This window comes from Artemia franciscana, chromosome 6 (assembly GCF_032884065.1).
Source record: "Artemia franciscana chromosome 6, ASM3288406v1, whole genome shotgun sequence".
Taxonomy (NCBI): domain Eukaryota; kingdom Metazoa; phylum Arthropoda; class Branchiopoda; order Anostraca; family Artemiidae; genus Artemia; species Artemia franciscana.
The window spans coordinates 26,607,921-26,892,920 of NC_088868.1; the positions used below are offsets into that span (position 1 = coordinate 26,607,921).

Consider the following 285,000-nt stretch of genomic DNA (forward strand, 5'->3'; position numbering starts at 1 on the left):
GTAAGTAATGATAACAAAAAACTTCCGATCAGAGTGCAATAGCAACCAATTCCAGGCCCTAGCAACTAACAGGTGTTATAGATTATTGGTTTATTATGTACCTGTTTGTTACGTAACAATTATTTGTTTACATATGTGAATTTATTTAGAATGACGTCATTTTGCGTATCAACGACACTTGGTTTGATAGAGCTTACGAGCCACTAATCAAGTAAGGTACCCCCGAATTTAAATGAGGATGACGTATTGGGGCACATGTGGGTGTTAGGTAGTGAATGCACAATTATTCCGCGCATCAGAATGTTTCGGAGATCATTATTCAGACACTCAATGAGGAAGGAACTCCGCCTGTTTGTGGTGCACAATACGTGTATCGCAGCAGCTAGTCCCAAGCCTGGACAAAGGAAGAGGGTCGGGCAACAGACATGCAATCCGTTCCCGGGAGCCATGAGGGAACCTGGGGTAAAACTTTCCTGTAGCTGAAACGTTAAAGAAGAGCCTCGGATATAAACCTCTATTGGCGACGGCGAGCGCTTGCTTCCGTACATGTTTTTTGAAAGCGAATAATTGCCTAAAATTTGGATTCTGGAATGTTTGCACAGTGTCACAACTACCGAAGACTGAACATGTACTCCATGAGATGAGAAAATACCATTAGATATATAGGAATTATCGCAAGTAAGCTGGACTTAATCTTAAAAGAAACAACTCGAACATCAATGTCCAATTCTCTACAGCCGCCCTGAAATTAGGCACGAAAATGATTTATGCTCAAAATGACGAGAGAAACCGTAATATATCTCTTAAAATAGTCCCCAAGAGCGTCAAGAATACTCGTCTCTCTGCACGTTTCTCTGGTTGCCAGACAAAACTGCATAAAAAAATTGCACGTTTCTCTGGTTACCAGGCAAAATTCTCCGTAGTAGTCTCCTATGCTCCCAAAAACGTTAAAGTAATCGAGTACGAAGAAAAATTCTACCAACCTCCACAGTCAGTAGTAAACAGCATTCCGAAACATGATATACCATATATTCTTCGTGATCTTAATGTCGTCGTTGAAAATGATGAATCGTATTGTCCGCAGGCACTCGGTCGACACAGCATGGTTGTGCGAAAAAAACGGATCGAAGATGATTGACTTCTCCATAGCAAATGACCTGGTGATAGGTGGTAGCCTCTTTCCTCACAGAGGCTACCACCACGTTAACAAGCATACATAGACTCCCATGATGGTTCAGTCAGAAACCAGATAGGCCACAGTCTTGTTAGCCGCAAGTTTTGCTCAAGTATATGAGATGTGAGAGCATACAGAGGCGCCAAACTTGGATCACACCACAACCTACTAATCATCAAATTCTCCCTTAAACTCAGGAGGATCGAGAATAAAGTTTCAAATCTTAAACCTGAATGCGATTTGGAAAAGGTTCAAAATCAAACAATTAGGAATTCGTAATTGAACTCAGCAACAAGTTCGAAGCACTCTCTTTTAAAGACCAGGACGATCAAGAGGTGATATGGGGTCAAATAGAAAGCATCTACAATGAATCGGCGCAAAAGACCCTCAGATCTTTCTTCTAGGTACTTTGTTTTTTCTTTCCTTGTGAAACAAAGTTAGTTGAAATGGGACGTTTCGCATTTGTAACATAAAATGTAGATACATTCAAATTTATATATATATATATATATATATATATATATATATATATATATATATATATATATATATATATATATATATATATATATATATATATATATATATATATATATATATATATATATATATATATATATATATATATATATATATATATATATATATATATATATATACATATATATATATATATATATATATATATATATATATATATATATATATACATATATATAATATATATCTATATATATATATATATATATATATATATATATATATATATATATATATAATATATATCTATATATATAAAAATAAGTTGTCTGTCTGTGGATGGATGGATGGATCAGGTGACGTCACCTGAAAAAACTGGATCAGGTGACGTCAAAACTGAAAAAACTAAAAAAAGGCAAAAACTACAAAAAAAACTAAAAACTAATAAAAAAAATAAAAAAGCTAAAAAACTAAAAAAACTAAAAAAAGGCAAAAACTACAAAAAAAACTAAAAACTAATAAAAAAGCTAAAAAACTAAAAAAACTAAAAAAAGGCAAAAACTACAAAAAAAAACTAAAAACTAATAAAAAAAATAAAAAAGCTAAAAAACTAAAAAAACTAAAAAAACTAAAAAAAGGTAAAAAACTAAAAAAACTAAAAACTAAAAAAAACTAAAAAAAAAGGAAAAAACTGAAAAATAAGCTAAAATAAAGGTAAAAACCAATAAAAAACTAAAAAAAAAACTGAAAAAACTAAAAAAGGCAAAAACTACAAAAAAAAACTAAAAACTAATAAAAAAAGTAAAAAAGCTAAAAAACTAAAAAAACTAAAAAAAATAAAAAAAGGTAAAAAACTAAAAAAAATAAAAAATAAAAAAAAAATAAAAAAAAGGAAAAAACTGAAAAATAAGCTAAAATAAAGGTAAAAACCAATAAAAAACTAAAAAGAAAAAAAGGAAAAAACTAAAAAAAATTTTCATCTAAAAAACTAAAAAAAACTAAAAAAGGGAAAAACTAAAAGAACTAAAAAAGAAAAAAATAAATGACGACACTCAAAGAGAAAGCGACCAGGACAAAAGGAATGTTCGATTAGCAATCAACAAAGCACCGGGACACAGGGAGTATAAATGACGACCAGGACATAAGTAAAAAAAAAAAACTATCTATATATATAAAAATAAGTTGTCTGTGGATCTGTGGATCGTGGATCAGGTGACGTCACCTGAAAAAACTGGATCAGGTGACGTCAAAACTGAAAAAACTAAAAAAAGGCAAAAACTACAAAAAAAACTAAAAACTAATAAAAAAAATAAAAAAGCTAAAAAACTAAAAAAACTAAAAAAAGGCAAAAACTACAAAAAAAACTAAAAACTAATAAAAAAGCTAAAAAACTAAAAAAACTAAAAAAAAGGCAAAAACTACAAAAAAAACTAAAAACTAATAAAAAAAATAAAAAAGCTAAAAAACTAAAAAAAGGAAAAAACTGAAAAATAAGCTAAAATAAAGGTAAAAACCAATAAAAAACTAAAAAAAAACTGAAAAAACTAAAAAAAGGCAAAAACTACAAAAAAACTAAAAACTAATAAAAAAAGTAAAAAAGCTAAAAAACTAAAAAAACTAAAAAAAATAAAAAAACTAAAAAAAGGTAAAAAACTAAAAAAAAATAAAAAATAAAAAAAACGAAAAAAAAAGGAAAAAACTGAAAAATAAGCTAACATAAAGGTAAAAACCAATAAAAAACTAAAAAGAAAAAAGGAAAAAACTAAAAAAAATTTTCATCTAAAAAACTAAAAAAAACTAAAAAAGGTAAAAACTAAAAGAACTAAAAAAGAAAAAAATAAATGACGACACTCAAAGAGAAAGCGACCAGGACAAAAGGAATGTTCGATTAGCAATCAACAAAGCACCGGGACACAGGGAGTATAAATGACGACCAGGACATAAGTAAAAAAAAAAATTAACAAAACTAAAAAGAAGGTAAAAACTACAAAAAAACTAAAAAGAAAAAAAAACTAAAAACTAATAAAAAAACTAAAAAATCTAAAAATCTAAATAAACTAAAAAAGAAAAAAAAAGGAAAAAAATAAAGGAGAAAAACAAAACTAAAAAACGAATGTATATACAGACCGGTACACCGGGATACAAATGACGACCGGGACACAGGGAATATAAATGACGACCGGGACACAGGGACACAACTACAACGGGGACACCGGGGGAAACAGGGGGATATAAATGACGACCGGGACAAAAAAACCAAAAAGAAAAAAAACTAAAAACTAATAAAAAACTAAAAAATCTAAAAATCTAAATAAGCTAAAAAAGAAAAAAAAAGGAAAAAAATAAAGGAGAAAAACAAAACTAAAAAACGAATGTATATACAGACCGGGACACCGGGATACAAATGACGACCGGGACACAGGGAATATAAATGACGACCGGGACACAGGGACACAACTACAACGGGGACACCGGGGGAAACAGGGGGATGTAAATGACGACCGGGACACCGGGACAGGGAATGGTCGATTAGCAATCACCATCAACAAAGCTCAAGGGCAATCATTAGAATCATGAGGTATAGATCTGAATACAGATTGTTTTCCCATGGACCATTATATGTTGCATGTTCAAGAGTCGGTAAACCTGACAATCTATTTATATGCAAAGACAATGGGAAAGCAAAGAATGTTGTATATTCGCAAGTTTTACGTAGTTAAAACCATATATATATATATATATATATATATATATATATATATATATATATATATATATATATATATATATATATATATATATATATATATATATATATATATATATATATATATATATATATATATATATATATATATATATATATATATATTATATATATATAATATATATATATATATATATATATATATATATATATATATATATATATATATATATATATATATATATATATATATATATATCTATCTATATTCACAGGTGGGACATAGGGACACAACTACAATGGCGCGTAACTATTATGGCGCGTAACGACTTACGCGCGCGGGGGGCTTGGGGGGGGGCGCGAAGTGCCCCCACCAACTAGGTGTTGGGGTGGCGCGAAGCGCCACCCCAACAGCTAGTATATATATATATATATAAATTAGATTGTATCTACATTTTATATTACAAATACGACACAACCCATTTCAACTTACTCTGTTTCACAAGGAAAGAAATAACAAAGTATATATGTATATGTATGTAAAGTAATATATGTAAAGTACTTATACTTACTGAAGACACGATTATATATATATATATATATATATATATATATATATATATATATATATATATATATATATATATATATATATATATATATATATATATATATATATATATATATATATATATCTATATATATAAAAATAAGTTGTCTGTCTGTTACGGCTTGCTTGAATAATCAAATATCTTTGAAAAGACCACAGTATTAAAAGAGATTGAATTTCTTAAAGAATAAAAAACTGGTAGCTACAAAAATCTATCTATCTATATATATATAAAAATAAGTTGTCTGCCTATTACGGCTTGCTTGAATAATCAAATATCTTTGAAAATACAACAGTATTAAAAGAGATTGAATTTCTTAAAGAATAAAAAACTGGTATATTCAAAAATCTATCTATCTATATATATATATATATATATATATATATATAAATAAGTTGTCTGTCTGTGGATCTGTGGATCAGGTGACGTCATGTTTCTGTGTCGGCTGACGTCATGAAATTAGTTGTCGTCATTTTTGTTATGACGATGCTTAGTATATTGTAAAACACATTAATTTGGTTAATAATATACCATTTAAAACACCAAAATGAACATGTTGGAGTAGTTACTCGGTGAGAGAGGGTGTCAGAACGGAGAATGAAGGTCCCAGGTTCAAATCCTGGTTAGGCTAAAAAAGGTAAAAAACTAAAAAAAAACTGAAAAAACTAAAAAAAGGCAAAAACTACAAAAAAAAACTAAAAACTAATAAAAAAAAACAAAAAGGCTAAAAAACTAAAAAAAACTAAAAAAACTAAAAAAAGGTAAAAAACTAAAAAAACTAAAAACTAAAAAAAAAACTAAAAGAAAGGAAAAAACTGAAAAATAGAAGAGAAAAAGAAAACTAATAAAATTAAGAATAAAAAAAAGAAAAATAAAAAAGATAAAAACTAAAAAAAAAGTAAAAAGAAAAAACGAAAAAAAACTAAAAAAGCTAAAAAAACGTAAAAACCAATAAAAAACAAAAGAGAAAAAAAGGAAAAAAACTAAAAAAAAATTTTCATCTAAAAAACTAAAAAAAACTAAAAAAGGTAAGAACTAAAAAAGAAAAAAATAAATGACGACACTCAAAGAGAAAGCGACCGGGACAAAAGGAATGTTCGATTAGCAATCAACAAAGCACCGGGACACAGGGAGTATAAATGACGACCAGGACATAAGTAAAAAAGAAAACTAAAAAAACTAAAAAGAAGGTAAAAACTACAAAAAAACTAAAAAGAAAAAAAAACTAAAAACTAATAAAAAAACTAAAAAATCTAAAAATCTAAATAAACTAAAAAAGAAACAGAATAAAAAAGGAAAAAAATAAAGGAGAAAAACAAAACTAAAAAACGAATGTATATACAGACCGGGACACCGGGATACAAATGACGACCGGGACACAGGGAATATAAATGACCATACATAAGCCATAATGACCAGGACATAAGTAAAAAATATAAATGACGACCGGGACACAGGGAAACAACTACAACGGGGACGCCGGGGGGCACAGGGGGATATAAATGACGACCGGGACACCGGGACAGGGAATGGTCGATTAGCAATCACCATCAACAAAGCTCAAGGGCAATCATTAGAATCATGAGGTATAGATCTGAATACGGATTGTTTTCCCATGGACTGTTATATGTTGCATGTTCAAGAGTCGGTAAACCTGACAATCTATTTATATGCACAGACAATGGGACAGCAAAGAATGTTGTATATTCGCAAGTTTTACGTAGTTAAAAACATATATATAATATATCTATCTATATTCACAGGTGGGACATAGGGACACAACTACAATGGCGCGTAACTAATATGGCGCGTAACGACTTACGCACGCGGGGGGGCTTGGGGGGGGCGCGAAGCGCCCCCACCAACTAGGTGTTGGGGTGGCGCGAAGCGCCACCCCAACAGCTAGTATATATATATAAATAAGTTGTCTGTCTGTGTGTCTGTCTGTGGATCAGGTGAAGTCATGTTTCTGTGTCGGCTGACGTCATGAAGTTAGTTGTCGTCATTTTTGCTATGACGGTGACGTCATTAAAGACATTTAAGACATATATGTTCACGTAAAATCTATTAATGTTTAAGTTTAAAATGACTGATGAACTTACAATGGCAAAAGCCGATGAAGATGCTCAAAGAGTCTATGCCAAAAAACTTGCTGCTGATAGAGAAAGTCAGAAAAGAAAGCGTGCCGAGGAATCAAAAGAACAGCAAGGAAACAGGCTTGAGGCTAAAGAACGCAAAACCGCGCAGTTAGATGAAGATCCACCTGGACAGCGAGAGTCAAAACATATCAAAACTGAAAATGATAGCGATGATGATTGGGTTTGGGATTTTGACTTGGATAAGGTCATCAATGCCTACCAGATTTTAGTTAAAAAAACAAAGGTTCGGCGATATGTATTTCATAGTGAAGCTGAAAAATAAAGAAGAAAAAGAAAACTGAAAAAAGAAAAAATGTAAAAAACTAAAAAATACTAAAAAGAAAAAACACTCAAAGAGAAATTACAGACCTGGACACAAATGACGACCAGGACAGAGGGAATATAAATAACGACCGGAACAGTCAAAGAGAAATTACAGACTGGGATACCGGGACACAAATGACGACCGGGACACAGGGAATATAAATGACGACCAGGACACAGGTATTTAAGAATATCGTTCAAAGACAAATTTTTAATTGTAAGAAGACCGTTGAAAGAGAAATTTCTAATTGTAAAATGACTGAAGAACCTACAATGGCAACGGTACCACCATCGAAGTAGATAACCAGTGGGTTGTTCCATATTCCCCATTAGTGCGAAACGTCAACCCCAAGTCAAATTCGTGCATTGTTTGGCATCATTTTAACAACTTGCTCTCCATCAGCTCCTACAGAGTTATGGGAAAAATATAAGTCAAAAATGTCCGAAGATATACTCCATCGAAAACAGTTAGAGACGTTAGATATGACTTTTGATTTTACATCAGAAATTTATAAATACACTTTAGTTATTATAGAAGATTTGTGCGTACGTATGGCAAACAAACCTATTCAGGATTTGGGAATGCCTTCACCTAACCGTATCGCTGCTGTTTCGACATGCGTAGAATTGGATCGTGAAAAAAGTTACAGTACGAATGATTTATTGTCGTATGTACAAAATAACATTTCCAAGTTAACGTCGGAACAAAAAGACATTCATGATACGATAGACTCAATTTCAGGACGTATACAACTACCTGCTGATTTCTGTAATTTAGTAACGTCCAAAAATGAATTGATTGAAAAAGTATTTCCGAATATTCTAAAAAATTATGAAAATAATAAATGGCTAAGTGAAAGAGCGATTCTCGCACCCAAAAATATAGACGTCCACGAAATCAACAATATTGTTTTGACCAAGATTCGAGACCAGGCAGTCCTTTACAAGCCAGTCGACACAGTTTTGGAACCAAATGAAGCGGTTAATTATCCACCTGAATTTTTAAATTCCATAGATCTTTCAGGGTTTCCACCACACGTGCTACAGCTAAAAATAGGCGTACCAATAATACTTTTAAGAAATATCAACCCACCAAAGCTTTGCAATGGCACGCGACTTGCCGTAAAAAAAACAATGGAAAACCTAATAGAGGCCACAATCTTGACAGGGCCTTTTGAGGGTGAGGCTGTTCTTATTCCTCGCATTCCCATGATTCCAACGGATCTGCCTTTTTAATTTAAAAGATTTCAATTCCCAATTCGATTAGCATTTGCAATCACCATTAACAAAGCTCAAGGTCAATCATTAGAAAAATGTGGTATAGATCTTAATACTGATTGTTTTTCCCATGGACAATTGTGCGTTGCATGTTCGAGGGTCGGTAAACCTGACAATCTATTTATATGCAGCGACAATTGGACAGCGAAAAATTTTGTATATTCGCAAGTTTTACGCAGTTAATTTGTATTGTATCTATCTATCTATCTATCTATATAAAAACGAGTTGTGTGTATGCATGTTTGTTTGTTTGTAAAAAGAGCGTTTGCATATGACGTCATTATTAGTACATGCACAGACAATGGGAAAGCCAAGAATGTTGTATATTCGCAATTTTTACGTAGTTTAACTCCTGCAGACGAAATGAATGCTTGCCTGAAAAATTCTAATTTATGGGCACACGTAAAAATATTAAAATTAACTACAAATATGCGTGCCGATTGCAAAACGATGACTCTGGTCAAACATTTTCAGATCAATTGCTGGCAATTGGAAACGGAAAGCTCCCAGTAGTGGGAAAGCCAAAAATGTTGTATATTCGCAATTTTTACGTAGTTTGAAACACATATATAAATCTATCTATATTCACAGGTGGGACACAGGGACACAACTACAATGGCGCGTAACTAATATGGCGCGTAACGACTTACGCGCGCGGGGGGGCTTGGGGGGGCGGGAAGCGCCCCACCAACTAGGTGTTGGGGTGGCGCGAAGGGCAACCCCAACAGCTAGTATTATAATATATATATATATATATATATATATATATATATATATATATATATATATATATATATATATATATATATATATATATGTATATATATATATATATATATATATATATATATATATATATATATATATATATATATATATATATATATATATATATATTACTAGCTGTTGGGGTGGCGCTTCGCGCCACCCACATACCTAGTTGGTGGGGACGCTTTGCGCCCCCCCCCCCCCCCGCGCGCGTAAGTCGTTACGCGCCATATTAGTTACGCGCCATTTTAGTTGTGTCCCTATGTCCCACCTGTGAATATATATATATAATATATATATATATATATATATATATATATATATATATATATATATATATATATATATATATATATATATATATATATATATATACATATATATATATATATATGTTTTTAACTACGTAAAACTTGCAAATATACAACATTCTTTGCTGTCCCATTGTCTGTACATATAAATAGATTGTCAGGTTTACCGACTCTTGAACATGCAACATATAATGGTCCATGGGAAAACAATCCGTTTCCAGATCTATACCTCATGATTCTAATGATTGTTGATGGTGATTGCTAATCGACGATTCCCTGTGTCGCCGTCGTCATTTATATATCCCTCTGTGCCCCCCGGCGTCCCCGTTGTAGTTGTGTCCCTGTGTCCCGGTCGTCATTTATATTCCCTGTGTCCCGGTCGTCATTTGTGTCCCGTTGTCCCAGTCTGGGATTTCTCTTTGAGTGTCCCGGGCGTCATTTATATTCCTTGTGTCCCGGTCGTCATTTGTGTCCCGGTGTCCCGGTCTGTATATACATTCGTTTTTGAATTGGTCTTCTTTTTAGTTTTTAGTTTTTTACCTTTTTTTTAGTTTTTTTAGTTATACCTCATGATTCTAATGATTGCCCTTGAGCTTTGTTGATGGTGATTGCTAATCGAACATTCCCTGTGTCCCCGTTGTCATTTATATATCCCCCTGTGCCAACCGGCGTCCCCGTTGTAGTTGTGTCCCTGTGTCCCGGTCGTCATTTATGTTCCCTGTGTCCCGGTCATCATTTGTATCCCGGTGTCCCGGTCTGTATATACATTCGTTTTTGAAATGGTATATGATGAAATAAATTTTTGTATTTTTCCCCTTTTTTTCTTTTTAGTTTTTTTGTGGTTTTTACTTTTTTTAGTTTTTTTTAGTTTTTTTAGTTTTTTTTTCTTTTTAGTTTTTTTCTTTTTAATTTTTTTTAGTTTTGTTTTTTTCCTTTATTTTTAATTTTTTTTTCCTTTTTTTATCTTTTTTTCTTTTTTAGTTTTTTTTAGTTTTTTAGTTTTTTATTAGTTTTTAGTTTTTTTTTTTTAGCTTTTTGTAGTGTTTACCTTTTTTTTAGTTTTTTTAGTTTTTTTTTTACTTATGTCCTTGTCGTTATTTATACTCCCTGTGTCCCAGTCGTCATTTGTGTCCCGGTGCTTTGTTGATGGTGAATGCTAATCGAATATTCCTTGTGTCCCGGTCGCTTTCTCTTTGAGTGTCCCGGTCGTCATTTATATTCCCTATGTGCCGGTGTCCCGGTCGTCATTTGTTTCCCGATGTCCCGGTCTGTAATTTCGTCAGTTGAAAACATGACGTCACTTGACAGACACACACACACACACAGAAAACTTATTTATATATATATATATATATATATATATATATATATATATATATATATATATATATATATATATACTAATATTAAAATTCCGTTTTAGAGCTTTGGTTACTATTAAGCCGCGTCACCCGTTACTTCCAGTTTGTTACCACTAACTGTTTGAAACACATTTTTTACTAGATTTACGTTCATTTTCAATTCGTCATTGAAGCAATTGCAGGGAGCAAACCGCCAGAGTTGTAATTTCGTACACTTCTTTTTTTTCTTCATTGGAATAACTGTTTTAACTTTCAATTTTACGTATTTCACAAACTTCGGGCCAAAAACGCAAGGGAGGGACCTTGTTATCTCCTAATTACTTTCAGTGAATGAAAAAGGTACTAAAATACGCAAATTCCGCTCGAAATGGCCCCTTCCAATGTTCTTCAACCATTGATTCCCCCAAGGACATTCAGTTAAAATTTTGAGATAGTTTGTTCAAAATAATCCAGAGGTCAAATAAATACGCCTCCGGAGTCACCGTAACCCAACACAATCCCTGAGGCAAGAGCTGTAAGTTTTATAAGTTGCCCGTTGTTTACACATCAGGTTTTGTAATTTGGAAAAGGGGGCATATTTGATCCTGGGTCTCCAAAAAGGCTTGGGGTATTAATAAGAAACTTTGAGGAAATGCTAAGAGGAATGTCGAACAAAATTAAAACATGCTGTGTATGCTGATTGTCAAAAGGGTGAATAACGATATATAGGGAATGGCTGAGGGAATATGAGGGTACATCTACGGAATGGTTGCTGAAGAGTGATTGGAGGGAAACAATCTGCCCATTGCAGTTTTAGATGGCCCCTCCTCTTAACGCTGATAAGAAAAAATTTGGAAAAGTTAATTTGTTAAAAATACTGAAAAAGTCTAACAAAAAGACCCCGGGGATGCCAAGCCCCTTACAGCCCGGGGCATAATTTTAAATTATGCAATTCGTCCATTAGTTATATGGAGGATTTATCATTTCAAACAGTTCGTGGTAACGAACTGTAGTAAGGAGCGACCCAGCTCAATAGTAACCAAAAGTCTAAAAAATGGATTTTGGTACCAATAGCTACGTCAAAAGAATCGCATTTTAATGCTGATTATAAATATATAAGTTTCATCAAGTTTAGTCTTACCCATCAAAAGTTACGAGCCTGAGAAAAATTTCGTTATTTTAGAAAATAGGAGAAAACACCCCTTAAAAGTCATAGAATCCTAACGAAAATCACACCATCAGATTCAGCGTATCAGAGAACCCTACTGTAGAAGTTTCAAGCTCCTATCTGCAAAAATGGGGAATTTTATATTTTTTGCCAGAAGGCAGAGATCACGGATGCGTGTTTATTTTTTTTTTTTTTTTTTTTTTTCGTTTTTTTTTCCCAGGGGTGATCGTATCGACCCAGTTGTCCTAGAATGTTGCGAGGGGGATCATTCTAGTGGAAATGAAAAGTTCTAGTGCCCTTTTTAAGTAACCAAAAAAATTGCAGGGCACTTAGGCCCCCTCCCACGCTAATTATTTTCCCAAAGTCAACGAATCAAAATTCCGAGATAGCCATTTTATTTAGCGCAGTCGAAAAACCTTATAACTATGTCTTTGGGGACGACTTACTCCCCCACAGTCCCCGTGGGAGGGGTTACAAGATCAAAACTTTGACCAGTGCTTACATATAGTAATGGTTATTGGGAAGTGTACAGGCGTTTTCAGAAGGATTTTTTGGTTGGAGGCAAGGGTTGAGAAGAGGGGAATATGCTGGGAGAACTTTCCATCGAGGAATTTGTCACGGGGGAAGAAAATTTCCATGAAGGGAGCGCAGGATTTACTAGCATTACTTTAAAAAACGTTGAAAAAGTTTTATTCGGCTGTAAGTAAGCAGCAGCATTAAAACTTAAAACGAACAAAAATTATTACCCATATGAGGGGCTCACCTCCTCCTAATACCTCGCTCTTTACGCCGAAGTATTTTTAGTAATTCCAACTATTTATTCTGCGGCTTTTGTGATTCAGGGGTCATTCTTAATGAATTGGGACAAAACTTTAGCTTTAGTGTAAAGAGCGAGGTACTGACAAGGGGGCAAACCCCCTCATATATGAAATAAAAACATAAGAATACAAAAGTTCTTTACCTAAGCTAATTTATAAGTTACGTATATCTTTTACTTATAAAAAGATTCGTAAAAAATTGAAAGTTCTAGTTGCCTTTTTAATTAACCGAAAATCGGAGGGCAACTAGGCTTCCTCCCCCGCTCTTTTTTTCTCAAAATCATTCGATCAAAATTATGAGAAAGCCATTTAGCCAAAAAAAAAAAAAATACAAATTTCATTTTAATTATTCCTCTGCGGAGAGCCAAAAACAAAACATGCATTGATTCAAAAACGTTCAGAAATTAAATAAAAAAAACAAGTTTTTTAAATGAAAGTAAGGAGCAACATTAAAACTTAAAACGAACAGAAATTACTCCGTATATGAAAGGGGCTTTTCTTTCTCAAGGCCCCGCTCTTTACGCTAAAGTTTTTTACTGTTTTAAAATGTAGAGTTAAGAGAAAGAGTCAAACTTTAGCATAAAGAGCGGGGCGTTGAGAAGGAAAAGCCCCTTTCATATACGGCGTAATTTCTGTTCGTTTTAAGTTTTAATGTCGCTCCTTACTTTCATTTAAAAAACTAGTTTTTTTTATTTAATTGTGAAAAGAGCGCAGGTTTGATTCTGAGTGTGTCTAAAATGGCGAATAGTATTAAGTTGATGCCCCAGGAAATATTTTAGGGCATGTTGAATTAATCAAAAGACCCTTTTGCATGGAGTTTATCAAAAAATGAATGTGCGATACCTTAGGAACGATTGAAGGCATTAAAATGAAACTTTTCTTTTGAAACTTTTAGTATTCCCTTGGTTGTATGTTATAAATATTGCCTATTAGTTACATATAAGATTTGTCAAACAGTTCGTGGTAACGAATGAGGTAAGAGGCGACCCGGCACAATAGTAAGCAAAACTCTAAAAGATGGAATTTTGATACCAATAGCTACATCAAAAGAATCACATTTCAATGCTGATTTTAAATATATAAGTTTCATCAAGTTTTGTCTTACCCATCAAAAGTTACGAGCCTGAGAAAATTTGCCTTATTTTACAAAATAGGAGGAAACCTCCGTAAAAGTCATAGAATCTTAACGAAAATCACAGCATCAGATTCAGCGTATCAGAGAACCCTATTGTAGAAGTTTCAAGCTCCTATCTAAGAAAATGTGGAACTTTGTATTTTTTGCCAGAAGGCAGATCACGGATGCGTGTTTATATCACCCCCAGGGGTGATCGTATCGACCAAGTGGTCCTAGAATGTTGCGAGAGGGCTCATTCTAACGGAAATAAAAAGTTCTAGTGCCCTTCTTAAGTGACAAAAAAATTGGAGGGCACCTAGGCCCCCTCCCACGCTAATTATTTTCCCAAAGTCAACAGATCAAAATTCTCAGATAGCCATTTCATTCAGCGTAGTCGAAAAACCTTATAACTAGGTCTTTGGGGACGACTTACTCCCCCACAGTCCCCGTGGGAGGGGCTAAAAGTTACAATAGTAATGGTTATTAGGAAGTGTACAGACGTTTCCAGGGGGATTTTTAGGTTAGGGTGGGGAAGAAGAGGGGGATATGTTGGGGGAACTTTCCTTGGTGGAATTTGTCATGGGGAAAGAAAATTTTCATGAAGGGAGCGCGGGATTTTCTAGCATTATTTAAAGAAAAACAATGAAAAAATTTATATGAACAAGTTTTTTCAACTGAAAGTAAGAAAAAGCATTAAAACTTAGAAACTTAAAATTAATACTTAAACTTAAAGTGAAAACAGTGAAAATACCTGAAACTTAAAGCATTAAAACTTAAAATGTACAGAAATTATTACACGTATGATCATTACGTTAACCCGCTCATTACGCTTAAGTATTTTTAGTAATTTCAACTATTTATTCTACGGCTTTTGTGATTCAGGGGTCATTCTCAAGAAATGGGGACAAATTTTAAGCTCTAATGTAAAGAGCAAGGTATTGACGAGGGGTAGGTTTTAGTTTTCTGCCTTTTTTTTAGTTTTTTTTTAGTTATACCTCATGATTCTAATGATTGCCCTTGAGCTTTGTTGATGGTGATTGCTAATCGAACATTCTCTGTGTCCCCATCGTCATTTATATATCCCCCAGTGCCCCCCCGGCGTCCCCTTTTTAGTTGTGTCTCTGTGTCCCGGTCGTCATTTATATTCCCTGTGTCCCGGTCGTCATTTGTATTCCGGTGTCCCAGTCTGTATATACATTCGTTTTTGAAATGGTAAATGACGAAATAAATTTTTGTATTTTTCCCCTTTTTTCTTTTTAGTTTTTTTTTGGTTTTTACATTTTTTTAGTTTTTTAGTTTTTTTTCTTTTTTCTTTTTAGTTTTTTTTTATTTTTATTTTTTTAGTTTTGTTTTTCTCCTTTATTTTTCTTTTTGTTTCCTTTTTTTAGTTTTTTTTTATTTTTCAGTTTTTTTTAGTTTTTTAGCTTTTTTAGTTTTTTTATTAGTTTTTAGTTTGTTTTTTTCTTTTTAGTTTTTTGTAGTTTTTACCTTTTTTTTAGTTTTTTTTTACTTATGTCCTGGTCGTCATTTATACTCCCTGTGTCCCGGTCGTCATTTGTGATGGTTTGTTGACGGTGTTTTGTTGATGGTGATTGCTAATTGAACATTCCTTGTGTCCCGGTCGCTTTCTCTTTGAGTGTCCCGGTCGTCATTTATATTCCCTATGTGCCGGTGTCCTGGTCGTCATTTGTGTCCCAATGTAATTTCGTAATTTCGTCAGTCGAAAGCATGACGTCAGTCGACACAGAAACATGACGTCACCTGACACACAGACAGACAGACAGACAACTTATTTTTATATATATAGATATATATATATATATATATATATTCACAGGTGGGACACAGTTACACAACTACAATGGCGCGTAACTAATATGGCGCGCAAAGGCTTACGCGCGCGGGGGGGCGCGAAGCACCCCCACCAACTAGGTGTTGGGGTGGCGCAAAGTGCCACCCCATCAGCTAGTCTATATCTATATAAAAATAAGTTGTTTGTTTGTGTGTTGACTGACATCATGCATGTTTGTCGACTGACCTCATGTTTGTCGACTGACGTCATTATGAGGATTAAGCATTATTCCGTCATGAAGTTGTTTGTTGACTGACGTCATGTTTGTTATGACGAGGCTTTGTATATGACGTCATTATAAGTATATAAGAAGGCCTTTCAAAGAGAAATTTTTTAATTGTAAATGACAGAAGAACCTACAATTGCAACAGCCAAGGAAGCTGCTCAAAGAGTCTATGCCAAAAGGCTTGCGGCTAATAGAGAAAGTTTGAAAAGAAAGCGTGCCCAGGAATCACAACAACAGCGTGAAAACAGGCTTGCGGCTAATAGAGAAAGTATGAAAAGAAAGCGTGCCGAGGAACCACAACAACAGCGTGAAAACAGGCTTATGTCTCAAAGAGAAATCACCAAAAGAAAGCGTGCCGAGGAATCACAAGAGCAACCTGAAAATTTTCGCCTGGCATTCAGGTACAGCCCAGTCGATGATTATAGCTTGAGTAGATGTGTTCAAATCGTGACTATGTCTAAAATTTTTCGCTATTGCAAGGCCTTGAAATTTAATGGTGAAACAATGGGAATGTGTTGCACCTCAGGAAAAGTTAAACTTCCTCAACTGGCTGCGCCACCAGAGCCATTGAAGGCTTTGCTTACTGGAACTACGTCAGAATCTAAGCGTTTTTTTTTTGTTTATCAAAGATCAGGAAATATAACTCATGTTTCCAAATGACGTCGTTTGGTGCCCAAATCAAAAATCAAGATCAATTTAAGTCTACTTTCAAAGTAAAAGGGCAAATTGATCATAGAGCAGGGTCCCTTCTACCATTCTCAGGCGAGAATCATAAATTTTTACAACTATACTTCATCAGTGATAGAAATTCTGAATTGAATACAATTTGCGAAATTTCTCCCAACGTTGAAAGGACGATCGTTTCCCAATTGCAACATTTTTTCCACCGAAATAATAATTTAGTGCGTCTGTTCAGAACAGCCATAAATTTAATGCCTACTGATACGCATAAAATTGTTATTTCCGCTGACAAAACGCCTCCTGGCCAACAGGGGCGACCATTTGCGAATGTGACTAAAACTACTTGCGACTGAGATAACTTTTACTTTCGACCACTTTCAGGAAATGTTCAGGGTAAATTACAACAAAATCAAAACACGACATGTGTTTGCTGGTTACCAAGAGGGTGTATCAGTAACATCTCAGGGGTGGACAGGTGCATATGTTCGATCCTGAGTATCCAAAAAGAATTAAGTTATTTAGGTAAAACCCTCAGGAAGTTTTGAGGGGGCATTACGCAAATCAAAATACCGTATTTGAGCAGCGATTGTCAAAAGGGTGTATCAGCACTATCTCAGGAACGGCTTATGACATTAAGTTAAGGCTTTCAGTGCATGATATTGGATGATGTGCATGAGTGCATGAGCGGGATGTTAGAAAGTGATGGGCGAGGAACTGGAGATTATCAAATCTTTCAGGGAATTTCTTGAGGATATTGAACTAAACCAAAAGACACTATATGCATCCTGGTTTTCAAAAAGGCATATCTTCAATATCTTAGGAGCAGCTAGGGGCTTAGCTTGATATTTTCGGGGAACGACTATAACGACTGCGACTACTTGTGACTACAACTAAGACTTTTTGCTAATGAAATCACTTGCAACTCTGACCCCTCATGACTTCGACTTAAACTATTGGAGTAAAAAATGACTGTGGGTAACCAGACCCTCTCCCACGCCCTTTTTAGCTGCCCTCCCCATAGAGGAATCTGATCAAAATTTTGAGATAGTATTTTCGTTCAAAAAGTCTAACGATCAAATAACTATACCTCCGCGGATTACTTGATCCCCCACTGCCCCTAGGGCAAGATGTGAGCAATGAACGTTGCCGTTGTTTACACACAGGGTTTGTTACTGGAATTATGGGTCACTTATTATTTTATTTATTATTTTATAATTATATCAATTATGGGTCTTCAAAAAGGCTTAGGTTATGTTAAATATTCAGTTCACTTTCATTACTTTTTTTCAATCATTTTTATTATTAGTTTTTTTTTCGATGATGTTTTCAAAAATTGAAATACACTGTCAAATATAAATGCGAATAGTTTTCAGTATATGTAAATGACACAAAAGACATTAGAAGGTTAACGTTTAGGGCAGTAGCCAAACTCCTGATATCAAGTTAATTTTCCTTTGCTCTAAGTTTCAATTGAGCATTCATTTGAATATTTACTCGTTTTAGGATTTAATTGTTCATTTATATCAGTTCATGTTGTCTTTATGTTTAATAGAATTATTTATATTAATTTCTATTCCTTTTGGGTTTCAATTATTCATTGACAATAGGCTAATTTCTAGTCGCTTTAAGTTTGAGTTATTACGGGACTTTATTTATTTTCGTCTAAAATTTTAAATGCCTCTTTACTTTTCTTTTTAAAAACGTCTTTTTAAAAACGTCTTTTTTTTAAACTTTTTCTTTTTCAAATTAATAAGAGAGAGGCTACTAAACTCATAGTAGCAAATAATGTATTTACAAAAAGCCAAAATTTCATTCCATCTAAATCCTAAAACCCCATTGAAAACTATAAAGAACCTGAACATAAAAAAATCGAAACTTCGTAGGACTTGATATGCTTAAAATATTGTTCTGAAAATGTTGAAAATGGTGACAGAAAAATATTAACGGGCGCTAAGGTGTCAACGCATTCTGTAGACAAATCAACTAGAAACGGTGACAATTTTCAAATTAGATATTTGTAAACTACAATTCAAACACAAATTACTAAGAAGTAACCGGGAAATATTTAAGTAGAATCCTCCTAACGATTGATTCATTCAAAATGCAGACATTAGAAACAGCTATACAAGCGAAATACTAATTTTAATTTCCACAAAACGCAATAATTTATTTGGGGAGGATATTTTAGAAAAGAGCTGAGAAACAAGTTAAGCCTTTAATGGAACTACTAAAGAGAGTCTAAAATTAATAAGAGTGGTAACTCAATCTTAAATTTTTGCCTGGATTGAATTCTCCAGAGAAGAGTTTCTGTAGGGAGGAGGATTTCCGTGAAAGTGAAGCCAGATATCAGACTATTATTTAAAAAGCGATCAGAAATTAAATGCAAAAACAAGTTTTTTAGCTGAAAGTGAGCAGCAACATTAAAACTTAAAACAAACAGAAATTATTTTGTATATGAGGGGGTTTCCTTCTTGTTAACACTTCGCTCTTTATGCTAATGTTTAAATTTGGTACAAATTCTTTTAAAACGACTCCTGAAACACAATGGTAATTTAACTAGAACAATAAGTACCTTTTTTTAAGTGCAAAAAACTTCAGCGTATAAAGCGAGGTGTTCATGAGGGGGCCACCCCCTGTTATAATTAATAATTTCTGTTCGTTTTAAGTTTTAATGTTTCTTCCTACTTTAAGTTGAAGAAAAAAACAACTTGGATCAGAAGCTTATCTACCTCCTCATGTCCTTGTGGGCCTGTGGCCCCTTCAGGGCCACAAGTGCAGAAATAAAATACAAAAACAAACAAAGGCAATAATTAATATGGAAAGGGTATTTTAGAGGAGAGCCCAGAAACAAGTTAGGCCTTTAATGGAACTACTAAAGAGAGTCTAAAATTAATAAGAGAGGTAACTCAATCTTTTCTCCTAGAAAAAGAAAAAAACACTATGTGAGTCTATTCAACAAAAGCTAATGGTAAACATGTAAAAACTAAGTAAATTCGCTAAAAAGTGATAATAGAAAAAATAGTGACAAAAGGGAGTAACGTACAATTTTTTTTACTCCTTTTCATTTTTGTTTTATGTAATGTTTCACTTTTTACTTTGGGATCTTAATTAAAGTAATTGGTTTAATAATTTAAGAATTAATTTTAATTTAGACTTTGTTTTTAACATATCTTGGTCCAGTTCATAGTTTTTAATTCCTATTGTGCCCAAGTTAAATTACCGATGATTCCTTTGTGTTGACTAAACGGTGTTTTTTAGTGGCATATTGAATGAAAATTACAATTTGTCGGCTACTGAAAAGCCTATACATGAATTTAAGATGAAATCCTTTGATTTAGTATATTTCGATTACGTTTTTTTTTCAAAGAAAACTCAATATAATTGTCATTAGCCATTAAGCTAAGGGATAAATCACTCTTCCATTTGTTTTCATGCTACTAAACATACATAAATTGCGGTTCAGTTTTAATGTGAATCAGGATGGGGGGTTTTGCTGAACAAGTGACGTTGTTGTTACTTAACAGTAATGTTCTAACAATTGATTCATTTTGGTTAATAACAGTTTTATTGAATTTTCTCAAATAGTTACTTACAGTAACAAAACTTTATCACTATTGACAAAATAAGACTGATAAAATGTTACCAAAAGTCTGTTTTAATATTTATCTGTTTGAGTTTAAAGGTTATATTTATAGGTTATTTTTATATAGGTTATTTATATATTATACTAGCTTTTGGGGAGGCACTTCGTGCCACCCCAACACCTAGTTGGTGGGGGCGCTTCGAACCCCCTCCTCAAGCCCCCCCCCCCCCGCGCACGTAAGTCGTTACGCGCTATATTAGTTACGCGCCATTGTAGTTGTGTCCCTGTGTCCCACCTGTGAATATAGATATATATATATATATATATATATATATATATATATATATATATATATATATATATATATATATATATATATATATATATATATATATATATATATATATATATATATATATATATATATATATATATATATATATGTTTTTAACTACGTAAAACTTGTGAATATACAACATTCTTCGATGTCCCATTGTCTGTGCATATAAATAGATTGTCAGGTTTACCGTCGAACATGCAACGTAAAATTGTTCATGGGAAAAACAATCCGTATTCAGATCTATACCTCATTATTCTAATGATTGCCCTTGAGCTTTGTTGATGGTGATTGCTTATCGAACATTCCCTGTGTCCCCGTCGTCATTTATATATCCCCCTGTGCCCCCGGCGTCCCCGTTGTGGTTGTGTCCCTGTGTCCCAGTCGTCATTTATATTCCCAGTATCCCGGTCGTCATTTGTGTCCCAGTGTCCGAGTCTGTAATTTCTCTTTGAGCGTCCCGGTCATCATTTATATTCCCTGTGTCTCGGTGTCCCGGTCGTCATTTGTGTCCCGGTGTCCCAGTCTGTAATTTATCTTTAAGTGTCCCGGTCGTCACTTATATGTCCCGGTCGTTATTTGTGTCCCAGTGCCCCAGTCTGTAATTTCTCTTTGAGTGTCCCGGTCGTCATTTATATTCCCTGTGTCCCGGTTTTTAGTTTTCTTTTTCTCCTTTATTTTTCAGTTTTTACTTTTTTTTTTAGTTTTTTTTTCTTTTTCCGTTTTTAGTTTTTTAGTTTTTTATTAGTTTTTAGTTTTTTAGTTTTTTAGTTTTTACCTTTTTTTAGTTTTTTTTAGTTTTTTTTTCTTTTTTAGTTTTTAGTTTTTTACCTTTTTTTATTTTTTTTTTAGTTTTTTAGTTTTTTTAGTATTTTCTTTTTAGTTTTTTTGTAGTTTTTACCTTTTTTTAGTTTTTTTCTTCTTTTGTATTAATGCTAAAGCCAAAGTTCGAACCTGTAACCTCTCGGACCTAGAACCTGGAACATAACGCTTACCAACTCAGCTACTTCGGCTTGAATACATTCGTTTTTGAATTGGTATATGATGTCTAACTTCATGACGGCATAAAGCTCAATCCTTATAATGACGTTACTCGACAGACAGACAGACAACTTATATATATATATATATATATATATATATATATATATATATATATATATATATATATATATATATATATATATATATATATATATATATATATATATATATATATATATATATATATATATATATATATATATATATATATATATATATATATATATATATATATATTTATATATATATAGGTTTACAGGTTGTGAACTTCTATAGCAGTAACATTACAGTTATATATATAAATAACTGTTATTACTTGCAACACCTGTTATTGAAAATTCATATTCATATCAAATAAGTTTCTGTTATAGAATGTTTATATATCTGTGTAAACCAAACAGTTTTATTCCGTCTAGAAACACCTAATTTCCTAAAATTGATGACAAGCAAAATATTTAAAAAAAAACCACCCTTTCTCTTTGGACTCGAGGCATTGAGGAGGGAAAAAACCCTTTCATATACAGAATAATTTCTGTTCGTTTTTAAGTTTTAATGTTGCTTCTTTCTTGCAATTAAAAAAACTTGTTTTTTTATTGAATTTCTGAATGTTTTTGAATTAATGCATGTTTTGATTTTGGCACACCGCACATGAATAATTAAAACGAGATTTGCAGAGTAATTTTTTTTTTGGCTAAAGAGCTTTCTCGTAGTTTTGATCGGACTATTTTAATAAAAAAAACAGGGTGGAGGAGGAGGCCTAGTTGCCCTCTAATTTTTAGTAACTTAAAAGTGCAACTAGATTTTTTTTACGAACGTTCTTGTTAGTAATAAACATCTGTAACTTACGAATTAACTTACGTAACGAACTTCTATATTTGTGTATTTTTATAACGTATATAAGGGGTTTCACCCCCTCTTCAATACCTCGCTATTTACACTAAAGCTTGAATTTTGTCCCAAATCCTTGAGAATGACCTCTGAATCACAAAGGCCATGAAACAAATAGTTAAAAACCGTAAAAAAAATGCTTTAGCGTAACGAGCAAGGTATTGTGGAGGAGACAAACCCCCTTATATACGTAACATATTATATTTGTTTTAAGTTTTAATGCTGCTCATTACTTCCAGTCAAAAAAATTGTTTATTTTCTCGTTGTTTTCTTTTAAATAATACTGGAAAATCCTGCGTCCCCTTCATAAAAATTCTCTTCCCTCATGATAAATTCCTCCATGGAAAGATATTCCCTCGTAACTTACTGGGAGGGGGCCAAGGTGAACTCCGATTTTTTGGTCGCTTTAAAAGGACACTAGAACTTTTAATTTTCGTTAGAATGCAAACGTAATTAGTGAAACATGAACTCCTTTGAAGATAGAAGCACATTTCAGCTTATCCTGAGCACCAGTAACACAATTATTAAACAAAACCAGAGAATCCAGAGCTCCTTGACGCACACCTCTTGGAATCGGAAATAGTTGACTACCATCTTTAATTCCAGCCTTCAGCTTTCTATACATGTATCTTAAACAAGTGATTACCGCAGCATCAGTACCTTTAAAAAGAGCCTCAAACAAAACTTGCGAAAATATACACGAGTCAAAAGCTCTTGCAACATCGAATGCACATAAGACAAGGAATTAACCTCTTTCTTCAATATCCTTCAGCACATTAATAAGTAGAAAGAGAGCATGCTCTCTACCTAAGCCTCGCTGGTACCCAGACTGACGAGGAGGGGTAAAACAATTTTCTTCAATATCTCTTGTCAAAAAAGACTCAAAGAGCTTGACGGTAGTACATGGTATGGAAATGGGGCGATATGAACTGCACAGGGAAGCGTCTTTTTCCCCTTTTTAAAGATGGGAGTTATTTGTCCGATACAAAATTGCAAAGGGACAACACCACAAACAAGGATCATCTGAAACAGTAGTGCTAAATGTTGTGCAGGTGCCTTGCTGAAATATAAGCAACACCAGAGGATGATTTTGACACCAGAGGATGATCTGAGACAGTAGTGCTAAATGTTGCTCGATTAAATAAACTGCAAGTTGCAGGTGCCTCGCTGAAATAAAATCAACACCAGATGAAGATTATTTCCTTAATTTCGGAATCAAAGAGTGAAAAACACTTGACGACGCATCCAGGAAAGATTTCGTCTTATTTGATAGAACAAGGTCAAGCTGTTTTTGTTGGGAGCACTGAATTCCCTTGCGAAATATTCAACCCACTTTTTTTCAGGCACACTAACACTCTGGGCTTTGGAAGGCTTGCTGTACTTCCAGAGTTTGAAAATGTCTCCAGCAATACCGATTTCATTTTCCTGGATCAGTATTAACGTATGGTTTTTCAGTTCCTTGTTAAATTTCCGTTTCATAAGGTTCCGTTTCCCTAAAAGTTGTATATGTCTGTGAACTTGTGTAACCAAGAAAATGTAAAAAGAGATACATGCCTTTCGGTTTGAACACAGAGATACCTCGTCAGTTATTTTTCTGTTCTTGACTTGCTTCGCTTAACTATGACACCGGTATAGATTTATCCGATTAAGTCGAGATGATTGAGGGTAGTGACAACGCTGCGGGCGGTTCAGGTCTAAATCAGCTTTGCTCATGTTTTCGATTTTAATCGCTTCATACAGCAAGAAAACGACATAACAATAGGCAAAGATATTACTTCTTATCTACATATACAACAAAAAAGAGCTCATAAATATTTAGGATGGTTTATTGCGTCTAGTGTATTTGTTCATACATGAACTTCAAAAATGCTGTCCCATGCAGGGACTGTCAAAGATGAAAAAGGTTTTACGCTCTCCAGTCACAGTCAATCTTTTCGAAATAATTTGACTTTTTTTTCATTTATGCAAAATTACTATATTTGAGGTGCCACATTGTAAAATGCTGTGCATGTGACTGTCTGTTCAATATGACATCTCATCCTCAGACAGTATTTGGAGCATTTGAGATATATTTTGGGTTGGTGACCCCCCCCCCCTCATCAAAATAGTATGAAATCTTGAAAGTGGCACCACAGTTCGTATCAGCCACGTGCTAAGAATGGGAACCGGTGGTCCTGAAAACGAATTCATACTTACGCACTTGCTTGGGGCGTTGGAATCTAATGAGCTACAAGATAAGGGTCTCGGATTCAAAAAAATCCAGAATGTCTAATAAAATTCAAGTAACAGGATTGAACATCTTGAGCTATTTACTTTTCTGTCTCCTCAAATTATACTCTAACAATAATTAGATCAGAAAGTCTATGCCAAACTGTCCAAAGGTAAAAGTTCGTGCATAGGAGTTATGAAGGCCGCTCCTTGGACATTCGTTGTTCCCCTAGATCCCCCATGGTTTAAAAGAAAAAAAACACTCATTCTTGCGCCAAACTTCTCAGGAAAAGTAAGTGACTTCGTATTTTTATTGGTAACAGCTTGAAAACCCCCTTCCAGAGTCGTCGGACACATGGAATGCCATTTGTAATTTTCATCAAGATTCAGCTGTCTTTTTAAGGGTGTTTTCCCACATGCTTCAAAATTATGGAACTTTTCTTATGTAGTTATCGGTACTTAAGTATTATACAAGAAACACTCATGAACATGAGACATTACTCACTTTTCTCGGTAATAATACCAGAAAATTAGCTTCGGCTCGGCGGGAAAATACATAGAAGCTATATTTTAATTGAATATTTAGTTGATATTTTTTTTAAGTTAGGTTAGTTTGGATTATATGTTTAATATAATGCGCGCCTCCCCCCCCCCTTCCATAGTTTTTGGTGTAGTTTTCACACTTTTGCCAATAAAGTATCATATTTTCATTATATTTTGTTTTATTTCATTAGCATTAACCAAACTTTATTTCTCGAGTGTTTTTCGCATAATACTTGAGTACCTACACATTATTAGTGGGTTGACTTAAAACTAATTATTTTTTTCGATTTAGAAGCAGCATAAACAGTTATTTGACATTTTGTTCCCAAAATTTCTATTCCTAGAGCTTTGGTTTCTATTGAAAAGGTTTATTGAACCTCTGTTTCTTCGCTTATATATTACTATAATGTATAATGTTTGTATAATGTATTATTCAATATAATTTTTTGAGTTCTAGACCAGGGCGCTTCGTATAGAAGGAGTCGTCGTAAAAACTTTGAAGAAGGTTCATTGTATTGAAAATTAAAAGGGCTAGTACCCTTTTTAATTGTCAAAAGCGATTTGAGGGCAAGCAGACCCCCTCCCATGCTCGCCATGTTCCCAAACACATCTAGTCAAAATTTTCAGATAGCCATTTTGTTCAGCGTAGTTGAAAGGTCCGTAACTTATGCTTTAAGGATGCCCACCCCACCCCCAACGCTCACTAGATGGGTTGTAAGTTATGCCCTAGGGGTATATGAGGTTTTTTATAGAAAGAGTGGTCCGTATATGCTTCAGTTGGGGCTTATTTGATTAGTAACAGAAGTTCTGGTGCTCTTTTTAAGAGTAAAAGCAATCGGATGGCACCCCCCCCCCATAAACACACGTCGCTTTGTCCCGAAATGTAACCAATCGAAATTTTGAGATGCCAATTTTATTCAAAGTAGTCCAAAGATCATATAACAAGGCTTTTGAGGTTGATACAAACCCCCCAGAGCCTAGGGATTAGGGCTTTAGTTGTGCCCTGGGGGAATTTAAGATTTTTGTGGAAGGGATGGTTGTATAAACCTTAGAAGATCCTCATTTGATTGAAATTCGGAAGTTCCCTTTAAAGAGTCAAAAGTGATGGAGATTAACAGGCTCCCGCTGACTACCCCTCTTTTGCCAAACGTATCTGATTGAATTTGGGAGATAGGCATTTTGTTCAAAATAGTCAAAACAACATATAACAATGCCTATAGGGTTGGTACAACCCCCTGGCCCTGGGGCAAGGGTTGTAAGTTCTGCCCTGGGGGCATATTAGGTTTTTAATAAATGGCTGGTCGCATTAACTCTAGCTGAGGCTCATTTGATTCGAGATCAGAAGCTATAGTGCCCTTTTTAAGAGTCAAAAGTGATTTGAGAGCAACTAACCCCCCCCCCCGTGCCCATTATTTCCCTAAACACATCCACTCAAATTTTGAGATATTAATTTTGTTCAGCGTCGTTGAAGGGTCTGGCAATTATGTTTTTAAGGATGACAACTATCCCAGAGCCCTCAGGGCACGGGTTATAAGCTATACCCTGTGGCATATAAGGTTTTTATAAAAAGGGTGGTTGTATATACTGTAGAGTTGTCTCACTGGAAACATAGTCAGAAGTTTTAGCGCCCTTTTTAAGAGTCAAAGTGATCAGAGGGCAGCTTCCTCCCCCCACACGTCGGGTTTTTCCGAAAGGCGGACAATATAATTTTTGAGACAACAATTTTATTCAAAATAGTTCGATGATCATGTAACAAGGCATATGGGGTTGTTACAAATCACCGAAACCTGGGGGCAAGGGTTGTCAGTTATTCCCCGGGGGCATTTAAGGTTTTTATAGAAGGGATGGTTGCATAAACTTTAGAGATGACTCATTTGCTCGAAAATTCAGAAATTTTAGTTTCCCTTTAAAAGTCGAAAGTGATGGAGGTCAACTTGCCCCCCTAACCACCCCTCTTTTCATGAAACACATTTGATTGAAATTGTAAGATATCCATTTTGAAACAAAATAGTCCAAAGAACGTATAACAATGCTTCTAGGTTGACACAATCCCCCGAAGCCCTGATACAAAGGCTGTAAGATATGCCCTGGGGCCATATAAGGTTTTTTTATGGAATGGGTTGTGGTATAAAATTCAGATGGGGCTCATTTGATTTGAAATTGGAAGCTATAGTACCCTTTTTAAGAATCAAAAGAATTTGAGAGCAACCAGCCCCCCCCCCCTCCAACGCCCATCATTTACCAAGAACAAACCTCAAACAAAGTTTTGAAGCTTCTATTTTTCAGCATTGTTGAAAGGTTCAGTAATTATGCGTTTTGAAAAGTAAACCCCCTCCCCCTGAGACCTGAGGGCCAGGGCTGGAAGTTAGGCAATTTGTTCATTGTTTATATACATTATATGTCATTGAGAAAATATATGCATTTTTGACTACTACTTTCCCAAAATACGAAGGGCGTTAAGGTGAGTCTTTCGAGGAATATTGAACTAAATCAAAACATGTTATCTGTATATGGGTTGTCAAAAGTGCGTAACTCAGGGATGACATCTCAAATTAGGAGTATATTAATTTATAACTTTCAGAAAACAATAAGGGAGATGATCAATAGACCAAAAAGGCAATGCTTGAACCCTGCTACTCCTACAACTACCGCTGCTTCTACTGCTATCACAACTGCTACTACTACTACCACAAATATCACTAAAACTTCTACTTCTGTAGCGGGTACTACTAATGTTGAGGATATTGAAATAAACATTTGAACTGAATCAAAACACACTGTGTGCATGCAGATCGTCAAAAGGCTTATTTCAAGAATGGGTTAGGGTACTAAGTTGGAACTTTTAGAGAATACTTAAAGGGTAAGATCAATTGACAAAAAGGTAATATATGCATGTTACTACTAACGCTACTACCACTGCTACATCTACTAATGCTACTACTGCTACTAAACTACTCCAACTACTGCTTGAATTGCAACAACTTGTAAGGCTTAGAGTATTAACATGAAAAGGTTGTCAAAAGCATAGATGAAAGGGCATCATGGAAGGTATGTTCAACTGATCAAAAGGCAAGACGTACATGTTACTACCCCTATGTTTCTGCTACTGTTACTACTACTACTAATACAACACTGACATTGCAACTACTTCTTCTCCTACCACCGTAACTGTTGTGACACTAGTACTATTAAGATTAAGTCTTCGAACTTAAAATTTGAGAGAATATTGATAGCAACCTCAAACTAATAATAGACACTATGTGTATTTAAATTGTCAAAGGAGCTTATCTTATAATTTATATACATTTTAATTTGGAAAATCGGGTATTCAAGAGGATGTTGAAAAGGGAGTTTTCAGGGGAGCTCACAATCCCTATGTCTTCTCAAGGTCAGAACATTATTTGCACTTTAGTGAAAAAAATAAATGTTTTCAATTCTATAACTTTAATAAATAAAAATTATTAAGATTTTAAAGAATAATTATAAACATATGTATATTAAATTAACAATACACATTCATTCGTATTTTTTTCAATAAAGAACAAAATATGTTCTGGCCTTGAGAAGGTATAAGGACTGTGAGCCCTAATCATGTTAATTTCTGCTCGTTTTGAGTGTGACTCGGTTATTTGTTGTAATTTCTGTTCGTTTTGGGTTTCATTTATGTATTGATGCTGATTTGTGGTAGTTTTATGTTTTGTAGATTATTTGATTTGATTTTTTGCTCATTTTTGGTTTAATGGAGTTCTTTACTTCTCCTAGAAAAACTTGTTTTGGGTAAAAAGTTTTTTCAATTAATCTCTTAAAAATCGGTATTTCGGTAGGCTTGAAGTTTATTCGGTAGAAAGGTCCAAAAATCGGTAGATCTACCGATAAATCGTAAAAGTGGAAACACTGGTCTGCACCTTACTTCTTCTCTAGACTCTGTTTAAACAGGTTAGAACTAAATAATGCTTGACTGAATCGCTCCTGAACAATCCAAGTGGTTAGCCCCTTGGTGTAATTTTTGCATTCTTAGATGCTCCGATTACAGCTCAATCTAACCTTTTGAGGGGAAATTTTGATTTCGGAACACAAATATGTAAAGTATTTGAAGTGACTGCAGCCAGGAGGTATATATTATAGAAAAAAGTTTCTTATTGATGAATAGAAAATTTTTTGCTCTTTTTTTTGATACCCCACAACAACAATGTCAAGCATAGCAGTATAGAATGCAAACCCGAAACAGATTTTATAATTATTTTGGAATTATAAAAAAATAATTGTCGGCTTTAAGATTTGATTATGCCAAAATATTCACCAGATTTTTTTACTTCTATTGACATAAAAACGCCAAAATCACTAATTCAGGAACGCCAGGCAAACTCCAAATGTTTAATATATGTTAAACATATATTTTTTTTGTAAGGTTTATTGTGTATATAAATAATTGTGTATATTGTGTATTAAAACCAAAACAAAATCAAGTTAAAATAAATTTAATTTAAACTGAGAATTACAGTTGTTTCTTGAAGTAAAGAGTAAAGTTAAGATTTAAAGCGAATAAAAAAATGGTCTTACAGATTACACATGACACATCTACATGTTGAACTCTAAAAACAACCTCTTTACTTAAAACTGAGCTTGCCTGAGTTTTTTAGACTATATTACTGAAATTCATTAATATCACGATCGGTGAAAGACTATTGAGAGCCCTTTAAAATAATCTTTTATTTTCTACGAATTGCTTACAGAATTTTATGCTCGTAAGAGAACATTTTATTTTATTATATCATTGAATAGTTTATTTGAGCCAGTTTTGTAGATGTTTCTTGCGTAATGAGTGTGCAATTCCCAATTTCATTAATATTCCTATTTGTACTGTAGTCAAACCAGTCCATTATTGTTCTATCTTTTACAAACTTTATTTGGATCCAATGACTTTTTGAGTGTAAATGTTTTTTTTTTTTAAGTGGAGTAATGGAGGGCAATGCAAAGCTATTCAAGGATCGCGCAGCTTTTTAGGCAATTACAGAAGTTACAAAATCTCTTCTTAGAATTCATTCAGTTTTAGAACTGTTGTGAAGTATTTTTATGCATCTACTGTCCGTGAGCTGTTTTCAGTCAAAAATGAGCTGCCGTGCAAAACCAAGGCTAGCATTTTCTTTTAGCACTTCAAAGCACTCCGGTCACAGACGATAAGCTGAATTTTTTAGATGGCAAATTCTTAGCTTTCTTGGTATTTATTTGGATCTTATGAAAGTTAGGCCATCAGAGGAGATAATCAATCCATCACAATTACTGTTATGAATATTTTATTTCGAGAAACTGGGTCGATACGATCACCCCTGGGGGAAAAACAACAAAAAAACAAATAAACATCCGTGATCTGTATTCTGGCAAAAACTACGAAATTCCACATTTTTATAGATAGGAGCTTGAAAATTTCATAATAAGGTTCTCTGATTCGGTGAATCTTCTGGTGTGATTTTTTTTAAGATTGTATGACCTTTAGGGGGTGTTTCCCCCTATTTTCGAAAATGAGGCAAATTTGTTTAGGCTCGTAACTTTTGATGGGTAAAACTAATCTTGATGAAACTTATATGTTTAAAATCAGCATTAAAATGCGATTCTTTTGATGTAAGTATTGGTATCAAAATTCCATTTTTTAGAGTTTCGGTTACTATTGAGCCGGGTCGCTCCGTACTACAGTTCATTACCACGAACTGTTTGATAAGCCAAAATAACTTCCATCGGAACAGTAAAGCGCATATTTCAATAAGATACGGAATATCACAGCAATTGCTATAGTGTTGCCTATAGTAACAGCCATAAGGCTTCAATGTTATATTATTATGATATATTTTTTCCCAGTGGCGCTTCACATGGAAGGGTTGATCGCATAAACTTCGAAGGGGGCTCATTCAATCAATAATTGGTAGTTTTAGTGCCGTTTTTTCAGAGTCAAAAGTGATTGGAGGGCAATTAGCCCCCCCCCCCCATCTCCCCACGTCCCTTTTTCACAAATGCATTTGATGAAAATTTTGATAAGCTGTTTCGTGGAAATTAGTTGAAAAGTCAGATAATAAAACTCGGAGGTCGGCACAACCACCCTGAGCCTGGGGGCAGGCGTTGTAAGTTATGCCCTGGGGGCATTTGTAGTTTCTACGGAAAGGGTGCTCGGAAAAACTTCCGAGAAGGCTCATTTCCTTGGAAAATAAAGTCAACACTTCATATTTAAGAGACAAAAGAGACCGGAGTGCAACTAGCCCCCTCCCCATGCCTTCCCTCCCCAGACCCATCCGATAAAAATTTTAAGGCAGTCATATTGTCAAAAACAGCTCAAAGATCAGATAATAAAAGTTTGAGGTAGATACAACCCTCCAGAGCCCGGGACAGGCATTTTAATTTATACCCTGGGGGCATACATTCTTCTTATGGAAGGGGTATACACTTCAGGGGGGGGGGGGGGTTCATTTCATAAAAATTGAAAGTTCTAGTTTACTAGCACCCCTTCCCCGCTCCCGGTTTTCACCAGACCCAACTGGTAAATTTATTGAGATAGTCATTTTGTTAAAATTATTTCAAACATCAGATAACCAAAACTTTGGGGTTAAGACAACCCCCCAGAACCGGGGGTATAGGCGTTGTAAGTTATATCCTGGGGGCATACATGGTTCTCATGAAAGGGTGGCTTGTAAAAGCTTCAGATGGGGCTTATTTTATTGGAGATTGAAAGTTCTAGTTCACTTTTTTAGAATCAAAAGAGATCGGAGGGCCACTAGCACTCCACAGCTTTTTCCCCCAATTCCACCTATTAAATTGGTTTATTTTGTCAAAAATAGACCAAAGATCATAAAATAAAAAGTCAAGGGGTAACACAGCCCCCCGGAACCCGGAAGTAAGTGGTGTCAATTATGCCACCGGGGCAAACAAGGTTTCTTTTGGAAGGGATGGTAGTATAAACTTAGGAAGGGGCTCATTTGATTGCAAATCGTAATGTCTAGTAGTAAAGACGGGGTTCTGGATTTTGAAAGACTCAGAGTGTACAAATCTGTACAATTTATCAGACGTTATTACGCACACCTGGGTATAACGCGCGCACCTGTAATGATATAGTACACCTACATCATAGGGATTACCTGTTACGTAATAGGGATTGTTTAGCTTTGCAAATATTATGTCATAGGAAATGTTTTCTAAAAGATGCAGGTGTCTCTTACGTAATAGGAAATATTTACTTTGGTTGTTATGTATTAGGGCTTGGGTGATGTATAGTAGGATTTGTTAGAGTCTGCTATTCGAGCTGGGAAGTCCCGGTTGTGAAAAAAAATGATTATGGTCCAATATTTTCTGGTGAGGGTGACGTAATCGTGCGTAACTTGCTAGATTTGATTCAGTATTGAAAAAGTTTTCACTGTGTCGACGTCAAAAATTTTTTTCTTTTGTAATGGATGCTTTTACTCTATTGGATATTGAAGGTGCCAGTAATAGCGAAATTAAGCCTAGAGTGCCTAATGCTAGAGAAGAAATTACAAGGAATTGTCGGGTAACCCTAGAATGGGACGAGATGTTTGCACGATATGTTATATCATTAAGGAAGTTCAAGTCGAAAGAATAGTTATACTTAGCAGCAAAAGTGAATATAATGCATTTACAAAGATTACGAAACGGATTAAATGCAGTAGCCAAATATATTGAGCACAACAATCTGAATCAATTTATAAAAAAGGAGTAAGTTTCTTACTAGTGAGTAAAATCCTTATTAGTCTATAATAATTAGTGAGAGCGTCAGGATTAAAAATGACTGGACTTGAGAATCAAAAATCATAAAGAATCTAGTGACTTCAGAAAACGTTTGATTCTAGATAATGATTAAATAAAAAAAAATTTTTTTTTAACTGAAAGTAAGGAGCAACATTAAAACTTAAAACGACCAGAAATTACTTCGTATATGAAAGAGGCTGCTTCCTCATCAACGCCCCGCTCTTTACGCTAAAGTTTGACTCTTTCTCTCAATTCTTCTTTTTAAAACAGTAAAAAACTTTAGCGTAAAGAGCGGGGCGTTGATGAGGAAGCAGGGGCAAATAGGGGGCGTTTCCCCCTATTTTCTAAAATAACGCAAATTTTCTCAGGCTCGTAACTTTTGATGGGTAAGACTAAACTTGATGAAACTTATATATTCAAAATCAGCATTAAAATGCCATTCTTTTGATGTAGGTATTGGTATTAAAATTCCGTTATTTAGAGTTTTGGTTACTATTGAGCCGGGTCGCTCCTTACTACAGTTCGTTACCACGAACTGTTTGATATTCTAGAGTTTTCTCTTCAAAGGAAAATATTTTCTCAAATAAAGCTTAACGACATAATGAGAAACAAGTCTCCATCTTTCGACTATTGCATGATATGTAAAAACACGTTACATTTTCCTTTTTACTCATGAATCTGCACATTTTTTAGGACCACTTGTTCGATACGATGACCCCTGGGAAAAAAAAAACAAACAAACAAATGAACACGCACCCGTGATTTGTCTTCTGGCAAAAAATACAAAATTCCACATTTTTGTAGATAGGGGTTTGAAACTTCTACAGTAGAGTTCTCTGATACGCTGAATCTGATGGTGTCATTTTCGTTAAGATTCTACGGTTTTTAGGGGGTGTTTCCCCCTATTTTCTTAAATAAAGCAAATTTTCTCAGGCTTGTAACTTTTGATGGGTAAAACTAAACTTGATGAAACTTATATATTTAAAACCAGCATTAAAATGCAATTATTTTGATGTAGCTATTGATATCAAAATTCAATTTTTTAGAGTTTTGGTTACTATTGAGCCGGATCACTCCTTACTACAGTTCGTTACCACGAACTGTTTGATTAAATAAAAAAAAAATGTTTTTTTAACTGAAAGTAAGGAGCCAAAAAGTAAGGAGGCAAAACTTTGACTCTTTCTCTCAACTCTACTTTTTAAAACAGTAAAAAAACTCAGGCTCGTAACTTTTGAGAGGTTAGACTAAACTTAACGAAACTTATATATTTAATTCTTTTGATGGAACTTTTGGTATCAAAATTCCGTTTTTTAGAGTTGCGATTACTATAAAGCCGGGTCTCTCCTTACCACAGTTCTTTACCGCAAACTGTTTGATACTTGTACCTGTTGTATGTTTTTTTCTATGATTGTCTATTTAATTTCTGTTCGTTTTGGGTTTCATTTATTCTTTAAGAGGTCGTTCTCATTTATTCTTTATGGTCGTTTCGAGTTATTTTGGGTTTCTATTTCTTTTGATCTTAAGTTTAAAATGACCTTTACTTTTCCTTAAAAATTCTTTTTCGGAAAGCTTTCTTAAATAAATTGCAGTAAATGTTGTATACGATATGAAGTTAAGGACTCTGAACTCTCGACTGGTTTACCAGGACATGTCTTCGGAACAAGTATATTTGTTTTTTCATATTGAAGTTTTGAAAGTTTCGTTAAAACTTAGGGCTTTAAGCAGGTTATTTGAGCTCTAAACGTGAAATTTACGTCTTTCTTGTAGATTAGTAACATTGTAACTGCAATAACCTTTGACTGCAATAAAAGTAAAGTACAAAACCGGCTTTATCCCGTAGATGGGCTATAATAGTCGTCAGTTGGATCGATCATCGGATTAAATTTATAGCGACACAAAACAAGCTTATGCATAGCATTAGAAACGTGAATACAAACCAATAGAAAAATAGGTATTTTTACACACATTTGTGTATGAGAGAATACCATGGACATATTTTAACCTTTAATGGTACAGTCACAAAAAAGGTCGATAAACCTGTTAAACATACATATCATATCGTTGCACTCAAAATAGATGGCCTTAAATTAGTTTTTCATAATTTTCTCAGAAGAGATAAAACACAGTTTTTATGGTTATGAGAAAGAATCTCTGAACATCACAGTCCCCAGTTAAATGAGGTGGCTTCATTTTAGTATGATGTACTTCAAATTATGCTTGGAAGTTTTTTAACTAAAGTTTTATTTCAGAACTTTTTACTACTACAGCCTCTCCCTTCCCAAGAAAGGTATAAAAAAGTCAGCTACCTCATAATCCTCATATTATAGACATTATCATTATATTCTCTGAGGCCAACCTGACTCTTATACATAGAAATGGTCCTTTGAACCTGATTAAATAAAAATAAAAAGTTATTTTAGCTGAAAGTAAGGAACGACATTAAAACTTAAAACGAACAGAAATTACTTCGTATATGAAAGGGGCTGCTTCCTCAGCAATGCCCCACTCTTTACGCTAAGGTTTGACTCTTTCTCTCAACTACACTTTTTAAAACAGTAAAAAACTTTAGCGTAAAGAGCGGGACGTTGATGAGGAAGCAGCCCCTTTCATATACGAAGTAATTTCTGTTCGTTTTAGATTTTAATGTCGCTCCTTACTTTCAGTTAAAAAACTTGTTTTTTTTTATTTAATTTCTGAATGTTTTTGAATCAATGCATGTTTTGATTTTGGCTCTCCGCAGAGGAATAATTAAAAAGAAATTTGCATATTTTTTGTTTTGTTTTGGCTAAATGGCTTTCTCATAGTCTTGGTCGAATGATTTTGAGAAAAAAAAGGAGTGGGAGAGAAAGCATAGTTGTCCTCCTATTTTTTGGTTACTTAAAAAGGCAACTAGAACTTATAAATTTGTACGAATGTTTTTATTAGTAAAAGATATACGTAACTTATAAATTAGCTTACGTAACGAGCTTTTGTATTCTCATGTTTTTATTATAATTATGAGGGGGGTCACCCCCTCGTCAGTACCTCGTTCTTTACACTAAAGCTTGAATTTTGTCCCAATTCATTAAGAATGACCACTGAATCACAAAAGCCGTAGAATAAATAGTTGAAATTACTAAAAATACTTTAGCGTAAAGAGCGAAGTATTAGGAGGAGGTTAGCCCCTCATATGTGTAATAATCTCTGCTGTTTTTAAGTTTTAATGCTGCTCCTTACTTCCAGTTGAAAAAACTTTTTCACGTTTATTTTTTCATTGTTTTTTTTTTTAATAATGCTAAAAAATCCTGCGCTCCCTTCATAGAAATTTTCATCCCCCATGACAAATTCCTCGATGGAAATCTCCCCCAATATATTCCCCTCTTCTCAACCCCTCCCCCAACTAAAAAAAATCCACCTGAAAACGTCTGTACACTTCCCAATAAATATTACCATATGTAAGCACTGGTCAAAGTTTGTAGCTTGTAGCCCCTCCCACGGGGACTGTGGGAGAGTAAGTGGTCCCCAAAGACATAGTTCTAAGGCTACGCTGAATAAAACTTTGACTACGCTGAATAAAATGGCTATCTCAGAATTTTGATCCGTTGACTTTGGGAAAATAATTAGGGTGGGAGGGGGCCTAGGTGCCCTCCAATTTTTTGGTCACTTAAAAAGGGCACTATAGCTTTTCATTTCAGTTAGAATCAGCCCTCTCGCAACATTTTAGGACCACTGGGTCGATACGATCACCCCTGGAAAAAAGAAAAAAAAAACAAAAACAAACAAATAAACACGCATCCGTGATCTGCCTTCTGGCAAAAAGACAAAATTCAACATTTTTGTAGACAGAAGCTTGAAACTTCGACAATTAGGTTCTCTGATGCGCTGAATCTGATGGTGGGATTTTCGTTAAGATTGTATGACTTTTAAGGGGTGTTTCCCCCTATTTTTTAAAATGAGGCAACTTTTCTCAGGCTCGTAACTTTTGATTGGTAATACTAAAATTGATGAAACTTGTATATTTAAATTCTGCATCAAAATGCGATTCTTTTGATGTAGCTATTGGTATCAAAATTCTATTTTTTAGAATTTGGTTACTATTGAGCCGGGTCGCTCCTTACTACAGTTTGTTACCAAGCACTGTTTGATGATGACAGACACAGGTCTGTCGAAATTATACAATATGTCTCACATTGTATGAAATTAAAGAAAAAAACAACAACTGAATTCCAGAAAACCTGAGCGCGAGAATGACGAGAATTATCCCAGTTGCTAAAAACCCCGGTTGTGCAAGTATGTTTACATGACACCTTTCGGAATAGCTTTTAAATATAGCTACGACTTGCACTAATACACCAGTACGGATATATGGAGCAGAAATTGAAATACAACGTGTCCCGCATTGTAAGAAATAAAAAAAACAACAACAATAACTAAATTCCAGAAAACCTGAGTATGAGAATGACGAGAATTATCCCAGTTGCTGCCCCAGTTATGCAAGAATTTTTACACGATACCTTTTGGAATAGCTTTTGAATATAGCTAGGACTTGCCCTAATACACCAGTACGGATATATGGAGCAGAAATGGAAATACAATGTGTCCTGCATTGTATGAAATAAAAAAAAAAACAACAACAACTAAATTCCAGAAAACCTGAATGTGGGAATGACGAGAAAAAGCCCAGTTGCTACAAACCCCAGTTGTACAAAAAAAATTGCATGACATCTTTTGGAATAGCTTTTGAATATACGTAGGACTTATGAAGCATTAGCTAGTACTAATATACCAGTGTGGATACATGGAGTAGAAATGGAAATACAAAATGTCTCACATTGCATGAAATTAAAGAAAAAAACAACAACTGAATTCCAGAAAACCTGAGCGCGAGAATGACGAGAATTATCCCAGTTGCTAAAAACCCCGGTTGGGCAAGTATGTTTACATGACACCTTTCGGAATAGCTTTTATATATAGCTACGACTTGCACTAATACACCAGTACGGATATATGGAGCAGAAATAGAAATACAACTTGTCCCGCATTGTAAGAAATAAAAAAAAAAAAAACAACAATAACTAAATTCCAGAAAACCTGAGCATGAGAATGACGAGAATTATCCCAGTTGCTATAAACCCCAGTTGTGCAAGAATTTTTACACGATACCTTTTGGAATAGCATTTGAATATAGCTAAGACTTGCCCTAATACACCAGTACGGATATATGGAGCAGAAATGGATATACAACGTGTCCCGCATTGTAAGAAATAAAAAAAAACAACAACAATAACTAAATTCCAGAAAACCTGAGCGTGAGAATGACGAGAATTATCCCAGTTGCTATAAACCCCAGTTGTGCAAGAATTTTTACACGATACCTTTTGGAATAGCTTTTGAATATAGCTAGGACTTGCACTAATACACCAGTACGGATATATGGAGCAGAAATAGAAATACAATGTGTCCCGCATTGTATGAAAAAAAAAACAACAACTAAATTCCAGAAAACCTGAGTGTGGGAATGACGAGAAAAAGCCCAGTTGCTACAAACCCCAGTTGTACAAAAAATTTGCATGACATCTTTTGGAGTAGCTTTTGAATATAGCTAGGACTTATGTACCATCAGCTAGTACTAATATACCTGTGTTGACACATGGAGTAGAAATGGAAATACAATGTGTCCCGCATTGTATGAAATAAAAAAAAAAAGTAGAAATGGAAATACCAAATGTCTCATATTGCACAAAATTAAAGAAAAAAAACAACTGAATTCCAGAAAACCTGAGCGTGAGAATGACGAGAATTATCCCAGTTGCTACAAACCCCAAATGTGCAAGAATGTTTACATGGCACCTTTCGGAATAGCTTTTGAATTTAGCTACGAACACCAGTACGGATATATGCAGCAGAAATGGAAATACAATGTGTTCCGCATTGTATGAAATAAAAAAAAAACAACAACAACTAAATTCCAGAAAACCTGAGTGTGGGATTGAAGAGAAAAAGCCCAGTTGCTACAAACCCCAGTTGTACAAATAAAATTTTGCATGACATCTTTTGGAATAGCTTTTGAATATAGTTAGAACTTATATACCATTAGCTAGTACTAATTTACCAGTGTGGACACATGGAGTAGAAATGGAAATACAAAATGTCTCACATTGCATGAACTTAAAGAAAAAAACAACAACTGAATTCCAGAAAACCTGAGCGCGAGAATGACGAGAATTATCCCAGTTGCTAAAAACCCCGGTTGTGCAAGTATGTTTACATGACACCTTTCGGAATAGCTTTTATATAGCTACGACTTGCACTAATACACCAGTACGGATATATGGAGCAGAAATAGAAATACAACTTGTCCCGCATTGTAAGAAATAAAAAAAAAAAAATAAATAAATAAATTCCAGAAAACCTGAGCATGAGAATGACGAGAATTATCCCAGTTGCTATAAACCCCAGTAGTGCAAGAATTTTTACACGATACCTTTTGGAATAGACTTTGAATATAGCTAAGACTTGCCCTAATACACCAGTACGGATATATGGAGCAGAAATGGATATACAACGTGTCCCGCATTGTAAGAAATAAAAAAAAACAACAACAATAACTAAATTCCAGAAAACCTGAGCGTGAGAATGACGAGAATTATCCCAGTTGCTATAAACCCCAGTTGTGCAAGAATTTTTACACGATACCTTTTGGAATAGCTTTTGAATATAGCTAGGACTTGCACTAATACACCAGTACGGATATATGGAGCAGAAATAGAAATACAATGTGTCCCGCATTGTATGAAAAAAAAACAACAACTAAATTCCAGAAAACCTGAGTGTGGGAATGACGAGAAAAAGCCCAGTTGCTACAAACCCCAGTTGTACAAAAATTTTGCATGACATCTTTTGGAGTAGCTTTTGAATATAGCTAGGACTTATGTACCATCAGCTAGTACTAATATACCTGTGTTGACACATGGAGTAGAAATGGAAATACAATGTGTCCCGCATTGTATGAAATAAAAAAAAAACAGTAGAAATGGAAATACCAAATGTCTCATATTGCACGAAATTAAAGAAAAAAAACAACTGAATTCCAGAAAACCTGAGCGTGAGAATGACGAGAATTATCCCAGTTGCTACAAACCCCAAATGTGCAAGAATGTTTACATGGCACCTTTCGGAATAGCTTTTGAATGAAGCTACGAACACCAGTACGGATATATGCAGCAGAAATGGAAATACAATGTGTTCCGCATTGTATGAAATAAAAAAAAAACAACAACAACTAAATTCCAGAAAACCTGAGTGTGGGATTGAAGAGAAAAAGCCCAGTTGCTACAAACCCCAGTTGTACAAATAAAATTTTGCATGATATCTTTTGGAATAGCTTTTTAATATAGTTAGAACTTATATACCATTAGCTAGTACTAATATACCAGTGTGGACACATGGAGTAGAAATGGAAATACAAAATGTCTCACATTGCATGAAATTAAAGAAAAAAAAAACAATTGAATTCTAGAAAACCTGAGCGTGAGAATGACGAGAATTATCCCAGTTGCTATAAACCCCAGTTGTGCAAGAATGTTTACATGACACCTTTCGGAATAGCTTTTGAATATAGCTCAGACTTGCACTAATACACCAGTACGGATATATGGAGCAGAAATGGAAATACAATGTGTCCCGCATTGTATGAAATAAAAAAAAACAACAACAACAACTAAATTCGAGAAAAACCTGAGTGTGGGATTGACGAGAAAAAGCCCAGTTGCTACAAACCCCAGTTGTACAAAAAATATTGCATAACATTTTGTGGAATAGCTTTTGAATATAGTTAGAACTTATATACCATTAGCTAGTACTAATATACCAGTGTGGACACATGGAATAGAAATGGAAATACAAAATGTCTCACATTGCATGAAATTAAACAAAAAAAAACAACTGAATTCCAGAAAACCTGAGCGTGAGAATGACGAGAATTATCCCAGTTGCTATAAACCCCATTTGTCCAAGAATGTTTACATGACACCTTTCGGAATTGCTTTTAAATATAGCTACGACTTGCACTAATACACCAGTACGGATATATGTAGCAGAAATGGAAATACGATGTGTCCCACATTGTATGAAATAAAAAAAAAAACAACGACAACTAAATCCCAGAAAACCTGAGTTTGGGAATGACGAAAAAAAGCCCAGTTGCTACAAACCCCAGTTGTACAAAAATTTTGCATGCCTCTTTTGGAATAGCTTTTGAATATACCTAGGACTTATGCAGCATTAGCTAGTACTAATATACCAGTGTGGATACATGGAGTAGAAACGGAAATACAAAATGTCTCACATTGTATGAAATTAAAGAAAAAAACAACAACTGAATTCCAGAAAACCTGGGCGCGAGAATGACGAGAATTATTCCAGTTGCTATAAACCCCAGTTGTGCAAGAATGTTTACATGACACCTTTCGGAATAGCTTTTAAATATAGCTACGACTTACACTAATACACCAGTACGGATATATGGAGTAGAAATGGAAATACAACGTGTCCCGCATTGTATGAAATAAAAAAAAAACAACAACAACAACTAAATTCCAGAAAACCTGAGTGTGGGAATGACGAGAAAAAGCCCAGTTGCTACAAACCCAAGTTGTACAAAAATTTTGCATGACATATTTTGGAGTAGCTTTTGAATATAGCTAGGACTTATGTACCATCAGCTAGTACTACTATACCTGTGTGGACACAGGGAGCAGAAATGGAAATACAATGTGTCCCGCATTATATGAAAAAAAAACAGCAACAACTAAATTCCAGAAAACCTGATTGTGGGATTGACGAGAAAAAGCCAAGATGCTACAAACCCCAGTTATACAAAAAATTTTACATGACATCTTTTGGAATAGCTTTTTAATATAGTTAGAACTTATATACCATTAGCTAGTACTAATATACCAGTGTGGACACATGGAGTAGAAATGGAAATACAAAATGTCTCACATTGCATGAAATTAAAGAAAAAAAAACAACTGAATTCCAGAAAACTTGAGCGTGAGAATGACGAGAATTATCCCAGTTGCTATAAACCCCAGTTGTGCAAGAATGTTTACATGACACCTTTTGGAATAGCTTTTGAATATAGCTACGACTTGCACTAATACACCAGTACGGATATATGGAGCAGAAATGGAAATACAATGTGTCCCGTATTGTATGAAATAAAAAAAAAAACAACAACAACTAAATTCCAGACAACCTGAGTGTGGGATTGACGAGAAAAAGCCCAGTTGCTACAAACCCCAGTTGTACAAAAAATTTTGCATAATATTTTTTGGAATAGCTTTTGAATATTGTTAGAACTTATATACCATTAGCTAGTACTAATATACCAGTGTGGACACATGGAGTAGAAATGGAAATGCAAAATGTCTCACATTGCATGAAATTAAAGAAAAAAAAACAACTGAATTCCAGAAAACCTGAGCGTGAGAATGACGAGAATTATCCCAGTTGCTATAAACCCAAGTTGTGCAAGAATGTTTACATGACACCTTTCGGAATTGCTTTTAAATATTGCTACGACTTGTACTAATACACCAGTACGGATATATTGAGCAGAAATGGAAATACAATGTGTCCCGCATTGTATGAAAAAAAAAAAAAGCAACAACTAAATTCCAGAAAACCTGAGTTTGGGAATGACGAGAAAAAGCCCAGTTGCTACAAACCCCAGTTGTACAAAATTTTTGCATGACATCTTTTAGAATAGCTTTTGAATATACCTAGGACTTATGCAGCATTAGCTAGTACTAATATACCAGTGTGGATACATGGAGTAGAAATGGAAATACAAAATGTCTCATATTGCATGAAATTAAAGAAAAAAACAACAACTGAATTCCAGAAAACCTGAGCGCGAGAATGACGAGAATTATCCCAGTTGCTATAAACCCCAGTTGTGCAAGAATTTTTACACGATACCTTTTGGAATAGCTTTTGAATATAGCTATGACTTGCACTAATACACCATTACGGATATATGGAGTAGAAATGGAAATACAATGTGTCCTGCATTTTATGAAATAAAAAAAAACAACAACAACAACTAAATTCCAGAAAACCTGAATGTGGGAATGACGAGAAAAAGCCCAGTTGCTACAAACCCCAGTTGAACAAAAAAATTTGCATGACACCTTTCGGAATAGCTTTTGAATATAGCTAGGACTTGCACTAATACACCAGTACGGATATATGGAGCAGAAATAGAAATAAAATTTGTCCCGCTTTGTATGAAAAAAAAAAACAACAACTAAATTCCAGAAAACCTGAGTGTGGGAATGACGAGAAAAAGCCCAGTTGCTACAATGTCTCCCGCATTGTATGACATAAAAAAAACCCAGTAGAAATGGAAATACCAAATGTCTCACATTGCAAGAAATTAAAGAAAAAAAACAACTGAATTCAAGAAAACCTGAGCGTGAGAGTGACGAGAATTATCCCAGTTGCTACAAACCCCAGTTGTGCAAGAATGTTTACATGACACCTTTCGGAATAGCTTTTGAATTTAGCTACGACTTGCACTAATACACCAGTACGGATATATGGAGCAGAAATGGAAATACAATGTGTCCCGCATTGTATGAAATAAAAAAAAACAACAACAACAACTAAATTCGAGAAAAACCTGAGTGTGGGATTGACGAGAAAAAGCCCAGTTGCTACAAACCCCAGTTGTACAAAAAATATTGCATAACATTTTGTGGAATAGCTTTTGAATATAGTTAGAACTTATATACCATTAGCTAGTACTAATATACCAGTGTGGACACATGGAATAGAAATGGAAATACAAAATGTCTCACATTGCATGAAATTAAACAAAAAAAACAACTGAATTCCAGAAAACCTGAGCGTGAGAATGACGAGAATTATCCCAGTTGCTATAAACCCCATTTGTCCAAGAATGTTTACATGACACCTTTCGGAATTGCTTTTAAATATAGCTACGACTTGCACTAATACACCAGTACGGATATATGTAGCAGAAATGGAAATACGATGTGTCCCGCATTGTATGAAATAAAAAAAAAACAACGACAACTAAATCCCAGAAAACCTGAGTTTGGGAATGACGAAAAAAAGCCCAGTTGCTACAAACCCCAGTTGTACAAAAATTTTGCATGCCTCTTTTGGAATAGCTTTTGAATATACCTAGGACTTATGCAGCATTAGCTAGTACTAATATACCAGTGTGGATACATGGAGTAGAAACGGAAATACAAAATGTCTCACATTGTATGAAATTAAAGAAAAAAACAACAACTGAATTCCAGAAAACCTGGGCGCGAGAATGACGAGAATTATTCCAGTTGTTACAAACCCCAGTTGTGCAAGAATGTTTACATGACACCTTTCGGAATAGCTTTTAAATATAGCTACGACTTACACTAATACACCAGTACGGATATATGGAGTAGAAATGGAAATACAACGTGTCCCGCATTGTATGAAATAAAAAAAAAACAACAACAACAACTAAATTCCAGAAAACCTGAGTGTGGGAATGACGAGAAAAAGCCCAGTTGCTACAAACCCAAGTTGTACAAAAATTTTGCATGACATCTTTTGGAGTAGCTTTTGAATATAGCTAGGACTTATGTACCATCAGCTAGTACTAATATACCTGTGTGGACACAGGGAGCAGAAATGGAAATACAATGTGTCCCGCATTATATGAAAAAAAAACAGCAACAACTAAATTCCAGAAAACCTGATTGTGGGATTGACGAGAAAAAGCCAAGTTGCTACAAACCCCAGTTGTACAAAAAATTTTACATGACATCTTTTGGAATAGCTTTTTAATATAGTTAGAACTTATATACCATTAGCTAGCACTAATATACCAGTGTGGACACATGGAGTAGAAATGGAAATACAAAATGTCTCACATTGCATGAAATTAAAGAAAAAAAAACAACTGAATTCCAGAAAACTTGAGCGTGAGAATGACGAGAATTATCCCAGTTGCTATAAACCCCAGTTGTGCAAGAATGTTTACATGACACCTTTTGGAATAGCTTTTGAATATAGCTACGACTTGCACTAATACACCAGTACGGATATATGGAGCAGAAATGGAAATACAATGTGTCCCGTATTGCATGAAATAAAAAAAAAAAACAACAACAACTAAATTCCAGACAACCTGAGTGTGGGATTGACGAGAAAAAGCCCAGTTGCTACAAACCCCAGTTGTACAAAAAATTTTGCATAATATTTTTTGGAATAGCTTTTGAATATTGTTAGAACTTATATACCATTAGCTAGTACTAATATACCAGTGTGGACACATGGAGTAGAAATGGAAATGCAAAATGTCTCACATTGCATGAAATTAAAGAAAAAAAAACAACTGAATTCCAGAAAACCTGAGCGTGAGAATGACGAGAATTATCCCAGTTGCTATAAACCCCAGTTGTGCAAGAATGTTTACATGACACCTTTCGGAATTGCTTTTAAATATTGCTACGACTTGTACTAATACACCAGTACGGATATATGGAGCAGAAATGGAAATACAATGTGTCCCGCATTGTATGAAAAAAAAAAAAGCAACAACTAAATTCCAGAAAACCTGAGTTTGGGAATGACGAGAAAAAGCCCAGTTGCTACAAACCCCAGTTGTACAAAATTTTTGCATGACATCTTTTAGAATAGCTTTTGAATATACCTAGGACTTATGCAGCATTAGCTAGTACTAATATACCAGTGTGGATACATGGAGTAGAAATGGAAATACAAAATGTCTCATATTGCATGAAATTAAAGAAAAAAACAACAACTGAATTCCAGAAAACCTGGGCGCGAGAATGACGAGAATTATCCCAGTTGCTATAAACCTCAGTTGTGCAAGAATTTTTACACGATACCTTTTGGAATAGCTTTTGAATATAGCTATGACTTGCACTAATACACCATTACGGATATATGGAGTAGAAATGGAAATACAATGTGTCCTGCATTGTATGAAATAAAAAAAAACAACAACAACAACTAAATTCCAGAAAACCTGAATGTGGGAATGACGAGAAAAAGCCCAGTTGCTACAAACCCCAGTTGAACAAAAAAATTTGCATGACACCTTTCGGAATAGCTTTTGAATATAGCTAGGACTTGCACTAATACACCAGTACGGATATATGGAGCAGAAATAGAAATAAAATTTGTCCCGCTTTGTATGAAAAAAAAAAAAACAACAACTAAATTCCAGAAAACCTGAGTGTGGGAATGACGAGAAAAAGCCCAGTTGCTACAATGTCTCCCGCATTGTATGACATAAAAAAAACCCAGTAGAAATGGAAATACCAAATGTCTCACATTGCAAGAAATTAAAGAAAAAAAACAACTGAATTCAAGAAAACCTGAGCGTGAGAGTGACGAGAATTATCCCAGTTGCTACAAACCCCAGTTGTGCAAGAATGTTTACATGACACCTTTCGGAATAGCTTTTGAATTTAGCTACGACTTGCACTAATACACCAGTACGGATATATGGAGCAGAAATGGAAATACAATGTGTCCCGCATTGTATGAAATAAAAAAAAACAACAACAACTAAATTCCAGAAAACCTGAGTTTGGGATTGAAGAGAAAAAGTCCAGTTGCTACAAACCCCAGTTGTACAAAAAAAATTTGCATGACATCTTTTGGAATAGCTTTTGAATATAGTTAGAACTTATATACCATTAGCTAGTACTAATATACCAGTTTGGACACATGGAGTAGAAATGGAAATAAAAAATGTCTCACATTGCATGAAATTAAAGAAAAAAAACAACTGAATTCTAGAAAACCTGAGCGTGAAAATGACGAGAATTATCCCAGTTGCTAGAACCCCAGTTGTGCAAAAATGTTTACATGACACCTTTCGGAATAGCTTTTGAATATAGCTACGACTTGCACTAATACAGCAGTACGGATATAAGGAGCAGAAATGGAAATACAATGTGTCCCGCATTGTATGAAAAAAAAAAAAAAAAAAACAACAACTAAATTCGAGAAAACCTGAGTGTGGGATTGACGAGAAAAAGCCCAGTTGCTACAAACCCCAGTTGTACAAAAAATTTTGCATAACATGTTTTGGAATAGCTTTTGAATATTGTTAGAACTTATATACCAATAGCTAGTACTAATATACCAGTGTGGACACATGGAGTAGAAATGGAAATACCAAATGTCTCACATTGCATGAAATTAAAGAAAAAAAAATACAACTGAATTCCAGAAAACCTGAGCGTGAGAATGACGAGAATTATCCCAGTTGCTATAAACCCCAGTTGTCCAAGAATGTTTACATGACACCTTTCGGAATTGCTTTTAAATATAGCTACGACTTGTACTAATACACCAGTACGGATATATGGAGCAGAAATGGAAATACGATGTGTCCCACATTGTATGAAATAAAAAAAAAAACAACGACAACTAAATTCCAGAAAACCTGAGTCTGGGAATGACGAGAAAAAGCCCAGTTGCTACAAACCCCAGTTGTACAAAAATTTTGCATGACATCTTTTGGAATTGCTTTTGAATATAGCTAGGACTTATGAAGCATTAGCTAGTACTAATATACCAGTGTGGATACATGGAGTAGAAATGGAAATACAAAATGTCTCACATTGCATGAAATTAAAGAAAAAAAAACAACTGAATTCCAGAAAACCTGAGCGTGAAAACGACGAGAATTATCCCAGTTGCTATAAACCCCAGTTGTGCAAGAATGTTTACATGACACCTTTCGGAATAGCTTTTAAATATAGCTACGACTTGCACTAATAAACCAGTACGGATATATGGAGCAGAAATGGAAATACATTGTGTCCCGCATTGTATGAAATAAAAAAAAAACAACAACAACTAAATTCCAGAAAACCTGAGCGTGAGAATGACGAGAATTATCCCAGTTGCTATAAACCCCAGTTGTGCAAGAATTTTTACACGAAACCTTTTGGAATAGCTTTTGAATATAGCTAGGACTTGCACTAATACACCAGTACGGATATATGGAGCAGAAATGGAAATACAATGTGTCCTGCATTGTATGAAACAAAAAAAAAACAACAACAACAACTAAATTCCAGAAAACCTGAATGTGGGAATGACGAGAAAAAGCCTAGTTGCTACAAACCCCAGTTGTAAAAAAAATTTTGCATGACACCTTTTGGAATAGCTTTTGAATATAGCTAGGACTTGCACTAATACACCAGTACGGATATATGGAGCAGAAATAGAAATACAATGTGTCCCGCATTGTATGAAAAAAAAACAAAAAAAAACAAAAACAACTAAATTCCAGATAACCTGAGCGTGGGAATGACGAGAAAAAGCCCAGTTGCTACAAACCCCAGTTGTACAAAAAATTTTGCATGACGTCTTTTGGAATAGCTTTTGAATATAGCTAGGACTTATATACCATTAGCTAGTACTAATATACTAGTGTGGATACATGGAGTAGAAATGGAAATACAAAATGTCTCACATTGCATGAAATTAAAGAAAAAAAAACAACTGAATTCCAGAAAAACCTCAGCGTGGGAATGACGAGAAAAAGCCCAGTTGCTACAAACCCCAGTTGTACAAAAAATTTTGCTTGACATCTTTTTGAATAGCTTTTGAATATAGCTAGGACTTATATACCATTAGTATATACCATTAATATATAAGTGAAAACTTATATATTAAAAATCACCATAAAAATACAATTCTTTTGGTAAGTCTTTGGTGTCAATATTCTCGTTTTTTATACTTCCGGTTACTATTGAGCCTGGTCACTCCTTACAGTACGTTACCACTAACTGTATGATTGTGTTAATATTAAAATGCCTCATGAAGACATGAGAATTAGTATTAATTCCTGATGCCTGTAAAAAAAGGGAACAAAATCTTAATTGAAATACGTAATAATAATAATAATAATAATTTAGATGAGTTAATGAAAAACAGAAAAAAGAAAAAAAGAATATTATAAGTATCTATAAAATAAACTATGAATTCTGTTCGTCCGAAACCCTTTCTTAGTTATTCATAGAAAAAGACTACCCTTTAAGATTCTCCATTAACTACAGCATTGGACATCGTCTTAGCATGTGAAGTGTGTGTAAAAGTTCCTTTTTTCCCAATTTTCACTATACTAAAAATAACATGTTTTGGTAAGCAGAGCCATTCCAAGAGTTCGTGGCGATCGGGGAAAAATTAATTACAGCGGCCCCTCCTGACTAAGATATGAGCAAAGGTAGGCAACCTCCAGTCCTGGCAACCCCAGCCACGACGGCCGGGACAACTTTTTTCTTTTGAACAGATCTTTGGTAAGTTAGTAAAAAGAAAAGAAATAAACTAGATACTCCAGTTTTATTTAACACGGTAAGATGTACGTCATCTAGGATTTTTGTAATTAAGATGGCGCTTTTCAAAATTTCAACGTACAGTAATAATTAGTAACAAAGGTTGTTAATAGGTATTTTGACTTCTATTAAATAATTTTAAGTAGCGACATGGTTTTCAAGACGCTATTAACTTTTTTTTTAGGAAAAACTAGTTACAGTTACGAAAAAACAGGTTAGCATTAATGAAACCCGTTACTATTAAGAGAATTTTTTGTTAAAATTAAAAAATTTTAGTATTAACAAAAACCTTGTTACTGTTAACAAAAAACATATTACTAACATTTTCAAAGGTTATCATAGTCCATGCTCCTTGCTTCCCACTTTGTGTCAGTTTCTAGTTAGTGTCAGTTAATTTTTTTATTAAAACTAGAAAAATACCTGAAAATTTTAAAATTAGTTTCACTTCTTACGTCACATAATATGTAATAAATGAATGCAATATCTATGCACGTTTATCTTTCGACAAGATAATTTTATTTTATTTTAATTCTCAGTTCAGAATCGCTAAAGTTATTATGTAGACAGCAAAAATATTTATTGAATCTGAGCAATAATTAAATTTTTTACTTAAAACTAGAAGAATGCGTGAAGTTTATAATTAGATTTGTCTTTGATAGGTTCTAAGTTTTCGATCCGAGATTTTAGGGAACGGTTTGGAGCATTGTGACTTAAAACCTTGACAAGAAATGGTCTCAAGTTAAAAAAAAAAGAAAAGAAAATATAAAAGACAAAAATATCAGAGTCTAGTAATCCGAATAACTACTTTAAGAAACTATATTTATCTCTTGCCACAGGAGCAATTGAACTCGCAAACCTACAATCATGAGGCACACTTACATCCACTCTACTATGACAAGATATTTAATAGTTCGAATTTTCCACAAAAATATGTGTATCCTTTTGATGAACAGATTTTAATGGTATCTTTTGTTATGATTATATACCTAAGAATATGATGTCATTCATCAATCTTGACCATTAAAATGCAGTTTTTTCGTAAGAAAATGATTTTAAATTAAAAACTGTTTTTGCTAACACTAAAAGGTTTCTAAATAAAGCAATTTTCTTTAAAACCCTAATTTTATCTTAGATCCTCCTGTGCCTCCAGAGACAACCAGAACGTCCAAGAAGTTTCCAGTCGTCTCTGAAACTTGCGGCTGCGCCAATGTTTTCCCACTCCGGTTTTATCGAGGCGTGAAGGTGCCACAAATCATTGTTGTAGGTATTATGGGGTGTATTTTTAGGTCTTCCTCTGTGGCGGGTGCCTTCAGGTAACCATAAAAACGTAGATTTGGGTTATTCTGGAATCATTCATGCGCAGCAAGTGTCCGAAGCAGTTCTATCTGCGCCTTCGTATGGTCTCAATGATTAACGGTTGACCTGTTATGTTTCTAATGTGCCCGTTCGTTACCTTCTGGGTCCAGTGGACGCCGAGAAGTCTACGTAGGCACATGTTTTCAAAAGACTGAATTCTTCTCTCTTGTTCATGGTTAAGATACCATGTTTCAGATGCATAGAGGAGGACGGGAAGGATGTTACAGTTGAACAGGCGGAACTTAAACTGGAGAGAGAAAGCTCTCGACCTCCAAACTTTTTTAAGCCTGTTCAAGGTGATGCTAGCCTGGCTGTGGATCCCGTGTTACCGATAGTGCTGCCGAGATATATGAAATAGACCACGTCGTTGTCATCACATTATATGTTAATAGGTGAATCTCTAGTTGCCATGCCTTTGGTTTTACTGGCATTGGTATGAGTCCAAAACCTTCTGCTTTTTGTTGAACGCTCGTCAGCAGCGCTTGAAACCGTGACTTGCAGGTTTCGAGGATGGCAGTATAGTCAGAAAAATCTAGGTCGCTCAGGAGGCGATCATTTAGGCGAAGCCCAGTTGAGTCGACGCTCCTCAATATGAAGTTGATGACTACTTTGAACAGTAGCAGAGATAACACGCACCCTTGTTTCACCAAAGGATAGGATGGGAAATTTACGGGAATTTCCCTCTGCTGTCTTCACACAGTAGGTTGTATCTTCATATATCGCCATGATGAGATTTTCTATGATTTCGGGGATACTATAGTGTTGAAGGAGCTTATAGAGAGAGTGGCGGTGATTCGAAATGAGTCGAAAGCCTTTTCAAAGTCTATAGAGATCATATAGAGTTTATTGCACCATTCGCATCTCTCCTCCGTGGGCATTCGTAGGGTGAATACCAGGTCCGTGCAAGAGCGGTTTGGGCAGAAGCCATACTGTTCATCACGCAGGTATTCATCTAGGTGATGTTATATTTGGGACACGATAATGTGGGACAACAGTCTGCCAGGAATCGAGAGAAAGCTGATGTCTCGCCGGTTGTTACAGAGCGTGGCATCACCCTTCTTGAAGAGCTTCACGAGCGTACTGTGGTACCATTCTGAGGGTAATTTTGATGTTGTCCAGATGGTTCCAAAGAAGTCTTTCCAATAGGTGACACAGGTGTCCATAGAGCATTTCAGCATTTCCGCTGTGATGCGGTCATCTCCTGGTGATCTGCCGTTTTGAGTGCTTTCAGAATTTTTTCCGCAATCAGGGGCTCGGTGTTGATGTCTAGCGAGATCTGAGATTCTTTGGACATGGAGATTGGCTCATCCGGGGCTGGTCTCTTCAGGATTTTGTCGAAGTGGTTGGCCCACACCTCCTTCTTCTCTTCGGGACCTCATTCGTTATCTTGTACAATGACCTACTGTCTCCATTCTCAGCAGCTTCTTCAGCTTTCGGGGCCTTTCCTTCGTAGAAGTGGCGTTTGTCTCGGCGCGCGCTCTTTTTGACAGATTTATCAATCCGTCTTAGTTCTCGGTCTTGTAGATCTGATTTGTGTCATGACAGGCAAATATCTAAGCTTTTGCGACTCATCTCCTCTATGAGCTGTCAAGTGCGGTCCGATAGCCACTGGTCCTTCAGTTTCTTCCGGGGCCCAAGTGTCTTGCTTGCTGACTCAATGTACAGATTCTTTATCTGATCCCATATCATCTCCCGGTTGTCTTTATCACTGATGTAGAGAAGACACGTGATGACCCCCTCCTCCCCCCAACCGGAAGCCAATATGACATTGAAAGACATAATCAGAAGGGGAGACTGAAAGAAACTTCCATTCAAATCCGGGAAAACTATCTTGGTAGTACCGGTCCCCTTCCCTCTGAAAAATACTACGATATTATTTGGAGCTGTATACTTCACGTCGTCATGGCATATAAGAAATTAAAAATACTATTCAAGCTTACAGAAAAGAAACCAACAGCTTCTTAGAATAAGACATTTGTAATTTTTTATTTAGTTTTAGTGTTTTAAAAGGATATTCTTTCATCATGATTCCATTTTCCATTAAAACACTAAATATGTTTATAGTTCGATTTATATTTACAAGTGTAGTTTGATTTTGAATATGTTATAAAGAAACGCAAATCAGCGATAGCTGCCAAGTTTTTGTTAATGAACCTGTCTACTGCTACTACTACTACATTTTTTTAAAGATGAACCATGAAAACCATACAAAACTTTCAAAAGTTGGTTGATAATTTTTAAAAGCATTTTTTAATAGTTTTTTTTTTACGTATTAATTGGAGTAAAGTATATTTGGAGTAAAGACCTGTTCAAAATATCAATAGAATTTTGAATCAGTTTTAATGCAAGATTCAAATAAAAAGGTACTTAACCACTGTACTTTATTAGTGTTAATCAATAAAGCAAAACCTTAAAAGCTATTGATAATTTTTAATAGCATTTGTTTGGTTTCAGTTCGATGAAGCAATCTTTTAAATAGCAAATGATCAACGAATGATATGTCGCTTGATTTTCTATAAAACTGAAAGGGGGAGATTTAAGGAGGAAATACCAATGATGAAAATTAATTATACATTGGGCTAATAAAACTAAACTTGTAAAACTAAATTAAACGTTTCAGTATACTGGTATACGAGACAAAAAAAAATTCCCGGAAGTCTGAGCAAGATTTAACTTGTAAATTTTATAACGAAGCATGAAACCAGTTTGGAATATATTATATTTTCAGTAAACCGCAAAAGAAAAAATTCTATCCAACAAGGTATGAGAGGGAGGCACCTTTTCATCTGATTATGTTAATTTCAATTTGTTCCACTTATTCATTTGTGGTAACATCTATTCGTATTAAGCTTGACTTCTCATTTTAAGTTCTATTCAGTGTTCTTAAAAAAACTTTTTTTATGTTGATTTATTCATATTTTTTTTATTAGAATAGTTTTTTTCATGTGTGGATTGGAATAAAGTTAATTTGGAGTACAAAGTTCCGTGAAACGCGTAGAATATTGGATTGCAATACGAATTGTGAACGAAATTCGACAAGTCAATTAAATTATGAATCAATGTTAATGCAAGATTCAAACAAAAGGTTACTTAACCACTGTATTTTATTGAAGCATAAATTTATTTGGAACATGTCCAAGAAAATAGTAAAAACGTGTCAAACTCATCTGCAGAAAGAAGCTGGAAAAAGGCAATGTCAATATCAAATAATTTGAATAGGAGTCTTGCTAAAGTTGTGAGAAGTTATCCTTCTAGTTAATTAAATAAAAAAAAAAAAAATTTTAAATGAAAGTAAGGAGCAACACTAAAACTTAAAACGAACAGATATTACTCAGTATATGAAAGGGGCTTTTCCTCCTCAACGCCCCGCTCTTTTCGCTAAAGTTTGACTCTTTCAACAGTAAGAAATTTTAGCGTAAAGAGCGGGGCGTTGAGGAGGAAAAGCCCCTTTATATACGGAGTAATTTCTGTTCGTTTTAAGTTTTAGTGTTGCTCCTTACTTTCATTTAAAAAAACTTGTTTTTTTTATTTAATATCTGGACGTTTTTGAATTAATGTATGTTTTGATCTTGGCTTTCCGCACATAAATAATTAAAATAAAACTTGCATATTAATTAATTGCAATTAATCGGGAGATTTTGAGAAAAAAGAAGCGAGGGAGGATGCCTAGTTGCCCTCCAATTTTTTGATTACTTAAAAAAGCAACTAGAATTTTTAATTTTTTACAAACGTTTTCATTGGTAAAAAATATACGTAACTTACGATTTAATTCACGTAACAAACTTCTATATTCGTATGTTTTCATTGCGTGTATGAGGGGGATCAACCCTCGTCGATACCTCGCTCTTTACCCTAAAGCTAAAATTCTGTCCCAATTCCTTAAGAATGACCTCTGAATCACAAAGGTCGTAGAATGAATAGTTGAAATTACTAAAAATACTTTAGATAGATAGATAAGATTTTATTTTCACCAAAATTTTCATGGCACTGCCAAATTTCTTATGGTATAGTCACATTAAAAAGCGACGCAAAATAAAAAACAAAACACATCAATCCTCCTGATTTCGTTATACTTTTTTACAAAGCTAGGTATAAAACTCTTTGCTAACCGCTGGTGGGCACAGCGTACCGGCTGAGGTTTGTCAACAGGCACTGCCACCCTGTGTGGGAGTCATTTTGTTGTGGATTGAAGGGGGAAAAGGGTTTTGTGGATTGGGTGGATCAAAAATTTTCGTCCAAAATCCATGCAGAGTTTCTTTCTTCTTTTTTCCAGAGTTTGTATTTTAAACTTTGTCAGCAGCTCTTCATACAACATTTCTGCCTACTTAGAAACTATCATTAGAACTCTTTCGACCCTGGCGCTTTGCTCAGCCGTCAGTCCAAAATGCCATACAGGAGCTGCATATTCCAGAATTGGGCGAATAAAAGATGTAAATGTTCGGAGGAGGTGATCTGGAGGGGCACTATGTTTTGATATAAGCTCGAGCATCTGCAGCCCAGCATTACCCCTTTTTACTTGACTATTTGTGTTTTCTTCCCATTTTAAATCACTGGTTATAATAACTCCCAAGAGTTTAATCTTACTGACTTTAAGAGAATCGGAGATAGTTGGTCGGAAATTAGGTTCAGAAGAATTTAAAAATGAAATACTTAAAATAGAAGATTTACTGTCATATTTGAATCGGAAGCTTTAGTTTTCACATTATCAATTAAAATTTGGGATTTGCTACATTCATTTGCTTCACAAATTTCTCCAAGGTAAGGTCATCAACATATTTCCAACGGACTTCAAAATCATTAGCAATATTACTAATCATAACTAGAAACAGAATAGGGCCCAGAATGGTACCTTGAGATACACCACAAAAAAACTGGCTCAGGTTCAGAGAAAGACTTCTTATATTTTAAAATTTGGACCCTATTTATTAAAAAACTCTGAATGATTTTCACAACAATAGGGTTCACTCTAAAATTAATTAAAAGCTTAGAAATTAAAATGTTGTGATCAATCAGATCGTTACCCTTTTTAAAATCAATTGTTATTAAGTTTAGCCATTTACCAGGTCATCAACATACTTGAAAATAAAATGTAAAAGACTGACTAGGTAATGGGATGTTGATGTATTCTTTCTGTTACCGTACTGATGAGGATCAAGGAGGGGTTCAACTTCAGCTTTTAGCCAATTTGCTACAAAGCTTTCGTACATTTTGCTGAACAAGGGGGTCAAAGTGATTGGTCTTACGCCGTCGAAATTAAGTTCAGTATCTTTTTTACGGATTGGAGTAACATCCCACGTTTTCCATATCTGTGGGTAAACTGAAGAAATTGAAATGCAATTAAAAATTTGCGTTAGTGGTTTAGTCAATTTGTCAGGAAATGCTTTTATAAGTTCAATCGGAAAATCAATGGGAGTTACACTAGTTCGTTTAAGTTTCTTTATTTTACTAAAAACTTGACCCTCAGAAATAGTAGGTAAAGGTATGTCATCATGTGGTATTTTCAGATACTCTTGGGTCGTTTTAGTTACATCAAAAGGCGGCAAAAATTGGATGATTTTGGGCAAATGACCATTTAACTGGTTAGCAACTTTTTCATCATTAGAAACTGAACAAAAATCAACACCACTAGGGGATTTTCCACAAATTAGTTTTATTTCCTTATACCACGTGCTAGGCTTTGATTCAAAAAGGTTACCAATTTTTTTGTGGTAAAACTCAGCTGCAGTTTTTCTTGTCATTCTACATATTTTGTTACGGAGCATATTAGCATTTCCTATTTTCCCTTTTTTTCTTAGTTGAATTTTATACCTAATCAAATCTTTAATTTCTTGGGTTATGTAAGGACGATCTGTGTTGCACCGCCTGGAAGTTTTCTCTGCAAAGCATTCTTCATATTTGTTTCTTAATTTATCTTGCAGATATTTAGCTTTTTCATCGGAGGACTCTAAAATTGCTACCTCATCCCAGGACTCGGATGTAATCCAATTTCCAAATTCCAAGAGACCCCTGTCCGAAAGAGGTCGGTAGGAAACTTTCTCAACTACATATTATATTTTATACGAATATAGGGGGGCCCAGTTTGGGCCATGTAGTGGTAGCTACCACCAAGGGGAGGTAGGTCTTGAGGTTCATTATAATATTCTGACAAATTTGTGCAAATTACGTCGAGTTTAGTATTACCTTTAGTAGCCGGAAACTTTACTATCTGCTTGAGTCCTTGACTTCTGAGGAAGCTTTCAATTCTTAGATCGTTCTTATCACCAGTAACGCAAATTCCAACATTCGGGTACTTAGAAGTAATAAAATCAACACACAAATCTAACTTTTTAGCAAAGACCTTTTTTTGGAAAGGTGCCATACTGGGTGAGCAATAAAACACTCCAATAACAATACCAGTTACAGATCTCGGAAGCTTTTTTAGTCGAATCATAATCCAAATCATTTTATCATCATCATCAATATGGGGAATCTGTAGTAGCCGCGGTGCCAACTGCTCACGTAGGAAACACGCTACACCGCCACCTTTCTTACCTAATAGATGATTCTGATGTCTTAGTTTAATAAATTGTTTGTAACCTTGTATTGTAAGATCTTCAGGACTTTGTTTATTTACCTCCGTAACTGTAATAATATCAGCTCCGGTTACTTGAACATAACCCTCAAGTTCACCCATTTTATCAACGTTGAGACTTTCCGCATTTAAAGTTAAAAGAGAAGGAAAATGAAAATGTGATTGAGGGACTTCTTTTTCGACAACTTTACGTTTGTTTACTTTTGTCTGTTTTGGGAAGGTCTTTTTAGACGGGAGAAAAACTTCAGAATCATTTGTTGCAATAACTAGGCTATCTTATACATCATGAAGGGCTGCGAAACTTTAGCGTAAAGAGTGAGGTATAGCGAGGAGGAAAACCCCTCATATACGTAATAATTTTTGTTCGTTTTAAGTTTAAATGCTGCTCCTTACTTTTAGTAGAAAAACTTTTCATATTTATTTTTTCATTGTTTTTTTTTTCAAATAGTGCTAGAATACCCTGCACCCCCTTCATTGAAATTCTCTTCCCCATGACAAGTTTCTCCATGGAAATATCCTCCCACGTAACCCCCCTCGAATCTCCCCCTAAACAAAAAGAATCCCCCTGAAAGCGTCTGTACACTTCCCAAATAACCATTACTATATGTAAACACAGGTCAAAGTTTGTAAAATGCAGCCCCTCCCACGGGGACTGTGGGGGAGTAAGTCGTCCCTAAAGACATAGTTATTAGGTTTTTCGACTATGGTGAATAAAATGGCTATCTCAGAATTTTGATCCGGTGACTTTGGGAAAAAATGAGCGTAGGAGGGGGCCTAGGTGCCCTCCAATTTTTTTGGTCAGTTAAAAAGAGCACTAGAACTTTTAATTTCCGTTAAAATGAGCCTTCTTGCGACATTCCAGGACCACTCAGTCCCCTTGGAAAAAAAACAAACAAAAAACAATCTGTCTTCTGGCAAAAAATGCGAAATTCCACATTTTTGTAGATAGGAGCTTGAAACTTCTAAAATAAGGTTCTCTGATACGCTGAATCTGATGGTGTGATTTTCGTTAAGATTGTATAAATTTTAGGGAGTGTTTCTTCCTATTTTCTAAAATGAGGCAAATTTTCTCAGGCTCGGAACTTTTTATGGGTATAACTGATCTTGATGAAACATATATTTAAAATCAGCATTATAATGTGATTCTTTTGATGTAACTAGTGGTATCAAAATTTCATTTTTTAGACTTTCGGTTGCTATTGAGCCGGGTCGCTCCTTACTACAGTTCGTTATCACGAACTGTTTGATAGCCTCCAATATTTTTTTTTGTTTAATAGCCCCCTCTTTCATCACACCCTTATTTCTTCCAGTGAACTGGAACAGAAAATAGAGAATCTAAAAGAGGTATCCCATGCAAAAGCTTTCTCCTGCACAATTTTTAGACCACTGTCTCATATTTTTAAAGCATATACTGAAACTAGTGAAAATCGTCAGCGCTAGAAACGTCAGACTATTCATCAGATAACGAAAAACAGGAATAAAGATCGGTTTGATGGAATTCGCCCAATCAAACAAACCTTGTTTTCAAAATGCACATGACTTCTGTTACTTCAGTTTCAATACCCTTTATAAAAAAAAGACCCATGGCGTTGTGGAACCTTATAGGATCGCCCTATATCGTCCATTATAAACTTTTTAGTCTGTGCGGCCAAACCATTTAGAATTCATTGGACAATCTTGTCATAACTTGTAGAGCTTGGATAGAAGATCCGAATAAATAACAGACAACTAAAAGCTAACCTCTACTTTCCCGGTAACTTGTAACGTTTTGTGTCGGGTATAGAGACACTCCGATTTAATGAAACTTACATCATTAGAAAGTGTTGAATTCGTTTTTCCAATTATAGATAGTAGAATTTTCTTTTAAAGAGTAGGCAGTCCCTAAAAATATTCTAGCACACCAGCTTGGAAAACGTTAAAAATTAGCTAAAAGGAAGTATTATCTGAGTAATTCGACAGCTTTGGGAATTTCCTATGGTACTACTTGCTTTGATTAAAAACCCAGCCTATGTAGAAGAAGCATTATTTATACTGTAGGAACATTGAATAGGCAGCACTTTGCTTAGCAAGTAGTAATGGTTATATTTGTTTTTCTTTTTAAACTCGACTCTCGTTAGTATCGTACTAGGACTAGAGAATCCTAATACGCGTCTAAATGTAATCCCTGATTAAATTTTTGAATCCTTTCAAAAATACCCTGATCTAATCATTCATCTAGCTTTACATATTATGAGTATTCATAGCACTCAGGCATTGAACAACCAGGAAAAAATTACATAGTAATAACAACCAGCAACCGACGCGAGTGGTTCTCCGAAGTAATCTGAGTCAGTAGGTCATTGGATACTAAAAGGAAAATTATGTGTTTTTTTTTTTTATTCCTGCACGTGAGTATTTCTCATTACAGAGATAGCAGAGTCAGCAGGTCTCATATAAAGTTGACGAATTTTATATGTAGTTCGATGAGTACACCCTGTTTCGTCTCATGGCTGGTAGATCGATTTGATGTTTGTACGCCTTTTTTGGAGAATGGGGGGATTGACTCAGAATTTTACATTTAGGGGAATGATTTAAACTATCTTCTCAGGTCCTCGCAAAACAATATAAGCAGTGGACTTTTTTTTTATATATCTGTCATCTTATAGGCTTTTTTGGCTAGTTATAGGATAATTGATAACCTTTCTCGTGAATTTAAAGCTAAGATTTTCCTAGTGAAAATTTGTCCATCTTTTTTAGCATGTTTGTTTGCGCTAAGTGAAGCACGTGAAGGTTAAAAGCAATACCCTGACCCATTACCAGAGGGGACAACGCTCGGCTCTCTTCTTTCTAATCATGGGTAACAAACGCCTCCAAATTTCCGTTTAGATGGAAATATGGTGACGACATGCCATTACTTGAAAGTAGAAAAAAAACCCAAGAAGCAGCAAAAAAAAAAAAAAAAAATCAAACGAAAAGTGAAAAGTAATATTAGAACATGAACCAGGCAGAAATTGCTTCAATAAGAAGACAAGCAAAGTTGGAGTTTGAACATTCTTTTTAACGGTTCATTAGTTGCATCTAGCTCTTGAAGAAGACAGTTGACTATGCCATAGAGAATATATAATATACAAAATACTTAACGCTAAATTTCTTAGTGAAAATTTCATTATTCTGCGAACCTTGCATATGCTTCGTTCATGCCACAACCCAATAAGGCGTTACCTCTCAAAGAAGAAGAGTCGAAAAGAACTCCTTTTTGGTCTAATAAATGATGAAACTGATAAAATACAACAGTCTTAATCCTTTCATTTTCAACAGAGTTTATGCTGGATCAAGTTTCATTGATCAGTATTGCGATAATGCGCTTTTCATAATAAATCCTACTCTAAATGTAGAATTACTGGATACAAGCTGTTTGTTTCTACCGGATCAAGATTCATAAGTTCGTTAGATTACACTCCAAATCCAAAACCTTTACTCCGGATGAGCTCAATTCTTCTAGCAGTGGAGAAGTAAAAGTAAAAGTAAGTAAGACGGCACTAGACCCTTATGGTCCAGACCGGCAGTGCTGATCTCCGTTTCAAGGCCCTTCAGCCGGGAAGTGCAATGGGAGGTTGGGGGCCAACCATCCTGTGCTTTCACACACCCTTCTAGCAGTGGATATCGACTCCTCGCCTCCGATTCTCAGTATTTTTTTGCACTAGTCAATAAATTTTTGGACAATTGTCCCTCATTTTATCCCTCAAACCAGAGGCAAACCCGTAAAAAACACTGCTTTTAGTGAATACACTTAGAAAAATAAACCTAAAATTAGCAGTATACTTGAACCTTTTCAGCACAACAAAGTATAATAATATAGCAAACTTCGATTTTATAAAAAATAGGACAACTAAAAAAAAAAATCAGGTAAATTATCACGAAAACTCAATATTCCCCTCACAGTCCGAGTTTTCATCATACTCTCTATCCGGCTGTTCAAACTCAGACATGTCAGGGAGGTCTTCTCCTCGTCTAAACCTCTGACTGACCGTATCGTCATCATCTTTCTCATAGGGGTCTCTCTTCCTCTTCCTAACCGCTTCCTCTTCATCAGGCGTGTCTTCAGCCTCTTCAAAATGACCATCAGGAGAATGATGTAGGCCGGCTTTATAGCCATGTGGATGATCCTCTAAATAAAAATACACAAAAAAATTAAATAAAGCAGAAAATGACAATTCGAAAGATTATTTATTCAAGAAGGAATCAAATTGACAAAAAAAAAAAAGACTAATTCTATACTTTTCCCCTTGGTCAACAATAATTTTCAATTCAATTTAATGTTTATTTCATTCAGTCTTATTACAACCGCCTGGTGACTTTTGCATCACTATCAAATGCACTACCAGTCATGGCACAGTACTTTCATTTCTTGGCATTTCCAGAAGTGTGGTGGTTGAGTTTTCAGATATTAATTTACAATTACATTTAGTTATCCATCTACAATATTATGATTGTACTTTTGAAACTAGCTCCTTTCTATTTTATGTTGGTTACCAAAAGGTGGTAACACCTTTCTTTTTCTTTGTCTGTGAAGTCCCATATCGCCCGATTTGAGTTGAGTAATGATGAAAATTCGAATTGGTTTTATTATTATTTTTTTATACATTTTTTTCCTTTTTCAGATCAATTAGACACACACTAGAGGCATGTGTGTCTAATTTTGTCTTTAAAGTTGTTGCAGATATGCTGCAAATAAACAAACATGGACATAGAACACACTACTTGAAAATATTAGATGCCTACATTTGTTATGAAGTTTTGATTCAAAGGTTCAGTACATACACCTTTGGACATTTAAGTTACATTGACAATAAACCAATATAAGCTAAAGTAGGTTATTTTGCTGTGTATTCATGAAATCACTTCTAATTGATGTTTTGACGGGAATATTCCAGCTACTGCTGAAAGCCTAAAAAGCATTCGGATTTACTTTCATTGCAATTATGAAATAAGTGCACGAAAAATTATCATAATATTACAACCAATTGGTTTCATAATCGTTTCTGCATAAATCAGAACGGGAACTAGCCAATGCCAGTATCAAAAGTATTCTGAGGGAGTTCAAAATTATACCATTTTTTGGCGTCCTTTATGTCTTTTATTTTTTTTATCCTTGACAAAAAAGGAGACAAGTTATAGCTCCGTAGGATAAACCTCTTCTGTCGAAACTAGCGTATGTCTCTTTTTCTTTATCTCCGTAACGGAACAAGATAGGATACCATTCAATTCATCGTTCTGAATTTATTCACGACACCCTCATAACTCAATTTCGACACAAAGTGCATATGTCACCCATTTAATTATCACAGCCGAGCTTTTTAGAGTCTTCTGGGTATGACAGACTGTGATGCTTGTAATTATTATACTATTGCTGCTTGGCAAGAGTTCTGTCCTAACGGATGCAATAACAATCATAAGGATTCTAAACCATAGCTTTTACATGAGACGATAACGGATAGCATACATCCTCTCCTTTATTACATTAATTATTAGTAGATACAAGGTAACCAAAAGAGACCACACCTTCCTCTCCTTTCAAACCGGTAGCCGTTCCGAAACTGTCACCATGTAGCACCTTAATACTAAAAAAAATAGAACGGCATTCTGCTTTAACATTAATACCACTATTCATCTAGATTTTGATTACAGTCATTCATTAATTAAAACAAGCAATTACACCAATTAAGATGAAGTATTTGCTGTCAACATCACGTCGGTAGACCAACGACTAGTATACATAGAGAATCAAGCTAGTATATATATATATATATATATATATATATATATATATATATATATATATATATATATATACGATCCCATGTATAAAGCTGTATCTGTTTATTTCCTAAATTAAACTGCAATATTAAAGCTAGACAACTGAAGAAGTCGCCATCTCCATAACTCTTTTAAAACATAAGTACAATTTCCCATGAAGTAAATGCACTAAACACCTTTTTAAAAATTGTTCTTTTTAGAAGGTTTTTAGCAAACAAATTAATTTCATGTTCATTTGATCTACGCAAATCTTCTCAGATTGATAGAAATAAATTTAGTTTTGCTTAGGTAACGGGCCGGGATACTTTTTCACCAGTTTTCGAGTTAAAAAGATAAGACTTATTGCTTAAAATGAACCATCATAAAATCTAACAGGTTGGATTCTCATTTTTGATATAAAAAAAAAAACACAAAACGGGTGATTAAATAACAGGCCATAGACATAAGCAAGACAACAACGAGAGATAAAACGAAAAATTATAAAAACAAAAAGAAGAAAAAAGGAGAAAAATTTGAAAAGTATGTGAACAACATTGAGATGGAGAATAACATTAAAAAAATTATCAAAGAAGAATCTGGGATGGAAATGAAAGTGGGAAAAGTATGATATCAATAATAATAATTTATTTATGCTCTCTATACATACATGAATGTACACAGAAGAATATAGGAAACAAATGAAAAGAAAACTGAAAACTGAAAAATTACTCTTCTGACGAAAAGGACGACAATAAATAGCTCATAATAGCTCGATAGTACATAAAACTAAAACATTCATAATAAATAGCAAATAAACACTCACAATAAATAGTTCAGTTTTATTAAAGCTATGGCGACAAAACTATTTATACATCAAACAAGACAGTTAAGGAGAAAATTGATTCTGGTCTATTAGAATCTAATGTAAAACGATCGTATTGTTGATCCATTTTAACAGTTATATCAAATATTCCAAATTTTCAGGTAATATACCTATTTTTGAACTATAAGGTGATTCCAAGAAAATATTTACAAAGCCGAAAAAAGTACACGCGAATACGCTCTTTATCACTTTTACTTAAATTCTTCAAAAATGGAACAATGAAAAATACATGAGGTGCAAACATTGAATTATAAATTATAGCAAGTGTTTGTTTATCAAAACGACCTTTTACCCTGCCTAGCAGGCAATAAGATTTTCTAAGTTTTTCTAATACAGACAACACCAACTCACGCGTAGCTTTAACTGTCGGGGCAAATGACTAGCTAACTGGTCCTGTTACATAGATGATGCATGCTTTTGTACCATAATATAAGGCAATGGATATGATTTCATATAGATAAGGACTGAGACAAACAACAACCAAGGCCCTCCGGGAGAAAAGTGTCTTTTGCGATTAATTTTCTTGGTGCGAGGGTTAAGTGCTGTGTTTTTTGTGAACGAAGTATACAGTCTAATTCTTCTACGCCATTAGCTACATTCTTTGACCTCATAAAGAATTACTCACAGGGCTCATTTTGGGGTGTATTAAATATAATTTAAGTCTCCACTCAAAGTGGAAAATTGTCAAAATAGACATACAATATTCAAGTAGAAAAGACAAACAAAGGAGGCATAAGTCTTTGAAGGAAAATAGTAGTATTGATTAGGTTCAGGGTGTTTCTTACGTGAGCATTTCAATTTAGGTTAGCAGAAATAGTGATGCCCGGCATTTTTAAAGAGACTGTAGTAGTATCAGGAGAGACAGTGTGAAGTGAAATTGGAGACAATCATACAAAAAAGAAAGCCATCATTAAAATTAATTTATATTGATTTTTTTTTAAGTTTTGACAAGTCGGACGAACATTCCGGGGGGGGGGGGGGGTCAAACCATCAGATCCCTCCCCTCCTGGATACAGCCTTGGTCTGAAATAGGACGTCTGTTTTGTCAGTAGAAAACTTCACAATGGGCTTTTATTTATAGTCGTAGCGATGCACTGGGGGATTCCCTCAAGGATTGCTTGAAGAACCCATGAAAAATTTATCGAAAACGTCGAAAAAACAAATATTTATCAACACACCACTCATTACAAAACCTTCTAATCCATCACAAATTTGCATCTGGTATACCTATATCTCAGGAACACCTGCACAGATTGGGAGATGAAAAATGACCCTGAGATCAGTCCAAATGATCATCTAAGCAAAATTTGCAGAGAAATTAATTGGCAGGATATAGGATTCAGATAAGTTGATCGTCAAGTGGTTCATAAGATGGTCCATGGAATTTTGTAGTTTAGCCTAAAATATAGGCTAAACAGGATTGTTTAGTCATCCAAAAATTCAATGATTGCAAAAGTTTATTCGCGAGGCTGTTGACAAAAGACTGAAAATAATGAAATTGTAGAGATAAAAAGAAAGAAAACTGCATCTAAAAGACAGAGAATATACAAATAAACTAAAATGTCCCCTTCCCTGCATCTCAAGAAAGAAAAATGGTTACCTTCATATAATCTTCTGTAGGACCAAACTCACTTTCATCTTCTAACTCATTAAAATTTTCCATTGTTTTGATCCATGTTGCGTCAGGGTCATATTCTTCTTCTTCCTCGTCTCCCAAAAATTCTTCATCACCAGCAAAGAGTGATTCTTTGTCTTCTTCTTCATCTAAAGTACTTTCTACTTCTTCTGACATTTCATCTAACATTTCCTGGGTAATAGGGACGGGCGGCTTTTCAGCTTCTAAGTTTTTTAACGAGCGCGAAGTTTCGGCTTCCTTGAATAAATTACAATGATATAAGGACAAATTAGCAGTTAAATTAGAACAATTGGAAAACAAATAATGTAAATTAGAGATATTACTGTAAAAAATTAGGATAAAATAGGTAATTTAAGTATTGAAATGTTAGCAACTCCTTGTGTCATAATATTTAGATACAGCACGCTCTCAATTCCCTAACTTGAAATCAGAGCAAAACCTCGGTAAAATGAAATCATCAGACTATTTTCAAAATCATGAAATCACTCCAATTAAGTTAAAAGGACAAAATAGACACAGTGGTGTTAGTCCACTATGTTTCGTTACGTGGACACAACCTTCTAGGATAGCCTTCCGTAATTTTTATTTATTTTCTTTATTTCCCTCAAAAAATGAGGAGTACGCTACAATATAATATAAAGAAAAAACAAATGATAACACTTACAGTAAAAACCTATCAAATTTGATCAAATACTTAAAAAAAAAGATACAAAAACACTTGCTAAATACTTTAGCCTATAAATCATGAAGAGCCAGAACTGTTACTAAAAAACGGAAATAAATTATGGCCTAAAAGGTTAATTTTCGCCTTATCTTCAAATGTTTTATAATGCAGTATGAGGTTTGAATTAGTTACTTAATATAAGTCACAGTTCAAAAGTTTTCCGTAGCCGAGATGCAGGATGAGAGGGGTTCCTCGTAAATATCACAGTCTGTTTGTATCCATTTTCTTCTCTTTGTTCGATGGGGTTATTATTTTTATACTGTTCATTCGGTGAAATAATTAATTAATTGGGCCACTGCGCACAGGTTACCTTCTAGTAGTGGCCATATTTACTGAATTCATTTTCTTTCTTTTATAAGTTGGGGAAAATAGAGGAGAAAAGTAAAGTAAGAAAGAAAGTTTCCATAAAGACCCAGACAGCCCTTAAATGCTGATATTATAGAGGTGTCAACACTGACCTCAAATTTCGATGAAAACGAAACCACTAAGACATGCTAAAAAAGCGTGATCAAAGCTAGTTTTTTCTTTAAAGGATTATAGACAAAGCTAAAGAGGGACGACATGATCAAGTCCATTATAACTAGGAATGGACTAATTGACATAGCACTTGCTTTTCTTTTCAATTATAAATTTCTGTAAGGATCAAAATTAAAAGTTGCTTTCTTGCAACAAAATAGCCTAAACCTAAAAAAGATAAAATCTCGATTTTGGGTGCTTTAAAACAGAAAATTTCGATGGGAGAATTTAAAATTGTTTCTTCTAAAAATGAGCACAGTGATCTTTATAATTTGCAAATATGTTCGTTTAACCCATTCTACTTTTATGTTTGTCTCTAATCAATGGTGACGAGACGTCTCACGAGAATCTACCTTTCAAGGTATACACTTGACCGAAGTTGGATTTGGTTTAAACCTGACGAGAAATAATTCTAGTTTATTCATCGTTTCCGAAGCGCTATTTTTGTCTCTTCTGAGTTTTTTTCATACAAGTATTTCAACACTTATTGAAGTTATCAATTTTTCAAAAAATTTGCGTTTCATCCGCAGCTTTTTAATAAAGTCTATAGCTTTACTTATCTATCTTTTTTGTATTGATTAAGCTTATATTAGCCAAAAAATTTTCCGATTGCAACAAAATAAAACTTATTAAGCCTACAGACGATTGAGCATTCCCCCCCCACCCAAGGGGTTGTCAGAGAATCACTGTGCCAATGTAATGCAATTAAAGATGTGGAAAACATACAAAGACTTGGATATTTGAAAAAGAAAGGGGTTTTGAACTGGAATCCAATGAGAGGGAAAAGGAAACAAAATTTGATACACTGTATTTGAATGCAATGCTTTTAAAAGTTCGATGTACAACTAATACAGTTAACTATAAATTTAATTGGAAAAGATGGTTTATTTACTGGTAATACAGCCCAGATCGCGTTTTTTTTCTTTTTATGGCACCAAAACTCCCTTTATCCGACTAACTGCGGGATTAGCTCTTTAGCGTTCTAAACACCACGGGAAAGTTAATCTTATTGAAACTTATATGGGAGTTACTGTGGGTTAAAAAGGGAGTACAGGCGTAAACATCCAGAGAATGGGTTACGCTATACAAGTTTTTGAAGTTAGTATACCTCTAAAACGTATAGTTTCAACTTACCAGTCCTAGCTGACATATAAGAAAAAAAAGGAAAAATAACTGTAAGACAATTAGCAGTGTAGAGCTCTTATAATTCTAGGTGCTATTGAGACACCTCCAATCAATGGGCAAGTCCCACCTAGTTGTCCTCTATCCCCATCCCCAATGAATTATTTATGTGGGTTAACAAGGATACTAATGCAGTAGAGCTCCCTCCATGAAGGTTAAAATTTCACCGATATAAGTTAAAAAAAGAACGTTTTATATGGTAAGCAACCGTTTTCTGAGCAAACTCTCTTTGAACATTAATGACTATCGTCAGCAAACCAACTGTTTATTCTAAATAGTTAAAAATAGCATTAGAAACAGAAATTTTGGCCTTCCCCATTTCAGCTATCCTAATATGGATATTCATGGGTTTAGCCATCCCTCCACAGAAAATCTGAAACGGTCAGTCTCGAAATTATCTGCCTAATAAGAAGGAACAAAGGGGTAGTGGAGAGGGGGCGTTTCCTTACCAGAAAAAGACATTACCAGCCAATATCAAAACGAGAAAATAATGAAATTTCTCATCCGTATTATCCCTTAATGAAAATTGTCAGGTTTAAACGCTAAATATTATATCACAGTATGCACAAACATACTTAAGTCAGTTGAAAATTAATATCTCGTCTACGGGTGCCTTTAAACCAATCCAAGGTGACAACTTTTTCATTCATTTTTTTTTTTTTATTATGGCAGCTTATTCCCAGCAGCTCCTGTTCACGCGCAAAATTTGATGCATTCGCAAAGTACCCAGATCCAGAGCCTACAACTCTTTGTCTAGGATTTCAGGTTCTACCAATCCCGCAGCTTCTAATATTTAGCTTCTAGTATGTATTATAGTCTAGAAATTTTTAGCTATGAGCGTATAGTAGGTCCAGTAAGCAGTCTCACCTTGTTAGGCATCAAAGATTAACTCACCTGCTTAGCAATCTGCGGTGTAACACAGTGGGAAGGCGGACGATACTTGTTTGATGTTTGGGTTTCGGTCACGGGGAAAAGAGCTTCAACATGCTCCCATCGCTCTGCACAAGCCCAAAGCCAGTCTGGAGTCACGAGCTGTAACAAAATTCGGCCATTCAAAACACTTGAAATGAAGCATTAACCGAAAGTCAGTTTTTAGATCTGCTAAAATTATTTCACAAAAAGGGCACAATTGAAAACAAACTGGCTGCACCCTAACTAATGGTAATTAAGACAGCCCTAAATATATTAGTCCTAGCCGAGTCTAGCCGTCCTAGCCGAGTCGGTTGGTGCGCTGGATTTGGGATCCTTTGTCTGAAAGGACGCGGGTTCAAATCCCAATGTACCCAACTGTTCAGTTTGGGACGGGAGTCAGTGGCGTGACTCTGTAAGCTTAGCCAGAGTCGACCCAGCTTTAAATGGGTACCTGGAGAAATCTGGGGAAGGTAAACAGGAAGGGTGTGGGAAAGCACAGGATGGTTGGCCCCCAACCCCCCATTACACTTCCTGGCTGAAGGGCCAAGAAACGGAGATCGGCACCGCCGGTAGGGACTGTAAAGTCTAATGCCGTATCCTTTACCTTTACCTAAATATATTAGGATATTTCTTTCCTTAAGGATTTCGCTAAGGTGATGAGCCCAGCCCTTTTTGAAACAAAGTACATAAAGCACTTACCATAAAAGAGATACTTCTTTAAAATTGAGTAAAAGCCAAATTTAAAAAGTAATTAAATCTATCACTTCAATACTGAACTCTTCACTTATTGCTATTGTTCCTACTGCCCCCATTTAAGATGATTGCAAATGCCCTGATTGTCCCCATTAGATAGAAACCTTCCTCGATTTTTCAGACTCTGAGACCAGGAAAAACTTTGAAAATCTTTAAAAAAATGACACATTTATACGGATGTTGAGACATTTGAGACATACTTAATAGAACTTACGAATTTTTTTAGCCCAATTTAGTTTCTTTTAGCAATGGAAATTACTCTTATTAGTAATTGGAACTTTTTACGCCTGTCGTTTATTTACGCGTACTCTTTTTGACACGAACGTCAATAGCATAGAAGTCTCAAAGAAAGCTCCTAAGCTTGTACCCTCAAATACTATAAGCAGGTATGTAGAGGGGGAGGGGAACCGACATTCTTTTTTCCCCTTGGAATATTTGGTAAAAGCATTCAATGGATTCTACATTATTACTTACTAAGAAATATGTAAGTCATCTATTATGTCACTTCGTCCGTAAAGAGATGGTCAATATTTTTCCTTGTCCAGAGCTAAGAAGGACTTAAAAAAATGAAACTTGCACAAGGTTAACATAAACCAAGCTATGACCTTTATATTTAGCCAAAGTCAAGATATACTTCACTTAACAACACATACTCTTAACTTTGATTATGTAATTATCAATACAAAGTAAATTCCCACAAAGTGGATTATAGTGGGCAACCCAAATTTAAGCAACTGGACTGTCCAAGAGATTGGTGCCTTGACTTTTCTTTTAATACTAATAAAGAAGTGTTTAAACTATTTAAACCTACATTCAACATAAATTACAATAAGAACCACCATTGAATCTTTTGTTCTTTCTTTTACACCTAAATAAAAAATCAGAGAGGAAGAGAATACAAGATTAAACAAATAAGAGATAACAAACAATAAAACAACAGTTAGGGCTTTCAATGTACCAAAACGTAACAAACACTCCCCCCCCCCTTTCTAAAGAAGAGTTCAAGATAAGGTAAAAAAATATTTGATCCTGTTTTTGGTAGTTGGATTATTTTTTTCGTCCACTGAAAATCCAAATTCAATAGTTTTGCTCAAAAAGTAAATGGTTAAATTTACAACTAAAGAGAGCCACGAGTCTAAAATTACTAAATTCTGCAACTAAACTATGGAAGAAACTAAATTAAAAAATTGGGCCTGAGTTTTTCAGGACTAATTTCGCATTGGGATGGATACAATCAAAATAGCGACCTGATAACTGATTTAATTATCGGATTATCAAGGTTCTTTTAAAAGAAATCGGAAGCTACTAGCGCTACCGATGATGCAAGTTTGTCCAATAGAAGTAGCAGAATTCAAAACAAGTTGTATTTTGAATTATCAGGTTCTGGATTTCAGTAAGGGTATGACTTAATTTGTTTCTGAGCTGAATGAAACATCCTGAAAGTAGATAGGTTCTTTAATTTGTTGAATTTTATTGATTTTTAAAACGTTAGGGCTATGTTAGGCCGAACAAGGACCTTTATGCCATTTCGACAAAATTTGCTCATTCAGCTTCGGCTCAATGCATGAAAAAAGCAAAAGAAAAAAAAAATCAACACTTGTATTTGGGATTTTGTAATTCCTTCAGAATGTTCCGAAATCAATCAAATATTCAGCACCTGGAAGTTTTAAACCAGCAAAGTAATTACCAGTAAATATCACTTTTCCACCATATTACTGCCCAACCACCACACCACCATGCAGTCCAAATACAGCGTCAACAATGAGTTCTAAGAGGGTAACAATAACCAAAAACTAGGCGTGTTGCGGAAGGAGGGGGTAGGGTGGACGAGTGCACTCATATTATGATACTATCACTCGCTTAAGCTTGGCTATTTGAGCAATTAAGCAGTAAGGCCGAAACTCGATTTGTGTTGGGTTTTCAATCTACACCATTTAGTTTAGAGAAGGGCCTCTATTCGAAACCCGAGAAAGCGACAAACTAAATTGGTTTATATGTAATTCAAGAGAAACACTTAAATGAGAATCTATCTGAGGCTTGTTTTCAATAGCTTCGAAAATATATCATTAGAAAACAAACTTGTGAAACAGTTCAACTTACTTTGATGTACTTCAGCTGCTGGGCCTTTTTCACCTTTGCCGTCCCAAGAATTGGAGCAATTACATGTGTAGTGGCATCTCCTTTCTGACTAGGCCTCATAGGAACTATATCTTTCGTAACATTGGCACCTAAGCTTCGAGCAACAAGAAAAGGTCTGCTCTTCTCCAGAACTTCAGTATTTGGTATTACATGACTGAAGACGATATTAACTCCAGCCAAAACTTTCGATCGAACATAAGGTAAGACCTGTGGAGAGTTATTGAAAACATTTAAGAAGCTTGTGATAGCATTTTATTTTAATCAAGAAATATGGTAGGCCAAGGGAGTTAAGTCCTGGGCTATGTATGTCCAAAATATATCTACAAATAAGGAGTAATTCTTTTCTCAGAATGGATTTAATACAAAACCTTTTGTGCTAAGATATTAGTTCAAGAATAGACTTTGTATGCGTTTTCAACCTCATTATCCATTCCTAGAACACCCCCTTGAAACTTCGGTTCGTGTATACGAATGGTTTCAAGGATATTCTTTTTAAGCTTCTACAACCTTTAGAGGTTAAAATTCTATATCTGACCTGACTTAACTGACCATATAGGAAAAGTCATAATTTAAAACGACAGTGTAAATGCTCAAATAAAGACGTTTATTTTGCTTATGGCAACCCTGTTAATAGCTCCCTTTTTAAGGATTTCAACATGGCTAACGCCTGCCTAAATAGGTAAATGTTAAGAAATCTTGTGGAAATTATCTTTAAAAAAACTTGATAAAAAAGGATGATAGTACTTTCTTACTGTTAATGCTGATTTGTATATATTTTTTTTTTGATCAAACAAGAAAGATAAGCAACCCCAGAAAATACAACTCGGGAGGGACTAGTTGCCAATAATTAAAAAAAATCACAAACCAAATCATTCAAATTCTCTCAGCTAGAGAAAAAAAATTCACAGAAGAGCGAAGCTATTACTGTTTGATTTGGCTATTTTCGTCAAAATAATTGATCTTATCGTCATTTCTGACTTTTCAACTGCAAAAAATTGTATTTTCTCTTTCGGAATGATTTTAGATATAATATTTTATCCTTAAAATATTATCATTTATCCCTTCGATGGCAGTATAGTTCCCACCAGGGAGAAGTGGTAAGTGTCCAACAATCTTATTCTACTCCAAAAGGAGCGCCTTAGCTTCGCCTCGAGTTAAACTGAGATAGACGCGTGCAATCGCCTCAATTGACAAAAAACAAAACCAGTTGACGTTCCTATTCGCTTTGATTCAGACCAAATTAAATAATGAATGACAGTAAAATAGTGATTGGATTGTTGGGCAGTTTAGTTGATGAAGATTATGAACGTGGAAGGCGATATAAAGCTCATTCGCGTCGCAGAATACTCTCAAATGAGAGTGGTAGTGATCATAGAACAAGTAATGGTTCTCGGAGCCCAGAGTTTCAAACTCATGCTCGATATGGCTCTTTGAGCTCTGAAATTAGTTCTAGGAACGACAAATCTAGCTCTCGGAGCCCACAAATAGGTTCTAGAACCATACGAACTGGCTCTGTGAGCCCCGCAAAAATCCATGACAGAAAGCAGAAGGCTTCTCCGGAAAAGCGAAAAGGTAAAAGATTAAAAGAAAACACGTCAAATGATTATCTATTCAAAAAGATTTCTGAGGAATGTTCTGGTAACAAAGAGGGTCCCAAGATCCTTAAAAAACTTGCCAAAGTTCCAAATAGAGCTTTCTCCGAGCCTTTGGAAATAGAGAAGCTAAAAGATTTATTTGAGCGCCACCCTAGGCCTTTGAATACAGATAAAATTGTTGTTCCCAAGGTGAATAGTGAAATTTGGGCTACTCTCTCAGCACGTGCTAAGCAGAGGGATGCTAAGGCACTTCAAGTGCAGCGGACAATTGTTCACTCAACCTTTTGTGTTTTAGAGGCAGTAAATGATATTCTTGAGCTCGAAAATGAGCATATCAAAGAAAAGGTTGTTAAAAACCTAACAGATGCAGTTCACATGCTTGGCCTCACCAATTATGATTTAAATCTAAAAAGAAGCCATGCGATGAAATTCGAGTTGAGCCCAGATCCCATGGTGGCATCCGCTTCATGCGCTCCCGAAGTCAAAGTCACGCAGTTTCTTTTTGGCAAAGATGTTGCCATTCCAATCATTTGGAAGACCAAAAAACGTGCAAGGGGGGGCCTACCGTTACCGCCGATGGCAGAACGAGGCTCCCCGTCCATTTTATCGCAAAAAGCAGAACCAAGACCGTCAGGAAAGGCCAAAATTCCAGAACTTTTAGAAAAGGGATCGCAAGTAGTTGGTATGTACCATTTAACATACCATGGCCTTGATTTTTATGATTTTGTTATAAATTTCAATAGGCAGTCAAAACATTTGGTTGATAATTTTAAAGCAGGAAGAATTTGTAAGTTTATTTCAAAATGGCAGTAAATATCAAGTAATTTGAATATTTTGAATATTGTGGCTTCAGGCTATAAGATTTAATTCACGAAAAGACCATTAGAAGCTTTGGTAACAAAAAACGAAAGCTTTACGTCTGAAGAAATGCAGGCTATACGAAAAGAAGTTGATATTTTATTGCATAAAGGAGTTATTATTAAAGTACCCGAGTTCAGAATAAAAGAAATACTTTTGTGTTTCTCCCGTTTTTACGGTCCCAAACAAAGATGGGTCTTCTTGGTTTATTCTGAATCTTAAAAAACTAAACGAAAGTATTAAATATTACCATTTAAAATGGAAAGTGTTCAGTCTGTGGTTCTTTTAATGACAAAAATTGCTATACGGCCTCTGTTGACCTTGTCGATTTTTATTATTCATGCCCTGTTGATTTTGATGATCAAATGTGGCTTCGTTTTGAAGTAGATTGTTGCTTTGCTTTCACATCTATGCCAAACGGCTTATCGTTTGCCCCAAGGATTCTTACGAAACTTATGAAACCCGTTTTCTCCCTTCTTTTACGAAAAGGTTACTTGTCAATTGTTTATCTAGACGATACCCTTCTTCTGGGAAGGTAATTCTTAGAATGTCAAAACAATGTCTATAAAACAGTGAAATTACTGTCAGAGCTGGGGTTTGTAATTCACCCGGGAAAGTCAGTTCTCATTTCAAGTCAAAGAATAAAATTTCTGTTTTTTCTTTTGCTAGATTCGCGATTAATGCGTATTTCTTGCCGAAAAGAAAAATTAAAAAGGTTCTAGATTTAGTTTCAAAAATTCTTCGTCAAGAATCGACTACGATTCAAAATTTGGCCGAAACTCTAGGTGTTCTTGTTTTAACCTTCCCAGCAGTAGAATTAGGGCCTTTATATTACCGGAAAGTGGAATCGTTGAAAACTCAAGCACTAAAGCACGCGAAGGGTGATTTTGCGGCTAGGCTAACTTCTGATGTAATTTCAGAATTGCAATGGTGGTTTAATATTGCCAATCATGCTTCTAAAGCAATTGAGCCTAGGTCAATTGACAAATATTTGTGTAGTGATGCATCCAAATTAGGCTGGGCACTCGTGGATGAATATTCCATGAGAACAGCCACAGGCGAATGGTCCTCAGAAGAGGAGGGATTTGAGGAGGGATCAATGTTTTAGAAACGAATGCCGTTTATCTGGGATTAAAATATTTTTCTCAGGATATTAAAGCATATCTGGTGGATATCTGCAGAGTATGTGCCAGGAGTTGCTAATATCGCGGACAAAGCATCTCAAAAATTTGATAATGAAAAAGAATAAAAATTGGATTCTAGAATATTCGTTATTTTGAATTCGTTGGTATGTCAGTCGATAGATATTGATATGTTTGCAGCTAGATTAAATTTTCGGATTAAACCATTTGTTTCTTGGAAACCAGATCCAGAATGTTTTTTCGTAGATGCATTTGCAATGAGTTGGGAGCTTCATTTCTTTTATGCTTTCCCCCCATTTAGCTTACTTCTGAGGACTCTTCAGAAGGTAGAGACAGATCAGGCAACTGGTATTTTGATTTTCCCAAACTGGACCACAGAAGTTTGGTATCCCTTACTATTAAAGCTCTTAATAGGAAGTCCTGTACTCTTACCAAATGATACTTTTACTTTGTCTCTTCCACAGAAACCGACCTTACACCATCCATTGTCCAAAACGTTACGCCTAGCGGCTTGTGTCGTCTCCGGCAAGGGCCTCCCCACCAAGGATATTCTCCTTTAACAGTCGATATTATCATGTATGGATGGCGGGATTCAACTAAGCACAGTACAGGGCTTACATTGAAAAATGGCTCGACTTTTGTGGAAGAAACACAATCCAGGCCTTCGAGACAACTGTACCGGAGACTTTGACCTTTCTTACGGAACTGTTTCACTCGGGTGTTGGATACAGTGCTACTAATACTGCGAAGAGTGCTTTATCCGCAATTTTACCAAGCCTTCAGTTAGGCAGTAATCCACATCACCAAAAAATTCTCATGCTGAACTTTAAAATCTCAGTTTAACTCGAGGCGAAGCTAAGGTGCTCCTTTTGGAGTAGAATTGATAAATTAAACGAAAACTTACCAAGTTTGAAGTTTGATTGTAATTCTACTCCAAAGAAGGAGCACCGGCGTAGCTGAGAGTTCAACTGCCCTCCCAATTTCCCTTCCCGTTGAACTCTCAGCTTTTCATCATGAGCTTAACCACCGCATACTACAACGACTTTAAAATACTGGTTTTGGTTTTGGTCAATTGAGGCAATTGCACGCGTCTATCTCAGTTGAACTCTCAGCTACACCGGCACTCCTTCTTTAGAGTAGAATTACTATCAAACTTGGTAAGTTTTCGTTTTATTTATCAATTAATTTGCTGTTTCAGGAAAAATAGGAGTCTTAGTCTCAAACAATGGAGCAACGAACATTAAATATCTACAAAAAATAAGCTATTTTAGCATTATTTTCTATGGACGCCCATAAGAAGGGGGAGGGGAGGGCACCGGCTCCCTGGCTCAGTGACACTGCCTTATATATTTTTTTTATTTTTGTTTTGAGATTTGCATTATACAGCATTGGAAGTTCCAATTAGGCCCGGTTTTAGCCAGTTTTTTAGATGTTGTGCTTTTTTTATGATTTTTTTTTATTTTTATGGTTTTATGACTCCGAAATGAGAAATCGGTCCTTCGGAGCTTGTGATAAGACTTTTTTTTTAAAATTAAATATCCTATCTCCCCTTTCTAAAATTACGCTTATGGGCGCCCTCAACCCTTCAGGTGGAAAGGTCCTCAGACATTTTGCAATATAGTCCTCGCTAACCTTACACTTTGTCAAAAGCAGGTCTAGCAAACTCCTTTATTTGGTCTTGGAAGAGCCCTTGTAAGATAAAGAAAAAAAAAACTTTCAATATAAAAGCTTTAATTCAATTCAATTTAATTCAGCTTTAATTCAACGTACAATTCTGTCCAACCACAATCCATGTAACAGTTATCTTTTAACACGTGGCTAGTGTTACATAAACATATGTCACAAAACTCAGAGCTTTATCAGCTCCTAGCTAGCGGGCTTTATCTCGAAATCATTAGGCTATTTGGCTAGTGGTCATTTTTTCCATTAATTTAAATGACAATTAGCTCCAATCAGTTAGCTACTACCTCTAATCCAACCAACAGATACTTTTTAGGCTAGTTTAAGAGACTCCAGATGAAGATTATCTACGAGCCTTCCACTCAAATTTGTATTGGCACATCAATGATTGATATCATTGAAAGCGTCTTGAAGCAGCAGGTAATGCATCTTATAGCATCGTCCCTTGCCTCAGATAATTTATTTTAGATTTTTTCAAAAACTAAAAAAGCAGATTTATATGATTAGCATCAAATTGTTAGAAGTGATGAAAGACATGAAAGCCATGGCTATTTAGAGCAAAGCCAAAAGAAATGTGAGAGGTAAAGCATAACCCTGTTTCAGAATTGTATAAAAATAATAGCATTTAACCTTTTGACAGAGAGTCTATCATCCATCCTAGGGTAGAATAAATATAGATAAACATAGAGTAAGGGTAATTCAAACGACAACAGGAATTACAACAGAGATGGCCGAGATTTCGGGCTGATTCATGACAGACAATATCCACTGGACTTGTATGCAAAACGGGGGACTGAAGTCGTCTGGCCTCATAGGCGGATATGATTAACCAAATACTCAACTGAAATCAAAATTATCGAAAATGACAGCTTTAAATTATAGACTTTTTAATTATAGACAGCTTTAAATTAGAGACAGGTAGTTTACTTAATGCTGAATGTATAAGTAAATAAAAAATAATGAACATAAAATGCCTCAGACATCCAAAAATAACAGTCATTTATTGCAAATGACTGTTTACCATAAACTGTCGAATAAACTAACTGTCTAATTCGAAAAAAAATTTGAAAAAATGAGGTATTTTTAACTTACGAACGAAGAAGGACCTCGTAACTCCGAACTCTTATTTTAAATCCCGACCGAATTTTCTGTCATTGGGGGGACTTGGGGGGGGGGGAAATCTCGGAAGACGCTTAGAGTGGAGAGAAAAAATACCTCAGGGATCAAAAAATAACAGTCATTTATGGTAGTACACAGATACTGCAAAGACACTACAAAAGAGATATCTCAAAAGGAAACTAGGATTTAAGAAAAGTAAATGAGCAAGAGTAAATTACCGTTTTTAGGTCTGGGAGTTTCTTATCCCCTTTTTTCAGGAAATCATCATACATCTCGTAGAAAGTTTTGTGAATAGATTTCAATACGTCTTGTAAATAAATAAGATAGTCATCACCGTCACTCGGGTCCTCAGCTGAATGATCAAACTGGACTGGCATGTTCCTTTCATTTGTTTGATCGTCCTTCTTTTGTTCATTCTCACTCTCTAAGCTCTTGTCAGTTAAAACATTGTCTTCAATTGGTGAACAGTCATTTTCAGTGTTTTCAAATTCTTTTTTAATATCACTATTCTTATTCTCTTTGTCTAGGCCTTCTTCCATTTTTCCACCGCTCTTTTCTTCCACGTCCCTGTCTACAATTGGCACTCTGATACTGTCAGCAGTCTTTTCTTTAGTAACATTTTATTCTTTGCCTTGTTCTCTTTTAGGTTTCTCTGAAAAAAAAAAAAAAAAAAAAAAAAAAAAAAAAAACGAATTCAATAAGTGAAAGGATTAAGGTTACAGAGTCAGGGAAGTGCATGGTGATGGCAGAAAGAAGCAAATTTGATCATTGATATGAGACATGAAACAGCGAAATTTTTATTTCGCTGTTTAATAAGAGGAGTCATCGAACTCCTCTTATTAAAAATTCATCAAACAGATAAATGATGTACAAGTAATGGCAAACAGTGTACTACTAAACGGTGTAAAAGGTGTACTGATACATATTCCGAATCGACAATTGTAAAATTAGGCTGTTTCAAGATTTGTCCATTTTAGTGTCATGTGTATATAGCTCCATACCTCAACAAATATTTAATCTACTGTGCTGTCATATATACAAAACAGCAGAGAATTTTATACTCTACACAATAATTTACAAGTTTGATTTTTTTTTTCTACCTCGTTTCAGCTTATTACCATATAATGTCTTTCAGCGATTTTCACTCATTTTTTTTTCCAAAGAATTGGAACTGAAACAAAGCACTGCCGGAACAGCCTAAAGAATTAAAAAGGCATTTGGCAATAATAACGTTAATGAACGCGCTGACTTGGTTAGCAAAATTTCGCTCCAGAGCTTTTAGTCTCAAAGAAGGGTCCCGAAAAAGTCAACCTAGAATAATCCAGGACAATGATCTGATGACTCTGGTCGAGACCCAACCATCACATACGACAGGTGGGATGGCAGAAGAGCTGGATGTCCAGCCTATTTTGGTTTTGATGGTTTGAAACATTTCGAAAGGTTAAAAAGGATTGAAAAACGGGTGCGCTACGATCTGAACGATCGAAAAATATTTGTCACGTTTCAAGGTCTTTTCTTCTTTTTGTTGCGCAACCAAAACGATCCTTTTTTGGATCAGATCGTTACGTATGGTGAAAAACGGGATCCTCTATGACAACAGGAAACGTTCAGGATAGTAGTTGGACACAGATGAGCCACCCAGGCAATTTTCAAAGGTAAAAAACACTAAAAAAGGCCATCGTTACTGTCTGATGGTCAGCGGCTGATGTGATTTGCTATAACTTTCTGCAACCGAAACAAACCATCACAGCAGAGTCCAATTGTGAGAAAATCGACAAAATGCACCAAAAATTGCACCAGTAGCAGTTTTGCTCCACGACCATGCTTGTCCACACGTCTAACAAATTACCATTCAAAAATTAGACGAATGACGCTCTGAAGTTCTACCAAGCCCACCATACTCCTCAGACCTTTCGCCAATCGACTACCATATTTTCAACGACTTTGATAACTTTCTCACCGGTAGAAAATTCACCAGTCTTGACGAGGCGAATAAGGCATTCGTCATTTTTTATTGAAAATCGAGCACCCGATTTTTATGCCGACGGAATAAATCGACTCATGTTATGTTGGCAGAATTGTAATGAATCAAATGGTTCTTGCTTCGATTCAATTGAAAAAGCCATCAGTGAGATATTACAGTTTGAAGAAGCCTCATAAAATCAGGCAAGCCAGACTATTGCATATTATCATGCAAACGAATTTGGGCGTTTGGGCGATATTCGGCCAAACGAATTGGGCGATATTGGGCATATCGCCCAAACGAAGAAAAACAGAGTTTTACCCTATTAGCCTGGAATTAGCCAAGAATCATCAGGACTCAAAACTCTTTTTTATGCAGTAAATACGGTATACAATTCTGAATGCCTATTGACTGAGTTATACCGAACAATGTTTTTTAATGTAGTATCTTAAAATTCAAGTTGAAAAAGAAATAAATTACTGAATAATTTCATCATTGAAACATTTGAAGCTCTATTTTCGCATTAAATGGTTTGAAAAACCCAATTTAGTTTCAAATTATAGCTTCATTTTCAGTTACTATGAATTTAGCCTCGTTCTGTTGAGTCTGACGTCGCAGCAATAATAAACTTAGCTTCCAAGCATAACGAGCTCGTTTCCACCGAGTCCAAACCCATACCATCTCAGGCAACTGAGCAGAAAAGGATAAGAAAATATTCATTTTCTACTATATCCACCATAGATAGAATTCTTATGGAGGTTCATAGATGTTTCTTGAATTAGAACCTCCGCTACTGTTTGACTACGTCAAAATATATATATTGAGGGGTACAGCTAATTGCAAAAACTTAGATGAAACACTGCGTATAAATGTAATTATAAAAATGTAATTGTATCTCAGTCTTGCTTTCAAATGGACCTTACCTGCGAGGAAACCAAATGGAATTTTGCAATTGTGTATAGCTATACATGCATTGAAATACCCAATGGAGTCGTTTTATAGAATCTGAATGAATTTAAAGTCACAGAAAAAAAAAACTATTTTTAGTAAGTAATGTATAAAAAATATGCATATTGATAAAAGAAAGTTAACTTATTAAGTTAATCCATGTTTTGAAGTGACAAAAATAAAATTCTCGTTGAAACGCTTTTTCTAAATAATGTTAGAACAACATAAATCTAAAATTACTTATTTCATGTTATCCGGAGCGATTGTATTTAACCAGCAGTTGCAAGACAAATAGAGTTTAAATTATTTTGAATGTTGTTTTGGTGGAAATTGAACGGGTTGGGTTTTATTGGATTGCGTTCACGACGAAATTTTACTAATGTCGAGGTTGAACTAATGCTAAATTCAGCCAATACAAATCTTCATAGAATTCTCTGATTGGCTGATGTCAATAAGAAAATTCTTATTGGCTTAAATCATTGCGAGTAAAATCTCAGTACTAGAAAAATTTTCATTGTGAAAGGACCTTAAGAATTTTTGGCGCAATAGTCGAATTCAACTCGTTACATGTACGCTTACAAAAATTCCCCTGCTTTTAGATAGACCTAGAAAAAAGACGCTCTATGCGAGACTCGCCATTGGGACTGTCTAATTCTTTCTTTTCAAGCCCTGGAGGGGCATGAATATCACCAGTTCTTTGGAAAAAATGATACGGCTTCACATGGATTAGATTCGGTGCGAAGTTCCATACCTCTTCCCTGTCATCAACGATGCAAACAAAATTATCCCCACATGGAAACAGGGCCCTAAAAGGAGCCTGAATTAGCATGGAAATCGAAACGACTTGAAGCATATTCCACTCGTGTTTTTGGTAATTAACAGTTTGGCTCATATGTTCGTCATAAATCGAAAAAAAACAATTTTAAATCGAAAACAATTGAACATCAAAAAATTTTTTTAAACTACTTCAGAATAGGATAATTGAACATAGGTTTATATGTACCTAATATTCGTATTTGAGCTTTTGCAATTGCACAATTCGGTTTTAAAGACAAATAACAGTTAACGGTTTTTAACGACAAAGATTTTAAAGCCTCAGACACGAGTAATGCTTAAAACAAAGACAGAATGGTAGTTTCTGAACGAGTGTTAAACACACTAACTGCAGTAAATGAATATGGTTGCAATTTGTAATTAAGTTCAATTTTGAATAACGGGCACTCAACAAAATCTAGGAAAAAAGAACTAAATATAAATACAAACTATAGGCATACACGGGAATGGAGAACCGAAACTATATTTTGAGTTCGAAATTGTTGTTGTTGCTTCAAGTGCTCATGCCTACTTGTTAAGCCTCTAAGTATCCCTATTTCCCACTGTCTAATCTGTAATTCTCTATCTCCTACTTGAAATATTTAAGTCTCCACATTGTCTAGTTCCACTTATCTTCATCATTTTACTACAAGCTCATTTGTTCGTTTACTTCTTTGTTCCATCGGTTCTGGACACTTCTGGAGTTATATTCTACTCTCTATTAGTCTAATGTTGTTTTCATAGTTTTCTTTTTATTGTATTTTTCTAAGCAATACAACTTTCTTTCTATCTATTACCGTTGCGGGTCACTCTCATCATCAACGTTTCCACTTCTATAGTTTTGCTGTAGATTAAGTTTTCAGTCTTGGCAAGGGTGGACAAAACCGTCCTTTAGTTCTCGAACATCAGTAGACAGTCTAATATTGCTTAAAAAAAAAAAATCCTTCCGATCTACATTATCCTGCTAACCCTCCTCTTGAGAACAGCTTAGGCAAACAGTTCTTGGTAATTACCTTAGACGAGCAAAATGCCACATTTGTCCTTCAGCCGTAATAGTTGCGAAATATACTTGATTTACTTGTACTTCAGACAAGGTAGAGTTTATGCAGTCCAATAAGACACGACGATTATCGTCATCTCAGGTACTGGTTCTTTTTTAAAGGGATAGGTAGCGAGCCTGGGGGGTCAAACCCCAGGTCCTGCAATGCCAGGGAGAGGTTAATCCACCACGCTACCACAAGATTGAATAGGCATATACAAAGATTTTATTAAGCTCAATAAAGCTATACAAAAGAGTGCAAAGTCAACCACACAAAAAAGAGAAGAAAAAAACAAAAAAAACCTACAAAATAACACAAAAAAGGGGAAAATCCAAAACATACGTGCATCATGATGCACTACTTAGGAGCTTTAAATGACCTTTTTGGAGTGCCAACTCTGTTTTCTCAGAATAAAGAATGGAAACAGTGCCTATGAGTCACGTCTGCACAGCTAAGCGCAATAATGAATTATCTCAAGATACTGCCTTCAAACCTTTTTGGGATCACTGCCAAACTAAAAACTACAAGACCATTGACTGACACTAGTCCCATGAAGCAATGTTATACCTAGAAAACTCTAGATCATTATTTGGCCCAATGATACTTAGAATGGATGATTATTTAGTTGCCAGAACTACGAGATTTCATTAAGAAATTAATGGCACTACAAATTTTGCAAAATTAAATCAACAAATATGCATATGAGTTTGTTTTAATTCGTTGTAACCTCCACAATACGGCTACATCTTGAAAGCCTGGCTTAAAAATCATATTTACCGTTCTGTCTGTCTACTCTAATAATTTTCGCATTGCACCAAGAATATATCGTTTTGACTGGTGGCCCTCTCCTCTAGCACGAACGCCACAACTAATATGAGAGAAGAGCAAGTTCATCCAAACGTTTTGAGAAGATTGAACCCCAGGGATATCAATACACTTGGGGTCCCCCCTTCAACCTTGTCATTACAAACATGCTATATCTCTTTTGAAGCAGTGTCGACAATGAAATAATTCTGGCAACCACACTCACATTTACACTTAAACTTGCCTACGCTCATTTTCACATTTATTTTCACTCTCAAGCTCATTTCCCTATTACTCTCATACAGACATTATAGGAACTTGAATAAGCAGATTTGCTACACGTTGCTGCGAGAACATGATCATAGAAAGTGTCAGTATAAGTAAGTATACCATGGTTATATACCCAGCAGTTGGGCCGGAGCAAACAATAAAGATTAAATCAATCTTTTGTAGGCTTGAATAAAAGAAATAGACAATATAAACATAAACCAGTCAGTTGGATTTCCTTGAATCATCAAATTATCTTAACGCCCAAAGTGAGCGGGAGCGACCTGTTCCCCATTAGATTGTTTGCCCCCCCCCCCAAGATTTTGAAAACACCGTTTTCGTTTTTTCATTGAAAAATGCCTTTTTTATATTTTCATTGAAAAATTCTCTCTTATATTTTCATTGAAAAAACAAAACAAAACAGAAACTAGTCCCGTCCCTAGATATTGAAACAATACATCCACCCCCTATATCTTCGTAAATTGATGCCAAGCCATTGCCATTGAAGCTGCAACAATTAAAACAATGCGTACTTTTCAGCTGCAAATTTGAATTCTATTTGAGCTAGAATCTGGAACTGAACAAAAATTTAACAAAAAATTGCAAATCTGAATTTTGATTCAATTGCAAATCTGAATTCTAATCAAATTTTAGTGAAGAGTTCTCCTTCCAACCACTTAAGTACCTGTTTAACTTATATAATAATAATAATAACAATAATAATAATTTATTTATAACCCACAAAATACATTAAACTGTGGAGTAAACACACAAAAAAAGGAAAAAACAAGGAAAAAAACATAACAACATAAATAACATAACAGCATACAACATAAGTAAATTACCTCAATTCAAAAAATGGCCAAAGAGGGTCAAAAACACCAATCATTTGCTGAGTTTTAAGAGATATATCTTTAGATAAATGTTTCAGTCGCGAGGGCGAATCAACGATGTCAAATTTATAAAACGACTGTATGATTCCGATACCACCGAGGCAGACGCAGCACATACTTGCAATACTTAAAATATCCTGAGCGTATTTTCTTTGTATCCTTCTTGCGAAGGAGGAAAGCAAAACCAGAAAGATAAAAAACAGCAGGGGCACAAAAACTAGAATAATGACGGCATAGTCCTTTTCGGTTATACCAACCACGATTTGGTGACGTTTTCGCGTAACCAACCCGCATACTTTTCAGCACGCTGGACTTAATAGCGGAGCAAGTAGACGAAAGTGACTTGGAAAAAGAGAGACCCATCCATTTAATACTTGCTGAACATGGTATAGTTGAAGAACCCAAGCAAAGAGGTGATGCTGGTGGAGGACTCCCAAAACACAAAAACTCACATTTGGAGGCATTAACTGAAAGGCCTACTGTGGTACGTGCGGCTGAAAGCCAGTAAAAGTTGGTATTTAGACTATGTCTTATCCGGCTAAGAAGCAGAATATCATCAGCATATGCAACGTGACTAATGCCTAAATTATCATTGTAAAAATTGACGGTTGAAGACGTTGGAGACACGAAGCTAAAACACATTAAATATGCCTGGGGGTAACACGGCACCTTGCCCAACGCCTTTTTAACAGGAATATACTCCCCTACAGTACCATTCCACTTCACCCTACTGAAAAATGAGCATACCAATACTTAAGCACGGAAACAACAGAAATGTTAACACCTGAGGCTGCTAGAGAAAACAAAGCATTTGAATGAATTACATTGTCAAAAGCACTAGATATATCAACAGTCAAACAATCTAGGTTTTTTTTTGTAACAGGTTGTTTCATTAGCCGACCCACAATATGGTGAGCTTAAACGCAGCCCACACCTTTTCTAAAACCAAGCTGGAAGGGCGTAAAATTGCACTTGGAGTTAATGGCCGGTAGCAGTACATATTCAAATAGCTTACTAACAAAACAAGACACAGTGATAGGACGGTAATTAGAGCAAGCACTGGGGTCCTTACCCCTCTTGACTATGGGATATACAACCGGACAAAAAACTATCTGGCATAACGGACTGTGCCAAACACATCTGAAACAATAACTGCAAATGCTACAGCAGTTCAGGACAATCATAAGCAAAAAACTTGAAGCAAAGACCATCACTATCGAGAGACTCAGACTTATTCACTTACTTAAGAGCTCGGAGTATAACACCAGATTCCACCGATAAGACTTGAGATTGGTTGATACGAATTGGGAGGATTGAGTTGACAAGCTTTGTAAAATGATTTTGGAGATTAATATTAAATGAAAGCAAAATATTTTTATAATGAGAAACTAAGTCACATAGCTGAAGAGACGAATTAATTGGAGGTGAACACTTCACACTGTATATAACACGATCCCAGGATTTCTTGTCACAAGGACCATCCCAGGCATTCAGTCTCGCTCTACGCAGGGAATATTTGTACTTTCGTTTGGTTTTCTATTTTATTTGATGTACTGAACCAGAAGAAGGACGATCACAGGCTATCAAACAGTTCGTGGTAACGAACTGTAGTAAGGAGCGACCCGGCTCAATAGTAAACGAAACTCTAAAAAACGGAATTTCGATGCTAAAAGATATATCAAAAGAATCGGATTTTTATGCTGATTTCAAATATATAAGTTTCATCAAGTTTAGTTATTGTCATCAAAAGTTACGAGCCTGAGAAAATTTGCCTTATTTTGGAAAATATGGGGTAACACCCCCTAAAAGTCATAGGATCTTAACAAAAATTACACCATCGCATTCAGCGTATCAGAGAATCCTATAGAAAAAATTTCAAGGTCCAATCTACAAAAATGTGGAATTTCGTATTTTTTGCCAGAAGACAAATCACGGGTGCGTGTTTATTTGTTTTTTTTTTTTTTTTTTCCCAGGGGTCATCGTATCGACCAAGTGGTCCTAGAGTGTTGCAAGAGGGCTCATTCTAACGGAAATGAAAATTTCTAGTGCCCTTTTTAAGTGACCAAAAAAATTGGAGGGCACCTAGGCCCCCTCCCACGCTCATTTTTTTCCCAAAGTCAACGGATCAAAATTTTGAGATAGCCATTTTGTTCCGCAGAGTCGAAAACCATAATAACTATGTCTTTTGGCATGACTTACCCCCCACAGTCCCTGGGGGAGGGGCTGCAAGTTACAAACTTTGACCAATGTTTACATACAGTAATGGTTACTGGGAAGTGTACCGACGTTATCAGGGGGATTTTTTTGGTTTGGGTGTGGGGTTCAGGGGAGGGGGCTATATGGGAGGATCTTTCCTTGGAGGAATATTTCATGGGAGAAGAGAAATTCAATGAAAAGGGCGCAGGACTTTCTAGCATTACTATAAAAAAAACAATGAAAATATAAACATGAAAAAGTTTTTTCAATTGAAAGTAAGGAGAAGCACTAAAACTTAAAAAGGAACAGAGATTATTACGCATATGAGGGGTTCAAAAAATACTTTAGCATAAAGAGCGAGGTATTTAGGAGGAGATAAACACTTCACTCTTTATGCTAAAATTTTTTTAAATAATTTCAACTATTTATTCTACGGCCTTTCTGATTCAGGGGTCATTCTTAAAGAATTGGGACAAAACAAGATTTAGTGTGAAAAGCAAGGTATTAACGAGGGGCCAACCCCCTCATATATATAATCAAAAATGTAATAATATAAAAGTTTGTTACGTGAGTTAATTCTTAAGTTACGTATTTTATTTTACTAATAAAAACGTTCGTTAAAAATAAAAGATCTAGTTGCCTTTTCAAGTAACCGAAAAATTGGAGGGCAACAAGACCTCCTTCCCCACCCCTTATTTCTCAAAATCGTCTGAACAAAACTAAGAGAAAGCCATTTAGCCAAAAAAAGAATTAATATGCAAATTTCATTTTAATAATTTATGTACGGAGAGCCAAAATCAGTCGTGCATTAATTAAAAAACTTTCAGAAATTAAATAAAAAAAAACAAGTTTTTTTAAATGAAAGTAAGGAGCGACATTAAAACTTAAAACGAACAGAAATTACTCCGTATATGAAAGGGGCTTTTCCTCCTCGACACCCCGCTCCTTGCGCTAAAGTTTGATTCTTTCTCGCAACTCTACTTTTTAAAACAATAAAAAACTTTAGCGTAAGGAGCGGGCTGTCGAGGAGGAAAAGCCCCTTTCATATACGGAGTAATTTCTGTTCGTTTTAAGTTTTAATGTCGCTCCTTACTTTCATTTAAAAAAACTTGTTTTTTTTTATTTAATCCACATACAGAGCCAGAACTTAGCTTTTTATTTAGCCATCTTCACTTTAGAATCAACTTTCCCAAAAGGATTGCGAGTACCCGTTCGCACGCACTCGGAGGGGACAGCTTTTTTAGCGGCAGACTTTAGACATAACACTATTTACTGATAATACGAGTTGATATCCATCCGAGTTGAAGTTGTACACAAAGATGTTTGCAATAGGTGGAAAGGCACTTTAATAGATGATAATAACTGGGACAATGTCAATACATAAAGTGGAATATTGGTATTTTCCCAGTTTAACTTTGAGAACCACTTGGGAGAGTTACGATGCAAAGAGCTCGCCATGGAGCAAGATAGTTGGCACGTGATTGGTAAATGATCGTCGTCGATTTTAGAGTCGTCCACATGAACTATTGATGAAAGTAGAGTTGAATCTGACACAATTATTGATCAAGGTTTGAAGTAAGACCACCACGATTGTGAATATTATTAAATAGAAGATCTTTATCAGCAAGATGGAATCCTCCGGGTAGTGAATCGAGAAAGATTTCAGATAGGTCAGCATTAGATAATAAGTCAGTGTTCATGTCGCCGTCGAGAACCCATTTGTTATTTTGTTTTGAAAGGTCGCTAAGTAGTGTTCGTAGGCGATTACATGCTTGTGAAAAACTAGACAATGACTGCACAGTCTTTTTATTACAGGGGAAATAGATGTTTATAAATGCGGTGTCACCACATTTTATCGCTAAGATGTTAGCGTTACTTTGCAATAATATCGGCTGAGTCTTGTCTGAGATAGATGGCCAGACCTCCTGATGGTCTACCACGGGTTTTCTGGGCGGCTCTCAAGAAGGTATAATGGGTCCGAAAACGCTTTAGGCTATCAGCATTCACTTTAGAGAGAAGATGCTCCTGTAAAAACACAGTATCATTTTCAAGCAGCTCACTAATCAGTAGATCCTTGTCTTTTGTACCATTAATATTAAGGGACACAAAGCTAAATGGAATTTGAGCATTCATTTATTAGTATTGTTGAAAACCGATCGGAGAACTTTGCATTTCAGACTAAAATTTACGTGTTCCATAGTGCAATTTGCACATTTTGGCAAGTCTTGACAAGGGTTTTCCTTAGAATTCACATGAGGGCCAGAACATCAGGAACACTTGGGATGTGCTGGTGAGCGGGGACAAGCTCCAATCAGGTGATCAGTACTTTGACAGCGAAAGCATCGACGCGGAATGGATTGAAAGGGCTTAGCGCGAAAAATTTCGTACCCAATACGGATTCCCGGCTCCAGTACCGCGTTCAGAGCGGCTTTGTCGATAAACTCGAGGCGAAAACTGCGAGAATTGCCGATTTGATTAGCACTAATAAGTACCTCTACTGAGGCCTCTAAACAAGCTCTTGAATAGTTATGGGGTATTTCACGGACAACTGATAAAGGCTTTTCATCAATTACTTTGGTTTCAACGTTTGGAATGGAGCTAGTAACAGCTGCAGCCAGCGTGTCGGCTGAGCGCTTATCACGTACCATCACAACCCAGCTTCTGCTGTGTGGCTTAGATTTCAGAGTCACGATACCGTCGTGTCCATCCAACGTTCCGAGCTTCTTCATGCGAAGGATAGGGTCGCTGAGCTCCGGGGGTGGGTTTCTTACAACGACAGCGTAGGACGTTTTTTTCGTATTTTGAGTAGGGGCTACAAGTTTAGACTGTCCCTCAGTAACCTTGTACGCAATATTATGCAGCTGATCAAGACAAGAGTTCACCTTGGCACTGAGGGTACTGAAGGCATCAACAGGGATCATTGGCACTTCGTTGGGACATTTGATAACAAAGTCCGGAAGCTTCTTGTTCTGGGAATCGCACTTTACAAGCGAAGAAATAATGTCCGAAGCACATATTAGAAGACTTATTAGGTTTAGCTTGAAACATAGCATATAACTTACCCGATAAGTCATCTTATCATGAGGCTACAATCAAACCAGGGGAAGAGAAATAAAAGAAAGAATAAGATAGAATAAAAGAAGGTAGAACAGAAAAATATAATATAAGAAAGAGAAATGTCCATGCAACCTATGTTCTGTTTAACCAAACCAAATCTAAAGCTCATCCATTTTAGGATGATTATCAACAAACTTGCATTTGCTCATAAGTTAGCTCTTTGAGAACCAAATTTTTGTATCTAGAAAAATATACTGAATGCTGAAAATGTATTAGCTCTAACCATGACTCAAATCTAAGAACTACAGCCGTGACATTGGAAGATAAAAAGAGATATGACACTCACTTTAGGTTTGCCGATTTTGTATGTTGGTTGAAACATTCATCCGTGAAAGGATTCGCTTCGAAAAAAACGTCCAGTGGGATCCAACTGGCGCGCTATTTCATGGGCATATGTTCTTGTTCCAAAGGTAACAATATGTAACTCAAATATTTTGGACATCTCTTCTAAAAACTCCATCAAATGTGGTCGTTTACGGGTGTGATAAGAAGAACGCAATTGATTTGATGGGCCGAGTCGAAAGTGAAAAACGTCCTATAAGAAACGCACAATAATAGACAATGACAATAATGAATGACAATAAACAATAATTCAATTAATCCAATATAGTAGAGAACCTCGTAATACTACCCTATACCCTACACAGACATACCCTATACAGACATAGTTTTGTCTTTTTATGGTAAAATCTATTTTAATGCCATAAAAAATTAATATGATAATTAATTTTTTATGGCAGTACAACGGGTTTTTTTAATATTGAGAGATAGTGGGTGTCTCGCAACACGTAATGGGAACATAGAAGATGCCTGACAAGATCAGATAGGGACATAGCGTACGATTCACAACATTTTTCTTTCCTATAGTAACTACCAACCCCTAAGAGAGACTAATAAATTGTTTCTAATGGTAAAAGTGAAAGTAAGAAGCAATATTAAAACTTGAAACGAACATAAATTATTGTATATGCAGGGGGATGCCCCCACCTTATCAAAATTTCTCCAATATATGCTGTTTAAATAAAATTAAAACACCCTGATTGCTTTGAGGTGGATTTCGTGGCTTTCCACATTCCAACAGTTTAAACCTAATATTTAGTATGAAGAAAACAAACTTGGTTCCCCAATCAGTGGACAACAAAATGGCATAAACACTTTTCTGAAGAACTTCAAAGGATAGCAAAAGCCTAACTATGTAAAGTAAAACACGACGAAAGTCCAAAGACTTAAATTCAAGACAGGGAAAACCTAAATGTTAAAATTAAGGGACGGCGAAAACATAAATGTCTAAAACTGAAAAATACCTAAAACCTAAGTGTTCCAATTTGAGGTAGTGAAAAAACCTGAATTATTAAAGCAAAGAATAGTAACAACCCGACAACCCAAATTGAAAAACGTCCCACGTTTACGTCTTTTTCTAGCCCTTTTCCCTTTACGTACCATGTTGATAAAATTTTTCTGATATGGGGTGTTTGAGAATCAAATTAAACACGAAGTCTTCTTTTTATGATTTCGACTTCACCTCCAGAAGCCTTTATCAACAGGAAAACAAAACAAACAGAAAACAAAATCCATAATTCCAATTCTGTTTAGACGTAATTCAATTCTATTTGTGGAAGTGCTTCGTACCCACTTTTGTCTACTCAATATTTAGAAACCAGCAAAGTCCAACCTCTTTGGCTTAGAAAGCTTGGCAGCATAATCTCAGATAGTCCTCTCCAACATTGACTGCAAAACTTTGCTGCAAGTAACATTACCGTAGGCTCTGGCTCGATTGCTAGCGAAGAACACACTTTTTGACCCCAGGAAATAATTATACCCTCCCCCCTTCCAAAAGTAGTATAAAATCATATTCATCAATCCGGACTGAGATGCTCCCTTTCCATAAAAAGCACGGAAACTAAACCCTTACCGCTTTCTAGCAATAAGCTGTATCAGCGGACAAGGAAAGAAAAAACAAGAACAAAACCAAAGTGTTACTCCTGCAACAAACTACGGCCCTATAATAAGTGCAACTTAAAGAGAACAGAAATTACTGTCAATAAATACACACATCCCAAGGCAAAAACAAAATTAAAACCAATAAACACATCTAATATAAAGATAACCAATGAATAAATGATTATAGAATAAATGAATCCTAAAAAGACCAGAAACAATAATGAGCAGAGACAAACTTAAAACAAGCAGAGAGTTATTCATAATAATCCCAAACAGGACTAGAGATATTTCTCTCTAGACCTTCTAAGCGTCGTATTGTTATTTGCGCTATATCGAATTTTTTAATTTCTGTCCAGACGTAGTTTGGGCTAACATAGGACTTAGTTTCCCCTCGTTACAGAATTTAATATCACTCTCTGCTTTTCTTTGTAAAACAGTTTTATTCTAAAATGCTTTTGAATTAATGATCCTTTATTTTTAATTTAAATAGTTTTATTGTTGATTACCATTATGAATAATATTAAAGTTTTTCGTTTTGATTAAGTGCTTTATCTCAGTATTTAGAAGTGAATAATTTCTAATTGCAATTTAAGTTTTAAGTGTAGTTTTTAAGGTGGAAAGGACACATGAAATTTTAGCTGTCCCCCATCCCATCATCAAAGATCCTCACATAAGTTCTTTTACATAGACATTAAAGTTTCAACCTAATTGTTTAACCGTTAACCGTTTTTGAATTACAGATATGCCATTTTGACTAGGTGAGTCCATTCAAATGTCTTTTGATTTCACTCAACATTCCCAGACAGTTTAAACTTAGTAATCTTAGTAACTCTTTAGGTATTGCAGTTACGTTTTCTTACAGTAACCAATTTGCGTTATTTCACTCCCTTCTCCAAGTAGTCTGTGGGGGTTATATTTACAGACATATTTACAAAATTCTTAAACGGTTTTGTTAAAACAGAACATTTTTGAACAAAATAGTTATATCTAAACGTTGTTCAGGTGTCAATGGAGGTTACGAGGGTACCAGCTAGCGAAAAACAACATGCGGGAGGACTGTTTGCCTTTTGATTACTATAAACTGTAAAACGGGGCACTAGACCTATCAATTTTCTACCAAAAGAGCCCCCTCCGAAATTTCTACGGCCACTCGTTCAATATGAAATAGTTCCATAAAAAAGAAAACAACATAAAAGGCTTAAGACCCTTTGCCACAGGCGTCCAATGAAGATACAAAACAGACCTATTTTGCATAGTCTAGGGGAAGGGGACAAAAAAAATTTCGACTTATAAAAATAAGGATACAAAAAAAAAATATTCCTCGAGATCCATGGGGCCAGGTCTACCACTTCCCTTTCAACCAATTAGCACCCCGAGTTACAAACCCATTAATCAATTTATTAATACAAGGAGTCAAAAAAATCTTAGAAGTAAATTATTTAACCACTAATAAGGTATTAAATGCTAAGCAACAGGAATAGGTTTGGTCAAAAAAAATTTTTTTTCCAGCTGAAATTGTCGGATTAAGGGCGATTGGGCCCAATCAGGCCCCGCATTTAAAAGGGCCCCGCGCTACCATAAAAATGAACAAAGAAAAAAGATTTAAAATTTAAAGCAAATTGTCTTGGACATTGAGGGACAATTTATGATTTATGCAAATATTTATTTTAAGTATGTATTCCTGGATGAGATTTATTAATGTATTTTACATAATATATGCTTTATAATGTAGAAAACGATAACAGTAAAAGGGATCGTCCTATATTTGAAAGATTTTGCACTATGTACTTGAACTACCTTACGTACGTAAACTACTATGCAGGTATATTTTATTAATTATTTAATATATCAAACAAACACAGAGTAGAAACAATAGGGAAATGTTTTTTCTAAGACAGTAGAATTCAATTCAGTGGATATTTCGGCCTCATGTCCAAGGGCCGTCTTCAGCACAACACCAGAAATATATATATATATATATATATATATATATATATATATATATATATATATATATATATATATATAAATAAGTTGTTTGTGGGTCTGTCGAGTGACGTCATGTTGGTCGACTGACGTCATTATAAGGATTGAGCTGTATGTCGTCATGAGGTTGTTTGTCGACTGACGTCATGTTTGTCGACTGACGAAATTACAGACCGGGACACCGAGACACAAATGACGACCGGGACACCGGAACACAGGGAATATAAATGACGACCGGGAGACTCAAAGAGAAATTACAGACTGGGACACCGGGACATATAAATGACGACCGGGACACGGGGAATATAAATGACGACCGGGACGCTCAAAGAGAAATTACAGACTGGGACACTGGGACACAAATGACGACCGGGATACTGGGAATATAAATGACGACCGGGACACAGGGACACAAATACAACGAGGACGCCGGGGGCACAGGGGGATATATAAATGACGACGGGGACACAGGGAATGTTCGACTAGCAATCACCATCAACAAAGCTCAAGGGCAATCATTAGAATAATGAGGTATAGATCTGAATACGGATTGTTTTTCCCATGGACAATTTTATGTTGCATGTTCAAGAGTCGGTAAACTTGACAATCTATTTATATGCACAGACAATGGGACATCGAAGAATGTTGTATATTCGCAAGTTTTACGTAGTTAAAAACATATATATATATATATATATATATATATATCTATATTCACAGGTGGGACACAGGGACACAAATACAATGGCGCGTAACTAATATGGCACGTAAGACTTACGCGCGCGGGGGGGCTTGGGGGGGCGCGAAGCGCCCCACCATCTAGGTGTTGGGGTGGCGCTTCGCACCACCCCAACAGCTAGTATATATATATATATATATATATATATATATATATATATATATATATATATATATATATATATATATATATATATATATATATATCTTGCATTAAAATTTGAGAATTAAAACTAATAACGTTTTTAAAAACTTTTTAAAACAGCCCTAGCATCCTTACTTCAACAAAGTTCAACCAGGATTTTTTTTATTATATAATATATAGAGAGGGCTTCACAAAATAAAGTCTAATCGGGCCTCACACCAACTCAATCTGGCCCTGTCCAAATTAAGTTCAAGTGTAACTTAAAACTTGCATTAGCTTACCTTCATATTTGGATTTATATTTTCATCATTTGTTGTGTGGATCAATGTTAGATCCAAGTCCAACAACAACACTAGCTTCCTGTGTTTAAGAAGATTCCTTTGCTCTTCCTTTCCAATTCTTTCAGCCTTCTGAAAAATTACAAAATTACTAAATTGTAAATAGTAAAATTACTAAGTAAGTGCCAGTGCTAAAAGCACTGGCACTTACAGAAAGGCCATAAAATGATTGGAGCATAAAAACCGCAAAGATAACAATATTGTTCCATCATATAAACGAAGGAGGGGAAATAAAAAAATCTGTAATTATATTTCTTTCTTAAGTAACACAGAAAAAAAAAATCAAATGTTAAGTTTTTCCTTGAACATTAGCATGGGGAAAAACCAACTTAACTATGATTTTACAATACTAACTGAATTTTTATGATCTCCAAGTGAAAAAAATTGATGCCATCACCACAATAACAAGATACCACCAACCATAATTACACTGATGCCATCATCACAATTAATAATCACAAGCTTTTCAAAATATTAAATTAAAAAAACATATTGTTGCACCAAAAGTAAAGAGAAGATTAGAATTTTCACCTCAAGCGTATGTTCGGGTAAGCAACATTCCTACTTTAGTTTGATGAAAATTCTAATTATTTTGAGCAGGATATTGCTATTCAGAGTTAACAGTTAACCTTTTTTTTTTACAATTCGACTGAACCATCAAAAATTTCAAAGTCAATCTGCCATTTCAATCATCTTTGAAATTTTAGTTTTGACTAGCCTTTGTCTGGAAAGTCCAGAATCCTTTAAATATGCATGCCCTACTTAATATTACAAGAAATTTGCGACACTGGTGAGTTTAACATGTTTTACAAGCAATTTGAGTGGGATAGGATCTAAGAAAACACGAGTGGATTTCAAGAATTTTAAAAAGTTTATTGACGTTACATTTGCCTTAGTCGAATTTACTTTCATATGTAATTTCTTAGCTTCATCCAAAACATGCGTCTACACGGGTTCATCCAAAACTCCAAGGCAGTTCAAAAAAGGTGCCTAAGAATTATCTTCAATGAGGGTAAAGTACCTTGCATTTCCCTTCTTCGGAGAGTATATCTAGTCACCCTTAAGGAAAGGAGAGAAAAAATTTCCTTGCGTTTTGCCCACAATGCCGTGCATAACCCTCGTACTACTTCTCTTTTCCCTACTGATCATTCACCCCCTCCCCCCGAACTCATTCCCCCCTGTTTTGCTTCAAAAAAATCCCCCTTCTTGCCCCAATAAGAGTTTCCACTGAAAGATATACAAGAACGTTCATCCCTCATATAGTTGAAATTTTAAATCAATACCCCCCTTCTCACTCTACTTTTATCTTAGAATGTTAGTGTTTACTTTTCAATTGTCTACTTTGTAATGCTTGCTATATAGACTTTTGTTGTTTGTTTTTCTCGAGTTTTTATCAATTGACTTTTTATTGATTGCAATTCTATAATTTTGTACAGACACTTAAGTGCGTATTCAGCCCTTTTGGGCTTGTGATAGCCGCTTTTTTGAAATAACATCTTAACTTATCTTATGGGTAGGATTTTGAGTGGGTTACTTTTGATGTTTCTAAGACATACTTCAAAGATCAGCAGGTCATCTACATATTAGAGATTACTACATATTGGACATACTAGATATTAGAGTGCTCCTAAGAAGGTTCCTTGAGGAAATCTATGCTAAGTAGGGAGGGGTTCAGACAGAATATTGTTTTGTATCTTACAACTTGGGATCTATTTGAAAGAAAACGGGAGATGGTCTACTTCAAAGTTATTCAGTGATACATGAATTAGGATGTTGTGACCAACCAAGTCAAATGCTTAAAAATATGAACATAGCATAAGGCCAAGCGGCAATTCCTCAGATGATCAAAAATCTAACATCTAGCATTAAATCAGTAAAACTAAGATTAAAAAAAGAATGTTTTTTAATGTGAAATATTATTTGAAAGATGATCATCAAAATCTCTCATTGTTGAGAAAGTACCCATAAATTCGACAACTATGGTTCTGTCTGAGGACTGTTGAATTTTGATACCAATTGTTTCTCATCTATTTTACATGTTCAAAGAAGTTTCGACAGAGTCACCTGCAGCTTCTCAGCAACTTTGCGTTTATGACTGTGATTCCTTTTCCCAAGAATATTCACTTTGAGCTAGTAGTTTAACTTTTTCACCAGCTAACATCTTCTCTTCATCCTCCTTCTCAAGCCTTTTCTCTTCTGTTAGTTATTTCTCAGGATTTCCTTTAGCTTTCTTCATTTTCCCACCTCTAGATATATCTTGTTGCTTGTACTGGCGTTGTGGGCAAGTTGAAATAGCTCCTTTTTATAGGGAGCAATTCAGGCTGGTTTTTGATATTTTCATTTCGTTGCAAACAATCATTTAGACATTGAGCAGCTTAGATCTTGTGTAAGTTTTCGTCAGTAAGCCCTCTCACTGAATTCGAAGACTCTTTCAACGTCCGCGTTGCCATGTGAAAACTGAGGCAACATTTTAATGCCTTAGCGGCAGTCGGACATTTTGCTTCATCAGAAATTGCTTTCATGACACAAAAATTGTTCCAGAAATGGTTGATTAGAGTACTTTCACTAGCAAGAAAAGGATCATTGTTTAACTTCAAAAGCCTCCACTGCTTGCAGATTCAGTCAACAGAAGATTCAAAAGGCATAAGCATGGCAATCTTTGCAACATCTTCTGCACTTCTTTCTGGTTTTCTGTTTTCTAGCTCTGGTGTGATGCAACAAAAATACTTTACAACCAATCCTAAATGCAAGTGCAATTTCTTCAAAATATGTTTTGATACAGTAACCTTTCACCTGTGACCTAAAGTGTATCTTTTCACCTCAACTAAAACTTCTGGCTTTATGCATCTACCAATCAAAACTAGTATAAGGCAATAAATCTTGTTAAACATTGTACAGATCAAAGGCTTTTCAGTCTGAGATGTACTGGTGAAACTTGTGAAGTCCTGAAATCAATGCGGTAAAAGCTAACATTTCCAGGAATCTTGGCATCTTTGTTAGCAAAAAAATGTATCTTTTGCTGGATTCTTGGAATCCCATACTGAATGATTTGAGTTATATTTGAGCACTAGAAATAGTATGTGCTTAAATGTTTACATATTTTGTTTCACGATCCCTCTCATTTTTAGGCCACGGAGCCTTTGTGGGGATTGGTGATTTTATGTATTGAATGATTTTGGTTATTTGTTTGAAATATATCTATCTACATAGGATAACTATCTATCTATCATCTAAACTACATTTACCTCCATGGTAATCATTAACTCTGGGATGTTGTGCACCATAGCCACTGCAGGTGGATGTATCAAGCCTTTATTAATCATGTCTCTGAAGTCCACTCCACAATCTGCACATATCTGTTTCATCACAATTGAATGATTGTAAGGTGCAATTCGAAACAGCTTGGACCTGAAATATAACAAATGAACACAACATAAACACAAAGATGAAAAATATATACATGAACAAATAAAAGCTTGCATCTAAAAGGATTATTTATTTATTATTTATTAATACCAAATATGGTAAACTTTATTTGCTTATTACGGTAAGCTTTATGTTATTACATTATTCGAAACCTCTCCCTATGATAATGAAACTGTTCAAGTCTTTAAGTGACAACTTGATGGTAGTCTTTAGCTTTCGTTGAAGAGAGAGGGTGAGGGGTTCTAAACCATCAAATCATCCATATAAATAGGGACAGAACACAACCTGCTTAACCAAGTAGTAACTTCATTCCCTACAGTAACCACAGCTACATTATTCTTATACATAGCACAAATGTATTTGCTGGTATACTATACAAGAACAAGACATTCACTAAAGCTTTACCAGCTGAATCCAATGCTTGATCATAATCTATAAAACTGAGGACTAAAGGTGTTTGATGACTCAATTATTAATCTAATAGGGAAAATTTGATTGACAAATCCTCTACCCCTCCTAGAATCACACTGTTCTTCTCATAAAACTTTATCTACAGGATGTCAAAGTCTAAAAGTACAATCATACTAAGTAATTTGCAACCAATGGAAACCAAATAAATGCCTCTATAATTAACACACTCACTCTGACCATTTTTTTTTCCAGATGGGGTTGATTAGCTTTCCTAAAATTGTAAGGTACTTCCCTTTTTTCAATACCATAGTCATAACCTTCAGTAGCTTATTTTTAAACTCTTAACCACCACATTGAAAAAGCTCATTTACCACACTATCAGATTTAGGCACTTATTAGTTTTTCTTATAATTTCTTATATTATTATTATTTTTCTCTATATCGTTTCCTGTAACTCTATTATAGTTCAGTACAATATCAAATTGTTCTATCCATCTCTTTTTAACTCTATCCATATCACTAATTGTAGCCCCATTCCTATCTTTAACTGGGACTAGCCCAGATTGACAATTTCCTCTCAATTTATTAACATGAATTAAATAAAAAAAAAACTAATTTTTTTAGCTGAAAGTAAGGAGCGACATTAAAACTTAAAACGAACAGAAATTACTCCATACATAAAATGGGTTGTCCCCTCCGCAATCCCTCGCTCTTTACGCTAAAGCCTTTAATTGTTTTAAAAAGTAGAATTGTGGCAAAGAGTCAAACTTTAGCGTAAAGAGCGAGGGATTGCGGAGGGGACAACCCATTTTATATACGGAGTAATTTCTGTTCGTTTTAAGTTTTAATGTCGCTCCTTACTTTCAGCTAAAAAAATTTGTTTTTTTTTTATTTAATTTCTGAACGTTTTTGAATTAATGCATGTTTGGTTTTGGCTCTCCGCACATAAATTATTAAAATGAAATTTGTATATTAATTCTTTTTTTGGCTAAATAGCTTTCTCTTAGTTTTAATCAGACGATTTTGAGAAATAAGGGGTGGAGAAGGAGGCCTAGTTGCCCTCCAATTTTTCGGTTGCTTAAAAAGGCAACTAGAACTTTTAATTTTCAACCAACGTTTTTATTAGTAAAAAATATACGTAACTTATAAATTAGCAACTTACGTAACAAACTTTCATAATCTTATATTTTTACTATGTATACAAGGGGGTTTGTATCCTCGTTAATACCTCGCTCTTTACACTAAATCTTAAGCTTTGTCCCAATTCTTTAAGAATGACCCCTGAATCAGAGAGGCCATAGAATAAATAGTTGAAATTACTAAAAATACTTTAGCATAAAGAGCGAGGTATTTATCTCCTCCTAAATACCTCGCTCTTTATGCTAAAGTATTTTTAGAACCCCTCATATGCGTAATAATCTCTGTTCGTTTTAAGTTTCAATGCTACTCCTTCCTTTCATTTGAAAAAACGTTTTCATGTTTATTTTTCATTGTTTTCTTATAATAATGCTAGAAAATCATGCGCCCTTTTCCTTGAATTTTTCTTCCCCCATGACAGATTCCTCCAAGGAAAGATCCTCAGACATAGCCCCCTCCCCTCAGCCCCACCCCCAAACAAAATAAAATCCCCCTGAAAACGTCTGTACACTTCCCAATAACCATTACTATATGTAAACACTGGTCAAAGTTTGTAACTTGCAGCCCCTCCCCCAGGGATTGTGGGGGAGTAAATCATCCCCAAATACATAGTTATTATGGTTTTCGACTATGCTGAACAAAATGGCTATCTCAAAATTTTGATCCGTTGACTTTGGGAAAAAAATGAGTGTGCGAGGGGGCCTAGATGCCCTCCAATTTTTTTGGTCACTTAAAAAGGGGACTAGAACTTTTTATTTCCGTTAGAATGAGCCCTCTTGCGACATTCTAGGACCACTTGGTCGATACGATGACCCCTGGAAAAAAGAAATAAAAAATAAACACGCACCCGTGATTTGTCTTCTGGCAAAATATACAAAATTCCACATTTTTGTAGATAGAAGCTTGAAACTTCTACCGTAGGGTTCTCTGATACGCTGAATCTGATGGTGTGATTTTTGTTAAGATTCTACGACTTTTAGGGGGTGTTTCCCCCTATTTTCATAAATAAGGCAAATTTTCTCAGGCTCATAACTTTTGATGGGTTGGACTAAACCTGATGAAACTTATATATTTAAAATCAGCATTAAAATGCGATTCTTTTGATGTAGCTATTGATATCAAAATTCAATTGAAAGGTTCATCCTGATGCCATGCATGCAAGGATTTTGCTGTTGGGGATAGGGAAATAGAAAGAAATTCATGACAGAGCAGAGACGCCAAACCATCTTGTAGGACTACAATAGGCAGTATATAGAGCCATAATATTTCTGATCTTGGTGTATCTTAATACCTCTATGAAGAGTGCAACTTGTTTTATTGTATACTCTGAAGTGTTTATTTGTTTCTATAACATGATAAGCCTGTGGAGTTTGTTTATGGTACCAATCAACAGCCAGGTATCAAACTCTTGTTTATTGTCATTTTTGTTCATTCCAAAGTTAGTTCTATTAATTGTTGTTATTATTTTTGTAAGGGAAAAGCCAATCTAAGGCTTTTTTTTTCTCAGAATCAGATCTGTTATATATATATTTTTGTTATTTGTTAATGTTTATCAGACTGATACATATATGGTTTTGTTACTGTATTTTTCTATACTCTTTGTTACAAAACAAGTGTATGGTTTACTCTGTTTGTTTGTTTTGTTTTTTTTTAATAACTATCTTTCAGATAGATTCAAAAATGTCATGGGATTTGTAGACATTTTCAAGATTCTAACCAGCTTTTGTTGTTTTACCAGTGCTTCTTCCAGCATCGAATATTTCACTATAGATGCCTCTTTGTCTTGGTACTAAATTCTCCCTATTGCTGTGAAGGTAAAAAAAAGTAGGTAAAGGATACGGCATTAGACTTTACAGTCCATACCGGCGGTGCTGATCTCCATTTCTTGGCCCTTCAGCCAGGAAGTGCAATGGGGGGGTTGGGGGCCAGCCATCCTGTGCTTTCGCACACCCTTCCTGTTTACCTTCCCCAGATTTCTCTAGGTACCCATTTAGAGCTGGGTCGACTCTGGCTAAGGTTACAGAGTGACGCCACTGACCCCCGTCCCAAACTGAAGAATTGGGTACATCTTGACAAGTCCTTGCTGTGAAGGACTGGATCATTTAATTTCCAGCTACTATCATCATCATTTATACAGTCAGAGTATCCAGTTACCTCTACATCACCATCTCCTAAAATCAGGTTGGGAAATTCATCTTTTTCAGCAGCATCTACATTATCACCAAATTCTAAACTGGATGCCAAATCATTTAGCTGGGGAGCACTCAATAAGTGTAACTGTTATCAAAATTCTCACAGCTTAGGGGAGAGTATCCCTACTTGGGGCAGGCTTATAAAGACACAAATGCCATCTTGCCAAACATCTCCAAGAAATTTCACAACATCTTTGCAATAGAGGAAATCTGCAGAAGTTTCGAATCCTAAGTCTCCATTTTGTATTAAAGGGTATGGGTCCTGAATTTCAGGTGTCCTCTCAAAAATGGTTTGTGAAGTTCTGTGAGCTGTTTAAGACAATCTTGGGTTCGAAGTGACCATTCACTTTTACTTCCTTATTCACTAGTTCCTTGTGAAATCGGATTGGTTGGTTTAAAGAGTTCTTCTTACTGTTTTAGATTAAAATTGAATTCCAGTGACAATGTTTGATTCCATGCTTGGGACATGTCCTATCTATGACAACTATAAACTGGAATGAAATAGCCAAGTTTATTTTGCTTGGACATTTTAAGACACCTTGAAATCTTGGGAAGTCTGTGAGTTAACCTAAGAGTATGCAAAAAAAATGGATTGTTATATCCTTCATGTTGGGATGACAAGAAAAGAGAAGGCAAAAAATGATGTTATGGAATTGCATCATAAAATCAAGGCCTTTCACTAAGAAAACTAAAGCAACAAATTTCTCTAGGGGAACCAGTTTCAACTGCTACAATGTAAGCATCTTCTTCACTAAGCTAAATAGCATTATGACCAGGTATGCTTTCTTTCCTCAGAGTATAGAGAATATGAATGAGAGTGCCTTGATCACTGTGAAGAGGCTATTCCAGATTGTTGCTGAGATAGGAATATGTCAAATTGGAAGAGCAAGTTCTGTAGATAGAGGACAGATTGTGACAATTCTTGCCTGTGTTTCATCATCTGGAAACTCAATACTACCAATACTGGTCTACCCAAGGAGAACAACAACATCAAGCAATACTTTAGGGGTTCCACTAGGGACTGTGGCTTGTGTAAGTGACAGTGGCTAGACTACAGCTCCAATGTTCATTGAGTTTCTTCATCACTTTGTCTCTACTCTAGCCTACAGCCAAATAAAAATCTGCCCCAGCCACTTATTATGGATGATCACAAATACCACTTATCAGTTGAAGCAATCTAGGTAACAAAAGATAACCATGTGATCATACATCACATTGCCTCCTTACATCACACAAACTGCAACCACTTGATCTTGGGGTCTCCTACTCTCTAATATCCCATTATAACAAAGCTATTTCCAGTTTCTCTGTATTAAATTCACCAGTTTCTTGCCATTGCTCATCTTGTTTCACTCACCCCATCAGAGATCAGTGCAGATTTTCATGCAACAGGTGTTTGCCCATTTAATGACTACATATTTGTCAATGATGACTTGCCATCAGCTGTTACTGACTGACCATTGGGCAAGCCTGTATCTTAGCCAAGAGGTGAAAACAAGCCTATCAACACACACAAGTCACCTGCACTTCAATCCAGAGAGTTACAACTGGCATGAAAAGGTCATATCCAAAAGCTTGCCTGATAAAGGTCACATCAAGAGGTCAACCAAAAGGAGCCTGCAGAATACTGATAGATACTCCATAAAAAAAAAGATTGAGAAACAGGCTATGCTTTAAAGTTAAGAAAGTGAAAGAGACTTACAAACCCCTATTTAAAATCCAAAAATCAAAAGAAACCACACTGTATTGGATGTGATAGCAGCCCAGAAGGTTTTAGTCTTGGAAGATGTTTCAGGATCAAATGAAAGGAAGAACCTTCAGTTGAGAAGTGTCCTTCTTTTTCTGCTTTAAATATTGGCAAGTTTGTTTTGGTTCTTGAGAATGAAACAAAAAAGAAAAATGCTACAGTGTTGGTGAAATTATTTCAAAACTTGAAAAGAAGTTATACATTTTATTAAAAAAAAGTGTCCCAAGCACAGATACTCTCCCCTAAGGGCATTAGTTACTGTATTATGCAGATTGAGCACAAAGTATGAGTTTGGTATAATACCATCTCTGAGAGTCTTTACTATATTACCTCCTGAATCAGTAATTATAAAGTAGACTTTTCATAGAATTCTCAACTTCTAGAGGCTACTAAAGATTGAACAAGGAATGTTGGCTCTAGTGTGAGTATCTTTTATTCTCATAAAGTCAAGGATTCTGTGCACCAATGGTGAGCTTGCCATCAATACTTTCATTATCTAATGTGCTGTAATAGTGAGGAAGTCACACCTTGTTCTTGAAGACCATTAGTGTATAATTAAACTCACTTTCTAGATTTTCTAGAGTTCTGCATTGAATTTCTTTCCTCTGGTGTAACTAGAGGTCTTACATCAGTAGACTTTTTCTTGAATTTAGAAAAAAGCTATGACTTGGCTTTGAATTCTAGTGAAATAATAGATACTGATACTACATTGATAAAGCTATAGCCCATAAACAAGAAACTGTCAATCTTCTAAAACTTGGAAATAAGGAAATGACAACTTGACAAGATCTTCCCAGGGTATTGGCTACTTTAGTCCCAGGATTCATTCCTGAAAACTTCATTCTCTTAACTCAGCCACTTTCCTAGATAGCAAAAGCCTTTAAGCTAGGACTTGGTTTAGCTTTTGCAGCACAAGGATTGTTAATGGTCAGGTAAATTGAACAGGTAAGGTAATGGTCAGGTAAGTCCAATAATTGTTTCTGGGGCAAATTCCATTTGGAACCCTTAATGGGGACCCAAAAGGCAAAACAGGCAATGGATAGAAAAGTAAGTAAGTATGACATCACTAGACCCTTAAGGTCCAAACTGTTGCTGCTGATCTCCATTTCGTGGCCCTTCAGCCAGGAAGTGCAACAGGGGATTGGGGAACAGCCATCCTGTGCTTTTACACACCCTTCCTGCTTACCTCTGCCAAATTTCTCTAGGTACCTGTTTAGTGCTGGGTCAACCCTGGCTTAGCTTACAGTCAAGCCATTGACACCATTCCAAATCAAATCAAAGGCTACGACAGGGATCAAACCTGTGCCACTTGGGCAAAGAATGGTTACTGAAGTATAGAAACATGTAATAAAAAAAATGTCCAGTAAAAAAGAAATACCATTTGCAGCTGATTTAGGAATGGTAAATGTAATTTAATTTAACCTTGATAATAGATGCTATTAACAAACATATTGGCAGAATTTTTTAAAGAGCCTAAAAATGCTAAAAAATTATATCACAGCAAAACTGATGTTATTTTTGAAGGGTCTATAAATCTTCAAAAGTTTCTGTATATTTTTTTCCAACATAACATTTTACTACTTAAGGTTGAGAAAAAAAAAAGCATTCCTGAATCAGCAACAAATTTCTTCTAACTAGCTGTTTTTTTTAGAAACATGCTTTTAAACTTTTGGGATTATGGATTGTTTTTAGCCCTCTAGGATCATTATGAGAAAAACTGGAAATTGCCCCAGAATTGATTATTGAACTATGAAAGGACACAAAAAAGGGGTAAGGTTTACATTAACAGACTATTCAGATAGCTAAGAAACAAACTCGCTATCATCAGATTTGGAAATATTTCACTGTTCATATTATTATGATAATAGTCATATTGACATACAAATAAAGTGAACATACCTCTTTTATGCTCTTTGCAAATATAATAATCACTTAAGCCACAAATGGATTTTACCCCCACCCCTGAATAGGTAAAGGTACCAATGATTTGACAGTTTTTGTAAAAAGAAAAAACACTTTTACCTACTCCAGAAGGCTTAATTTAAAGATTTTTGGCTTGAAAAGGGTTTCAGTATGTAGAAAAATATCTATGAATCTAACCGTTTCATTAGAAGTTTGATCACAAAAGGATGAAAAACTCCCATTTTCTTAAATTGGAGCATTTTCACCTACACATTCAACAGGACAAAAAAAAAACAAAAAAAAAACCTGTTTTCAGAGTAAGTTGGAACCCAATTGGAAATATGTCAAAATACTTGGGGAATACTTGCAGGGGGAACCTGGTGGATTTGACATGCCTATTTTTTTTTCTTTACTTCTCTTCAACTTTTTTAAATGTGCAAATTCAGTACTCACATAGTGGAAGCAAAAACTGAAAAGATTGCCTCAAGTATAAGAACAAATTGGATAATCATATTGAATGACCTAGGTCTCTATAATATAATGTGTGATATAACAGTATGATATAAGTCTTTTTATAAATGCTATCTGGAAATGGCCCACTTTGTCTCAGCTTTAATGGTCTACCAAAGATTTCTTTGTTCATTTGGCCATTTCAAAGTTAATCTACCAGTTTAATCCACTTTAAAATTTTTAGTTTTGACTATGCTTTGTCTAGAAAGTCCAGAATTCTTGAAATATGCATGCCCTACTTAAGATTATTAGAAGTTTGTGAAACCAAGGAGTTTCACATGTTTTGTTAGTATTTTGGGTGGGATAGGAATTCTATGCTAATTAGGGAGGGTTCAGAGAGAATATTTTGTATTTTATAGCTTGGAATATGTTTGAAAGAAAACATCTGAAAAATATATTAAGAGAGGGTGTACTTCAGATTCATCCAGTGATAAATAAATTAGGGTGTTGTGATCAACCAAGTTAAGTAATTAAAAACATGAACATAGCACGAGGCTAAGTAGCAGTTCCTCAGGTGATGGAAAAATCTAGCATCAGATCAGTAAAACTAAAATTTAAAAAATTTATGTGAAATATTATTACAAATAATAATCATCAAAATCTCTTGGTGTTGAGAAAGTACCAGTAAACTCAACAACTATATTTTTGTCAGTAGACCCTTGAATTTCAACACCAATTGTTTCTCATCTGTTTTACATGTTCAGTGAAGTTTCAAGAGAGTCACCTATAGTTTGACAGAGCCTGTTGCTGTCGGTCAAAAATTTTGAAAAGGTTACTATAAGATATTCTTAAAAGATAGAAATCTCATATTAGAAGCCAATATCTATATTGAAATAGATTGAAGGAACATTTTAAGTTAGTCTGGTATTCCATTACATTAGACAAGAATTTTTGACACTTGGAAGATAGTTTTTCCAATATAACATTAGCTGCTATTTTAATTTACTATCAAGAAAAGTCAATATGGCTACATTTTAGAGAAGATGAGATGTATATTGATGCATTGGTGCTGATCTAAACTTTTTTTTGCTAAAAAAAGTACTCAAGTAATGTGAGTATTCTTTTCTTACTTAGGTGTCTTGGATGTAGTGTGCACATTGCATCTTGTCAAATTATAGCAAAGGCTTCAAGAGATTTTGTTCCAAGTCCCAACTAGGTAAAATCCGGGACACCACCCTTTGACAAATGGAAAAACACAGCATGTAAGCCTATATAAAAAGGTACTATCCAATCTCTCTATAAATACAAATATTTTTGCCATCTAGTTGGATAATTTGGCAATCTCTATAGCAATCTTTAAATTTGTCAACTAGTTCACAAGAAAATTTGACCCAGAAAACTATTCCTTTTCCAACTAGTTGACCACTAATTCCTCCCCAGCAACACTTTCTTTCCAACTAGCTAGAAACAAACATTGCCCCAGAAACACTTCCATTAACCATCTAGTTGGCAAGTAACTTTTCCCCAGAAAAAATTTTATTAACCAACTAGTTGATGAAAAACTTTTCCCCAGAAAACTATTCCTTTTCCAACTAGTTGACCACTAATTCCTCCCCAGCAACACTTTCTTTCCAACTAGCTAGAAACAAACATTACCCCAGAAACACTTCCATTAACCATCCAGTTGGCAAGTAACTTTTCTCCAGAAAAAATTTTCTTTTTCAACTAGCTAGAAAAAGCTGTCACCCCAGAAACTCTTCTGTTAACCATCTAGTTAGCAAGTTACTTACCTGGTCTCAAAGTGAGATTGAATTTTTCAAAGCTTGGAGGTTTGATCCTCCCATCTATTTAAAGAAAACAGGTGCATAATTGATGTTTTCATCTTTTCTATCTTGCATTTTATTAGCAAAGGCCTAAATGCTATTTGTTCCTTTATTCATCTGTCTTGTTTCTTTTCTTTATGTAAGGATGTTTTTGTCTCAGTTTTGATACTCTTTTTTTTTTACAAATGATCTATACTAGAAGGTGAAGTGCCTATACTATTTCCCCCACAAAGTACAAGCCACTATGCCACTCTTATTAATAGAATAGGAAATGTAGTTTCAGCTTCAAACCTTGCATGGATATAGTTATGATTTAAGTGGAATAAATAAAGAAATTGCATGGAGATTATGCACTTGCATCTCCAGATAGCCAATCAAGAAGAAGAAGAAGAAGTTTTTCTGAAGAAAAGTTTGTATCCAAGTAGGTTTCACAGTAGGGCAAAGTTTTTCATCTACTAGTTGGTTAATAAAATTTTTCTGGGGAAAAGTTACTTGCCAACTGGATGGTTAATGGAAGTGTTTCTGGGGCAATGTTTGTTTTTAGCTAGTTGGAAAGAAAATGTTGTCTGGGAGAAATTACTTGCCAACTAGTTGGAAAGTAAGTCTGACCTGGGAGAAATTACTTGCCAACTAGTTGGAAAGTGAATATTTTTCAGGGGCAAATTTTTTTTGTCAACTAGTTGACAAATTTGATTACTGTTGGGATTATAGGCCTATAGCAAAGCTGATTATTAAGGCTGTAACATTTAACTAGGCTTGTAAAAATTTTAAATGATGGTCTTTTCTCTATCTTGAAAAGTAGTTGAGCTTGCTAAATTATTTTCTTAGGGATGGATCTAGGGTTCAACAATGGCGTCAGTTGACTGGGAATTCCCCCAGAATTTGAAAAATACTTTAGGGTTTTTTTTGATTAGAATTTATCTATTTTGGGACATCCATCAAAGAAACAAAAACAACCCCCTAGATTTTAGAACTGCACTTAGCAATGGGTAAAATATATTGTGGTCACTAAAAACTTTGACAATCTTACATATTTTACCATTATTAATTTGTAAAAAAAAAATGTGATCCAGACATTTAACATTGAATTCACCAAAAAAGACCCATCCTTTAGACACACTAAAGGTTAGATAGTAATGAAAAAGCTTCGATTACAACTTTTAAAAGGAGTAAGCCTCATAGCTTCTAGAAATTTAACCATACCTTCAGACTAAGAGATCCTGAAGCTGGTCAAAATCTTGAAAATGAGCTTCTAGTGTAGGTAATTTGTAAAAAAAAGAGTATCAAAAGTGAGATAAAAACATTCTTACATACAGAAAAGAAACAGACAGATGAATAAAGCAACATATAGCACTTATGCTAATAAAATGCAAAACAGAAAAGTTCACTAGATGGTTAACAAAAGAGTTTCTGTGGCATTGTTGTTTGCAAACTAGATAGTTAACAGAATTGTTTCTGGGGCAACAACTTTTTCCAGCTAGTTGGAAAAGGAAATATTTTTTTGGGTCAAAGTTTTTCATCAGCTAGGTGGTTAATAAAAACATTTCTGGGGAAAAGTTACTTGCCAACTAGATGGTTAATAAAAGTGTTTCTGTGGCAATGTTTGTCTATAGCTAGTTGGAAAGACAGTGTTTCTAGGGAAAAATTACTTGTCAACTAGTTAGAAAAGGAATAGTTTTCTGGGGCAAATTTTCTTGTGAACTAGCTGACAAATTTGAGTATTGCTATAGAGATTGCCAAATTATCCAACTAGATGGCAAAAATATTTGTATTTATAGGGAGATTGGATAGTACCTTTTTATATAGGCTTACATGCTATTTTTTTCCATTAGTCAAATGGTGTACATCCGAAATTTGCCTGCATGACAGGTCTATACCTATTGAAATTTGACAAAACAACATTTTACCTTAATTTTCAGTTACTAGTTGCTTTTTCTCTGCCTTTAGTTCTGAAAATGCAATTCCTGTTATTTGAGCAGAATTTTGAGCCATATTAGGCTAATTTTTTTTCAAAATTTAGGAAATGTATTTGCATATCTTTAAAACCTTATAAAATGGATTTGAGCAAAGTTATGAAGCTGAAAACATTTTTGTTGTACTTCAATTAAGCAGAAGACCTATTTTGCAAGGTTTTATTTTTATAACACACATATTTTTAAAGGTCATCAAAGGTCAGGGCCCTCTACAGGTAGAAGGAGTAGAGGTGGCTGCTTCAAAATAACTTCCCGGGACATACTTTAGTCTATAGAGTCATCCCTGAAAGTTTCATTCTCCTAACCTAAACCCTTTCTGAGATAGCAAGAAGTCAATTAACTAGAATTTTACCATTTGCCTACATGACAGGTCTATACCTATTGAAATTTTGACAAAACAACATTTCACCTTAATTTTCAGTTAAGCCTACTAGTTGCCTTTTCTCTGCCTTTAGTTCTGAAAATGCAATTCCTGTTATTTGAGTAGAATTTTTGAGCCATATCGGTTTTTTTTCAAAATTTAGGAAATGTATTTGTATATCTTTAAAACCTTATAAAATGGAATTGAGCAAAGTTATGAAGCTGAAAACAATTTGGTAAAATTCTAGTTAATTGACTTCTTGCTATCTTGGAAAGGGTTTAGGTTAGGAAATTGAAACTTTCAGGGACAGGTCTACAGGCTAAAGTATGTCCTGGGAAGGTATTTGAAAGTACCCATCTTACTTCCTTCTCCTTCTAGAGTGCCCTGAAATTTGTCCACATGACAGGTCATGAATTTTTTTTTGAAATTTTGACAAAACAACATTTTACCTTAATTTTCAGTTACTAGTCACTTTTTTTTAAAAAAGGTATTTTAAAGTACCCACCTCCACTCCTTCTCCCTCTAGAGGGTCCTGAAATTTGCCTGCATGACAGGTCTATACCTATTGAAATTTGACAAAACAACATTTTACCTTAATTTTCAGTTACTAGTTGCTTTTTCTCTGCCTTTAGTTCTGAAAATGCAATTCTTGTTATTTGAGTAGAACTTTGAGCCATTTCAATGTTTTTTTCTTCTTCAAAATTTAGGAAATGTGTTTGCATATCTTTAAAACCTTATAAATGGAATTGAGCAAAGTTATGAAGATGAAAACAATTTTTTTGTGCTTCATTTAAGCAGAAGATCTATTTTGGAAGGTTTCACTTTTATAACTCACATATTTTTAAAGGTCATCAAAAGTCAGGGCCCTCTAGAGGGAAAAGGAGTAGAGGTAGTTGCTTCAAAATACCTTCTCTGGACATACTTTAGTCTGTAGATTCATCCCTGAAAGTTTCATTTTCCTAACCTAAACCCTTTCTGAGATAGCAAGAAGTCAATTAAATAGAATTTTACCCTTTTTGGAAAAGAAGATTGTTAGCTAATATATTTTTGTTTGGACAAAGGGAAAAACCTGTAAAAGTAGGCTAACTAAAGGCACTTTGAAACAGCTTAGCTCAAATTTTGTTTGATTGGCCATGACTTGATTTTTACCAAAAAAAAAGAATATCTTTATTGAGTCTAATACTTGTTGGACAATTTATTTCTGTTCACTAACAATTATGTCTCCACTGTTCAAACAAATAACTGTTAGGTAACATATAGTTTGATAACAATAAGGAGTTTGATGACAGGAAAACCCCTTACAAGGGTACACATATAATTTAAATCTTTCTATTGTTTTTCTTAGCAAATATTGATAATTTTCACTTGGCTATATAGTTTAGCTAGGATGAAAGTGAAAACATTGTTTGATGCCTTTTTTATGCTCTTTGATAGCCTAATTCAATAATTGCTTCATAGGCTTTTTGCATCTGGAGCCCCTAAAGGGACCAAAAATTATTTTGCATAAATTATGAAACAGCATAAAAGCATCAAATGTTGTTTTCACTTTCCTCTATACTAAATTCCATAGCCCACTGCAAATTTACCATGAACTTTACCCTTAAACCCCTAATGTGCAAGTATATCCTTGAATTGGAATACACTCCTGGATTGGATAGACCTATCACTAGATGGATAGATATTATCTTGCTTTTTCTTTTCCCTCTCAATCTTGTGCATAGAGTTGTCAAGGATAATGCTCCTGGGCAAATTATCACAAGGATGTAATTGTGATAAATTGATAATTCTTACAAGGATGTAAGACACATCTGTGGGAAGGGTATTTCTCTGTGGAAGTGGGGCCAGATTTCCTGGGCATATTTAAAAAACAATCAAAAATTAAATTAAAAAAACAAGTTTTTTTTTTCATTTTAAAGTGAGGAGTATCTTCAAAACTTATAAGGAACAGAAATTATTGTGTATATAAAGAGAGTTGCCTCCTTCTCAACACTTCACTCTGCATGATAAAGTTTGAATTTTGTCCCAATTCTTTAAAAATGACTTCTGAAACACTACATTTATTTAATTGGAACAGTAATATCAAGTACAACCCCAGTTTTGCCACAGAAGTGAGGAAGGTAATCAGATCTGAATAGTACAGAAAGAAATGTCAATATTGTAGCATATGGGTATTGTTCCTGCAGATGATGAAACTCATGCAATTATGCATATTTTTCACACATCTTATGAATTAGACTCATGACCTATCATGAATGTCAGAAGGCTAAATGCTTCAACCAGTAGACCCAGTACCACATCCAAGCCTGCCCTGCTCCTTTTCTTGGTCTCTTCATAGATATCAAGAAGAAGATTCTTTTTATCTTTAGCCAACAAAGGGAGAGTGTCCAGTTTTGTAGAGATTTTTCTAGAGATGATAGGGAGCTTAGGAAAAGACTTGTTGAAGAAGTGAAGCATAGAAGACTGGTTTGGTTATTTGTGACTTGTTGATTGTTTCAAAAAACAATGTCCTGGGCACTTGAAACCCACCCAAGGCCTCCCAATACATGGGACAACAGATTTGACTCCTGCTCTTGTAAATAGTTCAGAGTTTTTGAGTTCTAGTGTTGTTAGTGATGTAAGTTTATCTAGCTTTTCATCCTGTGTCTCTCCTGATGATAGTGGTTTGTTATCTGAATTAGGTTGCTTTTACCACACTGCAGTATGCATTAATGCAGATGTGGCATCACACTCAGTAGAGCTGCTGATTAAAGGAAGTAAAACATACCCCCAGTGCAGCAAGGCAATAAGTAATCCAGAAAGAAATAGACAATTCTTGAAAGTGATACATTCAAATCTGGACTTTATTACAAATAAACTGCCAGAGGTAAATATGCTATTAGCTGATCAGCATATTAATATTTTTTGTGCTATGGAAGTTTGTCCCAAAATTTCTCTTATAATGCTTGATGATTCCCATATTGCAGTTGATGGTTATGAAGTGTTTTCTAATTTCAATTCAAAAGGGGGCAGGAGAGGCACTGCTATCTATAATTTTAAAACTAAAATACTGAGTTAATTCCCTTATGTTGATGTTTATCCATGGTTGGAATTTTTAGCTCTTGGGTGTCAGCTCCCTGAAGAGACATTATTTGTTGGAAACATTATTGAAGCCCCTCTGCACCTAATGCTAATGATTCACACCAAGTCATGGCTGATCTTGTGAGTAAAATAGCTTCATCTAGTTCAAATTCTGTTTTCATCACTGGTGACCTGTGTGCGGTTTCAGTAGTAGAAAGCATCAAATTAAAAAAATTACAGACATAAGTGAAACATGAGCAAAAAACAGATGATGCTTAACAGCTTCAGATGGCATAGCTTTCCTTTAGAGGTGTTTTTGTCTTAGGAAATCAATTTATTTTAAATGTTTTTGAATAATTACTGATAAAAAGCATCTGCAAATTTAACTAATTTGTTTTGCTTATGCATATTGTTGAAAAACACTGAAAAAAGTTTGGTACTGCCCCAAAACTTTAAATTCATAAATGAAAAATTATTGTTTTTAGGTATTTACAGACAGACCAAAACTGGGTTCAGTTGCAAGAATGCTTTCATTTTGATGTCCTCAGTACTTTGAAAAGCTACTGCACAAACATTCTGCTGAACAAGCATTTTGACTGAACAAACAAATTCCATCTAAATTTTTAATGTAGTCCAATATTATAGTTCTAAACAAAAAAGCTGTAGAAACTAAGCAGATAACTGAGACTAATCAATGATGTAGTCTAAATGAAGCAAAAAAGTAAATGAAAAAAATATTTCCTAAAAAGAAGTTCTCAAAACACAGTTAAGAGCCAAATTCAAGCTTAAAATGATGAGAAAGATATTAATGTGACAGGCTAATCTATACTTGAAGCAAAAATAAATTAATATAAATTAATAAATTGAATTAATAAAAAAAAAACAATAAGTAAAATAGACAGTCACATCAAATATAAAAGTGACAGATTCTCCCATGGATCAATAGATGAATCCTAGTAGGCATGGAAATCATAACAAACAATTCAAACTTTAAGAGGAAAAAATTATCCTAAGAGTATGGTTACTGCACCCCTTAACACTCTTAAGGTCAAACCATTGTTTTTGCTTTAATTAAAAACAAAATATATTAAAAATTTTCTTTTTGATTGTCATAGCTTTGAAAAATAAAAAATTGCCAGGACTTCCTGAAACAAATATTATGTTTTAACTGTAAATCTATTTTATCAGTTTAACATGCTGCAAATATTATCCTTAATTCATTTCTGTTAATTTTTAATTTTAACATAGAACAAATTTATAAATAGGAATTAGAGAAATAGATAGTTAGAAGTATATAGAAACAGAATATTGATTTACCAATTCAAAATATAACTTCAACAAACTGAATAGATTGCTTCAAAAGTTACCAATGCTCATATTGAAAATTGTGTTAAGTAAACAATTGAAAATTTTCTTCATATGTGATAGAATTTCTACATATGTGATAAAATCAAAACAAGAAGCTTTGATAAGAACTGTCATTTTTTTAAGATTAAAATTAAATTGAAAGTCACAAATGTAATTATTCTTTGAACTCTTTTTTTCCTATAATTTTCATTATGATCGTTACTGAATTTTGGTATTGATGTTTTGAAAAATGAAAACCATAATGCTTGCAATTCATGTTTTCACTGTTCAGCTTTTAGTAAAGTCCTATTGACACTCAAGTTTTGTGGAAGGTTTCAGGGAAGGTTTGGTTAACTGCAAGTAGCTCTTATTTCTAACCTATTTTGTTATATATATTGTTGTCAAACAGTTTGTGGTGACGAACTGTAGTAAGGAGCGTGTCATGGACGCGTCAGTCTATTGGTCCTTGTTTTGCTAGTTTAGGCACTTCCAGATAAGCTAGGACAATGAATTGGCTAGTGTATCAAGGACATGACCAGATTCAATTAGAAACAGACGTTTCCCCGATTTGACTATCTGGTGTGTGTGTGTGTGTGGGGGTGCTTAATTGAGAAAAATGAGGTATTTTTAACTAACGAACGGGTGATCGGATCTTAATGAAATTTGGTATTTAGAAGGATATCGTGTCTCAGAGATCTTTTTTTAAATTTCGACTGGATCTGGTGACATTTGGGGGAGCTGGAGGGGGAAACCTAAAATCTTGGAAAATGCTTACAGTGGAGGGGTGAAAAAATAAGCACAAGTCCTAGATACGTGATTGACATAACTGGAACAGATCCGCTCTCTTTAGGGGAGTTGGGGGGAGGGTTAATTTTGAAAAATTAGAAAAAATGAGGTATTTTTAACTTACAAAGGAGTGATGGGATCTTAATGAAATTTCATATATAGAAGGACCTTGTAACTCAGAACTATTATTTTATATCCCAACCGGATCCAGTGTCATTGGGGGGACTTGAGGGGGGGATCGGAAATCTTTGAAAAGGCTTAGAGTGGAGAGATCAGGATGACACTTGGTGGGAAGAATAAGCACATGTCCAAGATATTTGAATTAAATAACCGGACCAGATCTGCTTTCTTTGGGGGAGTTGGAGGGGGGGGGGTTAATTTGGAAAAATTAGAAAAAATGAGGTATTTTTAACTTACAAACAGGTGATCAAATCTTAATGAAATTTGATATTTTGGATGGATCTTGTGCTTGAGAGCTCTTATTTTAAATCCCAACTAGATCCGGTGACAGTTGGAGAGGGAAACGGGAAATCTTGGAAAACGTGAAAATCGAGGTATCTTTATCTTATGAATGGGTGATCGGAGCTCAATGAAACTTGATATATAGAAAGATCTATGTCTCAGATGCTCTTGGAAACTGGAAATCTTGGAAAACGCTCAGAGTGGAGAGACCAGGATGAAACCTTATGGGAAGAATAATGACAAGTTCTAGATACATGATTGACATAATTAGAACGGATCTGCTCTCTTTGGAGGAGTGGGGGGGGTGTTAATTCGGAAAAATTCGAAAAAATGGGGTATTTTTAACTTCATGTCTAAGAGCTCTTATTTTAAATCCCGACCAGATCTGGTGCCATTGGGGGGAGTTGGAGGGGGAGAACGGAAATCTTGGAGAACGCTTAGAGTGGAGAGATCGGGATGAGAAATTTCGTGGGTAGAATAAGCAAATGTCGTAGATACGTGATTGATGTAACCGGAATGGATCCGCTCTCTTTAGGGGAGTTAGGGGGAGGGTCAGTGCTTTGGTGAGTTTGGTGCTTCTGGACATACTAGGGCAATGAAAATTGGCAGGCGTGTCAGGGACCTGAACAAATTGACTAGATAAAGTCATTTTCCCCATTCGACCATCTGCGGATAGAAGGGAGAGGAAAAATTAGAAAAAATGAGGTATTTTTAACTTACGAGTTGGTGATCGGATCTTAATGAATTTTGATATTTAGAAGGACCTCGTGTTTCAGAGCTCTTCTTTTAAATCCCGACCGGCATTATCTCTTGGCTCTGGCCATATGATCTCTTGGCTCTTAGCTCTTCCGACCTCGTCACAAGTGCCATAAGAGCGCTTAGCTCTTGTTTCTTTTTATCTTTGTTTCTCTTGTGCTGAGGACGCCTAGTTTGCTTACAGGCGAAATATCCGCGTTGTTTTAGTCATTCGTCTTTTCTCTCTGAAAGAGGCTCGTTTGTTGTCTTTTCACTGAGTTTTACCTCTCTTTTTTCAAGTCTATGATATCATTTAAAATTCGTACAGAGTATAATTTTAACGGAAATGAATTCTAACGGAAATGAAAAGTTCTAGTGCCCTTTTTAAGTGACCAAAAAAATTGGAGGGCACCTAGGCCCCCTCCCGCGCTCATTTTTTTCCCAGAGTCAACGGATTAAAATTTTGAGATAGCCATTTTGTTCCGCATAGTCGAAAACCTTAATAACTATTTCTTTGGGGGATGACTTACCCCCCACAGTCCCTGGGGGAGGGGCTGCAAGTTACAAACTTTGACCAATGTTTACATACAGTAATGGTTATTGGGAAGTGTACCGACGTTTTCAGGGGGATTTTTTTGGTTTGGGTGTGGGGTTCATGGGAGGGGGCTGTATGGGAGGATCTTTCCTTGGAGGAATATTTCATGGGGGAAGAGAAATTAAATGAAAAGGGCGCAGGATTTTCTAGCATTACTAATAAAAAAAAACAAAAAAACAATGTAAATATATACATGAAAATTTTTTTTCAATTGAAAGTAAGGAGAAGCATTAAAACTTAAAACGAACAGAGATTATTACGCATATAAGGGGTTCTGAAAATACTTTAGCATAAAGAGCGAGGTATTTAGGAGGAGCTAAATACTTCGCTATTTATGCTAAATTATTTTTAGTAATTTCAACTATTTATTCTACGGCCTTTCTGATTCAGGGGCCATTCTTAAAGAATTGGGACAAAACCTAAGATTTAGTGTGAAAAGCGAGGTATTAACGAGGGGACAAACCCCCTCATATATATAATCAAAAATATAAGAATATAGAAGTTTGTTACGTAAGCTAATTCTTAAGTTACGTATATTTTTTACTAATAAAAACGTTCGTTGAAAATTAAAAGTTCTAGTTGCCTTTTTAAGTAACCGAAAAATTGGAGGGCAATTAGGCCTCCTTCCCCACCCCTTATTTCTCAAAATCGTCTGATCAAAACTAAGAGAAAGCCATTTAGCCAAAAAAAGAATTAATATGCAAATTTCATTTTAATAATATATGTACGGAGAGCCAAAATCAGACATGCATTAATTCAAAAACTTTCAGAAATTAAATAAAAAAAACAAGTTTTTTGAAATGAAAGTAAGGAGCGACATTAAAACTTAAAACGAACAGAAATTACTCCGTATATGAAAGGGGCTTTTCCTCCTCGACACCCCGCTCCTTGCGCTAAAGTTTGATTCTTTCTCGCAACTCTACTTTTTAAAACAATAAAAAACTTTAGCGTAAAGAGCGGGGCGTCGAGGAGGAAAAGCCCCTTTCATATACGGAGTAATTTCTGTTCGTTTTAAGTTTTAATGTCGCTCCTTACTTTCATTTCAAAAAACTTGTTTCTTTTATTTAATTGTTTACTAGAACTTACAGATCGTTTACCTGTTGGAATAAAACCTAAGAAAAGATAACCTTGACTCTTGAAAGCAAAAAAACATAATTTTTAATTTTAAGTTATTGTAAATTTAGTTTACAGGAATACTTCCAGTATCTCTACTTTAAGCAAGTTCTCTGTTTATAGATTTTTAAAAATTAAAATCCCTTCCTAAAAGAATGTGAGAAGCCGTTTGCTTTACATATTAAAGTTGCCTCATAAAAACAACTAAATGGTCCGGATTTTCAACAAAGTGGAGAGCCCAAAGCAGAATCAATATCCTCATTTTCATTTTAAATTTTATTTTTTCCCCTGGACAATTTGGCCCCTCTCTCCATTTCTCCCCAAGATCATTCCGGATCTTCGTTAGAAGTCAAATTGAAGTTTCTACTCTTCTGTAATCAGTCAGAGGTTGTGTACAAGACGTAAGTTACCACACGGTAAGTTACCACTGGGTAACTTACCCGGTAATGATAAGTTTTTGGTCAAACTTACTGTTAAGTTTCATAAGTGGTAAGTTTAAGTTTTTGATTAAAAAAAAATTCTCAATTGAAACAAATCCATCACTCGGAGAGCTGCCACTTCACTAAAATCTATCGGAAAAAAAATTTCATTAAAAAAAGAATTGGGGCTACACGGAAAGCAGGTCGTCCTCGTCTGGGGTGGGAGGATGTCATAAATAAAGATTTAAAGGAATTGGGAACTTCCTGGGAGGGTGTAAAGAGGGAGACCTTGAATAGATTTGGTTGGAGGAGGAGCGTGTTGGCCTCAGGCGGCTTGGTGCTGCGGTGAGCTATTAGTAGTAGTATTTATGTGTAATTTGTTTAGAATTATGTTTATACTGGTTATAGGCCAGTGTTTTTCAATCTGGGTTGCAAAGCCTCTGTGGGGGGTTGCAAGGTCTAAAAAAAATAACTTATAAAGCTGCGTATATTAACAAAAAGTAAATATGACGCTCTTTATAGAATTTACTTATAAAACTTAATGCAAATACTAACCAAGAAAAAAAAATCTTCGAGTACTCCTTCATTGTATTTTGAAGGTTTATGAGTTTGTTTAATCGATTTAATCCATTTTGGATCCGTTTTCGCAACATTAAGTATTAAACTGTTTTCAAAAATTAAGCGATTTATTTGTTGACTTTTTATTTGGGCCATTGAAGAAAATATGAACTCGCATAAGTAAGAAGTAGAAAATGGAATCAACCACTTCAAAGCCTCGTTTGTTAATTTCAGGGGTTCTGTTTTTCTTTTTCACCAAAGAGTATTCAAATTTTCAGACATGAATTTCAAGTGTAACATCTAATCGGCAGGTAATTCCAGCAACATCTTGAACTTCGCTAATTGTTCCATATTAGCAACTACAAATCAATGATCAAATTATTAACATTTACTATGTAAGTTTGTATAAATGTTAATAATTAAAAATCAATAATGTCATGACATAAATTTCCTACATCAAAGTACACTCAGTGGATATTTCCCAAAGGCGTTTGATCTCCATCAAAATTTTTTATCAAGTATTTACAAACTTTTTGATTACAAATCTGAGGCTACTACTACAAAATAGAAGTAAAAAAAAAAAAAATCAAAAATTAATTAAATACATGTTTCACAAATGACGTTTGATCTTCAACACTTTTTTTTTCAGAAATTTCTGAGCTTACTGAGTTTGAATCTTTAGCTAATTTTTAGCCCCTCAGTAGACCCAAATGACATCCTTGAAACCGTGCTCCTCCATCCCCAGCTTTGTGTATACAGACATGCTATACCTTTGTTGACCCATAATCAGTTAGGGATTATTTAGAAAATGATCCTAAATGTCAAATGCTCATCATTCAGAGCAATTAGCATTGTCGTTTGACTATACTTAATCAAAACAAAATAAGTACATTTTTAATAAATGATGTTGAATTTTGTATGCAGAGGTGTTTCATGCAGAGATGCAGGGATGTAAGTTTATAAATGTTAATAATTAAAAATCAATAATTTCATGACATGAATTTCCTAAATCAAAGCACGCTAGGTTGTATATTTCCCAAAGGCGTTTGATCTCCATCCAAAGTTGTTATTAAGTGTTTACAAACTTTTTGATTACAAATCTGAGGCTAGTATTACAATATAGAAGTAAAAAAAAAATCAAAAATTAATTATATGCATGTTTCACAAATGGCTTTTGACTTTTGCCAAAGTTGTTTTTTCAGAAATTTCTGAGCTTATTGCGTTTGAATCTTTGGCTAATTTTAGCCCCTCAATAGACCCAAATGGGATCCTTCAGATTATTTAGAAAATGATCCTAAATGTCAAATGTTCACCATTCAGAGCAGTTAGCATTGTTGTTTGACTATACTTAATTAAAAGGTACATTTTTAATAAATTGTGTTGAATTTCCATTAAAGTTAATATTCAAAAGTTTTTTAGATTAATAATCACAAATGTAATGGTAATATTATCATCGGGAGGTTAAAATCTGAACAATTTAAGGAAATATCTCATAAATACTGTTTTATTTTGATCAAAACTAGTATTTTAGTACTTTTAAAAGGTGTTTTAGTCCTTTTGAAGAAAACTTCTTATTATTCTAACTAAACGAGCATAGTATTTCATGAGTCGTTCTCAAAGAATTGAGACAGGAATCAAACTTTAGAGTAAAGAGTGAGGTGTTTTGGAAAAGTACCCCCCCCCCCTTCATATACGTAATAATTTCTGTTCGTTTCAAGTTTAATGTTGATTCTTACTTTCAGTTAAAAAACTTGTTTTTTTTTTATTTAATTTCAGATCGTTTTTTAATAATTCCAGGAAATCTGGCTACTCCTTCAAGGAAAAATCCCTCCTTCCCAAGGATTTATTCTCTAGACAATTCAACTCTGGTGAAAATTTACCCCAGAAAATTACCCTTAACATCTCCACGCGTAAAATTAAGTTGGTAATGAGAAAGCTTCTTATTATTCTATCTTATTATTCTTTCGTTTAGGAAATGAGGCAAATTTCCCAGGGTAAAATTTCCCCTGAAAAACTCACCCCCTAGAAACTTCTGTCTCCATGAAAAGTTATCCCCGAGGAAAACCCCACCAGCAGATAATTCCCCCTCCTCCCACGAAAAATTTATGCATCCTTCCCAATGACAAATATTGTATGTAAACAATGGGCAAATTTTGTAACTTAAAGACCTTTCCCCGGGGGCTGTGGGAGGTTCATGATATGCCAAAAGGCATTGTTATTCGAACGACTTGAGAAAAAAGGGTATGGGAGGGGGTCTAGTTGCCCTCCAATTTTTTGGTCAATTAAAAAGGGCACTCAGATTTGTAATTTCCGTTCGAATGGACCCTCTCGTGATATTTCAGGACCTCTGTGTCGATACGATCGTACCTGAAAAAAAAATACGCATTCGTGATCGTTCTTCTGGCCAAAATACAAAATTCTACATTTTTTCAGATAGGCACTTGAAACCTCTGCAGTAGGTTTCTAAACGCTCTATAACTTTTAGGGGGTGTTTCCCCTTTTTTCAAAATCAGGCAAATTTTCTCAGGTTGGAAACCTTTGATGGGTAAAATTAAACTTAATGAAACTTATAGGCTATATCTGAAATCAGCATAAAATCCCAATTCTTTTGATATATTTAATGGTATCAAAATTACGTTTTTAGAGTTTCGGCCACTGTTGAGCCGGCTCGCTCCTTACATACACTTCTTTACCTCGAACTGTTTAATAAGGGTGCTAGTGCATTTGACCTCTGTTTAAGTTAACTCTCCGCTGAATTTCAACAATCACTGTCAAAAAATAAACACGCAAAAAAAACCCGATCGTATTTCATAGACACGAGCTTCAAACCTCGACTCTAGGGTGCTTTCATGGTCTTTGCCCCCTAGAGCTTTGAAGTTTTTTTTTTTATCTTTAACCCGTTAACCTGACCTCAGAGGATACTTCCACTTTTCCTTTCGTGTCTTTGGCCTTGTCTCAGACACATACTCAGGGGCATGGGGACCTTTAGCCCCTCTGGAATAGACTGCTGTGTGGAACTTTGTCATACTCTCACTTGTCTTTTACACGAAATGACTCAATGCGTAGTTATTTGAAACCTTCATTTAGAATATCGTATTTTGCTGCGCTTAACTAAGAATCTTGTTATCAAAAGAAATCTAGCAATTGCGAAATAATAATAAAGTAAAAGTCATTTATTTTTCCTCATAGTCGAAACCGATAAGTTGCGTTTTTCTGCTAATTCTGGTTGCTAGGTATTTTAATGATACATGTTTTCGAATTTGTGAATATGGTCTGAAATATTGATTTTATATATTTTGAATGGTTCTATATTTAATTCAGATAATGACCAAGACTTGAAACAATTGTTTAGGAGCTGGTTTGCATGAAGTTTAGTGATTATATACATGTGTGACATTATTTATTGAAATTGTATTTCTGCCTGTTGTACTGGTACTCTGAATAGCTACTTTTTATAACATTTGCTAGTTAAAGTTCGACTAGAGGAATAGTTTGTTATGTAACTGATGCCATCTATTTCCCCTTATTTGAGGCAGGGTTTTATTTTTATTTTTGCAACACCCATATCTGATATATTGAGCCTAATTGGCGTATGCAATGTAGAATTCAAAACGTATTTATTTTCTCTCTCTCTCCCTCTTTCTTCTGTCCCTTTGTCCATTAATGAAAACTTTCTTTTAGTTATGAATTAAAAAAAAAAAAACGAGTTTTTTTTACTGCAAGTAAGGAGCGACAATAAAAATTAAAACGAATAGAAATTATTTCGTGTATGAAACGGGTTGTCCCCTCCTCAACGCCTCGCTCTTTACGCTAGAGTTTGACTCTGTCGCAACTCTACTTTTTAAAACAATAAGAAACTTTAGCGTAAAGCGCGAGGCGTTGAGGAGGGGACAATCCCAACTTTTTATTTTTTTTACGAACGTTTTTATTAGTAATAAATATAAGTAACTTACGAATTAACTTACGTAACGAACTTCTATATTTGTATATTTTTATTACGTATATGAGGGGGCTCGCCCCCTCGTCAATACCTCGCTCTTTACACTAAAGCTTGAATTTTGTCCCAATTCTTTAAGAACCCCTGAATCACAAACGCCGTAAATAAATAGTTGTAATTACTAAAAATACTTTAGTGTAAAGAGCAAAGTTTCGTGGAGGAGACGAACCCCCTTATATACATAATATTTTCTGTTCGTTTTAAGTTTTAATGCTACTCCTTACTTCCAGGTAAAAAAAAAACTTTTTTTCATTTATTTCACATTGTTTTTTTTTTTTTAATAATGCTAGAAAATCCTGCGCCCCCTTCATGGAAATTCTCTTCCTTCATTATACATTCCTACATGGAAAGATCCTCCCACGTAACCCTGGACCTACCCCCACCCCAACGCGAAAAAGTCCCCCTGAAAACGTCTGTACCCTTCCCAATTATCATTACTATATGTAAACAATGGTCAAAGTTTGTTACATTCAGCCCCTTCATATATTTATTAGGTTTAGTTATTAGGTTTTGCGAATATGCTGAACACAATGGCTATCTCAAAATTTTGATCCGGTGACTTTGGGAAAAAAGTGAGCGTAGTGGGGGGTCTAGGTGCCCTCCAATTACGTATATGAGACGGTTCGCCCACTCGTCAATACTTCGCTCTTTACACTAAAGCATAAATTTTGTCCCCTGAATCACAAAGGCCGTAGAATAAATAGTTGAAATTACTAAAAATACTTTAGCGTAAAGAATGAGGTATTAGGAGGAGGTGAACCCCTTATATGCGTAATATTTTCTGTTCGTCTTAAGTTTTAATGCTACTCCTTACTTTCAGTTGAAAAAAACTTTTTCATATTTATTTTTTCATTGTGTTTTTTAAATAATGCTAGAAAATGCTGCGCCCCCTTTATGGAAATCTTCTTCCCCCATGATAAATTCCTCCATGGAAAGTTCCCCCACATAATCCCCTCTTCTCCACCCCCCTCCCAACCAAAACATCCCTCTGAAAACGTCTGTAGATTTCCCAATAACCATTACTCTATGTAAACACTGGTCAAAACTTGTAACTTGTAGCCTCTCCCACGGGGACTGCGGGGGAGTAAGTTGTCCCCAAAGACATAGTTATAAGGTTCTTCGACTATGCTGAATAACATGAATATCTCAGAATTTTGATCCGATGACTTTGGGAAAAAATGAGCGTGGGAGAGGGCCTAGGTGCCCTCCAATTTTTTTGGTCACTTAAAAAGGGCACTATAACTTTTCATTTCCGTTCGAATGAGCCCTCTTGCAAAATTCTAGGACCACTGGGTCGATACGATCACCCCTGGAAAAAAACAACAAAAAAAACAAACAAACAAATAAACACGCATCCGTGATTTGTCTTCTGGCAAAAAATACAAAGTTCCACATTTTTGTATATAGGAGCTTTGAACTTGTACAATAAGGTTCTCTGATACGCTGAATCTGATGGTGTGATTTTTGTTAAGATTCTATGACATTTATGAGGTGTTTCCCCCTATTTTCTAAAATATGGTCAATTTTCTCAGGCTCGCAACTTTTAATGGGTAAGACTAACCTTGATGAAACTTATATATTTAAAATCAGCATTAAAATGCGATTCTTTTGATGTAACTTTTGATATCAAAATTCCGTTTTTTAGAGTTTTGGTTACTATTGAGCTGGGTCGCTCCTTACTACAGTTCGTTACTACGAACTGTTTGATATTAAATAAAAAAAATAACAAGTTTTTTTTTAACTGAAAGTAAGGATCGACATTAAAGTTTAACTCTTTTTCTCAACTCTACTTTTAAAAACAGTAAAAAACTTTAGCGTAAACAGCGGGGTGTTGAGGAGGAAGCAGCCTCTTTCATATACGAAGTAATTTCTGTTCGTTTTAAGTTTTAATGTCGCTCCTTACTTTCAGTTTAAAAAAACTTGTTTTTTTTATTTAATTTCTGAACGTTTTTGAATTAATGCATGTTTTGATTTTGGCTCTTCGCAGATGAATAATTAAAACGAAATTTGCATATTTATTTTTTTGCTAAATGGCTTTCTTATAGTTTTGATCGAATGATTTTGAGAAAAAAAGGAGCGGGGGAGGAGGCCTAGTTGCCCTCTAATTTTTTTATTACTAAAAAAGGCAAATAGAACTTTTAATATTTTACGAACGTTTTTATTAGTAAAAGATATACGTAACTTACGAATTAGCTTACGTAACGAACTCCTGTGCTCGTATGTTTTTATTACGTATATGAGAGGGTTCACTCCCTCGTCAGTACCTCGCTCTTTACACAAAAGCTTAAATTTTGCCCCAATTCCTTAAGAATGAAACCGGAATCACCAAGGCCGTAGAATAAATAGTTGAAATTACTAAAAATACTTTAGTGTAAAGAGCGAGGTATTAGGAGGAGGTGAACCCCTCATATGCATAATATTTTCGGTTCATTTTAAGTTTTAATGCTACTCCTTACTTACAGTTGAGAAAACTTTTTCATATTTATTTTTTCATTTTTTTTTTAAATCCTGCGCTCCCTTCATGGAACTTTTCTTCCCTCATGACGAATTTCTCCATGGAAAGCTCCCCCAAACATATCCGCCTCTTCTCAAGCCCCCCAAACCAAAAAATCTCCCTGAAAACGTCTGTACACTTCCCAATAACCATTACTATATGTAAGCACTGGTCAAAGTTTGTAACTTGTAGCCCCTCCCACGGGGACTGTGGGGGAGTAAGTCGTCCCCAAAGACATATTATAAGGTTTTTCGACTATGCTAAATAAAATGACTATCTCAGAATTTTGATCCGGTGACTTTGGGAAAATAATTAGCTTGGAAGGGGGCCTAGGTGCCCTCCAATTTTTTGGTCACTTAAAAAGAGCACTAGAAATTTTTATTTCCGTTAGAATGAGCCCTCTTGCAATATTCTAGGACCACTAGGTCGATACGATCAACCCTGGAAAAAGAACAAAAAAAAAAACAAACGAACAAATAAACACGCATCCGTGATGTGCCTTCTGGCAAAAAATCCAAAATTCTACATTTTTGTAGATAGGAGCTTGAAACTTCTACAGTAGTGTTCTCTGATGCGCTGAATCTGATGGTGTGATTTTCGTTAAGATTCTATGACTTTTAGGGTTTCCCCCCTATTTTTTAAAACAAGGCAAATTTTTTCGGGCTCTTAACTTTTGATGGATAAGACTAAACTTGATAAAACTTATATATTTAAAATCAGCATTAAATGTGATTTTTTGATGTAGCTATTGGTATCAAAATTCCGTTTTTTAGAGTTTTGGTTACTATCGAGCCGGGTCGCTCCTTACTACAGTTCGTTACCACGAACTGTTTGATCCTACTTGTTAAACTTACAGTTATTTTTCAATCGTTATTATTTAAGGTTAAGTACAGTCTCCTGACACTGCCTTGTTATTTCTTTTTTCTTTGTTTACAGTTACCGTGCCATCTTCTCATTTAACTTACAATATGCACAAACTAAGCCAACTAAGCAAAACTACTTTCAGAGTGGTCCCGTTTTTCTATACGAATTAGTGTGCCTGCTGCATGGGACCGATATGAGTCTTGTTTTGATTAAATAAAAAAAACAAGTTTTTTTTAAACTGCAAGTAAGGAGCGATATTAATTCTTAAAACGAACATAAATTATTTCGTATATGAGAGAGGTTGTTTCCTCCTCAACGCCCCGCTCTTTACGCTAAAGTTTGACTCTTTCTCACAACTCTACTCTTTTAAAAATTAAGAAAAAAACTTTAGCGTAAAGAGTGGGGCGTTCAGGAGGGGATAACCTCTCTCAGATACGGAATAAACTTCTGTTCGTTTTAAGTTTTATTATAGCTCCATACTTGCAGTCAAAACAACTTGTTTTTCTATTTAATTTCTGAACGTTTTTGAATTAATGCTTGTTTTGATTTTGGCTCACCGCACATGAATAATTAAAACAAAATTTGCATGTTAATTTTTCTGTTTCGGCTAAATGGCTTTCTCATAGTTTTGATCGGACGATTTTGGTAGAAAAGGGGTGTGGGAGGAGGCCTACTTGCCCTCCAATTTTTGGTTCCTTAAAAAGCCAACTAGAACTTTTATTTTTTTTACGAACGTTTTCATTAGTAATAAATATACTTAACTTACGAATTAACTTACGTAACGTACTTCTATATTTGCATATTTTTATTACGTATATGAGGGGGTTTGCCCCCCTCGTCAATACCTCGCTCTTTGTACTAAAGCTTGAATTTTGTCCTAATTCTTTAAGAATGACCCCTGAGTCGCAAGGGCCGTAGAATAAATAGTTGAAATTACTAAAAATACTATAGTTGAAATTACCAAAAATATTTTGGCATAAAGAGCGAGATATTGTGCGAAATTTGCTTGTCTGATTTGGGACCCTGGCCTCACACTGACTATAAGTGATCAGCTCGAGGGCATCCTAAAGCAAGCGTGCAACATTATTTAAGAGTCCAATACGTTATTTATGATGAAAGTTTCAAAGTATTATGTCTATTGATCCTGAAAGTAAGATTAGACGACCTGACGAAGGAATTTAGCTTTAAATCATTGTTGTCTGAAATTCACCGAAATATTGTCCATGATTGTCAGATTTATAGCTAAAACCCTCTGCCGGTCAGTTTACCCGATCGGTTGGTCTTCAAAAGCTAATCTTGTGACGTATTAATTCGACTGACCTTACTTTAAGTGTAATTTAAATTCCTGGTGGTCTTAAGCATATTCTAAATAAGTTGACTAACACTTATGTTAGTGTGTTTTATGCTGTTATATAGAATACAAGAGTTTTTTGTTTGTTTATTTTAACCAGAATTAAACTGCTATTACTAACAACTCACCGCAGCACCAAGCTGCCAAAGGCCAATATAGCTATGCACACTCCTCCCCATCCCAATCTTTTCAAAACCTCCCTTTTAACACCCTCCCTGGAAGTTTTCATTTCCCTTAAGTCTCTCTTTACGACATCTTTCCACCCCAACCGTGGACGACCTACTTTCCTTTTCGCCCTAGACGGTTGGCTGAATAGAACAATCTGTCATCCTTCATTCTGCACATCTGCAGAATGTGCCCTAGCCATCTCAACCTTTCTTTCATTATGTCCCTTGAAAGTGGGAATGAACCACATTTTCGTAGAGCCTACTATCTTAAATACGGTCAGTCAGTCGGGTAGAGGCAATTTCTCTGAAAAATATCTAGCAAATTTTCCTTTTTTTTCGGAGCGTCCACGCTTCTGAACCATATTTCAAAACTGTCATCACTGTAGCTTCCAATATTCTAATCTTGGTTCGTAGACCTATTTTCTTATCCTTACAAACTTGTTTTAACTTTGGAAAAATAACCCGAGTCCTGGCTATTCTACTTCTAACATCTTCAAGAATCCCATCATGTTTAATAATACTACCAAGGTATGGGAAGCAGTCCACTTGATTGATCTTTTCGTTACCCTGAGTCACCTTTTAATCTTCACTTACTCCTAGTCTTAGCGATTTAGTCTACTTAACATTGATTTTCGAACCTATTCTAACACCCTAAACTCGCAAGACATCTAAAAGTTCATTCATTTTGCTCGCACTTTCATCTAGGATATTTAAGTTATCAGCATAATCTAATTCAAGGAAGGTTTTTTTTCCAACTTGATTCCGTGGTTCTCCCATTGCCTTTTTTTTACTCCTTAAGACAAAGTCCATCAAAATGATCCGTATAAATGGGGATAGAACCCGACCCTGCTCAACTGCTGATGTAATACAAAACCAGCTGCTAACCTACCTATAGTTAAGGTAGCTACCTATAGTTAACTACCTATAGTTAACTAAGTTAACTACCTATAGTTAACTAGTTAACTTAACTACCTTAGTTAACTAGTTAACTAAGGTTAACTACCTATAGTTAAGGTAGGTATGTCCTACATTAACTGCAGCGGTGTTATTTTCATACATAGCTGTAATCATATTTGCCTGGTGTACTATACAAAGGTAAGACCTTCGTTAAGGCTGTTCTATCAGCTCAGGATTAAAGGGGTCTGCTTTTTTATTATCAATCTAAGCGTGAAAATTATATCCCTCCTAAAACCGTAATGCTTTTCATTTATTCCCTTTATAAACAAACTCTAGCAGTTGTACTGCTCCACTACATTACATGGAATCTAGGAATGAAGCAAATTCATTTACAAGTAGTTGGCTTTGAACGTGAGAAAATATGCTTATTAGGAATTAAGGAGTGTAGCTATACAGGTATCCAATGATTTCCTTCATCATTTTCGACTATCTGTTTTTCCTCCACTAAGTATCTATTTCGAACAAAAGTATAAAAAAGACCAGTAATGAAGTTGCGGTCATGATCACCGTCTTTAAACTGTTCCCCCGTTCTGTTAAAAAAAACAAACAAACAAAAAACTTTCATGTTCACTGTCCACGGTTTCAATGCTTTTGAGGCAGTGACATTTGTGACAGAAACTAGCGTTTCTGAATATTATGATTTTATTCTATAAATAGCTTGCATTTATCTTTCACAGGCACAAATGTAATATTGCAGAATCAGACTACCATAAAAGAAAGCCTAATCGTGGACTAAGCAAAACTTGTATGATCTTGAGCTTCACATTTCAGTTTCAAGATTGAAAAATCGGCAGCAGCAACTGAGTTTGAATGTTTTCGTCCTGATATGAACTCCGTATATTGAAGAAAAACAATCACTACTGTATCTTTATTTTCTGTCTTAATGTTTGGTAGGAACTGGCACGTATGTGTGTGTCTAACTAAGTTTCAACGCCTAGATGTTGCCAGAGATGTCAGACATCAATGTCGTGTATTGACGTCTTGCTAGACACGCATGTGAATCCCACATATTCAGCGTAAGCAGTTGTTTAGATACTCAAACGCTGGTCATCAGTATATTTGCATGCGGTCCTTTATTTATACCTGCACGCAGAGGGGGATGATTAGGAATTCCTCTTTATCCAAATTTATATAAGGTACTTTTTTAAGGAAAGCTCAATAAGGTTGACCTAAGATGATTAAAAAAAAAAAAAAATTCTCTTACTCTACTGCACAGATACTCGGATACACCAAAAACTTGGACTTGAGTGCAGCTTGGTCTTTTTTGAACATACAGGATTGAAACACTAAAGTCAATTAACTTATTAAATCAATCGATGTCTCTTGCGTAGTAATATAATCTTGAATATACTTTCAGAATGGGGGCACATACGAGTACTCCTACGCATAGTCCAGAGAGAAATACTTGTGAAAACAGACCTGGCACAAAAACTGTCAACGTGCCGCACATTCAAAATAATTCCACAGTCTCATCAGATTCTTCATCACTTTCAAAGAGTCTCCCGTCTCCAGGCCCTGGGAAAGGAGAAGGTTCTGGATGTATTCGATTAAGATCTAGTTCTACGTCTCATACGGACGGTGTCTTACGCAATGGTGATAATACAACTAGTTCAATTAATGTTGTTGCTGAGGATGGCGATGGAAGTTCACCAAGCACGTCATCGGGAAGTGATTCATCGTCTTTGAGTAATTTCAGTATCTGGAAAGTTGTCCAGAGCGGGAAAATGAAAGCACACTCTGTGTTGAATGTCGGTATGAATATTTTTTTTTTTATCGTTTTCTTCAATTATGTCTGTAGCTCGGATAGTATCAGTCTAGACTCAACTTTTTGTACTTGTGTCTTCAGTTTTCTTTATTTGTGTCTGTATTTTGTAACTCTAATAGTATTAACCTAGGTCTACTAGCAAGGGCGTATGCTGGATTTTTTTTTTGCGGAAAAGGGTTTTTTTGAGGGAGGGGGGGGGGGGTACAAAGAAACTTCACAAAATGCATAACAAATTTAGTTATATGCATTTTGTTACTTTTTCAAAAGTAGAAAAAGATTTCGGGAGGGGCTATAAATCTATTACTCCCACCTCCCTCTCATATGGCCTTTTCTACTAATACTAACCGAAAACTAACTCGGATTGCTCATTTGATACGTCACTCTCGATCTAGTTTTTTGATCACGATTTCTTATCAAACTTTACAAATGTTGTACTATAACAGGTTTCTATATTTTTTTGAATTGGTAGCATTTTCTGGCTTTATGAGTTTCTCTGCTACGTGGTAGACTTTACCGTGTTTTACATACCGTTTAAATTCTCTATAATTTTGGCATTTAAGTCATTTTTCTTATTTTTGTGTTTCCTCTTTTTGTTGTTAACATGGAAGTGTATAGATGGCGTTCGAGTGGAATCACTGTTACTTTGAGATTCTCATATTTGGGAACCAGCTCGTCGGGTTTAAAATTCTGCTTGTTATTTTGTATTCAAAATGAAAGTTTAAACTAAAGACTGAACGGATAAAAACTATTCTTTTATTTTTTCGTGTTGAGGAGTTTTATTTATAAAAGTAAAGAGGCACTTGACAAGAGAATACCAAGAAGTTCAATACTTGCGTTTGTATACAACATTCCAGGCTTGTAATAGTATTCGTAGCATAAATCAATGCAACGACGTTTAAAGAGCCCGGGTTCATTAAAAAAAAGGTACAAAAACGTTATAAACGTTATAAAGTGTTATAAATGATAATTCATTGGAAGAAAAAGAAGTTTTGTTCAACCACCTGAACAATTAGCAAATCTACAACTTGACCATCAAGTAAGACTAGACCAATAAGGACAGCTAAAGCAAAGGGCATTGGAAAACTATCTGAAATAGTGAAAATTCAAAATGAAGAAGAAAGAAAAATGGGGCTAGAAGATAAGCGACAGCGGTAATGAAAACGTGCCAAAATCGAAAATGATAGTTAGGATTTGGGTTTGGGATTTTGACACGGATAAGGTCATCAATGCTTACTATTGGTGATGGGCTTCTATATATGGATTCTCGTTGTCGCTTGTCTTCTAACTGCAGACGATTTGAGCCTTTTCTTGATGTCGTGACGTCACCACAGGTTCGATACAGCCACCCTGTGAAAAATACGAATTATTTCTTAGTCCTGGCCTATTTAGATCGTTTTTGTGGCCAGTCATCTCTGTTCTTTGTTTACAACCGTAGATTTCATTGTCCATTTTATTCTTTTTTCCCTCAGAAAGTTTTTTCCTCGTTTTTTGCTTTGGCAGTTTAGATTCATACATCATCTCATTTAATTTCTTAAGACGTTATAGGTAACAAAAATTATAGATATCATTATAGATCCAATTTTCCAGCTACAGATCACTGTTCTGAATTTCATTTATAATTTAAAGTGATTCTCACTGTTGGTTGATTTAAAGTGATTCTCACTGTTGGTTGATCCATGCCTTTTTCTTTAGCTGTTCCGATTCTTACTTTCACTAGTTTTCCAATCACATTTGTCCTTGCTTCTTTTTCATCAATCAACCCCTTAAACAACTTAACTGACCTTGAATTAGAATTAGTGCCTTTGTAAAACTATGTTTTTTGTTATTGAACCTTCAACTTTTGCCTTGGCTTGTTTTTTTTTATCATGAAAAACATAGTGCCGAACTTTTGTTTTTTAACAGAGGCTGATGCAGTATCAGCTTCTTGGCTAATGTCCTTGTAATTTGTAATGTCTTTATGTATAGCTGTTTCATCGCTCTGAACTTTTATGAAACGTTTAACGTCACTTTTGCCCCGGCTTGTCTTTTGTCATTATGAAATACATATCGCAGAAACTTTGTTTTTTTTTTATAACAAAGGTATGGTAAGCAATTGGTGACCACCTGTCGCTTATCTTTTAGTCCCATTTTTCTTTTTTGTTCATTTTGGATTTTCATAACTTGGGACAGGTTGTGTTGCTGCAAAAGGAAAAACAGTTTACATTTTTTTTTGCCACTTTTTGCTGTCTTGCCAGGGGCCTTTAAAGACAAAAATTTTGATCCAAAGGAATTTCTCTCCGTTATACAATTAAAACCGCAAGAAAATAGTTCAGTCAATCAGAATCGAATCATATTTTTTCACATTTGCACACTGGTGGATTCCTTGTCGCCATTTTAGTTAGAAGAGTCCCCTCCCCCAATAAAATGAAAACTTATTAGCCTAAAAGTGTATATTTTGCCATAAGTTATAAATCTAAATTTATTGCACCCTCTTCATCTAAACATCAAGCCTTTTTCCAACTATGTATTATGTAATCAGATATGCCTCATCTACTTGTATTTCCTTCTTACTCAGAAGTCTTCATGAAAACACATTCGCTGCGCTTGTGTAGTATTGCCACAAGTATTGTGAAGTATTGCGCTTGTGAAGTGCCACAAAAAGTACTTCCATACAATTGTTTGACAAGAGCAAAATTATTTGAAATAGTTTGTGAGGTACATTAAAGGATGCTTTTGGGGTTCTCTGGTTCAATCCCACACGGTGCAAGGAATGGAATATTACTTTGAAAATGATATCTAATTTTGTCCTGTGGTGGCGCAGTGGATTTGACCTTAGCTTGGTAATACGGGACCCAGAGATCGAATCACGCTGCAGGAATGCACTGTAGGGCCGACGCAGGGACCATAGTAGTCAAGAAGCGTCGTTAATTCTTAAATAAAGGATGCTCTTCCGATGCAGGGACCTTAGTAGTCAAGAAGCGTCGTTAATCTCATACAATACAAAGGATGCTCTGTTTAAAGCTTATCTTTGAAAACATCTGACGCTGTTTTCTATTGCATGTAGCGCTATCTTTTATTTATACTCTAAAACCACAAAATGACAGTGATAAAAAGGGTGAATAGTACCTTTTAGTTTACAAAGCAATGAAGACCAGTTAGTTTTTGATTCAAGCGAAAGATGCGAAGTTAAGTTTCAGTAGTGATGAAAAAAAGAAGAAGCTGATGAAATTTGACATAAATTTGGAGTTAGAGATGAAAAAGAAAAATTCCATGTTATATTGTTGGAAGTAAGTGTCACTAGGTGTGGATTAGAAAAAAAAATGGTTTGTTTGGAAGGTTTTAGTAGTTTTGTTATGAAGAAAATTGAATTATTGAAAATAAGTGAAGAGTGGAGTGATTATGTTTTGGTTTCGATTTTTAGATTGTTGTAAATATTGTGTATGATATGATAAAAGGGGATGAGACAGTGAGCTGAGGAGGTGGTTTGGAAATAGAGAGATAGATATGAACAACTCTGTGTATAGTGAGTAACAGTGTTGCCTGTGAGGTAAATAGAAATGACAATTAATGTTTTTTGTTTTTTTAAGTAGCAGTCAAAAATAACATGAGAATAAAATAAAAGAAAGGGTTATTGTAATTTATAGGGTTGATTTTGTGTTTTGTAAAAATAAGCTGGAATGAGATGAAAAAGGTGGGGTTTTGTTTGTTTTTATGTTATATATTGTTTATAGTAAAAGTAATTTAAAGTTTATATAATAGCGGTTTTTTCGCTGAATTGGAAAATGATAAAGTTTCTTTAGAAGATGGCCACCGTAAACGGGGATTCCTGTGGCGGTAGGACGGCCACTGCGGGAGAGCATTTTATTTTAATGGTTCAGAAAATTTCCAAAGGTGAAAGTACAATTATGTGAAGATGACTCTTCTGGTTGCTAATTAGTGTGAAATATAATGTGTGGGTGACACTTAGAATTTGTAATGTTTTAAAAGTAGTTTTTATTTTTTAAAGGGTGGTGCCACTGAGAGGAGAGGAGGTAGAATCAAACGGTTCGTGGTAACGAACTGTAGTAAGGAGCAACCCGGCTCAACAATAACCAAACTCGAAAGAATTGAATTTTGATACCAATAGTTACACGAAAAGAATTAAATTTTTACGTTGATTCTAAATATATAAGTTACGTCAAGTTTAGTCTTACCCAACAAAATTTAAGAGCCTGAAAAATATGCCTTATTTTAGAAAATAGGAGGAAATACCTCCTAAAAGTCAAAGACTCTTAACGAAAATTACACCATTAGATTATGCGTATTAGGAAACCCTGCTGTAGAAGTTTTAAGCTCCTATCTAAAAAATGTGGGATTTTGATTTTTTTTTTCCAGAAGACAGATCACGGATGCGTGTTTATTTATTTATTTTTTTCCAGGGGTGATTGTATCGACCCAGTGGTCCTAGAATGTCGCGAAAGGGCTCATTCTAATGGAAATTAAAAGTTCTAGTGTCCTTAAAAAATTAGAGGGCACCTAGTCCCCCTCCCACGCTCATTTTTTCCCAAAGTCACTGGATCAAAATTTTGTGGTAACCATTTTGTTCAGCATAGTCGAAAAACCTAATAATCATGTCTTTCGGGATGACTTAATTCCCCACAGTCCCCGGGGAGGGGCTGCAAGTTACAAACTTTGACCATTATTTACATATAGTAATGGTTATCAGGACGTTTACAGACGTTTTCAGGGGGGATTTTTTCATGTTAAAGGGGGTCCTCCTCAACGCCTCGCTCTCTACACTAAAGTTTTACTCTTTGTCACAACTCTACTTTTTAAAATAATAAGAAAACTTTAGCGTAAAGAGCGAGGCGTTGAGGAGCGGATAACCCCTTTCATATACGGTATAATTTCTGTTCGTTTTAAGTTTTAATGTCGCTCCTTACTTGCTGTTAAAAAAACTTTTTTTATTCAATTTAAAAAAAGAAGGATAAAATGCAATGCAATTAAAATATTATCTTTTTAAAAGTTATTTTATTGTTTTGTAGATTCCCAAGGGAAAAAATGTTACAATAGCTCTGTTGACTTGGTCATTTCGAAGGAAAAAAAAATCATTTTATCTCGAATTTTCAAAGCTTTATCTTTTTTTGCATTATTTTTACTTCCAAATAGTGATTTATTTTTCTACTTACTTAAATATATATGAAGCTTCGATAAGAAAATACGTCATTAATTTCACAACAACTACGGCAATTTTTCAACATTTCTGTTGTAAAGAAAATGATAATCAATTATTAGTATTATTTGATATCTGGTTTTCTTTAAAATTTCTAACATATTTTAGGAAGAGCTAGGATCTCAAGGTTTCTTTTAAGAAAATATTATGCATTTCGTGATTGTGTCAATAAAAAAAGGAGATTGATTAAAAACTAAGTTGTTGAATTTGAAACGACGTGACTTGACTCGTATGACTTAAATCCTGTCCTTCCTTGAAGGTCGTCTTGCTGGGGCTTCTTTCTTGTAATGGCGTGGATGTGCCTTCTGTATGCCTTGCTGTCTTCTGCTAGATTAAGTATATTTGAGAGATGGTGAGGCGCAAAATTGTACTTTCACCTCTTTGGGGGACGACCACGAGGGTGAGAACCGTGAAGTTGACATTCAAGAATGATTTTTGGAAGATGGGGCCGACTCGTCCTCCGGACGTGACCCAGCCAGTGAAGTTGCTGGAGATGGATCAAGGTGATATTTTTTGGGGGGATTTCAAGGTGCTCAAAAAGGTAGATGCTTCTGGCCATTTGGCGGAAACATTTGGTGCAAAGCTGCGACGCTGCTCATCCACCTTCTGCGTCCAGTAAATTGCGTTTGGGGTGATAAAGGTATCAAAACGTTGCGTTTTAAGTCATAGGGAAATATCCTTGATGTACCATATGGGCATAAGGGCTTTGAAGCTGGGACTCGCAAAGGCAAGACGTTTCTTCATGTCTTTTAAGTGGCTGGTGATCAGACTACCAAAGTAGGAGAATTCGTCGACCCACTGAACACTCTCTCCGTTAAGTGTCAAGTCTGGTTTTATCCCATCAGTTGGTTTTTGTAAGCAGCACAAAATCTTTGTTTAGCATGTATTTATGATAATTTCGAGAGAGCTAGTTGCTTTGAGGACATCGCTAGTTACGGTTTGTACGTCATCCAGCGTTTCGGCTAATTCATTGATGTGGCCGGCACAGGCTAGCTCGTCTTTCAGAAACTGTGTTCTGACGTTCTGTCACGTTATCTTTTTGAAGTAATTCCCTTTGGAATCACCGTAGCACAAAGTTGACGTTGCTATTGTTCATGGCAGTTTTGTAACTAAGAGTCTGTTATAGCCTCTAGTTGGCCAGTCATAGATATTTGAATATTTCTTGTATCCCAAAATGTTGTATTTTGATGTGAATTTTTAACCTTGTAAAGAGAAAAAGTCATACTGGCTTATGTTGCACGAACAAGGGGATTGATCAATAACGGAAACATTTTTGGTTCCCAGAAACTGATTAACTAAATTGGTCCTTTGGCAAGGCGCATTATAATAATTTAGCACCCAGGCTTTCTCAATGTTATGTCTCATACGAATAGCCCTTTCGAGGTATATTAAACATTTCTCAATAGACTTATTGGTTTAGTGTCTGGTCCTGAGGTACAATCTGCATGAACGATTCGTGGTTATCTAAGAAGTAAATAAACCTGTTTTAATTTTTGCCTTGCTCATTTTTCCGTTATTAGCCTTACTGAGGCTGAAGTGTGCCATTCTTGGGGCGGGCACTTTGTTCCCCCGTCGTCATCAATTCCTAGGTTCGTAGTCAATAATGAAACGTTTCAACTAAGATAGCTATATAATGCTCTGAAGAAATGGGACACCTGTCCCTCTCGTCATCTTTTGGTCTTGCGACAAGAATTTTGGGAACCATTTTGTAATCTGTAATTATTAATCAGATCCTATGGATAGTTGTATAAATTAATCCGAATCATTCTCAAATCATTCTAAACCTCAAATGATAATCAAATTGGACAAGACACTGAATTTTGGCGATGTTCTTTTAATTATTTGTAATCGAAGGCATTTCACTATAAGGATCCTGTTCTATTCATTCTTTACCGTTTTTTAATGCTTTAAACTGCCTTAAAGTACAGGCCCTTTTAGAATAACTAACTCTATAGGCTTTTCAAGATTATTGAAAAGTTTTTGTTTCAGTCCGCCCAATTTTGAAAAAATCATGCAACGCACCGTTGCTTGAGATTGCTGTAATTCTTATTTAAATTGCACCGATTTAGACGATATTTAGACGATTTAGACGATAAACTATGAGTGTTCTCAGATAATATGTTTTATTATCAGCATCATTTCGGGCCATTGAGCCATTTGGGATATTGTTTTTGTTATTGTTATTTTATGAAAATAAATAGAACTTGAATTGATTTGACTACAGATCAAAGGATCACATTTCATTTTTACTGTGTTTAGTACTTTAAGGTTATTACTTTCAATATCAGTTTGAAGAAAAAAGTCTCATAAAGCTTTTTTCAATATCACAACTACACCCCCCCCCCCCTATCGAGCGGAGTATTTTTCTTGTTTGGTTTGGAAGGGGGATTGATTTTTCTGCTAGAAAAAAATAACCAATTATCTTTTTTGTGTGTCGAATAAATATATTTTCATGGATTTAAGCATAGTTACAGACATATAAGAAGAATAAAAAGGGGTGAATTCGACTTCTTTTGTTTGTAGAAAAGAACTTTAAAGTGAAACTGCTGTATTCATAGGTAATATTTTTCTATCCACAGGTGAATCTAGTAGGCGTAATCCCCTGCGAACTGCTCAGAGTTTAGGAAACGATCGCCCATCAAACTCACGAAATCAATCCGGAGAAGACGCGCAACGAAAGACACGCTGGCGACCTTGGGGCTCCTCAAGTAGTAGCTCTGAGGATGATATGGATGCAATCAGTGAAATGGCACTACAAACCATTGGCTTGGATCAAATTAGAAGGACAAGATTTTCACAAGGAAGATGGAGTTACCCTGGTAAGATATATCAGTATGTACCACTGTTATAATATATATCGAACAATGTATACCCCTGTGATGTTGACCCGAAGCATTCGCGATTTAGTCCCTCTTACAAGTTTTGTTTGGTTTACCATTATTTGTACTATTCAGTGAATTGGAGTTGAAATAATAAAATAAATTGAAACTGTTGTTACATAAGTAAGCGTCCTTTCAAAATACTTAGACTAAACTGGTCATTTTGATGCATTTATTCTAGTAAATTGTTTGCTTATTTTCTGAAGATATACAAGTTTTGGTAATGATACAAATAAAATATTTAATAATATATAATTTTTTTAAATATATAATAATCTATAATATAAGTAATATACAAAACATATAAAATAAATATATAATAAAATATATGATTTCAAAATATACAATTTCTAATAAAGTGTAAATAATACTTTAACCGTTGGAGAGTTTGAGAGAGTGACATCTAAACTTGCGTTTATACGTTTATGTTTTAGGTTTAATCTATCTATTTATAATTATTTCTGTTTGGTTGAAGCTTGATCTATGATATGACCTTATTCTAATACACTTTAGCTCTTTTGTATTGCACTATAAATTTCAATAAAAATATTTTTTGAAGCCTTTGTTAAATCTAATTTCTGTTTAATTTTTATAATGAGACATACTTAATATACATTGATTGTAGAAATATTAGGTATTTTGTTGTTTTTACACTTAAAAACTGAAACTTAAGTTTTAAGTGAAATTTGAATAAGTTATCAGACAATTCTAAAGTTTCTTAGTTCTTGTGCAATAATCCTCCGTGTTAGGTTTTGGAAAATCAGGAGGTAGGGAGTTAAAAAAATATTTCTACTGAAATAGTAAAGTTAAAAAAGTACCGTTTGAAAAATTACTAGTTAAGAAACTTCATTTGCGTTAGGCAAATTAACCGATGCAGATAATCCTTTCTGTCGGTCCCGCAACTAGGACTGGACATAATACAGTATTCTATGATAACGTGCAGACGTTGAGTTTCATAACTTTAGACCTATTTGACTACGATCTATGAAGCTAATTTGGTGAAAATTAAACGTTATTTGTGATCTAACTGCTGAGTTTATTTTGATTTTGAACTTTCATTTCGCAATATTAGCCTAAAACTTGGAACAAACAGCTCCATACATATGAGCTTGTATAAAAAATAAATTATGTTTATTAATATTTATTTAGCGTCCTTTCATTTAAAACTCTTGGGATATGGCGTATTGCTCTCCCCTCCCTTGGAAAATTCCCACATGTAAAATTCAGCAAACAAATAGAATTAAAAAAATAGGAATAATGAAGAAAAGAATCGATTCTGGGTTATTCTGCCCATATTCCAAAATGCATGTAAAATCTAAGCATCAAACAATTTCTGGTATTAAACTGTGTGCGAGGAGCGACTTGGGCCAAAAATAACCAAAACTTTTAAAAAAGGAATTTTTTATTACGATTGATACATAAAAAAAAAATTGGTTTTCAATGCTCATTCGAAACATAAAAAGTTCATTAAATTTAATATTACACATTAAATGCTACGAGCCTGAGAACATTAAACTGATTTTCGAAAAAAAGCTAAAAAACTCAAAAAGAGGAGTGGTCCTGATGTCATCATTTGATTCAGCATATAAGAGAACACTATTGTGGAGGTTTAAAGCTTCTATCTGCAAAACGTGGTATATTTTTTCTTTTTTTCCCGAGTTGAAAGATCAAGGATCCCCCCCCCCAGATATCGTCGAGCCAATGGTCATAAAAAAGGAGAGGGCTCGAAATTAAAACTTTTCGAACCCTGTTAAAGTGATCAATAAAATTTTGCGTCGAGAAATTGGTGTTTTCTACCATTTTGTGGCGCCAAACTACTGTTTTGCCCCACCGAGGACGGAGTTATTATCGAGTAAACACTGTTAGATTACCAATTGATATAAGAGTATCAAAGAACTATGTAATGTGTGTCCCAGTTCCAGAGGAAGTAATGCCACATGGTTGCACATTTTTTTCTGAAAAATTGTATGGGAAAGTAAAGTAAGATGATTCAGATGGGAAACCTTTTGATGTACAATCAATAAATTCACAATAAAACATCTTCAACATAGCAGGCTCTATGGCGAGAAAAAAAAACAAGGGAGAAACAAGAATGAAACAACTACATAAAAAAAAATATTTCAGCGTAATAAATTCACGTCTTTCAGAGAATCAAAAAAAAAAAAAAATATAATCATCCACCTCAAAAATTCCCAAAATCACAAACTAGCCCAAAATTCACCACATGAATTCGAGTTATTTCAAATTTGATGTACAATCAATGATTCAATCAATAAATTCACAATAAAACATCTTCAACATAGACATCTATGTCTATGTTCAATAACATCGCCATAGGCTAGATGGCGAGAAAAAAAAAACAGGGGAGAAACAAAAATGAAACAAATACATAAAAAAAAAATATTTCAGCCTAATAAATTCACGTCTTTCAGAGAATAAATTCACGTCTTTCAGAGAATCAACAAAAAAATATAATCATCCACCTCAAAAATTCCCAAAATCACAAACTAGCCAAAAATTCACTACACGAGTTCGAGTTATTTCAAATTCAAGCGACAAAAGATGACATGGACAGGTAACACTCATAACAAAACTCACAACACACAGCAAAAAAACTCATAACAAAAATTTCTAACCCCGTCCGTTTTTTGCCAATACTTTTTTGTGTACTGGGCGAAAACTTTCTTTTTTGAATTTTTCTTTTTTTATTATTTGGAACAGGGGCTCTGTCAATTCCAAGTTTACTTTGTTCTGACTTAGAGTTTGACTCTTTTTTATTTAAATTAAATGAAAAAAATGTCCCTGAAAAGTGGACGTGTTTTCGGTCACAAGAGTTGAATCGGTATCATTTACTATAATTGTTGGGAGGGGTGTCAGGTATGGGGGAGGGAGGACACCCTCCTGCATATAATTTTTCAGCCAGTCAGAAAAAAGATCTGGTGCAGTAAAATAGTGGCGCTTTCTGTACCCCAGCAACCTCCTAATGGCCTGTATTTGCCGCACTCCTGAAGTTAAACCCCGGCTTCATTGCAAGTCTGGGTCTCGCGAGTGTCTTAAATTTAAGAAAATTCTGCCTTTTTTTGAACCATATGAAAGTTCACCTTTTCAACAGCCTGATCATACCCGCTGCTCCATGTGGGATGTCGATAGGATGTGTTAATGGACAGTAAAAACTGAAACTTATCACATCCTTTTCGAATCGGAATTTTGCATCAAATAGCGAATATCCGATACACTAACCATGTCAGAAAGGAAAAAGTTAGAAAAAGAAAAGTCAACAGACATTATTCTAAACAAAGCAACTGAGCTAGCCTGGGCAGGTCAAGAGACACTGTTCATGTACCCAAGATCTCACTTGCAGTGACAATTGACGGATGTTAATCACAGGGAGAACATCCCAATAAATGGGTTGATAATTTTTCCCTGCTGCATATAATCCAACAATCTAGAACTGCACCTGACAGAGCAGCGTATCGAGTACTGATGTTTAAAATTTGGAAAGGAGTGGCCCCAAAACGTCCCATGGGAACGGATAGGACTTAAGTCAGTAGTTCCTGGCTTTAGGACTTTAACTCATATGAATGAAATGAAAATCAATGACTTGAAAGACCTTGCAGGAGTGTGATTTCAGTTAGGTGTATTAAATCCAGCGTTTTTGAAAATTCTATTTAAATTGTTTAAATTTAATTTGCCTCTATTCTGAATAACCACACTCAGAATTCTTTTAATACATGTTTTGGATCAAATCAAAAATCAAAACAGGAATCACGAGTCACAACCTTAGAAAGGGTTTTTGAGCAACATTATATCATTTATGATCATTTCCTAGATATTTACTGAATAATAACGGTTATAAATTAGTAAACTGTGTTTGTGTGAAGTCCAGGTGCAAGCCGGGTGCTGGAGAGGAAACCTGCACCACTTCATGCCTTGTAATATCAAAAATTGAAAATCTGTGTACTTGTATGTGTTTTGACCGTCATTTCTCAATCTTGATGACTAGCACTTGATGTTTTAACATCGTTCATTAAATAATCCTTGATATATGACGTGTCGAAAGAAATGTAATATACCTATATTTTTGAAGGTGCCGGTGGGGGTTTTGGAAGGGTACCAATTTTGCACGCTCTAATTATGCAGGTTCTAAAACGCTTGTAAGTTTTACCTGAATGGCGTCGGTGTTGGAGTCGGTATATTGAAACTGTCTGTAGTTGGAGTCGGTTGTAAGTTATAAAATCTAGTTTTATGAAGCTTTAAAACAGGGCTGTCGAGTCGGACTTGAAGTTTTAGTTAATTTTCACTGAATGACATTGGTGTTTGAGTTGGTATATTGACACTGTTTGGAGCTGGAGTCGGTTACAAGTTATAAAATCTAGTTAAATGAAGCTTTTAAACAGGGCTGCTGATTCGGTCTTTGAGTTTTAGTAAATTTTAGCTGAATGGAGTCGGTGTTGGAATCGGTATATTGAAACTGTCTGGAATTGGAGTCGGTTATAAGTTATAAAATCTAGTTAAATGAAGCTTTAAAACAGGGCTGTTGAGTCGGACTTGGAGTTTTAGTAAATTTTAGCTGAATAAAGTCGGTTTTGGAGTTGGTATATTGACACTGTCTGGAGTTGGAGTCGGTTATAAAATATAAAATCTAGTTAAATGAAGCTTTAAAACAAGGCTGTCGAGTTGGTCTTTGGGTTTTAGTAAATTCTAGCTGAATGGAGTCGGTGTTGGAGTCAGTATGTTGATACTGTCTGGAGTTGGAGTCGGTTGTAAGTTATAAAATCTAGTTAAATGAAGCTTTAAAACAGGGCTGTCGAGTCGGACTTGGAGTTTTAGTAAATTTTATATGAATGGCGTCGGTGTGGGAGTCGGTATATTGAAACTGTCTGGAGTTGAAGTTGGTTGTAAGTTATAAAGTCTAGTTAAATGAAGCTTTAAAACAGGGCTGTCAAGTCAGACTTGGAGATTTAGTAAATTTTAGCGGAATGGAGTCGGTGTTGGAGTCGGTATATTGAAACTGTCTGGAGTTGGAATCGGTTACAAGTTATAAAATCTTGTTTAATGAAGCTTTAAAACAGGGCTGTCGATCCGGACTTGGGAGTTATTGCAGGTTTTAGCTGAATGGAATCGGCGATGGAGTCGGTATATTGAAAATGCGTGGAGTCGGAAATGTGTCCTGGTCTCAAGCCTATCAGAGACAAAATAAATTTCAGGCCCATTTATGGGCGTCCTAAACCGATGGTTAGTGTCAATTTTGTTTATTATTAATTTCATTATATGTTTTTAAATTAGTTTCAAGTAAATTAGTTTCATATTTGTTTTATTATGAATTATGTTCGATTTCTTTAAATAAAAATCTGTCTGAAGTACTAATTGTATTATCTTTTTTAGTACTTAAGACATGGGAATAAGTTGAATTAGCTACTACTAACAACTCACAGCAGTGAGTTGTTAGTAGTAGCAATAATAGTATTTAAGCAAAACTACTCTAAAGAATATTTTAATAATAAATCACGTTTGACCATACACACGATGTACTATGTAGGGTTTTAGACTATGGAAGGAACACAGAAAAATTTTATATGTTCCATCTGACGTCACGAATCAGCAAACTTTTTTTCAAAAATTTTGTGTCATCATTAAGGTTGTCGTGGCTCTGTTTACACGTAAATGTGTAGCCGATCGTGTGTAACTGGCACAAACACAGTTTGGAGGAATAACTAAGGTAACGTGCAGATATTAACCTCAACTGGTTATATATAAAAAAAGAAAGATGTATAAGAAATAAGAATAAAGATAACCTATTCTCGAGGCCCTGAAATCGCCAATATTTTTGAGCCCAGACATTACCTTGGATGGTACAGCTGGTAATATAGTCTCCCTATCGTTGCGCTTTGGGTTCTTGGAAGGAGTAATACTGAATTGCGGAAATGCCCTAACGAAATGAAGAGTCAGTGGGAGATGTTATCAGAAGCTACTTCTGAAATAAACGAAAAATTTCTCTTAGGATCCGAAAGTAAGGCACTTTCACTGATTTTGGATGGTCCGCTTCCCACCATAGGCCCCAAGGGCAAACTGAGATTTAATAAGGTATCTAGGTTTATCCTTCATCCTTGTGGACCACCCTGCTTTGTAGTAAGTGTAGAGAGGTAAGCGCTGAGTTGGCCAACATAAAAGCCAAACTCAGGAATCACTTGGATATTTCTTTGATGTACACGAAGCTACTTATGTATCAGCCTCTGTACATTCAAAGGCGATTTCATTTGCTCTTCATAAAGCTCTCAACAAATGGTCCTTAGTGGAAGAGGATCCCAAAGGAATCAGTTAAAGATTAGCTCCTCGAGACTTTTCGCATGAAGACTAGTTGGGGTATTTATAACTGCTATTTCTTTTATATTGATCTTTGCACTAAATAGTGTACATAATACCCGGTGGTTTTTTAACTTATGCAGCAACATATTGATTAGTGATTGATCTTGTAAGCAGAAATATGCTGTTTCTTCATCAAAAGGCAAGCACTTTGAATATCCGAGTCTCATCAGCGGTGGTGGAGCAATGTAAGACCGGTCACAGTGACTGAGTTTTGGCTCAAATTTTTACATAATATGCAAAAAGTTTGAATAACTCCACCCTTAGCCAAAGTACAATGCTGGACAGTTTTAAGTCAAACAGAAGGAAATATCTTTTCGGCCGCTAGTGAGCCTTATACATTAGGCTCCAGTACATTCTTGTACATTAGGCTCCAGTTGGCCCAATGACACCAATCTGTTAAGTGAAGAAAGAATACGTTGGTCCAGTTTTTGGGTGAGCTAATATTCTTTGTATTCATTTTGTGTGCGAATTGGGATTAGCCAATCTAAAAAAATCTACCCTATTTCATTGGGTTTCCCCTGCCCTCAATCTAATTTTTTATGCCTTGGGGTCCCCTTCTCCTAGCAACTTCGTGTGCAGTTCAACAGCCGTTCGAAAAAAAAAAAGTTTTTGGCCATTATTCGTGGGAAACAACATTTTCTTTCTCTTTTTTTGTGATTGGGGCTCTTTCGGCCCAAGGATTGAAAGAAACAACATTTGATCTGATAAAATAATCAGGGACAACATAATTTTTGCCCATTTCTGGTCCCTAACACTCTCCGTCCTCCAAACAGAAATTTGTGGTCCCCTTAGCCGAGTTAACAACCCTTTAAAGTTCATTGTCCCTTTTTGAGTCGTAATTGTTTGGAGGGGGGATTCCGTTTTTTCCGTTAGGATTACTTTGACTTGAGGAATCACGTCTATATGTTTTAATTTAATGAAAGAAAGGTTAAGATGATTAGGCCACGTTTTAAGGATGATAGACTGCCACAGCTTAGATACCAATACAGTTATGAAAACTTGATTTATTTTTGGGAAACAATGCGCGGTAGCGATGCTAGCGGCTGGAGACAGGAAACTGGTATTGGTATCTAATTAGTAACACGAAACTGGTATTGGCATCTAAGCTGTGTATGCAACAAAACAAAATTGCGTTCCCGCCCATGGTGTTGTAGTACGATCTACGCGTCGGAGCGCGGGTTTGGAGGAGGCACCAAGTTCAGAGCTCTGTACCAAAAGCTTCTCATGGGCAAGATAGGAGTTTTCATAACTGTATATAGGTATCTAAGCTGAGTAAACTGCCAAAGAGTTTGCTTCTTGACCTCTCTGGGGCAAAACGAAAACCAGGCCGTCTCTGAATGGGAGGTCATGAGAAAAGATCTAAAGGAAATTGGAGCTCTAGGGGATGGGTAAAGAACAAATAATTGGATAAACTGGGGTGGAGGAGGAGCATACACATCAGTGTGGACATGAAGTGGCTTGTTGCTGCATTAAGTTGTAAGTAGTTGGATTAGTATTGCAGAGATGTACCTAGGAAAGACATTCGGTCCTGTCCTTACCCCCAAATTCCAATTTTTCCTATACTTTCTTGTGTTTCCACAATTCACCAATACTTGGGTCTCCCTCTAAGCAGTGCTGCTCCACCTGACCAAAGTCTTGTGTGCGTACCAGGCCTACAGTAAAATTCTATAACTGTAGCTTCTGCAATTCAAAGGCCACGTCTGAAATGAGACATTGCATGCGGGTGAATTCATTATCCATAAATTATGTTTTGTTTACTTTACCATTCTTGAAATATGATAAGAAAGTTAATTCTATTTGTGTTCTGAGACGATAGTTTTTTTTCGCCCACCTTCGTTCTCCCTTCCACAAAAATGTTTGGTCCCCTTAGCAATGGTCCCAGGGCAATGACTCTCAAAAAATTTACGCCAGTATGGAAAAAAATGTTTTGGGACCGTTTTGGGAGCGGAAGATATATTTTTTAAACTTTTATCTTTGACTGAGGCCCCCTAGCTTTCAACAGGACAAGACGTTTTCCACCTCACTTGGCATCTAAAGTCCAAAATGTTACGGAGAAATTTGTTTCCTGCAAGGTCCAAGACCAAAGGACATAAAGATACAAGTTTCGAGCTTATCGGACAAGGCAATTTGGCTCTTTTTGGAGCACCACTTTTGGGGGGCCTATCCGCCAAACATAAGATAATTTTTGTGGATTAGGGTTTGCTCAGCCCACGTACTTATGGTTTAAAGTTTCAAGCCATTCAAAAAAAGCTTTTTGGCCTTTGTCGGGTCTCGAATTAGGGGCAACTATTTTTTTTATTATACTTCTATATAGAGATACTGTTAGTCCAACGACTCAAGGATATAAGTTTCTAGCCGTTCGTACTAAACAGTTTTTGGTTTTAGTGGGCTCTACTTTTGGAGGTCTCGTGGCCCCATACAGCTTTTTTTAGTAGGTTACGTTTCTCTTGGCCCAAGGACTTACAGCTGTAGGTTTTAATCTGATCAGGGACAAACAGTTGTTTGGCCAATTTGCAGAACCTCTAGCCCCCTTCCCTAACGAAACATGGGAACCTCTTGGCCGACAGAACGATCTCTCGAGCATTTTGAGACAATAGAATATCCCAAGAATCATCATGATCTCCTTTTTCTACTATAAACTGAGCTATAATCAATTGATGATTTTCATAATTTTTGTTCTTCCATCAGGGGCTTTGGGGGTCATGTCGTCCCCGATGGCTTGTTTTTCGGGTCGTTTCGACTATTTTAATAAAAATAATTATCTCAAAATTCTGATCAAATTTCGTGTTGTGGAGGGCTAGGGGCTGGGTTGCAAAAAAGGGTGTAGGAGGAGGGCTTGTTGTCCTCCAGTCACTTTTGACTCTTTAAAGGCTCACTAGCCCTTTCAATTTCTTATTGAACGATCTTCTTTTAAAGTTGCTATGAACCCCCTATTCTATACGAATTGAGAAAAAAAAAACACACTAAAGGTGTATAACTGTTTAACACTACTACAGAGCGACCTCATATTAATACAAGCCTGGTTAATTTTATATTGGTGGGGGGGGGGTACGTCAATTTTGGAAAAGGATCTTTCATAGCTGCTATGGAATGCATAGGTAGATTATTATAAAGCCTGCTACGATGAAACCCGTTGCGAATATTTGTTTATTCCGGTTTATAACTCTATCCTACATATCCTTGCATATGTTTGTTTTTGCTTGCGCTTGCCTCTTGTCTCAGCCCGACAAAGTTGAACAAACACCTTTCTGTTTATCTAAACTGTGTTTGCGCACACGTAAGCAAGTTTGAGATTCCCTCTTTTGTGCGAATTTCCTCTTTTTTTAAGAGAACTAGTTATAGCGCCTGCTTTCTCTCTGGGAATTTTCCCAAGGAAATTGAGCTGCGCTGATAGACTTCCTGTTATTATTTTGAAAGCACTATTCTAAACCTCTGGTTCGGTCTTTCTCTTGTTAGTGGCTTTCTTTAGTTTTTTTTTTGTGAAACCGAAGTGATGCATCAATAAACTTTATTCTCTGGAAGTATTTAGTTGCCTATGGATACATCATCTATGTGAAATGAAGCTGTAGATAGTGTGTGTTCCAGTTGTCAAAGGATATTGGACATTAAGAATTAGTTAAGGAACTTGCTTTCCGTTTTTCACCCAATAGGATTTTGTTGGTTTACATTTGACAATTTTGATGCCGACGTAACTCAAGCGAAGGCAACTTATCTGACTCGGCCCACTTAAAGTTTGGATGAGTGAAGATTTATTCGGATAAGTGTAGATCCGTTACTAAGTTGAATTGACTAAAAATGTCACGTTGTATAATGTGGAAGTAGAAAAAAAAACGAAATTTTGAAACATTACACTAAACCGACTTTGGAAATAACTATTAACGCATAATTTTTTTTTAATCTGTGTGAAAATCTAAAATGTATTATTCATTTGAACCAACCTGCATCAACTCAAAAGGCTTTTAACCCAGATCGAACTTTGTATATCAGAGGTATATTTAGATTTGGAAAGGCCTTTCTGAGTTTTAATAATGTTAAAGAAACCTAATTTCAGCTAAAATTGCCGCTAGCAATAATTTTTATAGTTGGGAGGACCTCATTCCTTGGGTTATTATTTCTGAACTCTATATCTTTGTTGGCTAAGGCTTCTTCTTTTGCTCCTTAATGCCTAAGGCTAGGGCTTCTTCTCTTACTCCTTAATATTAACTGTGACTGTAGGAATCGGTGAAGTAATCTATTATATTGTGGTCTTAAAGGGGAAGCCCTTCTTTTTATTTTTGTCGGACAGTATGTGAATGCACAATTATGTGATTATTGAAAGTGTTGATATGGGTGTAGTGATAAGTTCGTGTGTTAATCAATCCGATCAAGGTAGTAGTAGTGATACTCAAAGGATTGCTCGACCTTCAGAAGAAGAAGAATCAGGTGGGAGTGACTTATGTAATGGATTGACTCATTCAAATCAGAGACTGCTGCCTCATTTTGTTGGGAGGCCGTTATTTGTTCCGGACCTTGAGAGGATTCGAAGCTTGCGAGCTCGAAGATTATTACATGGTTTGTTTTTGCTTAGCATTGTAGATGCATACAGACAGTAATGCGATAAAGGACACCATGGTATGATGTGCTGTCTGTTGCAAATGTACAACTTTATCGCTCCCTAAAGCACCACCATTTGTACCTTTCCCTGCCACTCGAATCTACATTACCTCGTTGGGCCCCTCTTTTATTACCTTCTTACCACCCTACCCTTCCGTGATGTATTAATGGCTTGACGTTCTAATGGTTGTGTAGCTTATGACAGTTATACAGGAAAACCACTGGAACCTTTCGGTTGCTCTATATAAATGGTGCTAGGCGTATTCCTCGAAAAATTCCGCCTAAAAAATACTTACCCCTTGGGAAATTATCCTGACGAATCCCCTCTGTCACGAAAAAATCCCCCCGCATGCAAAATTGAGCAGCCGAAGAGAAAGCATGAAAAATAAAAATAACGAAGAAAAGAAGGAATTTTAGAATATTCTACCTATATTCTAAAACATACGCTGAATGTATGGTGTGGTATATTCTATGGAATTTATTTTTACATTGTTATTTATTTTAATTCTATTTTCGTGTATTTAGGGGTTAAGACGTAAGGGACTAAGAAATGCAAGCCTTCACTTTCCCTGGACTTGGTCTGATACCGACGAGGGGTATCTCAAGCCAAAATATTGGAGGTGGGGGGGCAAGGGATTTTATGGACTTATTTGCGTGAAATTGCTGCTAAAACTACCTCGTTTTACTTTGTTATCGACTGAGATTGGTCTTTTTTTTCTTTAATTTACGACATATGTATCGATCAGGACATTTACCCTAATAAAAAAGAAAATTAAGCCAGTGAAAACGATATTTTATCAATTAAAATTTTGTATCCGATTGCTGAAAACATCAAGGGAGGGGCTTCTGCCTAAACGTGACACCCCTGCCGACAACATTAGTACATGAGGCCAGTTCCCTCCCTTGCAGTCGAGAATGCGTCCACTAGGCGTATATCAGAAGGTTTTTCCCTCTGAAGTATCCTAGCTTGTTTTGACTACGTAAATTTTCAGGGACGAATGTGAGATTGCTTGTTTGTTCTTGTGCTTTGTGCCTCTGTTTTCATATCGGTTGTGTTTTGGACTGTGAATTTGTTTTCTTATTTTCGGCTCTTAGTTTTTTATTTTTTTTATTTTTTCATCTTTGATTTTTCAGGTTTATTCGTATTCTATGCGTCCGAATAATTTCCATTTTAAGATTGAGATGTGTAAAGTTTTGTCTTTTTTTCACAAAAGGGACTTATTTTGTGTTATTAGCTGGTGGGGTTTTGAAGTCTGAAATCATTTTATAAATTTACTTGATTTTACAGGTTTAAAATGTCCAGTTTGCTCACGATCTGTGCCTCCAGATGATTTAGAATGCCATCTTGTGATATGTCTGACGAAGCCTAGACTCATTTATAATGGTAAGGAATTTTTAAAGGTTTATTTGTATTATTAGATTTTTGTTACTATAATAGTTAATATATTACCTTAAAATAAACAAATACTGCCATGGGAAATCGTGAACAAATTTTCGAAAAAAGAATTGTGAAAAATTTCTTCTAAGTTTTGCACTTCACCTTAGTCTATCACCTTATTGCTACTAACAACTGATCACAGCATAATAGTCGCATGGAGTCAAGGCAGCTGTTTTAGGTCCTCCTTCACCCTCCTCCATTCAGAGCTTCACTCCTTGCCGGCTCACATGGAACTCCCACTTCCTTCATTACATTCGTTTTAACATTTTGCATTTAACATTTTGCATAAAACATTTTTAACATTTTGCATTTTGCATTTGATAACGTCCTACCTTTCATTTGCCTCCAGCCGGGTGAACACTTCAATGCTGTACACATTTGACTCCATTCGTATTTGTCCTTTAAGTTATAGATATTGTAAAAATGTAAGCTGGCTTGGTGCTGCTATGAGTCGTTAGTAGTAGTTGTAGCATAGGCTCTTTAATGTTTTAGTTTAATTGCTTATGGGTTTTTTACAGCTTTATCATGTTTTATGCACCCTATATTTTCAACCAATTGTTCAGTATTACTGCAGTAAGTCAACGGTAGTTGTATCTGAAGCGTGAAGTCTTTTTGCTAGGCTATTTTCAAATCTGAAAAGTAAGCATTCACGGTCCTATCCATAATGTCTGTTTTATTTCTGACACAATGCAAAAGAGCTAGTTTCGTGTTGTATTGTATCTAGTCATCACTGGTCGCTGGGTATATCGTAAGTATTTCACACTGCAAAAAAAGTCAAGACGCACTGCAAAATCTATTTTGAATTATTATTGTAGCTGTAGCTGCAACCTAGTTAAAAGCAAACAACTGTCCATATTAACCGAACATTTTAACTTTCGGTTTTTAAAGGATGATAGGCTTGGGGGCTAGTTGCCCTCTGATCACTTTGACTCTTAAAAAGGGTACTAGGATTGATTTCCAATACAATGAGCTCTCCAGAGTTTTTACAACCATCCTTTCCATAAAAATCATATATGCTCCCGGGTCATAATTTACAGCCCTTACATTGAGGGGTGTAGGGGGAGGGGCTGTGGGGCTCATCATCTAAGATATAATTATTGGACCTTTCAAGTACGCTGAACAAAAAGGCTTTCTCAAAATTGCGATAGGATGTGTTTGGAGAATTAATGGGCTCAGGAAGGGGGGCTGGTAGCCCTCCCTTTGCAACCCCCCCCCCCGATGTGTTGCTCTACAACTTATATACTTACAAAACTCCATTCTCCTTCTCACGTCTCTCACTCTTTCCAAATAAAAGGAATCTGAACGCCGAAGTCCCGCAAAGGGGGACGAATATTAGGGTAAAATAAAGTGAAATATTCAAATACAAAACCATCATGAACATTTTTGCATTTAAAAATACTCAATCCCAGTATATGACGAAGAAGGAATGGTTTAGCCCTAAACTGAATTTTATTGCACCCTCCTGCTAGGTTTTGCCATTTTGAAGGCAATATTTACTGATAATGCATTTGAAATCCTCAAAAAAAGCAGAAAGTTTTCTGACAAATTCATTCCCCCTCCCACAACGCACGAAAGACATTGATCTTGTTAATCTGACACAATGCCTTTGGGAGTTTTTTTTCTCACAACTAGAAATAGAACGTTCACCATCAGTCACTCTTCCCTCTTTCATCTTACTTGTCTATTCAAGTAATAGCTTGACCGATTTTGTTTATGTTTACTGACCTTTTATATAGATTGATGTATTGTGGGGTATTGAGGAAGGGGAGTCAATGGCATTATTTAATGAGTGCCAAGATGCGTTCTGAATTTGAATGTTTTATTTATGCGGTATACCTGAAATATATTAGCCATGTTAATTTTTTTTTATTTGCGACCCTTACCCCCTCCATAGCACAGAAAATCAAGACTAGGGGTACGTAAAATTATCATCCGACCTATTTCGTTGATATTGTTTTAAACTAAAACAAATAAAAGAGGGAAATCAAAGAAGCAATAACAAAGACAAAATGAACGAAGACAAATAAACATTCAATTACAAAAATAACATACTCTTACCTTCTGATAAAAACTAGATATAACTGGCTCACCCAATGGGAAACCAAAATCAAAAGTACCTATTCTCTTTTCTTTCCTTATTTGTTCCTTGTTTTAGACTTTTTTCTCTTTAGCTTAATTTTAAACGATTTAAAAAAATTGGAACTACAAAGTACTATGTTGTTGAGTATATATATATATATATATATATATATATATATATATATATATATTATATATATATCTATATATATAAAAATAAGTTGTCTGTCTGTCTGTGGATGGATCAGGTGACGTCACCTGAAAAAACTGGATCAGGTGACGTCAAAACTGAAAAAACTAAAAAAAGGCAAAAACTACAAAAAAAACTAAAAACTAATAAAAAAAATAAAAAAGCTAAAAAACTAAAAAAACTAAAAAAAGGCAAAAACTACAAAAAAAACTAAAAACTAATAAAAAAGCTAAAAAACTAAAAAAACTAAAAAAAGGCAAAAACTACAAAAAAAACTAAAAACTAATAAAAAAAATAAAAAAGCTAAAAAACTAAAAAAAAAAATTAAAAAAGGTAAAAACTAAAAGAACTAAAAAAGAAAAAAATAAATGACGAAACTCAAAGAGAAAGCGACCAGGACAAAAGGAATGTTCGATTAGCAATCAACAAAGCACCGGGACACAGGGAGTATAAATGACGACCAGGACATAAGTAAAAAAAAAAAAACTATCTATATATATAAAAATAAGTTGTCTGTGGATCTGTGGATCGTGGATCAGGTGACGTCACCTGAAAAAACTGGATCAGGTGACGTCAAAACTGAAAAAACTAAAAAAAGGCAAAAACTACAAAAAAAACTAAAAACTAATAAAAAAAATAAAAAAGCTAAAAAACTAAAAAAACTAAAAAAAGGCAAAAACTACAAAAAAACTAAAAACTAATAAAAAAGCTAAAAAACTAAAAAAACTAAAAAAAAGGCAAAAACTACAAAAAAACTAAAAACTAATAAAAAAAATAAAAAAGCTAAAAAACTAAAAAAAACTAAAAAAACTAAAAAAAGGTAAAAAACTAAAAAAACTAAAAACTAAAAAAAACTAAAAAAACGGAAAAAACTGAAAAATAAGCTAAAATAAAGGTAAAAACCAATAAAAAACTAAAAAAAAAACTGAAAAAACTAAAAAAAGGCAAAAACTACAAAAAAACTAAAAACTAATAAAAAAAGTAAAAAAGCTAAAAAACTAAAAAAACTAAAAAAACTAAAAAACTAAAAAAACTAAAAAAAGGTAAAAAACTAAAAAAAATAAAAAATAAAAAAAACTAAAAAAAGGAAAAAACTGAAAAATAAGCTAACATAAAGGTAAAAACCAATAAAAAACTAAAAAGAAAAAAAGGAAAAACTAAAAAAAATTTTCATCTAAAAAACTAAAAAAAACTAAAAAAGGTAAAAACTAAAAGAACTAAAAAAGAAAAAAATAAATGACGACACTCAAAGAGAAAGCGACCAGGACAAAAGGAATGTTCGATTAGCAATCAACAAAGCACCGGGACACAGGGAGTATAAATGACGACCAGGACATAAGTAAAAAAAAAAATTAACAAAACTAAAAAGAAGGTAAAAACTACAAAAAAACTAAAAAGAAAAAAAAACTAAAAACTAATAAAAAAACTAAAAAATCTAAAAATCTAAATAAACTAAAAAAGAAAAAAAAAGGAAAAAAATAAAGGAGAAAAACAAAACTAAAAAACGAATGTATATACAGACCGGTACACCGGGATACAAATGACGACCGGGACACAGGGAATATAAATGACGACCGGGACACAGGGACACAACTACAACGGGGACACCGGGGGAAACAGGGGGATGTAAATGACGACCGGGACACCGGGACAGGGAATGGTCGATTAGCAATCACCATCAACAAAGCTCAAGGGCAATCATTAGAATCATGAGGTATAGATCTGAATACAGATTGTTTTCCCATGGACCATTATATGTTGCATGTTCAAGAGTCGGTAAACCTGACAATCTATTTATATGCAAAGACAATGGGACAGCAAAGAATGTTGTATATTCGCAAGTTTTACGTAGTTAAAACCATATATATATATATATATATATATATATATATATATATATATATATATATATATATATATATATATATATATATATATATATATATATATATATATCACAGGTGGGACATAGGGACACAACTACAATGGCGCGTAACTATTATGGCGCGTAACGACTTACGCGCGCGGGGGGGCTTGGGGGGGGGGGGGCGCGAAGCGCCCCCACCAACTAGGTGTTGGGGTGGTGCGAAGCGCCACCCCAACAGCTAGTATATATATATATATACTAGCTGTTGGTGTGGCCACACCAACACCTAGTTGGTGGGGGCGCTTCGCGTCCCCCCAAGCCCCCCCCCCCAGCGCGTAAGTCGTTACGCATCGTATTAGTTACGCGCCATTAGATTCCCGGTGTCCCGGTCGTCATTTGTATTCCCTGTGTCCATGTGTCCCGGTCGTCATTTATATTCCATGTGTACCGGTGACCCGGTTGTCTTTTATGTCCCGGTGTCCCGGTCTGTAACGTCATCTTATAATGACGTCATATACAAGGCCTTATATACTTATAGTGATGTCATATGCAAACCCTCTTTTCACAAAAAAAACATACAAAAAAACAAACATGCATACAACTTATTTATATATATGAGTTCAGGGTGCTAAAATAGGCTTGAAAATTAATGTTAAGAAGACTAAGTCACTAAGGTTAGGAATAAGTGAAGATGAACAGGTGACCTTAGGTAACGAAAAGATTGATCAGGTTGGGAGCTTCAGTTACCTTGGTAGTATTATTAGTAAAGATGGTGGGAGCAGTGAAGATGTTAAAAGTAGAATAGCTAAAGCTCAGGGTGTTTTTTCACAGTTAAAAAAAGTTTGGAAGAATAGAAAGATAAGCCTACAAACCAAGATTAGAATATTGGAAGTTACAGTGATGACAGTGGTCAAATATGGCTCTGAAGCATGGACACTCCGAAAAGCAGATGAAAATTTACTAGATGTTTTCCAGAGAAATTGCCTACGGATTGTTCTGGGTACCCGGCTGACTGACCGTATTTCAAACAGTAGGTTGTACGAAAAGTGTGGTTCAATCCCGCTTTCTGGGGCTATAATGAAAGAAAGGTTGAGATGGCTAGGCCACGTTCTACGGATGAAGGATGACAGATTACCGAAGATTGTCCTTTTTGGCCAACCGTCTGGGGCTACACGGAAAGCAGGTCGTCCTTGTCTGGGTTGGGAGGATGTCATAAATAAGGATTTAAAGGAAATGGGAACTTCCTGGGAGGGTGTAAAGAGGGAGGCTTTAAATAGATTAGGTTGGAGGAGGAGCGTGCGTAGCTGTGTTGGCCTCAGGCGGCTTGGTGCTGCAGTGAGTTATTAGTAGTAGTATATATATATATATATATATATATATATATATATATATATATATATATATATATATATATATATATATATATATATAGATATATAAAACAAAAACAAAAATACTATTTCCAAATAGACGTTGATTGAGAAAACAAATTCTGGATAATTTATTTTAAACCCATTTTAAATCAAAGAGGTATAGTGGTAGTCTATAAAAATGTGTAATAAATGATTCATATGAAAAAAAGTACCTTTAAAAGCAATGCCAAAAATCATATGGCAAAAACGCCAAAACCACTGTAAAATCATATGATGAAAACGCCAAAATCACAGTCAGGTATTTTACGATGTAGCCCACTAGCTTTATTCTGTCTGTTTCTTAATAATATTAATTTTTTTTGCAACAAGGTTTCAATTATTATAACCAATGCTGTACCCATTACTAGAATTGGGGGGGGTACACTATAGAAATGGCCATTTAATACATTTTAAAGATCATTAAATGAACAAAAAGTAAGCGTTTTAACATGATTTTTTACACCTTGGGTAATATACCTAGATTTCCCGCCCTATCTTGGCCACTACAAACGATGGAAATGTTTTGCTGGAAAACAAAATGAATATCTAATCCGTTGATGTTACAATTTAAAACCAGATTTTCTGAATGCCTACAACTACTTGATTTCAATTTAAAAAATCAATGGACTCGGTCGATTCACCAATGAGATCGGGCAAGAAGTCTCTGCTTAATGATTGACTTAGCTTGTCTACTGACCTAATTTTAAATTTTCATTAAAAGTTTGGACAAATGATCTTAATTTAAACTGAAAAAAAATGTTGTTTGGATCGTTTAATTTTAAGTTATTGTAAATTGGGTTTATAGGAATTTTTTTTTAATTCCAATTGCCTTCTTAAAAGAATTGTGCGAAACCATTTGCTTCAAATATTAAAGCTGCCTTATCAAAAAGAACTACATGATCTGAATTTTTACAATGCGGAGGGCCAAAGCAGAAGCAGTATCTTCATTTTTATTTTAAATTCAGAGAAAACTTGTATTCATGCTTTCTTTTCCCTGGGAGTCGGTGATAACTCCCTCCCTCCTCCCGGGAAATTCCTCCATAGATTATTCCCCCTCCCCTGCGGAAAATTTCCCCCCTGTTTTCCCCATGGATAATTCTGGATTTTCATTAGAAGGGAAATTGGAATTTCTACTCTCTTGTTTAAGTCAAGGGCAATCATATTGTGTTACCTATCGTAAAGGGTCTTTAAGGTTCAATGTATCAATATTTGTTCATTTATTTTTTCACAGAGGCACTTCATGTAAAAGGAGTGGTCGAATAAGCTTTGGAGGGGGCTGATCCTATTGGAAATCGAAAGCTATAGTGCCGTTTTCTAAGATTTAGCCTGATTTTTAACCAATTGCTACCGAATGAGCTGTTACTGATTGGTGTCCAAAAAAAAATTCTTATTCTAGTTTAACGGCCTTTGCGTTACAGCTTTTGTTTTGAAAGAAATAATCATGCATTGAGGCCTATGCTTTTTTATTACAATCAACTCTATATCTTTGCCTAAACATTGAGGAAAGGTTAACGAAAAAAGCCAAAAAATGAATAAACGTGACCAACCCCAAATGTTGCTTGTTTATGTGTGATAATAAGTACCCTTTTAATCAAAGGGCAAAAAATCAGTCTTTCATCTATTGATTATAACCATGTTATTTGTGAAAAATTATTGGGACTCGTTACACTATTCCTTGCGCCTCGTGTGTTGAATCCCAAGACATCCGATTGAGAGGCACGGTTTCTTTAGCTTTATTAGCGCGAGGTACTTACCGATATTATTTAAATACAAAATAAATTGGATTATAATTTGCTATGTTTGATTACTTTATGATGGGCTGTTGGTTCAAAGTGCATACCTTTCTTGAAGGACCTCTTAACAGCAACTACAGTATTTTAAAAAAGCTGTATGTGGTGATTTAGAAAGATTTATGATATTTCGTTTTTGTTTTTAAAACGAACGAATAGCAAATTCTGTATTTTATATCTGAAAATACTAAACGGATCGATGTAGGTCGTTTAACCTACTCCATTTCTGATAACTTGTTTTTCCAGATATTCCAAGGTTTTAATCTCTTTCAAAAAGTATGAGTAATTTACAAGAGTGGAAACTGGTGCTAGCCTCCACAGAAAAAAAAACCACGATGCCATCTAGTATGTGGTGAAACTTGGTATTACTTCAAGCTCTGTAATAATTTTTCTGTAAGAAATTGAGATTAGATTCTCATTTCTACATTAATTTTGCCAATTACATTAATCGCATTATTTATTCTTATTGTTACACTGACATAGATACTAAGTATCGCCAAATACTAGATGGCGGTGATAGGTTTTTTCGATACTAGCGCCAGCTAATCATCCGCTCTTTGAAGTTACCCATACTCTTTGGTTTCTTTCTTAAATGCGTTATCTTGTCTTGACTGAAGGATTTGTAAAATATGGGAGCCGGCGTTTACCTACACCCCCCCTCCTCCGCAGATGGTTGGTATACAATCACTTTTGAATTCCATAGATAGATAGTTCTATGACTGTCTACCTTAGTTCTGCCCTAGGAATGACGTATGGACGAATAATAGATAGACTTATCTATCAACAAATGAACTGACATCATTTTTACGATCCTTAAAAGAGCTTATGTCAGATTTGTCTCTCACTCACTTGAACGATCTGTCATGGCTTTTTATACAACTAGCCATGGCTGGCTTGATGCACACAACTACTTGATTTTAATTCAAAATAAACGGACTCGGTAGGACTAGAGCTCTTAACTTCTGTTCGAATGGGTACCCTTCGAAGTTTCTGCGACCATGAGGTGGAGCTGGGGATGAGGAAGGGTAAGTCTTCTTCCTATTCTAGTCATAGAGTTCTAGTCCTTTTCTGTATGAGTCAAAAGTGATTGGAAACCAAACAGCCGTGGGTGGGGGAAGGCAAACGCCTAGATTGTAAAATATACTTGATACCCCTTATGTTGTCAATGTGCATGTGAAGTCCATATCCTGAAGGTAAAAGAGATCATGTCTTGAAAGCAAAAAATGGAGGAAGAAAAGAAAGTACGAGAATAAAAGAGAGAGAGAGTGAGGGGGGGAAAGGGTGAAAAACAGAAAAATGACCACTGTAAACAGCCAATTGCCAGAATACTAGATTTACGACCTTCTCTTTCAAATAATTGATTTTCCAAAATGCAATATCGGTTTAATTATCAAACAGTTCGCGGTATCGTACTTATAGTAAGGAGCGAACCGGGTCAATAGTAACCGAAACTCTAAAAAAAAGGAATTTTGATACCAATATATACATCAAATGAATCAAATTTTTACGCTGATTTTAAATATGTAACTTTAATCAATTTAGTCTTACCCATCAAAAGTTCTGAGCCTGGGAAAATTTACCTTATTTTCAAAAAAGGGAAAACACCACCTAAAAGTTAAAGAATATTAATCAAATTCACATCGTCAAATTCAGCGTATCAGAGAACTCTCCTGCAGAGGTTTTAAGCTCCTATCTGCAAAAATGTGGAATTTTGTATTTTTTGCCAGAAGAAAGATCACGGATGTGTGTTTATTTGTTTATATGTTGTTGTTTTTTTGTTTTCTTCCCAGGGATGATAGTATCGAGCCAGGGGTCCTAGAATGTAACTAGAGGGCTCGTTCTAACGGAAATTAAAAGTTCTGGATTCCTTTTAAATGACCAAAAAATTGGAGGACAACTAGGCCCCATCACCTGCTCATTTTTCCCCTAAGTCATTGGATCAAAATTTCAAGATAGCCATTTTGTTCAGCATAGTAAAAGATCTATTAACCATGTGTTTGAGCACGACTTAATCCCCCAAAATCCCCGGGGGAAGGGCTTTAACTTTTCCCATTGTTTGCATACAGTGTTGGTTATTGGGAAGTATACAGACGTTTTCAAGGGCGATTTTTTTCTGGTGGTGGGGAGAGGGTTACGTGAGAGGATCTTTCCATAGGGGGAGAGAATTTTCATGAAGGGGTGCTGGATTCTCCAGCATTATATAAAAAAAAAACAATGAGACATTAAATAAAAAAAAAGTTTTTCAACTGAAAGTAAGGAGTAACATGAAAACTTAAAACGAAGAGAAATCATTATGTATATGAGTGGATTCGCCCCCTTTTCAGCATCTCGCTCTTTACGCTAAATTATTTTTTATAATTTCAAAAGAGCTACTTATTCTAATTAAACGGTCTTTGTGATTCAGGGATCATTCTTAAAGAATTGGAACAAGATTCGAACTTTAGTATAAAGAGTGAGGTATTGACGAGGGGACGAACCCTCTCATATACGAAATAAAAATATACAAATATAGAAGTTTATTGTGAAAGTTGATTTGTAAGTTACCTATATTTATTACTAATAAAAAAACGTTCTTAAAATAAAATTAAAAGCTCTGGTTGACTTTGTCTGTAACTAAAAAAATTGGAGGGCAACTTGGCCCCCTCCTCCGCTTCTTTTTTCTCAAAATCATCCGATCAAAACTGTGAGAAAGCCATTTAGCCAAAAAAAGGAAAATTAATATAGAAATTTCATTTAATTATTCATTAACGGTGAGCCAAAATCAAAACCTGCATTAATTTCAAAACACTCAAAAATTAAATAGAAAAAACACTTTTTTTCAACTGCAAGTAAGGAGCAACATTAAAACTTAAAATGAACCGAAATTTTTACGTATATGAGGGGTTTCTTATCCTCCTCAATACCTCGCTCTTTACGCTATAAAGAGTGAGGTATTGACGAGGGGACGAACCCTCTCATATACGAAATAAAAATATACAAAAATAGAAGTTTATTGTGAAAGTTGATTTGTAAGTTACCTATATTTATTACTACTAAAAAACGTTCTTAAAATAAAATTAAAAGCTCTAGTGGACTTTATCTGTAACCAAAAAAATTGGAGGGCAACTTGGCCCCCTCCTCCACTCCTTTTTTCTCAGAACCATCTGATCAAAACTTTGAGAAAGCCATTTAGCCAAAAAAAGTAAAATTAATATAGGAATTTCGTTTTAATTATTCATGTACGGTGAGCCAAAATCAAAACCTGCATTAATTTCAAAACACTCAAAAATTAAATAGAAAAAACAAGCTTTTCAACTGCAAGTAAGGAGCAACATTTAAACTTAAAATGAACCGAAATTTTTACGTATATGAGGGGTTTTTTACCCTCCTCAATACTTCGATCTTTACGGTAGAGTATTTTTTTTGCAATTTCAGAATAGCTATTTAATCTAATTAAACGGCCTTTGTGATTCAGGAGTCATTCTTAAAGAATTGGAACAAAATAAAACTTTAGTGTACAAAGCGAGATATTGACGATAGGCCGAGCCCCCTTATATACGTAATATGATATACGAATATAGAAGTTCGTTATGTAAGTTTATTTTGTAAGTTACGTATATTTATTACTAATAAAATGTTCGTTAACAAAATGAAAAGTTCTAGTGGCTTTTTTAAGTGACCACGAAAATTGGAGGGCAACTAGGCCCCCTCCCCCGTCCTTTTTTCCTTCAAAACTTTGAGAAAGCCATTTAGCCAAAAAAGTAAAATTAATATGCAAATTTTGTTGTAATTATGCATGTACATTGAGCCGAAAATTCAAAAACGTTCAGAAATTAAATATAAAAAAAACAAATTTTTTTAACTGAACGTATGGAGCAACATGAGAGCTTAAATCGAACAGAAATTATTCAGTATACAAAAGGGGCTACCCCCTCCTCAATGCCCTGATCTTTACGCTAAAGTTCTACTCTTTCTCACAACTCTACTTATTAAAACAATAAAAAACTTAAGCGTAAAGAGCGGGGTATTGAGAAGGAGACAGCCCCTTTCATATACGGAATAATTTTTGTTTGTTTCAAGTTTTAATGTTGCTTCTTAATTTCAGTTAAAAAAACTTTTTTTTTTATTTAATCGTAGCCAGAAATGACAAAAAAAAAGCTAGAAAAATAAACCTTCCCTTAAAACGCTACATGCTGATGGGATTTTCCTTCCCTGGGAATATTAATGATCCTTCAAGTTTGTCTTGTGGAATATTCCCAAAGATCCTTGCATAGAGAGTGAAATATTATTTCCTGAATATATCTGTCTTTAAAATCCATCTGACTTGGTAACTTTGAGAGATACTTAATTTTTTCGATATTTGACGGTAAAAGTGGTATTTTAAAGAGATTCACCAAACTTGACAGAATTATATGAATAGCTAGTCCCTAAAATATGTGAATTCGAGAGCGGTAGAAAAAATACAAAGCTTTTTAAGATTGACGATGTGTCAAATAGCGGGAAAGAACAGTTGTTTAACAAGTCGTTAGCGATAATAAAGGGGCCCTTGTCAATAGAATCAGAAACTGTGAACAAAAGTTAGGTCATAATATATATATATATATATATATATATATATATATATATATATATATATATATATATATTATATATATTTATATATATTTATATATATATATATATATATATATATATATATATATATATATATATATATGCTAGGTGTTGGGGTGGCGCTTCGTTCCCCCCAAAGCCCCCCGCGCGCGTAAGTCGTTACGCGCCATATTAGTTACGCGTCATTGTAGTTGTGTCCAAACTTGCGAATATACAACATTCTTCGATGTCCCATTGTCTGTGCATATAAATAGATTGTCAGGTTTACCGACTCTTGAACATGCAACATAAAATTGTCCATGGGAAAAACAATCCGTATTCAGATCTATACCTCATTATTCTAATGATTGCCCTTGAGTGTTGTTGATGGTGATTGCTAATCGAACATTTCCTTTTTATTTTTTTTTATTTTTTATTTTTTAGTTTTTTACCTTTTTCAGTTTTTTTTTTAGTTTTTTAGTTTTTTTTTAGTATTTTCTTTTTAGTATTTGTTGTAGTTTTTACATTTTTTAGTTTTTTTCTTCTTTTGTATTAATGCTAAAGCCATGGTTCGAAACTTGAACCTCTCGGACCTAGAACCTGGAACATAACGCTTTACCAACTCAGCTATTTCGGCTTGAATACATTCGTTTTTGAATTGGTATATGATGAAATAATTCAGACGTCATATGCGGACAGACAGACAGACACACAAACAAACAACTTATTTTTATATATATAGACTAGCTGTTGGGGTGGCGCTTCGCGCCACCTCAACACCTAGTTGGTGGGGGCGCTTCGCCCAACCCCCAAGCCCCCCCCTCGCGCGTAAGTCGTTACGCGCCATATTAGTTACGCGCCATTGTAGTTGTGTCCCTGTGTCCCACCTGTGAATATATATATATATATATATATATATGTTTTTAACTACGTAAAACTTGCGAATATACAACATTCTTCGATGTCCCATTTTCTGTGCATATAAATAGATTGTCAGGTTTACCGACTCTTGAACATGCAACATAAAATTGTCCATGGGAAAAACAATCCATATTCAGATCTATACCTCATTATTCTAATGATTGCCCTTGAGCTTTGTTGAGGGTGATTGCTAATCGAACATTCCCCTGTGTCCCCGTCGTCATTTATATATCTCCCTGTGCCCCCGGCGTTCCCGTTGTAGTTGTGTCCCTGTGTCCCGGTCGTCATTTATATTCCCAGTATCCCGGTCGTCATTTTTGTCCCAATGTTCCAGTCTGTGATTTCTCTTTGAGCGTCCCGGTCGTCATTTATATTCCCTGTGTCCCGGTCGTCATTTGTGTCCCGGTGTCCCGGTCTGTAATTTATCTTTGAGTGTCCCGGTCGTCATTTATATCTCCCGGTCGTAATTTGTGTCCCAGTATCCCAGTCTGTAATTTTGAGTGTCCCGGTCGTCGTATATATTCCATGTGTCCCGGTTTTTAGTTTTCTTTTTCTCCTTTATTTTTAAGTTTTTTTCCTTTTTTTTTAGTTTTTTCGTTTTTAGTTTTAAGTTTTTTTAGTTTTTTTTAATTAGTTTTTAGTTTTTTTCTTTTTAGTTTTTTTGTAGTTTTTACCTTTTTTTAGTTTTTCAGTTTTTTTTCTTTTTTAGTTTTTAGTTTTTTACCTTTTTTTAGTTTTTTTTTAGTTTTTTAGCTTTTTTAGTTTTTTAGTATTTTCTTTCAATTTTTTTTTGTAGTTTTTACCTTTTTTAGTTTTTTTTCTTCTTTTGTATTAATGCTAAAGCCAATGTTCGATCCTGGAACCTCTTGAACCTAGAACCTGGAACATAACGCTTTACCAACTCAGCTACTTCGGCTTGAATACATTCGTTTTTGAATTGGTATATGATGAAATAATTTAGACGTCATATGACAGACGGACAGACAGACACACAAACAAACAACTTATTTTTATATATATAGATATATGTTTTGTTTTGTCGGTGATTTCAATGCGAAAATTGGCGAAGACCGTGAATATTGCCCCTAGTCTATGGGTTGCCATGGCCTCGGTAATTGGCTCGAAAATAGTGAGCTTTTAATTGATTTTGTGCTCTCGAATCACCTAGTTACTGGTGAAAGTTTGCTCCAATACCTTGATATCCATAAATATTCATGGATGTCTCCAGACTACGTCACCAGAAATGTGAGTCGCAAATGGCGCACTAGCCTCATGGACGTACATTCACATAGAGGAGCTGCTGTAGGGTCAGATCATATTCTGATGATTGCCAAATTTAAAGTCAAACAGAAAAAAAAATGTTAGACAAGTACCCTATCTAAATCCACCTTTGATTTTCAAATAGAGCTTTCAAATAAATTTGAATCACTTTCCGTGCCAGATAATCTAGATCCAGAAGAACTATATTAGGCCGCGAAAAACTCCTCCCCTACGGCGGTGACGGAAATATTGTGGTACAAGAAATGCCCTAAAAACCTTGCTTCGGCTCTCTGACCGGGCTTAGAATCTCATAAAGTCATGAAAGAAATCTTTCTTCAAAACCAAACACCATTCCGTTTAATCTTGAAAACGCACGCTGCCGCGAAGCAGACAAAGCCGTAAAGAAGAGCGCAAAGAATTACCATCGAACCGTGATTGAGTACAAAGTCAAACTTTCTGAGGAAGCAGCCAAGAGAGAGATTCTAGAGCCTTATATCAGATCATAAGTGACGTTGCTGGAAAGAAGAGTACCGTCATCAGCCCAGTTCGGAACCCATCTGGCGTACGCTTTACCGAATCAGCAGCAGTGAATGAGTTGAGCATCCAACTTCGAAAGACTCTTCAATAGGCCACCACCTGATTAGCCACCCGACATTCCCGTAACTCCGTCCTTCCCCCTAAACATTAGTGTAGAGCCATAAATTGCTGTTTAGATTCAAGCAGCCCCCCAGAGATTGAAGAATGTTAACTCCCCAGAAGATTGTATATCACCAGAGATGATAAAGGTCTCAGTTGCAGCACCAATAATATTCTGAACTGCCTTCTTCGCTTTAATACGGGAAAAGGAAAAGGTACCAGTGGATGATGCCAGTGTCCCACGAAACTGGTGAGGAATAAGTTTTTTTTTCGGTGCCCGGTGAACTACTGTGTCATTTCATTCTGAAGAGGATCCAAAATTAGCTCGAAAAGCACCTAAGGAATGAACAATATGGGTTCCGCCCGAACCGTTCTTGCGCCGAACTTATATTTCCTTTGCGAGTCCTCACTGAAGGAAGTCGGGAATGGCGGTCAAAGCTTTACATGATTTTTTTAGACTTTGAAAAGGCCTGCGACTCTGTAGGTCGCAGGTAAAATCATCACAATTATCATAGTTCTTTACGAGGACGGAGTGCTACATCAAGACACCCGAAGGCCAAACCCGATACTTTCGAATTCTTTATGGTGTCAAACAAGACTGTGTATTGTTGCTGATACTTTTCATGATAATCATCGACTCCATTTCTCCGCAATTCCGCGATCGATGGTATCAAACTTTCTGCCGAAGTAGCAGTTGGTGACCTAGACTTTGCAGAGGAAATTACAATGCTACAGTCATGCATGAAATGTCTGCAAGAGCTTCTAAGCATGGTCAGCAAAAAAGTAAGCCAACTTTGCCTAAGAATAAGTTCGAGCAAAACCAGAACAATGGTGACTACTGATTCCTTATTTCATATCAGATATGGAAATGAACAAATTGAACAGGTCATGGAGTTCAGGTACCTTGGAAGAATAGTGGACAGTACGGGATCAACTTCCTAAGAAATAAAACGCCGCCTTTAATGGAATCAAGTGCATATGGAATTCGAAAAATTACTCGACCCGACTTAAGTTACGTCTGTTCGACAGCAATGTTATCCCGGTCCTTCTTTACTTAGCCGAAACCTGGAGTTTGAACCAACAACAAGAGAAGAGAATCCTTTCATTCGATAACAATTATCTTTGAAGAATTTTAAGTATTCATTAGTCAGACACAATCACAAATGAAAAAGTCTGCAAACTTGCCAACCAGCCTCTGTTGACTAATATCATTAGAGCTCGAAAATGGAGATACTTGTGCCACTTTCCCTGAATGCAAGACAGTCAGATCCCAAAAGCCATTTTACATTGGCATCCAAACGGGAGTCGAAGACGGGCAATATATATTATATATATATATATATATATATATATATATATATATATATATATATATATATATATATATATATATATATATATATATGAGAAAAGAAATCACCTTTGCAACAGCACAAACATAAATACATAAGAAATATAAACCATATAAAGAAAAAAGAAAGACAGTAGGAGAAAGGAAGACTGTTTTCCTACATTAGTAATTAATATAGATCAGTACTTGAATATATATATATATATATATATATATATATATATATATATATATATATATATATATATATATATATATATAAATATAGGTGGTCACATTACACCTTGCTTAGGTCACAATTGTAAATGATTTTCTTGTGGACAATTGGAGTTTCCGAATAGTGACTTTGTGGTTCTAGCCACCTTTGCCTTCTCTCTCTTCCTCAAAATGTGGACATTATGCATAATTCAGAGAGTCATTAGGGGAATTGCCTTTCATAAATGAAAGTTAACCGCGCGATGCAAACTGAAATGATTAGATTAATTGTATAAATAAGTTAAAATATTATTCTAAAATGAAGAAAATTTAGCCCTAAAGAAAAGCATCCAGTCTACTACTTTTCCTACTATGACTATTCATATAAGGACTAATCCAAACATGACACTTCTACCACGACTAATCCCAGTCCACAGCTTAGATACCAATACAGTTATGAAAACTTGATTTTTTGGGATACAGTGCGCGGTAGCGATGCTAGTGACTGGAGACAGGAAACTGGCAGCACAGCTTAGATACCAATATTGGTATCTAAGTATTTGCAACAAAACAAAATTGCGTTCCCGCCTATGGTGTCGTAGTAGGATCTACGCGTCGGAGCGTGGGCTTGGAGGAGGTGCCAAGTTCAGAGCTCTGTACCAAAAGCTTCTCATAGGCAAGATAGGAGTTTTCATAACTGTATATTCGTACCTAAGCTGTGTCCCAGTCTTGCTAACCTGGTACTGCTGCTCCAGCTGTTACCCGGTCCTCTCGGACAGGAAGGACGCGCCGATTCTTCCAGTGTAACGTGTGTGCGGCTTCTTCTACTACTCCGGCCGACATTGCTTCCTTTTCCTTTGTTGGCTGTTCCTACCATGACTTTTTGGCAAGGTACTGCTCGCCGTAACCGCTCTTAGCGCGGTTACTCTTCGCTAATTCTCGTTTCACGACAACTTTCTCAGTATGAATATTTCTTCCGGGACTATTCTGACCAGGATTATTCCTATCACGACTACTCTTACCTCGTTTATATTATGAATGAACATTAACTGCCATAATTAATCCTATTTATAATCTAACATAATTGCTATTAACATGTAAAAAAATAACGTGCCAATTAAGCTGATAATTAACAGTAATTACTGTGAGTGAAGACACGAAACCTGCAATACTACTACTCAAGAACTTATCCAGGATTTTTTTGGTGGTGGGGTTTACAAAAAAAAAACATCTTCAAAACCGCATCAAAAATCTGTTTATATTCATTTTTTCATCTATATTTGTATAGTTGAAAATTCAGGGTTGATAATTCAGGGGCCCCTCAAGGGCCAACAAGGCCCTTGTTCCTAGAAAGTCAATAGAGGATTACGCGACGCTTCTATTCCTGGAAATATGGGAACACCCTTTGTTTATCCTGCTAAAAGAACAATATGCCATTGTTCCTAGAAAGTCTATATACTTCTAGACTGTATGACGGTTCTGCTCCGAGAAATGGCGGAAAAATTCTTTGTTTGGAGACAGCAAAAGGCTATGTGTGTTTGAAGCATGAAAACATCGGGTTATGCTCAATTTGGACCATGTCCTTACTTGAGGGGGCCCTGAAGGCTTTTTTCATAGCCCTCGTTGGTTTTTAAACATAACAACCAAAGAAATCATGATTTGGTGGGGGCTACTGAAGGTTTTTCTTCTGGCCCTTGCGGGTTGTTAATACAATCAAAGAAATACACTTCTGTAACAGATACCTACATCATGAAGTAAAAAAACTCTATTACGTATCATACAGGTGTACTATACCGTTACAGGTGCGCTATAGTATTGTGTAAGACTCACATCCTTGTAATAACGTCTTCAGGGACAAGTAGCTGGAATAGTATACCCCCTACCTGTCGGTTTAAAGTGCAGACCCCCTCACTACTCTTGTCACTCTTGTCATGAATCTCTTGTAAAGGGTATTTCTGCTAGGGTTGCCAGCACGATCAGTTCCTAAGGTGCTTCATTTTCCGTATTCAATATATTTAGATTATTGTCATGCTCAAAAATGTTCTGACATATCTTTCGATTGAAAACCCGAAAAATATCTGTTATTTGCTTTAGTGAGTGGCTAGAGTCCTGTGATAAAATAAATACTATTGCACCAGACATAAAGGGACTTCATACGGGGACTTGACGTATTTAATATTATTGAACCAATCTCGTGGTTGATTATTGATGATTTAGCAGAATCCATTGAAGAATGTTCTCAGGAGATGTTACACTTATTAAGTCTGGTCTCATCATGAAAATATTTCAAAAACTTGTGTTCTCTGCAGTCTCTCTCATCAGAGTCAATGTATGAGAACACTTGCTTTGAATAGAACTTACTATATCATCTAAAGAGTTGTTCCTGATTCAAGTTCCCTTATAAATTTTAACAAGCAAATATATCCCGGTGAACCAAAATTTTTACTCGGTGCATAATCAAGCTGCATGTAAACCCTTTTTTTTACATTCAATTGGATCTTAATCAAAACACACCCAAAGAGTTGCGTGTCGTCAGGGATATTTTTGACAATGAAATTACCTTATTCTACCCGTGAATAATAAAAAAGGTTATTTAATGCCATCATGATACTGAAAAAACTACATGAAAACATATTTATTTTTCGTCCTAGATAATTCAAAACCGTAGGTTAGGAAGGCTATATTCAAACACGGCATTGACAATGAATTCATTAATCTCCTATCTGAGCTTTGTTTAGATTTAACTGAAGGCAATTTTAAACTGCCAGAAGTAGCTACGCAACGGACAAAGAAACATCGTTCACTTGTACGTACCCTAGCTTGCCAACAGAAGGGAAAAGATTTTTAGAGAAAACGGCTGGCTCAAGCGGGTAGTACTTTCTTTTCATTGCTGCAGCCAATAATTGCGGGACTTAAACGTAAAACGTATTCTCTAAATGGCAAACCCTACAAACTGAAGCCAATTGAACTCGCTCCTTCGCGAAAAGAGCACTTTGAAGATAATCTTGATAAACTTATTAACAATGAGACAATCGCCGATGATGATAAATTTATTCTTGTTCCAAATGGCTTTTGACATGTTGACAGGTATAAACCCTACCGTGAAAGACCACTGAAATTAAATGTCATTGATCAACCTCAAAATTCCGAAAGTTCACCTCCACCCTCAACACAGGAAAAGGAAGATTTATCTAAGGCTTCATCAAATGTTGTAGACCCTATGCCTCATTCTTATTGTAAGCAAAGTGAAAGACTCTCGACCTATTTCTCGGTATGAATATCCACGACAAGAGTTACATATTAATTGGTTTTTATCAGATTTTTTTTTGCAAATCATAAAAGAATCGAATCATGAGATAGTCATTTGTATAAATTTTTTAAAGTTAAAAAAATTTCCAAAAAGTCCTATCGGGAATAAAAATGTTTCAAAACCATTAAGGCAATATTGAGAAATATCAAAAGATGTTTTCAGATTGTTTTTGGAAAATTCAAGCACGCCAGGTGAGGATGATAAGTTAAAAGGTATCATATGAAAACGGCTTAATATCAGTGCATCACCTATTAGTGTGCAAAAGGGTAGCGGACGCTGCACACTGCGTTTACGTTCAAAATGGCTCAAGTTTTGAAAGGTGCTAATGAAAATGTTGGTGAAACGGGAACTTTAAGTTCCTCCGCCACGCTTGCGTAAGTTGCGGTAGATGAAAAGAATTTGGCAGCAGAGTATTTACAGATTGAACCCAGTTACAGCTTTCTTCGAGCTCATTGTGTTAACTGGAGTCACAATCAAAAACCTTAAGCCCTTTTCCCATTGCATATATTACAAACATATCTTATGACTTCACAATAGTCCATACAAGTGTATTTTACTTGCAATCAGTGTTTTAGTCGCTATGCATACGCCTTTCTGTTGTGTTCAAAGAGAGGTGATGAAGTTGCTAGAGCTCTTGAATCTATCTTTGAACAAGGTTCATATAGAAAAATGCAAACAGATCAAGGAAATGAATTTATTTGTCCACATGTAAAAAAAAGGTTTTATTGAAATATAACACACTACTCTATCATAGTCGTAGTCCAATAAAGGCGGCATTGGCTGAATGAGTGATAAGAATGATTTGAATTATTATTGCAAGAAATTCTACATTGGAAAATACTGCTGATTTTATTTAAGATTTAGATAAAATGGTGTTGAATTTATAATCGAAGTCCTCATCGATACCTGTCCAATCTTTGTCCCTTGAAGTTCGTCGTAGTAAAAATATCATTGACATTTTTCTTAAGCCATATTCTAATGAAGGGTGGAAAGAGAAAAAGAGGGAACTTAATGTTGGTGATACAGTTCGAATCAGTCGAACAAGTCAAGTTTTTGAAAAGAGGAATTACTTGTGGTCCATTGAACTTTTTAAAGTGTCAAAGTCTTAGGCACTAAACCTGTAACGTATCGTCAACTTAATATGAAAGATGACGAGATTCTTGGTGGTTATTACGAATATGAATAACAAAAATTTAAAAACAATGGAATATGTCAGATTGAAAAGATATAAAAGACTCGAAATTGCAAAGGTAAGAGACAATCGCTTGTTTGCTGGCTAGGATATAACTCTGATTTTGATTCTTTGATTGCCTCTAAAGACATTCACAACGCCTAATGATTTCTATCTGACATTAATGTCCAATGTCTGGCCCCTGTATGATGATTTGAATGAAACAAGTGATTTTTGGACAAAACTCTATTTGTCACATTACCATACAATAATATGGTATGACTGATGATTGGATGCTATGACTGATTTGTGCTCTGCTATCAATAGAAGAATCCAGTCGTAAAAATGGTGCCTTCCAATTTAACTTTTCAGCAGTACAGGGCAAGATCTACATTAGTTCTCCCATCGAGAATGAAATGATTCATCTCAACGATAATATGCGAGGTGTTGTAGGTTTTAAACGGAATATAATCAATGGTAGTAGCGCTGGAAGCGCGACTTGGATGGAATGTTTTGTTTTTGCAGACAATCCATCCGACTTCTCATCAGACAGTTGTATTTTTCTTTATGCATTCTTTGTTGAGACATTGATAGTCGGTTATACCAATATCCCCTTCCTGTGTGTTCTTCAATGGAAAACCACTCACGAACACATTCACCGCTACAATCTAAAGCATCTACAAAATATTCCAGTCAACAATTCGTATTTGGGAGTCATTTTGGACCTATTCAGTGAAATGGCTAATAAAAAAAATACTCCTAATATTAATTACTATATTGCTACTCTAAGACCATGACAATTGGGTCATGGAATGGACTATTACAATTCTCGTTCGTCAGTGTTCGGTTAAGGTCTCGGCAGCTGGTTTGCTAAGTTGTTCCACTCTGTATTACCCCTGGCTAAAAAATAAATTACACTGGTAACTGCGAAATTTGAGTCCTCTACACTACACGATTGGGTCTCTGGAAGTATTTTAAACAAAGAGTTTCACAAAATATCAGGTCCGACGCGTGATTCTTCGGCGAGCAATTGAAATCATGACAAAGCAGAAAAGGTTTAAAAAGGACGAGAGGCACCTCAAGACTCATCAGTCTCAACTCAGGTCAAAGGCGTAAAACATCGCTCATGTCAAAGCAGAAAAAGAAACCAAGAGTAAAAATTATTCGATCGAAAAAGAATTTCTTTTTCTAAAATATTTACCGCATAAAGAATTTCACCCTTCAGTCATCTCATCTCTAAATCTTTTCACTGCGGAAAATGTCGAGGTGAGTGTATAAAATTTGAATGTAGGCTATTATGAACAATTTTATCCGCAACAACCGCTCTCTGAAAATTTATATTTTCAAATTTATTCCAGTGAAGACAAAGACAATTTCATGAATTTTACATCCACATTTATAGATTTACCTGTGGTTGTCAAGAAACCTAAGAATGGAATACCAAGTTCAGCGGAGGGGTTTTCTTATGAAATTTGTGCATTACACAATTTGTTTAGAAAAATTAGTGTCTACATAGATGGAACATTGGTGAGCACAAGCAATAATCTTGCAAAGTATGCAAGTTATATACAATTCATGTTGATGAATCCAATGTCATGTAAGCTTTTGAGAGGTTTAGCTATTGGATATGAATATAAAGTGGACACTTACTCTAGTAATGTACTTAGATATGCGACAACTAAAGATTTACATTTGGGTGGGGAAGTAAATAATGAGATATTTAATATACCTCAGTGGGTGCTTTCAGTATTAAGATTGATATAAAGCCACAACTTGCTCCGTCCAGTTTTATTTTGCGAAAAGTACTTGACACTGCACCTTATGTAACAGTCTCTCACACTTCAGCAATACTTCATGTATGAAAGCAGCAGGTTATAAGTTCTGTTGCTTTGGTAATTTAGAAATGAAATGTAATTGGAAATAATATCAAACTGCTCGTCCCGCATACAATAACAAATCAACGACATATTATTACCGGTAAATGCACCTACACGGATTTGTCTTTTATCAATTGTTCCTTCAATTCCTTCAAAACTGACATGATCTTTTGTAAAAAGTGATATATTGCTACAGGATCATGGACAAATTCTCCACATGAATTTGAAATGTTTGACTTTCTCTTGTGTGTAAAGTAAATGGAATTCCACTCATAAATTTATCCTTTGATAAATCCTACAGGACCCTTTATAAATTGACAATGTAATCCCTGTATCGAGATTCAAAACTTTGAAAATGGTATAATGGAAGAAATGTTTGCAATACTCATGCTACCATTGTATGGGATTTGTCATGTACTCAAGATGTTAGTATTATCCGAATGGGCAAAGTATGTTTAGAGTACCTTTGCCGAACCATTGCCTAACCACTACCTTTGCTGAGCCATTAGAGGAGACTATAGCTTTAATCTCGCTAAATCAATTTGAAACCTATTGGGAAACTACCCCTGATGACAGTGTTCTATTAGACTTGGCACCATAAACACAAATCAAATAATCAACGTATTCAATTTGGATCTTTACATCTCCAAATACAAATCTTGTTGCATACCCTCGGATTTCCTTGACCTTATTCAAAGTGTTAACAATACCCTTATCATTGTTAATAGTAGCCCATCAACTGTAAAGACAGGGCATTGGCTATGCATCTTTCAAACTGCGAATAATATTGAATTTTTGATCCTCTTGGTCTACCGTCTGCTTTGACCACGCCTCAGATTAAAAGCTTTCCTGAGTAAAGTGAAAAATCTATCATTCAAAATCGGAAGCGACTACAAGATTTGACAACCTCACATTAAAAACTTTCTTGAGTAAAGTGGAAAATCTATCATTCAAAATCGGAAGCGACTACAAGATTTGTCAACCAAAATCTGTAGTTTGCATGCACTATTATATTTTAATTTTCGATGTCGTGTATGTACTTACTTTATATATATATATATATATATATATATATATATATATATATATATATATATATATATATATATACTAGCTGTTGGGGGGCGCTTCGCTCCCCCCCAAGCCCCCCGCGTGCGTAATTCGTTACGTGCCATATTAGTTACGTGCCATTGTAGTTGTGTCCCTGTGTCCCACCTGTGAATAAAGATCTATGTTAGAGATATATGTTTTTAACTACGTGAAACTTGCGAATATACAACATTCTTCGCTGTCCCATTGTCTGTGCATATAAATAGATTGTCAGGTTTACTGACTCTTGAACATGCAACATATAAATGTCCATGGGAAAAACAATCCGTATTCAGATCTATACCTCATTATTCTAATGATTGCCCTTGAGCTTTGTTCATGATTATTGCTAATCGAACATTTCCTGTGTCCCCGTCGTTATTTATATATCCCCATGTGCCCCCCGGCATCCCCGTTGTAGTTGTGTCCCTGTTTCCCGGTCGTCATTGGTGTCCCGATGTCCCAGTTTGTAATTTCTCTTTGAGTGTCCCGGTCGTCATTTATATTCCCTGTGTCCCGGTGTCCTGGTCGTCATTTGTGTCCCGGTGTCCCGGTCGTCATTTGTGTCCCGGTGTCCTGGTCTGTAATTTCTCTTCGAACAATCCCTGTGTCCCGGTCGTCATTTATATATACCCCCTGTGCCCCCGGCGTCCCCGTTGTAGTTGTGTCCCTGTGTCCCGGTCGTCATTTATGTTCCCTGTGTCCCGGTGTCCCAGTCTGTAATTTCTCTTTGAGTGTCCCGGTCGTCATTTATATTCCCTTTGTCCCGGTGTCCCGGTCTGTTATTTCATCAGTTGACAAACATGACGTCAGTCGATGAACAACTTCATGACGACATACAGCTCAATCCTTATAATGACGTCAGTCGACAAACATGACGTCAGTCGACCCACAAACATGACGTCACTCGACAGACAGACAGACAGACAAATTATTTATATATATATATATATATATATATATATATATATATATATATATATATATATATACATATATGTATATATATAATTTCTTAATATTTATGCAGACTATCCTCGATTGAACGATTTTCCAGTTGAAAATACTCTTTTCTACCTGTATTATATAGATTTCAGTGTCTAAGAGCGAAATGGTTTAAAAATGTGTTTGAATTTGTTTTTTAATAAAACTTGTAGGTACAAAAGTATGTGTCCTTTAGATCTCTTCTTCCACGTATAGGTAACCATCAGTGATGATAAGTGACGGCAGCTCGTCAGGATTCAGCTTGTATTCATCTTGGCATGCAAAGTCGGGGTCACATGTTTTACCATATTATGTAACTTCTTTTTATTATATCTCTTCGTAAGGTCAATAAACTATTTTGATTCATATTATAAAATTCACATTTTTCAGTTTGCTTATTTGAAGCAATGTCACATACAATACTCTCACATGAAGAATTACTTTCTGTAATAACCAAATAAAAATCAGTAGGCTGTAAATATTGGACGATGATGTTTTTTACAAACAGGGCTTCCCCGCTTGACTAACGCGCTCTTAACAAGTCCTATTACGTAACATCCCAGGGAAACTTGAAATAAACAAACCCTAATATGTTACAAGTGCCTACATCTTGAAGTAAACAAACGCTGTGTTGTAACAAACAAAAGTAAACAAGTCCTATTACGTAACAACCAAAGAACTCATTTGCATAAGTAAACAAGCCCTATTATGTAACATATTGGTGTTCTATACCGTCACAGGTGCGCTATAGTATTGTGTAAGATCCAGGTGTGCCTAATAACATCTTGAACCGTTAGGACCTCCAATAGTACACCCCCTATCTGTCGGTTTAAAGTACTGCCCCCTCACTACTGACAAGTGACCACCAGCTTTCCAGTCGGTACCTCTCACTCTGTGCAAGCAGTGGCTTTTTCTTCTCCGAATGGCCTGGCCACTTCATGAGCAGTTTCTTTAAAAAAAAAAAAGAAAGAAAAAAGATAACAGGTATATCAGGTATATACACTATAGTTTGCTCAAGCCTTTTAACGATTGGGTACATATGCTGTTGCAATAGTTCTAACAACAATTGGAATGGGATATGGGAGTGTCTGATGGACGAAAATACATTCTTATATCATCTCTTTCTGACTTTTTGTTATTAATCCTTCAAACACATTATGATAGAGGGGAATTTGCAGTTGCCTTTTTTCATATGCTTTTTGTGAGTGTAGGTATTATTTTGTGGAATTATGGTCCATATATAGAAGTGCCCAAGTGCACTTCGTGCATAGCTATAACTCTGTGGCATTTAAATTCAGATTGTTGCACTTGGACATATATAGAAGTGTCCAAGTGCACTATAAAGAAGTGTTCACGTGTACTCTGTGTATAGGCATTGCTCTATGGCATTTAAATTCAGAATATTGCACTTGGACATATATAGAAGTGTCCAAGTACGCTATATATGCAATATTGAAAAGTTTGTCCAGATAGGTATGAGGTTTCGTGATGATTTTCTTAAATGGTCGGTTTTAGTGTCTTCAGTTTATGTTTTGTTGCTGTATTTTTTCGCTTGTTTTGTGTATGTCACCATGGCCCAATTGGGCTTTCCTGTGAGTAAATCTATATATCTATCTGTAGAAGTGTCTAAGTGCACTTTGTGTATAGGTATTGCTCTATGACATTTAAATTCAGAATATAACTTCTTAAATGAAACTTTAAACTGTATTCCTTCATTTTGAATATATTGTAGACTTCTGGAGTTTTAAGCTATTTTGTATCCACGCTTTTACTTGGTGTCACCATTTACATCTTATTAATTGAGATAGTTTATACTGTCTTTTTGTTGTTGATTTTGACCTTTTTGGAGCATAAAATAATTTTTGGAGCAACGAAAGCAATTTCGTTGCTTGCGAATCAATCTTATCCACAAACAGTGGATGTTTACCACAAATTAAGATACTGTGTGATTCAACCAAATAACCTGGCTGATGTTAAAAAGAGGGGTTTCATAGACGACTTTTACTTTCTGCTTCATAAGTATTACTTTACAGGGCTCTTGTCTAGAATCTTGGCGGCCAACTTTTTTCTTCACTAGTTTAATCATACCAGACCAAATATTCATTTTTAAAATAGTTACAATCATTACAACTTAAACAAAATTTTTGCAACACATCATACAGTTTTTAATTTTAGTGAAAATTCCTATTGTGGACACAGATTTCTTGTAAGCCCATGTGGATTCGATCATTTTACGCTGGGTATCATATTTTTTACATGACGATACAACACGGCGGTCATTTCATGGTTTCATATATATTAAATTCATTACAATTTGGTGATCAATCATATTCTATTCAAAAAGTAAAACTTTTTTCTTTTGCACGGGCAGATCTGATTTGAAATATTCTTGTTTCATTGTAGATCAAGTCCAATGAGGGATACTTAAAATCATACAGATCCAGGGATGTATTTATAAAGCTTCTTTGTAAAGCTGAGCCTACTCAGGTTACCAACGAGGTAATCAATGTGGTCCGTCCATTGCATGGTTGAATCGAGTAAAACGTATAGATATCAGACGTTTTCTTCCTGCTTAATACCCAATACTGCCAATGCCTTAGTGGCATGTGTCGACCATTTAGTCTATTTATCCTTGAGAATAGAACACTTACTGGCTTCTCCATTGAGAATGACGTATAATTTTCTAATGTCCAATTTTGTAAATGATCCGAAGCTTTTTGGATTATTGCCTTAAGGCATCCCCTATCACGGGAGGAGGCTGCAACTGCTATATCGTAAGCATGTACGTATAACTTACATCTCATTATAACCTCTTGATCATCTATCTAATACACTACTGTATAAAAAGAACAATAAAGGGCTTTGAATTCCTCCTTGAGGGAGGCCTGTTTTTATCGGACTAACGAAAAATAGAGGTGTTTATTCATAAACCTATATCTGTTTCTCTTTGTGTAAGGAAATATTCAATCCATTTCAGAAATTGGGAATTTAAGTTTATGAATTTTGCCATCACACTAGGAATATCTACTCTATCAAATGCAGCTATCATATCAAGGATAACAGCTAGAGTTTGTTTTCTGAAGTTGAAACCCTGTTTTATTTGGTTTTCAAGTCTGACAAAACATTGTATCGTATCATAGTCTCTTATAAATATATACTGCCGGTTATCATCAGTAGATAATTCCTGACAAGATTACCTAGTTGTGTTGTAGTTTATCATCAAGTTTAAACAGATTAAAATACTTTCTTTGGACCTTATACCAGTCGAAATTGGCGCTGAGTTTCATTCTATTCAAAAATCTAGATCATAACTGGTCTAAGAAATTCAGGGGAAAGAATATTTGCCTCTACATTTATTTGCTATTAAATTAATTTTGTCTGGAACTCTCTTTTGCAGAGGACGTTTTGACTGAGAAGAAGGATGAGTGTATCATATGCTTTGAGGAAATGGAAGAGGGTGAAACTATTGCACGTCTTCCATGCCTTTGTATTTATCATAAAACGTAAGGCTTTCTAATTTATTAGTCAATTTAATGTAGTATTTTCTTGTTTTCTTTTCAGATCTTATGCTCTCACGAAGATTTGAGGATCCACATTTCCTTGTAAATATTTTTTTGTGGGGGAAGGGATTTGGACTTTTCATTTAGGTTGAATTAGAAAGGACCCTTCGAAATTACAGTGGAAAAAGCAAACAAAACAGAATTAGTTGAAAAATCGTGAAATCAATCAATTTATTTATCGCTCCATCAAAATAAGCAAGGGCGAAACCCTTGACAAAGTTTATAAATAAAATAAACAACAGGGAAAAAGAAGAAGACTTTTTTCTTACATTACATAAAATAAGCAACACTGAAATATAGACGCCCAAGGATAAGATGAATCCGTAGGTTCATTTAATTAAGCTGTGACAAAGCTTAAAGCTGATCTGACAAAGCGACAAAGCTAATAAAGAGTGGCCTTTTTAAGCGACCACGAAAATTGGAGAGTAACTAGGCCCCCTCTCCCGCCCCTTTTTCTCAAACTCGTTCAATCAAAACTTTGAGAAAGCCATTTAGCCAAAATAAAGTAAAATTAATTTGTAATTTTTTTTTAATTATTCATACACGTTGATTCAAAATCAAAACGTGCATCAATTTAAAAACGTCCAGAAATTAAATAAAAAAAACAAGTTTTTTTAACTGAAAGCAAGAGTGACATAAAAACATAAAACGAACAGAAATTATTCCGCATATGAAAGGGGCTGTCCCCTCCTCAACGCCCCACTCTTTACGCTAAAGTTTGACTCTTTCTCACAACTCTACTTTTGCGTAAAACTTCAGCGTAAAGAGCGGGGCGTTGAGGAAGAGATAGCCCCTTTCATATACGGTATAATTTCTGTTCGTTTTAAGTTTTAATGTCGCTCCTTACTTTCAGTTAAAAAAAAATTGTTTTTTTTTATTTAATCTAAATAAAGACGGAGATCATAATGCCTTTTCATCATAAAAACAACAGCAGGTAAATTAATAGGGAAGTTCAAAGACATTGAAATATGTTTAAAACTTCAATGAATATTTCGGCTCTATATCAAAGAACCTTCATCAGAAGAGCATAGATATAAATAGAATTATTAGTGTCTTATTTTATTTATATATATGTTTTGTTGAGGACGGCTGTTAGGTATAGAACCAAAATATTTATTTAAGTTTAAAGAAATTTATCTGTCTGAGATAAATTCCCTATTGTTTTTCCTGTTGTTGTTTTTATGATATGTATATCGAAAACAGCTGATAATGTGGGTCAGTACCTCTTAAACTTGTCTTCGACACAAGAGTGGAAAATAGTGGTCCCAAAAATAGTAGAGTCAAAAGTACGACCTACGTCTAAAGAATACAGCATTATAAAGCTATTTCATCATCTTATAGGACATCCATATGGGCAACAAATGGACGTTTTCTGCTTGAACTTTATTATTACCCAAACTCTTGACCCGGAACGAAGCACTTATAATAAGTGATTTAAATAACTTTAAGTAGTAAAAACATAGTATCTGGGCATTACAATAGACATGAATAAAGATCTTTTTTTCTCTTTTTAAATCAGGGATAATTTGCCCTGAACAAAATTAATTTGGGCCGATGATATAGGATAAAACCATTTGGAACAACAGACTTAGGTGCTGAGAAACTCTAGGACCATCCAACTTAAGATGCTTTGCAGAACCTAAATCTATGGTTTTTGTTTTGCATTTTGGCATCGGGTTTTTCTTCTAAAAACTTTCCTTTCACAGGATCCAAAGCTTTAAATTCACTTTTGTAATAATTAATCCATTTTTTTTCTACAACCATGTTTGACAAAGAATTTATTTTTGTGCCAAAATTTTCACAGTTGTGCCGGATTATTCACTAAACTATCAACATTTCTTTGAATAAGCATGATCTTGTAAGTTTTTAAATTCAGGATTAAACTTACGCTTTGTTAGAAGTATAACATATTTGACAATACCAGGTGAAGAAGGATCACAGCCATCTCCAATGACTTTCCATAACTTTGCATGTGGCAGCCAAAAAAAAATTGCGAGACCAATCTAGGATTTCAGTTTTTTTTTTTTTTTTTTACTCAAAGGAACTGCAATTTTTCTTATTACCTGTCGATCACTATAATTTTCTGCCAGACGCGGACTATATTCTGACAGACTTTCTGCCAGATATGTAGACAACTGGCAATAAATATACAGTTCAAGTAAGCTTAGCCCTGATCGGTCGGCAAGAAGATGAGAAGCCACTTCAATTTTCTCCAGGGTCAAAATAGAAACACTCGAAAGGTGTATGTGTGTACTTTCTTCTAATCTAGAATCATTGACCATCACGTTTTTTTGCTTTGTATCTGTGTCTGAGGGTACGGATTACTAAATTTCTAAAGAGTCACGAAAAGAAAATCCGGCAAGCTTGGCTCGAATAACTTCATAATTTTACAGTACTTTATGATAGCGACTTCGTTATCTGACTCTTTAAGATGTAGGATTACATTTTGAGATACCTTGCGGTGAATAGATTTCATACTTTAAGTGTATTTAACTTTTCAGAACTGCAGACATGAATCACAGCTTAAGTGAAATGAGCACCCCTCCCCTTGCCTGGAAAGAAGTATTCTTCCTAGGAAATAGCTTGTTATTTAAATCTGAAAGTTTTGTATGAATCCACATGTTTCAACTTTCTGAAATTCAATTGGAAGGTTATTCTACCAACATGTTTTGTATTCTTTCACATGTTTGAACTTTCTGAATAGCAATTGGAGGGCTATTCCGTACTCTTTGATCTACATGTTTTGTGTTCATCCACATTTCTGTACTTTCTTAATATCAGTTGGAGGGCTATTCCGTACTCTTCGATCTGATGATGTTTGAACTTTCTGAATAGCAATTGAATGGCTTTTCCTCACTCTTCGATCTGCATGTTTTGTATTCATCCAGATGTTTTCTTAAGAGTGATTGGAGGTATATTCCGTACTCTTATACCCACATGTTTAGAATTCACCTAGATTTCACCGTGTTGTGAAGCTTTGACATTATAGCATTTTTATGAATTGTGGTACAACTATGGAAAGAGAAATTCTGAGGTTGACAACAAAACTACCAATGACAAAGTCTGATATCTATGTCATTTTTTATATATATATATATATATATATATATATATATATATGATACGAATCGACTCAAGACTGAGGATGAAGATACATGAAGAAATAAAAAAAAAATTAGGGAGCAAGATACCCAAATAAAGATGTTCTAAGATAGATAAGAATGAATTAAAGAAGAATCAAGTATTTTAAGTGTAAGAATAGATACACTCTTGGAACCATGCCAACATTTTTAGATGTTTTAGAAGATAAGTTACGCCAATATGTTCTGAGTATGCAATTTCTCATCCACAATAATACCCAGGTATTTTACCTTGTTAGTCCCATTTACAGCAGCTGCGTTTAAATTAATAGTATTGATATGAATTATAGGATTATTTATAGAACATTAATATAAATAATTATCTAGGAATCAAACAAAAAGCATCAGTGCTTCAAGTAATATCGTGTTTTTCAATAATATTGAGCAGACATTATGGGAATTCCGATTTCTTCAAAAATAATAGCTCTTTTTTAAGGAAATTTGCTTGAATAACGCTTTTCTCTATTTTTTTTTTTTTTTTTTTATGTACTAAAGCCTGAGTATTTATCCCATCTGCGTTGTTATCCAATCTATACCAAATATGTGCGCTGTTGAGGACTGACAGTTGAGTTCACAAAGCTAACAAAGGAAAAATAAAGTCATTTGTTTCCTGGAAATTTGATGTTTACCATAGATACTGCTCGTATCATTAATGAAGATTGCAATCGTAGAGCATTTGTCTTGCAAGTTGAATTTATATTTGAAAGCATTGTCTTACTGTCTTGTACAAAAGAAAAATTTTGAGCTTAGGGGTGGAAAAAAACAACAACATATATTGCTCCCGAGAATTATATTGTCTTACCTAACCTGCTACATTATATGAGATGGACGCATTTGCTACGGAATTCTTGGAAAAAAAATGTTGTCTTACGCTTTTGCTGTCTGAGAAAAATCTTGACCTTCGAGTGGAAAGAAAAATATTGCTCCATAATATGATTAAATAAAAAAACAAGTTTTTTTTAACTGAAATTAAGGAGCGACATTAAAACTTAAGACGCACAGAAATTACACCGTATATGAAAGGGCTATTCCCTCCTCAACGTCCCGCTCTTTACGCTAAAGTTTGACTCTTTCTCTCAACTCTACTTTTTTAAAAAGTAAAAAAAAAATAGCGTAAAGAGCGGGGCGCTGAGGAAGGAACAGCCCCTTTCATATACGGAGTAATTTCTGTTCGTTTTAAGTTTTAATGTCGCTCCTTACTTTCAGTTAAAAAAACTTGTCTTTTTTTATTAATTTCTGAAAGTTTTTGAATTAATGCATGTTTTGATTTTGGCTCTCCGCACATTTATTTTTTTGGCTAAATGACTTTCTCATTTTGAGAAAAAAAGGAGCGGGGGAATAGGCCTAGTTACCCACCATTTTTTGGTTACTTAAAAGGGAACTAGGACTTTTAATTTTACGAACGTTTTTATTAGTAAAAATATACTTAACTTACGAATTAACTTACGTAACGAACTTCTAAATTCGTATGTTTTTATTACGTATATGAGGGGGTTCGCCCCCTCGTCAATACATCGCTCTTTACACTGAAGCTTAAGTTTTGTCCCAATTCCTTGAGAATGACCCCTGAATCACAAAGGCCGTAGAATAAATAGTTGAAATTAATAAAATCATTTTAGCGTAAAGAGCGAGGTATTAGGAGGAGGTGAACCCTCATATGCGTATTTCTGTTCGTTTTAAGTTTTAATGCTGCTCCTTACTTTCAGTTGAAACTTCTTCATATTTTTTTTTCATTGCTCTTTAAAAAATGCTAAAAAATCCTGCACTCCCTTCATGGAAATTCTCTTCCCCCTTGACAAATTCCTCCATGGAAATTTCTCCCCGCATAACCCCCTCCCCTCAACCCCTCCCCCCCAAAAGAAAGTGTTTGTACACTTCCCAATAACCATTACTATGTGTAAACACTGGTCAAAGTTTGTAACTTGCAGCCCCTCCCACGGGGACTGTTGGGAAATAAATCGTCCTCAAAGACATACTTTCGAGGTTTTTTTACTATTTTGAATAAAATGGCTATCTCAGAATTTTGATGTATTGATTTGGGAAAAAATGAGCGTGGGAGGGGGCCTAGGTTCCCTCCAATTTTTGGTCACTTAAAAAGGGCACTAGAACTTTTAATTTCCGTTAGATTGAGCTCTGTTACAACATTCTAGGACCACTGGGTCGATACGATCACCCCTGAAAAAAAACAAACAAATAAACACGCGTACGTCATCTGTCTTGTGGCTAAAAATACGAAATTCCACATTTTGTCGATAGGAGCTTGAAACTTCTACTGTAGGGTTCTCTGATACGCTGAATCCGATGGTGTGGTTTTTCTTCTATGACTTTCAGGGGGTGTTTACCCCTATTTTCAAAATAAGGCAAATTTTCTCCGGCTCGTAACTTTTGATGGGTAAGACTAAACTTGATGAAACTTACATATTTAAAATCAGCATTAAAATGCGATTCTTTCGATTTAACTATCGGTATCAAAATTCCGTTTTTTAGAGTTTCGGTTACTATTGAGCCGGGTCGCTCCTTACTAGAGTTCGTTACCACGAACTGTTTGATATGGTCTTATATACCTTCCTAGATCCTATACTTTTCCTTCTCCTGTTCTTTTTTGGAGGAATTTGGGATATTTAAAAAATGTTTCAACAGTTTTTATTTGTCTTGTAAAATTTCTTATACATTGCTTGAATTTTTCAAAAAAATAAACCCTTCTGATGACCTCAAAATAGAAGAACTTGCATAACATCTAAAATACTACACGCCATATACACTACCCTATGGTATTCAACCTATTCGCACCCTCTAACACAAACACGGGCAACCTTTTTTGGGGAAAATGCCATTCTCATTATTTGCGGGCCACATGATTCTTTTTTTGCATTTATTAAAAGTTTCTGACAGGATCTGAAGGTAAAATTGGTATTTTATCATGCCAATTAAGCTATGTGTGAAATAACTATTGTATTTGTGTTATTTTTATTTGAATATTAATCATGCATTGGCAAGTTATTATAAAAATCAAATCAATTTTTTTTTTCATTTATAATCTAGTTCTAAAATCTGAACTGAACAATTGAAAGTGTTGCTAATCCTTTCAAGTTTAATATAAATTTTAGTTTAAAATTTAAATAGGATTGTTGTATTGAAGTAATTTGTTTTGCTCCTGTCAATGGGACACCTATCACTGCTTCTCACAAACAAAACGTCCAATATTTGCTTTGATTGATGTTGTAGCAACTCGAAACTTTGATTATGTTGTTGCTACTTCGAAGTGATGCGAAACGAAGGGCATGTCTGATTGTCTGGGTATTTCTCTTTGGGAAAGTAGTTGTGATTGAATTGTAGTTGACATTGTTACACTTCTTCTTTAGATCTGTTGTGTATTACAAATGAATACCCTCCAATTACAGACCCTCTGGGACCTTATCTACGTTGATACAAGAAAGGGAAGAAAACAACCTGAATCGTATAACATTCTCTTTGAAGTCTTAAAATCTAACGTGGAATTCGTTTCTTAGTTCTGATTAAATTTCCGCGTGCTTTTGGGGATTTTGATCACTACACGTTCGCTGACGTAGAAAATGCACAATTTGCTATTTATTAATTATGACTCCCAAAGTTGGGGGCCCAACACAATCTGGGATACTAGTACGAAGAAGGACACCACTGGATCCTTCAGTTGGATTTATTGTGGGAAATCAGATTTGTGCGACAATGCCTAAGTCACATTAAATATAAATCGCGCTGTAGTGGTAGTCTAGTTGTCTGATTTATTGATTTAGAGAAAGTATTATTTTTCTTTGGGTCTGTTTTTCCCTCTACAATCTGTCAATGCCTTTGAAGATCTAATTTAGTGTATGTTTAACCGGACCTGTGACTTGTAGGTGTTTGGGGATTGTATCGTTAAAATATTTTTCTAGAACAGAGATGTCTTTCTTTGTGCGTTGCTTCTCTTACCTTTAATTTTTAATTTCATAGTCACGTTTTATTTATACTGTGACTCATAAAGCTAACACATCTTTGCAAAATCTTTCAAAATGTGTCCCTTCGGGTGCAACGTCCATACTCTTCTTCGGGCATACCTTTGATATGTATACCCCATCCTTGAATACGCCTGTCCTGTCTAGGACCCATCAGTGTTAAGAACTGCCGATTTAATGCTAAAACTGAGTAAGTCCAAAACAGGCAACCAAAATCATCCTGAGTAGGAGAGACATTTCCCGCCGTCATGCCTTTGCTACCTTTGAACTTCAAAGTCTAGTACTATGGCTGGGTAAGCTTATCCTTAGGTTTGGCAATTGATACTATCCAACCCTTGCTAACCGTAACGTTTTACCCCTATACGCCCAGACGAAGAGCCTTACGAGACAGAAGCTAAGACTTGTGGTTGTGTGTGCTCAAACAAATTTCTACCAACATTCTCTCGCGTGCTTTTCTAAAATCGACGTATAATAGTGTATAATGACGTGTGTCTTTGTATTCTCTCTCTCTCTCTCTCTCTCTCTCTCTCTCTCTCTCTCTCTCCTCTCTCTCTCTCTCTCTCTCTCTCTCTCTCTCTCTCTCTCTCTCTCTCTCTCTCTCTCTCTCTCTCTCTCTCTCTCTCTCGTAATTAGTCTAATGCTATACCTTCTCATATTTCTAAATCCTTAAACTGTATCATTTGATACCCTTACGTGTTCTACTTTTGCTTTCCGTTGCTTTAATGGCATGATCTGTTGCTTTTTTGAGTCCGACGCCTGAAAAATATGTTTTAGGACATATTAGTTTACCTATGCTGGTAGGATGAGTCCTCCAACCAACACTGGCAGAAATCTACCCTCCCCCTCTTAGGATAGTAAACGAGTATGCACAGCTTTATCGTCAAGAGTAATTCAAATATTTATACGGGTGTTGTTGGGAGTAGGCTGTAGTCTATTTTTTATTCAGAATGAAGTATATTCGTTTTTCAGTTAATGTTACTTCTGCCGAAACAAAAGGGACCTGTCCAGCCTCTTTAGCCAAAAATATATTTGCAAATACTATTGAGGCTTCAGTTTGTCGTCTTCTTCTTCCACACTAGCCCTTAGATCATTGTTATTGTAAATTTACGAAAAAAATACAAAAAAATTAACAAAAAATTTACAAAAAAAAGTTTTGGTTGACCGATCGAAAGTAATTAAAATTTTTATTAGGTCACTATACACTGCATATGCATAAGAAAATATGGCATAATAACTAAATTCAGTAATACCTAATGGGAGGTTGTCACTTCGTGTGTTTTGATATATTTGGGAAAGTGTATTTTGAGATATTTTTCTTTTTCTAAGTTTTATTCCTTTCCTCTTCTGTAATTGATAAGTTGATCTATCAATAACTTTTACACGATTAACTCAATTACAATCATTTTTTTATTAGAAAATTGATTTCAGTCGGACTGCAATATGTTTTCTACACGTGAACACGCCTACAATTATTAAGTTATTTAATAGATGATCTCTATTTAATAAATCTTTTTCACTGCTCTGTTTCAAACTAAGCATCGACACTGCTTCTGTTTTTCAGGAAAACAGAAACGAAAAAAAAAAGATGGAAAAAAAAACAGAACAGAAACAGAAACAGGTCCTTCAAAAAGAGGTGACCTTTTTCTACTTTCTTTTCTGTTTTTTGGAAAAACAAAAAACATTTTTTTTGTTTATCTTCCTCTTTTTTAAGATGTTGCACCCTCTCATCTATACTGGGCGAGTTATATGCTGTAATTCCCAAGCTTTTGTAACGAAACCACCTTGAAACCATCGCAAATCCAGTAATCCATCTTTTTTAATCAACTATATGCGCATACAATACGACCCCGACTGTACAGGCGATTCTAAAACCTATTAGAGGACCTGGGCGTAGCACGTTTTCGTTCTTGTCACCTCTGGCTGTTGAACAATAGAGTATAGAATTAAAAGTACTAACTTTTTTTTCAAATACAAAAGCACAACGGCCTTGAATAAAATGGAAGGCAAAATGAAAATCTAACTTTGAACTTGTCACTTAGAAACATTCTTGTTTCGAGTGTTCCATCAGTTGTTCTTGCAAATTGGAGTGCTTGCATTATCCATGCTAAAATACAAATTTCTTTGGTTTTTGTGGCTGGGGACTGTATACCTCTAGTTAGGGGTTTTCGACCAGAGTGATTTCAATGAAATACATAGCGATTTCAATTATGTACGAAATACCAATAAATGGTATTTCGCTCCAATGCTATTTTCGAGAGGTTTTGGGCTTTTTTCGAAAATAAGGAAAATTTGTTACTCTGCTAAAATTAACAACGAAGTTTAACGGAGGTAATAATTAACATTTCTGAATCAGCATCAAATAATTTTTTGCATAGAATGGTTTTTCTAAAAACATTTTTTTTCGGTTACTATAGGCCAAGCTTTGTTCTTTACTAGGTTGCAGCTACTGATGCATCCATGGTGTCTTAAATTCGTTGAATACAAACACTGATAAATCACTAGAGCCACTTTTTCTTCTGACTTGTACTGTAAAGCCTATTCCACTTCGTTGGAAACTGCCCAACCTTACTTATTTTGTTGTAAGATCTGAGGTAATAGTGCTGCATTTTTCTGACTGAGCTACAGGTTCTCAATCTCCGGAGGATGTCTTGTAAGCAGACTAGAGGTTCTTCTAAGCTGATGAAGTATTAGTTACAAGAGCTAGCTAGATAAAATAAAATAAGAACTATGTCTCTAGTGCTGCCTCCAGAGTCAGCTGTAGTTTCAGCCAACTCATCACATGCACTTTCTTCATCCAACATGTCAGCGTCATCCATATCAGACTCTGTATTAGCAATATCCTCATGACATCAGGTAGATCCTCTTTGTGTGCATCAATCTCTTGCTATCTACTTGAGCCTTCTTTCAATTCATCATCATTGTCATCAGATTCACATTCAACAACCTGCTCTTTGTCAATTTTCCACCAGAACTTGAGAGCATTGGTTTGGTGAAGCTGAAGGAGGTGACCAAAGCGTGAAGACCTTTCAATCCCCCAGGATAGCAAGCTTTAACAATAGCGTAAACGCAAGCACTTGGTTAAACGAAAGAAAAAGGTTAAAAAAAGAAAAAAAAAAAACAGGTAAATAAAAAACTAAACAGAAACAGGTCTGACAAAAACAGATACCTGTTTCTGTTTTCTGTTTTGTTCTTTTTTCTTGTTTTTTTTTTGGAAACAGAAACAGGTTAGACAAAAACCGAAACAGAAATAATAAAAAGAAACAGTGCCGATGCTTATTTCAAACCTTTTGTACTGATACTTGATACTTAATATCTAATACTTAACAGGTGGCTTACTTAACAGGTAATACTTAACAGGTGGTTGAACATTAACTAAAGCATTTGAGATTGTATTTCTGGGAGCTTGAAATAAAATTTTGGCATACAAAAATGTTCAAACTGCAATTAAGGTTACAATTGTTTTTTAAAAGGATTGAATTTTATTTTGAAAAAATATAAATATCTATGTTGTTTTTCCAATAGGCAATTTGTAATTCCTTATTTTAGCAGAATACATCTCTTAACATTTGAAAGAACGTACGTTCGAACGTACGTACTTTGAAAGAATTTACGAACGTACGGGAGGTACGCTATCCCTCAGGATCTAGTGAAATAACATCCATACCTTACATTCTTAAACTGACCACAAAAACTAATCGATATCTGATTAGGCTTTGTACAAAAAATGCAATTTTTTTGTAAAGAAACTTTATGAAGATGGGCACATGGAAAACGTAGATGCTGCTGGCATCCTAAATAACGGCATTGTCAATTGACGAAGGTGACTGGAAAGCACTACGTTCGACCTCTATTGAATGACAGTCACTTGCAACTTCGAGGCTAGGCCATTTGATTTCTAACCTAAAGCCTTTTCCACTGACAAACCGGATTTTAAATTCATATTCTGAATCGTAAATATATTCCACCGACAGTCTATATATGGAAAATTCTAGTTTTGCTCTACAGATAATTCTGAATATTTCTTCAAGAATCTTAATTGTTAGCTGAGAAGGCCTCTATTTATTTTTGGAATCAAAATTTAAAAAATACTTCATTGGTTAAATAAAAGTATTCTTTAAAATAATACTAAAATTATAATATATATATATATATATATATATATATATATATATATATATATATATATATATATATATATATATATATATATATATATATATATATATATATATATATATATATATATATGGCGTAATACCTTAAGTTAGATATTCTTTTCTTAGACCACACTGCCGTTCTATGACAAACAAATAAATTTTCAAATGGAGATAAATTCATTTATTTAGACAGTGAAAAATAAAACAGGTACAAGAGTCCAGATATTTCGATCACATATGCAGCGATCGTCATCAGCATATTTACTAAAATAGTATAATAGAAACTAGCATATTATACACACAAAAATAAATAACTTTTCGGGTCATTGACAAAATAATGAATTTCTGGATTATTCACTAGATTATTTTCAGAGAGAGTTCACTGAAAAAATTCATTCAAAGTCTTGATGTAAATTTCCTTCTTTAATCTTTTCCAAAAGTAAAACAAATTTTCAATGAAGATAGCAAAGCCTTCCGTGTCTTATGATTATTGAATAAAAAAAGTTTTTTTTTAACTGAAAGTAAGGAGTGACATTAAAACTTAAAACGATCAGAAATTACTCCGTATATGAAAAGGGTTTTTCCTCCTCAACGTCCCCCTCTTTACGCTAAGGTTTGATTCTTTCTCTTAACTCTACCTTTTAAAACAATGAAAAACTTTAGCGTAAAGAGCGGGGGTTGAGGAGGAAAAACCCCTTTCATATACGGAGTAATTTCTGTTCGTTTTAAGTTTTAATGTCGCTCCTTACTTTCAGTTAAAAAAACTTGTTTTTTTAATTTAATTTCTGGACGTTTTTGAATTCATGCATGTTTTTATTTTGGCTCTCCGCACATAAATAATTAAAACGAAATTTGCATATTAATTTTTTTTTGGCTAAATGGCTTTCTCATAGTTTTCATCGAAAGATTTTGAGAAAAAAGGAGCGGGGGAGGAGGTCTAGTTGCCCTCCAATTTTCTGATTACTAAAAAAGGCAACTAGAACTTTTAATTTTTTACGAACGTTTTCATTAGTAAAAAATATGCGTAACTTACGAATTAACTTACGTAACGAACTTCTATAGTCGTATGTTTTTATTACGAACATGAGGGTATTCACCCGCTCGTCAATACCTCGCTCTTCACACTAAAACTTGAGTTTTATCCCAGTTCCTTAAAAATGACCCCTGAATCACAAAGACCGTAGAGTTGAAATTACTATATCATAGAGCATAGTTGAAATTACTAAAAATACTTTCGCGTAAAGAGTGAGGTATTACGAGGAGGTGAACCCATCATATGCGTAATACTTTCTGTTCGTTTTAACTTAATGCTGCTCCTTACTTTCAGTTGAAAAAACTTGTCATATTTATTTTTTCATTGTTTTTTAAATAATGTTAGAAAGTCCCGCCCCCTTCATTGAAATTCTCTTCCCCCATAACAAATTCCTCCGTAGAAAGATTCGTCCACGTACCCCTCCCCCCATCTTCAGCTTCTCCCTCCCCCCAAACCAAAAAAAATCCCCTGAAAACGTCTGTGCAGTTCCCAATAGCCATTAGTATATGTAAACAACGGTCAAAGTTTGTAATTCGCAGCCCCTCCCACGGGGACTGCGGGGAAGCAACTTGTCCCCAAAGACATAGTTATTAGGTTTTTGACTATGGTGAATAAAATGGCTATCTCAGAATTTTGATCTGGTTACTTTGGGGAAAAAATGAGGTGGGAGGGGGACTAGGTGCCCTCCAATTAGCCCTCTCGCGACATTCTAGGACCACTGAGTCGATACGATCACCCCTGGGAAATAAAACAAACAAAAAACAAATAAGCACGCATCCGTGATCTGTCTTCTGGCAAAAAATGCGAAATTTCACTTTTTGTAGATAGGAGGGGTTTTCTGATACGCTGAATCTGATGGTGTGATTTTCGTTAAGATTGCATTACTTTTAGGGAGTGTTTCCTCCTATTTTCTAAAATAAGGTAAATTTTCTCAGGCTCGTAACTTTTGATGGGTAAGACTTAACTTGATGAAACGTGTATGTTTAAAATCAGTTGATGTAACTATTGGTATAAAAATACCATTTTTTAAAGTTTCGGTCACTAATAAGCCAGGTCGCTCCTTACTACAGTTCGTTACCATGAACTGTTTGATGAACGAAATGTTGAGTTTATAGTTGTTCACTTGGTTGGTCTCATTTATATATATACGACGTATTTTCGACGTAACACCTTAAGTTAGGACTTCACTGTCTAAATAAATATCCCCCCCACTTGAAAATTAGAACGACAGTATGGTCTAAAAAAGATACATAACTTAAGATGTATTCGTCGAAAATACGTCTTGTATTTGCCAATATTTTTATATATATATATATATATATATATATATATATATATATATATATATATATATATATATATATATATATATATATATATATATATATAAGTAATATACAGAGAAGGCGTCTGTATATTTATTTTTTAGGTGTATCGACAAGTGGTTTGAAGTCAATCGGAGTTGCCCAGAACATCCTGAAGAATGAAAATAAAATAGGCTGTGCATTCCAGTGTACCAAATCTTTGGCTTATATCTTGCAATAATAGACCTAGAGATTTTACAAATAACTTGTCAACTATGAAATGAAAGTGAACTATGGTCACTCTGTGAATAGTTCACTATTTGTGCTTGCTAGTGACTAATAGTGATGTATATCCAAGTGTAAATAGGCTGTTTTTGGAAATTATTGGCTGTCTTACTTAATAACACAAGGGAAAAGTATCCAATTGTCAGTATAAATGGTTGCATTTTATTTATAACACGCTGTAGACATTCTAAAAGGATTTTCGTTTGTTTTAGCAAAGGCACATATGACACAAAACAAATAGGATGACCTACTTCCATTTAGCTAGTAGATATTGCAGTACTTGCAGTTTGCCCTTACTATATGCGTAAGTATTCAGTTACTTTTGCTCATCTGTAGTTTTTACAGGTTTTGTTTATGAAATCACTGGAACATTTAACATTTTTATATATAGTATTGCTGTACATTGTTGCTGAACTCTAGAATAGTTTGTCTAAGGCTTACGGTTTAGAATCGGCTTGTGGAGTCTTTTGTAAAAAAACAAATAAAAATAAAAAAACCGTATATTGCCGTCGTAAAGCAAAAGGAAATCTAGTCATAAAATTTTGTGAGCAGAATCTACAAGACATAAATGTAAATAATTACGTAAGTATTTAAACGATAAAACGGTCAAAACTATTAATAAAGCTTGTTCAATTTCAAGTGAAAATGTCGTGTGATAATTTTTTTTTTTACTGCTTTTTAAAAAATCATTTTTTTTAGTTGTGTCAACTATTCATGATAACTTTAGAAAATTAATATTACAATCCCCTTTTTCGTACCTGCTTTGTTTAATCGATTTTGGTCTTTCACCATCCGAATTATTTAAACTGTATTTAGATCAAAGATAATCAATATAGCCAATCAATTAGTCAGTCAATCAATTACTATAATCAAATAAGCGGGGACCACAGAACAACTATAATTTTTTGTTAGAAAAACTATGTTCCTTTTTATTTTTATTGTTTAAAAATAGTCATTTTATTTTATCCTATTGCCAAGTTACAATTTGCGTCTTAAAAACATATCATTTGTCAATATAATAGATAGGTAAAGAACAGAAAACAAAGATACTAACAATTTATTAAAGACACTCGTGCTCAAAACTCGGGACAGAAGGTCTTTCATGTCGTATATGTTTTCCGTATATTTCTGCCAGCTCTGGGACTTCCACTGCGTCAACCTTGGGGGTCCCTTTGGGATGAAATCTGAGAGAAGGATGTCACGGTGTTTATTGGTATCTAGCAAATTTTTTCCACAATCCACATTCAGCTTCAGCCTTCTTTGCTCCAGTGAAACTCAGTTAAATTTAACTAATAATTCAGAATGTGTAATTTCAAAAAATTTGGAGTATGGAATTTTTTTGTCATGGTAGTTATCTTGAGTGCTCTATCCTTGAAACAATTTCATTTCCTTTATTTTGTCCGTGTTTACTTGAGTGATAAATCCACGGGTCGACCTGGCGAGTAGTCTCTTGAGAGCAGGGTCCCACTAAGTACTAAATTAACAATTGCTTCTTTCCTTAAATAGTCAGTGGAGTTTTTGTTTAATAATAATTAGAATTTTCATTGGAATAAGCAATCAAACGCATCAACCGCCTGAAGTTAAACTTAATAATGCTGCTCATCCTCTATAAAAACAAATTTATGTTCTCACTCTTGATCAAACAAATAAAAAGAAAAATAAATAAATGAAGTGACTAATAACATATTTAAGGAAATAATGTGGCTGAGTCATTTCTTAATATGGCACAAAATGCCAATTTACGATCGTTGAATCGGTCTAATTGGTCTATCAGACTTCTCTCGTCTTCTTAATTATCATGAAATCCTTTGTCTGTGAGGGTATTGGTTTGACTCGTGGCGTCGCTGGTTACTTGGTTTGGAATGGAGATCAATAGTGTAACTCTATAAGCCAGCCACATCAGGCTGGCTGATCTTGCTGATCCAGATCTGGCTCAGCCAGAGTTGATCCAGCTGTAAAATGGGTACCAGAAGAAATTTGGGAAGGTAAAAAGGAAGGGTGTGTGAAACCAAAGGTGGCGGACCCCCAGTCCCTATTTGCACTTCCTGGCTGAAAGGCCATGAAACGGAGATCAGCACCCTGGTACGAACTGTTATGTCCAGTGTTGTATTCTTTACTTTTATCATACTAAATTATACTAATATGAAAAGTAGAAGGACAGTCCACTAATCTCTATTCTATCCACGTAAGCAGAATGTTATTAGTGTTCAGAGTAAACCGTCTAAATCCAATTATTTTCATTTCATTTTCTTTTCTTTTTTTAGCAATCATTAGTTTCTTTGTTGTCACTTTATTAATTTCCGAAAAAGTTTAGAAGTCTAGGAAATATATAGTGCCAAATTAAATTTCACCTTTAATATTTTTTTTTTGTGATATACCTTTAAAGTGATAAAGGGCAAGGATCATGTTTTAATCACGGTAAGGCATGTGTAGTAAACTAGGGACAAATTTGCATCGATTCGAACTCGCTTTTTTGTTAAAATGCTTGTTCATTATAATCAAATGCTCAACAATAGCAACTTATGTCATGAAAGTATGCTAAGAAAACACGAAGAAAGCATGTCAATGTCGATAAAATGCTTGCCAAGTCGGATTCTTCCATTGTATGTTTTCTTTAGAGGTCTTTCTTCGTGGTGGTGTTGATCATTATTTTGTTATTGTTGGTAATTGTTTATCAATAAGTGTGTTTTAACCATGACCACCTGGTTCATACCCAACAATCGTTGGCAAAAATGATTAATAATTGATTGATAATTTAGCTGGTTGATCTTGGGTTAAAATGAAAAAAAAAAAAAAAAAAAATCAAGACTTGTTTTGGTGAATGGGTAGCCCGTCGAACTACTATTAAAGCTAAAATTAGATTTGACCTTGAAAAGCGGTTTTTTGTTGTGATTGTTGGTATACTTTTCAGCATTTCTTAATGATTGGCCGCCGTCTTTTTTTTTTTTTTTTTTTTTTTTTTTTTTTTTTTTTTTTTTTTTTTTTTTTTTTTGTATGGTACTGTTTATCAAAACAAATATTTTCTTGTGGCCAGCAAATGGATCGTTGCCAAAATCGTTAATGAAAAGTATAAGTTGTTCTTTGAAATTTTTTACTAATTTATCTTTGGTAAAAGTATGAAAACCAAGACTTGTATTTTTTTTGTGGATGGATAGACTGTAGACGGTTTCAGGGGGGGGGGGCAGAGGGGGAACTTGTCCTGGGTCGAGAAATTTTAGGGATGCATAGTTTTAAATAGTATCATTCTGATTTTTTTTTCTTGCATTAAAGTTAAGTAGAGGGCGCGGTTGACATTAAGTATAAGCAAATTAAATCCAGAATTTTCATTATTTCCATATAAAGTAAGAAAATTAGGATTTAGATAAATGAAAAATTTTGCTAATAAATAGATTTTTTTAATAAATACAAATTTCGTTAATAAGTAAAAATTTTGTCAAAAATTTGACTGGGAAATTTTTGGGAGACAGAGGGGGGGGGGGGGGCTAATCAAGATCTTGCACCGGGCACAAGAGAGGTCAGAACCACCGCGGGTAGACTGTTGAAGGTTAACGCTTATGATAGATTTGACCTCAATGTTTTTGTTTTTGTTTTTTTAATCATTGTCTTATGAATTGTTAGTCGATCTACAAGTTATTGATGCACTTTTCAGTAATTCTCAAGATTATTTTTTCTACTCTCGACTCAAGTAGAGGAGCCACTATTGAAATTTCTGGATTCGCAAGAAAACGCCTTCAATTTTTAAATATACCTGCTTCTTTTACCCGAGGCATGTTGTATTCGAAGTTTTGTTATTATCTTTTATAATAAGATTTTCCGCGTCAATGAAAGTTGATGTACTTCTAATTATAACACGTATCATATCGAAACTAACTCACTGTATAAAATAATTGAAGTCCCTGTTAAAGGGGCTTCAAAAAAGCTTTTTGCCTGTTCTCTGTTTTTCGCCCAAAGTTCTTTAAAGAGAGTAATTGTATAGAAAAATAATAATAGCACATCTCTGACTTTTTTAAATTTTCCTGAGTTATTAGATTTTTCGTTCTAGTATAATTGCTTTTTTTTTTAATAAAATTGCTTTCAAAAAGGGAAATTTGTGGAGTATGCCATCTTTGACTTATTATCAGCGGTTTAGTCATCCTGCGCTCTTTTTTGTTTTAACGTGTTTTTTTTAACTTAACCTCCTTTTCCACGAAAAAAATGGAAATAACAAAAGGAGAATCAAAAAGAAAAACAGCGAATCAATTCCCCCTGTAAAAGTATATAAACCTAAATTATTTTTATACAATGCGATATTCTTAAATAATTCTTAGCAGTAAAATAAGTTATTTTAACTTGTCAAAATTTCATCTTTTTTAAATTTACCAACTCTGTTTAATATTAAAATAAATAAACTAGTTTGTATAATTATTATACTGTTTGCCAATAAAAAATGCCGTACTCCTGGGTCTCTCGGCAGCGTTGTCATAAAACCTTTTTTGACAGATGTAAAGAGTCACTAAGTTATTTGATGGTAAAACAAAGATAAAGTGTAAGTACTTTGATGCCTGTAAGGCTAGTTATACTAGTGGACTATTGAAGCTGGGCAATAAAAATCTTCAAAAGCGTTTTTCTCAACTAAAGGGTTTTACAATCTGCCGTTTCTAAAGAGCAGGGCTGTAAATTCACCTATCTTTTGAAAATTCCCCCCCCACCTCCGCTGCTCTTTGTCAATATTCGCATGAATATCTCTCGTTTTTGTAACTTTTCAGTTGTATCAAAGGAAGGGGGGAGGTTGGTGGGGTAAGGTATGCCCCCCTTCACCCAAGTTTTGAAAAGCTCTTCTTTGAGGGGTTATTTTCACTGAAAACTTTTTTGGCATTTTGAGTGTCAATATTGCAACAAAAACAAAAAAAATGCCCCTCCCTCTTTAATTTTGAGAATACTTTTTACGCCCCTCTGATTTTTTTGTGGATTTACGCCACTGTAGTTTTTAGCGCTGAAATACCGTACTTTGTTAATATGCCGTAATTCTTCCATGTGAAATCGTAAGCATAAGTGTTTTAATTAAAAGGATACAATTTAATGATTATTTATGCATGTTTTGAGCAATGAACGTAATAAACTTTGCTTTAAAGCAAGTGGCTGTCCTTAGAAAATCATTCCTTTTGAAAATTCCCCACACCTCCTCTGCGAAATGCACCACTAGAAACATCCCAGCTATGATCTGCGTTCTTTGCTAAAACTCGCATAAATATCTTTTGTTCTTGTAATTTTTCAGTCGCATCAAACGGGGGGAGGAAGGGTATGCCCCCCGCTTCCTCAACGTTTTGAAAAGCTTTTCTTGGAGGGGTTGTTTTCACTGGAAATGGCATTCTTTGGTATTTTCAGTATTAAAAAAAAAAATTACAAATTTGCCCCTCGTCCCTCGATATTGGAGAATAGATTTTGTGAATTTGTGTCAATATGTTATGGTGAAAGACCAGAATCTGGTAAAAGTCGACATTCACCGGTGACTGTCCAAAATTCCTTTTTCTCTGCTTGGATTCAGTCAGCTTTGCCAGTCTCATTCAAGGTTTGATGCTAATGGTTAAATTAGGCTATAAATATCAGAAATAGATTAAAAAACCTAATATAACTTGTCACCACCAAACCTTGCATAAAACGAATACAATTTAGTCATTATTTATGTATGCTTATTGTTTATGCTGATCTACTTATACTATTTATTTTATTTCCGTTTTAACAATGTATGATTAATTTGGTTGTGTTTTTTCTTTTATTTGTCGGGTAACTTAGACGTTGTTTCCACACATAGATTGTTGTTCATCAGCTTAGAAGTGTATTAACCTGGAAATCTGTTTATATTCAATAATCAAAGTTTCCTTATTTGTGCATTTCAATTTCTTTCTGTTATAAACTGATGTGAAGGCCCGTCTTTTAATTTTGACACCGTTTAGCTCGTCTTGGCCAATTTGGAGAAAGATAAACATGACAGATTCTCCCTGAGTTGTATCCAGATAATTGTAATCATTATATAAACAACAAAAGGAAAAGCATCCAGAATTATTTTAAGACAGTGAAATTTAGACGAAAGTAAATGAATATTTTTGCTCTATATCCAAGAGCCATTTTCAGCAAAATAAATAAATGCAAAATTAAACTTGCAATAAATCGCGTGAAAATTAAAGCTAAAAAAAAAAAAACTAAAACAAGAAACAAGGCAATTCATTCAGATAAATTTATTATTTAAAGAAACATTATTATTTAAATTGTGTTTAAACTCGAGTTAAACAATAATAATTCTTTAAATAGCTGTTTAGGAAATCAGTCAGTAAGTCAAACAGTTCGTGGTAACGAACTATGGTAAGGAGCAACCCGGCATAATAGTAAACGTAACTTTAAAAAACAAAATTTCGATACCAATAGTTACATCAAAAGAATTGGATTTTTATGCTGATTTTAAATATACAAGTTTTATCTAATTTAGTCTTACCCATAAAAAGTTACGAGCCTGAGAAAATTTGCCTTAATTTGGAAAATAGGGGGAAATACCCTCTAAAAGTCTAAGAGTCTTAAGGAAAATCACACCATCGGATTCAGCGTATCAGAGAGCCCTACAGTACAAGTTTCAAGCTCCTGTCAACAAAATGTGGAATTTCGTATTTTTTGCCACAAGACAGATCACGTACACAAGACTTAACGAAAATCATACCATCGCATTCACCGTGTCAGAGAACCCTACTGTAGTCTCAAGCTCCCATCTACAAAAATTTAGAATTTCGTATTTTTTGTCAGAAGACAGATCACGTATGCGTTTTTATATGTTGTTTTTTTTTCTTTTTCCCAGGAGTGATAGTATCGACCCAGTGGTCCTAGAATGTCGTGAGAGGGCTCATTCCAACGGAAATTAAAAGTTCTAGGGCCCTTTTTAAGTGACCAAAAAAATTGGAGAGCACCTAGGCCCCCTCCCACGCTCATTTTTCCCAAAGTCAGTGGATCAAAATTTTGGGATAGTCGTTTTATTCAGCATAGTCGAAAACCCTAATAATTATGTCTTTGGGGACGACTTACTCCCTCACAGTCCCCGGGGGAGGGGCTGCAAGTTACAAACTTTGACCAGTGTTTACATATAGTATGGTTATTGGGAAGCGTACAGACGTTTTCAGGGGGATTTTTTTTGTTGAGGCGGAGGGGGTTGAGGGGATGGGGTTACTTGGAAGGATCTTTCAATGGAGGAATATGTCATGGGGGGAGAGAATTTCCATGAAGAGGATGCAGGATTTTCTACCATTATTTAAAACAAAAAACAATGAAAAAATTAATATGAAGAAGTTTTTCAACTGTAAGTAAGGAGCAGCATTAAAACTTAAAACGAACAGAAATTATTACACATATGAGTGGTTCATCTCCTCCTAAATACCTCGCTCTTTGCGCTAAAGTATTTTTAGTAATTTCAACTATTTATTCTACGGCCTTTGTGATTCAGGGGTCATCCTTAAAGAATTGGGAGAAAATTCAAGCTTTAGTTTAGAGCGAGGTACTAATGAGGGGGCAAACCTCCTTATGTACGTAATAAAAATATGCGAATATTGAAGTTCGTTACGCAAGTTAATTCGTAAGTTACGTATATTTTTTTTACTAATAAAAACGCTCGTAAAAAATTAAAAGTTCTAGTTGCCCTTTTAAGTAACCAAAAGATTGCAGGGCAACTAGGCCTCCTCCCCCACCCTTTTTTCTAAAAATCTTTCCATCCAACCTAAGAGAAAGCCAGTAAGTCAAAAAAAAAATTAATATCAAATTTCGTTTTAATTATTCATGTATGGTGAACCAAAATCAAAACGTGCATTAATTCTAAAACGTTCAGAAATTAAATTAAAAGAAAACAAGTTTTTTTTCAACTGAAAGTAAGGAGTGATATTAAAACTTAAAATGAAGAGAAATTATTCCGTGTATGAAAGGGGTTGTCCCCTCCTCGACGCTTCGGTATTTACGCTAAAGTTTTTTATTGTTTTAAAAAGTAGAGTTGTGAGAAAGAGTCCAACTTTAGCTTAAAGAGGGAGGCGTAAACTTGCTTTAAGTAATGATGTTGGGAGAGTTTTGTTGTTGGTTTTAGTTTTTATTTTCACATGCTCTATTGCAAATTTAATTTTATATTTATTTTTTGTTTCTCTTGATAGACCTAGAGCCAAATTATTTATTTAGTTTTGTCTTAATTTCACTGTCGTAAAGTAATTTCTCATTGTATTACCTTCTGTTGTTTATGTTCTGGAAAGTCAGTGTGGTCTTTGTTTATGGCAAGCGTTAATGACCACAGCCGGAATATGACAGAGGAGGTGATTGGAACACCTCCTACAGCAGCCAAGAATCAAACAGTAGAGGATGTATAACAAGTAAGAATTGTTTATTTAAAGTCCAAGAATTTCTAAACTGAAATTCTCATAAAAACCGTTTATTTAATAAAAGAATAAACATCATGGCTCCCAGCCAAACCAGTCTGATGATTTGCATTTGAAATGATGATTAAAGATCAGTCACACGCCATGGAAAAAGAACTTCGCCGTGGAGGGATATCAGCTTTATTTACGAGGGGCCATCAAATCTAAGGTTGGTAATTTCAGAGTCAATATTTTTTAATTTTCTTGGGGTGGGGGGATGGTTGCTTTGGATTAATTTGGACGGAATTTTCTACAAAGTTATTTTCAATTGTTATTTTTAGTTTTTAAAAAATTACTTTGGAGCCAAACTGTATAAATAAATCCATTGTTTTTGCTCATTCTATCCAGATTCCTTTGGAAATGATCTCAAAAATATAACCATTCAAACTAATGGATCTTCGTCGTTTGGTCTCACCTATATTGGTATATTAATTCACGTAGTATGTAACAGGAGATTGGTGAAACCGACCGTGATCATAGTAAAACTAATTTAGTGTCTCCAGATCTAAGACTACAAAGCCGGAGAGTGATCCAATATTTTTCTTTTTTAAACGCTTGGTTACTCATCCAATCAAACGGATTGTTCTGCACCATTAATTTCTAAATGCACTTGCATTAAATATCCTCTATCACTAATGATCATAGGCCTTAGATCACATGTCTACCAAAATAAAAGCTGCTAGTATCACCTTGCGCCATCTGGCTCTATGTGGACTAGAAATTAAACTAGGGAATCGTCGGTAGAGAGCTATATCTACAAATTTAGATGCAAAATTCTTTTTAAACAGTTCATGGTAACGAAAATTAGGTAAAAAGTGACGACCGAATAGTAACCGAAACTCCGAAAAACGGAATGAATGTTCAGTTATGTTTAATGGTAGCAATCGAAAGCTACGAGCCTGAGAAAATTTGCCTGATATTAGGAAAAGAGAAAACATCGCAAAAACGTCAAAGAACCTTAATGAAAGTCACACCGTTATATTTAGCATATCAGAGCACCATACTGAAGTAGTTTCAAGCTACCCATCTGCAAAAATGTGGATTTTTTAATGAGGGAGGGAAGATAATGGATGCCTCTTCGTTTTTTTTTTTTTTTTTTTTTTTTTTTTTTTTTTTTTTTTTTTTTTTTTTTTTTTTTTTTTTTTTGCTCAAACGGTGATGTTATTGAACCAATGGTCCTACAAGAATGAGAGAGGGGTCATTTGAACAGCAATTAAAAGTTCTAGTACTCTTCTCAAGTGACTTGAGAGATTGGAGGGTAATTAGCCCCTCTTCCACGTCCTTTTTCCCCAAAGTCGTACAATCAACCTTTTGAGATGGCCATTTTGTTTCACATACTTGAAAGTGAGTTCACATATAGTAAATTCCCCTTTCCATTTCTGGAAAGGGGAATTTACTGAGGGAGGGAGGGATTTTCACGAGGAGAATCTCCGTAAGGAGGGAAGTTTCCGGGGATGAATATTTAAGGGGAAATCTCACACGAAGGAATTTGCCAGAATTCCTATACGAGGCTATTTTTATTTGTCTTACTTTCTCTCAGGTGACTTAATTTTTGCATGTGGAGATCTTTCGGGGAAATTTACAAAGGGGTTAGAAGTGTCTGGGGAATTTTTCCGTGTTCGTGGGGATTTTCCGCGGGATAAATTCTCCACAGGGAATTTTCCGATGAAAAAAAGCACAAAGGGAGGACTATTCCGCAGGAAGGAGAAACTTTCGTTATGGGGGGGGGGGGATTTTCAGCCATTATTCGAAAAACGGCTAGTTATTACACAAAAAAAAATAACTGAAAGTAAGGAGCAATATTTAAAATTAAAATAACATAAATTATTACATATATGAGGGGAATGCCCCCTCCTCAATATCTCACTCTTTACGCTGAAGTTTGACTTTTTGTCCCAGTCCTTTTAGAAAGACTCCTGAAACACAAAACTAGCGTGAAGAGCGAGGTTTTGAAGAGGCGGCATTACCTCTTGTATACGGAATAATTTCCGTTTGTTTTAAATTTTAATGTTGCTCCTTACTTTCAGTTAAAGGAATTATTTAACCTTTTTTTAATACAAATTAATTAATTCTTTCAATTAAAAAAATATGTTTTCTTATTTGATTGTTTTTTAATAAAAATTTAAACTAAAACTTTTCTTTTAAGCCTTATGTTCCCATTACAATTGTTTCGCCATTATGCTGAAATTAATTTCTGCATGCACTTTGAAAACAAATCAGCTGTGTACGTGTTCTTGGAGGGAGGGAATTTAGTGATTCTTAGTTAAGAGGGGTGGTTTGTGCTAGAAGCTTAGGAAAGTACATTTTTAAACCCTAGTTTTAGAAGTCTCATTACTTTCTTTCTGATCCTTTTGGGGCAATGGGGGGAGGCATGTAAATTAATTTTCAAAGCTTCTCTTTGAATTAATTTTTGCATGCGCTTTGAAAACAAATTAGATGTGTACCTGTTCTTGGAGGAAGGTAATTAATGGTTCTTCGTTAACAGGTGTGGTTTGTCCTAGAAGCTTAGGAAAGTACATTTTTAGACCCTTGTTTTTGAAGTCTCGACATTTTCTTTCTGATTTGGAGCAATGGGGGGGGGGAGGCATGTAAATTAATTTTCAAAGCTCCTCTTTGCACAAAAGTAAAGAGAGATTTGAAAACTCAATGAGACATGGATTTACTCAGATAAGACCTTGAAATGACATTATCCTAGTATCAAAAAAGACCATATAAGTAGGAGCTTATTTTGGCGCAGAAGAAATCTGGAAAAATACAGTAAATCGGCGTAGCATGTAAAATATGCGAAATTACAGTAACAATCTCAAGATCACTTCGCCAGCCAAAGCAGAATAAATTGTGGAGTTTATTAAATCAGGAATCGTTACATCAAAAGAATTAAATGTTTTCAGGCACTCCAAGAGTTTATTTTTATTTGATTGTTGCTTAAACTTGACGCATTTATTTTCTTTAATAAATTTGCTCTTTTGAAGTTTCAATCATTATCAAGATTGCCCAATATTACACTAGCTGGTAGTTTCCCAGTCAGTTTCTATGGACCAGTTCCTTTCGAATATTAAATAAAAAAACAAGTTTTTTTTACTGCAAGTAAGGAGCGACATTAAAACTTGAAACGGACAGAAATTATTCTGTATATGAAATTGGTTGTCCTCTTCGCGACGCCTCACTCTTTACGCTAAAATTTAACTCTTTGTCACAACTCTACTTTTTAAAACAGTAAAAAAAAAAGCTTTAGCGCAAAGAGCGAGGGGTTGCGGATGGGACAACCCCTTTTAATCCGGAATAATTCCTTTTCATTTTAAGTTTTAATGTCTGCAGTTAAAAAAAAATATTTTTTTATATATTTAATTTCTGAACGTTATTGAATTAATGTATGTTATGATTTTGTTTCAGCACACATGAATAACTAAAACAAAATTTGCATATCGATTTTTTTTTGCTAAATGGCTGTCTCAAAGTTTTGATTTTGATAAAAATCATGATTTTGATAAAAGGACGATTTTGATAAAAAAAGGGGCATGGGAGGAGGCCTAGTTGTCCTCCAATTTATGGTTACCTAAAATGCAACTAGATTTTTTTATTTTTTGTACGAACTTTTTTGTAGTAATAAAGATACGTACCTTACGAATTAATTTACGTAACGAACTTCTATATTTGTGCATTTTTATTACGCATATGAGGGGGTTTGCCCCCTTGTCAATACCTCCCTTTTTACACTAAATCTTGAATTTTATCTTAAATCTTTAAGAATGACCCTGAATCACAAAGGCCATAGAATAAATAGTTGAAATTACTAAAAATACTTTAATGTAAAGAGCAACGTATTGTGGAGGAGACGAACCCCTTATATACGTAATATTTTACGTTCGTTTTAAGTTTTAATGCTACTCATTACTTCAGGTGGAAAAAAAATTCTCATTGTTTTTTTTTTAAATAATGCTAGAGAATCCTGCGCCCTTCATGGAAATTCTCTTCCGTCATAATAAATTCCTCTATAGAAAGATCCTCCCACGTAACCCCCACATAAGATGAAAATATAATACATTAGTTCATATAATAACATAATTTGGGCTATAGGGTTTGGTGTATGGTTAGGTTACCTTACTCCCACACTCCCCTAATGTGCAAATATATAGCCCAAGTTATATTATTATATAAACTAATGTATTATATTTTCATCTTATTTCGGCATACTTCATTAAGATTAACATACTTTACTTCTTGGGTAAGTTCAGTATAATTAACAAGTGCTTTTTTATTGAAGAAGCAGTAACACTGATGTTTATCCAAACTTTTTCCATGAAAATATAAAAAGGTCATTTTCAAAATTGTCGTTAATGTCCCAGTAATAATGCTAGCTCAAATTGAATAAAAAGAAAACAGTTTCTGTATTGCTGGGAAAAAACTAGGGTTTTGATTTGACAAGGGAAAACATTAAAAAGAAAAAGCAAATATTTTGAATAGATCATCGATAACCAATTTTTGGTGATCGGGGTATAAGCCGTGAGTACCAATTCAGGAAAATACAGGGAGGAAGCAAGGATTTTGTTCTATTCTCTGCATAAAGATGCAAAACAAGCATTTTTCTAAATTTCAAGGGTAATTGACGATTGAGAAAAAACAAAATGTCAATCTAAAGGGGTTTTTCCATATCTAGGGGGGGGGGTAATTTTACCCCTTACTGTAGGTGCGCTTGTAGGGAACATGGTAAAGAAACAAAACAATAATTAATTACAATTATAAGAGTATTATAATTCTAATGATTTATATTTGATTTCCTAGTAATTTATATGCTGATTTAGTGATTGTTTTTCAAGAATCTAGTTGTTTTTTCCAACCGGGTTGCAACCCTAGCGCTACCTCTCCTAGTTTTTTATTGATGCCTCTAATACTTATACCGAATTATCACAGTCCGCGGCCTAGACAATTTGCATATCTTGCATCTAGTTCACAACCTCTTTTAATTTCAAAACTGATAGAAAGGTAAATTCGCACTAGAAAAAGCTTCTGAACAACTCATTTTTACATTCCATCAAAGAGCCCAAGGTAATCCAAGGTAAACAGTATATAGCGGTAGGTTTTGTCATTAGATTGTGCAGAATAGATGGCATATAAAAAAATTTAATTCAAAAGTCCATGGTAATGTTTGTCAGTTTCTTTGAAATACCAATTTAAAATGAGTAGTTTATGAGAAAGTATGCAAATTCAAGGCTCTTGAAGTGTATTCAGCACCATTAATAACATGATCACTATAATTTATGAAAATATTGGGGCTTTTCTCTAGCTTCAAAAGTTTTTAGCTGTTTTATTAGGTTTTTTAAGGTGGATCTCAAAGCTGAAATTTCGTTCTAGGGAAGGTCATTCAGATTTAGTATAGTAATGGGCTGACAAATATTTGTTTTTCTTATGAGCTGGATAGGAAAATTGCAGATGTACAAGAGGAGCCTGGTACAGAAAATTTTGGGTTGTGGTCCCCTAGAAGTAGGACCCCAAAAAGGCCAGACATTTGTTTTTCTTCTGATCAGTTCAAAACATATATTTGTTGAACTATAGAAGAAAAAACAGGGGTAAATATTTTGTATTTCATAAAATTGACTTACCAATAAAGTGAATATACTAATTGATGCCTTTTTTTGTGTTCTTTATAAATATTTTATTGCAAATTCAAATTTAAGCACTTTTTTTTTACCTTATGTAACTAACCTATCTTTAAATAATTTTGGCACTAAGAAAACTTAATATTATTTTGTCAAAAATAGTGCTGAGAAAACATAGTAGACTATATTATTTTGTCAAAAACAACTGATAACTCATACTTTAAGTGAAACATGTCATTTTTAAGAGCTCAAAAGTACATATATTTGAATTTACAATAGAAGCAATTATTATATTTGTAAAGATAAAAAAAAGACATCAAGTGGTATGTTCACTTAATGGGTAAGCCAATTATATAAACTACAAAATATTTACCAAAATAGGATAAAAGGTAGGCTACTAGTGTATGGTTTGGCCTGCTCAAATAGAACCATTACAAAATTCTGAAAACAACTTTAAAAACCCTAATATATCTAGTGGTATTGTTCCTAAAAGTACTTTAGTTTACCTCTTCCTCCTCAATCTGGAAACAAATAGCCCATATTATATATATCATTTCCTAACCAACTGGGCTGTACACCTGTGGAATTCCCTGAGCAATCATACTGTATCCAGTAAGACTGTCAAAGAATTCAAAGTCTCACTTGACAAGGAGTAGAGCAATAAGGAATGGAGGCTAGAATGGGACATCTTGGAGTCCCAGACCAGAACATAAACCCTAGTAATAAAACCAACTTAATATTCAAAACAATTCTGAATCAATCCACATGACAATTTCTGAAGAAATGCTGAGCAATGCTATAGGATGAAAAATCCTTCAATTGCTCAAAGTTGCAATTTAAGGTAATGTCACTTTCAATGGATATAATGACAAAGAAGCAACATCAGTGAAATCAAGAAACAGAAGACAGCATAGAAAATATATATTTGCATATTATGTTGGGGGGGGGGGAGCAGTAAAGTAAAGCACTTTTAGAAGTTATATAGCTAAACATTGTAGGATTTTTAATGTTGTTTTCAGAATTTTATAGTATTTCCTTTTTAGTAGGTCTAACTGTATACTAATGACAAATAAAATTCTAGTTTAGGGGCTTTTGATATCTTGGAAGCAGTTGAGTTAGGGGAGTAAAACTCTCAGGACAGCATATAAACCATTAATGACCTCATAAGAAGATGTTATGAAGCATTTAGCTCTGCTTCTTCTCACTCCTAAGGGCACCTTTGATAACCTCTAACAATTTTCATTTTATTAAAGTGAAATGTTATAAAGCAGAACCTCCAACACAAGAGAAGTGTTTTTGGCATCCCACCTTTGTTCAATTCCAATAAGGTTTTGGGGATCTGTACATTTATTTATCAAATTTAGGGATAAAGCATATTATGGTTTAAAATTCAAGGGATTCTATTTTAAGAATGGTAGAATTAATGAAAGGAGATTGAAAACCCCAAACCAAGGAAAAGTATATACTGTCAAAATTAAGATAGGTTATGAATGAATGAACTTTATTACCCATAAAAGTATAAAAAGTGTAATAAGAGTCATGTGTAGACTCTTATAAGCCCTAGGAATAAGGAACAGGTAGAGATTATAGCTTGATAACATCTTCCCAGAGTATTTTTTAGGCCGTAGATCACTCTTGAAAGTTCATCCCTCAGCACAAGGGAAAGTTTTATTTCCCCTGAAATTTTAAGCTCCTTCACCAGATGGGCCCTAATGAACAACAATTTTTCTGGTCAAAGTAGGCAAATTTTTTGGCCCAGTTGTCTTAGAAATTTTAAGTATTCTTGGCTGACTCAGGGGACAACACAGGTGTGTTGAGAGGTAGGAGGAAGTTTAAACAGAAATTAAGTACATTTCACTATCCTAATAAAAATGTTCTACCTGTTTTTGGTATATTTTTGTTTCAGTTGTAAATTGTTTAGTTGTAAAACAGTAACTAATTATTTATGAGTTAATTTGTCTGTTGGTCATGATAAAATGGCTTAATTATTATCACTCTTAAAAAGAGCATTAGAACTTTCAATTTCCTCCAGTTACCTTCAGCTGCATCTGAAATGTTGTTGATATACCATTTTTACAAACTTCATGCACATACTGTGTTCTGATTTTGTTCAACATCTCATCAACATGTCCTAAGAGTTTCAGCCTTTTACCCTAAGTCTTTTTGGAGACCTAGAGTCAAACATGCCATGTGCTCACCTTTTGCAATAACCAACCTGATGTGTAAACAAGTGACAAATTGCAAAAATTACAGACCTTGTCCCAAGGGCTTTGGGGGTCATGTCATCTCCAGAGTTGCTGTAGAAATGATATAATATTCTCTTTCCCTGTTACCCCTGTGTGCACATATATATTCATATTATATAATGTAAATGAGCTAAATAAAAAGGTAGATAGATGAAATATATTTTTTAAATACAAATTAAGTCCTAAGCAAATCCTGGTGTTGTCATTTATAAGATGGTGTATACAAGCAATATAACATGCTTTTGATGCACATGGCCCTTGTTTCTTTGTTTACCATAAATTGCAGCATAGAGCCATCTAAGGATTTCACCATGTGAAGCTTCAGAGTTGATGATTCAGGTTGTTTTCCAAGTTATTTACAATATACTTTTGTACATTGGGGTCTGACAGAAGACATTTTAAAGATATTTAGTTTTTTCTACTATTATCATCATTCACCAAATGCAGCTGTGTCTCTTGACTGCATTATTTCTACACCAACACTTTTTCATTTATCTGTGTCAACTTTGTCAGTATCTAAAAATAACAAAATAAGATAGGCCTACATCAAAATGAAGAATACATCTAAAATCAATTAACACTTATCTTATCTGGAACTGAAAGTTGGGGTTACCCCTCTTGAAGCTCAACAGTTTTACCAAATTCAACCAATTTATCAAATTTAATTCAAAAAATTTTATGACTTGTGATCTGTTCCAAAGCAACAATATTTATTAATAGAGGGCCAATTTCAAAGATATCCTTTAGCAAACGAATTAGGATATTGTGGTCAACTAAGTCAAACGCCTTTTGGAAATTGACTAAAAGCAAATTTAGCAAAACATTTGGCTTCTCTAGTTCACTTAGGATGGTATGAACCAAGTGCACAAGGTAATGGTTGCAGAGGCGCCATTTGGGGGGAGGGCAGGGGTGAGCAAATGCCCACCCCAGATTTTACAGGGGGCCCAAGCTTCCACCAAAAAGGGTTCTTTGCCGGGCTTAATAATAACAATATTTGCTATTAACCATTGTAAACTTTGAAAGCAGGTTAGATACATAATCTAATTCTTAAGTTCTGTCAAATGCCCGTTTCCTAGATGATTATAATAATATTATAAATTCTGAATATTTGCAGTAATTCCTCTAAGTTGATAGACTAAAATAGGTCAGTTCCTGGCCTATCATTTCTTGACGGAATCGTTCCTTGTTATCTTCCAATTGCACTGCATAGAAGCAATTACGCGAGCGACAAAATCGCTGTTTCAGCAACTCCATGCCGTCGCTGTCGACTTGGTTATTTCTCGATCGTGCACCCTGATTCAGGCCACAAGAAGCAAACTCACCAACCTGCGTTCATATGCTTCATTTTTATCGCTTTTCAGTTAGGCTAAAGAGTTTGCAACAGAACTCGAAATTGAAGTACCTGCTGTGAATGGACCCGCAACTAGACCCTCCTCTGTTGGTCAGAAAGGACGACCTTGAAGAATTCAAAAGATCACCAAGCATTGGAAACAATTTGTGACAACTTTGACGCTAGGAAAGAATTTTGTTGAATCTGGAAATTGGACTACTACTTTGGCGGATGAAATGAAGTAAGAATACTTCAAAACTTTTGACCATCTACTAGCCGAATTTGACAGAAGGTTCGCAGATAACTTGCCAGTGCTGAGTACGCTCGAAGCCTTGGATCCAAGCTCAACCAAGTTTATGGACACAGAGCTGCTCAAGCTTTTTTCTTCTCTTTACGGCGAGCTGAATATCGACTGCATTCATCTCGAATCTCAAGCTGGTATTGCTGAGCGTTTCTTGCTCAATGAGGAGAAAAAGCCGGAAAACTTCCTAGACATTGCCGACCATCTTCAGGCATTACCAGTGGCTTACTCAGAAGTAATTAAAGTACTTCGTATTGCTGCCACACTTCCTGAGACAACAGCGAGCAATGAGCGTTTGTTTTCTAGCCTAGAAATAGGGAAAAACTACCTGTGGTCTACAACAGGAGATGATCGTCTCAGTCACCTCCTTTTTATATTTGCAGAGAAGGATTTAGTAAAGAATTTGGACTACAACCAGCTTGTTGACGATTTTGCAAAGATGAAAGCTCGGCGGTTCTTCTTGTTACCTTGAATGTTGTTATATTTTTTTTCTTGTTATGTTTTTCCTTTTTGTAAATATATTTGATCTGGAAGATTTCTGCTGAAGGGACACTGAGATTTGGGTTACAACCCTCAGCATAACAATGAAGGTTACTTTGACCGACGTATTGTTTACTTAATTAAGAAAGTCTCTCGCTTAGGAATGGCAGCCTGTAGTCTGGCTGAACTTTCCACTTTCAGTTTAATCACTTAACCTCGTTGATTGTATTCTTCGTTGTTATAATTAATCTTAGAGGTCAGTGTGGCTGAGTTCCACATTTGGTTACAGTACATTTTCAAGCAACACATGGGTACTGAAAATGCATTGTGATCAATGTGCTGATTTTTCTTACGCAACACAAAGTGAATCGGGGGGAGGGGGGCAGATGGAGTTCTTGCCCACCCCAGATTTGGCCCAAATGGCGCCTCGTAATGGGTGGTCAAGTTTTTTTTTAAATTACCAAACTGTCGGACGTCAATGCATGGATAGATTTTAACTTCAAGCCTGTCGAAATAGAACCCTTTGTAAAGTTTTGAAAAAATTGGTATGAGGGTGATAGGACACATGTTGGTTTAGGTCAGATCAGAAGATTTTTTTGGGACAGGTGTTATAAAACCTAGTTTCCAGCAACTTGGGTGTAATGTTGTCTATTGAATAGGTTTATTGACCCAGGCTACCTACAAAAAAACATAACATGAAACTTCCATACAACATAATATAAAAATACTACATCTTCCTTCTCATAATAAAAAAAGCAACATACTAAACTTCCAAAACACTTTAACTTCAAGAGTGGTCCACTAAAGTCTTGGCTTGGTTCACTTCACTGAGTCTTTGGCCGCGTTAAGGCCGCAGCTTTTCATACTTCTTTTCACTTCACTCTTTTTTTTTACAGGTTTAGCTTCAGGGGTCCTCTTACTATTCGACCATAACGCGTGCGTAGCTGCAATGGTGTTTCGCTGGTACCCTGGGGCTGAGATACGGTGGCCGTCTCGTTGGGGCTCGGGCTGGCCTGCTGACCGTCCCGCAGTGGCAATGGGGACATGAACAGGTCTGGCTGTGAAGCTGAGGGTGGTGACTCAATAGCCGTTTCTGTTGTTGGTGATGCTGCTTCATCGCTTGTCTCACTGACACGGCTCAAACCTTGCTGGCTTTGATGTGGACGGGCTGTGAGATGTTTGCGGTTTCTCCTTAGCACGGAACCTTCGTTGGTACGCACCCGGTAGGATCGTGGCTGTCCTGCATGGGATAGCACAACAGCCTGACTCCATGGTTCGTCGGGTGTCTTCTGTACGTAAACTGCGTCTCCAGGGGTGAGTTGTTTCAGTGATCTAGCTGATTTGTCATGATACAGCTTTTGGCGTTTCTGCATTTCAGTTCTTCGTCGGGTAAACTGTGTGGTCGGAATGACTTTCTTCTTGAGGTGTTGTGCGGTGCACGGCAGGATGGATCTTAGCTGACGTGACATTAGGAGCTGGGCTGGGGACGCGAACCCGTCGACTGGTGTATTCCTATACTCTAGTATACCCAGGAAGGGGTCTTCTCCGTTTTCTGTCGCTTTCGTCATGATGTTTTTTGAGATTTGTACCGCCTTCTCGATCAGTCCGTTGGATTTTGGGTATCCTGGGCTGGACGTGGTTAGTGAGATTCCCCACGTCTTGGCAAAATCGGTGAATTCTCTCGATGTGAACTGAGGTCCGTTGTCTGACATTAGCTGAGAAGGTATGCCGTGTCGGGCGAAATGGGCCTTGAGTTTCGTGATGACTGCACTGGATGAGGTCGTCGGAAGCTTGTCGATTTCGAAAAAACGGCTGTGGTAGTCGACGGTTACCAAGAAACTGGCGCTTTTCCATTCGAAGAGATCGGTCGCAACCTTTTGCCACGGCAGCGTCTCGATGTTGTGGTTTATTATCGGTTCCTTTGAATTGCTTGGCATGTTGTTGGCGCATGTTTGGCACTTCGTTGTGTACCGCTCAACGTCTGCGTTGAGTCCTGGCCAATATACCAACATTCTGGCTCGTTGTTTCGTTTTCTCGATTCCGAGATGGGCTGCGTGTAACTGCTGCAGTGTAGCTGCCTGCATATTCTTGGGGATGATCAGCCTTTCTCCTTTGAGTAGGATGCCTTTTTCGAAGGAGAGTTCATGCTGCAAGTTCCAGTATGCTAGGATGTTGGTTGGGCAGTCTTTTCTTGCACTCGGCCACCCCGCTTGGACCGTTTTGATCAGGGTACTCAGTTCTGAATCCTTTGTTGTTTCCACCCGGATCTCTTCGAGCTTCTGGTCACTGGCAGGTAGGTTTCGTACAACTTGGTGTACGTAGACATCTAGACTTTCTTCCAGTGTTGGATCTGCATCGCCCAGGTGTAGGCGGGATAGAGCATCGGCTACAGGAATTTCTGAGCCCGGTCGGAACTTCAGGCTAAGGTCATAAGGCTGGAGCTGGAGCATTAATCTCTGTACTCGGGGTGGGGCCTTGTGGATAGGGTTTGCCACCACCGTTTCGAGTGGGCGGTGGTCAGTAGTAACTTCGACATGCCGGCCATAGAGATAATGGTGGAAATGTTTGCAGCCAAATACGATGGCGTACAGCTCTTTTTCTAGCTGGGAAAATTTCTGCTCTGTTTTGCTGAGCGATCTCGATGCATAAGCTGTGACTTTCCCCTCCGAGACCAGGTGTGCACCAAGTCCGTGGCTAGAGGCGTCAACTATGAGTTCCACGTTGTTACTCTTGTGGTTGAAGAACGGGGTGTTGGATACTATGGAGCTCTTCAAGTCTTCTAGGATCTGCGTGTGTTCCTCTTCCCAGATGAACGGGTCTGCTTTAGTCAGGTCACGGAGTTTTTTGTTCTTTGTTGAGAGACTTGGAATGTACTTGGCTAAGTAATTGATCATCCCAAGAAGTGTTTGGAGTTCTTCTCGGCATGATGGGCTTGGCATGTTGTTTATGGCACGGATCTTATCGGGGTCTGGCTGCATTCCTTCGGAGCTTATGACGTGTCCGAAGTACGTTACTCTGGATACTGAGAACTCGCACTTCTCTTCGTTGAATCGGATGCCCTTGACAAGGGCGCGTTCCAATATTGCTGCTAGACGTTCGTCGTGTTCTTCTTGGGTGTTGCCATACACGATCATGTCGTCAATGATGATTTCGAATCCTTCTAGGCCTTCGAAAGCGTCTTCCATTCGCCGCTGAAATTCATCTTGGGCTGAGATGATTCTGAAGGGCATTCGCTTGAAACGGTATCTCCCATAGATCGTGCTGAATGTCATGAGATAAGAAGAGTCGTCAGACAGCAGAATGGACCAGTAACCGGATCGGGCATCAAGTTTGGTGAATACTTTGGCTCCGTGTAGCTTCGAGGTGACATCGTTCAGAGTGGGAATCGGGTAGTGCGGTCGCTTGATGGACTTATTTAATCCAAAGACTCAGTGAAGTGAACCAAGCCAAGACTTTAGTGGACCACTCTTGAAGTTAAAGTGTTTTGGAAGTTTAGTATGTTGCTTTTTTTATTATGAGAAGGAAGATGTAGTATTTTTATATTATGTTGTATGGAAGTTTCATGTTATGCTTTTTTTATTATGAGAAGGAAGACATGTTATGTTTTTTTGTAGGTAGCCTGGGTCAATAAACCTATTCAATAGACAACATTACAGGGAATTTATCAGATTTGTAATTTGGTTAAAAATATCAGATAAAGGTCCAGCAGTTGTGTCTGAAAAAGCTTTAATCAAGTCAATTGGGATGTCTAAGGGGCAAGTTATTATTTTTCAACTTTTGGATTTTATTTATAACATCAGAGGGAGTAATTAGGGAGGAAGAGGTGGATAAAGGAATAGTTTGACCTGAGCCAGTGAAAGGGGGGAGACTTTGTACAATTGACGCAAGATGCAGGTTCAGATCGTTGGCTATCTTATAAGGGGGTATAAGGTATGGGCCTTATAAGGCTCAGAAAGATGAAAATTAACTTCAACATGGTTTTTGCTGTAAATTTCTTTAATTTTCCTGTACCATTGTTTGAGCTTGTTTGAATACAGATCCTTAACTTTACTATTGTAATACTGAGAAGCTGCCTTTCTCAATTTCCTTTTCAGGAACTTTCTTAAGTTGTTATACCATGTGACATGTCCTTGCTTGAACAAATCGATTTTTCCTTTTAAGTTTTTAAAAGTTGCAGTAATGTGAGATTTATCAGTAGAGCATGTTTAATTCTTTTTTTCACCAGAAAATGGGCTTCATAATTACTTCTCAATAGATTTTGAAGGGACAAAGTCTTGTAGTCAACATCATATGTTTGGTACACATGGGACTAATAAGATAATAAGTGACCTGAAAAAGTTTAAAGAGGTTAGGGTTGTCAAGGTTTGACAAGGCACTTTCAGATTATATGATATATATATATATATCAGGCTCCAGTGCACAGAAGGCTTTTATATATGGCTTCTCATTGTCACTTGTCTTCCAACTGCAGATTATTTGAGACAATTTGCTGTCTTTTCACACTGAAGCCTTTTCAAAGATATTTGATTATTAAAGCAAGTCCGATTTCTCACAATGATATCTACTTAGCTTTAAACTTTTGGTTTTCTTTCTTAAGGATTTGAATTGTTGTTATCCCTTGTTAAAATATATGCAAATATTTTGGCAACTACCAGTTTTATGCTCTTTATGCAATTTAATGTTTTTTCATTCTATTTCTTTTCAAAGATATTTGATTATTAAAGCAAGTCCAATTTCTAACAACAATTTTTACTAAGCTTCAAACTTTTGTTTTTCTTTTTAAGTTTTTTTTTTTGAATCGTTTTAATCCGTTGTTAAAATATATAAAAATATTTTTGCAATTACCAGATTTTTGTTCTTCACGCAATTTAATGCCTTTTCACACTGTAATCTGTTCAAAGATATTTAATTATTGAAGCTAGTCTAGTTTCTTGCAACGATGTGTATTAAGCTTCAAACTATAGCTTTAAGCTATATATATATATATATATATATATAATCACAGATATGCTCTGGTGAGTATACAAAAGAGCCTTAAAACCCAGTCTTTATCTTTAATTGAGCAACAAGATAGGAATAAACCACATAAGCTTTGCTTGGACTCAGTCAGCTTTGAGCTGTATAATTTTATTATGATATCTGTGTATTTGATTTATTGATTTATATCCTTATATACACAGAATGGATGCTGCAGTGAATAGTTATTTTTTTTGAAAAGTTAAATGCATTAAAAGAAATCTAGAAATGATCATCATTCATCAGTGACATGGCGAATTTCGACATTCTCTGGTAAAAGTCAGAAATAAGGACATTTCATTTTGGAAATGCACCAAAAGACTATGTCTTTTTTTACATTTACCACTAAATGACGATAGTCACCAATTTCTGGACATTCACAGTAACATATATATACAAATATATTTTAGTCACACACATGTACTTTATTTTGCGTACTCTGTAATCATATCTTTTTTTTTCAGTGTCTTCAGATTTGGCTTGTAACATTACATCTCCTCACAAAAGTGTTGATTGACAAAACTGATTCTATGAAGAAAGAAATACTAACCCAAATTATGTTCAATGTTCTGATGCTAATTTTGTAGAATAGGGAGGTAATACAAGAGATGGTACTCAGGTGGCGAAAGAAACGAGTATTATTCATCATTGCAGTCTGTTCCATTGCTTGGATATGCTTAAGATTTCAGTCGCTATACTGTAGTGAAAGGAAAGGAATGGAAATTTTGCGTGTCTTGGTAATATTTCTTCTCATATATTTAAAGTTAGCCTATATTGCAAAATTTTTGAGATTGAAAATCTTTGAGTCACAAAGTTTTTCTTTTTACACGTGAGAGTAGTGTTTCTGTGTCGTCGGGAATTTTGTTAGGCGACTAAGTCACCGAGGGACAAAAATTTGATCGGGAAATTTCAAATTCTATTGCCTGAGAGGAGTTGAAAAAAGAAGTTACAAAAAATGTTATGCTCCATTCCTTAACAGTAAAAGTCTAAAGCCTACTGTGTCATTGGCGCTCAACTAAAAACTATACGTGTCTTGGAAAGAACTAATAAAATTAAACTGAATGTTTGATATTTAATAATAAATTATTATTTAATAATAATATACCGCAATAAAAAGGCTTTTGCCTCTACACTGCAATTTCATTTTTATTTTCAATGTTGTAATAACTACTAAAGAAAATATTTGTAATATAATTCGTTTTCTTATGGCGGACATAAGCATAGATTATGTGAGCTGAAATCATAGGATCTGAAAGTAAGGTTTAGACTGCGTATTTGTTAAAATTGTATGGTCATTCGTATTCACTATTATAGTGTACATTATTACACAAAGGTCCAATCATCAGAGAAGATGGAATCAGAGTGTTTTGAAACAAGGAGGTGGAAACTAGATTTTATTACTACTTTCTTACAGGCAGGGGAGAGCCGTGAAGCAATATTTGATGGAGGAGTTAGCCTAGAACTGTATTATTTTGGGTATTTTGGCCTCTCTTCTTCTCCTATTACACTAAGATAATAATCTGATCCCCTTAAATGTCATGCCTGAAGATCATCTCGCATACCATAAGATTGTCGAAAATTCACGTAGACTTCCAAAAGATTTTTATTACGACTTGAAACATTTGGAAACATCTGACAAAAAAAAAAGGTCATTCCCTCCTCCTTTCGGCTCTCTATCTGGCTCTTTGAGCTATTGAAATATTATTTACAATACAACAAAATCGATTCTCGAAAACATTTTGAATAAAATTTACCAACAAATTCCCAACAGTCGACATTATATTATACTTATATTATAATATAATATAATATAATATATTATAATATTATATAATATACCTATATATTATATTATACATTATATGATACTGTTTTTTTTCTAGTGTTCAGAATATCAGAAAAACCGCACATCTGGAAACATGTGTGAAATAATTTGCAAAGATGATATACATTTAACCTGCAATGGCTTTCATGGTGGTAAATCAGTAGTACTAAAAGCCAAAACAGGCTCAAATATTTTTATCATAAAATCATCTTCTTCTTCTCTACATGATGTTGAAGCTTGGAATCCTGATTTTGATCAATATGATCTACTTGCTACTCTGGAAGCAAAATTGAGGATTGATTTTCCAGATAGCTCTACAGAACGAATATTTGATTATTTTCACGCATATGATCTGACTTCTCCTGTGATACGTAACGATCTGTGGAATCTAGCTAATGATCATGAATTTGTTTTGTCGTTAATGCTTGAAACATTAGAATTATTTCCGCGTATATTAGGTCATTGTGGAACCCTTTTTGCTGTAGAATATGTAGATACGCTCAATAATTTCAAATATAATAATTCTAGTATAGTAATAGCTAAGAAAATTGCGGAATTTTTGATACACGTTAGAGATGATACTGAAAAACTGTATTTGTGCGATGTAAAACCTAGTCATTTTGGGGAATCCGTAAATGGAATATGGAAATATGTTGATCTAGATGCAGTCCTGTCCTATGACATATTAGCCCGAAATATAAAACTTCGCTCAAGCTGTACTACAGATTTAGATTGCAGTTATTTTGACTGTGTTTTTTTATGCAATAAAAATACAAAGCAGTGTGGTAAGAGCATGGTTACCTCAAATGTACAAATTATTTGTAAAAATATTTTTATTGGCGGTTTTTGGTTGGGGCGAGGTTTGCTGGAAATGCATAAATCCACGCTAATAAGAGATACATTATTGCAATGCATAAATGATAGTGCTTTTACTGAAGAAGATCTCATTAATGCTTTAAGTGCGATTGAAGGTTGAGATGATAAATTCAACACCTTCTTTATATTATTTTAATCCTTAATATATCTCTGATCGCCTGAATCAAAGAGTATGGGTAGCTTATAAAAGTGGGAACTGGCGCTAGTGTCGACAAAAAACTATCAACGCTGTCTAGCGTATGGCAGCACTTGACATTTGTTCCAATGTAACAATAAGAATAGGTAATTAAATTGTTGTAATTGGTATAATTTTTTGACTGTAATTCCTTACAAAAACCAATTGCAAAGCTTGGAAAAAAAGGCAAAGTGTCGCCAAAGGCTAGATGGCGTTAATAGTTATTTGCCAGCACTAGCGCCGGTTTCTAGTCTTATAAGTTACTCATAATCTTTGGCCTGAATCACGAGAGAATGATTACTTCTTTACATGTGCGTTATTAATGATGTATACCCTGGAAAGGCTCTAAATCACAACGTAACTTATCACTTAAATCCACTTGTGACAAATGATATGCTTCCGAAAAAAAAAAAAAATCAAGGCTGGTGAATGCTGCAAAGGGAACTGCGAAACCTTTAGTCGTGCATTAGTGCATAAGGAAGTAATTATTATAAAATTGCACTAAAATTTCTAACTGAAATATCTAAAATATGATATGAAATATTAAAATATTGTGGTTCATCCTCGTGTAGTATGTCTTTTCTTTCTTAGAATGCAGTCTTTTAGTTTTATTTTTACGTTTGCTCTAATTACTATTTTTGAATTACCAAGGAGTTGGGATCTAATGTTTTTATTTTATTGTCAAAAGTGTGTCCTAGTTTTGATCCATGAAATTGCTTTATTGGGGTTAGAATTACACATGCTATTTTTGATGGTTTTATAAGTTAGAAAGGCGAAAAGATGTTTTGTATTTGTATTGATCTTTAATCATCAGCCAATTGGAGGTAATAAACTAAAGATTAATAAGCTGCTAATAGGATGGTAATTTTACCCAAGGAACGTTTTTTTTTTATTATGGACGTTCAAGTTGAATGTACTTTAATTTTTGTGTAGTAAAATATGCCAAAACTATTAAATGCCAAACAATAATGATTGCGTATATTTTTTTTTTGCTTTGAGTAATCCACATGAATTGTTTCTTTTTTCTATAAATTTTAACTTGAACTTTTTTGTTCCTCGGTACGATTGTAAAAGCCATCATATCCATATTGTAAAAATAGATAAAAAATAATAGAAAAATGGTAATATAAAAAACTACCCTTTGAGGTGTCGTTAGCTGGTATATCACGTTATGCTATCATGATCACAATGTTTTTATTCACAAATTACATTTAGAAAAGTATCACAGTAACTTGTCCTGTTATTATCTCTATTTCTAGTTTAAAAAAAAAAAAACAGTATTAATGCATAATTGGGACTCTTGAAAAAGAAACAAATGTTAAGAAAACAGTTCTTACGTCAGAATACGCAAAAGATTTTAGTTTGCACATTCTGAAGCCACTTCTACTATTCTATTCCCCCTCCCCCCAAATATGCTAATATATAGCCCAAATTATTTATTTTGTGTTGTTTCGCTTCTTGATTTCCTTAGCGTTGATTCAACTTATGGGTGTAATTTTGCAACGAGTGATTTATGGCAAAATGCATGGGAAATATATAATTTAGGCTATATATTTTCACTTTAGGGGGGTGGGGGGTGGTGGAGAATAGTGGAAGTGGCTTCAGAATGTGTTAACTACGATTTTTCTGCATACTGTGAAGCAAGAATTGTTTTCTTATCAAGTTTCCTTCTCGAGAGTCCCAGTTGTGCGTTAATACCAAAAATAGAAATAAGCTTCTTTCCTTTTACTTTTTCAAAACTGTTGTATTTTATGTGTGTTAGAAATGTGTAATGTTGTATTAATTCCTGATATGGGTTTTTTTTCAGTTTTTTATGAATCTTAGCCAGTTTTTGCGTCCACAATTTTCAGTAACGTGGTTGGACGTGAGGAATTCCCCTCCCCAATAAAGTTGGAGGATAGTCTAATTTTAATATCTGGAATGGAATCTCAAAACACATAAAAAAGCAGTAATATGGGGCCAAAAATTGCTGTTTTAAATAGATATCGTCCAAAAATTGGGTTAATCCCCTCCTTTGAAATTTTTGCCATGTGAACCTAAAGTGCCCAGTTCCTATTTGTAGTTCCAAGTCATTATATTAATTCTTAAACAAGGATTTATCTACACATATATTTAGAAAACCCCTTTTCATTTTGATATATCTCTTCCTAGAAAAGGATTACCCTCCCTTTTTTCCCCTCGAAGTGTTAGGTCTGTAAACATGATGCACCTATAGTCAATTCCTAATTTTAGGATTCCCAGTTATTATTTATTTCTAAATATCTGGTGTGGTTTTAACGATGTTTTTTATTCCAGTTTTGTTTTTGCTAATTAGAAAATTCATTGTATGAATTGCTCCTTATTACTTGTGTTTTTATTTTATTTTATATATTTTCCTAGTCTAAAAATAAGCTATTCCGAAAAAAAATCTCATCCATCTGTCTTCATCAAATATAGTTGTATTCCGTCGTTTAATCTAGAATTCATTCGTTACAAAATGTATTCCATTTTTGTGTTTTTTTACGTCTTTTTATTACTTCCTTGTCTTTTCACCTTGTTTTTACATCTTTTATTAAATCTTTTCATTTCGTTATGCAGTTTTTTACATTGTTCATTATGTAGCATGTTTCTTATTTAAGTCGGTGTAGCCTACTGCTGCTCGAATAATTTTTTTTTTTATAGTTTACTTTCTAAACAGGTTTGCTAACTCAATGTGGGTGTAAATAATATGGGCTAGAGTTTCTGACCAGGTACGTTTCATGAGTAATTTCTAGGAAACGGAAAACAGCAAGCAATAATGCGGAATGATAGGTTTTTCCTAAGACAGATATCAAAAGGGAGTTGAATATCTAAGTAAAAGAGCGAAGTGGCCTCTATGTAGAATTTATTTAAATTTTATTCACCAAGGCACCTTGTATGGAAGGAGCTTTCGTATAAAGCTCGGAAAGGGCTCATTTGATCGGAAATTGGAAGCTCTAGAGCAGGGCTTCTTAAACTATGGGTCGCGACTCCATTTGGTGTCGCGTAGCAAAATTATGGGGTCGCGAGTGATAAAAATACAATTTAACAAAAAATGCTTTTTAACTTTTAAAATTATTGTTATAAAGAAAAATAACAATCATCGTAGGTAAATATATCATAAAATCTTTTGGTTCGGAAATACTGTTTATACTAGCATTTCTATTCCAATCATTATAACATCTTGTATAAATTTACTATGAATCAGAAGATGTTATAGAAATTTTAAAAAAAATGTAGATTTATTTTTGTCAATCTCTTAAAACCGAAATAATCCTGACAAACATTATCAACAAAATTTCTAAGTGTTATTTCGAAGAAACTATATAAACTTTCCGACTCGACCGACGGGACCTTACAGTCCTGGCATGTAAAAATCCTTTGGGCGCTTCTTAGTTGATTGATAGCACCAGAATTGAACGGTGTGCTTCAGGTTGGTGTTAAGGTCATAAATCAAACAGTTCGTGGTAACGAACTGTAGTAACGAGCGACCCGGCTCAAAAAGTAACCAAAACTCTAAAAAATGGAATTTTGATACCAATAGCTACATCAAAAGAATCGCATTTTATTGCTGAGTTTAAATATATAAGTTTCATCAAGTTAGGTCTTACCCATCAACAGTTACGAGCCTGAGAAAATTTGTCTTATTTTAGAAAATAGGGGGGTAACACCCCCTAAAAGTCACAGAATATTAACGAAAGTCATACAATCAGATTCAGCGTATCAGAGAACCCTATCGTAGAAGTTTCGAGCTCCTATCTACAAAAATGTGGGATTTTTTTTTTTTGCCAGAAGGCAGATCACGGATGCGTGTTTATTTGTTTGTTTGTTTTTTTTTGTTTTTTTTTCTCAGGGGTGATCGTATCGACCCAGTGGTCCTAGAATGTTGCGAGAGGGCTGATTCTAACGGAAATTAAAAGCTCTAGTGCCCTTTTTAAGTAACCAAAAAAATTGGAGCACCTACGCCCCTCCCTCGCTAATTATTCTCCTAAAATCAACGGATCAAAATTCTGAGATAACCATTTTATTAAGCGTAGTCGAAAAACCTTATAACTATGTCTTTGGGGACGACTTACTCCCCCACAGTCCCCATGGGAGGGGCTACAAGTTACAAGCTTTGACCAGTGCTTACATATAGTAATGGTTATTGGGAAGTTTACAGACGTTTTCAGGGGGATTTTTTGGTTGGGGGGAGGACCTAAGAATAGGGGGATATGTTGGGGGAACTTTCAATCGAGGAATTTGTCATGGGGGAAGAAAATTTCCATGAAGGGAGCGCAGGATTTTCTAGCATTATTTAAAAAAAACAATGAAAAAATATATATGAAAAAGTTTTTTCAACTGGAAGTAAAGAGCGGCATTAAAAGTTAAAACGAACCGAAATTATTACGCCTATGAGGAGCTCACCTTCTACTAATACCTCGCTCTTTACGCTGAAGTATTTTTAGTAATTTTAACTGTTTATTCTACGGCTTTTTTATTCAGGGGTCATTCTTAATGAATTGGGACAAAATTTAAGCTTTAGTGTAAAGAGCGGGATACTGACGAGGGGGTGAACCCCCTCATATATGTATTAAAACACGAGAATACAAAAGTTCATTACGTAAGCTAATTTATAAGTTACGTATATCTTTTACTAATAAAACATTTATAAGAAATTGGAAGTTCTAGTTGCCTTTTTAAGTAACCCGAAAATCGGAGGGCAACTAGACTTTCTCCCCCGCTCTTTTTTTCTAAAAATCATTCGATCAAAACTATGAGAAGGCCATTTAGCCAAAAAAATAAATATGCAAACTTCGTTTTAATTATTCCTCTGCGGAGAGCCAAAATCAAAACATGTATTGATTCAAAAACGTTCAAAAATTAAATAAAAAAACAAGTTTTTTTTAACGGGAAGTAAGGAGCGACATTAAAACTTAAAACGAACAGAAATTATTACGCCTATGAGGAGCTCACCTTCTACTAGTACCTCGCTCTTTACGCTGAAGTATTTTTAGTAATTTTAACTGTTTATTCTACGGCTTTTTCGATTCATGGGTCATTCTTAATGAATTGGGACAAAATTTAAGCTTTAGTGTAAAGAGCGAGGTAATGACGAGGGGGTGAACCCCCTCATATATGTAATAAAAACATGAGAATACAAAAGTTCGTTACGTAAGCTAATTTATAAGTTACGTATATCTTATACTAATAAAACATTCATAAAAAATTGGAAGTTCTAGTTGCCTTTTTAAGTAACCCAAAAATCGGAGGGCAACTAGGCTTCCTCCCCTGCTCTTTTTTCTCAAAATCATTCGATCAAAACTATGAGAAGGCCATTTAGCCAAAAAAATAAATATGCAAATTTCGTTTTAATTATTCATCTGCGGAGAGCCAAAATAAAAACATGCATTGATTCAAAAACGTTCAGAAATTAAATAAAAAAAAGTTTTTTTTAACGGAAATTAAGGAGCGACATTAAAATTTAAAAAGAACAGAAATTACTTCGTATATGAAAGGGGCTGCTTCCTCATCAACGCCCCGCTCTTTACACTAAAGTTTTTTACTGTTTTAAAAAGAAGAGTTGAGAGAGAGAGAGTCAAACTTTAGCGTAAAGAGCGAGGCGTTGATGAGGAAACAGCCCCTTTCATATACGAAGTAATTTCTGTTCGTTTTAAGTTTTAATATCGCTCCTTACTTTCAGTTAAAAAAACTTGTTTTTTTTTTTATATTTAATTTTATTAAGAGCCTTGCCCTTAACAGTCGCTTATTTTCAAATCTCTGTAAGGATACGGATTCCAACTACACAACTTTGTTATTACATGCAGAAGTAAGATGGTTGTCAAGAGGTCAAAGTTTAAAAAGATTATTGTTATTATAGGACGAGATCGAAATATTTTTAACTGAACGAAAATGTGAATTTGCTGCTATTTTCAAAATGACTTGTGGCTATCCAAGCTGTGTTATTTGTCAGATATTTTTGCGAAGCTAAACGATCTTAACTTTTCTCTTCTTCGAGGAAAACGATAAAATTGAAAGTTTTATTAAAAAGATCACCATTTGGAAAAGTAGGGTCGAAAAAAATTCGTTTGAAATGTTTTCCAGTGTCGACAATTTTTTAATTGAAAAAATTCACCGTAAAACTTGTATTGCAAAAACTATTGTAGATAGACTTAAAAACGCTAGAAATACAGTTCCGGACATATTTTATATTAAATATTGATTTACAAAATTAGTTTTGATTCAAAAGCCGTTTTGGATTGGCTTAAGTGAGTTTGATCATCTGCCACTTATCAAGAGGAATTTGCTGAGCTTTCGTGTGACTCAAACTTAAAACTACAATTCCAAAAAAAGCCATTGACTGAATTCTGGATCGGAACTAGAACTGAATTTCCCACAATCGCCGATATGGTGTTAAATATACTTTTGCCATTCAACACCACATATCTACGTAAAGTTACTTTCTCAGCTTTAACACACATTGAATCGCAATATCGTTCAGCGATAAAAATTGTTGAAGAGGTCTTACGTCCAGCAGTTTCAAACATTACACCAAGATTTGATTTGTTATGCAATAAAAAACAGGCACATCCATATCATTAAATTTTTAAAGTAAACTTTAATTTAATATTTACCACGCAACTACTTGGATATATTCGAGAGAGTTAAGACGGTCAGAATCCACTTTTGTTTTTGAAACTAATAAAAATATTTCTAATACATTTATTTTCAAATTTTATATATTTATATGTTTCAAAACGAATTCTAAATTTATTTATTTTCGTATGCACATGTATATTGTTACATAATAAATATATCATCAAAAAATATTAATCTATTTTTCTTTTATATTTGTTGAGGTCGTTATGAAACTCGCAATCATAAATGGGGCCGGGAATTACAAAAGTTCAAGAAGCCCTGCTCTAGAGTCATCGTTAAGAGTCAAAAGTGATTGGTGGACAATCAAGCCTCTCTAATGCCCCATTTCTCCCATGGGCATCCAATAAAGTTTTTAAGACAACTTTTTTCTGCAGAGGAGAAAGGTCTAATGACTATGCTTATGGGGAAACAATTAATCTATCTAGATATGGCATCTGTTACATAGGTAGCGCAATAGTAAAGAACAAGGTTGACACAAAGTATCATTTATTTATTTTTCCTATTCAAGGCACTTAATACAGTAGAAGTTGTTGCAACTTAAAGTGATTAGAGGGCAACCGGCTGCCTCCCTCACCCATCCATTCCTCAAACACATCCAATCAAAATTTCTAAATAGCCACCATTGAAAAGTCCAATTAAATATGTTTTTTGGAATGTCAATCCCCTCACAATCCTCTGGGCAAGGTCTGTAAGCTATGCATTCCACCCAATGTTTACATGTAGTATTTGTTATTGAGAAAAAAATGCGTGTTTGATCTTTAGTATCTAAAATGACAAAGTGCATTCAGATGCAACTTTCAGAGAATATTGAGAGGAGTATTTAACCTGTTATGTACATACGGGTTGTCGAAAAAGTGTAATCCAGGAATGACTGAGTGTATTAATTTGGAATTTGCAGGAAATAATAACGAGGATGATCAGTGGACCAAAGAAGCAATATTTGCACGCTACTACTGCTGCTACTAGCTTACTACCACTACTATAACTACCACTACAACTACTGCTTCTGTAGCGATTACTACCAAGAATAAGTGTATTGAAATTAAAATTTGAGGAAAGCTGAGAGCAAAGTTTAACTAAATCAAAACATTTTATGTGCATAGAGATTGTCCAAAGGGTGCAATAGCAATATGTTTGGAACGGTTTACCATATCAAGCTGAAACTTCCAGGGCATCATGAGGGGGATGTTCAGCTGGCCAAAAGTTAACGTGTGCATACTACTACTGCTATTGATTCTGCTGCTACTACTATTACTTCTGCTACCATTACTACTATGATACTAGTACCATTAAGACTAAGGGTATTAAGGTGAAAATTTGAGAGAATAAAGAGGTAAATTTGAACTGAATCAAGAAAAAACTATGTGTGTACACATTTTTGAAAGGGTGTATCTCAGGAATAGGGCATTAAGTTGGGACATTAAAGGAGTGCTTAAAGGGGAAGATCAATTATTCAAAAGGCAATATTTGCGCGACACTACTACGACTGCCACAACAACTACTGTAGTGAGTACTACCGAGGCTGAGGACATTGAAGGGAAAATTTGTGGAAATGTTGAGGGAAAAGTTGAACTAGATCAGAACATAATATTGCATACAGATTTTCAAAAGGGCGTATCAGTAATACCTTTGGAACGGCTTACCGTATCAAGTTGAAACTTCCAGGGGGATCATATGAGGGATATCATCATAAGAGGGATGTTCAAGTGGCCAAAAGGCAACATGCGTATACTACTACTACTAATAATACGGTAACTACTAATACACTACTACTAGTGCTACTAATGCTACTACTATTACCACGGCTTCTATAATACTATTACTGTTAAGACTAAGGGTATTATGTTGAAAACTTGAGAGAATGCAGAGGGGAAATTTCAACTAAATCAAAACACACAATGTGCATGCAGATTGTCAAAAAGGCGTATCTCTGGACTTTAGATTTGGGAATTAAGTTTGAATTTCAGAGAATGCCTAAACAGGAAGATTAATTGACCAAAAGGTAAAATATGTACTCTCCTACTTACACTACTACAACTGCTCCAAGCACTACATCTTTTGCAATTACTGCTAATGCTGAGTATTAAAAGGAAAATTTCAGGAAATGTTGAGAGGGAAGTTTAACTAAAACAAAACACGCTATGAATATGCAGGTTATCAAAAGGGTATATCGGTAATATTATAACCATGGCTAATTGTATTAAGTTGAAACTTTCGGGACTTGAGGAGGGGGATATTCAACTGAGCAAAAGTCAAAATTTTAATGCTACTGTTGCTACTGGTACTAGTGCTATTACTGTTAACACCGCTACTAGTCCTACGTCTGGTTTTATTGCTACTACTGTGACTGCTTATCCGACTATAGCTTAGTGCACGAAGGTGAAATTAACAGGGAATTTGAACTGAATCACATCAGGCAGCCTGCATTTAGGCTGTCGAAAGGGCACATCAGCAATATCATAGGAGCGACTTTATGTGTGAAGTTGAAACTTACATGGCTTGTTATGGGGGTTGTTGGACTAACCAAGAGTCAATATTTGCATCCTACTACTACAACTTGTGCTGCTAATACTGTTATTACTGCTGGAAAAGATATGGCTACTACTTATTCTACTGCCACTACTATTACTAATGGTACTACTGCTACTACAGCTAAGGGTATTAAGGCGAAAATTTTGTGGAATGTTGAACTTAATCAAAACACAACATGCGCGTATAGATATGTCCCAATAACGGTTTTTTGTATTAAGTTGAAACTTTCAGCGAGTGTTTAGCGGCATGTTAAAAAAAAGCAAAAGGAAAGGTGCTTTATGCTAGTGCTGCTACTACAACTGTTGATACTACCGAAATGAGGATATTAAGGTGAAGCTTTCAAAGAATTTTGGTGGATTTTGAATTAAATCGGAACGAACAATGAGCATGTAGTATGTCAAAAGGGTTTAACGGCAATATCTCTGGATTTTTTTCAAGTCAACTTTAACTTGTGAAAAATAGCACGTCTGAACGGAATTGCTTTCAACCTTCAAGGAAAATCGTCTGCGTCGGATTGAACATTTAATGTGAAACTCTTAGGGAACGTTTCTGGTGGGGGGGGGGGGTGGCTCAATTAAACGAGAAAAAATATAAACATATATGTTTTTAAAAGGGCATATAAGAAATATCATAGGCAGCACAGCGCCATCATAGAAACTTTCAAAGGAGCTTATTCGATTAGTTTTGAAAAGTTCTAGTGCCAATTTTAAGATTAAAAAGTAACTTGAAGGTAAGCAGCTCCCTTTCCAAGCTCACTAGCTCTCCAAACACATAAAACAAAAATTTTGAGATAGCTATTTTGTTCATTATAGTTGAAAGGTCGAGTAACTATGTCTTTGGGGATGCTGTGGATCTGACCCCCCCACCCCCTCAGCCCTCAGATAACTGAATGTAAGTTATGCAATTTGCCAATTGTTTGTATATAGCATCTGATTTTGGGAAAGAGGGCATGTTAGACCTTTGGTGATCAAAAAGAGCAAGTGTATCCAAGTGAAGCTTACAGAGGATGTTGAGGAGGAAAGTTGAACTAAATTAAGAAGTGTTAACACTGGTTCTCAAAAGGGGAAATTAAAGAACAACGGAGGTATTAAGCGTTTAATTCTGGGATATTTGTCGTAATTTTATTTCAGGTAATTGTAGTTCTGTTAAGTGCCGTTTTGACCATTTGGACCTTTGTCCAGTTTTAGCTTGCATTGACAAATGTTGTAGTTCTGCTCATGCATCACCAGTGGCAGAGGATAAATTATCTCCCTTTGACCCTGCTTCAGTGTCTCTGTCTAAAGATAAAAATTGTAAAAGCCACTCATCTCACTTCCACCGTCCTTTTTTAGTGCACCGGACCGAAGCAAAAATCTTTCATCGAAGCTCGCCAGACACAAGCTCAACAATTAATGAAGCCTTCCCGATTACGAGCTCCCCAACCTTACCCTTTGTTACCTCCTCCCCCTCCCCGCATAAAGGAAGTCTTATTTCCTTCCCCACATTACAGTATGCTGTATGCTTATTTACAGTATGCTGCCCAATACCCTCCCTACTCTGCCGCAAACCAGCAATTTCTTGACTGACCTGAATCACCAGTCCAACCATGGCAATTACCAGCTAATAGCCGTTTAATCTCCATTCCACTGCGTTCATCTCCATTCCACTGCGTTTGACAGCCAAGCTAATAATATCCCCGTTGGAAACGAGCGCTCTCCTTCCCCAGACCCACGCTCCTCTTACTCCCTTCTTTCTCCTACAATTAGCTAACAAACAACTCCTTGCTTCAGTAACTGTTTTACTTTTCCTAAGTTCCTTGTTACGAGCGCTGAAAGCCTGAATTCTGACAAATTGACGGAACTAGAGGCCCTCTCTCAATTACACAAAATTCATGTAATTGCTGTAACAGAAGTCCAGGTACAGAACCCTGACCTTTTGAAAATTAATAACTAGTCCCAATTCGTAAAACCTCGTCCTCATAACCGCTCCCTAGGTAAAAAGGGAGGCAGAATATCATTATTTGTAGGTAACTATCTCTTCCCTAGATTAGTGCATGCTCCCAACCTTTCAGATTATGATTACATCATTTGGATAAGTGTTTAACACAAGTAGAAAAGAGTGGTATTCGGTTTAGAATAGAAGAACTGTTAGGAAACATTGCAAAGAATAAATAAAGAGAGACAGTTAAGTATTTAGGACAATATGTAAAGGATACTGGCCTAATTGATGTTTTGTAAAATAATGAATAGTGTAGTATATGTGGGTGTATGGCAATGCATGAATTTTATTGTAAAAACTGTCCGGTTCTTCCTCTCCTGTTAAATGATTGTAAATTAAAATTGTAAATATAAAACTGTGTAAGTAAGAATGATTTATTGGATTTTGTATTATTTTATTTTTTTATGGTTGAATAGTCAAAATATATATAATCTAGTTTACTTTTTATTTGCTGTGGGGTATATATTTAAGTTTTATTTTTTTTTTTTATTGGTATTGGATTTATCACTTGTTTTATATATGTTTGTTAATGAAAGCAAGTTGTCAGTCTGTTGAATTAAATTATATTTCAAATTAGGTAATTTTTTTTTGTTATATATATGATGAAAGTGTATTGATTGTTGTTTTTTTTTATTTATTTTTTGGTAATTTTTGACGCCACTACAATGAGGGATTTCCTAAGGACGGTAGGACATCCCTCTTTATGTAGGAAGTGCAATGATTTTGTTAGTTGTAAGATTTTTGGCTTTGTACACTTTCTGAATTTTTGACTATTTTAAATATTGTATTTATAATTGGAATAGTTGATATTTTATGATTTTTGACAGGGTATTAGACTAATTGTTAGTTTATGTGTAGTAGATTAATCAGTACGACGAAGCATGGTTGTGAAGATTTTTTTTTCTAGGTTGATGATAAAACAGAAAAAAAGATCCTGGAGCAAAGAGAAGAAATTCTGGAAGCTCCATTCAATTACACCAACAACAATGGGTAAGTGTCAGACCCAAAGTTTTGCCTCGCCCTTTAATTTGATTGTTTTTGCTGCTTTTATTATTCCCCAAATCAAAACGCTGCACAAAGACAGCGGTTCTTCCAGCAACTGCTTAGTAGTGCCGACTTTGTTCTCTGCAAATTCTCAAATGCCGATATTTTCCTAGTAGGTGATGCTAATGAGCTAAAGTTAAATTGCCTTTGTAGTTCCCTTAATTTAAAACAACACGTAAAAATACCAACAACCAAAGGAAATACTACTCTTGATCTGATTTGTACAGATTATGTATATTGGAGGAAATAGATTATGGATATACAGATTATGGAGGAAACAGTGACAAGGGAGGTACAAGAGAGGTTGAAGAACCAATAAATCCAGATATGGTGGGCAAGTCTGGATCGTTCAGGTCGTTAAAACTGTATAGAAAGATAAAGGGTAGTTGGGGGAAGGAGGTATTTTGGAAGGTTGGGTTAAGTAGAGAGGATTTGAAGGCTTATTTGGATTGGAGGGGAATGGAGGAGAATTGGATTGCCTCATTTGGATTGGAATGGATTTTTGATTGGTGAGAAAAGAAAGTATCAAGAGAGAAAAGGGAAGAAGGTAGAATCTATTGCTTGTCCTATGTGTGGATCTCAGGATGAAAGTTTGATACATCTTTTGTAAGAATGTGTCGAATTGAATGAATGGAAGCGAGAGATGTATGGCAAAGAAAAATTGAAAGAGATGTGGATGGTAGATAGAATGAAAGAGAAAAATTTCCTGAGTATTAAAAAGATAGCAAGATTTGTCAGGATTGCAGCGGCACATCTGGAGCGTTTTCTTTAAATAGTATTAATTTATTTTAGTTAATTTGTTGTTTGTTTTGTTATGTAAATTTCCTATGACCCACGGGCTTTTTCTGGAATAAATTATTATTATTATTATTATTATTATTATTATACTTTCTATAGCTCACCTGTTCCTTTGCACCTTTTAGGAGGAAGTTACCATTTTAGTTTATTTAAGCCTCTTTCCAGCTTTAATCATGCATTTTCTGTTACATAATTCTTTTATCGTCCAATTTCCAAGGAAGGCCTTTTCGAGTTCGGATCTTGGATTACTAATGAAAACTGGCCAACTCTTAAGGGGAATAATGACATTAAGCTAATGTTAAAGTGCCTTACCTCCAAATCAAGGAGGCATACTCGTGCCTCTTTAAAGAGGTGAACCACGACAATGTTAAGCGATCTTCGGTTCCAGTGGTCGCAGAGGGATGGGAAGGGATGCATTTCGTAACCCGAGCTCCAACTAAGAAACCTGCCAAATTTCATCCCCCTCCAACTTTTCCTTCATGGGGAAAATCTGGCTGAAAGTTTCGACACCCCAACCCCACCCCCCTTTAATGTTGTCCGATTGGACTGAAATTCACAAGTTAAGGTCCCCTAGGACCCAGGAGCTTATCTGCGAAATTTCAGCTCGATCCGATAACTCCTTCCCTGTTTTCCAGAAACCACGCATAGCCACTTAATGTTCATGTTCTCCTTTTGTTTTTTTTCTGCCACGCCTACAGGTTACAACCGACATCGGATCTGGGTGTACGAAGACTCATTCGACGCGGAATTCTCCGAGTAATTTTCCTGGAAAGTTTCGTCGGAAAATCTTAACCCCCCGATTTTCTACCTTAGAAAAACCCATTTCCCCATGTTAATTTTTGAAATTTTAAAAGTTATATTTATACACATGCAGGTATTTCTACTTCAAACATGCCCGGTTAGCTCAGTCGGTAAAGCGTGGGACTTTTAATCCTAAGGTCAAGGGTTCAAGTCCCTTATCGGGCGTTTTTTTTTCACAAAATATGAAAAAAACTTCGTTTTCTTAAAGAGTTAAAGAGGCTGCGTCCCAAAGTCGAACCTTAAAACGTGCAGGAATTAGGAGAGGCAGTCCTAATTCCTGTACGAGGAGTACAGGAATTATTAAATTACATCCACCATGGATTGTAGAAAAACGTACAGAAATAATATGAAAAAAACTTCGTTTTCTTAAAGAATTAAAAAGGCTGCGTCCCAAAGTCGAACCTTAAAACGTACAGGAATTAGGAGAGGCAGTTGGGGGGCTGTCGCCCCTCAAACCCCCCGCATTTAAAGACTCTTTTGTACAGGTTTTTTGTTGTGGGGGGCTGCTGCCCCCCTAACCCCCCGCTCTTGGCTTCGGAAAGGCCCTCTTTTAATTAACAAAAAATTGAAATGAATGAATAATGGAATAACTTCGAAAAATGTTAAACACAAGAGGACAGGAGAACCATTGCGCCGAAACTAGTAATTAGTAACAATGAAGTCCCCCCACAACAAAAAACCTGTACAAAAGAGTCTTTAAAAGCGGGGGGTTTGGGGGGCGGCAGCCCCCCAACTGCCTCTCCTAATTCCTGTAGGGTTTAAGGTTCGACTTTGGGACGCAGCCTCTTTAACTCTTTAAGAAAACGAAGTTTTTTTCATATTATTCTGATTAAAACCAAATACTTAGAATCCTTCCCTGAGAAAAAAGTAAAATCGTGTTTTAACGACCAACCTTACATTACTAGTTAGTTAAAAGAGCTAATTAGACTTAAAATTAATCTTTTTCAGAACGGTAAAACATCTGGAGCTAACTCACTGCGTAAACATTTAAAACAAGAGCTAAGAGCTCATATGGCACTTTTGATGAGGTCGGAAGAGCCAAGAACTCATATGGCATGTACTCTAACAAAATTCTAAGAATCAATAGATTGATTTAAAGGAAAATCAGAGTCTTAATGCCGCTCGGGATTCCATTAAATTTCCGAACACCCACTTCTAAGTTAAAAATATCTCATTTTTTCTAATTTTTCCGAATTAACCATCCCCACAACTCCCCCAAAAAGAGCGGATACGTTCCGGTTATGTCAATCACATATTTTTGCCACCAAGTTTCATCCCGATCCCTCAACTCTAAGCGTTTTCCAAGATTTTAGGCTTCCACCTCAACTCCCCCCAATATCACCAGATCTAAAATTAGATTTAGATCAGTGTTCTGAGATATGAGATCCTTCTAAATATCAAATTTCATTAAGATCTGATCACCCATTTATAAGTTAAAAATACCTTCAATTTTTCCTCTCCCTCCATCCCCCCAGGTGGTTGAATCGGAAAAACGACTGTTATCAAGTCAGTGTGTGCAAGTCCCTGAAACTCCTACCAATTTTCATCGTCCTAGCATGTCCAGAAGCACCAAACTCACCAAAGCACCGGCCTCCCCCTGACTCGCCCAAAGAGAGCGAATCCATTCCAATTAAGTAAATCACCTATCTAGAACTTTTGTTTATTCTTCTCATCAAGTTTCATCCCGATTTTTCTACTCTAAGCGTTCTCCAAAATTTACGGTTTCCAAGATTTCTGTTTCCCCCCTCCCCAACCCCCTAAAACCCAGGATCTGATTCAAAATCAAAAAGGAGCATTTAAGACATAAAACTTATCTATATATTAAGTTTCATTAAGATTCGATCACCCATTCGTAAGATAAAGATACCTCAATTTTCACGTTTTCCAAGATTTCCGGTTTCCCCCTTCAACTTCCCCCAATGTCACCGGATCTGGTCGGGGTTCAAATAAGAGCTGTGAAGCACAAGATCCTTCCAAATGTCAAATTTCATTAAGATCTGATTACCCGTTCGAAAATTACTTCAAAACTGAAAAAAGTTTGTTTAAAAAACAATTTACGTGTTGTATTCACAAGTAATTTAAGTATAATGAATCTTTTCAATTCTGGTAAGGATAAACCCCAGTTACTCGTCTAAGAGGCGTGTATCAAATACCATGTAGTTGTGGAAGTTATTCATTGGTCGAACCCACCAAAATTTAGGAACAAGATTACAGCAACACAAAGAAAGTATTGAAAAAGCATTACTACTACTACTACTACTACTACTACTAATAACTCACTGCAGCACCAAGCCGCCTGAGGCCAACACAGCTACGCACGCTCCTCCTCCAACCTAATCTATTTAAAGCCTCCCTCTTTACACCCTCCCAGGAAGTTCCCATTTCCTTTAAATCCTTATTTATGGCATCCTCCCAACCCAGACAAGGACGACCTGCTTTCCGTGTAGCCCCAGACGGTTGGCCAAAAAGGACAATCTTCGGTAATCTGTCATCCTTCATCCGTAGAACGTGGCCTAGCCATCTCAACCTTTCTTTCATTATAGCCCCAGAAAGCGGGATTGAACCACACTTTTCGTACAACCTACTGTTTGAAATACGGTCAGTCAGCCGGGTACCCAGAACAATCCGTAGGCAATTTCTCTGGAAAACATCTAGTAAATTTTCATCTGCTTTTCGGAGTGTCCATGCTTCAGAGCCATATTTGACCACTGTCATCACTGTAGCTTCCAATTTTCTAATCTTGGTTTGTAGGCTTATCTTTCTATTCTTCCAAACTTTTTTTAACCGTGAAAAAACACCCTGAGCTTTAGCTATTCTACTTTTAACATCTTCACTGCTCCCACCATCTTTACTAATAATACTACCAAGGTAACTGAAGCTCCCAACCTGATCAATCTCTTCGTTACCTAAGGTCACCTGTTCATCTTCTCTTATTCCTAGCCTTAGTGACTTAGTCTTCTTAACATTAATTTTCAAGCCTATTTTAGCACCCTGAACTCGTAAAACCTCTAAAAATTCATTCATTTTGCTCACACTTTCATCTAATATGCTTAAATCATCAGCATAATCTAAGTCCAGGAGCGTTCTTCCTCCCCATTTGATTCCATGATCTCCAATTGCCTTTCCTGTGCTCCTTAAGACGAAGTCCATCAAAATGATCCATATAAAGGGGGATAGAACACAACCCTGCTTAACTCCTGATTTAATACAAAACCAGTTGCTAACCTCATTTCCTACCTTAACCGCAGCAGTATTATTCTCGTACATAGCGCAAATCACTGTAATGTATTTTTCTGGTATACCATATAACGATAAGACCTTTGTTAACGCTGTTCTGTCAACAGAATCGAAAGCTTGCTCATAATCGATAAAACTAAGGACCAAAGGTGTTTGACAACGAAGGGACTTCTCAATTATTAACCTAAGAGTGAAAACATGGTCGACATATCCTCTACCTTTTCTAAAACCGCATTGTTCTTCCCTTAAAACTTTGTCTACAGCATGTCTCAGTCTAAAAAGTATCATATTACTCAGTAATTTGCTACCTACAGAGACCAGACTAATGCCTCGATAATTACGACATTCACTCTTGTCACCTTTCTTATACAGTGGTTTAATTAAGGTTTTCTAAAATCATTGGGTACTTCCCCTTTTTCAAAAATCATGTTCATAATCTTCAGTAGCTTATTCCTAACCTCAGAGCCACCATATTTAAGGAACTCATTAATCATACTATCAGCACCTGGGGCCTTATTATTTTTTAATCCTTCTAGTACTGTCGCTAATTCTTCCTCACTAAACAAATCTTCCTTCACATCCAAGGTATCACAAACTTTTTCATTTTCATCTATATCTTTTCCTACAACTGTATCTCGGTTTAGCACATTCTCAAAATGTTCCACCCATCTTTCTTTAACTTTTTCCTTATCACTAATTGTGGCCCCATTTCTATCTTTAACTGGGACTAGTCCGGATCGGCTACTCCCTTTCAATTTATTAACATACCAGTATAATATTTTACTATTATGCCGTCTAGCCGCATCTTCCAGATCCTCAGCAATTTTATCCATCGCCTCCATTTCACATCTCCTTAGTTCATATTTTAATGCTTTCTCCACTTTCTTTACATTCCATTAAAATCTAAAAATAACTCCACATCTTTTGATTCAGCTTTAATCAATCATATTTTTGAAAATCCAACCATTACGTTCTATTTGACGAAACAATTCTAATTAGTAATGACCTAGGAATCAAACAAACTGTCCACGAGGCAATTGAAAACGGCCTTCCTATGGGAGCACCTCTATCAGGCCTACTCGCAAATATTTTCGTCGAGAATCTTGAAAATTGCGCCCTTGATTCATATTTTCTTAGTCATGTGTTTTGGGAATGGACGATGATGGACGACGTAATTTCAGTTTGGAATTATGGAGAAAGCGAACTTAAAGGTTTTCTTAAACAGTTAAATACATACGATAGAAACCTGCAATTCACTCTAGAGACCGAAACAGATGGAAAAATACCTTTTTTAGATGTATTGATAATACGCAGTGTGAATAAACTTGATTTTACGGTTTACAGAAAACCTACGCATAATAATAGATACCTTCACTTCAAGTCGAACCATCCTCCACAGGTTAAAAGAGGTGTAGTAATATCTCTTTTGGATAGAGTGCTTAATATCTGTTCAGAGCATATTCAAGAAGCATTAGATTCTATTACAGACATACTTTTTGGCAACGGGTACCCAATGTCTCTCATAAATACTGTTATTGCTCAAAGATTAAAGATGCATTCTTCTAAAACCTTGCATCCCACACCAGTAAACGATTCGAATAAACCCACAAGCACGATTACCTACCATATATTCCGAAAATTACTTCAAAACTGAAAAAAGTTTGTTTAAAAAACAATTTACGTGTTGTATTCACAAGTAATTTAAGTATAATGAATCTTCTCAATTCTGGTAAGGATAAAACCCCAGTAACTCGTATAAGAGGTGTGTATCAAATACCATGTACTTGTGGAAGTTATTACATTGGTCGAACCCACTAAAATTTAGGAACAAGATTACAGCAACACAAAGAGAGTTTTGAAAAAGCATTAAAATCTAAAAATAACTCCACATCTTTTGATTTAGCTTTAATCAATCATATTTTTGAAAATCCAACCATTACGTTCTATTTGACGAAACAATTCTAATTAGCAATGACCTAGGAATCAAACAAACTGTCCACGAGGCAATCAAAATCAAACGAAACTTAAATAATAATACATCCCTAAATAGAGACTTGGGTGAATACACACTCAACTCTATGTACACAAAATTAATTATAGAAAATAATCTAATTCAAAATAAAACAGGAACGAATAAAAACAAGCCCAATCCCAAAAGAACTACAAGATTAGCTGCAGAGAAGGCAAATAACGCAATAATAAATTATTCCAATTTTCAGTAAATACAGTTAGTGAAATGAATGAACCTTTTTAGCTTGTAGATTGTTAGCTTTTATCACACAGTCTTGGCTGAACCTTTCGTTAAGAAGTAATGATGCATAGGCTATTTTAAAAAAATGGATTTTTAACCGAGAACTTTTATTGTAAGTGGGTTATTGTTTATTATTTTCTTTTGATGAAGACGGCCCTTAGATATAGGGCCAAAATATTCAAATAAGTTTTGTTCGTTCATTGTCTTGGGAAAAAAGTCCTCATTATTCTCTCTTCTGCATTTGTATTATATTTAAAAACTATCTTAGCATAGCTAAATTCATTTTTTTTTACAAATTCTTACATTTAAACAAAAATCACACACTACGGCTCAGTATTGACAATAGATGTGAACAAAAGCAAAAATGAGTTGGCGTAACAATTGGTTCATACTTTTGAGGGTAGAAGTTTATTTTGTAACTGAGTTCGACTATTGGGAGGGGCTGGTTCGGGTAGTAGTGATCGGTGGCTCGTATTGGCTAGGACAAATTTTCCAAATTGCACAATCAGGTGTTCAAGCCGGACTCTAAGTAGAAATAAGTTCAGTTTTGCGAAAGCTTGATCATAGAGTGTGACTCCGTTTCGGAGTATAATCCTTGTTGCTCGTTTCTGTACGGACTCTATGTCGCGTAATACGTACGCCATGCGATTATGAAAGGGTTATGTATAAATGCGCATCTGCTATTATGAATATTGGACATTGGGTCATTGTGCATCCAAGCGGAGGGGAAGGAGAGGGTGCTAGATGGCCAAAAGAGTGTATTTTAATGGCCAAAGTTTTTAACTTCCATTGAACCGTCATATAAACATTGTATGAGTTTTAGTGAAAGGGAATTAGAATTTCATATATGATCCCTCGGTCCTATTACCTGTTCCTGTTACCTGAACAATTACATGTTTTTTACGACGACTGGTGAGCCCCAAGAATTACCTTCCGATATTAAGCACAATGGTGTTTATTTGCTTCTAAAAAATGTACTTCCCATTAAAGTTTTAATGTCACTGTACCATAATTTAATAACGTCGTATATAAATTACGGTTGTTTAATCTGGGCTAGTAACTTTCAGTCTAATTATAGGAGAGTTCAAGTGTAACAGAAAAAGGCAATTATAATTCTAGGAAATTATGATCGTAAGAAAGCTTTCGATACTGTTGATTTTGGAATTTCGTTGGATAGATTGTCGAAGTTAGATATTAGGTTATTATCTAATATTATCGAAGTTAGATATTAGATTATCAATGGTTTCATGACCCTAAACAATTACCTTAAATTACCTTAAATCGCATTTGCCAGCGAGATAAGGTGGTAGATCCTCCTGTAGTTCTCGCTGGTGGTGAGTGATGTAATTATGTTGGCTTAGCTTCCCAGTCCAGTCTCCACTCAGCCCTTTCCCAGTCCCTGTCGACTCCAGTCTTGAAGGAGTGGGGAGTCTCAGCTTGGATGGTAGACTCGGGTAGGCTATTTCAGAGGGGGACCACACGAATGGAAAAGAAGCCACGTCGTTCCCTTCTCCGACATCCAGGCAGGTGAAGCTTTAGACAATTGTTCAGGTAATAGGAACATCGACCGATCCCTCTTGATTCCTGAGAACATTTTTCGTCTGCGCCTGTGCTATTGGTGAGAGCAATACCACACTTTCTATTAATACAATATTTTCCTACTTAATGTTGAAAGTTACGTTTACACGCCTTTCGATACAGAGGTAGAAAAGGGGAGAAGGGGCTGTGAAATTATGAGCCTCACCAGAAAATCTTTCTTTTCGGGGGGGGGGGAAGAGTGGGGTTACAAGTCCTGCTGGGAGATTTGTCTTCAGAGCCTTATCTTCTTCATACATCATTGGAGATGGCTTTGTAGTGCTGTTGAAGCTGATATGTGCCAATCCTAAGTTTAGCTTTTTTGTGCTTACTTTCTGGGAACATCTGTGAAGTAGTGCAAGTAATCGAAGAATTCATCCTCCTAGCTTCATTAAATGTATTGATCATAACGGTCCGATACGAAAAAGTCACATTACACAAGGTTAATTCATTTTGGTTGATCGCAGTACCATCTATCTTTGTTAAACTGGTCAAATGCCACCTAGTCAGAAGAAGAATACACATTGATTTGAATTTAGAATTGTCAAAAACACTCACCCAAAAGACTCCTAACATTTTGCAGTCTGCACATTCGCAGTGTTTTACTGTATTACCGCACCAGCCCCAAAATGAACAACAGTATTTCTCAGAGGTGAGTTTACAAATAAAGGCTTCTCTAGGATGTATAGTGTGTCAGGGGCAGTCAGACCTGTAATCTCTTCTCCATTTCACTGAAATTACCAAAATTATTAAAATAAAATAGTAAAGACCCACAGATGTAATGCCCGAGAAGCTAATTTAAGGAGTGGGAGGGAAGCTAGAGGAAAAAGAAAGGCAAAAGGAGGGAAAAGAGAGAAATAACGGTGAGCATATCTCTACATATTACAGACAAAGATCAAAAGAGACAGAAAGAAAGGGATGGGAAAATTTTTAGCAGGATAGTTTTACTTGAATTATGGCAAATTTAATAAATAAAGAATCTTAATTTTAATGAGTAGACATGTATTCACAATTAGAAAGTTTGTTTTGTTTTGATACAACTGACAATAAGAGCCTGCAACTCGAAACAGATACTCAAGATTAGCGCTGCTCTTTAGACTCTGAAGTTGTTGTCTTTGGCTATGCAAGTGAAACCTAATGGACATGTACCTGCTACTTGGCACGGGTAAGAAATAATCACTAGCATAGTTAATTTTGGTTAAATTTTTTTCTACCCAAGGGCCTCATCAGGGTTGTAGGGGAGTTATGCTCTGACTTAGACAAGAAATGTTGTTTAAAGATCCGAATTTTTCAAAAAGTTGAATAAAGCACACATTTATCAGACAGATGAGTAAAGTAGCAAAATAATTATGTAGATGAAAGAAGGATATCCCTTTTCATACCCGTGGCTGTATATGCTTAGATGCAATTATGGTCTCAAGGTTTTGCTCTGGTTAATTTTCCTACAAATGGGTCTAATAAACTTTAAAAACTATTTTCAGCAGGAGAGGCTCCGCCAAAGTAGTAAAAGTTATTTTAAGCCCGGGGCTATGAACTAAATAGTTTATTAAGCATCCCTAAAGCTGTATTGCTTTCTAAATATTTATCAGATTTATTAAAAAATTATTAAAGATTAATTAAATAGTTATTATGTAGATTGACAAGTGTATTTCTATTGGAGACGCTTACTGAAGAAGTTCCAGAGATACTGCAGACACTGGACAAGTTTAGCTCATTTAATAAAGCAATTCAATGAATACTTTTCTATTATCCATTTTCTGTAATGACGTGATTTCGTCAAAATATGAGGGGGGGGGGAAGTTGAAGCCAATTTTCCCAAATCAAGTGAAAATGACAGTAAATGCTAACAAATGGGCCATATAGTATCATTAAGGGAAAGATTTGCTAAAGAAAGCTGACCCGGTTTTGTCGATACTTGGATTAATTTTTGACAAGATTTCAAGAATATATATTTCAGCTATGGGTTGGGGCAAACTGGGGTCCAGGGGAGGCAACTCGAGGTCATGGAGGGTTAGCTGCTCCTCTACTCAATATGAAATTATGCCACCGATCTTCTCTTCACATGTGTATATGTGTAATTGTTCAAAGATTAATAAGATATAAATTACTCAACCTAAAGCCAAAGCTTGTAGATTATATTTGTGAAAATATATGCTTGAATTCCATCTGAAATCTTGTGGTGTTGTTCAGCGAAAAAGGGGGAGTACAAGCCCCCCCCAATAATTTGGAAAAAAAAATTATTATACTGCCCATGCCCCTTCACTCTCTGGATGTGGACTCCTCTTGCCCCCTCCCAATAAAAATGCTGGACCTACGGTCCTGGTGAAAGTTGACAATTTTTCATTTTTTCTAATTTTTCCTCTCCCTTCAGCCCCCCAGATGGTTGAATCGGTGAAAACGACTCTATCAGGTCAATTTTGGCAGCTCCCTGACACGCCTTCCAATTTTCATCGTCCTAGCACGTCCAGAAGCACCAAACTCGCCAAAGCACTGAACCCCACCATCTAACTCCACCAAAGAGAGTGGATCCAATCTGGTTACGTCAATCACGTATCTACGACATTTATAAGCATTTTCCAAGATTTCCGGCTTCCCCCTCGAATTCGCCCCAACGTCGAAAGATTTGGTCGGGATTTGAAATAAGAGCTCTAAGACATGGGTTCCTTCTAAATATGAATTTTTTTTAAGATCCGGTCACCCGTACTTAAGCTAAAAATACCTCAACTTTTCTGATTTTTCCAAATTAACAACCACCAGCTCCCTCAAAGAGAACGGATCCGTACCAGTTATGTCAATCTCGTATCTATAACTTGTGCTTATTCTTTCCATCAAGTTTCATCCCGATCTCTCCGCTCTAAGGGTTTTCCAAGATTTTCGGTTTCCAAGATTTCTGTTTCCCCCATCCAACCCTGCATGTCCCTGGATCCGATTCGAATTGAATATGGAGCATCTGAGACATAAGATTCTTCTATATATCAAGTTTCATTAAGATCCGATCACCCATTCGTAAGATACCTCGATTTTCACGTTTTCGAAGAATTCCGGTTCTCCCTCCAACTCCCTTCAGTGTCAGCGGATCTGGTAGAGATTTAAAAAGAGAGTTCTAAAGCATAAAATCCTTCTATATATCAAATTTTATTAAGATCTGATCACCCAGGATATTTCGACTGCAAATACAGCGATAGTCATCACTAGTAATGCTAAAGCAGTATTTCTAATGCAGTATAGTATTTCTGATGATGCAGATCGTCGTGTTTGAGGTCGGAATATCCAGACTTTTGTAGGTGTTTTTATTGTCTAATAAATGGCATTATTCCCATTTGAACGTTAATTTGTTCCTAATAGAAAGGCAGTGCGGTCTTGGAAATATATATTTTATTTAATGTATTACGTAGAACTGTTATTGAACTCTCTCGAACAAATCTAATGAATGAACCGGAAGTTATAATTTTGTTCTCATGTATATGTTAGTTTCAATTCTAATGATTTAGTATTTCTGCCAATGAAGATTGCTGTATATGTGGTCAAAATTTCGCCACTTTTGTATCTAATATCATGGTCTAATAAATGAACTTATCCCCATTTGAACTTTTATTTGTTTAACAAAAATTTTGCCACAACAAAGTACCGTCTTGGCCTTTTCAGCCAAGACAACAATTTTGGCCAAAATAGGGCCCAAACACTGTAAGGAAAAATTTTAAGATTTCTAGTCGGCTAAAATAGTCAATGACCTGGCGTGAAAAAACATCTTAGTGTTCGAGAACTACTTAGTGGCGCATTCGTCCTTAAACATATCTCTAAAAACAATTTTTGTCTGTAATAAAAGTAAAGAGCGAAGTTAAAACTAAAAAAGAAAAGAAACTATTATATATGAGGGACACAGACCCTTCGAGGTAAAAAAAAAAAAAAAAAAGATTGTTCAAATTGTGATTTGTATTTGGAGTCCAATAAATTATTGAAACTATTAAAATTTATATACTTTTCAGTAGAATAATTGTAATTCTTGAGTCTAATAGGTTTTAGTAATCAACATGGTTTGTATTTTAACATTAGATTGATATTTCTTGAATATCATATAGACTTTGACTATGGCTCCATTTAATGTCATATGTTGATTAAAAATTGAAATCAGATGTTTGAATCAGACAGAAAAACGCAGAATCTGATTGTCTTTTTTTGAGTTTCAAAAGATAATATTAAACTAAAGGTAATATAATTTAACTTAGAAAGAAGTTCAATGTACATGTATATTAAATACAGAAATTTGTGCACCAATATTATAATTTTATAAAACTTTTACAAGCCATTTCTTTTATAGTACATTTTCGTGTGAATATCTGTAGTTAGAGAAGTTGTGGAACTATTAGCATAATTTTAATAATAATAATCTTTTCAATATGTTACACACTGATCTGAAATATTTTCTAATTAGTAACAAAAATCTTTATGTGAGACCAGCTCTCATTTTTGCGATGAACGCCTTTTTTACAAGGAGAAACACAAAGTGTTAAAAAAGTTTCTCTCTGTATTTGCCACAATTTTGCTGCTGACGATAAATATCAAATTAAGCAAATTTATCAGAAGAAAAAAATCGCCTCTAAATCCACTAAAGTCCTCTACGTAAACTAATACTTCCTAAAACTAAGAAATTTCTCAGTTTAGTGTACGTTTGAACTTGGCTTAAATACACTACACTTTAAGACCATGAATAATGATTCAGAAAGTAACTAAAATATTACTCTATTTTGCCACAGAATTATTTATATAATATTTAAAAATCTTATCATTACCCTTCAGTGAAAATAATAATATTCATTATTTATGTCCAATATTCCATAATGTAAAGTTGAGTGATAATATCTCCCCCCCCCAAAAAAAAAAAAAATTCCACAGCAAGTAGTGACTAATCCTAAAGTCAATAGTATACACCATGTTTTCTTTTTTTTGGGGGATGGGGAGGGAACAAGACCTTTGGCTAGATCATCTATAAATTCTTCCGCTTTTGGAGGCCGTTGAAGCGTCGCTTATTATAAGTTTTTCCTAATATCCTTTAATTCTGTAAAATTAGTCTCTTGTCTTCCTGTTTTGAAGAATGTCCTCTATTCCTGAAATAAGTTTAGGCAAAGCTATCTGGCACAATAACAGGATTTTCAAAGAAAGGAATTCAAAGAAAAAAAGAGTCTCTCTTTCGCTATCTGTAGTTTCTTGCTTTGCAAGGATTTTCAGAATTTCAAGGTTTGTCTTCGTGAAAATAAAGAAGGATTTGATATGATGTTGACCTTTGAATTATAGTTTCGACGATTATATATCCTCTTTGAAAGTAATAAATCACTAAAACAGATAAATTCAGTGGTAATCTTTTCCAACCTCTGCTTCGCTAAAGCTAAGAAAATCGAGTTTGCGCTTCAAATAGTTTCCATTTCCAAAGAAGTCTTTCAGTTCAGTTTTGGCGTGGAGTCAATTATAGTTCTTTGTGGTTTTAGCCATGGGAGATCATGATGAATAAGGTCAGTCACCTTAACCCTCTTACTAAGGTACTGTCTTAACTCGAAGGCTCTCTATATAGCTAGAGTCTTGCAAAATCGGTTATTAACTGTTCTAGAAACATTTAAATATGTCTACATTGAATCAGGGTTCTCCACATTATGTCCTTATTGTTGGAGATTCCATACATAGGTAGAGAGGGAATACAAAAATTTTAAGGGTTCTGTGTCCTTTCTCTTATTAAAGGAGTTTGACCTATCTTGTAGTTCATTGCAGCTCGTATATAGTTTAGATGATTTTATTTGTCTTTGATTGAGGATAGAAAAAGGCCTACTTACAATGGGAAATTTGCTGATCTTGGCTTTTAGCTAGGACTAATTAAAGCCAATCAGACTTGACAAAGGATTTATACTTGGCGGAAAAATTCTAGGAAAAAATTTGGTTGGCTCAAATTAGCACTAGTTCGTTCTTGGTATTAATCAAATCTCACAGTGAGCAGACCTTAAGTTATACCTTTATTGATAGCAGCTTGGTAAATTTGGGAAGGATCTTGTTCAAGGTCATACGACAACTTAAAGAATCATCCTTTTTCGTCCAATATAAACTTTTTTAGTTTGTTTGGGCAAACTATTTAGAATTAATTGGGTGGTCTTGCCATAGCTTCTAGAGTGTGGATAAGAGATCAGAATAAATGAGAGAAAAATAAAAGCCGACATCTACGTTCCAGGAAATTTCAGAAAAGCCATTTAACTTCTCCCGTTTGTGCTGGAGACAAAGATATTTACTTTTATAATATTTACTTTTATGAACCTTACGTTATCAGAAGGTGTGAATTTCGTTTTGTTTTTTCAATTAAACGGAGTAGAATTTTTTTCAAGTTCAGGAAAGGGCAGCCCCTAAAAATGTTTGAGCATAGCTCTAGCATAACTCGAAAAACTCGAAAAACCAGTTCAAAAGAATTATCATTTGAGCAATTTTGTCCGCTCTGGGTGTTTCATATAGTGTGTTCCCTGCTTTGATTAACGAAATTACTGAAAAAAGGAAAATACAATTTGTAGTATTTTAGTCAAATTTCACAGTCAAACTACAAATTCTGGACAGCTTTCGATAGTAACTAGCCCCCTGAGAAAATTCGTTAGTGGACCTTTTGTCTTTGAGACTGTCAGCCGAAGCTGAGGCATTTTATCTCAGGATGATGCAAAATATTACCTGTTCTTTCGATCATCTTAATTTATGGGTAGATTTATCATGTGTCAACAGTTCTTGTAATTTCGCCAATGCTTCTAGGTCTTCGATCCCACTTAAGAATCAAAATTCGTCAAAAAAGAGAAAATCTACTCTGGTCATAGTCCAGGCTACGTCCAGATCGGTCTCATGCCACCGTCAAGTGCCTTTAAGCCTAAACTTTCCAGGTCGATCCCTGAGTCGGTTCCCTGGTCAGTTCCGGTAAAAAAAAACTCTCCTAGACCTATTTCGGTGGCTTCGTTTCAGTGTAGTAATCGACACAAACCAGGTGATCGTTTTTTATTGAATATACTAAAAATGAAATTGCGAAGGAATCGGGCACTGGCACAAGAAGTACCAGTCTATCCCTTTCGTCTTCAATCAGTAGCTCATGAATTTTTTTCGAGAGTACCCCCACCGTCTCTTTTTTCCCAGATTTCCCCCGAAGTATTGAACCTCACTTCCAATAGATTTACACCCCTAATTTCAAACCTTCAAAATGATATGGTGTACAGGAATGCTACTACTCCTACTCCTGGGAGTTTGAAGTCCCTAGTTCCCCCTTCTGGTCACCATATCATTTGGCAAATCGATCTTGAGCCTAACCATAGTAGCCCCATCCCTGCTAAATATAATAAACCCCATCCACCCCAAGAAACGTCCATAAACCTCCTCACCCCCTAACTTTTTTTTCCAATCGTTTGCCAGATAAAACAGGTATTTCTGGTACTCATAATAGTAAAAATAAGAATAATAAATTACGTTACCATTTCCCTGGGTTGTTATTAAGTAATGCAGAAAGCCTTAATTTTGAAAAAACTTATTGGACTTGAATTTACGGCGAATAAGCTAGCATCAGATTTAACTTGTATAACCAAGGTTAAATACCAAAACCTGGATACTATTGAAGGTGGCCTATTTTAATGAGTTTAATAGACTCCGCCTGCATGATCATTACCTTGGTAAAGAGGGTGGAGGGGTAATGTTTTTTTGTCATGATAATTTGTCGCCAAGGGAAGTGAACGTTCCAGGAATAAATGAGTATAAAGAAATAATTTTGGTTAAAGTTGAACCGAAAGTTCTGACACGCCCATTAACTAATATCATTGTTGATTGTTTTTATTATTCACCCGGCCAAAAATTGGTACAGCGTAAAGATTTTTTGGAAAAACTCCATGCATCACTTGATTACCTCCAGTCTAAACACCCAAATGCTGGAATCCTACTTATCGGTGACGAAAATGAATTAAATACATGTCATCTTTGTTGGGAAACTAATTTAAAACAACTTATTAATATCCCAACCCCAAAGATGGTACTTCCTTTGACATTATTTGTACAAACATGCATTGACTCTATCAAATACCCAATTCCCTCCCCCCACTTGGTGACAGTTATCATTTGAGGCTTTGCTAAATCAAACAGTTCGTGGCAACGAACTGTAGTAAGGAGCAACCCGGCTCAATAGTAAACGAAATTCTAAAAAACGAAATTTTGATGCTAAGAGATCTTGAATTATTGCTTCACTTGAGTTACATCATCAACTCCTTGTTCGGTAAATTTTTTACAATAATATTCATTTTTCTCCGTTGTGCTTCATGATGGCAGAAGGTTTCTTCCCTTACAATTTCTCGTATCTCATCAGTCTGCTGGGAAGTCTGGGTGTATTTTTCTTCAGTTTTATGCAACCGAGAGTCAAGGTCCAGATATGCACCATCTAAATATTTATGCATTTCTTCATAGCTAGGCTTCTGGGCAAGCTCAGTTCGTAGCAGAGCTATTTTAGATGAAATCTGTCGGACTGAAATATCAATTCTTGTAATCAAATCAAAGAGCACCTGGGTCTCAGCAGAGAGTTTGGGTTTCTGTTTACCAGGTGAAGTAAATGGGGGATTTGGGTCCTTTCTCGAATCAACTGGGTTCTCATCCACTGTCTGGTGTAATGGGGAGTTATTTCAGGGATTTTTGCCCCTGTTTGTTGCACTGAAGGCTGGACTGTAAGTATTTGTTGCTTGCCTGATTCTGGTTGTTCGGGTCATTTTTATAATTTACTTCGTGAGAGTTTAACAAGAAAAAGGACAATATAATGAGTACAGTAAACTAGCCTTTGTTTCTTGGTTTTATAAAATAGACAAGACAAGACAAAAACAGTGCTGGTTGTAGATATATCTGATTAAGATAATCTTGACTTCTTATCACCTTTCTATTCTCCTCTCACCTTTATCGTAATATAATTGTTTATAATATCAGAAATTATAGTTATTTTCGCAACTGCTTAATCCTGACCTATATCATATATAGGCCATGAAAATATCAATAAGAGAATTCACAGCTTCCAAGAGAATTTATACTCAAGTTTCAAAATAATCCGCTTATTTAAATTCTTTTGGCCACTGAATTAATTATTATGAAAATATTGGCTATCGGTCAGGCAGTGACGATAATCCTTTGCCAAATATTAGTTACAGGTTCAATCCAAAAATAGGTCCTCACACCTTGAACTCTGAATCATTACGTATCGAGCCATATCTTTTACATCTTCTCCATGTCTAAATTTCTGCATTAAATTCAGTTTTTAGGCATTTGGTGCCACTGTTCAGATGTCTAGCCCTTTGAGGATTTTTTTTCGGGAAGTGAGGTCAAAATACAAAAGCGGCATATCTTATGCCAATTTATGAACTAGGGTCAAAAAAGAAATCTCAGAGAAAATGTTGCTCCTCATTGTGTGTAGGTATTAACGTTACTTTTCCCAAGGTAGGTTCTAGCGAACCATTTTTCTTTTAATTGCTTCTTCTGTCTCTTTTTAAAGCACAACTGAATCTCCTGGAATTAAATTATATGGCTTAATGCCTCTTCTATGTCGTTTGCTCATCTTTTCCTCTCTGGGGGGTCATGAGGTCCCCATGTGGGATTATACCAGACGTTGCCGTCACTTGTTAGTTCTATGCAGTGACAGGAAAGTTGAACCATAAAGTTTTTTGACGAAAAATGGACGAATGTCATCAGAAAGTTTAAAGTTGCCCTTACCCTCAAGATCTCAATAGTACCTTGTCCTTGCATTAGATAATACAAATTTTAGAAATAATGTTGAATGCGCTACGCAAGCATATATTCAGGGTGACAGGTATTCAGTCCCTTTCCCTAAACCTATTTTTACTATTTCTTATTCTGGTAATTACTTCGAAATTTTAATGATTTATGACATTTTTTGTATGATTATTATTTTTTCTTCAAATTAGCTTCTTCTCTCAAATCTGCCCACCCCCGCCACTCAAATACATTTTTGTGCGTGCCTGGTCTTATGGTTGTGGCTTCATTTTACCAAAGATCAGGCATTATTCTCGTTTTGTAAAATGCCTCGATTGTTTTGATAAAATTCTCCTATTTAAGTTTAGTTTATTACCTTTCATGCTTTCTAAACTGTTTTCCGATTTTTAATTTGGAGAAAAACATATCGTGCCGCATTGCAGGAACTATTGGAACTTATGGGTCTCTGGCTAAAAGGCTATTTCTTTTCATGGATAAGCTTCGTTCCTCCTTATGAAATATTGGCAAAATTTCCAACCTTCGCTCACGAAAGGACATTCAAACTTGTTTTTTTAGAGTTTTTCTTTTAGAGTTTCGTGGCAGTTAGATATGGAACTATTTCACGATTTTTATTTTTAAGTAGAAATAAAATAAACTTGGTTTGCAAACTTCACACATCAGGGCCTTTTTTTTAAAGAAGGATGGTAATTCTCGAACTTAGTATTTTTATTAAATGGTGAGGATGAAATAAGTCAGAAGGCGGGCAGCAATGGAGATTATCATTTTTGATCCTTGGTTTTAGCTATTAGTTCAATACATGACCAAGCCAAGAACCCAGCAAAGCATATAGTTCGTATTTAACTTTTCACTTTTCAAAGGAGGAATTCAGCCTCTTGCAGGTATGTCGGTTGGAGAAAAAGGGAAACATATTCTTTCTCCTTGTTTTAATTGAAGATTTTTTTTTCGCTAAACTTTTTTTTCGGAAAAATAGTGAGAAAACCACGAAACTGCACTACTTTTTGAAAAAAAACGTTTTACTTCCCTCTCCCAATACATTCTGGCTAATTGGAACTCCTGGATAGTGGACACGTTCTACTAACTGTTGGGGCATACTTGTTATTTTTGCAGAGGGAGGGATCCTTCGTAGTCAGTTTAACCTGTTACCAGCATACTAATAGCAAATATACTTCATTATATTTTTATATGTATTGCAGGCCTGTTTTCAGTCTTTTTTGTAAGCCACACCCCTTCAGATAATGTTTGCAGGTAGTCCCCAATTTCTAGTACTTCCTTCTCCGCAAAAATGTGCGCAAATGCGCAGGACTTGGGTGGCCGGTTTCAAAAGAATGTAAATTAAGTGGCGATATATGGAGGTTGTTCTAAAAAGGGACAAAATTAAAGTTTTTTTCTGTCCCACAACCCTATATAAAAGTTTAAATGATGGTTTGAAAATTTAAGTTCTATTAAATTCTAAATGCTTTTAATTTAAAAACTTTTTCCACAAAATACATTTTTCAGAGAAAAGTAAAGAGCTAACTAAAAATAAAAAAGAGCGGAAATAAAGTTAATTAATTTTACAAATGCAATACTACCAAAAAATAGCCATTGGTAAATAAATGGAACCCAAAATGAACAAAATTCAGAGGCAACGCTATAGCATTGCCAATAGTTAAGACTATACGACACCAGTGTTTTATTATTTATTAATTTATTTTTATCCCCAGAGGCACTCCATATGGACTAAGTGATCGTATAAGCCTTATAGGGGGCTCATTTGAATGCAAATCAAAAGTTCTAGTGCCCTTTTTAAGAGTCAAAAGTGATCGGAGGGCAACTAGTCTCTCCCCCACACCCTTATCCCCCAAATGCATTCGAAAAATTGAGATTGCCATTCTGTTAAAAATATTTCAAAAGTCAGATAACAAAAGCTCCGGTTTTGACTAAAATCCCCAGGGCCCGGGAACAGGCGTTCTAAGTTATGCCCTGGGGCATGTACGGTTCTTACGGGAAAGATGCTCATAAACTTCCGAGAGGGCTCATTTGCTTGGAAACTGATAGTTATACTTCACTTTTGAAGAGTTATAAGATATCTGATGGTAACTATTCCCCCCCCCCCCCAAGTCATAAGGTTTCAATAGGCTGTCATTTATTGTTTTTTTTTCTTCTAGAGGTACTTCGTTGGGAACAGGTAGTAGTCCTCCAATCTCTTAAAACTTTTAAGAGGGCAATTGTTATAAGTTATTCCTGGTGGTATAAAAGGTTTAATGTAAGGGATGGTCACATTAACTTGAGACATTGCTCATATAAATGAAAATAGAAAGTTCTAGCTGTCTTTTAAGAATCATCTAAAGTGATCTGAGAGCATATCCCCCACACCCTCTTTTCCCAAAATGTATCTGATTAAAATTTTGAGATAAAATTAATTTTAAAACAGTCCAACAGTCAGATGACAAATTAGTCGGGTTCAACATACCCCCCTTCGGTCTAGGGAAGGGTTTTAACTAATACCTAGGGGGGGGGAGTTTTTATGGAAGAGATGGTCGTATACACTTCAGAGGGGATTTAAATGATTAGAAATTGAACGTTCTAGTTTTGTTTTTTCGGGTTATTAAAAAGACATGGCATATTATATAGTGGATCTCCTGAATGCGTTGATTTTTGAATTAAAATAAAAAAGTTGAGGGCATTAAGTCATGGCTAATTGTAGAAAAAGCCAAGACAGATAGTCCAATTGAGTGAGAAGAAAAACCTGGCATTAATCCCCCCCCCTCATTGCTGTCGTTACAATCTCCCACTTATGCTACACCTCTCTTGTCACTCCACAATGCCGAACTAGAGTCAAGCTGTTGAGGTTCTATCAGAAGATTCACTGTTCATCACGCTCGGTCCTTCCATTATAATGGGAAATTTCCATTCTATATATAGCTAATCCAGCTCTATATACTGATTTTGGGTGATGGTCAATTATTACCCCTCTCCCGCCCTTGGGAGATCGCTCTGAGTTATGGAACTTCATAATTGCTGCTTTGATACTTTGTTAACTTTAATACTTGGATTTAGTGATTTACTACGGTTTACGGTTTACGGTGGCAACTTCAGTTTACGGTGCAAGGGTTGTAAGTTATGGAAGCTGCTCATTGTTACTTTGATACCTTGTTTACTTGGATGTTTCCTATAACTTGTTATTTTTTTGATATTGTTACTTTGATACTAGTTTTGACACTTTGATGTTTGAAAGTTTGATGTTAAAGAAAGAATCGATTTTAAAATAATGAATTTCCTAAAAACTCTAAACTTTTTGCAATAAAAAATGATCAAAAATTAGTTAAAAATCCAGAAATAGAAATTTTTCAAGGAAAAGTATAGCCCATATTAAACCATAATAAGTATAGCCCATATTAAACAGGTATATACAAATACCTGTTAAAATTCAAACTCAATACGACCAGAAATAGTTATTAAAGAACAAATGAAACCAAAAAGAAACTTAAATAAAAAATCACAGAAAAAGCATACAACGAGTACTAATATAAATGAATAAATAAATCTTAAGATAAACAATTTTTAAATTGAATATGCAAATAAAGCTTAAAACGAAAAAAATTTTTACTGTTGAAGTAAAATGAAACCCAAAACAAACAGCAATTAAATAAATAATTACTGCAAACAAACGTAGAATAGATATAATATAAATTAATAAATGAATTTTAAAACGAGTGGAACTTAAACTAAATATACAAATCAAGCATGAAACGAACAAGAATCACTACAAACAAGTTCGGGTAACGCCTCCTTTTCAAACAGTTCGTGGTAACGAACTGTAGTAAGGAGCGACCCGGCTCAATAGTAACCAAAACTCTAAAAAATGGAATTTTGATACCAATAGCTACATCAAAAGAATCGCATTTTAATGCTGGTTTTAAATATATAAGTTTCATCAAGTTTAGTCTTACCCATCAAAAGTTACGAGCCTCAGAAAATTTGCGTTATTTTAGAAAATAGGGGGAAACGCCCCCTAAAAGTCATAGAATCTTAACGAAAATCATACCATCAGATTCAGCGTATCAGAGAACCCTAGTGTAGAAGTTTCGAGCTCCTATCTACAAAAATGTGGAATTTTGCATTTTTTGCCAGAAGGCAGATCACGGATTCGTGTTTATTTGTTTTTTTTTTTTTTTCCCCAGGGGTGATCGTTTCGACCCAGTTGTCCTAGAATGTTGCAAGAGGGCTCATTCTAACGGAAATGAAAAGTTCTAGTGCCCTTTTTAAGTGACCAAAAAAATTGGAGGGCACCTAGGCCCCCTCCCACGCTAATTATTTTCCCAAAGTCAACGGATCAAAATTCTGAGATAGCCATTTTATTCAACGTAGTCGAAAAAGCTTATAACTATGTATTTGGGGACGACTTACTCCCCCACAGTCCCCGTGGGAGGGGCAACAAGTTACAAACTTTGACCTGTGCTTACATATAGTAATGGTTATTGGGAAGTATACAGGCGTTTTCAGGAGGATTTTTTTGGTTTGGGGGAGGGGTTGAGAAGAGGGGGATATGCTGGGGGAACTTTCCTTCGAGAATTTGTAATGGGAGAAGAAAATTTCCATGAAGGGAGAGCAGGATTTACTAGCATTATTTAAAAAAAAAATTAAAAAATAAAAGTGAAAAAGCTTTTTCAGCTGGAAGTAAGGAACAGCAATAAAACTTAAAACAAACAGAAATTATTACCCATATGAGGGGCTCACCTCCTTCTAATACCTCGCTCTTTACGCTAAAGTATTTTCGGTAATTTCAACTACTTATTCTACGGCTTTTGTGATTCAGGGGGTCATTCTTAATGAATTGGGATAAAATTTAAGCTTTAGTGTAAAGAGCGAGGTACTGACTATGGGGCGAATCCCCTCATATATGTAATAAAAACATGAGAATACAAAAGTTCTTTACGTAAGCTAATTTATAAGTTACGTAAATCTTTTACCAATAAAAAGATTCGTAAAAAATTAAAAGTTCTAGTTGCCTTTTTAATTAACCAAAAAATCGGGGGGCAACTAGGCTTCGTCCCCCGCTCTTTTTTTCTCAAAATCATTCGATCAAAGTTATGAGAAAGCCATTGAGCCAAAAAAAAAAATATGCAAATTTCGTTTTGATTATTCCTCTGCGGAGAGCCAAAATCAAAACATGCATTGATTCAAAAACGTTCAGAAATTAAAGAAAAAAAACAAGTTTTTTCAACTGAAAGTAAGGAGTGACATCAAAACTTAAAACGCGCAGAAATTACTTCGTATATGAAAGAGGCTGCTTCCTCATAAACGCCCCGCTCTTTACGCTAAAGTTTTTTACTCTTTTAGAAAGAAGAATTGAGAGAAAGAGTCAAACTTTAGCGTAAAGAGCGGGGCGTTGATGAGGAAGCAGCCTCTTTCATATACGAAGTAATTTCTGCGCGTTTTAAGTTTTGATGTCACTCCTTACTTTCAGTTGAAAAAAACTTGTTTTTTTTATTTAATCTCACTGTATAAGTCTAAATCCTACTGCGTCATTGATGTTTTACTGAAAACGAATTATACTACAAATATTTTCTTTTGTACTTAAAATTGAAAATAAACTTTAAAATCACACCAAAATTTTTAACTAATGAGCTTTCAGCAATTAATAAAATTATACAACAAACATCCACTTTAATTTTGTTTGTTCTTTCCAAGACTGTTCAAGACATCTATAGTTTCACTATAAACCCAAAGAAGTATCACAAATATTCCTATAATTCTCGGATAATGGACCTTTGTAAAGACAAAGAAACGCAAATTTCTTGAAAAGCTCTTTATAAAACAGATGTTTTAAAACAAAAGTAAAGATTCATGTTGCTAATTCAAAGAAATAGAGAAAAAGTCATATTTCTGTCATATAAGTCCAATTATCGTAAGTCAAACTGACAACGAACGGAAATCTGCCTTTTAATAGCTAAGCAGAATGACAGGTTGAAAAACATCACTTTTTGCAGGTTCTGCATGGATTCTATGTTGGAAGTTATAGAGACTCTAAAGATTTGGACCAGCTGCGGCAAAACGGAATAACACATATTTTGGCGATCCATGACACAGCAAGGAAACTTTTTGATGTAAGTTCAGTCTTATTTGAATCATAATGTTAATTAATTTCCAATAAAATATAATATTAATATCCATTATCAATTAGTTAGGCACCACATTCAGTTCTTACTTTCTACTTTAAGTAGGTTCAAAGTTGGAGCTTTGTTCCTAATTTATTTTCCATTAATTTAATTTTGTCCTGCTTCAAAGGGCTATTCCGGCCTATCAAAACAATAGTTTCCATTTCTGAATTTTCTTTTGCCTCCACCATCCAATTTCTTGTTTAAAGTTTTGGATTTTATTGAAACTTGTCAATCACTACTTATTTAGATGTTAACTTATTACGACAAACACTGCTATTACAAACTTGTTATGTAAGACTCCCATTGGCGAAAACACTGGTACATACTTTTTTACCATTTCATACCCTTTTTGTTTTAAGCTTTCGCATTGCCCACCTTCAAAAATTCTACAGAGGGATAACCCTATACTTTGAGATTCCAGTTTTCTTTTGGAAAAGGAGTTTCGTTTCTGATGTTCCGCTTGCCTCCCCCATCAAATTCCTTTTTTGAAGTTTTGAAATCAATTGAAACTGACCAATCATTGCATATAGTTTGTAACCATGAACTGTTTGACAAGTACTAACCAGCGATATGTTTCTTTTGCTATATGATTATTTGGAATTTCGGTGTCCGGCGCTTCTTACTTGGATGTTTATTACAACAGGTTCTGCTGCTAATAACTTGTTTTTTAAGACACCCATAGGCGAAAAAACTGTTATATAGGCATACTCCTCTATCCCTTTCTGTTTCGATCCTGTACCTTCTGAAATCATCCAGAGGGAAAATCTCATACTTTGATTTTCCAATTTTCTTTTTGAAATTCAATTTTCGTTTCTGAAATTCTTTTTGCCTCCACCATCAAATTCTTTTTTTGAAGTTTTGAAATTAATTGGAACTGGCCAATCGTTGTATATAGTTTGCAACCATAAACTGTTTGACAAATACTAACCAGCGATATGTTTCTTTTGCCATATGATTATTTGAAATTTCGGTGTCCGGCTCTTCTTACTTGGATGATTCTTTATTACAACAAGTACTGCTGCTAACAAACTTGTTTGTTAAGACCCCTATAGACAACAGACTGATGAATACCCCTCTATCCCTTCTACTTAAAGCTTTCGTTTTGAACACCTTCCAAAATTTTCCAAAGTGATGCTGTTTTCCTTCGGGATCCCAGTTTTCTCTTAGGACAGCTTGGGATATTAAATAGAACATCTCGATAAAATGAAGTCTTTACATGACTGTGTTTAAGTTCGACAATTTGTAAAAGTGCAAGGTTTAAAAAAAATCAAAAGAAACCTTTTTTGGATCAATCAGTTGATCGTAATGATCTGTAAGTAAAGAGGGACTTGACCTATTAGTAACTAAATATTAGGGATAATATATTTATCAAAAAATAAGCGTTTTATATTGATAGCAAATATTAAAAGATCATTAAGCTTAAGTTACCAACCAAGAGTTATAAGCCAGATTAAATTTGACTAATTTTCTTGGAATCCTACGAATCAAAAGGAAACTTAGAATCAAAGGGAATTCTGTCAAAATTTTTAAGACCACTACTTCAATTTGATCATACCCAGTAAAAAAAAAAAAAAAAAAAAAAAAAAAAAAAAAAAAAAAAAAAAAAAAAAAAAAAAAAAAGCACTAATTTTGCAACATACGATTCAGTTGGGTCTGAGTTAAGTTTTTTGTACGTTGAAATGTCTTCTAGAATTGTTTATATTTTACGATAATAATCATTTTTTTCCAGGATTACTACCGTCTTTCTCATATCAGCTTTGTTATTATTAGAGAATCATCTTTTTTTTTAACTCTTTCAGTTTTTGTATATCTTTATTCTTAAGGTTTTCTTGAGAATTACCAAAATTTTTCAAAATATTCACGACCCCTAGTCTTAAATCATGTACGTTATTAACATCTTTTGAAAACACATGAATCCCCGTTTCAGTCTTTGAAATTATTTCTTCTACCGTACTTTTTAGGATTTAGTCCGAATTTTATACCTTTTCTTAAGGATTTCATTTTGTTCTTTGGTTGCTTTTCTTTTCCTTAAATTAATCACACCAGGGCCTGGGAAATGCTTAGGTTTAAACGATAATATTTTTTGTTTTTCATATACCCTTTTTAATTGCAAAAATTTGTGGCTTAATCTTTCCCTAGATAACCTTAAAAAATGTTCAAAAGAATTTATGAAAATTGAATTATTTTCGGTTATGGCAAAAAAAGCCAAGATAATTAAGCAACAAAACTTTAGAAAATTGTGAAGTAAATAAAATAATCCCAAAATCGTTTCGTTTCAAGTATCATTTAAATAAATATAATGAGGCTAATCACACGAGAAAGGTAAATTACTTAAATTTAAACCATGTGTAGAAAGATAAACGTTTCCAGAGATCACAAGTTGTAAAAAAATAGATCCTCAAAAAAATAGCCTTTGTGGTTTTCTCAATGCGTATCATTTCCAACAAATTATATCAATTTTGGCCATCCCTGCTTTAGGACAATTGGCCAGCCCTAAAATCTTAGAAGTTCTTTACCGAAGTTATTTTAAACTTGTGCGTATATAGCATAGTTTATGTCCATTCTAATTTTGTGCTTTTTATCTGAAAAAAAAAATCGTTTAAGGATTTTATGCATGTTGAATTTCATAATATTTATGCTAAAGTTTGATTTTTTTGAATTTGTTTTACATAATAGAAAAATGGACCCTAAATATAAGGTTAGAGTTTTTTTAAGCGCAAGTTTCCCTTTTTTTTATAATAGGATAATTAAACACTATTGTTTATCATTAAAACGCCGTTTCTGCGTTGAGAGACAGGGGGAATCGTCCTCAGTACCAGAATTGCGCTTGTAAAACAAATATATGTTCTTTCAAATAAAGGTGCGGATCTAAGGTCAAGTTTTGGGTGCCCCAATTAATGCAATATGAGGGAACGTGTCGCCCTCCTCAGTACCAGATTAGCAGTTGTAGTCGGAGTGTTCAAATTAAGGAACGGATCTAGGGTCACGTTTTGAGATATTGGGTGCCCCTATTCTGCAATAAGAAGGAAGACGTCGCCCTCCTTAGTGCTAGAATTGAACTTGTAGACCAAATGTATATTCTTTAAAATAATTGGACAGATATAGAGTCGAGGCTTAAGGTTTCGGGTACCCAAATTTTGCAATAAGAAGGGAGGCGTCACCCTCCTCAGTGCCAGCATTGCAATTGTAGTCCAAGTATCAAACAGTTTGTGGTAACGAACTGTAGTAAGGAGCGACCCGGCTCAATAGTAACCAAAACTCTAAAAAATGAATTTTGATATCAATAGCTACATCAAAAGAATCGCATTTTAATGCTGATTTTAAATATATAAGTTTCATCAAGTTTAGTCTTACCCATCAAAAGTTACGAGCCTGAGAAACTTTGCCTTATTTAAGAAAATAGTCGTAGGATCTTAACGAAAATGACACCATCAGATTCAGCGTATCACAGAACCTTACTGTAGAAGTTTCAAGCTCCTTTCTGCAAAAATGTGGAATTTAGTATTTTTTGCCAGAAGACAAATCACGGCTGCGTGTTTATTTTATTTATTTATTTTTTTTTTCTCCCAGGGGTCATCGTATCGACCAAGTGCTCCTAGAATGTCGCAAGAGGGCTCATTCTAACGGAAATGAAAAGTTCTAGTGCCCTTTTTGAAGAGACCAAAAAAATTGGAGGGCGCCTAGGCCCCTTCGCACGCTCATTTTTTCCCAAAGTCAACGGATCAAAATTTCAGCATAGTCGAAAATCATAATAACTATGTCTTTGGGGATGACTTACTCCCCCACAATCCCTGGGGGAGGGGCTGCAAGTTACAAACTTTGACCAGTGTTTACATATAGTAATGGTTATTGGGAAGTGTACAAACGTTTTCAGGGGGATTTTATTTTGTTTGGGGGTGGGGCTGAGGAGAGGGGGCTATGTTGGAGGATCTTTCCTTGGAGGAATCTGTCATGGGGGAAGAAAAATTCAATGAAAAGGGCGCAGGATTCTCTAGCTTTACTATAAGAAAACAATGAAAAATAAACCTGAAAACGTTTTTTCAAATGAAAGGAAGAAGTAGCATTGAAACTTAAAACAAAACAGAGATTATTACGCATATGAGGGGCTCTAAAAATACTTTAGCGTAAGAGCGAGGTATTTAGGAGGAGATAAATACCTTGCTCTTTATGCTAAAGTATTTTTAGTAATTTCAACTATTTACTCTACGGCCTTTCTGATTCAGGGGTCATTCTTAAAGAATTGGGACAAAACTTACGATTTAGTGTAAATAGCGAGGTATTAACGAGGGTACAAACCCCCTCGTATACATAATAAAAATATAAGGTTATGAAAGTTTTTTTACGTAAGTTAATTCTTAAGTTACGTATATTTTTTTACTAATAAAAACGTTCGTTAAAAATTAAAAGTTCTAGTTGCCTTTTTAAGTAACCGAAAAATTGGAAGGCAACTTGGCCTCCTTCTCCACCCCTTATTTCTCAAAATCGTCTGATCTAAACTAAGAGAAAGCCATTTAGCCAAAAAAAGAATTAATATACAAATTTCATTTTAATAATTTATGTGCGGAGAGCCAAAACCAAACATGCATTAATTCAAAAACATTCAGAAATTAAATAAAAAAAAATAATTTCTTTAGCTGAAAGTAAGGAGCGACATTAAAACTTAAAACGAACAGAAATTACTCCGTATATGAAATGGGTTGTCCCCTCCCCAATCCCTCGCTCTTTACGCTAAAGTTTGACTCTTTGCCACAATTCTACTTTTTAAAACAATTAAAAGCTTTAGCGTAAAGAGCGAGGGATTGCGGAGGGGACAACCCATTTCATATACGGAGTAATTTCTATTTGTTTTAAGTTTTAATGTCACTCCTTACTTTCAGCTAAAAAAAAAATTAGTTTTTTTTATTTAATTCAAATGAAGAAACAGATCTAGGGTCAAGTTTTGAGATTTCTGGTGTCCTAACTCCGCAATAAGAGGGAAGGTGTCACCCTCCTCAGGGCCTATTATATATTATATAATATATATTCTTTCAAATAAAGGGACGGATATAGAGTCAAAGTTGAGGTTTTGGGTGCCTCTCTTCTGCAATAAGAGGGAAGGCGTCGCAATCCTCAGTGCCAGCACTGAATTAGTAGTCGAAATATATAATCTTTCAAATAAAGGAATGGATATAAAGTTAAGGCTTGAGGTTTTTGGTGCCCCAATTGAACAATAAGAGGGAAGGCCTGACAATACTCAGTACCAGAATTGAACTGGTAGTACAAGTATATATTCTTTCAAATAAAGGGGCGGATATGGAGTCAATGCTTGCGGTTTTGGTGCCCCAATTCTGGAACCAGAGGGAAGCTGTAACCCTTCTCAGTGCCAGAATTGCCCTTGTAAACCAAATATATATTCTTTCCAATAAAAGGATTCCAATAAAATAAAATGAAATAAACAAATAATGTATAATAATAAAATAATATAATAATATAAAATAATATAATAATAATAATAATATAAAATAATATATAATAAAGTAAGATATAATAAATATATAATAATATATAATATATAATAATATATATAATATATAATATATATAATATAAAATATATAATATATAAATATACAATATATAATATATAATATATATAATAAATATAATATATAATATATATTATAATAATATAATATTATATATATAATAACAATATAATAATAATTAATAATAATTATTATACTGATAATAATATTATTAATTTTATTAATTTTTTTATTAATTTTTTTTATTAATTTTTTTATTAATTTTTATTAATTAATTTTTAATTAATTATTTTAATTAAATTAATATTAAATTTTAATTTTAATATTAATAATTTTTAATATTAATTTTTTTTTATTAATTTTTTATTAATTTAATTTTATTAATTTTTTTTATTATTAATTAAATTAATAATATAAAAATAATTATTATATTATATATAATAATAATATAATAATATGTATTATAATATATAATATATAATATATATAATAAATAATATATATAATACATAATAAATATATAACATATAATATATAAATATAATATATATAATATATAATAATATATAAAATAATACATAATAAATAATATATAATAATAAAATAATATATAAAATAATATATTAAAAATAATATAAAATAATATAATAATAAAATAATATAATAATAAAATAAATAAAATAAAATAAAATAAAAGGATTCCAATAAAAGGAGAAATATTCTTTCCAATAAAAGGGAAATTGTAATTCAAAATAGAGTCAAGGACTGAGGTTTTGGATGCCTCTACTCCTCAGTGCCAACATTGCACTTATAGACTAAGTATATATTCTTTCAAATAAACGGACGGATATAGAGTCAAGGCTTGTGGTTGGAGTGTCCCAATCCTGCAATAAGAGGGAAAGCTTCGCCCTTCTCAGTGCCAGAGCTGCACTTGTAGACCAAATATATGTTCTTTCAAATAAAGGGACGAATATAGAGTCAAGGCTTCCTGTTTTTGGTGCCCCGATTCCGTAGCAAGAGGGAAGGTGTCACTTTCCTCAGTGCAAGCATTGCACTTGTAGTCCAAGTATATATTCTTTCAAATGAAGGAACGGACCTAGGGTAAAGTTCTAAGGTTTTGGGTATCCCAATTCTGCAATAAAAGAGAAGGCGCCACCCTCCTCAGTGGTAGAATTGCATTTGTAGACGAAATATATATTCTTTCAACTAATGGGACGGATATCGAGTGGAGGCTTGAGGTTTTGGGTGCCCCAATTCTGCAATAAGAGGAGAGGCGTCGCCCCCTCCAGTGCCAGCATTGCACTTGTATACCAAATATATGTTTTTTCCAATAAAGGGATGGATAAAGAGTAAAGGCTTGAGGTTTGGGTCCCCCAATTCTGCAATAAGAGGAGTGGAGTTGCCCTCCTCAGTGCAAGCATTGCACTTGTAGTAGAAGTATATATTCTTTCAAATGAAAAAACGGATCTAGGGTCAAATTTTAAGGTTTTGGGTGGCTCTATTTTGCAATAAGAAGGAATGCGTCACCCTCGTCAGTGCCAGCTTTGCACTTGTAGTTCAAATACATGTTATTTCAAATGAATTGACAGATCTGGAGCTATTTTTTGAGCTTTTGGGTGCCTCTATTCTCCATTAAGAAGGAATACGTATCCCTCGTCAGTGCCGGATTTGCACTTCTACACAATAAAATAAAAAAAAACAGGTTTTTTAAACTGAAAGTAAGGAGCGACATTAAAACTTAAAAAGAATAGAAATTACTTCGTATATGAAAGGGGCTGCTTCCTCATCAACGCCCCGCTCTTTACACTAAAGTTTGACTCTTTCTCTCAACTCTTCTTTTTAAAACAGTAAAAAACTTTGGCGTAAAGAGCGGGGCATTGATAAGGAAGCAGCCCATTTCATATACGAAGTAATTTCTGTTCGTTTTAAGTTTTAATGTCACTCCTTACTTTCAGTTAAAAAAACTTGTTTTTTTATTTAATTTTTGAACGTTTTTGAATCAATGCATGTTTTGATTTTGGCTCTCCGCAGAGGAATAATTAAAACGAAATTTGCATATTTTTTTTTTTAGCCAAATGGCTTTCTCATGGTTTTGATTGAATGATTTTGAGAAAAAAAGGAGCGGGGGGAGGAAGCCTAGTTGCCCTCCGATTTTTTGGTTACTTAAAAAGGCAACTAGAAAGATATACGTAACTTATAAATTAGCTTACGTAACGAACTTTTGTATTCTCATGTTTTTATTACATATATGAGGGGTTCACCCCCACGTCAATACCTCTGAATCACAAAAGCCGTAGAATAAATAGTTGAAATTACTAAAAATACTTTGGCGTAAAGAGCGAGGTATTAGGAGGCGGTGAGCTCCTCATATGCGTAATAATTTCTGTTCGTTTTAATTTTTAATGCTGCTTCTTACTTACAGTTCAAATAACTGTTTCATATTTATTTTTTCATTGCGTTTTTTTTTAATAATGCTAGAAAATCCTGCGCTTCCTTCATGGAAATTTTCTCCTCCCATGACAAATTCCTCCATGGAACGTTCCCCCAAAATGTCCCCCTCTTCTCAACCCCTCCCCCAACCGAAAATTCCCCCTGAAAACGTCTGTACACTTCCCAATAATCATTACTATATGTAAGCACTGGTCAAAGTTTGTAACTTGTAGCCCCTCCCACGGGGACTGTGGCGGAGTAAGTCGCCCCAAAGACATAGTTATAAGGCTTTTCGACTACGCTGAATAAAATGGCTATCTCAGAATTTTTATCCGTTGACTTTGGAAAAATAATTAGCGTGGGAGGGGGCCTAGGTGCCCTCCAGTTTTTTTGGTCGCTTAAAAAGGGTAATAGAACTTTTCATTTCTGTTAGAATGAATTCTGTCCTAGAGTTAGACTTTGTTTAAAATTAGAATCTTTAAAATTATAATTTGTCCTAGAATTTTCACTGTTTTAAAAAGTAGATTTGAGAGAAAAAGTCACACTTTAGCGCAAAGAGCAGGGCTTTGAGGAGGGAACAGCCTCATTCATATACGGAGCAGTTTGTGTTCGTTTTAAGTTTTAATGTCGCTCCTTACTTTCAGTTAAAAATAACTTGTTTTTTTTATTTAATCAAATAAAAGGACAGATAAATGGTCAAGGCTTTAGGTTTTGGGTCGCCCAATTCTGCAATAAGAGGAGAGGTTTTGCCCTCCTCAGTGCCAGCATGCACTTGTAGTCCAAGTATCAATTATAACAATTGAAGGAACGGATCTAGGGTCAAGTCTCGAGGTTTTAATACCCTAATTCTGCATTAAGAGGGGTTGCGTCACCTTCGTCATTGCCAGGTTTGCACTGGTAGTCAATTATTAATAATGAAGGAACGGATCTAGGGTCAAGATTCGAGGTTATGGGTTCTTCTATTCTGCAATAAGAAGGAAGGCGTCACCCTTTGCAGTGCCAGAATTGCACGTATTGTTCAAATATATATTCTTTCAATTGAATGAAGTGATCTAGGGTCAAGTTTTGAGGTTTTGGGTGCTTCTACTCCGAAATAAAACAGAAGGTGTCATCCTCCTCAGTGCCAGAGTTGCACTTGTAGACCAAATCTATGTTCTTTGAAGTGAAGGATTGGATCTAGGGTCAAGTTCTTAGGTTTTGGGTGTCCCAATTCAGGAATAAGAGGCCAAGGTGGCGCGCAGCGCCACAGCAAAGCGTGGTAGGGGTCAAATAGTACGTAATAAAAGTACACAAATATAGAGGTACGCATGTTTATATATTTGTATGTTTATACAAATATATAAGGTACGCATGTTTATTGATAACGAAAACGTTCGTACAAAAAGTAAAAAAAATCTAGTTGCGTTTTTAAGTAACCACAAACTGGAGGGTGGCTATGTCTCCTCCCCAATCCCTTTTTTTTATCAAAATCATTCCGTCAAAACTTTGAGAAAGCCATTAAGCCAAAAAAAGATTAATATGCAAATTTAGTTTTAATTATTCATGTACGGTGAACCAAAATCAAAACATGTATTAATTCAAAACGTACAGAATTTAAATAATAAAAAACAAGTGTTTTAACTGCAAGTAAGGAGGGACATTAAAACTTAGAACGAACAGAAATCACTCCGTATATGAAAGAGGTTGTCCCCTCCACAACCCCTCGCTCTTTACGCTAAAGTTTTCTTATTATTTTAAAAAGTAGAGTTGTGACAGAGTCAAAGTTTAGCGTAAAGAGCGAGGCGTTGTGTAGGGGACAACCTCGTTCATATAAGGAGTAATTCCTGTTCGTTTCAAGTTCTAATGTCGCTCCTTACTTGCAGTTAAAAAAACTTGTTTTTTTTTTTTTTTTAAATCAAATAAAGGGACGGATATAGGGTCAAGGCTTGAAATTTGGGTCCCCCAATTCTGTATTGAGGGGAGGCGTAGCCCTCCTCAGTTCCAGCATTGCACTTGTAGTCCAAGTATATATTCTTTCAAGTGAAGGAACGGATCGAGGGTCAAGTTTTAAGGTTTTGGGTGTCCCATTTCGGAAATAAGAGGGGGATGGGTCGTCACCCTCGTCAGTGCCAGCTTTGCACTTGTAGTTCGAATATGTATTCCTTCAAAGGAAGGAATGGATCTAAGGCCACATTTTGAGGTTTTTGATGCCCCAATTCTGTATTAAGAGGGGATACGTCACCCTCGTCATTGCCAGCTTTGCACTGGTAGTCAAGTATATATTCTTAATAATGAAGGAACGAATCTAAGGTCAAGATTGGAGGTTATGGGTATTCCAATTCTGCAATATTAGGGGTAGCGTCTCCCTGCTTAGTGTCAGAATTGTACTTTTAGTCCAAATGTATATTTTTCCAGATGAAAAAATGGATCTAGGAGATTTTGGATGTTCGAATTCTGCAATAAGAGGGGGAGGGGGTCTTCACCCTTGTCAGTGCCAGCTTTGCAGTTTTAGTTCAAATATATATTCTTTCAAACGAAGTAACGGATCTAGAGTTAATTTTAGGGTTTTGGGTACCCCAATTCATCAATAAGAGGAGAAGCGTCACCTTTTTTAGTGCCTTGTAGTTCAAGTATATATTCTTTCAAATGAACGAAGGGATCTTTAGTAAAGCATTGAGGTTTTGTGTGCACTAATTCTGCAGTAAGAGAGGAAGCGCCACCCTCCTCAGTCCCAGCATTGCACTTGTATTCCAAATATGTATCTTTCAAATGAAGGATCGGATATAGGATCAATTCTTAGATTTTGGGTGTCCCAATTCTGCAATAACTGGGAGGGGGGTGTCGTCATCCCCGTATGAGCCAGCTTTGCACTTGTAGTCCAAATATATACTCTTTCAATTATAGGAACAGATCTAGGGTTAGGTTTTGAGGCTTTGGGTACCCCAATTCTGCAGTAAAGGGAAGCAATAAGGGGGGGGGTCACCACCCTCGTCAGTGTCAGCTTTGCACTTGTATTTCAAATATATATTCTGTCAAATGAAGTGAAGGATCTAGGATCATGTTTTGAGCTTTTGTGTGCCCCATTTCTACAATCAGAGGAAAGGCGTCACACTCCTCAGTTGCGGTTGTAGACACTCCTCAGTTTCCACAATTGCAGTTGTAGACCTGATATTTATTCTTTTAAATAAAGGGTCGGATATAGGGTCAATGCTTGAGATTTTGGGCACCCCAATTCTACAATAATAGGGGAGTTGTTGCCCTCGTCAGTTCCAGCATTGTACTTTTAGTCCAAGCATATATTCTTATATATGCTAAGAATATAGTATTCTTAGCATATATATAGTATTCTTCCTTATAATAAGGGAGGCCTTACACTCCTCTGTCCCAGCTTTGCACTTAGAGTCCAAGTATATATTCTATCAAATTAAGGAACGGATCTACGGTCAAGTTTTGAAGTTTTTGGCGCCGCAATTATGGAATAAGAAGCGAGGTGTCGCCCTCCTCAGTGCCACCATTGCACTTGTGCTCCAAGTATATATTCTTTCAAATGAAAGAACGAGTCTAAGGTTAAGTTTTGAGGTTTTGGGTACCCCTATTTGCAGCAAAAGCGGGAGAGACTTCATCCTCCGCAGTGCCGGTATTTCACTAGTAATCCAAGTACATATTCTTTCAAATGAAGGATCGGATCTAGGTGTGGGTGCCCCAGTTCTACAATAACAGGGGAGGCGTTGCCCTCCTCAGTCCCAGCATTGAAGTTATAATACAAGTATATATTCTTTCAAATGAAGGAACGGACCTGGGGTCACGTTTTGAGGTTTTAGGTGTCCCAATTCTACAATAAGAGGGGGGAGGGTCCTCAACCTCGTCAGTGACAGCTTTGTACTTTTAGTTCAAATATATATTCTTTCAAATGAAGGATCGGATCTAGATCAAGTCTTGAGGTATTGGGTGCCCTATTTCTGCAATAAGAGGGGAGGCGTCAGCCGCGTCAGTCCAAGAATTGCAGTTCAAAGTATCGAAGTATGCATTATTTTAAATGAGGAACGGACTTAGGGTCAAGTTTTCAGGTTTTGTGTGCCTCAATTATGCAATAAGAGGGTGGAATTACCCTTTTCAGTGCCAGCATTGTGCTTGTAGTTCAAATATATATTCTTTAAAATAAAGGAATGGATATAGAGTCAAGATTTGAGGTTCTAGGTGCCCCAGTTCTGCAATAAATGGAGAGGTATCACCCTCCAAAGTCCCAGCATTGCACTTGTAGTCCAAATATATATTTTTTCAAATGAAGGAATGGATCTAAGGTTAAGTTTTGAGGTTTTGGGTGCCCCAATCCAGCAATAAGAGGAGGGGTGTCGCCCCCTTCAGCCCCTTTTTGTCCAAGTATATATTCTTTCAAATGAAGGAATGGATCTAGAGTCAAGTTTTGAGGTTTTGTGTGCCCTAATTCTGCAGTAAGAGGGGAGGCATCGCCCTCGTCAGTTCCGTCACAGAAGTGTTAGTCCAAGTATATATAATTTCAAATTAAGGTACGGACCTGGGGTCACGTTTAGAGGTTTTGAGGGTCCGTATTCTGAAATAAGAGGGGAAGCATTGCCTTTCTCAGTGCGCTTGTAGTCCAAATATATTTTCTTTCAAATAAAGGAAAGGACCTAGATTTAAGGTTTGAGGTTATGGTTGCCCAAATTCTGCAATAAGAGGGGAGGTGTCACATTTCTTAGTCCCAGCATTGTACTTGTAGTCCAAGTATATATTCTTTCAAATAAAGGAACAAATCTAGATCAAGTTTTGAGGTGTTTGGCTCCCCGATTCTGCTATAAAAGGAGAGGTGTCGCCCTCCTCAGTACCAGCGTTGTGATTAAAGTTCTAGTATATATTCTGTCAAATAAAGGGACTTATAAAGAGTCGAGGTTTTAGGTTTTGGATGCCCCAATTATGCAATAAGAGGGGAGGAGTCACCTTCCTCAGTACAAGCTCTGTTTTTGCAGCTTAAATATATATTCTTTTAAATTAAGAGACGGATGTAGTGTAAAGTTTTAAGGTTTCGGGTTGACAAATTCAGTGCCGACATTGCTCTTGTAGTCCAATTATAGATTCTTTCAAATGAAGGAAAGAGTCTAGGGTCAGGTTTTTAGGTTTGGGATACCCCTATTCTGCAATAAGAGGGGAGACGCCGCTCTTCTCAGTACCAGTATTGCATTTAAATATATATCCAAGTACATATTCTTTTAAATGAAGGAACGGATTTAGGATCAAGTTTGATGTTTTGAGTGCCCCAATTCTGCAAAAAGAGGGGAGGCATCGCCCTTCTCAGGCCAGCATAGTGCAAATATATTTACTGTTTCAAATGAAGGAAGCTATTTGAGGTCAAGATTTGAGGTTTTGGCTGCCCCAATTTAACACTAAGAGGGGGAATGTCCCCCTCCTGAGTGTCAGTATTGCACTTGTAATCTATGAATATAATCTTTCAAATGAAAGAACGGATCTAGGGTCAGGTTTTGAGGTTTTGGGTGCCTCAATTCTGCAATAAGAGGGGAGCCACCACCCTCCTCAGTGCCTGCATTGCACTTGAGGCTTATATTAAGCATAAATTCTTTCAAATTAAGGGATGGATCTGGATCGAAGTTTGGTCAAAGCCTCAAAATGTCTGGTTTAAAGCGTCAAGCGTTAAGATCAAATGTAGGTCAAAGCGTCTGGTTCAATGTTATTTCCAGAAGAAAAACTAGAATTAAGTAAATTTGGGTGCCTCAATTCCTCAACAAGAGAGTAGACATTGCCCTTTTCAGAACCAGCATTGCACTTGTATTCTAAATATATATTTTTTCAAATAAAGGAACATATCTAGGGTCAATTTTTGAGGTTTTGGTTGTGACAATTCTGCAATAACATGGAAGACGTCGCCCACCTCACTGCCAGCAATCCACTTGTATTCCAAGTATATATTCTCCCAAATGAAGGAACAGATCTAGGTCAAGTTTTGAGGTTTTTTATGCCCCAGTTCTTCAATAAGGGGGTAGGCGTCACACTCCTTAGTGACAGCACTGCACTTGCAGTCCAAGTATATATTCTTTCAAGTGAAGAAAGGGTCTAGAGTCAAGTTCTGAGGCTTTGGGTAAGCCAATTCAGCAACAAGAGGGAAGGTATCACCCGCATTGCACTTGTTGTCCAAGTATATATTCTTTCAAATGAAAGAACGGACTTGGAGTCAAATTTTGAGGATTTGGGTTCTCCAATTATGTAATAAGAGGGAAGGCGTGACCCTTTTCAGTAACAGCATTGCACTTGCAGTGCAAGTACATATTTTTCCAAATTAAGGAACAGATTTTTTTCATGTTTTGAGGTTTTGGATGTTCCAATGTTGTAATAACAAGGCAAGCATCCCCCTCCTCGTTTCCAGCATTGCACTTGTAGTCCAAGTATGTGTTTTTTCAAATAAAGGGAACGGATCTAGGGTCAAGTTTGGAGGTTTTGGGTTCCTCAATTCCTTAATAAGAGAGTAGACTTCGCTTTTCTTAGTGCCACCATTGTATTTGTAGTCCAAATATACATTTTTTTCAAATGAAGGAACGGATCTAAGGTCAAGTTTTGAGGTTTTGGGTTTCCCAATGCTGCAATAAGAGGGGAACTACCACCCTCTTCGGTGCCAGCATTAGACTTAAGGTTTATATTTAGCAAACATTCTTTCAAATGAAGGAATGGATCCAGGTCAATGTTTGGTCAGAGCGTCAAGGTGTCTGGTTCGAAGCGTAAAGCTTTAAGCGTCAAGATTAAATATAGGTCAAATTGTCTGGTTCATAGTTTTTCTAAATGAAAAACTAGAATTACGCAAATTTGGGTGCCTCAAATGCTCAATAAGAGAGTAGAAATCACCCTTCTCAGTGCCAGCATTGTACTTCCAAATATTAGTCCAAATATTATTAGTCTCAAATATATTAGTCCCTAATAGTAGTCCAAATATTAATGTTTTCAAATAAAGGAACGAATCTAGGTTCAAGTTATGAAGTTTTGGGTGCCCCGATTCTGCAATATCAGGGGAGGTGTCGCCCACATCACTGCCAGCATTGCTCTTGTAGTCCAAGTATGTATTATTTTAAAGGAAGGAACGGATCTAAGTCAAGTTTTGAGGCTTTTGGTGCCCCAATTCTGCAGTATGAGGAGAGGCGTCGCCCTCTTGAATACTAAGATTGCACTTGTAGTCAGAGAATATATTCTTTCAAATGGAAGAACAGATCTAAGGTCAACTGTTCGTTACCACGAACTGTTTCATTATATGATTACATAAAAAAAACTAGTTTTTTTTTAACTGAAAGTAAGGAGCGACATTAAAACTTAAAACGAACAGAAATTACTCCGTATATGAAATGGGTTGTCCCCTCCGCAATCCCTCGCTCTTTACGCTAAAGCTTTTAATTGTATTAAAAAGCAGAATTGTGGCAAAGAGTCAAACTTTAGCGTAAAGAGCGAGGGATTGCGGAGGGGACAACCCATTTCATATACGGAGTAATTTCTGTTCGTTTTAAGTTTTAATGTCGCTCCTTACTTTCAGTTAAAAAAACTAGTTTTTTTTATGTAATTTCTGAACGTTTTGGAATTAATGCATGTTTGATTTTGGCTCTCCACACATAAATTATTAAAATGAAATTTGCATATTAATTCCTTTTTTGGCTAAATGGCTTTCTCTTAGTTTTGATCAGACGATTTTGAGAAATAAGGGATGGGAAAGGAGGCCTAGTTGCCATGCAATTTTTCGGTTACATAAAAAGGCAACTATAAATTTTTATTTTTAACGAATTTTTCTATTAGTAAAAAATATACGTAACTTAAGAATTATCTTACGTAACAAACTTTTATATTCTTTAATTTTTATTATGTATATGAGAGGGTTTGTACCCTCGTTAATACCTCGTTCTTTACACTAAATCGCAAGTTTTGTCCCAATTCTTTAAGAATGACCCCTGAATCAGAAAGGCCATAGAATGAATAGTTGAAATTACTAAAAATACTATAGCATAAAGAGCGAGGTATTTATCCCCTCCTAAATACCTCGCTCTTTATGCTAAAGTATTTTTAGAACCCCTCACATGCGTAATAATCTCTGTTCGTTTTAAGTTTCAATGCTACACTTTACTTTCAATTGAAAAAAAATTTTCCATGTTTATTTTTTCATTTTTTTTTTATAGTAATTTTAGAAAATCCTGCGCCCTTTTCATTGAATTTCTGTTCCCCCATGACACATTTCTCCATGGAAAGATCCTCCCACATAGCCCCCTCCCCTCAACCCCACCCCCAAAACCAAAAAAAATCCCCTGAAACCGACTGTACACTTCCCAATAACCATTATTATATGTAAACACTGGTCGAAGTTTGTAAGTTGCAGCCCCACCCCCAGGGACTTTGGGGGAGTAAGTCATTCCCAAAGACATAGTTATTATGGTTTTTGACTATGCGGAACAAAATGGCTATCTCAAAATTTTGATCTGTTGACTTTGGAGAAAAAATGAGCGTGGGAGGGGGCCTAGGTGCCCTCCAATTTTTTTGGTCACTTAAAAAGGGCACTAGAACTTTTCATTTCCGTTAGAATGAGCCCTCTTGCGACATTCTAGGACCACTTGGTCTATACGATGACCCCTGGGGAAAAGAAAAAAAAAAAAAAAAAAAAAAAAAAAAAAAACAAACAAATAAACACGCACCCGTGATTTGTGTTCTGGCAAAAAATTCAAAATTCCACATTTTTGTAGATAGGAGCTTGAAACTTCTACAGTAGGGTTCTCTGATACGCTGAATCTGATGGTGTCGTTTTCGTTAAGATCCTACGACTTTTAGGGGGTGTTTCCCCCTATTTTCCTAAATAAGGCAAATTTTCTCAGGCTCGTAACTTTTGATGGGTAAGACTAAACTTGATGAAACTTATATATTTAAAATCAGCATTAAAATGCGATTCTTTTGATGTAGCTATTGATATCAAAATTCAATTTTTTTGAGTTTTGGTTACTATTGAGCCGGATCGCTCCTTACTACAGTTCGTTACCACGAACTGTTTGAAAATAAATCGAACTTGAACTTGGACTTGGATTTAGGGTCAAGTTTTGAGGTTTTGGATGCTCCAATTCTGTAACAATTCTCCTCAGCAAAACCATTACAATTGTAGTCCAAGTATATATTCTTTCAAATAAAGGATCGGATCTATGATCAAGCTTTGAGGTTTTGTTTGCCCCAATTGTGGCGCCCAAAACCTAAAACCTTGACTTCATACCAGTCCGTTCTCTTGAAAGAATATACTTTTGGACTACAAGTGCTATTCTGGCACTGAGGAGAGCAACGCCTTTCATCTTATTACAGAATGGAGGCACTGAAAACCTAAAGACTTTACCCTAGATCCATTCTTTCATTGGAAAAAAATACACTTGGACTGCAAGTGAAATTCTGGCACTAAGGAGAGCGACTTCTTCCCTCTCATTACAAAATTTGGGGACCCAAAACCTAAGAACTCGACTCTTAGATCCGCCTTCATTTGAAAGAATATATATTTGGAATACAATTGCAAAGCTGGCACTGAGGAGGGTAACGTCTCCACACTTATTGCAGAATTGAGGCACCCAAAATATAAAAACTCGATTGAATATCCGTCCCATCATTTGAAAGAATATATACTTGGACTACAAGTGCAATGCTAGCACTCAGGAGGGCGGTGCGTTTCCTCTTATTACACATTTGGGTCACTCAAAACCTCAAACCTGGACCCTCGATCAGTTCCTCATTTGAAAAAAATATATATTTGGACTACAAGTGCAATGCTGGCACTGAGCAAGGCGACACTTCCTCTCGTACTGCAGAATAGGGGCATCAAAAGCCTCAAGACTTTACCCTTTTTCAATCCCTTCATTGGAAAGAATATAAACTTGGACTGCAAGTGAGATTCTGGCACTAAGGAGAGCGACGTTTTCCCTCTTATTGCAGAATTTGGGCATCCAAAACCTCAAAACTTGACCCTAGATGTGCCTTCATTTGGAAAAGAATATATTTGGACTACATGTGTAAAGCTGGCACTGAGGAGGGCTACGCCTCCACTCTTATTGCAAAATTGACGCACCCAATATCTAAAACCTTGATTTTATATCCGTCCCTTCATTTGAAAGAACATATACATGCACTACAATTGCAATACTGGCACTCAGGAGGGCGAAGCGTTCCCCCTTATTACAGAATTGAGTCACATAAAACCTGGAATCTCGACCCTCGATCCGTTCCTTCATTTGAAAAAAATATATATATATTTAGACTACAAGGGCAATGCTGGCACTGAGCAAGGCGAAACCTCCCCTCTCATTGCAGAATGGGGGCACCAAAAAGCTCGACTTTATCCTTGTTCCATTTCTTCATTGGAAAGAATATACACTTGAACTGCAAGTGAAATTCTGGCACTATGGAGGGCGGCGTCTCCCCTCTTTTTGGCAGAATTTGGACACCCAAAACAGTACAAGTGCAAGACTGGCACTGAGGAGGGTTTCGCCTCCACTCCTATTGCAGAATTGACGTACCCAAAATCTAAAATCTTGATTCTATATCCGTCTTATCATTTGAAAGAATATATACTTGGACTACAAGTGCAATGCTGGCACTTAGGAGGGCAACGCGTTCCCTCTTATTACAGAATTGGGTCACCCAAAACCTAAACCTCGATCCTTCATCCGTTCCTTCATTTGAGAAAATGTGTATTTGGACTACAAGTGCAATGCTGGCACTGAGCAAGGCGATACCTCCCCTCGTATTGCAGAAGAATCTATACTTGGAATACAAGTGCAATGCTGGCAGTGAGGGAGGGGGGGCAACGCCTTCTCTCATATTGCAGAATTGGATAATTTAATAAAAGGGGAGCCGTCACCCTCCTCAATGGCTGCATTTCCCTTGCAGTCTAAATTTATATTCTTTCAAATAAAGAAACAGATTTAGGGTAAAATTTTGGGGTGTTGAGTGCCCCAATTCATCATGAACATATCCTATAGCCAAAATTTAATAGCTGGAGCGCTAAGCCAGACCTTTCAACTACGCTGTTTAAAATGGCTGTCTCGAAATTTGAATTTGATTTGTTATGGGAATTGATGGGCTTGGGGGAGGGGGGCTTTTTGCCCTCCAATCACTTTGACCAATAAAAACGGCACTATTACTTTCAATCTCCAATTGAATGAGCCTTTTTCTTAAAGTTTCCATGACAGCAATTGGCCATCTCAAAATTTGTGTCAGATTCATTTCGGGAGAATAAGAGGTTTGGGGGGGGTATCCACCCTTCGATCATTTACGATCTTAAAAAGAGCACCAGTACTTCTGATTACCAATCCAATCAGTCCCCTCCGATATTTATTCGATCAACCTTTCTACGAAAACCTTATATACCCCAAGGGCATAACTTAAAACCCTTGCCCTGAGGACTCTGGGGAGGATTTTCATCCTCAAAGATAAAATTTTTTGGACCTTTCAATTATGTCGAACTAAATGGCTGTCTCAAAATTTTTATTAGATGTGTTTGGGGAAATGGTAGGTGTTGACGGGGTGTCAGTTGCCCTCCAATTATACTTAAAAAGGGCATAAGCCCTTCCAATTTCCAATTAAATGAGCCTTTTTGAAGTTTCTACGACAACTCTCTCGATACGAAGTGCCCTGGTCTAAAAGAAAAAAAAATAATGCATTGTGCTCATATCACATTTTACTTAGGCAGCGCTATTGCGCTGCCCATGATAATTGTTAGAGCAAAAAAGAACATTCAAAGATTCCTTTATAAAAAGCTTTCTATAAAAATATTATTTGCCTCAAGGGCATAACTTAAAACCCTTGCCCTGAGAGCTCGGAGGGGGGGGGGGGCTCATCCTTAAAGATAGAATTTTTGGACCTTTAAATTACGTTGAACTAAATGGCTGTCTCAATTGTGATTGGATGTGTTTGGGGAAATGTTGAGTGTTGGAGGGTGGTTAAAGCCCTACAATCACTTTCGACTATTAAAAAAGGGCACTAGCTCTTTTAATTTCAAATCGAATGAGCTCTTTTCGAAGTTTCTATGACAACAAATGGCCATCTAAAAGTTTCTTTAAGATTTATTTCGGGATAATTTAAGGTCTGGAGTGGGGGGAGGGTATCCACCTTTCGATCACTCTGAGTCTTAAAAAGGGCACTAGAACTTCTGATTACCAATCGACTGAGTCTTTTTCGAAGTTTTTACGCCAATAAATAGCCATCTCAAAATTTAAACCAGATACATTTTGGAAACCCGTGCCCTGATGGCTCTGAGGGGGAGGGGGTTTCTTCCTCAAAGACATAATTTTCGAACCTTTCATTTACGTTGAAAATAAAGGCTGTCTCAACATCTTGATTGGATGTGTATGGGGAAATGGCAAGTGTTGGAGGTGGTTAGTAGCTTTCCAATCACTTTTGACTATTAAAAATAGGCATTTCAATTTCCAATCGAATGAACTCTTTTGAAGATTCTACGACAATAAACGGCCATGTCAAAAATTTCTGTCAGATGCATTTCGGATTAATACGAGGTTAGGAGGGGGGTCTCCGATCTCTTTAAGTCTTTAAAAGAGCAATAGAACTTCTGATTACCAAGCGAATGAGTCTTTTTCGAAGTTTCTACGACAACAAATAGCCATCCTAAAATTTCTATCAGATGCATTTTGGGAGCCTTCGCCCTGAGGGCTCTGAGGGGGGGGGGGGGATCTTCCTCAAAGACAACATTTTCGAAACCTTTCATTTACGCTGAACAAAAAGGCTATAACAAAATTTTTATTGGGTGTGTTTGGAGAAATGACAGGTGTGGGAGGGGGTAGCTACCCTCCAATCACTTTCGACTATTAAAAGTAGCCCTTTCAATTTCTAATCGAATGAACCTTTTTCGAAGTTTGTATTACAACAAATAGCCATCTCAAAATTTCTGTCAGAGGTATTTTGGGAAAATACGAGGTGTGGGGGGGGGGGGTTCCACCCTCTATTCACTCTGAATCTCAAAAAGGGCACTAAAACTTCTGATTAGCAATCCAATGAGTCCTTTCCGAAGTTTGTACGATCACCCTTTCTATATAAACCATATATGACACCAGGGTATAACATACAACCCCTGTCCTGACGGCTGTGGCGGGGATGGGGAGTGTCATTCTCAAAGACATAATTTCCGGACCTTTTAACTACGTTGTACAAAATGGCTATCTCAAAATTTTGATTGGATGTGTTTGGGGAAACAGTGGGCGTGGAAGGGGTGTTAGCTCCAATTACTATTGACTATAAAAAGGGCATAAGTCCTTCTAATTTGTAATTAAATGAGCCCTTTTCGAAGTTACTACGACAACTCTTTCAATACGAAGTACCCTGGTCTAAAAGAAAAAAAATAATGCATTGTGCCCATATCACTCTTTACTTAGGCAGCACTATTGCGCTGCCTATGATAACTGTTACAATAAAACAGAACATGAAAAGAATCCTTTAATAAAAGGATGGGGTAGATGCGTCTATATCTAAAGTTGTCAACAGGATGCGGGCCAGGATTGCTTCAGCCTCCGTAGAATACCAAATATTATCTAGATTTTCAATCCACTTGACTGAATTTCTCCTTTACTTTACACCCTAAATTTTAAACTCAAAATGTAATTATAAAGCTATTGCGAAAACCTAAGGCTAATAAAATATATTCACAGAATATTTGAATATGCCAAACATTTAACTTGAAATATAGGATTAAAGTTTTCAAGCAAAAAAGCACAATTTTCTTTTTAATATTCCTGCAAATAACCCATAATAAAACTATATCCATGAAACAGCAAACTAAAATTAACTTTAGAAAATTTTCCCCGACAAAAGTCTTTCAAAGAAAGTTTAAGTTTCAAAGAAACTTAAAACAATATGAATTAAAGTCATATGATATAAAACAAACAGAAATTACCATGGATGAAAACTTTAAACTTAAAACGAACAGAATTGAAATTGAATCATCAAGTAAAGCTTAAAATGAACAAAAGGAACTATAATGAAAAGCAGAGCTAGCCACCCTCCCCCTTAAAGCCCTAAAAACTTGAATGTAATTCACATTATACTGAAAAAAACTTGTTTTTGAAGATTGTGCTAGCGTCTTGTGTTTCTTCGATTTTCTTAATGTTATCAAACAGTTTGTGGTAACGAACCGTAGTAAGGAGCGACCTGGCTCAATAGTAACCAAAACTCTTAAAAATGGAGTTTTGATACCGATAATTACATCAAAAGAATTGCATTTTAATGCTGATTTTAAATATATAAGTTTCATCAAGATTAGTCTTACATCAAAAGTCACGAGCCGGAGAAAATTTGCCTCATTTTAGAAAATAGGTGGAAACACCCTTTAAAGGTTATACAATCTTAACGAAAATCACACCATCAGATTCGGCGTATCAGATAACCTCATTGTAGAAGTTTCAAGCTCCTATCTACAAAAATGTGGAATTTTGCATTTTTTGCCGAAAGACAGATCACGGGTGCGTGTTTATTTGTTTTTTTTTGTTGCTGTTGTTTTTATTCCTAGGGGTGATTGTATCGACTCAGTAGTCCTAGAATGTCTCGAGAGGCGTCAATAGAACGAAAATTAGAAGTTCTAGTGCCCTTTTCGAGTGACGAAAAAATTGGAGGGCACCTAGGCCCCCTCCAACGCTCATTTTCCCCAAAGTCACAGGATCAAAATTTTCAGATAGCCATTTTATTCACCGTAGTTGAAAAATCTAACAACTGTGTCTTTGGGGACGAAGTACTCCCCCGCAGTTCCCGTGGGAGGGACTGCAAGTTACAAACTTTGACCTGTGTTAATATATAGTAATGATTACTTGGAATTGTACATATATTTTCATTTTTTTCGGTTTAGAGAGGGGAGAGTTTGGGGGGGGGGGTTACGCGGGAGTATATTTCCACGGAGGGGCTTCTCATGGGGGGAAAAGAATTTCAATAAAGGTGGTGCAGGATTTTCTAGCATTATTTGTAAAAAACAATGAAAAAATAAATATGAAAAGTTTTATCTGCTGAAAGTAAGGAGCACCATTAAAACTTGAAACGAACAAAATTATTACGCATACGAGGGGTTTACCTCCTCGTAATACCTCACTCTTTACGCTAAAGTATTTTTAGTAATTTCAACTATTTATTCTACGGCCTTTGTGATTCAGAGATCATTCTTAAGGAATTGGAAAAAAATTTAAGCTATAGTGTAAACAGCGAGGTATCGACTAGGGGTGAACCCCCTCATATACGCAATAAAAACATACGAATATAGATGTTCGTTACGTAAGTTAATCCGTAAGTTACGTATACTTTTTACCAATGAAAACGTTCGTAAAAAATTAAAAGTTCTAGTTGCCTTTTTAAGTAATCGAAAAATTGAGGGCAACTAGGCCTCCTCCCTCGCTCCTTTTTTCTCAAAATCTTCCGATTAAAACTATGAGAAAGCCATTTAGCAAAATAAAAATTAATATGCAAATTTGTTTTAATTATTTATGTGCGGAGGGCTAAGATCAAAATATGCATTAATTCAAAACGCCCAGAAATTAAATAAAAAAAGCTTTTTTTTAATGAAAGTAAGGAGCAACCTTGAAACTTAAAACGAACAGAAATTACTTCGTATATAAAAGGGGGTTTTCCTCCTCAACACTCCGTTCTTTACGCTAAAGTTTTTTTTACTGTTTTAAAAAGTAGAGCTAAGAGAAAGAGTCAAACTTTAGCGTAAAGAGCAAGGCGTTGAGGAGGAAGACCCCTTTCATATACGGAGTAATTTCTGTTCGATTTAAGTTTTAATTTTGCTCCTTACTTTCATTTAAAAAAAAAACTTTTTTTAAACTTAATAATAAGGCAAAATGAGTGTTACTATTGTAACTGGCAAAGTTTATGTAGTGATAAGTATCCGAACTTAGTTTCTAAGAAAAGGAGTTAGGGGGCTAAAAAAATGCCAATAAAAGCTGATTGGTAGCTGCCGTTTGTGAATTTTCACAATGGCCCCAGTGTCTACTTTTATAAGTTTTTCATGGTATTTAAACAAACTCAACAAAAAGAAAATCCCAATACTATGAAAAAATTACAAATAAGAGCTATTTTGAATAAGAAAAGTGGTAATTTACCATTTTCGTGCTTTTCTAGGATAAAGAATATTTGTGCATATTGGCAGCAGACACACCGTCACAAAACCTGCTGAAGTATTTTCCCATCTGCAATGATTTTATTCACGAAGCCCGTCTCCAAGGTGGACAGGTTTTGGTTCACTGGTAAGTTCACTTCTTACAAATAGGGTATTTTATTTTATTAGATTAATTTTAAATAACAGTAAAGATTATATGGAATTATTTTTTACCAAATAGAATATATCTGTAGAGAGAGAAAACACGATGGAAAATACATATTCAGCCTAGAATCATGTTTTAAATCCATATAATCGGCTTGGTTCCTGCCAGTGTTGACATATCTATAAGACAAGTAGTAAGAATAATTATTTGTGGTAAATTTATACATCGATGATTAATGATGGTCAAACAGATGGCACTTCTTCATTATTCAGAACACAGCCAGGAATTTGGATATTAAAAATCAGACAAAAACTGACTTATATCTTATCTGTATTCGGAGACACTTAGCTTAGGCTCAAGGGAAAAACTACGTTGTAGGTATATTTTAATTAAATATTTAATGTATAGAGTTGATATTTTAGTTAGGTTATATTTTGCCTGCGGCCCCACTATACTTAATCCCCCACCCTTCCCAAACGTAAAAATATATAGCCAAAATTATATATATATATATATATATATATATATATATATATATATATATATATATATATATATATATATATATATATATATATATATATATATATATATATCCATCTCCCAAACGTCTCATTTTTTTCTACCCGTGTACCTGTAAGTTCAGTCAACTTAGGTGTGTTCTGATTAATTAACAAGTACCAAGCGTTGTTATCTTTTTGAGCACTGGAGAAAATTTCAAGAATTAAAAAGAGACAATATTTAACTGATCAATATTTTAGGTTATTCCTTCTGCCTTTCTGTTGTCATACGAACACTATGATGTCGAAGAAGTTGTTATTCGTGACTGCGCACAAACAGATATACAGCGAAGGACCATACGTTGGAGTACCTAAATTCTAATAATCATTATTTTCAGAAACATTCCTGCAATATCCTGTAATATCCTTATAGCCATTCTCAATTCATGTCATTTCTCAATTAATTCACCAGTTTTGTGTCTTTTTTTCTAACCGTCTCCCAAAATAAATTTCTGCTTGTTGGCTGTTACCAAGTCCAGTAAGCATCTCTTATTTTGCCGTGTATTGATATATATCCTATATCTGTATTCAAATATGTCTTTCAAAATTCTGTCACTAAGAAATAACTTTAGTCCTACCTGAAAATTGTAATTTTATTGTGATTCAAATTAACATTATACAATTCCTAATAACAAGGAGAAAGTTTTCACTCTTGAAATAGAGTCTGTAACCCATCAACAACTAAAATAGAAAGTACACCTTTTATTGGAAACCCCTCAAGGGATTCTTACTGTCCTATACCTTGTTTAACAAGAAAATCACATTTTCACCTTGGTAGCATTGATATATCTCATTTTTGTTTCTTTTTTCACCCAGAGGATGCTTGTATCGAACTGTTGGTCGTAGAATATCAGAAGAGGACTCACCTAAACAGAAATGAAGATTTTTAGCGCCTATTTGCGCAAAAAATAGATCGCATCCTAGCAAGGTGCCTTTTTTACCCTACTGCACCACCAAACATCCACTTGCCCCAAATAAGTCCCAGAAACTTCAGCCTAAATAGGGCCCTGGAATGCAAATTCTGTGAAAGCAATCTATTTGTCTTGTTCTGAAACTCCTAAACAAAAGTTTACAGTTTGTATTCTTGAAAACGGAGGAAAGTTTTATTTTAGCATGAGTAGCATAACTGATGGGCCCCCAACTGACTTGGGCGAGCTCCATCAGTACAAAATTACATTATACAAAATTAGCTGACCAGAGACAAAGGTATAGCGTTCTCTTTAGCGAAGAGCCATCAGGCCCCAGTGTTTTTTTGTTTTTTTTTTCCTCATAGTAGTTTTATATGGAAAGGGTGGTCGTAGAAAATTTAGAGGGGATTCATTTGATTAGAAGTTGAAAGTTCTAGTTCTCTTTTTAAGAGTAGAAATGTAGCAAGCCCCCTCCCATTTTCCTTTTAGCTGCCTTCTCCCAAAAATAGCCGATCAAAGTTTTGACATAACCATTTGGTTTGAAATACTCAAAAAATCAAATGATTATGGCTCTTCGAATCACATGAACTCCCGAAGCCCATGGGGCAAGAGCTATAAGCGATGAAAGTCGCCCCATTGTTTGCATACAGGGTTTGTTATTGAGAAAGGGTTTGTAATGTTTCATCCTGGTTCTCCAAAAAGGCTTTGTTTTTAAAGTGGTCAAACAGTTCGTGGTAACAAACTGTAGTAAGGACTGACCTTATAGTAAACTATTGTTATAGTTTACTATTGACCCTTATAGGCTTAGTAGTAAACAAAACTCTAAAAAACGGAATTTTGATACCAATAGGTATATCAAAAGAATTGGGTTTTTATGCTGATTTTATATATATAATTTTCATCAAATTTAGTCTTACTCATCAAAAGTTACGAGCCTGAGAAAATTTGTCTTGTTTTAGAAAATAGGGGGAAACATCCCTTAAAAGTCATAGAATTTTAACGAAAATCACCCCATCAGATTCAGTGTAACACCCCCTAAAAGTCATAGAATCTTAACGAAAATCACACCATCAGGTTCAGCGTTGTTTGTTTGTTTTTTGTTTTTTTCTCTCCAGGGGTGTATCGACCAAGTGGTTCTAGAATGTCGCGAGAGGGCTCATTCTAACGGAAAATAAAAGTTCTAGTGCCCTTTTTGAAGAGACCAAAAAAATTGGAGGGCGCCTAGGCACCTTCCCACGCTCATTTTTTCCCAAAGTCAACGGATCAAAATTTCAGGATAGTCGAAAAACATAATAACTATGTCTTTGGGGCTCAGTTACTCCCCCATAGTCCCCAGGGGAGGGACTGCAAGTTAAAAACTTTGACCAGCGTTTACATACAGTAATGATTATTTGGAAGTGTACAGACCTTTTCAGGATGATTTTTGATTGAGAGGGGGGTTTGAGGGAGGGGGATACGTGGGAGGATCTTCCCTTGGAGGAATTTGTCATGGGAGAAGAGAAATTCCATGAAGGGGTGCAGAATTTTCTAGCATTATTTTGAAAAAAAAAACAATGAAAAAATAAATATGAAAAAGTTTTTTCAACTGAAAGTAATGACCAGCATTAAAACTTAAAACGAATAGAGATTATTATGCATATGGGGGGTCCATCTCTTCCTAAATAGCTCGCTCTTTACGCTAAAGTATTTTTAGTAATTTCAACTATTTATTCTACAGCCTTTGTGATTCAGGGGTCAATCTTAAAGAATTGGGACAAAATTAAAGCTTTAGCGTAAAGAGTGAGGTATTACTGAGGGAGCAAACGCCCTCATACACATAATAAAAATATATGAATATAGAAGTTCGTTATGTAAGTT

General features: G+C 35.2%; 4 protein-coding genes across 7 annotated transcripts in view; 3 read left to right on the forward strand and 1 right to left on the reverse strand.

Annotated features, from left to right (window-relative positions):
* Nucleotides 1-61,268: 61,268 nt before the first annotated feature.
* LOC136028530 (uncharacterized) lies at nucleotides 61,269-109,250 on the reverse strand. The gene is given in 12 exon segments (XM_065706375.1): nucleotides 61,269-61,795; nucleotides 65,907-66,179; nucleotides 69,259-69,396; nucleotides 72,130-72,375; nucleotides 78,781-79,180; nucleotides 83,300-83,369; nucleotides 89,813-90,524; nucleotides 90,901-90,934; nucleotides 90,936-91,138; nucleotides 95,695-95,823; nucleotides 98,997-99,159; nucleotides 109,131-109,250. Coding segments are annotated over 12 exon segments (2,697 nt in total). The 5' UTR covers nucleotides 109,181-109,250; the 3' UTR covers nucleotides 61,269-61,516.
* LOC136028531 (uncharacterized) lies at nucleotides 109,188-194,962 on the forward strand. Its single transcript, XM_065706376.1, has 7 exons — nucleotides 109,188-109,260; nucleotides 114,269-114,371; nucleotides 131,433-131,827; nucleotides 139,611-139,850; nucleotides 152,158-152,253; nucleotides 180,409-180,514; nucleotides 194,302-194,962. Exons 1-7 carry the CDS (start codon nucleotides 109,188-109,190, stop codon nucleotides 194,357-194,359), a joined length of 1,071 nt encoding a protein of 356 aa, XP_065562448.1. The 3' UTR covers nucleotides 194,360-194,962.
* Nucleotides 194,963-207,747: 12,785 nt separating this feature from the next.
* On the forward strand, nucleotides 207,748-223,290 carry LOC136028252 (divergent protein kinase domain 1C-like). 2 transcript variants are annotated; one of them, XM_065705986.1, is made up of 3 exons: nucleotides 207,748-207,855; nucleotides 218,307-218,579; nucleotides 219,726-223,290. In XM_065705986.1, exons 2-3 carry the CDS (start codon nucleotides 218,451-218,453, stop codon nucleotides 220,641-220,643), a joined length of 1,047 nt encoding a protein of 348 aa, XP_065562058.1. In that variant the 5' UTR covers nucleotides 207,748-207,855; nucleotides 218,307-218,450; the 3' UTR covers nucleotides 220,644-223,290. The 2 variants fall into 2 exon arrangements, with proteins under 2 accessions (XP_065562058.1, XP_065562059.1); XM_065705987.1 differs by lacking the exon at nucleotides 207,748-207,855 and adding an exon at nucleotides 208,017-208,067.
* A 23,682-nt stretch (nucleotides 223,291-246,972) lies between these two features.
* Nucleotides 246,973-285,000, forward strand: part of LOC136028253 (dual specificity protein phosphatase 22-like) — a 63,346-nt gene continuing 25,318 nt past the window's right edge. For 2 of the 3 annotated variants that reach the window (XM_065705988.1, XM_065705990.1), the window contains exons 1-3: nucleotides 247,020-247,103; nucleotides 257,298-257,414; nucleotides 281,533-281,657. In XM_065705988.1, the coding sequence (XP_065562060.1) occupies nucleotides 247,065-247,103; nucleotides 257,298-257,414; nucleotides 281,533-281,657 (281 nt within the window). In that variant the 5' untranslated portion in view covers nucleotides 247,020-247,064. Of the gene's footprint in view, nucleotides 247,104-257,297; nucleotides 257,415-281,532; nucleotides 281,658-285,000 lie in introns of all 3 variants that reach the window. The other variant, XM_065705989.1, reaches the window with a different exon arrangement.

Bases quoted from the DNA above. Each gene is read 5' to 3' on its own strand.
- LOC136028531 (XM_065706376.1), top strand. From the start codon at position 109,188: ATGCACTTGCATCTCCAGATAGCCAATCAAGAAGAAGAAGAAGAAGTT. The intron at 139,851-152,157 runs GTAAGATATATC...TTGATTTTACAG, and splicing joins AGGAAGATGGAGTTACCCTG to GTTTAAAATGTCCAGTTTGC. The intron at 180,515-194,301 runs GTAAGGCTTTCT...TTTATTTTTTAG, and splicing joins CTTTGTATTTATCATAAAAC to GTGTATCGACAAGTGGTTTG.
- LOC136028252 (XM_065705986.1), top strand. From the start codon at position 218,451: ATGGTACTCAGGTGGCGAAAGAAACGAGTATTATTCATCATTGCAGTC. The intron at 218,580-219,725 runs GTAATATTTCTT...TTTTTTTTCTAG, and splicing joins TGGAAATTTTGCGTGTCTTG to TGTTCAGAATATCAGAAAAA.